This window comes from Podarcis melisellensis (genome assembly GCF_964234715.1).
Source record: "Podarcis melisellensis genome assembly, chromosome: 2".
NCBI classification, from domain to species: Eukaryota; Metazoa; Chordata; class Lepidosauria; order Squamata; family Lacertidae; genus Podarcis; species Podarcis melisellensis.
The window spans coordinates 86,516,040-86,804,397 of record NC_138529.1 but is presented as its reverse complement, the minus strand read 5'-3'; the positions used below and the strand labels follow the sequence as shown (position 1 = coordinate 86,804,397).

Here is a 288,358-nt window from a genome sequence, read left to right as displayed (position 1 = left end):
ATCTGAGCACAGATCTCCACTGTCTCATCTAATTTGGCTACTAAGAGTAAATAGAACAATGGTTTGATTTTGTGTTAAGCAGCTTCATATAATCCTATGGAAGCCTTTCCATGTGTGAAAGTTGCCAGAACCCCTCCTTGTCCATCTTTGCAGATGGGTGAAAACAATATAATAACCAGTCATTTCACCAGCCACTCATCTCTCATTTTATCAATATGTCAGCCAGTTTCCCAAGTTGCTGCTGTCAAATGGATAGGATTGACCATGCCAGTCATTTTTGTCGGAACTTGCGTTTGGCCGAGCTACTCCTCCGGTTGAGCCCTCCAACAGTGAGCCTTTGATGAGGCTCCAGGCACGTTCCCTCATTATGCAGTGTCCAAGCAGCAGAAGAGGACGAGAAATATGAGCTACATTGCTAAGAGTTTTATTTCTAACTACGCAGACAGAAAAGAAACATACATCCTCTTTCTGTGAAAGCAGAGAGGCAACTGGAACAAAGGAACAGGAAACCAGTAATATCAACATCCATCTCCCATGAGACTTCCAACCGTTTGGAATATCTGGAATGTAAACAGAGTCTTGTGACTCCAAGCACTGCACAGTGGCACAAACAGAAACCTAACAATTTTAGCCATCCACTTATTTTCATGCTCTTTCTTCGCCCTTTTTAAAGTGAACAGATATGTTTATTAAAATTAGGTTTAAATGCTGCTTGTCAATTAAACAAAATTGTGAAAACGTTACACAGCGCAGAACAAAACAAAACAAGGCAGCCTCCACTAAAATAGGATTTTTGTATATGGTTTCAATGGCACCTGTTGCATATTCAGGCACTGTGGGGTTTCAGTCATTGAGGGAGACACTGTCCCACTTTTCAAAATGAAGTTAAAGACCAATGAAGAAACGGGGGGGGGTATCAAGCACAGTTAACCCCCCCCCGAAAAGGAAAGGAAAATCTATCCCAAATGGACCTTCAAGGCAAGATTTAGAAACCAGCACGTAATACTGTGGATCTGTAATAACATGAGATGCTAAAGGGCCAAGCAATCCTAAATGGGTAGGAGCAAAGCAGTGGATTCATTGCTCCATCCTCAACTCTGATGGGTGGTGTGCTTGGGTGGTTTTTAAAAAATGTGTTTAAGGCATCATCTCCAGATTGGGATAGCTGAGGGGCCAGAGGAATTGACAAGCACCACTGGATTTACTCCATATTTTCCCGAGGTAGGACAGAGATAAGAATGTGACCTGTGTCAAAGGTTGAAATTGTTATTAAAAGTAGAGTGCATCTGGTTTCTTTTGAAAATGAGAAGTGCTTGTGGTTTTAGTCTTTTAGTTAAATCGAATGAACAGTTTATTAAGGTCACTTTGAAATGAGAGAAGGCCATCAAATTCTTAATAAATGACAAAATGAAACCATGGGTAGCAGGCAGTTGTTATTGTTTTTAAAAAAATGCAGAGTAGACCCATTGAAATTAATGAACATGACTACGTTAGGTCCATTAATTTCAACAAGGTTGCTCTGAGTAAAACCTTGCTGAGACCACTCCATTTCTATCAGGATAAGGGGAGGAAAAGGGGCCCTAGACGACCTATCTGCTATGCTCTGTCTGTTTCTGTCCCTTGTAAATTTTACACAAATTTTACACATAACATAATACTTTCTGTGCAAACATCAATACACAAAAATAACATGAAATAAAAATATGCAAATCATGATGATATACCAAACTCGACTCACAAAGACACTCTTAAAAGCAATTTTCTGCCTTTCTTAAAATTATGTCCATGTGGACTGCACTAACATAGACGATCACATCACTGTTCATTCAAGCCATTTAAACATTGGGCATCTTGCCCAAATGTACCACTGTTATTAGCCAGAACTATGCTAGATTTTACACCTGCAATATTACTTCTTCATTCATTAGTTTACTTCTGAACCATTTGGCTTACCTATTCCTTCACCCCCAGACCCTAATTCTTAGTACAAGGTTTTTAAGACACGGAACTTTTTTTTTTTAAAAAAATAATTTTTATTAACTGGCCAATCACATCAAATTAAATCACATTGCATAAATTCCAAATTACAAAGCCAAATTTTTAAATTTTGTTGGGGGAACCCGTACTTCAAGATCCAAAGGGGGATTCAGATCATCTTCTTATTACTGCGTTAATGTCCAAATCAGTCCCAATCAATCCAAACAAAGTTCATAATTCTATCCAGTCTTATCTCGGTGTTTCCACATCATATCTTGTTCATATAATTTCTCTTTTTCCTTTACGATCTCTTCTGTTAGTCTCCTTAAGCCGATAGCAAGTATAATAATCCTGTGTGGATTTCCCGTTCCTCCACTAAGTCCAGATGGTTTCCATATATCTCCTTCGTAGATAACATCACTCTTTCCATCGTAAATTTTGGCATTTATCGCTCTTAAGTCCCACCGAGGAGTTGATTCACGATATGTAAACAACTCTATTTCTCTCTTTCTCCTCCCAGACCCAAGAGCTCCAACAATGCCTCCCAAAATGGCGATGGCATTTTTACCTGCATCATTCCAAAACTCTTAGCTTTCCAGCTTCATCTTGAAACATTGCTTTGGATCAAAAGTTTATCTCCACACAGCCTTAAATCCACAGCTTAAGTCCTTAATTTCTGACTCATTAGGGGAGGGGATTCTTGTTAAATCACATAGAAAAAAGGGAAGGCAGGTTTTTTCCCCTCCCCCCTCAGTCATTTGTCGTACCGTATCTTGACGTACAGTATCTTCTCATATTGTATTCTTGTCTTGTTATCAGAGATCTCTTCTGTCAGCAGTCTTTATTCCCCTTTTTCCTTGAAGCATGTGCAATTAATCTCATCCAAATTGTTTCTTTTAAAGATTGTTGCAACTAGCGGCGCGAATCAGGGACGGCGTCAAGGAATGCCAGAATCCCACAGGAGGGCTTTGTGCCTAGTGCCCCCACCCCCACAAATTCGGGGGTGGTATAGGGCACAGCAGGCAAGGGCCGTCCCCCCCACAATCCTGGGGGGGGGGGTTAAGGAGGCTAATTACCCCCATCATAGCCTCCAAATTACCTCGTGTGGGTCGGAGAGATGTTATTGTCAGCCATCTTCCGATGCACCACCTAGTGGCCCCGCAAGACACGGAACTTGTGACAAAGCACAGTAGTAACAAACAGCAGTGTCTTTATAAGAAGGGACCACACACTCAGAGACAGAGGAGACCCCAGATTCCATTCGCAGCATCTGCAGGTAGGGTTGGGAATGTCTCCTGCCTGATTTTCTGTAGAGCTGCTGCCAGTCACTATAGACAATACTGAATTAGGTGGACTATACCAGTGGCCATATCAGTGGGGTGTCTACAGCTCAGTGGTAGAGTGCATGCTATGCTTGCAGAAAGTACCAGATTTGATTCTTGGCCTATCCAGTTAAAAGGATCCAATAGCAGACGATATGAAAGATAGCGATGGAACTGGTATAAGACTTCTCCTAGTATTGACCTGAGTGTCTGCAGAATGCCTCCAAGCCTGCTACATATCCACCTGAGGACTTAGGTCCCGCACACATTTCGGACTAGGGCTTCTTGTTTAGAAGAGCTGAAGTTTAATAAATAAATTAGCAAATAAATTGACAGACACAGAAGTGACATGAAATTATTTTAACCTTGCTCCGGGATTGATTTTAACAATTTCAGTTGATTTATTAAGTAGCTATAATAAATCAGACTTTATTTCATACACTGCATCTAAGGAATGTGGCTTATGATCACCTACTGTTCACGGAAATCTATGGAAAAGTACAGTGGTATAAAAGGAAGAGAAGGAGAAAAAGGTTACTAGATACTTTTTGTCTTAACCAAAGGTGGGGTGGGGAGACAAGTTAGGGAGTGGATATGTTTGTTTGTATAGTTTTGGATATATGAAAAGAACAATAATCATAGGGGGTTTTTTGAGGGAGAGTGTAAATAAATGAAATAAATAGATAAATAAATAAGCAATTACACGATGGCCTGTATGGGTTTTCCTAATCCCACTTTGTCCAGCATAAGTGGACCAAACAAAATCACTGTTTCTCCTTAACATTTGAAATAGCTTCGAGCCACTCTAATGCTCTGAAATAAACCAGCAAATAAAGCCTCATTTAACTTTTTCTCCCTGAGTTATCTTGCCCACTTGAGATGTGGTTCGTCAAATCACCTCAGGCCCTTTACTTCTGAAGCACTGGGGGGAAACTGAAACCAAGTGAAATGAAATTAGGGAATTGGCTCTAGTTCCAGGGCATCCATTTGAGGGAGGTGGCAAGACCTTCTTGTACTGGAGGTCAATGACTAATGAGAAGTGATGTTTAAATGTCTAAACCAGACTCCCTTTGCACTTAATGAAACTTAATACGTAAGTGGGCGAGTTTATAAATTTCTTTTCCCCACTGGCTGGTAAAGGGTTTTTTTAACTACAGCTAGAAAATTGGCTGTGATGGTCCCTCAAAGCACTTGCCACATGAACCAGAGATGGTTCGATAATCTATTACTTTCAAACAGTGGTGAACAAAATTCTCCTCCTTTCTGTTTGAGACTCAGTCCGGGATAAATAACACCCGTAATTGACTATATTAGTGAGCTGTGTAAGAGGCTTTACCCTGGAATGATGGTGGCAAGTCAAAATATCTTTAAGACGAGTGAGGAAAGAACTTCTGACGTTTCCTTTGGGCACAATTCACAATCCTCTTGTGCAAGGTTGTGTTACAAATGCCACAAAAGCCCCTCCAGGCCTGGGAACCCCCTATTGTACCTGGAGTCTAGTCACTGCATGGCTAAACAGCATCCTTTCATACCCCTTTGAGAGCCAGTGTGGTGTAGAGGTTAAGAGCGGTAGTCTCGTAATCTGGGGAACCGGGTTCGTGTCTCCGCTCCTCCACATGCAGCTGCTAGGTAACCTTGGGCCAGTCACACTTCTGTGAAGTCTCTCAGCCTCACTCACCTCACAGAGTGTTTGTTGTGGGGGAGGAAGGGAAAGGAGATAGATAGCCACTTTGAGACTCCTGAATTTGTATACTGACAGAATTTGTATACCGCTTAAAGGTGAATTAAACCTTTCAGCAAGCTTCGCATATCTGCCTGGGAATTGCACCTCCTCCCAGCCAGAGAAAGTAAAGTGGTTTTTGCAGAATGACTTTCCCTCTCACTCTGTGGTCTCTGTGCTGTTCTTTCTTTTCTGTTTTGTACATTCAGACTTAAGTTTAAATTGTGCCCATCCTAAGAAACTGCAGTGCCTTCCCTCTTTGCAGCTTTAGTAACAGAACACAGACACACATTGGGCAATGGGAATTATTTGCATGTTGGAGGGGAACAATTTAATTAGCAGTGCTAGAAAGAGAAAGTATTGAAGCAGGTGGAAATCAGGAAGTGGCCATAAAGAACACCTGCTATTGTTCAGTCCCCCTGCCCTGCCTTTTCTTTTTCTTTTAAAGTTGGATATTCTGCAGGGTGGGGGCAAGAAATATAAAACAATGGTGGGAAAACACAGGGTGGTCACATAAGGTTGGTGACATCTGTGGGACTGTTAGGGTGGCAGGAGAGGATATATTGTTTATTAATATCCTTCCTAACTTGTGCTAGCAAGTTCCTTCACTTAGCAGAGTGCATTCCTCTTCTTATGTAGCAGAAAGCCGGTTGCAAACTCATGTGAGTTTCTTAAGACAACAAGCAATTCAATCTGGCTTGTCCAGATTGAGATATGTTCTAATATTCCTGGTAAGACCTCTTTTGAATCCCTTCTAAGAGAATAAAGGCACCACAGTCTTGTTCATAAGTAACAAAAAGTAATTTTACTCATGATCAGGCAGAGCACAGTGTGATCCCTGAAGGCAGGCTTTAGGCTTAAAATTACAAACATGTAGAAGCAGGTTTACCCCATATGGGAGATAACCTGGGGGACTGCTGTGGTAGCCAGAAGTACAGTCCAGGTGATGCAGGAAGCAGACAGGTTGGGGGGGGGGGGGAGGAAGGTAGCAGCGTGACTTGGCCTTTTACCAGGTCTGGGAAGGTCATGCCCAACTACTAGTCACATTCCCTTGCATGTCCACTCTAGCAAAACAAGGAATGTTGTACTTGACTGCTCCCAGTAGATTACATCCCACAACATCTTCTGGACCACCTGCAAAATGGGAGTGAATGAGGTGTGTTCATTCCACATTAGGTACCTAATCTGGAAGAGCCCATAGAGGGTTTTATTTTTTTGGTGCAGGTTACATATGTAAAATAAGGTCAAGCAATCTGATTGCTACAGGATGAGATTAGAAAGAGTGGTTGGGATTGGTTCCACCATCTACTCTCTCTCTCTCTCTCTCCCCCTCTCCTTCTCTCTGCTCAGTTCCCCTTTCCTGTGTCTGGCCATTAGTGAGAGTAAAATGGCTCTATCCTTCCCACCATCCCTTACCTGAAGGAGACTCCACTGGAATTCCTTAAGGTGAGGGGGCAAGGAGGTCACCAGAATATGGGCTATCCATCGCAGGGAGCAATTTAAGGTTGTTCCGACAGCTACTCTTCCTCTTTCTGCCCTGCAGTGAAAAGGGTGAAGGTGGAAGGCTTAGCTGAACCATACTAACAGGCTTTGTTCTCCATGTGGCTTTCTAGTAGCCAGGAAACTTTCTTCCCAGGCTCTTGAGTCTTTTCCAGGTGCATGGGTGAAATATGCATCCCTGAACTCTGTTTGATGTTCAGTTCAGAACTTTTACAGTGTCAGCTCAAGGAGGTCCAGCTGAAATTCATGGGTGGCTGTGAACCACAAGAGATCTCTGAAGCTTCCTGAATGTTTTCAAACTAGTCAATGCAGTTTTCTTGAAAAAAACATGGCTTTTCTCATTCGGGAGAAATGGGCCAGCCTTGTTCTAATTCTCGCTATGATGTTGATGGATTGAAAATGGTCCTGCCAGAAGTGGCAAAGCCACTGGGAGGAATGAAAGGTACATTTTTAATTCCATCTTGTTCAGCTGTGTGCCATTTCGCACCACAGAACACCAGATTTGCAGAGTTAGCAGTGGTTGGGATATTGCAGGAAGGAAGTGGGGGTGGGGAGCGACAACTTAGTGCTGCAAACTGGCAATTAGCCTTAAAACACAGCCGTGTTTCCATTCTTGTGGGGGTGATATCTTCTTCCTTTAATTGTGTCCATAAAAAGAAGTGCATGTAGTGCAAGCATAGTTTTTAATATTTGTACACCTGTGGACATAGGAACTCACTTTATCTGGCGCAGTCAGACACGGAAAAGGTATTTGGTGTAGTTCAGCCCACAGCATGCTCCCTCTCAGCCCCTGCCCTTCATGGGTAATTTGAGCTAGCTGAGTAGGGTCAACTTGGTGGACCCATCAAGTGCTCAATGTGTCTTTCCATACTGGTGCCTGATGTCTTGATGGAGGTGGTTATGTAACCATTCCTAAACAAAACCCATTCTGTGTTAGAACCAGGAACCTTTGGTTCTGTGTGCAGTTGCCCCATATACTGAACAGCCAGAACTGCAGGGTGGAACATCTTCCAGGAAGTGAAATATTTGCAGACTTTGGTTTCTCCTGGGCAGGAAGCTGTAAAGACTTCCTGTTTGGTCTTGGTCCTACCTGAGCAGCAATGTTTTGTAGCCCTGGTGTGCTTAGGTCTGGCTCTCTGGTTCATCTCATGCTGACTCATCTGTGCGCACACAATATTTTATTCAAGAATCCTTGGATAAGTAATTGGTTTTTTTTCCTACGTAGCATGCACACAATCTATTGTATACTTTTGGCGCCCCTGAAAAGCATTTCTCGAGAAACTGGTTTCGTTCTGAAAATAAAAGCTAATTGCAAATTGATTCCGCATTACCCTGCAGTGTGTCCATTTGAAAACAGAAGTAGGCGGTCCTGGCAATGGCTATTGTCTCCACACCTACCTACCTAACGACACGAACTGACACACACCAAGATCGCAATCACCATTTCTTCCTTCATTCACTGGGGCATCTATAGGGGAGGGGGTTGTGGCTAACCTAACCAAAGGGAGGGTTTTAAAATGAGTATTAAGTAACTACATCTTCCCTTGTGGGCAGCAAGATCAAGAATAAATCTAGACTGAAAGCAGCATGTTGACGACAAGCATGAATGATTCTCTCCTGGGAAAAACTATGTGTTCAACAAGTGTGTACACAGCCCATGGCCGTACCTTATCAGACTGTAAAGGTAAAGGGACCCCTGACCATTAGGTCCAGTTGTGACTGACTCTGGGGTTGTGGCGCTCATCTCAGTTTACTGGCCGAGGGAGCCGGCGTACAGCTTCCGGGTCATGTGGCCAGCATGACTAAGTCGTTCTGCCGAACCAGAGCAGTGCACGGAAACGCCGTTTACCTCCCCCCCGGAGTGGTACCTATTGATCTACTTGCACTTTGACTTGCTTTTGAACTGCTAGGTTGGCAGGAGCAGGGACTGAGCTCACCCCGTCGCGGGGATTCGAACCGCCGACCTTCTGATCGGCAAGCCCTAGGCTCTGTGCCACCCACGTCCCACTGTAGTCTTGTTTAATTATTTGAAAGTGTCCTGTGGGGAGAAAGGGCAGCTTCTCATGTGGTAGTAACCTGTGAACTGAACAATTGCAAATGATTCTGTTGCCAGTTTGTTTAAATTGATGATCAATTTCCTTTTGGAAGGGAAAAAATACATAAAGCTACTGTATAAAGTCAGTGGGTGACTAACAACCCCCCCCCCCGCCATACTGTTAGACAAACAAAAGCACATTTTTATAAATCACAGCAAAAATGTCACCTTTGCCATCCATTTTCCTTCAAAGCATCTATATCTCATAATCTCTAAAAGTAAAAAATGGTTTAATGCTCAAAAGTCATCACAGAATAGTAGTCTCAATTGAACCACATTGTCTTTCTGAGTAATTTCTGTGGAAACGTAGGAACTGAATTGCCTGTGCATGTATGCTGTGAGGAGAGCAATAAAAAGCACTCTTGGCAGTAGTCTGGTACAAATAATAGACTGGTGTTGAAAGTCTATTAAGTAAAATGGGAGATAATATAGTCAACAAATGGCACAGTGCTTTGAGGTACACGGCAATTTCAGGTAATAAAATTGTCTCAGCTTGCACATGGGAACTGTTGCAGGGGGTGGATGTATAGATTTCCATTTCTTTAGATGAGAGGCACAGGGACTGATATTTGGTTGGATGGGAACTGTAGTTTAAACCTTGGAGAGCCACAGGTTCCACAGCCCCAACAATGAGGAAGCTAAGGCAGCACAATTGCTCTCTTTCTCTCTCATCCACCCACACACACCGGTCAAACATTTTGGAGAAGCCATTTTTATGCTTATTTTTCTTTTTAAAAATTACCTTTACAAAATCACCTTTTAAAAATTGCCTTTGACTTTACCTTTGAAACCTTCATAGACATGAAGAGTTCTGTCCTCTGCTAGGTTTGGAGAAAGGCTGTCATTTTAACCACCCTTAACTTTTCAAGATATCATGAAAATGGCAACTGCAGAATAAGAAGGCCCATAACATGCAAGGATCTGCTGTGGAATTTAGAAGATGCAACAAGTAAACTGTCCTCATTTGTTTTGTTAGGTAAAGTAAAGGTAAAGGTACCCCTGCCCGTACGGGCCAGTCTTGCCAGACTCTAGGGTTGTGCGCTCATCTCACTCTATAGGCCGGGAGCCAGCGCTGTCCGCAAACACTTCCGGGTCACGTGGCCAATGTGACGAAGCTACTCTGGCGAGCCAGAGCCGCACACGGAACGCCGTTTACCTTCCCGCTAGTAAGCGGTCCCTATTTATCTACTTGCACCCGGGGGTGCTTTCGAACTGCTAGGTTGGCAGGCGCTGGGACCGAGCAACGGGAGCGCACCCCGCCACGGGGATTCGAACCACCGACCATGCGATAGGCAAGTCCTAGGCGCTGAGGTTTAACCCACAGCGCCACCCGCGTCTCTGCTAGTTGTTTTGTTAAGATTTGTCAATGATTGTTGAATTGCATGAGTTGCTTTTTAATTTGTTAAAATTATTCCTGGATTCTTTCCAACATGCTACTGATGCATGATATGGGATGGGGATTCCACCATTTCCTTTATATTTCATTTATTGGTGCATTTAGTCGCTGCCATTAGTTTCGAATCACTGATTTTGGCCAAAGTTAAGAAGTCCCATTGTTGCAGTGGGGCAATGAAATGAAATGGAGGTGTGCTTAACCTTTACAGAATCATGCTTATTTCCCGATTGTTTTCCCTTTCTTTGTTTTAAACTTTAGCTTTTAGTATGTAAGTTACTTAGTTGGTTTATTGCATTTAACAACACACTGTAAGACAACCCTCTTTGATCCCACCAGTGCATTCTGCCCTTCCGTCAAGGAGCTTTGGGTGATGCAAATAGTTCTCTTTTTACTTTTATTCTTGTAACAACTCAGCCAAGCTGAGAAACACCCCCCCCCATGTCTTGCAGGTATAGGGTGGTATATAAATTCTAACAACAACAACAACAACAACAACAACAACAACAACAACAATGCATGTTGAATAGGCCTTTGTGCAGCCACTGCGGGTACAGTGTTCCCTCTGTCACCCAGAAAGTCTTCATGGAGATGTTTCATGTAATGGGGGGGGGGATGGCAGAGAGCGTGTCTGGGGGTCTGGGGAGGGCTGGCAGGGACAGTGGGTACATTTTTGCAAGCGTTGAAGCCAAGTTGTTTCTGGAAATAATTCAACTCATTTCCAAGTCAATCCAAGATGATCCAGGGTGAGGTCACCCACCTCTACCCATAACCTCCAACAGTTTCATCCCCAAAATCAGGACATCAGCAGGGTCATGAACGAGCGCTGGACCAAAAAAGGGGGGCATATTCTCGGATGCAAACAGAAGCTGGAATTGGATTCTGCGATTCAGAGATGTCTCACTTAAAACGGGACAGTTGACTGGTATGCCCTATCTACCTCACTTTGGCACACAGGTCTGCCACTGTTGGGTTTGTAGACTGTGTGGAATAAGGCAGCCTTGAGCTCACTATGTATCATTAAACAAGCCACCATCTCACCTCCAGTTCTGTAATATGAAGGTATATTACAGGGTTGCTGTAATGATATATTTGGTGGCCTGAACACTTTAGGAAAAGTAAGCAATGCTCCGTGCACGAATAAGGCAAGCAAGCATTATCAAAATAAGACAAGCAAGTATTATCAAAATGTTATTTATAGATTTAACTTCTTGTCCGCTATCACTGTAATTTGCTGTATGGATGGTGACAGCGATGTTCTTCTGACTCACTAAATAATTTGCTGTGCTAAATAACGGGACGTTAAATTGTCAGATGTGGGATCTGATGTTGTCAAATGCGATCCTTACCTCTTTTTGTTTTCTGGTGATTCTTCTGACAGTTTTACCGTGGTTGAAATACGAAAGAATCTAAACAATGTGACAAAATTTGAGTAGAAGAAAAATAAAAGCTTAATAGGCTTGTGAGAAGCTGCTTGTGAGACTTAAGAACAGCCAGAGATACATGATGAACACATTTCTTTTTCTTATCTTTCCCCCAAAGAAATAACAGTATGAAATTACCTGCAATTTCTTTTTTTCCCCTTTTTTGACTTTTCAATCTTTATTTCATTTAATTGTTATAACATGTAATATGTACACTAAGGTATACAGAATATGCAGTATAAATTATTACATTGATAAAACCCCCTTTTCCATTCTGTGTCTATCTCATTCTATTTTTGTGACTTCCCTCCACCACAACACTTCCTTTAATATAGGACAACTTATCATTGTGTTATATATATTAGTTACTTTGGCCACCAGAACAATCTTATAATAATTTTTTCCACTCTTTTATGAACTTAGTCCATTCATTTCAATAAATTTGTTTTGGAATGATGTCTTGTCATATATTCTTCTAAGCAGTTCCATTCCTTCTTGAGTTTTTGATTCGACTGAAGTCTAATGGCTGCTGTCATTTTAGCCAACTCTATGAATTCACATAATTTGTTTAACCAATCCTTTATTGAGGGGACGTTGTCCCCTTTCCAATTTTTAGCTATCAACAACCTGGCAGCAGCCGTGGCATATGAAAATATTCTTTTCTTATCATTAGGGATGTCCTTAGTAACAATACCTATTAGGAAGGCTTCTGGCCTTTTCTCAAAAGACCAGTTTTTTTATTATTTTCTTGCATCCCCACCATACATGAAACATCGCTCCTTCTGCTGTGTTATCTGCAGTTTCTTAACACACCATTTGCAAATCTTCAGTCTTCAAGTTTATTCTAGAATATAAAGAATGAATAGCAAGATTTACTGTGCAATCCTATACATGTCTTCTTAGAAGAAACCCCTCATGGTTTAAATGTCCAGCTAAGTGCAGATTGGATTGATATGGCAGGTAAAAAAGAAAAGAAGGGCAAGCACCATGGCTCCCAGGAAAGTGAATGAGCACTCCCATATTATCTGCCTGCCCTGCATGTAGTATGGGAAGTGAAAGCCATCTCAGACACAACAGTATATGCACATTTAATGGGTCAGAAAATGTGCAGGGGACAATGGTGGAATCTAGTAGAGAGCTTGCCCATTTTGCTTTTGAGGTTGAAAACAGACATTTGCAGCAGGGAGTGAATGAAACACATACCCTCCAATATCTCTCCAATGAAAATAGGGATGTCCTATTCAATAATAGTAATAGTGATAATAGTGATAATAATAATAATAATAATAATAATAATAATAATAATAATAATAATAATACCACCGCATCCATCTGACTGGGTTGCCCCACCACTCTGGGTGGCTTCCAACATATATAAAAACACAACAAAACATTAAACATTAATAACTTCCCTATACAGGGCTGCCTTCAGATGTCTCCTAACCTATATTTGCCATATTTGCCATATTTGCCATATTTCAGAAAGTGAAAATCCGGATGCAAAATCTCCTCAAAAATGTTTTAAAACTATTGGGGGGGGGGATTCACAAAAAAGACAACAATTCTGGAGGTATGACAGCCCTGTCTAAACATTGTATAGTTATTTATCTCTTTGGCTCGAGCGTTACATAACTCCATACCCTCCAACATTTTGCCGATAAAAACAGGGCTATCCTAAGGAAAAGAGGGACATTCTGGGATCAATTCAGAAACTGGGACGGCTTCTGTAAGCCTGACACTTGGAGGGTCTGGTACACATCATATGCTTATAGCACATAACTACCTCCTAAAGAATCCTGGGAACTGTAGTTTGTTGAGGGTGCTGGGAATTGCAGCTCTGTGGGGGATAAACTGCAGTTCCCAGGATCCCATGGAAGAAGTCATGTGCTTTGAACAAATGCTGTGTACAGCGTCCCAGTCTCCAGGGCAGAGAACCACATGATAGTTGGGTTCTATTGACCTCCATAACTTCACCAGCAAATTCATATTAGTTGACTGCATGCTTATCCTTCTTTTCCTCCAATAATGGCCTTACCATTAGACAGAATGAAGCAACTGCCTTGGGCAGATGTTGGGGAGGAGTAGTAGCAGCTCCCAGGCTGTTTCTCCTGAGCCCCCACGCCTGGTTATTCAGAGCTGTGTCAGCCACCTGCTGCACCAGGTGCAATGGAGGATTCAGTTGCCAGTTCAGGTGGTTTTTGTATATGGGGAATGGGCAGGCAGACACCATCTTGCCCTTTGCCTCAGACAGCACAATGTCTCAGACTGGTCTTGCCTTCCTCTGAGAAGCTGAGGGTGCCATCCATGGTTTTCCGTTCCCATTTTGTAAAATGAAAATACTTAAGTACGATGGTTGCCTCATGACTTTGCAGAGATGCAGGGAGACAGCAGCGAGGACAGTGTGTGTCTCCTCTTTAACCAGAAAGCCGGCAATCGCCTCACTTGCACGTCAATATATTCTGAAGTTACTCAAGTGACGCTCGCAGACTCCCAAAAGAGTTTCAGAAAATGTTTCTTCATCAGTGCTGAACACGTTTGCTCCCTTTATTTCAGGACCTTAATCAACACCTTAGTTCTATTTACTCTGATTAACACAAAGCATGACTTTCATTACCTAAGAGGGAAAACAAACAAGAAAACAAAAAGTATTTTGTACAGAACTGTTTGTTACTGCATTGCTGTTTTATGTGGGAAGAGACTGGTTGGTCGTAAGGGTGACAGAGGGAGAGTGGACTTCCTTTTAATGGAAAGGATAGAATTTGAGGCCTTGAATTTTGAGCAGTGCCGGTGAAGCCTTAATTACTTGGGATCCATTTGCCCGCTTACCCAGGACGCAGAGGTGACAAAGAAGCACCAGGGATTCAGTTCCTTCGGAGAAAAAGTTTATTGTGATCTGCGCAGAGACCACCAGCGGAATTATTTCCAAAGGCTGGGGGCCCCTAAAACACGTAAGCAAGCAGTTTTTATACCCTAGCAGCACCTCCCAACCACCCCACCACCAGTAACGTATCATATCATATTCCCCCCTTTGCCTTATGGCCTCATTGGGTGTTGCCAGAGCATTTTGGCAGTGCACTCCTTTCGCTTATCAGTCAAACCTGCATATCTTATTTGCTCCAGATGCATTTCTCCTCCTGCTCTCCGGGCGTTGCCTTCCAACTGTCAATGCACCCCCCCTGCCCACTCCCTTCATTTCCCTCCTCTTCTTCTGAACAACCTAACCCATAGGTTCGTTCGCAGGGATAGGCCTATACTCTCGCATGAGGGCAATCACACGGGGTCCCATCATTCGGGACATCATTTTTTTGCATCATCTGTTGCAAAAGCAGGGAATACAGAAGCAGAGCAAAAGCAAAATTAGCAAAGGTCCCATAAGCATAGCAAAGAGCCCCCGGAGCCACCCTGTTGGGAGGAAATTGTCTAGTAGGACATATCCCATCCTTCCTTCCCAAGTTTGTACAGGAACATGGGCTACTTTTTCTGCCAATTGAAGCCACTTGTTATAGAGACTCTGAGCCCCCTGTCTTCTCATTTCATGTGTGGGGAAAATGCTATTACGATTTAAGGCCTGGAAGCATTTGGCCTTGGGAGTGGATTCTCCCACCATAAATAGGAGAAGGATCATCAAGGGGATGGAGGGGGATCGCTTCCTTCCAGAAAACCTATGGCGTTCGTGCCAACAGAAATATAACAGCATCCATATAATCAAGGCAGTACATGTCACCCCTATCCACCATGCCCGATGGTTCCAAGGTTCCTCCCACCATTCCTTAATCATGATAAGGGTCTGGGGAAGGATTTGGCCTGCCTGGGCGTTCAGGGCGATCAGGATAAAAGGGGTCGTGGAAACCTCCAAGGATCAAATCCTATAGTATGCAAATAGAACCCTTCTAGTCCTGCGGGGTGACTATATCCTTGGTGGGTGGAGGGCAAACACAAGCCCCACGGGGAAGGAGCCCAAGGTTGGTAGATTACCACACACCCACAAGAGTAGGTGGCAGCATTGACACGGCCAGCACTTGGTGTCAAAATACCCACGGGCTCTTCCTCACACCAAATAATACACACTAGAGTTCTTTCGGGATTTAAAACATTATCAGGTGGTGTTACTCAAACTGCAGGCACGCTGGGAGCGCTGCCGGCGGGCGCTCCTCCCATCCACTTCTTCAGCCGTGCCTAGAGGTCCGGAGTGATACCAGCAGAGCGGTCGTCCGCTGGGCGCCTGTGTACGTACATACTGCCACAAGCAAATAATGATACAATCCACATCGAGGTAATTCAGTAAAGTCCACAACAAGGTCCTCCATGGGTGCCATCCCACTGTGCTGAACTCCTGGTGGAGCCAAGTGTCCAGTTCTAGGGTTGTTCCTTTGGCACAACATGCATTTCCTGGAAGCTTGGGCAGCCAGTTGGTAAAGGTTGGCCACATAAAAACACTTTTCCAGCTGCTTGGTCGTGGCATCAGGTCCCACATGGGTGGACTCATGGTACCGCTGAATTACTTGCCGGGATAATGATCCTGGGATCCATATCCGGTCATCAGGGGTGAGATACCATCCTTCTTTAGAGAGCCTTAGCTCCTCAGCGTCTGCGGTAGCCACCTCATGGGCAGAGTACCTTGGTTTCAAGGTGCTATCCAGAATTTCTTCTGGTACCAGGGCCCCAATGAAAGGTGTTGGGGATGAACCCCGGGCTGCTTCCTTTGCTACCCGGTCAGCCAGGCGGTTTCCCCTGGCCTCTTCACTAGGTCCAGTTTTGTGTCCATAACAGTGTATCACTGCCACTGCTTCAGGTTCCCAGACAGCGTCCAGAAGGTCTAAGAGCGCCTGAGGGTGCGCCACTTGACCCCCTCTGGAGGTGAGCAGACCTCTTTCCTTCCACAGTGCCCCGTGGGCATGCAGGGTGAGGAAAGCGTACTTTGAGTCAGTATAAATATTGATCTTTTCCCCTTTTGCTAGACACAGGGCCCTGGTAAGTGCCGTTATTTCAGCCAGTTGGGCTGAGGTTCCCAGTGGGAGTGAACTGGCCTCAACCACATTGTTTTCAAGGGCTACTACTGCATATCCTGCCTTTCGCTGTCCAGCCTCAACAAAGCTGCTTCCATCCACAAACCATGAAGGCCAATGTGGGTTTGCCTCATCCTTCAGGTCAGGCCTGCTGGAATACACTTCATCCATGACCTCTACACAATCATGGGTCGGTCCCTCACCTTCTCCTACCGGTAATAAGGTAGCTGGGTTAAGGGCTGTGGTAACCTGAAACTTCAGGCGTGGATGTAATAACAACATCTGGCACTTCCTCATTTTTGCTTGTGATAGGAAATAGGTGCCTTTCATGTCAAGTAAGGCTGGGACTGCGTGTGGAGTCACACAAGTGGTGTCTTGTCCGAACGTGAATTTATCTGCCTTTGTGAGTAGGGTGGCCACTGCCACAACCGCTCTCATACAGGGGGGCAACCCTTGTTCTGTTGAGGTTAGCCTCTCTGACAAGTATGCAACGGGTTGCTGCCAATTGCCCAGTTTCTGGCATAAAACTCCCTTGGCTACCCCCTGGTCTTCATCTATGAACAGGGTAAAAGGCTTCTCGGGGTTTGGGATGCCAAGCGCTGGGGCTTGTTGTAATGCCACTTTGAGATCCCGAAAAGCCTGCTGCTGTTCCCTGCCCCATATAAAAGGATCCTTCTCTGTTCCCCTAGTTGACTCATGCAGGGGCCGAGCAATGCTGCTGTAGTTAGGTATCCATATCCTACAGAACCCTGCGGATCCCAGAAAACCACGGAGCTCCCTGCGGTTTTTTGGCTCTGGTATTTGGATAATAGCCTGTTTTCTTTCCTCCCTTAGAGTTCGCTGTTGGTGAGAGATGTCAAAACCAGGGTATTTTACAGTTGGTTGACATATCTGCGCCTTTTTCTTGGATACCCGGTATCCAGCCTCAGCCAGGTGGTTTAACAAGTCCTTGGTGGCTTTCATGATTCTGAATCACTTCCCTAACTCTCATCACCTACGGTCTGCAAATAATAACATCCTCAAGGTCCCAGGCCTCAGAGAGGTTAGGCTGGCCTCAACTATAGCCAAGGCCTTCTCGGCTGCGGCTCCAATCTGGTGGAACGCTCTGTCACAAGAGACTAGGGCCCTGCGGGACCTGACATCTTTCCGCAGGGCCTGCAAGACAGAGTTGTTCCACCAGGCCTTTGGTCAGGGCACAGCCTGACTCCCTTCTCTGGCAACCTGCACAGAATCTTGCTTAATCAGTTGCCATTAATTTGATTTCAATTGATTTTTATAATGAAATATTTTTAGAATAGTTACAAATAGGTAGCCGTGTTGGTCTGCCATAGTCAAAACAAAAAAAAAAAAAAAGGTGCTACTGGAAGGAATTTTTTATTTATTTATTTTTAGAATGTGCAATTATCTGATTGTTTGATTGTTTTGATTGTTGTTAGCCGCCCTGAGCCCGGCTTCGGCTGGGGAGGGTGGGATACAAATAAAATTTATTATTATTATTATTATCAAATTAGTAGGCTTCCGGGAGGCCCGCCTCATCCCAGTCAATACATGTTGGCGGTACGTATTTAAAGAATTTTGGCCTCCCACTTCTTGGTAATCCCAGTTAGGGGTTTCTCGGGGGGTAGGCGATATTTATGGCCACCTCACCCAGGTTTTGAGCCCGCAAATGCGCTCTTGCCTCAGTGTGGACTCTCCTAGTTTCTTCTGTAGTTAGTAGTGAGTCCAGGAGATATTGTAAATCATAAGTGGGATTATAAGTTTTAAAAATCCCTTCAAACAATTTTATAATTTTCGCTGGGTTCTCCTCAAAAGAGGGGTTCTGATTGCGCCAATTACATACATCTGCACTTGAGAAAGGCACATGTTGGACCGTATATGTTCGTGGCGCTGGCGCCCCGTTCACCCCTGGGGGTCCCGGTGGGTCATAAACCCGGCGCAGGGGGGCTATTTTCTCTGCTCTCTCCTTTTGTTTCTTGGCTGCCTTATGCAGGGCAGCTCTATCCCAAGCCTGTTCCCAATGTCTCTGTTTCTTCTTCCATTGCTCCCTTTTACACTCTGCGGCACTCACTAAGTGCCCACTAACGTCTATTTCTTCCTTAAAGTCATTTACAAAATCTCTAACTCTTTTCCTTTGTTCTTCAGTCCACCTCTTTCCACCCTTTGTCAACTTTCCAATAGTCTGTCTAAACTCCTCATCCTCTCCCTTTTCCTCATCTGATTCATCATCTTTGGCCTCCCCTGGCACTGCCATTGGTGGGGCATATGGGGGAGGAGGTCTCAATACACCTTCTTCTTCCGGGTCCTGTAAGACCTGGGGTTTTGGCTTCGTTCTGACCGCACACAGGCGGGCGCCCTGGTCTATTCTACTGCGGCAGGACTCCAGCCACGAGGGATTTTTTTCCACATTAGTTTTCCAGGTGGAAATATAAGGAATCTGGTCCGGGTGAACATTAACTATATTTTGCCACAGGGGGTCTATTAACTGCAGGTCGAGAGTGCCCTCTGATGGCCAGCCAGTACTTCACATAAAGTTCTAAGTCTCTCTTTCTGCAACTTAAAACCCCAATAGTCATGTTTTGTAGCTGTTCTCCAGTTATCCAGTAAACACTGCAAAGGGGTACATTTACTGCCTCCAGATCCCATGTCTAACAAAATACTCCGCTCCTATACGGGACTTCTCTTCAAACACACCGGTTTTGCTACAGACTGTGGCTTAGACGAGCTCGCGCTGCCAAGAAACTCACAATCCTACACACGCTTGGCCATGGGGACGCTAAGCCCCGGCCTCACATATACATTCATCCTTTCACACCACACACAACACAGGCTCCCCTCTGTCCTCCCCTCCTACCCTCCTGGCGGCACTTTTACTGCCACGACCAGGTGAGGTTGATCAAGCCTCTAGTCCCTTTCCCTTAGGGCTCACCTTTCTCCTGTTGTGGGTCCCTTTCCTCGGCCTTCCTTTTTCTCCCTCGACCCAGTGTCTCCACTTCGGGACGGCATGGCTGGCTCCCCCTACAAACTGGCAGGGTGCGCGCTTGGAGCTGCGAGCGCCAGCCCAAGCTGTTCACCGCGGTCGAGCCTGGCCTCCGGTCCAATGGGTATGGGCAAATCCCGGACGAGCCCCCAAATCTGAAGCCTTAATTACTTGGGATCCATTTGCCCGCTTACCCAGGACGCAGAGGTGACAAAGAAGCACCAGGGATTCAGTTCCTTCGGAGAAAAAGTTTATTGTGATCTGCGCAGAGACCACCAGCGGAATTATTTCCAAAGGCTGGGGGCCCCTAAAACACGTAAGCAAGCAGTTTTTATACCCTAGCAGCACCTCCCAACCACCCCACCACCAGTAACGTATCATATCATATTCCCCCCTTTGCCTTATGGCCTCATTGGGTGTTGCCAGAGCATTTTGGCAGTGCACTCCTTTCGCTTATCAGTCAAACCTGCATATCTTATTTGCTCCAGATGCATTTCTCCTCCTGCTCTCCGGGCGTTGCCTTCCAACTGTCAATGCACCCCCCCTGCCCACTCCCTTCACCGGATTTACGTATAAGCTAAACAAGCTGTAGCTTAGGGCCCCACTGCCTTGGGGGCCCCCAAAAAATTTAAAAGGAAAAAAAGGATAAAAAACAAATAAAATAAAACCTACATACAGCAACAATGGCAAATGGCTTTAGATACTTGTTAGGTCGATAAATTGCCATATAGCATACAGTATATTAAACACAAAAAACTGTGACAATTTGTTGTTGACAAATGACAGCTGGACATGTAAAGGGCCTCATTACCTTCAGTAGTTTAGGGCCTCATGAAACCTAAATCTGGCCCTGATTTTGAGGATCATTCAGTTTATTTCTTGTATGTTTCAAATGCTTACTTTGAGGCTGCTCCAGAGACTCTTTTACTAATGCTCAGTAAACAGACAGCATTATAGAAACACCCTGCAAACAAACCAAGACAAATGCTCAATAAACTGGTAGTGATAAAAAAAGGATATCCCTCTCTGATTCTAGATTTTATTATATTTTGCTAAGTATCATAAGGATTTGACACAGATCTTAAACTGAAAGTTTTCAATCGAAGCAGAACATATCAGAGCAACTTTGATAAATGGCTGCAAGCTGATTATCAGCACTTGGGAAGTACTTTGTTCTGGGCATTCCCAGCAGCAACGACCAGCTGCTTGCCAGTGCTTGGGAGGCACTGCACACACTTTTCTGCCCATGTGTTTTGATTTGAAACCATGTAGGCAAAAATGGGTCACTTGGGGTCATTGTGATGTCAGATGATTGACAGGTGGGTGGCTCCACTCACCTGGCAAGTGTGGCCCATGGGATGTGCAAGGATGAGGATCAGGGCCAGATGCAGTTTTGCACCCCTTAGACAATACTGAGCAAGATAGAATGGTCTGACTCAGAAGAAGGCAGCTCCCTATGTTCCTATGCACGGCTGAACTTGGTTCAAGCCATGTGGGAAGGTGTTCACAATATTTAATTTTCTCGGCAGAACTGAAGTCATACCAACTGTTTATGTGACATATAAATCAGGTCTCAGTGGGAATACAAAAGTGATCAAGCCATATTGGCTGGGGCAACTGAGTCAGATGGGTGGGGTAAAAATAATAAAATAATAAAGATTAATATTATGATATTAAAGGATTTCTTTTTGCCTCCAAATTTTTTATTTATGTCAATAAAAAAAATGCTAGCAAATCCCAAGATTTCAATGCCACCAATTCTTTCTTCTTCTGAGTTATGAGTTTAATGGTGCTAATATAACACCAGGACTAGGTGCAAGTGATTTCAAAACATCATTAATGCTCGTGTAAATGTGATGGGTTTCTGCGTTTTGCAGGTTAATTTTATTTGTGAGTTCAGATTTATCCTACCAGTTTCTTAGATGCACACCACCACTTAAAATTTTATTTAGTATGCTAATGTTTCTTTAAAAGCCAGAAACTAACACCATCAAGGGGGTTTGCCATTATCACCACAAAAAGCACATTTAAAATGTAGAAGGAAGGATTTTAAACAAACCTGAGACTTTTCTCAGAAGAGCTGAAGCGTGGAGCATAGCAAAGGCAGGGGAAGAGTTGCGAGCCAAGGCAGATTAGGTGTTTCATGCACAGGAATCAAAATAAGCAGATGGATTTTCAAAACAACCATTTGGAGAAGCATAGCACAGGGTCAGGAATAATCTGGACTGGGTGTCTGGAAACTTGGTGGGCAGGGGGTGGGATGGGGAATAGTTTTCCTTTCCTGATCCTTATAGTGAGGTTCTTCCCAGGGCAGTGTCTCTAAATCAGGGTTAGCAAAGGGGTTGTTTTTCAGTTCCAGTTTCCTACAACCATAGTCAGCATAGCTAGAGACTGAGGATAATGGGAGTTGCACTCCATAAACATCTTGAAGGCCTAATATTAGCCCCCATCCCCACTGCCATTCTAAATCCACTCATCCTTCTACAATCCCCGTAATGACCTCTGCTTCCTTCTAGGGCACTTGCAAACAACTGATCTTCCACAGATTTCCATCCCCAAGCCAATGCAACCTCTCTCCCTTTATAAGGTTCTTTCTCTGTAAAAAATTTCCATGGAGTTTCTTTGTTTTCAGCAGGTCGCAGTAGTGGAAGCTACGCTATAGTACAGTTGATCTGATAAAGCCAGTGCTTCTTTCGAAAAAAAATGTTTAGAGGTACTCTCATTTTGACTCAAGGAAATCACCATTTTTTAGTTCAAATTGGGAAAAATAAATACAGTAAATGGACAAAAGTACAAAAATTCACAAAATCTTTAGGGGTATGAGTCCCCCCCAGAAAAAAAGCACTGGATGAAGTTGATAGTTTTTACTTAGACTTTGCTATTTTAACTCATTCTATGCACCTATCTTATAGGTTTGTTTCTCATCCTTCAATTTTTGTCTGTTGTTATAATTCTCTCTGTGTTAAATACATTATAAAATGAAATTATAACAATATACATTACATGCACACAGAGAGAAAGAGAGGGAGGGAGAGAGTGAAAGCTATGAAAATGGACTACTTCCTGTCTATAGGCATATTCTACTCGCCAAAAGTCACGTGAAAGGGACAGACCTGTTCAGGGGTCTCTTGAATTTTATTATGTTAATGGTCATTGCTTATTTATTAAAATTATCCTTCATCCCTAGATCTCAGGGCAGTTCTTTTTAATTCATTCATTACTTGAATTTCTCCATTTTCCCCAGCCCTACAGTAAAAAAAAAAGGGGGGGTCAGAGAGGAAGCACTTCATTGCTTCCTTACTATCTTGCAGTTTCTTCCAAAGGCATTCAATACAGTTAGGTGATGTCCTGGCTTTGAAGGACCATTTGTAGGACTCAATAAGCCTTTTCTTCCTCTGAAGAGCTAAATGGATTTAACTTCAGGGATCAATTTGTCTTTTTAATATACAAAGCACAAACAAACAGGGGCATAGGAAGGGGGTGCAGGGGGTACGGTCTGCCCCGGGTGTCATCCCTGAGGGGGTGACAAAATGGCACACTGTGGGGGGGGCACTTCCCACGGGGCCTGGCCTGCAGCGCGCCCAAACCACACATCTCTCCTGGGAGTGATGTGGTGGCTCGGGGCCCCCACACTGCCCAAAATGGCACCGTGGGGCTAGCGTCCGCCAGGCGGACTCCGTGGGCAGCTTGCCGTGGCGCCCCCCCTGAGTGGATTGCCACAGCGCCCCTGTGGGCAGCTCGCCCCGCCCTCGCCACTCCAGGTGCTGGAGCAGCTAGCTATGTCCCTGCAAACAGAGCAAGGGTTTCAACTTTTTATGCATTGCTACCTAGACCATTGTTTCTCTCTCAGAGTTATAAGCCCACCATCTAGTCAAGCAATTTCCCCTCATACAAATTCATGGCTTTATGTTCTGTAATTTGCTATTTTACAATAGATCCATGGAAGAGCTCCGTGTGTAATATCCCAAGGGAGTCTTGTTTTGAACGTTGGGAGCAGAATAATGAATTTTAAAACAAGTCTTTAAATCTGCAGCCATCGTTATTCGCTAGAAAAAGAGAAGGAGATTTATTGAGCCTTGGGCTGTATTTTGTATTAAATCCTATGTTGAATGAGCTGCTGGGTCTGGGCAGACCCCACTTATATGACCAGAGTGAACACTGAGCCTTGGAGTCTTTGCTCTGGTCCATGCCATAAGCCATGCCCCTAGCTTGCCTGCTCTTGGCTAAATTGCAGACAAGCTCTGGCAGCCCATGCAGCCAGCAGAGGGGGGAATGATGGCCTCCCCCAGCCACACAGGAATCAGATGGCCACTTCTGCCCAGCCATGGCCACACCAGGCTGCCGTCACCGCTCCCACCATGGAGACAGTAAGCGGTCCTTTCTTTCATACAGATTCATGGCTTTATGTTCTGTAATTTGCTATTTTACAAAAGATCCATGGAAGAGCTCTGCATATAATATCCCAATGGAGTCCTTTTTTTAACGTTGGGGGCAGAATAATGAATTTTAAACCATGTCTTTAAATCCGCAGCCATCCCTAGGGAAAAAGAAGGAGATTTCTTCTGCCTTGGGCTACAATTTGCATGATCTGGCACTCAGCTTTCCCCTAAGGGATTTGTGTTCTGTGATTTTTAATCATGAGTGCACCTAGTCACAGGTGTGTTTCTTTCCCTGGTGCAAATTGTAGCTTCCGTGTTTTCTTTGTTGCCTCCGTGGGCTGGAGTCTGATGTATCCGGCTAGGTCTGCAAAGTTCCCAGTTCATTCAGCTGAATCTCTGCACTTCACTCCCAAAGGTGCTCTCCTCCATTGTCTCCTGAGACAGACGGGTGCCAACAGTATTCTACTTCAACAACCTAATTGGTGTGTCATTGATTCTCAAGTCCCTATGGGATTTCTGCAGCCTGTCCCACATACCAAGATAGAAACTTTGCTGATTTTGCCATTCTCAGGGGCCCTTTAGATAATCTCTCTTATACTCCTACGTGGCTGGGAGAACATTGAAATGATCTAACCCTGTGGGAAGTAGCTAATTGCACAGCCTTTCCCATGGAATCAACACCCTCTCTCCTGTCACAAGGCTGGCTCAGTGTGAAAGACCAAGCTGACTGCTCCCCACCCACTTGGCTTGGTCATTCAGATGATCTACTTCCTAAAGGCTGCTTCGGATATGAGCTCCCATGCAGCTGGGAAAATATCTGAAGTCCGCTGTGCAACAGAGGGGATTTGCCTCACTGCTACTACATGTTTCTCTCTTACAAATGATACCACTAAACATTATATAAAATGAATGGTGCAAAAACCTTCAACGGCAAGGACATTAGCATGTCTTAACCCATCTGCTCTGCACCTCATCCAGTTGTTTAGAAGGCCACAAGACTGGCAATGCCACTTTCTCAACTAATCATAGTGCCAGCATGAATTTAATGGTATGCATGGGAACGGGCTGTTTGCATGACATAGCAGAAAGAAAAGCACATCAGATTTATTAAGAAAAATACAATGTAGCATTTCTGCAAAATTTCACAGAGCTCACTTTCCACAAAGATTATTCTTATCCCTTTGATGAGGGGAAAACAAGACATATAATTTAGTTTCTACAGAGAGTTTCTTTTTCCAACTACAGTCTTGCTTTTTTATGTTGTGATAAATAATTGCTCCACTTGATCCAAAACCTCAATACCAAAGAGAAATTATTCCAGTAAATAGGGAGTTATTGCTGCCCCCAAAAGCTAACTACACCTAATCTAATATGGACAATTGGATTTCTTCCATCAGTGGACTAAAGATAATTTGTTTCCCCACTGACATAAAGACAGGAGATACATTGAGAAATGTCAATGAACACCAGTGCCATCTGTTTACAAGGTAATCTCCACATTTCCATAATGTCGCCTTGCAATAAAATTTGTCTTCTGCTGGTTGTTACTCAAACAAACCAAGACTCAAAAGCCTAAACTATTGTTGTGAAGAGCTCCCTGATGCTATTTTATAAACAGTCTGTGACAGCCTGCTTCTAATGATGGGATTTTTTTTGAGAAATGTTGTGATACATGTCTTCCCATAAGTAGCTACAGAAATGGCAAGAAGGAAAGATTTAACCCCTGTAAATTTGCTTCTAACACTCCCAGGTCCTTAAATGGTATTGGATTGCATGGTACTGGGAGACAGAGCCAACAAGCCTGAAACATTAGAAGACTTGGAAAGCGAGGCTCCTTGGCCTTCTCCACAAGAAGAAGCGTGTACTAGTTGTCTGAGTGCTGTATGGACCAGCTTTGCTAATATAAAAAGTCACAAGAGAGAAATGAGTTTTATGTGAAAACATACCCCATTTGTATACTTTGTTGTACCTTGCTTACTGAATTCAGACTCAAGTGTTGACGACTTAGTGTGGATTGAGAAGGAGGTCTGTCCATGGAAAGGAGAGTCATTTGCAGAGGAAAGCTCTGCCACTACAGCTGCCCTGTTGGTAGTGTTCCAGGGGTGGTAAGGGTGAAAAGGTCAGGGGTCAAGGGAGGCTTTGGGTCCACCAGATCTAAAAGCTCTTCATTTCCTGGATCCACCACTAAAATGTGTGTGTGAGAGAGAGAGAGAGAGAGAGAGAGAAAAAGAGAGAGAGAGAGAAAGAGAGAGAGAGAGAGAGAGAGAGAATATTTGCCAGCCCTGGAGCTAATGCCATTATTTAAAAAAGAAAAGGAAAACAGCAAGGAAAAGTGAGGAGGTAAAAAGCTTCTGTCCTTGTCAATGTGAACTCAACAGGGCAACTGGAGGAGGAGAGTGAATAAAGAGCTGTGGGTGGAGGGGGACCCTTTCCCCATCCTCTGAGAAACTCAGCAAATTGGGTGTGGAGAGTGCAGCTGAATGGGACACAGCTGTGGGCAGCCTGAGGAAATAACATCAAACATAGAGTGAGGGACCAGGGTGATGTATATTGTTTCCAGGAATTTTTCTCACTCTGAGACATTTGTGGGTGAGATGAGCTAAAGGCTGAGAAGAAAGGTATGTCAGAAGGAAAATGAAAGGAGATATAGATATATAGATATATACAGTATTTTTCTGTGTATAAGATTTTTTTTGCTAAAAAAAATTAGGCGAAAATTGGGTGTCATCTTATACGAATGTAGAGGGAGGACATGTGATTAATGGCAGCAGCAAACAGGAGATTGGCAGCAGCAATTGGGCGAGTGATTGGTGGCTGTGTCGAGGCCTGCTGGCGATTGGCTGTGGCTGCAGCAATTGGGAAGGCGATTGGCAGCTGCGACAGGAAGTGTGGGGGGCTGTTTGTGGTGGCGATAAGGCAGACAATTGGCAGCTGCGGCGAGTTGTTCGATCGGCAGTGGCTGTGGCAAGCGATCAGTAGTAGTGGGCAGGCGGGTGAGCGATTGGCGGAAGTGACCTCCCCTCTCTCAAAAAAGCTAATAACTTACCGTAATTTCTTAATTTTGAGTTTAAAAAAATAGGGGTCGGCTTATACATGGGGGCGTCTTATACACGGAAAAATATGGTAGATATATAGATATAGATATATAGATATACATCTATATCTCCTTTCATTTCCTTATGACAAACCTTCCTTCTCTCTAAAGTAACTTTGTATTAATGCAACATTTTTATATGTAACTGTGTATTCTTTGTATTATTTCATTCAAGCTGTCTGCTGTTGCTTCAGTTTTTTTGCACACCACTTAGAGATACTTTTAATATAGCGGTTTTACAGAAGAGAGAGTGGAGGCTAGGTTGTATGGGGCAGTGCACAGGCAAACTATACCACCTGAAAACAACACCCTGTTCTTCTTTGCTTCTAGTCTGTCTCCATGAGCCGCCTCCTGTTCCATTTAGCATATCAGCACTATAGTTTACTCCCTAAATATATCTGTTGGTTTAATGAAGTCACTAATTGTAAGCAAGGCTTTCCAGTTCTAGCCCTTTGGGGGTGTTTGGGATACTTTAGAAGTGGAATCATTGTAATTACTGCTCATAAAAAAGGCTGCAAGATTAGCTTGACTCCTGGAATGGTTGCATCTTTTACTCCTACTGTGCATAAATGGACAGTTTTGTCCTTTGGGCAAAGTGGAGCATCCTTGCTGATAGGGACAATTAAAGTTAAGCATGCAGTGAGCTGCATAAAGTGTTCCTTGAAACATTTGTCTCTAGTTACTTCCCACGTATATATCTTCTCTGTAAGTCATGCTTACCTGTTTTAATCTGCTGAGATGGGCTCAGATGTTCAAACAAACCAGCCTCTGGCTAAGCAAAGGCAGAGGTGGACGAAGGGGTGTGTGGTAGGTGCGGGCTGCCCTGGGTGTCATCTCTGAGGGGGGTGACAAAATGCTGGGCGGCACTCACCGTAGGGCCTGCAGCACACCCTAGCCATGTGTCTCGGGTGCGCACAGACTTCCCGCTGGCCAAACGGTCTGCCCGCTGCCTCCCCCCCAGCTGTAGAGAGGCTGAGTGGGAGGAGGCAGGCAGACTCCAGAGGCCCCCCAGGTGTTCCCCGCCCCCATGGGCGCTAAACCCCACCCCTGGGTGCGCCACCCCAGGCGCCCAAGCAGCTTCCTCCGCCGCTGAGCAAAGGATTGCTGAAAGTTCTGTGTGAACCAGACCTTGGTTTTTAAAATGTTTGTTCTAGCTCCCATCCTCAGTGTGCTGGTCCCAGGGGGGATGAGGTATTATTACCGTAGGCCAAGATCAACAGGGAGCCGGGCAGGTCAGCAGGAACGGAGGTAGGGCAGAAGCAGGAGTCCAGGTGGGGAAGCAGGAACACTGGTAAGGCAGAAGCAGGAATCCAGGCGGGGAAGCAGGAACACTGGTAAGGCAGAAGCAGGAATCCAGGCGGGGAAGCAGGAACACTGGTAAGGCAGAAGCAGGAATCCAGGCGGGGAATAGGCACACTGGGAGTGCCAAACAAGGACTGGGTAAAGCAGATACTTCACAACGACGTTGCTCCCGCAACCTGAGACCGGGCTGCCTGACCTTTATCTTCTTCTAAGGCCGGGGGCGGTCCCGGCCCCCAGAAGCCCCGCCTCTCTTGGCCTTAAGGCGAGCACTCCTCCTGGGAGACACCAGTTCCCTTCGCCTCTCTGCCCTAAGCCTCTGCAGATCAGGAGAGGCTGAAGGGTTACTGGGTCCTGGAGGAGGCTCACCTGTAGCCACTGAGTCTTCCAGCACCTCTGGGGCCTGAATGATTTCACCTGGTGCCTGCTCTTGAGTTTCCTCAGCAACTAGGCCTTGCCCAGGTTCAGCCGGCCCTGGAGGCGGGGACTCCTGTGCCGGCTGGGGTTCCTCCGGATCGCTCTCAGACTCGGAATCCCAGGCCATCACACCATCCCCCCTCCCAGGCCCCCCCTCACTTGAGGGCCCGGACCCGGCTTGCTGGGGTACGCTGCATGAAACTCCCGGATGCAGGCAGGTGCGTGGACGTTGACCGCTGGTTCCCAGGAGCGGTCCTCTGGCCCATACCCCTTCCAGTCAATGAGATACTGCAGCCTTCCCCTGCGGTATCGGGAGTCCAGAATGCGTTCCACCTCGTACTCTGGCTCTCCCTGCACCAAAACTGGCTGCGGTCGGGGACGGTCTGGGTGGAACTCGTCGGGTGGGGCCACCGGACTCAGAAGGGACCTGTGGAATACCGGGTGAACCTTCAGGGTTGCTGGCAACTGGAGACGGAATGCCACAGGCGAGACCTGGTCCACAATAGGGAACGGGCCGGTGAACCGGGCGTCCAGCTTCCGCGAAGGTCGAGAAGGGTGGAGGTGGCGAGTGGAAAGCCATACCAAGTCACCGACGTGAAGTTCCGGCCCCACCTGGCGGTGGCGGTCGGCCTGGACCTTGTACGCCTCCTTGGCCTGGCGCAGCTGCTCCATCAACAGCTGTTGCTGGGACTGGAGCTCCTGAAGCCACTCTGTCACCGCAGGGACCGCAGATGCCGGCAGCACATCCGGAAACAACCGTGGGTGAAGGCCATAACTGGCTTGGAACGGGGTCTGCTGGGTGGACGCATTCACCGCGTTGTTATAAGCGAACTCCGCCAATGCTAGGTGGTCGACCCAGTCGTCCTGCTGGTAGCTGCAGTAACACCGGAGGTACTGTTCCAGTACCGCGTTCGCCCGTTCTGTCTGGCCATCAGTCTGTGGGTGGTAAGCAGATGAGAGACAGACCTCTGTTCCGAGGGCCTGGTGCAAAGCACGCCAAAACCGGGACGTGAACTGAACGCCGCGGTCGGATACTACACGCTCAGGTAGGCCATGCAGGCGGAAAACATGCTGAAGGTACAGCTGCGCGGTTTCCTTAGCTGAGGGTATGGATGGGCAGGGGGCACAGTGCACCATCTTCGTGAAGTGGTCAGAGAAAACTAGAAGGCAGGTGCAGCCACGAGACGGGGGTAACTCCACTACAAAGTCTAGAGAAACTGTGTGCCAAGGACGTGGTGGAACCGGCAACGGCTGAAGAAGGCCGGGGGGTCGCCCGGTAGGCCCCTTGGCCCGCCTGCAGACGTCACAACCAGCGACGTAGCGAGCCACGTCAGCCTTCAAGCGGGGCCACCAAAACTCACGGCTTACCAGATGGGTGGTCCGATACCGCCCAAAGTGCCCCGCTGCTGGAGCGTCATGGGTCATCCGGAGAACCTCAGCCCGCAGCGGCCCTGGTGGGATGTACAGGCGCCCGTGGTGCAGCAGGAGACCCTGATGCGAAACCAGCCCTGGATACTGAGGGCATGATCCTTCGGCCAGTTCCCGGAGTCGTTCCTGGGCCCAAGCGTCGACCCGTTGCTGCTCCCGCACCCGAGCCTGCAGTGGCTCAACCTCCTGGGTGGCCAGGAATGCAGCTGGTGGTAGGATCGTGGTGGGTGCTGCTTGCTGAACTGTGTCTGCGTTGTCTTCAGGTTTCCGGGACAGGGCATCCGCCTTCTGGTTTTGGGAGCTAGGGATGTAGCGGATCCGGAACTGGAACCGGGAAAAGAACAACGCCCACCGGATCTGCCTTTGGTTCAGCTTGCGGGTGGTCTGGAGGTATTCCAGGTTCCGGTGGTCGGTTCTCACCTCCACCGGGTGTCTTGCTCCTTCAAGATGGTGGCGCCAAACCTCAAAGGCCACCTTGATGGCCAGCAGTTCCCGCTCCCACACGGTATAGTTACGCTCCGCTGGAAGGAGCTGGCGGGAATAGAAGGCGCAGGGTAAGAGTGGCGCTTCCGGTTCGTGCTGCTGAGACAAGACGGCACCGAGAGCCGTACTGGAGGCGTCAGTCTCTACCACAAAGGGTCGAGAAGGATCCGGATGCTGCAAGATTGGCGCTCTCTGGAAACAGGCCTTCAACCCTTGAAATGCCTCCTCCGCCTCCTTGTCCCAGGAAAACGGCGTCTTGGGGCGCAGAAGCCGGGTCAACGGGGTGGTGCGGTGAGCATAATCCGCAATGAAGGTCCGATAATAGTTGGCGAACCCCAGGAAACGCTGTAGGTCCTTGCGGTTCCGAGGTGCCGCCCATTCTCGAACCGCTGCCACCTTCCCAGGATCCATCTGCACCCCACCTGGTGAGAGTCGATGACCCAGGAAGTCCACTGACTGCTGATGGAACTCGCACTTGCTGAGCTTTGCATACAGACGATGCTCGCGCAAGCGCTGCAGCACGGTCCGGACATGGCCCTCGTGGCACGCCGGGTCACGAGAGTAAACCAGAATGTCATCCAAGTACACCACCACGTACTTGTCTAGCAAGTCCTGAAATACGTGGTTGATGTACCGTTGAAACACAGCAGGCGCGTTGCACAAACCAAAGGGCATAACCAGGTATTCAAACTGTCCGTACCGGGTCCCGAATGCTGTCTTCCACTCATCCCCGGCGCGGATCCGAATCAAATTGTAGGCTCCCCGGAGGTCTAGCTTGGTGAACACCTGCGCCCCTTGCACCCGCTCCAGTAACTCCGAAATAAGGGGCAAGGGGTACCGGTCCGGGATGGTAATCTTGTTCAGGGCCCGGTAATCATGGCAAAGGCGGAGCTCCCCACATTTCTTCTTAACAAAGAGCACTGGCGCAGCAGTGGGCGAGGTAGAAGGTCTAATGAACCCTCGCTCCAGGTTCTTGCGCAAGAAGTCCTGCAAAGCCTCGCGCTCTGGCTCTGTTAACGAGTATAAGCGACTCACCGGTAGAGGCGCTCCGGGCTGGAGGTCTATGCCGCAGTCAAAGGACCGATGCGGCGGCAGCTGGTCTGCCCCCCGTTCCTCGAACACGTCGTGATAGTCCCGGTACTCAGCGGGGAGCGTTGCAGCAGCCTCCTCAGTGGGCGCAGCTGCTAGCATCTCAGTCTCAGCAGACGAACTGGGGTCTGGGAAGTGTACAGTCCGTTTGACCCAATCAATCTGCACATTGTGATCCTCTAGCCAGTCCATCCCAAGCACCAGGGGGAACCGGGGCATGGAGGCAATATCCAGAGTTCGCATCTCACGGTGCTGCTGGAGGCACAGGACCAGGGGCTGGGTCTCTCGAGTGACGGCGCCCGAACGCAGTGGCCGTCCGTCGATTGCCTCCACCTGTACCGGTTCTGGCTTGTTCCGAAGTGGCACCCGATGCTGGGCAGCAAAAGCAGCGTCCATATAAGAGCGGGTTGCCCCTGAATCCACCAGGGCATGGGTAAGAATCCATGGCCCTCCTGGAGGGTATAGATGTACTGGAACCATAAGGTGTTGTAATTCGATTGGTGCGGTCCCATTCTGTGCTGTTTGGGACCCCAGGGAGCCAGGGCCATCAGCTACTGGGGTTGGCGGTTTCTCAGGACAGGATCGTGCATAGTGTCCGCTTCCGCCACAATAGAGACATAGATTCCCCTCCCGACGCCGCGACTTCTCTGCGGGGGAGAGGCGTGGCCGCACTGCCCCAAGCTGCATGGGTTCCTCCAATGACTCAGCTGGGCCTGTGGGGCTGCTGGTGGACCCCGGGGCCGATAACTGGAGGTGCCGGCGGCCCCGAGCCTGACGCCGATCCTCTAGCCGATCGTCTATCTGTAGACTCCGCTGAATAAGAGCGTCTAGCGTGGTGGGGCGTTCCATTGTGGCCAGCTGGTCCAGTATCTCATCTGAAAGCCCCTCGAGATACTGGTCCCGAAGAGCAGAGTCGTTCCAGGTCAAGTCCTGTGCCAGCAGCCGGAATTCTGTGGTGTATGCGGCCACCTTGGACTTGCCCTGTCTCAACCGCCGAATCGCCCGGTTGGCTTGACTCCCCTTCAAAGGGTTGCCGAACGCGGCCTCCAACAGATTGCAAAACCCCCCGTAGTCTGCCAACAAGGGGGAGTCTTGCCTGAGCAGCGGCAACGCCCACTTGGCCGCCTGGTCCTTTAACAAACTAATCAAAAAATGCACCTTGGTGCGGTCGTCGGGGAAGTTCCGGGCGCGCCCCTGAATATACAGCTTGGCCTGGGCAAGGAACATGGGAAAGCTGGCCGGAGCCCCATCAAACTTCTCAGGCAAGGCCACTGGGTACTTGCCAGAAGCCGGGGCGTCGGCCCCAGGAGCCGGTAGGGCGTCCAAACGCTGCTGTAGTGCCGCAACCACGTTACTGAGCTGCTGCACGGTGTGCGTCAAGGCCTGGTTCTCCTGGGCTATTGCCAACAATGTAGCCGCTTGGTCAGCCATGGCCTCTGAATCTTCCCGAACGCACCCCAACAAAGAGGGAGTGCGGGTGTGGCGGGAGCAAACTGTGCTGGTCCCAGGGGGGATGAGGTATTATTACCGTAGGCCAAGATCAACAGGGAGCCGGGCAGGTCAGCAGGAACGGAGGTAGGGCAGAAGCAGGAGTCCAGGTGGGGAAGCAGGAACACTGGTAAGGCAGAAGCAGGAATCCAGGCGGGGAAGCAGGAACACTGGTAAGGCAGAAGCAGGAATCCAGGCGGGGAAGCAGGAACACTGGTAAGGCAGAAGCAGGAATCCAGGCGGGGAATAGGCACACTGGGAGTGCCAAACAAGGACTGGGTAAAGCAGATACTTCACAACGACGTTGCTCCCGCAACCTGAGACCGGGCTGCCTGACCTTTATCTTCTTCTAAGGCCGGGGGCGGTCCCGGCCCCCAGAAGCCCCGCCTCTCTTGGCCTTAAGGCGAGCACTCCTCCTGGGAGACACCAGTTCCCTTCGCCTCTCTGCCCTAAGCCTCTGCAGATCAGGAGAGGCCGAAGGGTTACTGGGTCCTGGAGGAGGCTCACCTGTAGCCACTGAGTCTTCCAGCACCTCTGGGGCCTGAATGATTTCACCTGGTGCCTGCTCTTGAGTTTCCTCAGCAACTAGGCCTTGCCCAGGTTCAGCCGGCCCTGGAGGCGGGGACTCCTGTGCCGGCTGGGGTTCCTCCGGATCGCTCTCAGACTCGGAATCCCAGGCCATCACACTCAGACACAGTACTCAGATTCTTGGCTCAAGGGAACCCAGCAGTTTTATTAAAGAAATCAACACATGGTCTCAGCATCAGCTGAAGGTATAAAAGGTAAAGGGACCCCTGACCATTAGGTCCAGTTGCAGATGGGTTGCGGCGCTCATCTCGCTTTACTGGCCGAAGGAGCTGGCGTACAGCTTCCGGGCCATGTGGCCAGCATGACTAAGCCGCTTCTGGCGAACCAGAGCAGTGCATGGAAATGCCGTTTACCTTCCCGCTGAAGTGGTACCTATTTATCTACTTGCACTTTGACGTGCTTTCGAACTGCTAGGTGGGCAGGAGCAGGGACTGAGCAATAAGAGCTCACCCCATCACGGGGATTCGAACCACTGACCTTCTGATTGGCAAGTCCTAGGCTCTGTAGTTTAACCCACAGCGCCACCCATCCAAGCACAGCGCCACCCATCAAGGTATAGGAACACAGAATTCTATGGCCTACAGGCAGATTTCTAAGGTACATGGCTAGACATTAGCAGAGAGGTTGTCCCAACACTTCACATGTTCCTCCTGCTCTGCTTTTAAAGAGTAGGGAAGGACCAGTCATTTGTTCGTGCATGCAGTTCACCTCCCAAGTTAAAGACTACAGGTATGCATGCAAGCATGCGCTCCTGTGGGGAAGGGAGGCAAGCCAGGTATATCTGTGCTGGAGCAGGTGGCAGCACCTCCTTGGTGACCACACCTGAGTCCAACTCTCTGACTCCCTCCGCCTCCAATTTGGCCAGACCTGCTGGTTCGTCATCCATCTCCTCAGCTACCACAGGAACTCCACTCTCAGAGGGTGGAGCTGAAACTGAATCAGGCAGTTCCCCTTCTGCAACATCTGGCAACAATGGGGCAAACCCCTCTTCCAAGTCACTGCCTGAGCTCTCCCCATCCAACTTCAGCTTCTCCGCCAGATCTTGCCAGCCCTGCTCTATCCCAGCCGATGCCGTGGGACTCATGACAATACTGTCCTTCTAACCCTTTTTAAAGCATTAAAAAAATTCAATCAAATAATAATGTACATTTATTTCAATAATGCAGCATACAAACAAAGAAGTGTCCATGCATGTTGTTTCCATATCCCTAAGCAATATAAACAATGCAAAGGTGATACCCTGAACATATCAGATATTATCCCGGAATTTGCTGTATTACAGATTGATGGGATGAGATTCAGGTGACCTTCTATTCTGCAGATCATTGTTCATGAACAATATGATAAACAAGCCTGTAATGTAGTATTGCACCTCTTAACGCTATCAACTATACTATTGCATCATCTTTTCTCTGATCCTAGCAGACTGAATTTACTTTACTGGACACTCTGTCCTCAAAATGCAACTTAATGAAGCCATCCTTCTTTTTCTTAGGGTGCCTCTCTGGCACAACGAGCTTGAAAACCCATGCGAACCACTGTGTATAAATATGGCATGTTTAACAAGGGGATACAGAAACCTTTCAGTGAGCTCTGCCAAGATACTTAATTCTGAAGCAAACGGTGAGTTAGGCTGACTTTTAAGCAAACAATTAAGCATGCCAAGTGCCGACTTTGTAATTTGCCGTTTACCCACGGAGAAGTCTGTCAGGGAAGTGATATGGAGGATTAATGCTGTAGTATCTTGGTTATTCTTCCTCATTAGCTCATGAATCAGTTTAGTTTTCTTAAATGACATGCCAGTGAATAAAGGAAGTTTCACTGACAGATTGTACAGATGTTCACACACACACACACACACACACACACACACACACACACTTGAATATAACAGCCTGGTCTGCACTTTGTATGGATGTAAACAGCTCAGCCGATTTTGTTGTGCTCTGTGAAGAATTTGCTCCTTAATTCTATTAAGAGCTCCCTTGCTCATAAAATTAATGCCCTCATCTCATTCAGTAACAGTCCTCCTATTCATTATCAGAGAAAGGATATCTACTGCCTTTGTAGATTAAGTTTTCTCAGAGGGTTTCCTATTATTTTCAAGAAACTCAAGACATTAAAAGATTTGCACTTCTATGTTTGCAAAGCTACTGAATTGGATTATTTGCCGAACTGTGCTGTTCCTGTGAACTGCAAGGAGAGCAGAGCAGCAACTCGGAATTAGGTGGGTTGAGGGTGTTGGATTTATTTTTGCATACCATGTGATATTCGGAGTGAAATTAAAATTCAGTTCAAAACATCAGAATCAGAAAACAAAATGGAAAGTCCTAGGATTCTGGGGAATACCAAAAGGCGTATCTATGGAATTATTTCATACGACTATGGCCTGGAATATTGCATACGGTATTTGGGTGACTTAAAATGGCTGGTGGGAACTGCAGATGTGACTTGAGCTTGGCTATCATTCAAAGGCAGCATCACCACCCGCTGCGAAAAGGCATCCTGGTGTTCAGCAGGGAGGGTGCCAAATGGAGGCACAGCTGGGTGGGGCCAGTGAGGAGCCCTTCCAAGCCCCTGGGGACTTCAGCCACTGTTCCTGACGAGGGCAACCTCGGGGGGGGGGGCAGGCCTGTCCCCAATAAGTTGCCTCCTGATCCTGAACTATGTCATGTTCCCATCTTTTACAATAACTAAAAAAACAACAACCCAGAATCTGAGCCCAGCTATCTTCTCCAAGGACTTAAAAATGAGGTCATCAAGTACAGGCCATCAAAGGCTCTTGGGTCCTCCCTCTGATTGTTAACATTTGGATCTGAAGAGGGGTTATTGGTTTGTTTTTGTTTTATTATGTATTTTGCGTTCTCATTTTATATTTTTATGTTGTGAACCAACCTGTGATCTTTGGATGAAGGGTGGTATACTAGATGATAGATGATAGATAGATAGATAGATGATAGATAGATGATAGATAGATGATAGATAGATGATAGATATAGATAGATAGATAGATAGATAGATAGATAGATAGATAGATAGATGATAGATAATAGATAGACAGATGATAGATATGTAGATAGCCCAATCTTGAGGGAGATCAATTACCGTATTTTTCGCTCTATAACACACACCCGACCATAATACGCACGTAGTTTTTAGAGGAGGAAAACAAGAAAAAAAATATTCTAAACGAAACAGTGGATGTATGATTTTTGTGGTTTTGTGGTTCATGCTGTGGCCACAGACATGTGATCTGACAGTGAGTTTGGAGTAGCCCAATGCAAAAATCCTGAGGATCCATGTGGATCCATGCTTTGTAACCACGTTTTTGCACCACTGCGGCCCCAGGCAACAGTGGGTGCATGATTTTTTTGGTGCAAGATGTAGCCATGGACATGCTCTGTGATCCGATGGTGAATTTGGGGTGACCCAGTGCAAAAATCCTGAGGATCCATGTGGATCCGTGCTTTGTAACCACGTTTTAAGTGGGGAGGGAAGGAAAAGCACTCAAGGGACAAGGAGCACGCATGGAGTGTGTGGAGAAGGATGCTGCTAATAATGCAGAAAAGGGGTTTAAGGGGAGAAGGCTCCTCTCCTCTCCCACTTTGCTCCTTTAAAGCAAGCAGGCTCTGCTTTTCTCCCTCCTCCCTGCTCATCCCCGGCTTAGCGAGCTGAAAAACTTTGCTGCTATGTAGCGAGCTGAGTGGGGAGGAGAGAGGGACAGAGAGCCTGCTTGCTTTAAAGGAACCAACCGGACAGGAGCCGCTTACACTCGTGTAAGCGGCTCCTCTCCTCTCCCGCTTTGCTCCTTTAAAGAAGCAGGCTCTCTGTCCCTCTCTCCTCCCCACTCAGAGGCTCTTCTCCCGCTTTGCTGTTTCAAAGCGATCTATGGAAGGTGAACCATGGATCCTCTGCTCACGACTGCAGCAGATCCCCCCTGCCACCCGTAGGCATTCCCTCCATAACACGCACAGACATTTCCCCTTACTTTCTAGGAGGAAAAAAGTGAGTGTTATAGTGCAAAAAATACGGTATATCCCCCGACTTATCTTCTGAGGAGATCATTGTTGAGGAAGAAGAGGAAGGAGTAAGGCAGTAGGGTTTCAGTAGGCGCTGAGGACTGAGGCATCAGTCAGTTGAGCAATGTGGTGTTCTAGGGGAAACTGCTTCTACAGGAGACTACTTTACATCTGGTGTTAAGTCTGTTTACCGTGGAGCTATTTTATTTCCATGTGCATGAGAGTGAGAGAGCTGTCCACCCACTATGAATAAATACAGCCTTCCACATTGTCCCCCTGATTAGCCCCATGCAAGGAGAAAATTAGTAGGAAGAATGTAAATACAAACCTTTTCACATCCTCCTGACAGTGTGAAGAATCCTGATGCTTCAAACTTGTAGTAATCCCACGGATTTACATAAAATTTATGTGAAGGAGAGTATCAAACTCATTCCCATGAATTGGTGAAATACCAATAAAGAAATCAAACATGTGAACATTTTAATGTGGGCATACTATTTTTCACTCAGTTTATATCTAGCCCTTTATCCCAAAGTGAGCCGAGGGTGGCGAACACATAATTAAAACAACAAAAATTAAAATGTTATTTAAACAGTTTAAAATGTTTTTAAAACAATCACAGTGTTTTTCAGCCATCAAATGCCTCGTTTCTTCTATGTTTCTTTTATGTTTCTTGTGAAAGTCAAAAACAACGAGGACAGACACAGCTCATCAGGTAGGACGTTCCACAAACAGGGAACCACCACCAAAAAAGCCCTGTCACAGGTCAACATCAACTGGGCAGCAGATACATGAATATGAAGTTGACTTGTAGGGACTAAAACTTTGTTTCTATCTAGCTCAGTGATGGTAGCTTTCCAGAGTCTCAGCCTGGAGACTTTTCCAACCTTCCTCTTTTGAAGTGTCTTATGGGATTGACCAAAAGTTTCCAGTGATTGACCCTAGCATCCTCTGTAGCCAATCCATCAGAGGTCGGCAGCCTAAGGCCCATGGGCTGGAAGTGGCCCACAAGGGTCGCTGGAACTAACTGTTTATATCAGTAAAGGATCTGGCTTTCTCTCTGTAGCATGCTGTGTTTTTCTTCTCCGGAAACCCCTTGTTCTCAGCCAGCATCTGCTTGGGCTGCCAGCTCCTTAACAATTTTTAATGGCATGCACTTCCTAGAACTTTTTGCAGTCAATAGATTGGCTCCCACTGGAAAAAAGCACTAGCTGGAAGTGCTTGGCACTGCTCGGGAATTCAAAGAAACATTAAAAGCATTTTTTAAAAAATGGATAGCATAATAGCTATATTTTTACCTGACACACCAAAGATTGGACAAAGTCGCATTTTGGTCTGCCAGCTTGATTCAAAATGGTGCTCAGCACCCAAACATTTACCAAGATCACTGTTGCCACCTCAGGGTTCCTCATGGAAAGTTTGGTGATGACATCTCAAAAGGTAGCCAAAGCGATGCCAAAAAAATGTGTGCAGTCTTGCGAAAGTGAAGTTTCAGCCTGCCATATTGATTCAAAATGGCACATGGCACCCAAACATCAGTGAATATTCCCACCCCAAACCCAGGAACTCTTGTGCCAAGTTTGGTGATTATATCTCAATAGGGAGCCAAATCTATAGAAAATGGATAAATGGATGGATGGACAAACAAGTTGTTTTCCAAAATATATAGTAGATGGGTTTTCCGCCCCTATATTATCAACCCGTTGCAGTCTGATGAGCAGCTCTCTTGTGTTCTTCCAGGACAATCTTAAAATTACAGCACAGCCCCAGTTCCCAATTCAGAAGATCAGTTGTCACCTGAATTATTCTGTGTCAACCCCTCTTTTGTCTCAGTGGTGTGTGTCTCTTTCTAATTACTGGCCCACTAGAGTAAACTAAGTTGCAGATGCCCAAATCCAATTTTCTAGCAACGTAGACCCTGAGGATCTTGGGCCCTGATGTCTAATGTCGTAAACAATAGTGACAGAGACTTTGATTAAAGTTGACAGGATCCTTATAAAGCCGTGAAGCTGTTGTGCTCCTATTTTCATCACCCTTCAAGTTTTCTTAGTTTAAAAAAGGAAGAGAAGATTTGAATCCCACTCAAAAGACCAAAAACATCTTTTTGTATGACAGCTTTAGAAACAATTTGTCTCTTCAGTGTAAGACTATGTCATGCTTGAAAATACAGCAGTTGCTTTCAGTCACTGGGTATACAATGAAGGCCTTGAAAGTTCACACACGCATGGACATCAATTGATCTCTCCCAGTTCATTTTTTCAATTTTGGGGGCCCAGTTTGCCTACTCATTGATGCCACAATCTAATATGTATAATGGGGCCCTACCAGCACACATACTCCTTCGCCCCAATCTGTATCAATTAGGACTTGCTGATCAGAAGGTCGGTGGTTCGAATCCCTGCAACGGAGTGAGCTCCCGTTACTCTGTCCCAGCTCCTGCCAACCTAGCAGTTTGAAAGCATGTCAAAGTGCAAGTAGATAAATAGGTACCACTCTGGCGGGAAGGTAAATGGTGTTTCCATGCACTGCTCTGGTTTGCCAGAAGCGGTTTAGTCATGCTGGCCACATGACCCGGAAGCTGTACGCTGGCTTCCTCTGCCAATAAAGCAAGATGGCGCCGCAACCCCAGAGTCGGCCACGACTGGACCTAATGGTCAGGGGTCCCTTTACCTTTTACAGGGCATATGGCCAATCTTGAGGGCCCTTTCATCTAAACAAAAAAGTGAAAAGGACCATGGAACTGGACTTTAATACGAACATATGTAACATCCACACTGGACAATATACCATGTCACCGGTGCTCAACCATGCACTGACATGATCACTGAATTTGTGAGCATGTAAACTAGATCTTGAAGACTTGATGGTGAATGTGTGGACTGCTTCTTTTATTATTTTGGAAGGTATTGTTTTTTTAGGCAGTGATGGCACATTCACACATGTAGGTCATCACTTAATATTGCAATTTATAATCAAGTGATATACAAGTATGTATGAAGAGGACTTAACAGGGCACTTCCATTGAATGCATTCCTTGTAGGACTGACAGATGGAAGGAAAGGTAAGGCTGATCACCAACAAAATAAAATCCAAATTCTGCATCAAGGTAGCTCAAATCTCCTCTCAAGATAAATGATTCAGCTAATAATGTGTATGTAATTTTGCATTGTTGAATGATCTGCATCCATAGCATTTGAGTTTGTGTCGCTTCTGGGGCAAGGGGCACAGAGTGGATGATAGATAGCAAAAGGAGATATTATTGCCTCTGGATTTCTACCGTAGTCTGCAGTGAAACAAAAAATGAAATGGATACACTTGACAACCCACTCTCTATGGTCACAGCTATTTCTTTCTCTTCACACAGTGGAACATGAACTGACACTTTTTAATTGTCTCATTGTCAACATATAGTCCAAGAGAATTTAACAAAATGCAGCAAAAGCTTCTAATAAAAGCTTTACTGGAGATGCGTAGGCCAGATGAAGAAACTGCATGGGTTAAAACAACAGCTAGAAAAGCTTTGATTTTATTCAAGATATTCTGTGGTTTGGGGTGAGGGTGGGGCTTGTTAATATAATCACAGTACTTCAATTCAAAACGTATATTGGGTGGCGTTTTCTCAACCCTTGGTACAGAGTGTGCATTGCACATCGATGGACTGCAGGAAATTGCCTCCTTGTGTGTGGGTGATTTCACTTTCCACAGGAAGCAGAACCGAAAATCTGCCCATGAGATGGCCTCACATCAATACATTATAAACCTATAGTTTCTATGCCATTTTTTTTTTTTAGTTTGCTTTTCACTTATTAGAAGAGGCTGCTGGATCAGGCAAGTGGCCCACCCTGCATCCTGTTCTCACAGTGGCTAACCAAATGCCTGTAGGAAGCCCATAAGCAGGTTCTGGGCGCAAGAACACTCTCCCCACCTGTGATTCCCCCAGCAACTGATTTTGGAAACATTACTGCCTCCAGCTGTGGAGGGAGATCATAACAGACATCATTGATAGCCTTATTCTCAATGAATTTGTCCAGTCCACTTGATAGCCTTATTCTCAATGAATTTGTCCAATCCACTTTTAAAGCCATCTAAGTTGGTGGCCAAGGGATGCGGGTGGCACTGTGGGTTAAACCACAGAGCCTAGGACTTGCCGATCAGAAGGTAGGCAGTTCGAATCCCCATGACAGGGTGAGCTCCTGTTGCTCGGTCCCTGCTCCTGCCAACCTAGCAGTTTGAAAGCACGTCAAAGTGCAAGTAGATAAATAGGTACTGCTCTGGCGGGAAGGTAAACGGTGTTTCTGTGCGCTGCTTTGGTTTGCCAGAAGCGGCTTAGTCATGCTGGCTACATGACCTGGAAGCTGTATGCCAGCTCCCTCGGCCAATAAAGCGAGATGAGCGCCGCAGCCCCAGAGTCGGCCACAACTGGACCTAATGGTCAGGGGTCCCTTTACCTTTAAGTTGGTGGCCATCACTGCCTGCTGGCGGCGCAAGTTCCCTAGCTGAACTATGCACTGCATGAAGAAATCCTTTATCAGTCCCGAATCCACAGCAGTGTCCAAAGAAGGGATGACCACTGGGAAGAATGCAGAGGGAGGAACTCTATGGTGCACCTGTAGCAGCAAAACCAGACACCTTCATCTGCCTCAGCTGCAATAAAACATGTCTCTCCTGTATCGGTCTCTACAGCCACAGCAGGCACTGTAAGTCTCCAACCGTTGAACTTCGCTCCGAAGGTGCACTCTTCCATGGTCTCCCAAGACAGATGGATGCCAACAAAGGTCTTTTGCCCTGACACACATCATTTTACACTTGTTTGCATTGCATGTTGAATTGAGCCCTTTAGACGTGACTCATAACCCTTCTCTAACCTGAAGCTCATGAGCCTTTTATATAAGACACAAACTTTCCTCCCCTCATTTAATGCTGTTTTCCAAAACAAAGGAAGAAACAAAAAAAGTAGCATCGTGAGGTCACTTAATAACTGTAGGAATTTTAATGTGCATTCAAATTTCAGATCACTGACATCAATGAAAGGGGAAGGGTGTATGTGGGGGAGACACACAACGCATCACATACGTTAGTTCCCTCACGGCTATTTGCATAATGTGTCTGGAGGCAGCACTGTATAAGAAGGGAAGAGCTAACCCACCAAAGAGAACTCAGGGGCAGTTCTATTGGAGAGCCGATGTGATTCAAAGGAGAAAGGACAGTTTCAAAGCTCAGACGAGTGAATAGCTGCAGAAATACAGTGAGCTCGGAAAAAACTCTTTGGTAACCTCAGCAAAGGAATAAAGCACTGGGGCAGAAGGTAATTTTCATTTAGATTTATTTGCTAGGCTGTCTGGCTAAAGTTCTTCCTTCTGAGGAAGGCTGAAACTAAACAACACCTCACAAGTCTGTACGCTAAGATACAGATTTTCTTCAGTTATGATCTTCATTGTTTTATATAAATATGCTATTTATTTAAGAGAAATGCCTGCTCTGAATTTGAGTTATAGCTTTATAAAACTTTAAAGAAGAATGCATATATTTCATTTACTAGCAAAGCATTCTGTTGTTGTTCTTTAAAGTAACTCTGATTTGATTAAAGTGGGTGCCTTAAAATAATCATTGATAGTTTGCCAGATACCAGATTTAGAAATATAAAACAGTTGGCATTACATTAAAAGCAATCACATTATGTTTTTGTTACATTTTCCAGCATCCTAAAATGCATTTCATTAAGCTATTAGACAAAATATAAAATAACATCAAGGTGTAGTTTTTATTCAAGCTTTTAACGTTGCTTCATTAAAAAATGTTTTAGGGCTATTAGAAAATAAATGGCAAAAAGCCGAAATAAAAATGGATTTTCATTAAAGCTAGAACAATATACTGGTTTAAAACAGTCCTTTAAGAAAGAAATTTTATGCAAGCTATAATAATTATATGCTGATAATTGTGTTTTAAACATTTTTGCATTTTTAAATATATACTACAAAACAAAATCTAAGCCAACGTTTGGAAGCAAAGGTTTTATATATAACTTTGGATAAGTGTAGGCAGTACTTATTTCTGGGGGGACACAGGGGTATGCATACCCCTGAATATTTTGTGAATCTTTTTACTTTTGTCCATTTACTGTGTTTATTTTTCCTGATTTGGAGTATAAAATGGTGATTTTCTTGAGTCAAAATGAAAATATCATTGGGGGGGGGAGCACTGTGTGTAGGTTACATCGAGTTAGCTCTTTGGCCACTTAAAAATCTCATTGCTGGGGGATGAGAGAGAGAGGTGTGTGTGTGTGTGTGTTTTCCATCATTAAATGAATACAGTGGTGCCTTGGGTTACAGACGCTTCAGGTTACAGACACTTCACGTTACAGACTCCGCTAACCCAGAAATAGTGCTTCAGGTTAAGAACTTTGCTTCAGGATGAGAACAGAAATCGTGCTCCGGCAGGCAGCGGGAGGCCCCATTAGCTAAAGTGGTACCTCATGTTAAGAACAGTTTCAGGTTAAGAACGCACCTCCAGAATGAATTAAGTTCTTAACCCGAGGTACCACTGTATGTTAAAATACTGTACCACCAGCATATTGAGTCAGTCCTTGTGTTTGCTCAAAGGCAAACATCCAAATTCATTTGAAGATCTTCGAATAAAGTGAGAGTGCATCTAGAATATTTAAAGGGACAAGCACCCATTTCCATGGGCAACTTCAGGAGACCTGGATGACGGCAGGAAAGCTTACATTTAGCTCCCGGACATTCCATGTTTCTTTGCATTATCAGGAATGCAGCATTTCTTTCCATATTTGCTCCATTCTCTGCCACCCTGTTTTACCTGCAGGAGCTTCAGTCCCACGATGACATCGGCCCAGCGGCTCCTGCTGCTGCTCTCCTTGGCTTTTGCCAGCGTCTGTGTCAACGTGGGGCAGCCGTTTCCAGAGGGGGTGGAGAACGAGGGAAAGAGCAATCTGGATGGCATCCTCCAAAGGGCAGAAAACATCATCTTGAAGTCCATTTTGAAGAAGGTGGACGATGACAAAGAAGATCCCAACAAAGGTAAATGGTGTACCTTTTCAGTAGCTGAAGTTCATGGCTGTATTTGTTTATATGCCACTTCCCTGTCTGTAAAGGGCCTCAAAGGTGTGTGTGTGTTGAAGTTTAGGGAATTTAATGACAGTTGTTAGGAAGAAGAGGCACCCTCCTCAGTTGCTGCATGCTGAGAGCGAGCGATTCATTATTAAATCACATTTTTGCTCCCTTATCCACTCAGTTCCATTTCAGACTGGCCTCTCTAGGGAAGAGGCACGATTCCTTTCAGTATGTGCACGCTGCTCTCTGGTTCAATCTATGGCACATCCAGGTATGGCTGACAAAACCCCGGAGAGCCACTGTCAGTCAGTAGAGACCAGGGGTGTGCAGTTAGTCGGCTGGGATCAACTGCACAGTCAAGAATATATATGGTGACACAGGGAGACCTGCAGAAGATAAGGGCAAACTGATGGTTAAGAGAGGGCTTTTGGATGCTGCAACTGTATTTAGCTTGTTGTGTTAACGTTGTTGCTCACAGTGTCAGGGTAAACCCCTTGTTCTTTTCAAACAGTTGCCTTCCCGTCTTCCTAGGCACTAACTAAATCATATTGCACATTGGATCATCAAGGAGTTCTGACTCCATTTTTTTTTTCAAAATAGCAAGAAGAAAAAGCCTCCCCTTCTAGCTTAGGCTGTGTTCAGGTGAAAGGAGGTGTTGAGAGTGTGTGGCACTAGAGATGGACTTTTGGAATAAGAAGACTGCTATCAGAAGTTTGATACTGTACTGAAAACAGATTCCTGTGCTGAGAGGGATGCTTCTTCTTTCTTCTGTGTTATCACACCCCCACATGACCACTATCACTGTTTTGCACCTGGATCTGCTTGGTTCTAGTAAAAAAACAAAGATCCTGCCCACCTGAAACCTGCCCACCTCTGGTGTAAATACTACTGAGCTAGAGGAACTGATGGTCCGACTCAGTATAAAGCTGCATCCTATATTCCTGGAAGAACATGAGTTAACCTGCCTATGCCTGAGAGACTGGTCTGTTCTGGGGCTGCATCTGACTGCAACTTTCCAAATATGTTCTCTCAACAATGAACATTGGGCAGGCACCCATGCTATACTATTTTAAAAAGCCTTCTAAACACTTTATTATTTCAGCTAGCCTATCCAGACACTAGTATTGTATACTTGCTTTTAGTGTTTGCTGATTGGGGGTGTATATTATTAATAATTGTTCGACGGACACTGCATAGATTTTTTGTTTTTTTGGTCACTTAAGCAAGAACACCAGTTGGATCCAGCTAAGAGAAGGATCTTGACCACGGGGAAAGATGTTACTTCCACTTTAATTCCATTCCCAGATAATTGTGAAAAAGGAATATCTCAGGGAGCTTCCAGATGGGTGATTGTTGTGGAATGAGTGCTCCTTGTGCATGCATGGTTTTTGCAGCATCCGTATAATGTGTCCCCAAGGTGTCATTCACACATACAAGAAGTCACCATGGGTTAGGTCTAAAGAAATGCAGAAGGATTATTCAGACAACACACTGGAACGACAATGGAACGTGTGGGAGCACTGAGAGAGAAAAGGGACAATTCAATTCACATTTACAGGCTAACTTAACATTTGCAGGTTCTGAATACAAGAACTGAAACACAACCATCCTTCAAATTTTCCCATTGTAGAATTTTGCAGTGGAGTTCTTCAGCCAAGTAATGTGTACACAAATGCATATACAAGGGGGTAATGTGTGCATTTAAATGCATACATTAGTGAAAACATCATACAAAATGCATTACATAAGGGAAAATAACTTGGCAAAAGTGTGCATATTGTGGAAAGCTGCATATAAAAATGTGTATAGTAGGAAAAATATAGTAGACACCCCCCGATGCATATAAATTATATTAGATATATATAAATTAGCATATGCACATTGCAGGCAAATTTGCTGAATGTTTCGGGATTGTCTGACCCCCAAAATATCCACTTCACAGCTTTTGGGAAAGATATGTAGAATGCTAACATGCATTTTAATTTTCTAAGCATGCCGTTGGTTTTAATTACCTTTTGAATGTTTTGAATACCTGTTTTTAACTGTATGTTATTGACACAGTTCATTTAATTGGTGTTAAATGAACGGTGTGGGCTTTTTTGAAAACTGTTTAGAGGTTTTTATCACATTCAGGTGGCATCTAATAGGTGTTAAATAAATAAATGCTCCCTTTCAATCAAGAACAAGTTTATTCTCGGAGTGTTTTAATGCTGTTCATTTCCTTGGGCAGAGCTAGGAGCTGTTCAGCCAGACTGGATCTCGAAAAGGCAGCACCCTGGAAAGAGATCTCTCTACGATCTAGAAAAGAAGCAGCATCCCGGGAAAAGGGAAGATGTGGATGAGGAATCTTACGGAGAAACTGTGAAGCGTCAGCACCCTGGGAAAAGAGAGGAAGAAGATGAATTTGATCCCTACTTGGAAGTGCCGAAGAGGCAGCACCCAGGCAGGAGGTACCTGCGAGAACAATACCTTGACCTCCCTAGCAGCAGCCAGCTAGCTTATCTGGATGAATTCTCCAAAAGGCAACACCCAGGCAGGAGGTACCTGACTTACAGCAAACGACAGCACCCGGGCAAGAGGAGCTGGGAGGAGGAGATCGATGAGGGTGAGCAGAACCTGGAGAAACGACAGCATCCGGGCAAGAGGTACCTGGTGGATGCAGAGAACCCAGACTACACTACTGTCCCCTGCGAGCCCCAGGATACCTTTGAATGTAGCAAAGGCAGTTTGCTGCTAGAGTTGCTCGATAATGTAAGCAAGGGCCGCGTCGACGAGAAGCGGCAACATCCCGGAAGAAGGTCTTCATGGGATGGTGCATTGGAGGAAGAGGAATGAGAGGTGGCTGGGGGGGGGGGTGGTGCTTTCTCGTTGTTTTCATTCCTCCGAACGATTTCTCCCAACCATTCAGTGTTCCATCCATAACCCTTTTTTCTTCTTCCTTCCTTTCTGCTTGCTGAACCTACTTTGCAGGTGATTCTTTATAGTGTGCTCCTTCCTGGTGGGCTATGGTCCAGATTTAGCAATGCATGGACATACGGATTTCATTTTAAGCATGGCACTTTGTGCCCCCACCCCTTGAGAAGCACGTGGCCAGGCTCACCCCCACATGCTTAAAATGGAACATGTTAGTAAAGGATGATTCCAATGTTTCATTTCTTGTGTGGGCCATAAGTTAATACGGGACGAAACCCATCCAAATACAAGGGTAGTCAGATATCAGTCTTCTTGATGCTTGCAACTGGCATTCCAGCTCCAAAAGAGTTTGCAAATAGCACGCTTCATACTCATCTCTGAGTATGTTGTTTGCTGTTTTTGTCTAGCATTTCCTTCGATGGGGCTTCAGTCAGAGAAACGCAGTGCCAGAATCAGCTGCAGGTCCCTTTTAATCCTGAAAACTGGGAAGTGCTTCCATCAAACATACGCCAATGGGCGTGCCCATGTGGAAGTTAACGTGAAAGCCTGTGGATAAAGGAGGGAGGGCTTAGGGCAGGACTCAGGCCACATGGACAGCTTAGCTTGTGTGAGCCGGTAGTAGACAGAGTGGTTTGCTTTTTCTTCTAAAAGGAAAACCATTTTATGCACTGACGAGATGACTCGTCATGCAGGCAGCAAGGACCACGACGGTCCAAACACTATTGCAATGAAGAAAAAAAATACACAAGGAGCCTGATCCACAAATATAAGGAACACCAGTGTGTGTGTAGATTTCTAATCGGGGTCAGTATTCCCCAACCTTTATAAGTGAATTCCATCCATATCCACACAGGTTCCACGAAGCTACTTTTCCTGTTCTAGAACTTTTTATGCAGGGCCTCTAGCTATTCTCCATATGGCAATGCTGCTTTCAAGTGGTCTTGATGATAGGGGATTGTGAACAGCCACTGCCTTCTCTATTCTGCCAAAGGTGGATTGGACTGATATCTTGCTAATGAACAGGATTAATGTGCATAGAGAAATGACATGCCTGTTTAGCAAATCTGACATTTGCTATTATCCTTTGCCCTAAAAGTGACTCAGAGTAGTGCACGGTTTTGTTTGGAAAATCCACAGCTGAGAATCCTCACAGGGCCTGGGTTCCAGTATGCTGTCTTTGAATCAATGCCTCACTTTGTTTCCAAATAAGGATTAATTATTACAATAAATATTTTAAATTGCAGCAAGCAGGCGTCTTTGTCTCATTATGTGGATTTTCATTTGTAAAATATGGAAAAGTTTGCCTGTTGTCCCAAAATGGAATGTTTTCAATTTCTGTAGACAAATGGCGTTTATTTACCATATACAAATCAATAAATATCCATCATTAACAGTGCTCTAATGTTCAATTATCCTTTTTGGTCATACGAAAGCAAATAAACAATGTTCCAAATGATCAATGCCCTCCTGAATTTAAAAAAGGAAAAAAAAAATCAACCCAAACTGTGATGGAGGAAAACAGAATTTTTTAAAGTCAAAACTTGTGTATGGTGATGACTACATGTTTGTATAGAGCAGTGGTTTATTATTGGTGTGGAAGGTTGCTTTGTGTAGAAATAGAGTTTTCTGAAACTTTCTGCTTGTGTATGATGAATAAAAAAAAATCAGAATGAACATATGTAAACTAGCTAGCATCCTCCTTAAAAGAAATAATCAACATTGGTTGGGGGGGGGGGTCCAAAGCTTTTGAGAAGAAGGATGTTTTGGGGGTGGGGCCATGTTACTATAGAGATACATAGATGTGTCTTTGTGGAAATCATCCTTTGATTCACACCTGAGCTGCTGAACAAGGCAGAGGCCAAATGTTTTGCTATAAGAAATTAATGGGTTGTATCCAGTGCTGCATGAGTCGACTTCTGCTTGCTTCCCCTTCCTTTCCTCTCCTTGTGAGCCCCCAAATTCTGCTCCAGGATTTTCTGTGTGTGTGGGGGGGGGGGGAGAGAGAGAGAGAGAGGGACTCCCTCAGTGAAAATGGGAAATCACCTCAGACATGACCAAGCCTGAGGTGATTTCCCCTTGATCACTCCTTTCTAAAGCCACTGAGAATTCAGAGATTCTCTATATGTGGTAGCATAGAATGTAAACCTGCAGCAAGGACTTTTCATATTGGAGGTTCCTGTGGCAATTTATTCCCTGAACTAGGTATAAATTAAAGCTGAGGCAAGATGGAAATGAAAACCATTTTTTTTATTAACAAAACCCCAAAGCGGGATGAAGCTTCAGGGCTTCACTATCAAAGGCACAGTACTTTTTGTGTGAGTCAGAGCTGCTGTTTTAGGTTTAAACAAGAACTTCACTAATAATTATCCACAACAAAACGGTCTCTGTTGAAACGATCTTCTCCTAGAATAGCTAACCACTTTTAGCTTTTTTGTTAGAGCACCTCTAGCCCCTTTCTAGGTCCTTTCCCTCCACCTGAGGAAATTAAACAGATTTGTTCTGCCTGACAAACCCTTAAGCACAACTAGCTACTTCTGTAGCCAGCCCTTACCTGCCAGTTAAACTGTCAAAATCTCCATTTACATCCTCAGTCTCTCTTGATTTTCCATTTCTTCTCCCTGCCATGATTGGCTAAGGGTCTCCAGGATGATGACTCAGTGGTCTGTCCATCACAGGGGATGCAGGAGAGAGGAAAGTTCTGTTGTGCAAACGGAGATCTACTGTGTGTGCGGCATGACGTTGCTGAATACAACCCGGCATCTCTGATTTGTCAGTAATTAATCTGTTCCAAGAGGCAGCCTGATCTACGAGTAATGTCAATGCAGATGGGTGGTGGTGGTGACATGACTGGTTTTTATATTCTTCAAACACACACACACATACACACACACACCCACCACTGCTTTTCAGAGCAAAGCCACACACCTTTCCTGGTAACAGACATCCTTTGGAAATAAGAGGCTTGTATGCAGGTATACTCATATTTGCAGCTTAAAACAGAATGGAGTCCGCTCCTCTTCTGCTGCATTTCAAGCCACATTTGCACAGTCTTGTTCATATCAGAGAGGGGGAGAGGTGGGTGGGGGTGTCTTCAGCTGACATGCATGACCTTTTTGGTTTCTTTGACCACACTACTATTCATGAAGTAATCTGCAATGTACACTCATCTGTGCATGTGTGAAGGCTCTCTCAAATGTTGACACCGTTCTGAAACATGCATCAAACGGCAGTATTTGTCGAGAACCTACAGGATCAATATGGATTGTGTATATCGTCCTGCGAATGAGGCTTCAAGAACTAGCACTGGGAATGCACAGGATGCAGTATAGTAGAGGAGAAGGAATTTCAACATGTAGAGCTTTTCACATCCATTAAGCATGATGGAGGCACAAGTTGGAGGCCAGCTTTGATTTTTCTATGTGGGGGGAGGGGGCAGTGGGAGAAGCTGCCACACACACACACACACAAAGGTGGATAGAAGCTTGTAATTGAATAAATCCATGCCTTTTTTATTCGGGCCAAAACCAGGTAAATATGCACAGAACCTTTACGTGCAACAATTATAAACATCTCAGGAAGATAATGAAGTAATGCATAACCAAAACTGGCTTTCAAAAGACTCTTTCATGCAGGGATGGCTTGCTAATTAGAGGGAGATTAAAGACTTTCTTTGGTTTATTTTAGGCATTTAATGTCCCAAGTCACAGAATTCTCCCCAGGCGGCGCAGTGCTTTTTTCTCTGTCCTCCCCGCATTCTTAGAGGTCCATAGAGAGGGAGAGCCACCCACACTGTTCTGATATCTGCCAGTGTGCAAAGGAGCATGGCTGTCTTGCTCTTTGCGCCCGGGAAGACTGCTTCCATGCAGATAAGAACATGACCACCCCACAGATTATGGCACCAGCTTTTTATTCACATGCTAAGGGCAACAGTCCTCCTTACTGAACTGTGGAAAGTTTTAAAAGGAGTTAATGCTGAACTTAGCACATTGAAATTTGCCTATTTCAAGTTCTCTCTGTTTCTCATTTCCCCCCAATCTTAAATTCAGTTGCTCAAATTGGTTTGCAATATATTTATGTATTTAAATCTTCATGAAAATTCATAAGCATTTTAGTGCAATTTTCTCCTAATATACACATTTTTGCAAAGCATTTTCCCCTAATATCGTGCATTTTTGTTTCCTATTTCCACTAATATATGTATTTGTATGCACACTTTACCGTAGTATATGCATTTTTGTGCATATTACTAACCCTAACCCTAAGTGCCATTCTTCAAGGATCACTGTATTTTGGTTTGCGTATTGCTTTGGAAAGACAGAATTAAGTTGATTCACCTTTAAATGCAAACTGAATTGAATTTCTTCCCCACCCCTAGATGAAACTCACCACGCAGGGTTAGGTAGGTAGCTGTGATCTCTAGAATGCTTGCCAGTCTCAGGTGACCTAGATTACTTCCCAAAATAGCCATCTCCCCAGCTTTTCTGCTGTTCTGCTCTGTAGCTTGCTTAGCATTTTGATTGATCCAATAGCACCATACAAGACCACCTGAAGTGGTCCACCTGAAGCATGCCTGAAGTTAGTTAACACTTCTGGACCCAGGCAGATGGGATCTCATCCCCATCACCTCTCCTTCAAAATGGCTGATTCAACTGGTGATTGCCAACAGGACTGTAGCACCCAAATGCCACTGAGAAACACACAGCAGGTATCAACATGCTTGGGAGATTTCAAGGGAACCCTCCTGCAAAAACAGCCCAAGGAGTAGTTCAAGTGTCTACCGTTGAAGGGGTTAAAGCAGAAAACCAGAGGGGAGGAAGAACAGAATGCAGCATTTTGGAAGAAGACCTGGCTGGCTCACTAGAACCCTGAACAGGAACATTCCACGCTGCAACATTTTGTTGCAGGGCCTGCACAAAGAATGAAAATGATTCTGGGTCATAGGAATAATAGCTTCATAGGAAGCTATTCAGTTTTTTGGGAACATAATTTTGTTAATCTAGATTTTCAAGATAGTCTACAAAAGAGAACCGTAAACAAATATAAAACAGATCAAAAACATCAGAAACAAAAGCATTTATCGTAGCAACAGTTAAAAATACAAAAAGCAGTAGGTATAAAATCAGTTTAAATCCTGGGCAATCTTTCCCCCCGAAAACATCTAAAACATGGCTCTCTGGGCAACCTAGTCACATGGTGGCTTATAAATAATAATAATTATTATTAAGAAATGCAGCAGAGTGGCAGGGATATTTAGAAAAGGACCTCTGGTGTCAGACTTAACTAACAGGTAGGTTCCTTTTTTAAAAAAGGAAAGAAAAAAAGCTAACATTTTAATGAATATATCCCCTTTATAGACACCTCTGTGATGATGATGGCATTCAAATATTCTGTTCTTCTTCAATAAAAGAGAAAAAGGGAAACCAAAGGTATTTTGGGGGAAGATGCCCTTGATTAGTCACTGATGTTATGTGAGGCGTTCTGATAGAACAATACTCCAGATACTATTAACCCAAGCCTCTATTGGTATATTAGAGGTTATAGGAAGCAATTCATAAATGAACAACGGAGTGTGTTTCTAAATAAAGAACACAATATTTTGGCCTTCAAACTGTGTAGATATTGAGTGGGGAGGCCCTGAATGTTATAAAACTAAAATATACTAATTTAGTTCTAGTCTCCACTGACCACAAATGCCCTGAGATCAGCCTGGTACAAGAAAGGCACACCGATTGCATGAAAATATTCCATGTGATCTGAAAGAATCAAGTAAGAAACCAAATGACACATTGCAGCCCCATTATAGTCAGGCTGCCACCTAGAAGCTGTTGCCAGCTGGCAACCTAAACCCCCAGAAGATAGAGGTGGGACAGTCTTAATCCATTCCGTTCCAATGCCTAATTAGTGTAATTGCATGATAATGGTTAAACATGTGCTCAGGAGCTGCAGACCTCTGTTTTCCTCTTATTAAATTGCCATCCTTCCACTGTAGGGGAAAGCAATGTCTCAAAGAAAAAAGACACTATGGCAACACCACAGCATAAGTGCATGCTGCTTTATTTATTTGTATTATTAACAGCCTGCAGGGGGCATCTCTCTATATATATATATAGAATAGCTAGGTCTGTCCCATCACCGGTGTTTTGAGCCATCACATTCAGAGAACGTCTAAGAAGCAGGGCATTGAAAATTGGCTTGGGGGAGGCAATGCACCGAAGGCGTGTTGTGTCCTGTCTTGGCTATGATGAGAGTCCAAAGGCACTCAGGGCACCTTGGAAAGGGCTGACCTCTGAAGCAGACTACAGGGAACCGCAGACATGAGGCAGCAGGTTCACCAAGATCTGGGGATGGTCCCAGGGAAGACGTAAGAACCCAAGAAGAATCCTGCTGGACCACACCAGCCCAGCTTTAGCAATCAGATTTCAACTGAGCTCCTAATTTACGAAGCAGGCCTAGAAGCACCAGTCTTGCTCCTCAGCTCAGTGAATTGAAAGGAATGGAACTCTTGCTTGATACTACTGAATGGAAACCAGACATGTCCTCTGCCATAAAAGCCAACTCCTAGGGACTGAGGTCCTTTCAGCCCCCACTATAAAATATTTGAGGGTGCTGTCCTTCCCCAAGTTGATAGGCATTGCCATTCAAAAGGGTGTGTGTGTGCCATGTCTTGTGATCAAATATGCAGGGTGGGGCTTACCTGCCCCCCCAATATTTTATTCAAGTTGGCACCCCAGAGAGCATGGAGGAGTGGACCCAGGTGGTTGATGAGCAGCCAGAGCTGTGGAAGCAGAATCCTCAGCCTCAGAGGGAACAACACAATAATTACCTATGGTAGATAAATGGAAATTCCAAACTTAGAGGCAATGTACTTTGGAATGGCAGATGCTGAGGACGAGCAAAACTGGCTGTCCACTCTTGAAAAGAGAATTGGAGAACCATCCAAGCATTGTTGGACTCCATATCCCATCAACCCCAGCCAGCAACAATGACCAATGGCTGGAAGGGTGATGGGAGCTGTAGTCCAACAGCTTCTGGAGGGCCATAGATTCCTCCCTCCTGTATCCAGTGGGTGTTTGGTGCAACCCAGCAAGGCTCTCTTTATGTAGAGTCAGCTGTCAAGTCTTCTTCAGGCTGGATCATGAGTTGCTTTTTCTCCCAGACTCTTAGCAGTCCTGGGGGAATGTAGGCTGCCTGGGACCAACTGTTGCTTTCTGTCATTCGTAGAGACTGCCACAGCCTCAGCTGCCATTGTCTGAAAACTGGGATGTAACAAACCTGGGACCTAAACAGAGGTGGGTGGTGTCCATTGGGACGCATAGGGCAAAGGGCAGAGAGGCCAAGAGGAGCTAGAACCAGAGCCAATCACAAAGAGAGCCAACTAATTCCCCACCCCTCTTCCTGCAAGGGCAACAATGAGGAGGAGGAAGGCAACAGAGAGGGCTACCCTTGGACTGGGCATTTAGTGGGGGCAGACAGAGGTTTGTGAGGCAGTGCCCTATTTGGGCCAACCCCCACTAGATCTAAAGAAGCTGAAAACTTCATGCTTGTGTCCTGATGTCAGACACAGCAAAAAGTGCCTCTGGGAAGAGGGGGGAAGGCACTGGCTCCCATGTTGGTGTTGCCATGAAGAGAGGCAGCTGGGAAGATAGGAGAGGGACGAAGAACCTTGCCCCAGTCAGCACACTTTTGAGACACATATATTATGGCATTAAAGGCACATGGAGTCCACTCAGCGGTTATGTTCCAACATTAATAAGTCCCAACCATACTCCTTCAATCATGAACTTTGTTTCCAAAGAAGTTTCACTTATAGAAATTCCAGCAAAGGAAGCACTAAATAGTTAGGTTTCTTCACAGTGACCTTTATACATTTCTCCAAGCTCCCTGTTCCCCAGTTTGGTTAAGAAGACAGGGACAAGCTGTATAATTAGCACCTCTTGCAACTCACTTGAAACCAATCTTATCACTGAAATTGTGCCCCCCACACAGGAAGATGCTGCTGGAAGGGCTCGTCCTCCATGTTAAATCATTATAATTAGTATGGGCTGCACCTTCTTTAGGGTTGTGCCGCACTGAGTAACCCTTTATTATTATTATTTTAATGACTCATCATCTGAAGGAGTTTAGCAGAAATAAAACCCTAAAGCCTCCATTTCAGTTTATTATCGCGGAGAGAAATAATTCTCCATGTGTGAACATGTGTAGAATTCCCAGAGTACCTCCAGAAGTCAGTTAAGGGTGAAGATACTATATTATGTGAGTTCTGGCCATGATTGCATTGCATGTTAGCTTCCCAAGAAGAATAAAAAAATAAGACATAGAACTTATAGCAGTGAACTTCAGGGCATTCCCTCCCCAGCTTCTCTTTGTCAGCCAACTGCAAAAATTTAGCCTTGTTTCTCCTTTACAGGCTTTGCTTGGCTGGTACATGACTACTCCAGACTGGATTACTGTGCTGTGCTCTTTGTGGGGCTGACCTTGGAGACAACTTGGAAACTTTTACTGGTCCAAAATGCAGCAGCCAAAATGCTAGCTGGAGTTCCCTTTAGAACTCCTAAAATAGCATTGGTTGCCTGCTTGTTTCTGGTACCAATTCAATATATTTGTGTTTAAAGCCCTGAACGATTTATGCCCAATACCTGAAAGATCCCCTTGTTCCCTGCAGACTCTCTTGGGTGTTAAGATCAGCTCTCCCAGGGCTCTCAGAAGTTTGGGGTGCATGTGCTTAACTCAGAAGAAGGCGTTGACTGTGGCAGCTCCTACATTGTGGAATTTTTTTCCTCCCAGAGGTGTCTGGCAGCTTCATTACACAGTTTTCATCATATCCTGAAGATGCACCTCTTTTGCCAGGTTTTATTAACAACTTGGGGTCAGTCTACCTGTGGGATTGCCTTACCCCAAATATGCCCATTCAGCGGATCTATGGAACTGGCACTGTTACAGGTGCTACATAATCAGCAGTGGAGCAAGCCAATCGGGTGCGTTGGGGAGCACACATGCTCTGTGCCTGGGGGTGGGGCAAGCCACCCATGGAGTGGGGCCAGTTGCCCGTGGGGGCGGGGCCAGCCGGGGCAGGACGTTCCACAGGGCCTCCAAGGAGTCTGCCTGCCTCCTCCCACTCAGCCGCCCTACAGCTGAGGGGGAGGCAGTGGACAGACTGGGGCAGTGCAGAGCCTGCGGGCGCCCAAGCCACCGCATCACTTCCAGGAGAGAGGCGTACCTCAGGCGCACTGCAGGCCCCGCAGTGAGTGCCGCCCGCCATTTTGTTAACCCCCTCAGTGGTGCTTGTTTCAAGATGTTTTTCAACTTACCATTCATTTTAATTATGTTTGAATATTTTAAATAGTTGCTTTTACTGATAATCTCATTGTTTTTATTCATTTTGTACACCACTTTGAGGTTTGGGGTTGGTTGGTGTTTTTTTTACAATCAAGTGGCATATCAATTTTATTAAATGATGTTATTCTTTTTTGAAAAAAACAAAAATGAAACTTGATGGACTTCCCAATGATGGTGTGTGTAAGCTGGCTGCTGATGTAAGGACTAAAAGGATTGCCCTGCCTGTCTCTGGTTCATTAGGGTGACCAGATCAAGAATTGGAAAACATTTGTTGGTTCATGCTCCATCATATACTTATTGCTAGAAAGTGAACTTCTGATGGAGTAAGGACCCATGCATTATTTCCATTTTTTTGTTTAAAAAACCTTGTGCAAAATCCCCAAAATGTTTTTCCAGCTTGGGAAGTTTAAATAGCCATTTATAAGTTTACATGAGTGGCTTTCCAAGACAGAATTCCTCTTATGTTCTCTTCAAATTGGCTGTAGCAATGGCCCTGGGGACAGAGGAAATGGAGGCAGTTTGGACATCTCGCATTCTGTGCTTTCCAAGCTTCAAGGGGCCCAAACACCACAGTCCTCAATCAACTTCTTCAAACCAACGTGGCACTGAAAGCCTGACAAATGCTGCAATAGAAACTTGAAGGCTTTTAAAGTGAACATCCAGAGAAGCTGCAAGAGTCAAAGGCTTTCGTTGTGATCATGAAAAGTAGCAGAGTTGGAATGAGTCACATACACGATCTCTGAAATGCCAAAAATCACTGTTGCAGTTAATAGACAAATAATTTGAAAAGCACTTGACAAGTTCTCATTTGCAGTGCCTATAAATCTCCATATCGTGTCATTTTGACAGATGAGTCTGAAAACAAGACAGCTAAATCAAATGGGAGTTCTCCCCCACCTTCTGAATGTGCAGTTACTTTGCCAAAATATTTAATATCAACAGGTACTTCTGGCACAGGTGGATTTTTATTTATAAGTCACAGGATCACTAGGCAGGTTCTGAGTCTAGAGGCGCAGGTCAATTTCAGATGTAAACACACTGGCCATGCAGCGAGAGTCCTTGTGAATTAGCATTTCATAAGACACCAACAGAAAAGCAGGATGTACAGCTGAGTGCTGGACTAGATGGGAACTTGGCCTGATTCAATAGAACTCTTCTTATGTTCTTATGATGCACTTTGCACAGACACTCAGAGGAGCGGAGGAAGCTGGCTTATATCAAATCAGACCAGTGGTCCATTTTGCTCAGTATTGTATTGGATCAATCAAAATACTCAGTACTGTCTGCACTGTCTGGCAGCAGCTATCCAAGATTTCAGAGCTAGCTGCATATGCTAACATATCACAGCTCCTTTATCAGTTCAGGAATGTTGGATTCCCTAAAACTTTTATCCAGCTCCCTAGATAGCTTTTCAAATTGCTTTTTCCTTCCACCTTGTCCTTAGGTTAGCATGTCACCTCATTGCCTCCACATTCCCATCTCCTTTCACTCCTGATTCATGTTCACATATTTTAGCTGTCAAATCATGTTCATATTATTTATTTGGTTATTCATGTTGACATTTTGCACAAGACTGCTCTTGCACAAAACCTCTGTATTATTATTTTAATTAAAAGCTTGATGTACGTTCTGCAAATGTACCCTCAACATGCAGCAATTAGAAACAGCGACGCTTCTCGGGCTTTTGGCTAAGATCAGGTGTGGTATCTGTTCTTATCAGTTTAATATCTGATACGTCCTCTATTTGAGGACTATATATTTAATGGATTTTTTTGAGCTGGGAGATGGAATAGGGGCTTGCTCCATCCACTCCATGCATCATCCTGGTATTGCAATACCTCTAGGATGGTGCATCCACACACAAAAAGTGCTCGCTTCGATAGCACATATACTAAAATTGGAACGATACAGGGGAATAGCCACACCTGGAAATAAGCATTTATTCATTTTGACCACCAAGAGCTTCCTGAAGGGCCAATTTAATTTTTTATTTTAATACAGCTGTTTTTGCACAAGAGCAGTTTGGCACAAAACAGCTGTTTTTGAAATTGAAAATGCATCTACTGCAAATGTGCATTGAGCAACAACTGGTAAAAATAGGCATGCTGCATCCTTTGCTTTGAGCTGGTGGAAAGAAAATGACTTGCGTTATGGTCAGGTGAACTGAAGTAGGGGACATGGCAGTAGATGGTACACAGAGAAATGTGACCACGTTAAAAAACAACTCTTTCACACAACGCAAATATATTTGACATGCAAATATATATTGGATTGTCTTTCTTTAGCAGATTATCTATGGATTGGGAAAATCTGGATTAATGGGGGTGGGGGAGAGAGAGAGAGAGAGAGAGAGAGAGAGAGAGAGAGAGAGAGAGAGATAGGACACCTTTTCATTTTTTTTCCTGGGAAGGAAAACCTTTTTCTTCTTCTAACTTTCACTAATTAAAAATCCAAACAAAACTTTTTTCCTCTCCAAATTCCTAAGCAACTTGGGTTTTCTTTTGTTTGCCACTGTGAGTTTCTGCAGCACTAGCACTTTCTGACACTGTATTTTAAATAGATTCATTAAAAAAAACCTCTTTGTTGTTAAATGATAATTATAGGAGACAGACAATATTAGAACAGGTGGTTTACTTGTGTGTTCCAGACTGTTACGCAGGCCCCAACTCTGTCCCCTCCCCCCAAAAAGAGCAAGGTAAGTTTTCTCAAGCATCTCATTTCTTCACAATAAGTGCTCCAAGGCCTTTTGTTCATCTCTGGAAGAAAAAGAATTCTTATTTTAGATGAGCAAAATGCACCATCTAGTGGCATTTTCAGATTATATTCCCATGGGTTTCTACTTGTGCAATCACAATGTATTATTAAAGTATTGTTAACTTGTATTCAAGTTAGGTAGCTTTTACTCCGATTGAAAATACCACTGCGGACCTAGGGAAGCCTACAGAATTGTTTGGAATATTATTTCAAAGTGCAATGGTTTGTTGGCTTTGACTTTGTGGACTTTGTTTTGACTTAGTATTTCTGTCTCTTTTGCTCCCTAATTCAGGCATTGCCCATGTATAAATGTCCCTGACATTAACAGCAAAACATGGGTTCTTTTTGCAAAAGGAAGGGTTGACAACCAATTACACTTCACATATCAATTTACATTGCTTAATGGGAGTTGCACAATTTCATGGAAGAATTCTCTCATTAAGGAAAGTGATCTAAAAACCCTTTTCAGTGAGAAAATGAACATTCTGTGTGCTTGACAAAAAAAATCTGACTGAATTTACATAGAACATTACTTTACTTATTCAGTGATTCACACTGTGGATGAACACTTTGTGCTGGCTAGGATACATTTCAATAATAACACTATTCAGTCCCCTTGGGAGAGTGACAGTCAAATATCTACTTCATCAGAATATTTAAACTCTGGTGAATAATGCTTCTCCTCACTTAAGTATTCCTTATGAGTTTACATTCCTACTGGAACAAATAGCTGCCCAGGTTCATTAGTATCTTTCACAGAGAACAATGGACTAGTTCATTGTCTCAGAGGTGCTTCTTTTATCCATCTATTCAACACAATGATTAAGGCTGCTTTTTATGCTTTATTCATCTTGTTTTCTTGCACTAAGTTCCATAGCACACATTTACTCCTAAATGTTAGGTTTGGTTACAAAATGGGATTACAGTCATACCTCAGGTTACAGACGCTTCAGTTTGCGTTTTTTTGGGTTACGGACGCGCCAAAACCCGGAAGTACTGGAACGGGTTACCTCCGGGTTTCGGCGGTCACGCATGCGCAGAAACACTAAATCGCGCTTTGCACACGTGCAGAAGTGCCGAATCGCACCCCACACGTGCGCAGACGCTGCACAGCAGGTTGCGAACACTGCAGGTTGCGAACGTGTCTCCCGCACGGATCATGTTTGCAACCCCAGTGCCCACTGTATTCCTATTGTCAACATGACAGAGTGAGCTCAGGCTTGCCAGAGATGTTAAAAATAATTTTAATTTCTTCGGCTACCTTTGAAGCAAGAGGAGGAACAGGCAAGTAGTAGGGTCCTCTGTATAGAGAAGAGAGAGAAATACTATTGGGTGACAGAGAGAAGGCAGAACTGCTCAAAACTTACTTTGCCTCTGTATTCACCCAAAAGGAAAGCAGCGCCCAACTTAGGGATAACAGAATAAATGATGCAAAGAGGAAGCTGCAGCCCAAGATGAGTTGTGGGGAGACACTGCTGAAAAGGCCAGGTCTCCTGTTGCCAGACTCCAGACCAGGGGTGGTAACTTGAATAAAATATTGGGGAGGGGGGCGGTAAGCCCTGCCTCACGACATTGATCACAAAACATGGTCTCACAGACTATTTGAATGGCAATGCCCATGAAGTCTGGACCTCTTGTGGAGGAGGCACACAAAGGATAACAGAATCTTAGAGTTGGAAGGGACCCAAGGGTCATCTAGTCCAACCCCCTGCAATGCAGGAATCCCAGCTAAAGCATTCCTGACAGATGGCCATCCAACCTCTGCTTAGAAACCTCCATGGAAGGAGAGTCCACTACTTCTTGTGGGAGTCTATTCCACTGCCCAACAGCTCTTACTGTCAGAAAGTTTTTCCTGATGTTTAGTCGGAATCTCCTTTCTTGTAACTTGAAGCCCTTGAGTCCTACCATCCAGAACAGGAGAAAACAGAAGAGCCTCAGATGATCATCGCAGGGTCCAGGTTAGTTCATGTGGAGAGAGGAGGTCCTTGAGGTATTGCGGTCCTGAGCTGTTTAAGGCTTTATAGGTTAAAACCAGCACTTTGAATTGAGCCCAGAAACTAACCAGCAGCCATAGCAATCAGGCCAGGATGGGTGCAAAATGCACTGGCGTAGCCCAGGGGAGCACCTGCCCACCACCCCAATCAAGTAATGATAATCTTCAGTGCCAGATTTATGTATAAGCTAAACAAGCTATAGCTTAGGGCCCCACTATCTTGGGGACCCCCAAAAAATTTAAAGGAAAAAAAACTGGTTGTACATTTACAAAATATAAGATGAAAACAAATAAAATAAAAAACACTACATACAGCCATAGCTGTCAAGTGTCCCTTATTTGGCGGGACAGTCCCTTATCCTAGTGCCATGTCTCGCTGCTGTCCCTTATTGATGAGGCTTTGTTTGGCTGCTGGCTGGGCTTTCTGTCTTTGGCTCGGAAGGGCTCAGAAGTTGAACATACCTGTGCCCGGAAAATCCCTTATTTTGGCTGCTGATCCTTTATTTTCGAGGCTGCTGGTCCCTTATTTTCAAATCTGTAAATTGACAGCAGCATTTTGTGTTGTGTATGCTTCTAGTAATGGGCCCCGCCTGTGAGCTTGCTCCCTAAAATATCACTGGCTTGCTCATTTCTATATATAGGGTGCCTACATTCTGCTATTTATAATGATTAGTAGTTTGCATCATATATTCACACCTGTTATTATTACATGTTATAGCAAGTTTCTAGAAACTAGATTATGAGTCTTCATAAATTGTGTTTCTAACTTTTGTTATTGCCAAATGCCAATGTGTTTGCATTATTTCGTTATGAATAAAAAATCCCTGTAAGTTAGAGCTTAATAATTATTTTACTATTCATATACTTCTTTTTGATTGTATTTCAGTTCAAGAATTACTTTGATAAAATACATATTTTGTTATGTTCAAATGGCTTTAGGTCCATAAATGACCATATAGCATATATTCAACACAAAAAACAGCGATAATTTGTTGTTGACAAAGGACAGGCTGGACATATAAAGGGCCCATTACCTTCAGTAGCTTAGGGCCTCATCAAACCTAAACCCTGCCCTGCCCAGGGGAGTACCTGCCCGCCCACCCCAATCAGCTGCAAACCGGCTGCACCCCGTTTCCTCCTACAGAGCAGCTGTTCCAGCGCCAACAGCTCCTCCCCGCTGCCCTTTCCTAGCTCTACTATTTCTCTATCCTGAAAGCGGGGAGGAGTCTGCAGGTTGCCCGTCATCAGCTCGGAAGGAGATGCCGCAACGGCCTCCTCGCGCCGCGTAGCTCCTCCCTCGCGCCTGCCGCGGAGCGATCCGGAGCCCCTCCCTTTCCCCCTCTCATCCATTGCTCGGCGCTCGGCACCCCCAGCCGCCCGGCCACCGCCTCGGCGGAGAGCCGCCCCTCCCACCCGCGCCATCGGTGCCTCGGCGCTCGCCCAGCTGCCGCCCGCGCGAGGAGGAGGCCCCCCTCTCCCCTCAGGTCAGTCGGGGCGGGATTCGGCCCTTCAGGTGCCGTCACTGAGGCCGCCTCCTCCTCGGGCGGGGAGGGAAACCGCCGCTGCCGCCCCTGCCCCTCGCGCAGGTGTGAGGTGGCCTCCTCCGCCCCACTTGGGGGGATGTCGCGGCGGGTCTCTGCGGTGCCGGGGTGGGTCGGGCGAGGCGGCTCCCGCGGTTGTGTGTGTGTGTAGACGTCGCTTTGGGTCCCCCGCCCTGCCTTCCCATACAGTAGTTCTCGTCCATACTCCTGGGGTTGCCTCTTCATGGGGAGCGGCGGGTGTGTTTGTTTGGGGGGGTGAAGACGCCCCCTCCCCCAGCAAGGCCACGGCAGCAGCTGGAGTTCCTCCTCAGGATAAGGATTTCGGTCGGGCCCCCCCCCCCAAAAGCTCCCCAAAGCAGCGAGCCCCTCTTTCCTGCCCCGCATTGGCTCCTTTCCACTCTTTTTTTTTAACGTCTGGGGTTAGATAAGAGCGGCGCTGGTTGGTCCCAAGGGATGCCGCTCCTTTCCCCGACAGGTTGGCATGTGTGTGTTCGCCTTTCACAGCTGTGTGATGCGAAGAGATTAAGGAGATTAAAAACAAAACCAAACCACCCCAACCTCTTTCTGCAGCACCTGTCAGGCAGCTGTTGTTGCCTGTGCAGGAATCCTGCTTGAACAAAAGGAAACCTCCCCGCCTGCTGTTTCTGAGAGGTGCCTGGGCCAGCTGTGTGGGTGTGCGGCCTGATTCGCATGCCCAAACCAAGAGGGAACAGCATCTCGGGCCTCGCCTACAAGGAGCAGGTTTGAGGTGGTGGCGTGCCAAGGTGGAATGCACCACTTCAGTTGGCGGGTGAAGGATTGGGTTTTTGGATGCTCCCCGTGGGAAAAGGCCCTTCCAAATAGAAGACCAATCTAGCAAGCAAAGGGTTGTCCAAAAACCATTCCCCCTGATGTGATAGGTTTCTGTTTACAGGGAGTCTTTTTAAACTGAGCGTTTACCTGCAGTCCAAATTGGTACATGCTATTATACTGCAGGTGTAGACTCAACCCTTTCTCTTTTGTTCTGACGATTTGTATGGGGGAAGTAATTGGGAGATTCCAACTGGCTTGTAACAAACATGTCACAAGGGGCTGGATTATAACAATGATCTGAAGAAAATGGAGTGTGTGCTGTGATTTGTGTGATAGCCCAATTACACGGAATGCTAAGTTGATGAGGGAGTCGGTGTTTGTGTGTTGAAGTATTAATGGATCTCTCTTAGTTGAACTGTTCTTGTCTTACAGGCTATGATTCCTTTGAAACAATGAATCAGTATCTTACCTTAATATCTAGTTCTGTCAATGTGCATTTTTAATTTTATTTAAATCATTTCTATACTGCTTTATATTTATTTTTGAAACAATCTTAAAGTGGTGTAAAACTTACCTTAAAACATCAAATAGAACATTTCAAATTAAAACATTGCAATTTAAAGTCAAGTGCAGAATACACATTTAAAGCAGCATGATTAACAGGAAAACAAAATATTCCCTTAAATTAAAAAAAAAATACAAATAAAAATGCAATAATACAATAAAACTCCATATATAAAGCATCATTACCAACTAAACAAAATAATTGAAATGACACCTGCACCTATGCTTCCCCTGCCTCAGTAACCACTCACAAATTCATCCATAGCAATTTTCTTTTGCAAGCCTCACTCTGCATTCCTACCAACCATACAGATAGCACAGCTAACCCTTAGCCAACCTTTTCTCACCAAGCAAACACCTTGTAGCAGATTATACCTTTTTACGTTGAGCTAATCAAACCTGGATGTTTCTTATACCACCCTTATATGGTTTTTTCTCCACCATATCCCTTTTCTTGTGTTCAACACATGTAGAGAGAAGCATGATGAAAGAGGATGTGGGGCTGTTTGTTTAGCGTTGTCTCAAAGTCATACTGCTGTTCTGCCCCCACTGCTGCCACATTGAGCATAACCTCTACACCATGGGTGCAATAAGGCTGTCATTCTGTCATTTCTGCTTGCCAGATGGAACAATCTCCTTTCTTTTCCCCTTGCATGCTGTTTTTGGGGTTCTCCCATTCACAGCAGATTTGGTGAGGGACCAGGAAGAGAGAGAGGAAAGTCTCATTGTGCTAGTGGGTGGGTTGCTGGGGTGAAGGATGACTTAAGCACAGCCCAAATTTACAGAGTAGGAATATGTTTATTGATAAAGCAGTCAAATATTGTGCAAATACTTTGCTTTGGAGAACAAGCTATAAGCTTGCACACAGCCCACCCCCTTCTTCCTCTCCTTTGCATTCCTTTCCTTTTGCACTTGCCAATCTTCCCCACCCTAACTGCCTTGTTTGTCTTGTCTAGTTAATGGCCTGGATGGAGCAGTTCAAAAGTGCTGAATGTTTACTAGACAAGACAAAATGTTAACCTCACCCCAAACATGTTTGAGGAGGCTCACTTGGCTTATACACATGGGTATCTTTTAAGTGGCTTCCCCATCCTGCCCCATGCTTCGCATTTTATCTAAGGGAAGCAAAGTTCTGGCAAAAATGTGTGTGTATTGCCTTCTTATTTCAGAGTCATTTAGACTGTGTACACTTGAGAGAAAATTTCATTGAATTCAATGGGACTTTCTTCTCAGTTGAAGCTCCCACATACAACACACACACATAGGATTACACTGTAAAGTTTTAGGAAGGTTTAGGCTGGTCACACAGGATTTTAATGAGCCTCCTAAAAGCCCCCATAAAGGTTGCTGTTGAAAGCTGGTTAATGGATTCAAGGCCACAAACAAACAGAAGGAAGCAATTAAAAAACAAAACAAAAAGGAAAACCAATATCCAGAAGCCAACAGTATCAATGCCCAACACATTGCTGCCCATTTTGCTTTGCAGTGCTTTGTTTTTGAACTCTACCAAGGAAACAGAAAACCTCCCAGGAAAGCCTATTTGGGCTGAAACACATTGGGTGTTAACAAAAAAAGCGCATTACTCTTGAGATAGCTCTTCCTTTTTTGTCTTTAGAGTTGATTCAAAATAATAAAAGGAGACATGAAATAAAATTCCATGGGTCGTATCCAGCAAATAGAATGAGGTACTCCTGTGCAATTTAACTTCCACTTCCTCTTTCCCCCCCAATGTAAGTCCACACACCCAAATCAGCTCAGGGTTTTAGCCCAACTCTCTGGAGCAGATTTGGGCATAGGGGGAGGAGAAAGGAATTATAATTGTGCAAGCAGCAGTTATTCTGCTCATGCAATGACTTAGCTGGATTCAACACCATGGGAGCAGCTTTCTTGGTCTACTAAAGAAAAAATTGTACCATTAAAGGATTACTAAAATATTTGTTTGTTCATATGTATTATAATAGGTTTTATATGAGGATTAGTTTTTTTAAATTGTGGATGTTGATAATTTGAAAGAAACAAGATTTTCATTTTGAATGCAATATACTCTACATTTGGCTTGCTTAATAGACTTAGATGGAATTTTCACTTTCATAAGGTATTTCTAGAGCATCCTAATTACTGCCAGTGTTTATTAATTTTTTAAGCTGACATACTTATCAAATGTACATAACTTATTTATTTATGAAATGGATATGATACATGGTGATTTTTAATTACGTTACCGTTGGGTGTATATGATAAATTTATAAATAAAAGAAGTACATAAGACTTAATAAAAGATTAGAGAAAGTTGCTGAGTTAAACAGGTCATCTTATTTAAAACTGTTCCTGGATCTCTTTCAGGGCAATGTTTTGCACAAGCAACAGGAGCAAAAGCTACTTTCTTGCTATTAGCCTACTTCTCTAGTGATGAATGGCATGCCATTGTTCCACTGCTGCTGAGACCTGGAGTGTGTCAGTATCTTTGGAGTCCTTGGACCACTATGGCAACGAGCTACACACCTCCATTTGATGACCCCGGGGAGGTGAGGGAGGGTTTTCTATGCCCCCTTTGTCTGAAGGATCTGCAATCGTTTTATCAGCTACAGTCTCATTATGAAGAAGAACATTCAAATGAAGACAAAGATGTTAAAGGACAACTTAAAAGTAAGCAAAGCAGTAGCTGCTGACTGTTATGATGTAAAATATAACTATCCACCATATTTATCATTTGACTTGCATAATTAGTAATATATTTTCTCAGAAAATATTATATGTAGAAGTGTATGTGTTTCTGAGTTACACAAAACTTCATTAGGAAGAATAGAAATGCAAATAATGTTCAGTTATACAAAGTAGAAAGTTGGTTACAAATGCAGAATTTTCATTCATTTCTGATAGCACAACTGTCTTTAGGCCATGAAAACCTGATATAGGGTTACAAAATCTTGAAATGTTTTAGCTATTCAAAACTTTGGAGAACTTTTCCTTCATTAAAAGAATTTAATTAGCATTTACTAAGGATTAAATACATCTTGATGTCATAATTTGGATTTGATTTTAGTGTACAATTCCTTATGGAAGGCTTTATAGAACAATGTTATTATGGTCTTGCTGGTGTTAGGAGCTGCTACACTTAATTAGAAAAAAAGCTGTACCTTAAGGGTTTGCACATATTTCTGTCCCCAAGGACATATACACAGCCATATTGCTTCTAGTTCAGGAGTACTCCTGATTGTCATAGTGATTTTGACGTATCCACCTTTGCTCAATGATTCTTTCAAACACTGAGATTGTCTTTTCGGAATGGCATGGGAACTAGAGCTTAGTAATCGTACCATTTCAGCCATTGAATATACAAATTAGTAGCAAGAGCTGAATAATAGCTTAAACTATAAAAATACAAAAGAAATGTAATGTGTTCAATCACTAATTATGGGGTACTTTTTCCTGTTTAAATAGCCAAGAACTCTGTAGTCAGTTCACAGTGAATTGCAAAAGCAAGCAGTTGTGTTGAAGTGCTAATTTTCTTCACTTGTTACAAGTTGTTTCTCAGTTCTTTAAAGGGTTATTAAATGCGTCATTGTTCTACCTTTATAAAGTGCTCTTGTATTTTACTTTGTCCGGTGTTCTCTTTCACAAATTGCTTTCCAAATTAAGGCTGTCTCCGGATACAGAACATTCCTTTGAAGTGCCAATAATTGGACTGACTGATTAACTACCACATTTGTATTCTCGTCAGGTTGAGCCAGGTAGAAGTATTTTATTGGGATTGTATTCTTATGTGAAGCATTTACACAGGTCTTCTCACCTTCAGGACTTCCCCCCATCAAACTTGTAATTGCATTCCTCTGAGAAGGTAAAACATGATTCTGGTGCTCAACAGATGCAGGAGGTGGGAGGCAGAATGGTCAATTATATTGCTCAAAGTCTTAGAGGCAAATACCTCAAGCAAGTTTGGAAGAAGATGGGTAACTCTTACAAGGATGCATAAATAAGTGTGTAATATGTAGCATTTGATCTTCTTTCAGATCTGGTCCAAAAAGCTAAAAAAGCAAAGAATAAATTGTTGAAACGAGAAGATGACCGAACTGATGGAGGGCCTCAGGAACGATATGAATCTTACAGCTATGGTGGAGTGGATCCATATATGTGGGAGCCCCAAGAATTAGGTAAACAGTCAAGAATGATGCAAATAATGCACACCTTTCACTGGGAAGCCCCCTGATCTCCACTGGAATCTATGCATAATGATGCAAAGTTGTCAGGAATTAATAGACCATTTAAATAGAAGATATACGCGAAACACTAGGGCCACAATCCAGTGCAAAACTATACACACACTTACGTTCTATTGCTTAATTGCTTGCTTTGTTCTTAAACATTTTTGCTTAGTTTTGTATTTGATTGAGACCTAGGGTTACATTGCAGTGCAAATAGAAAATATGTAATAGCGTTGTGCCATTGATTGTTTTAATGTAAGAAGCTCCACCATGACCGCAAGAACTTGTGGCATGCTAGTATGTGAAAAAATATATTTTTAGTAAGTTGGGCTTGACCAGTAATTGAGAGATGAAGACTGTAATCCTGTACCCACTTACCTTGGAGTAAGCCTGATTGGACTCAGTAGGACTTGCTTCTAATTAAATATGTATGGGATTGTACTCTACTAGCTTGTAGTAGCCAGGGAATGTTGTTGCTGTTGTCTTCTGAAATCATATAGGCAGAAATAAAGAGCAGTATTTCATCAGTAAAGATCACAACAGAATGTGCACAGAACACTATGATGAAAACATACCATTTCATTTTTTAACATTGAATTTCAGCCTAAGAATGAGAGAGGAACAACAACATGTTAAACTGCCTTTTAACTAAGAATATAGAGTTGAATGACTTTGGCAAGTTTTCTAACAGTGTTTCTTACCAGGTGCTACGAAGAGCCATCTTTCTGATTTTAAGAGACACAGAGCAGCCAGAATTGATCACTATGTTGTGGAAGTCAATAAATTAATAATCAGGTTAGAAAAGGTAAATGGGTTACTCTTGCATTTTTCACATAAATGTGTGGAAGTTCATTTTAAACTACAGTGGTACCTCACAAGACGAATGCCTCGCAAGATGAAAAGCGCGCAAGATGAAAGGGTTTTTCGTTTTTTGAGTTGCTTCGCAAGACGATTTTCCCTATGGGCTTGCTTCGCAAGACGAAAACGTTTTGCGAGTTTGTTTCCTTTTTTCTTAAAACTGCTTGAAGAGGTGCAGTTGCGACTGACCGTGCTTCGCAAGACGAAAAACCGTGCAAGACGAAAAGACTCGCGGAACGAATTAATTTCGTCTTGCAAGGCACCACTGTATATGCTACTACAATATTGCTTCTGATGTGTGGAGAATAGTTTTTCCACATGTATTCAAATATTGCTTGGTTGTAGCCTTGAAACTGCCTTGGTCGCTCTGGTAGAAGACATTTTTGGAAGAGAGATGGCTGGGGAGTGACCCCTGTTTGTTTGCCTTGGTCACTTTGCAACTTTTGATATTGTTGACCACAGTACCCTTTTGAAGTAGTTGTGGGAGGTGGGGCATTAGGGACACTGTATTATAGGCATTCAGCTCTGAATTTTGAGGCTTCTTTTTTATTTTTTCCTTCTCTGTTAGAAGGACAATAACATCTGCCCAATACCAAGATAAGTGACGTAAAGGAATGCTCAGGGAAAGATACTGATTTTAGTGAAATAAACTTAGGAAAACAGACCCTGTAATATTTTTGAGTCCTGTGCTGAACTGTTGTAAAGAGTTCTCTAGTAGAAAACTTGTATTAAGACTTCTGGTTTTAATATTTTTGCAGCTTACATCCTTTGACCGAACCAATACAGATTCTGCAAAGATAAGAGGTAGGTGCAAGCATGTTCGACCTTTGCTAATTTGGATTTCATTAGTGATGTTTGATAGATTTTCTCATTCTATTCCAGCAATAGAGAAGTCTGTTGTGCCTTGGGTTAATGATCAGGATGTGCCATTTTGTCCAGACTGTGGTAACAAGTTCAGCATAAGGAACAGACGTCACCACTGCCGCCTTTGTGGGTCTATCATGTGCAAGAAATGCATGGAACTGGTCAGCCTCCCATTTGCAAGTGAGTACAGTGGTATAGATGTCTTGGACCCATGTCTCTGATGCTGGAATTAACTTTCTCATGTGGGGGGGTGGTGGTCTGTGGAGCTGAGAAGCATGGGGGGGGGGCAAGGCCCAGTCAGCACCAGCTTCAGGCAGGTAGGGATGGTTGTAGGGGGAATTAACTTGGAAATCCTGGATTTATAGTTTTTCTTATAAATGGCTATCTAGGACACAAACCTCACTTAAAGGCTCTAAAGGCTAAAGATGGTGATGTGGGGGTCCTGATTTAGTTCTTTCTAGCAACTGTGCTATAAAATAGGCACTTCCTTTTTATGATGAGTTACTGGAGTTGAGCTGAACTTAATTTTTGAACCCATTTTCAAGACCAGCGTTCTGTTGGTTGGACCGTTGGCTTGTCACCATTATATCTTCTGGATGTATCATTCCAGGCAAACTCACCACTGCTAGCAAGGAAGCCTTGGCCTCTCATACTAGCCCAAACTGCTCACCCAACAGCATTCAGGGCTCTCGCCGTGGCAGCATCAGTAGTGTGAGCAGTGTGAGCTCTGTCTTGGATGAAAAGGATGACGATCGCATCCGCTGTTGTAGACATTGTAAAGACACTCTGCTGAAAAGAGAGCAACAGATTGATGAGAAAGAGTACACACCAGACATCGTGAAACTTTATGAGGTAAAATGACACTAAATAAACAAGAACTGGAAGTGAAGTGGGATTTTCCAGTTATCAATAACAAGCAGTATTATTATTATTATTATTATTATTATTATTATTATTATTCAGTATACTAGGTGCTGTTCAACTTAAAAACAAGATAGGCTTCCAGCTAAATACTTCTAAGGAATAGAAAGGAGGAAGTAAGTTTAACTTTATAGTTTTAAAGAAAGTTTTAACCTGGTATTTTTAAGTGGGTTTCTTTTAAAGTTGGCTTGGCTGAGAAAAGATGTATTAAAAAATTATAACTGAAACTGCTTACTCTGATACAGCCCAGATCCATTTCTGGTCCTGGCTATTAACAATACAACTTACTCATCTAAGCATGCCAATAAATTGATTAAAACATTCCAGTTGCCTTATAGCCTCAGAGTAAACTGGTTTTGTAACTTCTCAGAAGAAGAGACCAGTTATTGACTGTTACCTTAAGAGATGTGCAGTCTGAACCATGTTTACTTGTAAGTAAGTCCTACTGAATTCAGTGGATCTTACTTCCAGGTAAGTGGGCTGAAATTGCAGTCTTAGAGATCTTATTTAGAAATGGTTTCAAAATCTGGAGTTCCACATTTAAAATCTGAGACCTGGTCTCCCGAAAGCATAGATCTTGATTCTCTGGATAGCAACTACTACCGAATATTAAGTTGTTACACACAGAGGACAGGAAAAATTGAAGGCATGTGAAGCAATTGTGTATCTGATTTGTTGCTATAAATAACTTTATTTTAATCTATTAATTTTATTGATTAAAAAAGAAACTCCGACTTTGCATGGAAAAGGTTGACCAGAAAGCCCCAGAATACATAAAGATGGCGGAATCATTAAAGTAAGCCTATTCATTTTTAATAAATATGTCTTTAATATTTAATGTTCAAGAAGAAAGAAGCTTGTGTTGTCTACACACACACTTCATTAAAGCCTGGTTGTAGTTTCATATTAATGGATGGGTATAAAGAAAAAGGAAATTGTGTGGGGTGGGAGGATGCTTGTGGGCATGATGCATAAACTCCAGTCAGCAGATTAGAAAAATCAATATTCTTTTATTCCCCTCCACATTATGCTCAAGATGCATTCTAAAGAATTCAGGTGAACTTGAAAGCTAGCTCGCTACTTCGACATCTCAGTACGTCATCCCCCCCCCCATTGGATCAAATTGGCTACCTAAATTTTTTGTCATATTAACAGTCTATGATCCAACACAGATGTCACTTCCAGATTCTATGAAGTCCTTCTGAGGTTATTTTTAACCTCACCAGCTTTGTGTGATGCATACACAAATGTATTGTCTGAATTTGCCATTATCATGTGCTCCTACTTTTTCTCTGTGCTAAAGTGACTTTTTCGTTTTACAATTTTATATTGGAAACCACCCTGTGATCCTTGGATGAAGGATAGAAATTTAATAAATAAAATAAAATTCAGTGCAAAGTCCAGTGCTTAATAGTTTGATCTGAGATGGGACCAGTAACAGGTCTTTTAACATGAGAACTTGTTCACTTGCAAGTTCTTCATCACACAAAAGTGATACGTAAAATTGTTGTTATGTAAGCAATTTTTACATTATCCAAAAGTATAAATTGTCCTTCAGATAATAAATGTAAAAAAGTATTGTTAGTGCTTACTGTGTTAGCACTGTCAGAGGAATATTTCCACATTTCTGAGTTAGTAAAGATGCTACATAGGGTTTTTCTCTATGTGCTTTAACTTTGTTGTTTTTGTAAAGTGTGTTTGTGTGTGTTGGATGTTGTGAAACTCAATGGTATTGGCAGGCCTGATGAACATGAGGCAATTTTGCTTGCTATCATCTAAGTGTCTGCACATGCAGCATTGCCTTTGTTACCCCCAAAGAAGAGCCTTTGAAATAAATCTGTCCCAAGCTTCTGAGGTTTCATCTTCTTGTCAACTATGAACAACACATTTTCAACTTCTTGTGCTTAAAGTGTCATACCTAGAAAGTGCCACCTTGGCAAGGTTTTAACGTAGGGCCTTGGCTCAGTTTTGATGATGGAACTCTGCCTCGTTTCTAAACACGTTTGCTGAAACTGGTGCACTAGTGTAGGCTTCAACAAAACCACTTGCCAAGGTAATAATTTGGTAACAATGCATGTTTTCTTCCAGTGTTGGGGAGACAACTTACAGTCTGGAACATGCTAACAGTCTTAGGATGGAGGTGCAAAAAATGTATGAGTTAATAGATGCTCTAAGGTAAGTGACGGAACTCAAAAGAGGGGATTTCTGCATTTGTATTTTGATTTTTGTGCTTAATCTTTTTATATTGTTGCAGACTGCCTTGAAATCAATTTTGAAGGTGGTGGTTTATAAGTAAATTAATATGAATTGCCTTAGACCACAATCCAAGCATACTTGAAGACAAAAAAATTCAGTCAATAAATTTTGATTGTAGTTTGTATTGTGATCTTAGGTGGGAAATATATGGCTCAAAGACTTAGTACATTTTAATCAGTCAGTGCCCAAAAGAAGTAAAACTGATTTGATTGGGCTAAAAATGCTTCAGTGTGCATTTTTTTTCTGTGCGCGTGCATGACAATACAGTCCTGTTGTTGGAGAATTCATGAATGTCAGTGACAAAATACCATGATAAAGTGTGTACTGCAAGCAATGCTAATCTATCCGTTTAAATAAAGTTACCAACAATTTACATTATTGTAACTGGGACAACATAACCAGGAAGACTATTTCATATGCTTACATATTGCTCATAGTTGACTGTTAAATTCGTATGCTGATACACTTGTGGTTTTTTGGTTCAGCAAGAAGATTTTGACTCTGGGACTGAATGAAGAACCACAACCTCATCCCCGAACATTGCAGCTTCAGAGAATGATCAGATATTCAGCCACACTTTTTGTTCAGGTAGGTTATCTAGGAAGGAGGAGTAGCTCTTAGGTATACAGGACACAATATGACATACAAATCTTGCACATAAATATTTTTCAGGATGGTCTAAGTTAGGGGTGGGAAACTTAAGGCCTGGAGGCCAAATGCCTCTCTCTGTGGCCTTTAGAGTCTCACCAGGCTGCACTCTTTACCAGCCTTGTTCCACATTCTCAAGTTCTGTTGCTCTACTGGAATGTATTCTTTAACCCTGATAATTCCTTTTGCTTACCAGGATAGAGATAATCTTGCTTGCTTGCCAGGCAGCTAGCTTTACTTTTAGCTAACTAAAAGTATTTGAAAGTTACTTGAGTCACAGTGATTGAAACACTGGTACTTTATGTAATATTGAAGCTGATCTAAACTTCACCCATGTTGCATTTGGGCTTTAGAGAGACACAGACAAACAAACCTGTGACTTAACCCAATGCATAATTAAGGCTGCAATCTTATACACTTGTGCCTGGGAGTAAAGCAGATTTTGCTCTGAGGCTTACTTCTGAGTAGACGTGCATAGGATTGCACTGTAAGCTTCACAGCTCAGTGACCCAGATCAGTGATAGTAGGAACATCAGAGTTGGTGAGAGTCTTTAACATCTTCTTTGACTGCTCCAATTTTTAATAGATGAGCCAGGATCCACATTCCATCTAGCATGTGCAAAGGAGAAGCCACACTCCCTAGTGAAAAGTTGCTTTTGGTGCTGCCTGGGAGCACATATACTGGGAAGGGGCTGCCCCCTACACCCGGGCTCGGTGGTAAGACAGTGATAGCAGGAACCCCATTCTTTTCCTCTTGTCTCTTAGCTATCACACCACTGTGTTAATATTGACTTGTAAGTCACATTAGGGATTTTTTAGGTCGAAAGGTGATTATTTTTTTTTAACAAAAGCAAGCTAAGATAATCAGGAGCTTCACTCCAGGTGCCTCTACCCTAAGAGATTTGGTGGGTGTAAGAGGCAGAGATCCTTTACAATATCCTCCCCAGATACCTTTTTTCTGGCACTTAAGCTTTTGTCTTTTAGGTGTCAGATACTATTATATTTTTAAAAGCTTTTTAAGTGAGTTGATCTATTAATGTTAATGCTTTTGGTCCAGAGATAGATTGAATGAGTGGAAAAGTTGCATGGGAGACAGCCCTGCTAAATTCCTCCAAATTTCACATCATGCTGCAGCCCCCATCCGCACCCCATTCTGTACCATCCCAGAAGCCCCTCAATGTTCAGAAGCAGCCTTTTTTGCATAGGGGGAGCACAGGGAGCTGTAGTGCATAGGGGAGCCAGGTATGCCCTGTTTCCTGAAAAGAATTCCACTTGACTTGTTTTTGATCAAACTTCTTGTATTGTAAGCTGCCTTGACCATATTTGATGGTAAAGGTAAAGGTAAAGGTATCCCTGACCATTAGGTCCAGTCGTGATCGACTCTGGGGTTGCGGCACTCATCTCGCTTTGTTGGCCGAGGGAGCCGGCGTACAGCTTCCGGGTCATGTGGCCAGCATGACTAAGCCACTTCTAGCGAACCAGAGCAGCACACGGGAACGTTTACCTTCCCGCCGGAGCAGTACCTATTTATCTACTTGCACTTTGACGTGCTTTCGAACTGCTAGGTTGGCAGGAGCTGGGACCGAGCAATGGGAGCTCACCCCGTCACGGGGATTCGAACCGCTGATCTTCTGATCGGCAAGTCCTAGGCTCTGTGGTTTAAGCCACAGCGCCACCCGCATCACACTCATATTTGATGGAGAAATATTTAATTTGCCCCCCCAACACAAATGTAAGTATAACTATGATATATTATGTATTTTGTGCAGCTTCCTGTTTCTGAATAAACTTGAGAGCTTGATAGCCCATCCCTTTTTAAAAAACAATATTTTGAAAACATTTCCTCAGGAAAAATTGCTTGGTCTGATGTCGTTACCAACCCAAGAGCAATATGAAGAATTGAAAGAGAAAAGGAAACAAGAACTGGACAGAAAACTTCAGATGGAGAGACAGGTGAATATTTCAGATCTCTTCAGTCAGACACCTTTCTAGGAGTTGTTTTGTATGTCGATTAAAGCTAGTGGCTCTTTAATATCCTGTTGAAAGTCTTGTATGCCATGTTCAATGAAAAAAGTGGGGCATACTTCCATATAATGCAAATAGGAGCAAACGAGTACAACTAATCCTTTGCAACTTTAGATGTTATTTCCACACCTGCTTTACTTATTGGTTTGTTTGTTTACTTGTTATTAGGCAACACTTGAAACGCAGAGACGATTGGAGGAGAAGCACATGGACTATGCTTCCAGATCTTTGGTAGCAACTAACGGTGAGGTGTCTCGGCCAAAACGGGTTGCAGTAAAGAAAGCTGAAGGTTGGCTGCCCACTGCGAACTTATCTCGCCAGCAGGAACTCACAGACCCACTTCTGCAGCAGATTGACAATATAACATCCTTTATTAAACAAGCCAAAGAAGCAAATCGTCTCGATGAGGTCCAGATGTTGCAGGAAAACCTGCGACAACTTCAGGATGAATATGATCAACAGCAAACTGACAGAGCCATTGAGCTTTCTAGAAGGCAAGCCGAGATGGAGGAGATGGAGAGGGAACAATTGCAGATCCTTTGTGAAAAGGAATGGGAAAGGGAACATAAAAAACGAATGTCTCAGCACTCACGGACACGTTCCCTGGATTTCAGAGAAGTGAAGCACAGTAAGTTAGAGATTGGGAAGGAGAGCATAAACCAAATAGCACAGGCTTTGGACCTTGATACTACTCAGAATACAAGTAACCCAGCCTCTAAAGCATCTTCACCATGTGTTGGTGACAAGCTCCAAGTGCAAGAGAGCCCATTCTTTCCCGGGCAGTTTCTAGAGATCCAAGAGCATGACAGCGTAATAGAGCAAAATAAAAATGTTCCCATAAACCCTTTTGAAGATGAGCCAGTAATTAGCACTCTAAAGAGGGAACCTGATAATCCCTTTGCTGAAGATTCCTCCACAGTGGCTCCCTTGCCCACCCAAACCTTGCACAGTGATAAAAAAGAATATAACCCATTTGAAGACGACGAGGATTGTCATCATGCAAATGGAGTAGCTGTCAGTGCTCCGAATCCCTTTAAAGATGCTGTTGGAAATCCATTTCGTGTGCTCACAGTTCGTCAGGAATCTGGAAACCCATTTGAGGAAACGTCTTCCTCCACGAATCCTTTTGAAGAGGATGATGATAATGAAATGTCAAGGGAAGACATCATAGAAGAGGAGCTACTGCTCCAACAGATAGATAATATAAAAGCTTATATTTTTGATGCCAAACATAGCGGGCGGATGGATGAGGTTGAGGTGCTGACTGAGAATTTGAAAGAACTGAAACGCACACTAGCAAAACAGAAGGAGAAATCCAGCTAGTTGCTGTTTCCATGCACATACAACTTTACAGTTCTCTGACTGTCCCAGAAGCAAAGGCGGGCAGGTGGAATTAAAATGCAAGAGGGAATTTTGGGATTGACTCTAATTGTCTGCACTTTGGCGTGGGTATTTCCACTATTATTCAGACTTTGCTAATACTGTCCACACTGTTATGATTTTGTAATAACCTAAAACTGTGTCACAGACCATTTACAAATCTAAAACGTATCACAACCAGTTTTTATCACAACCTAACCTCTTAACATTGTTATGCTTCTTGGCATTCCTTTTATTTCAGATGTAAACTCTGTAGGCTAATACGGAAACGGATGCTTTAAGGTGCAGGAAAATACAATCTTTCCCTCTGTGTTTGGTTGTTGCAGTATTACAGACTGGCCTTCTAAAGCTAGCTTTTCCACTAATAAGGGATCCAGAGTGTCTGGTAAATTCTGTGTCAAGCATGAAATAAGATGGTGCCTTTAGCAAATGTGTGTAACTGCCATATATGCTAAGGGCAAGTGTTAAAAAGCAGGTTGCTGAGATGCAGTGTGACCTGCACAGTACCAAGGCCAATGATCTGACTGTGCAATACAAAAGATAATATAAAGGGATTTTAAAGTAGATTTGGGTAGATGTGATGTTATAGACATAATATCTGTTTTAGAAAATGTAGACCCCAATGATCTTCTGTTCCCTCCATCACCTGTTTTTCAGGACTTTTTTTTATTTTAATAGCTTTCTCTAGCGAACCCTGGGAACAGCACCTTTTGTTGAGGATGCTGATTTTTCTTGTTGCTTTCTCTCAGAAGTTGCAATTCTCAAAATTCCCTGGCTAGCGGAAATGCTATGACTGTTAAAATGATAACTGCAGCATATGCATGCAAAGTGTGTGTGGTGGGGGAAGAAAGCACCAGTTATACTATAAGGGAGGAAATCTGATTTCAATGGAAAAGCAAACTGTTAGCCAACTATGATCTGATCATGTGAAGATGGCCTTCCCTCAGTTTTTAAACAACACCTAGCTACCTCTCTCAAGGTTTGACACCTGTTTTGAATATAAAATATACTGTTCCCTTTATAAATTCAGAATGGGTTCATGGTGTGTGCTTCAGGAGAGCACAAAGCTCAGATATTTGGGAGCTGAATCTACCAGCCATTGTTGCTGTGTAGTTTCTATTACTGCTGTGGAGGGTCTGTGCAAGCCCATACCCTGTCAAACTAGAAGCTGTGAAGCAGCATAGCTTGGGATTGGGTGGTTAATTTTTCCATATAAAAAACTGGTTAATTATGTCCTTTGGATATTTCTTTACTCACTGGATATTTCCAGTTCAAAATATGAACTGGAATTTTTGGGGAAAGTATAAAAATAATTGTATGTAACTGAAGGGCTATCAAACAATTTCTGGTTTCAGTTCTGCTGAATGAACATGATTTGGTCGCATTTGATTATTTTTTTAAGAATGAAGAGCAATTTGAATGTCACACATGGGGGCTGACTCCTGAGGATCATTATGGACTTCTAGAAATCAAATTTTGCTTCATTCATGAGTGGGGGAAAGGCCCAGCAGTTGGGACATGAGTTAGCTTTGCTGTGTAAAAAAAAAAAATGTAAATTTTCACACATTCAAAAGCGTTGGCTTAAATACTACAAACAGAAACAAGGGATTAATCCAGGAGTAGCAAGACACTAATAGCTGGTTCAGGATTTCTAAACCCGAACAGTAATTCAAACTGTTGGGATTCCAGAAAAAATGTTTACAGAGATGTGTTGTTCCTTGGGGGGTGCTTAATATGGTCAAGAGTTAAAGTAGCACTTTACGGAATCAATTCTATATATCTCCTTTATTTGGGGCATGGCTTTAGGCGATTTAGAAAAAAACCCATTCCTTCTAGTTTCCCTTTCATTTGATTTTTCTGTCTGCTGGGAGGAATGTGCTCAGTTACATAACTAATTTAATATACTTAGTATTGACTAAAACTGTTTCAGTGGTAGCTTTGGTGGGGCAGGGTAGGAGGAAAATGATCTCAGCTTCAAAATTAATTTGATTTACAAAGTATTGACTAAAACTATGCCAGCTTGTTTAAAAAGCACTCAGAATTGTGTTGAGCCATCCTGTGGAAACAGACCTGAAGACGGTACTTAGGGCAAGAGTAGTAAGGGCAGATGACCTAAGAATTTAAGGTCATCTTTTTCTTTTTCCTAATTGGAAATAACTGGGATTGGGCTTGCGGAACAGGTGCACCTAACAAATCTAACAGGACAGGCTAATATCGGGTAACCAGACATGTGTAGTAAAATGCAGTGAATAAAGAAATTTATGTATATAGCTAAAGTAAGCAAGCACCACAGCTTTTATGTGACTACCAGCTAAGGAGCAGTGGTTTGTCTAAAACAAAATCATCTATATACTTTATTCTAGGCAGCAAGACACCAGACTTAACTGGAATACTTTGTATATCCCAGCCAAAATGAATGTTTCAGTGGCTTTTTTTTTACATTTAAAATATGTTTCCTTGTTACATCAATTCTGCCTTGTTTTTAGGTACTCTGTAGTCTAATACTCTTTAAAGACATAGTATTGATGTATTTTTACTAGTAACTATGTTGGTTTGTAGCTCCATGACTGCAAGTCAATGTGAAATGTAACTAGCCGCCTTGATAGGATGGTGGTAGACTCACATTTTGACAGCCTTCCATTTGTACTACTGAATTTACACTATGAAACAGAACAAAACCATGCCATTGTGAGAATTAACATTAAAGACATCCGTTTATACACTTGCATGCACTACTCCTAATTTGCAAGCTTTGAAGAAATAAAATAACATATTGGTTTGTATGTGTGATTTATTTCTCGTGTTAAATAAGAGGCCCAAGTCAGTTGCTGCACTCTCAATAGGCCCCTTCCCTTTGAGGTTTCAGCATCTTCTGTGGCCAGTGTGTGTATATGGGCCTCACTGGGCTATGGGAAGTCCTCTCCTCAGGATTTCCCCTGAGAACAAAATTAATACTTTTGTAAACTTACGCATGGTGCCATTTTAGTTACATAGCAACAGCAATTATAACTTGAACATTGCAAATAGACGGAATGGTGTGTAGCATCGCTTGCTCGTAAGTTGGCAACCCACCTCTGAACTGGTTGTCGGCTGAAGATAAAGCTTCTTCGTAATCAACATATTTACATCAGCTTGAAATGATACTTTTTTCTTATACAAACATAAAGTAACAAAATACAGAATGGTTCTTATTTACAAACGGGCCTCTACATAATACAGGCGATACATCTACCTATTGAGATTTAGCAAGGAGCTAAGAACAGCCTTAGCCAAAACTGGGGGGGGGGGGGAATGCAGTAAATTTTAATGCCAAATTTCTCAAGGCCTTATGGTTTTGAATAGAAAAGAATATATTTTGACTAAACTGCCTCCACCCAGTAGCTCTTGCGTTTTTCATATGGGGCAGCTCAATCTATTGCCAGCAAAAGCAGTTTGGGAGCTGGTTCAGTTTTGTTACTTCACTCTAAACTTTAATTTCCACGCCGTGGCAATTTAATTCCTGCCACATGTACATTACACAAACCTGCCTCATTCATGCTAGTTGGATAGACAGGCAAGGAGAATGACCAGCCCTGAAGTCTAGCTAACCACTGGAGATCTTTTTAGCTACCTTTGTTGCCTGGGACTTTAGCAGGCATTATTCACTCTTTAAAGCATGTATTTGCATTTATAAACACTGAAAGCTTGTTTCTTTTTAAAGACATCCTGTTTAACCATAAGCATCTCAAGGAGGTCAAGCTGGCACCCAATATAACCCATACCCTGCCCTCTTCCACTGCTCCTACAGATCTGCAGCATACCCAAAACCTGCGCATAATCCAGAGATTTGTTAAATCCAGAGCCTCCACCACTAAGAGCAGCTATTTGAGTGAAGGGGAGCCTGTCCTCCCAAGACCAGGCACATATCATATAGACAGGATTCTGTATTTGGATGGTTGTAACACAAAAAAGCACACGATTCATTAAACCAGGGTTCGACCAAGATGTGTTCTCCTTTGATTTAAAAACAAATGGCAAACATATATATTCACAATCCAGCCCATCACAAGAACAATTCCAGAATTTATTTAAAAGATTCATCCTTACTTGTTTTAAGTAAGTCCAGATATTTTTCTGTTACTTAAATGGTGGTTTGCAAAAAGACCAATGTGTTGTCATCAGTGTTAAGATGCCCGCTTTCTTGGCATTCTGAATGCTTTACTCCCTGCTGTAGAAAGCTGGCTTAGGAAGCAGCACTCTCTTTCATGGCAGTTCTATATTTCCCAGTCATCTCCTTTGGTAACGGCACTTTACCAGGGCAGGGAATTTGGCCTTCAATTTCACACATGCATTCCCGCAAGTGGTACTTTTTGGGGCCAAACGTTGCGGGATGCCGTAGCTTCATTTTCTCTTGTGCTTCTCCCTGCAGTGTTTCCCTACAAAAAAACAAAGAAAGAAATTTGGTGTAAGGACAAGAAGTGCTAGGCAGTGATCAATGCATTGCAACAATCAAACTACCATATTTTTCGCTCTATAAGGCGCAACCAACCATAAGACGCACCTAATTTTACAGGAGGAGAATAAGAAAAAAAAAAATCTCTCCCTTTCTGCGCAGCACCCCTTCAGCAAAGTGGCAGGAGAAACGGAGCCCCTTCCATTTCTCCTTCCGCTTCACTGAAGGGGCGCTGCGCAGAGGGAAAGCTGAGCAGCGCCTCTCCAGTTGTGAAAGCAACGCGAAGCCTCTGGAGCACATCCTCCAGATGTTGGGAGTGCAACTTTCTTGACCAAACTGGCAATTGCTATTAGAAGTCCCCAAACCTGGAAAGCCACTGGTTCTTCCTCTCCTCTCATGCATTTAATAGCAAATTATAATTTTTAACAATGACTTCCTCTATCACAGATGATTGTTTGGTGTTTGACATGCCGCTTCCCTTCATTTCATGTTTTATGTCAAAACTGCTGGGAACACATAACTGCTGTAATAATAGTTCTGCCCTTGAGTGCTTAGGGCTTCTCTCGGTATCAAAGCTGCTCCAAGTCTGCTGTGCTACTCATCTAGCATCACAGGGCTGTGTAACCCTAGGACTGTCTGAACATTAATCGCTGCTAAGCTTGACTATTCTCTAAGCTCCCCAATATTTGAACATTTTGGGAAGTGCTGCAAAACCTTTATCCACAATAAGCATCTAATGTAAGCTTGTAATTAGCAGACCACCTGGAACAAGTAAGCATTCCCTCCAGGTGACCAGGCTTTTGTAAATTTAAAGAATGAAGGTGTTTTTTTCCAGCCTTCTCGGGCCATCAAGTGGTGCCCATAAATGACATAAAAATGACATTTATGACAACGGATATGTGGGCTACATAGAAAGCTTATTTTAGGGTCCAGAACTCAAGCCTGCAGGAGGATGGAGTTTTAATAACATGTTTGTGTGCATTTAAAACATTGCCCTTATCCCAGTCCAATTGAATGGGGTAGACTCAAAAGTTTGGTTCTACAGCCAAAAACACCCAGAGCCATATAGGTATGTGTGTGTGTTTTACTTACTCGCTTTTACCAAGAACTTTCTTAACATGTTCTGCGATCTCTTTGTTAGTCTTCTCTTCCACATCAACCAGGACTTGCTCTCCAGTATCTGCAGAGGAGAGAGCATGACAGGGTATCTACAGGCAGCTGTCTCAACCAGGATGCTCTGAAGACACCGTCTCCTTTGGAGAGTGGCGCTACCCATTATTTGCCCACCTGTCACCTGTCAGTCTTGGGAAGGTGTTTGCCTAAGCAGAGAGTATTCCAACACACTTCAACAAAAGCTAAACAAAACCATGCATGTTACTTACCTAAATAGAATTTTAAGAATGGTGATGGTGTCATGTTCTTAAACATCACAATCTGAAGCCAAGGGTTTTTGTACTGAATCTGAGGTATGTTGAAGAACACAAATTTTCTGTGGAAAGAGCAGGAGAAAAGTAAGGAAGACAGTGGATGCACTCAGCCTTTTAGAATATGAATTCAGTGAAACTTAAGACTCTTGCCAAAGAAAAGGAGAAAAAGGCAGCTTTGTGTGTGAGAGAGAAAAGGCATCAGATTCAAGAGGCAGAAACCCAAGCTCAGAGGTAGTTTTCCTCACCCTCCAGTATGTCTCATAGCAGACATATCCGCATAAGCAATGCCAAAACAGTGGGCATGTTAATCAGTTGCTGAAAAACCAAAATGTCCATGAACACTGAGGAAGAGTAACAAATTTACTGTGGTGTAAATAAAAGCCACAGGGAGCCAATATGATGCAGTGGTTATATTGAGCTAGGATGACAGCCCTGGTTCAAAGCCATGCTCAACCCTTTGACGCTTTCAAGATGGTAACTGGCTCAAGTTACTTCAAAGGGTTGTTGTGAAGATAAAATGGAAGGGTGAACTGCATGCACCACATTAAGGTCTTGGAAAGAAAGGTGGGCTGGGCATTATTTTATTTATTCATTTCATAAAATGTATACACCACTCAATTGCTAAAAAATAACATCATCAAAGAGGTTCACAAAAAGGAATAACAATAACAACAGCAAGCTGTTACTTCATCTGACTGTATGAGGAAACTGTGCAGTCTCAAAGCAGGCTGAGAAACATTAAAGGAACATTAAAGGTAAAGGACAGGTAAAGGTAAAGGACCCCTGACAGTTGAGTCCAGTCGCGAACAACTCTGGGGTTGCGGTGCTCATCTCACTTTACTGGCCAAGGGAGCCAATGTTTGTCCGCAGACAGTTTTCCTGGGTCATGTGGCCAGCATGACTAAGCCGCTTCTGGCAAAACCAGAGCTGCGCACGGAAACACCGTTTACCTTCCTGCCGGAGCGGTACCTATTTATCTACTTGCACTCTGACATGCTTTTGAAGTGCTAGGTGGGCAGCAGCTGCCCAGAAAGCAGGACTAGATCTAATGAGCTTGAACTACAGGAAGGCAGATTTCAGTTGACCATTGGAAGAAACTTGTTGGGCTAGGCAATGGAGTGGGTGGGTAGACATCTCTGGAGGTCTTCCTGTTCCAGATTTATCCCGCAGCGGAGCAGGCCATGGACGTGGACGGCCTGCTCAGGACCAACTCCAACCCTGTATCTAGCAGGGGGGGGGGGGAGCTCGGCTTGCCTTGGGGCTCCTTCCCTAGTCCCTGCACGAAGCGCACGACGAGCGCTTCGGCAGCGTGGCGAGCGCGGAGAGATGCGCAACAATCCCTGGGACTGGGGGACGGAGGGAGGCTCCTTGCTCGAGGGCTGCCTGCTCACCTGGCTCCTTCGCTGAGAGGCCCCCTCGTGTTGTAGTTCACCGTCATCACCTTCACGGCGTCCTTGAAGATGATGTCGCCCTGGCTCAGGTACTGCAGCGTCCTGCGGATGGGGAAGCGGCCTTTCATCGGCATGGCGGCGGCAGGCGGCAGCCCCGCGCGCACCGCGGAGCCAAAGGCAGCGGCACGAGTCGGCGGCGCAACTTGCTTGCTCCTACCCACCCGGGCGGGAGAGGAAACGGAGAGCCGATCGCAAGGGGATGCGGGAAGTGTAGTTTCCGGGAGAGCGGAGGAGGCGGGACGAATCGGAGGGCATGGGATCGGAAGTGCAAGCACCGGGGGTCTGTTTACACTGCGATCCGAGAGAATAGTGAGAGCGAGATACCTAGAACTGCGCAAACGGAGAGGCATTCAGTAAAATGCACAAACGCGCATTCCAGACGTTCGGCTGGCGGCGCTGATTTGCAACCACCGACATATACTGTTTGAGTGCATGGGAAAGTTACGCAGGCTGTTCTCACAACTTTGCGCTGCGCGAGATCCTGCTCTGCTGCTGCTGCTGCGAGGAAACGCCGCCAGCGGAATGTCGAAATGCTTCGGCTCGTTTGTAAAGTTTGAAGCGGCGGCTTCAGTACAAGGCCGAGTTTTCAGCATTGAAGTAAATGAACTAGGAGGGCAAAGCTTTGATTTCCAAAAAAATCTAGTACTAAATTGAGTATGGCATCTTTTCCCCTATGGAACCACTTTTTTCCTTAAACATACCCTAAATAATATATAGTGACCCTGATCATATGTGGAGTGAAGAAAGCCAGCTTCTGTTAAAATAAAAATCCAAAAAGCAAGGTTCTCAAAATATAGAAAAAAGGAAATGCATCTCACACAGCTCAGCACTCAGAAATGTTCAAATGCTTCCTTCCTGGCCAACAGGAATTGTATTGAACACAGTATTTTCACCATGTGGAGCTTCTTCCATTCTTGTTAAATATGTATCCCGCTGCTCCACCAAATGATAGTCAAAGCAACTAACACCACAAAATATACTTTAAAATAATCAAATATAATCAAATAACAAAACGGAAAAACAGGTGTAAAAAGTCAACATATTTTCAATTCAGCCAATGGACCAAATTCTAAATAAAATTATTTATTTGCTGACTGTAGGTCATCAGAGATGCTCCTTTTGCAAGGAGTTAGAGAGACTGGCGTTGGCAACTAAGGCCCTCTCCCGCATTTCAACTGAATGCCCTTCAGAAGTAGGCAGGAAAGAAAGATCCTATGAGAACCAGCAGAGAGAAAGTGGTTGGTTTTTCAAATAACTCAGAAGTCAAGTGGGGCTTTGTAGGTCGCAACCAGTCAACGAAACGGTTTTTTTCTCCATACAGTTAAAACTGCTCCAGTACTCTGGCCAGTATCCAAAGAGCTATTTCAGGCATGCCCAATGGAGATTTTTGATTCCCTCCACTTTTAGGCAGAAGCCAACCCCAACTACCGCAAACTGCTTTTAAAATCCTCCTTGTCTGAAAAGTCATTTGCCCTATGGCAAGGATGGGAAAACATTCTTATGTTGAAGAAACACTTGGATAAAACCCTATTAGGCAGGCAAAATTACCGGTAGATGAACAATTCTTTGGATCCAAGGCATTCTCAAAGAATATTGTGAACCCATTCAAAAAATTTTGCCATAATTACCTGCTCTGAAAAAAGAACTCAGAGGCCATAAAAGGGTCTTTATTTATTTTAATAGTATAAACCTTCTGTAGGCAGAAATATTAAGCCACAACAATATAATGCCACATTTAGACAGCATTTAATAAAATGCATAAGCATGCACTGCAATACTCTATATACACACACAACAATGCAAATTTCTCTTCATGACTGAAGACATTGATTAGATATAAAAATTCAGATAAAAAAAGAACATGCTATTTTAAATGCTATCACATTTACAAAGCTGATTTCACAAAATAAACTGTGAGGAAGCAACAGCTTTTGTCAGGTTTTAAACCTTGTATTTAAAAAAAGAAGATACAGAGACAATGGACAATGAAAAGCACAGGGTTACAAAAGATACCCCAGGGAATTATCACCTATCTTGTGGCAAATAGGTTAGCTTTAATAAGAGCTTAGCGCTTGAAGGGTTTTCCAAATACATACAACAATTATATAATGGATAAATATGAGCAGTTGTTTTGTTACAAAACTATTGGGAACAATGGTGTTATTTAGAATTAGTGGTTAGTCACAGAAGTCTTTTCGGCATATGAGTTCCATAGATACTGCAAGTAAATATACTGTATTTTGGTCAATAGACTACTCAAAACTCCTCCAGCCTTATGGTAAGATTTCCATTTTTCACACCCCTGCCCCTCCAAATGTGGTACAGAAAGCAAAAGTAGCATACTTGTTTCCAGAAACAGCTTAAATCATCCATTTACCAGAATCAGAAATCGGGTTAGTACCTCTATTACAGGGGATTGTACCTTTTAAGGAACAATTAAAAATGGGGAAATCATTTTATGATGGAAGTCTTCTATTCAAGAAGACTTCACTTTAATTAAAGCAAACAGAGTACCGATTGTCATAACACTAAATCAATGGAGCTTTCTGCCAAAAATGTTTCAAAAACATCCACAGCTGAAATATCTTTTTTTTAAAAACAAACAAACCCCCCCACTATGTACATTTATTAAGCAGCAGGTCAGGAAATGGAAGCTGGGCAGAAATGCTTCTCCAAGGATTGCATGCCCAATATAAAGGAGCATTTATGAACTTTACAGTCAGAACTCAAATCCTGCAAGTACAAGACTAGATGCAGGAGCTAGATTGTATGCAACTACTAGGAGCACTCCTTAGTTCACCAAAACTTTTAAAAGATCAGACCTAGAGCACTGACCAGTAGGAAAATGTGTGGAGATCAGGTCTTAGACTGTATAGGCATCAGGAGGATTGTTAAGGTGGTGAAGAGAACAGAAAGCTTCATTTTCCAAGAATTAACTTTGGGCATAGTTCTTCCTAATGTTAGTACAATACAGTTGTACCTTGGAAGCTGAATGCCTTGGCTCCCGAACAAATTGGCTCCTGAACGATCAAAACCCGGAAGTGAGTGTTCCGGTTTTTGGAAGCTGAATGTCCAGCACGGCTTCCGATTGGCTGCAGGACACTCCTGCAGCCAATTGGAAGCTGCGCTTTGGTTTTCGAATGGTTCTGGGAGTCGAATGAACTCCCAGAATGTATTCTGTTCAAAAACCAAGGTACCTGTATGTGCAGTGATCCTCACAAGAGACCAATTTCTCTTTCCCTCTCTGGATGTGGAATGATGTGGATAGGGTGCCAAGGCATTGTGGAAAAAGCAAAGTGTGTAACACCTCCCAAGTCCTCCATCAATCTCCTGCTGCCCTCCATGCCAAGCATGTTACTTCAATTCCAAAGAAAGCGAAGATTGGATGATGACATGGGAGGCACACACAGACCTGCCATAGCCTATAATATCTTGGCTTCCTGCTTGGGTGTATGGCTCTCATCCACACATGCCAAAAGAGGAAAGGGAGAAATGTCTCTTTCTTGGAATGTCGACGGAGATCTTTCAATGTACCAGGAAGCATCTTGTCCTTTGTTTACTTCACAAATCTACTACTCTTTCATTAAAAGAAAATGTCTCCCTTAAAATATGTTCACAATTATCTCGGACCACACTCTATATGACTCATGCATGCTCAGCTAGCTGTCATTCTTGACCAACTGTTTCTATCTGAAACCAAAGTTTCTTCCATGGGAAAAGGAAAGAATGCCTAAGCAAGCCAGAGTAACTATATAAACAGGTTTTAGGGAAGGTAGGACAGTAAGAAATATTGTCTGTAACACACAAACTATTTTCCTGCACAGGTTATCTGGAAACCTTCCATAGACTTTCACTAGTAGCATAAGACAATTCCTATAAGCTTGTTTGTTTGTTTTTAAATTCCTTTTAGTGGTCTGTCTCTAAAAAGAAATGTATTTATTTGCCAGGAAAGATATGGTGCCATGTATTACGTAGCTAGCAGATAGTGACATTTATGACGCTACTCCTGCAGTTTGCCTTATGCTCAGTTACACTAGATGGTTGTCAATACAAAACTACACACATCTGTTGTGCAGCAACCTTGTTCCTTCTCATTAGCAACTTCACGGGACGTACAGACATTATAAACACAGTGATGAAGCTTTACATGCTTTAGAAAAGAAGACTGTATATATATTTTGAAAAAAGCCAAACCTTTCAGAAGAGTTTTAAAAGCCCCCTTTGCATGTGTCAATAACATAGAAATGTTTATGGTCCACAGATGCAATTCACCAAACACTATCACTGCACAACCTCATTTCATTTCAACAGGGCTTGGGTGTATTTAGAAATAACATGTGGAACTATTAAATAGTTTCAGTATTTAAGAAAAAGTGCAAATACATCCTGGGTTTAGAAACAGGTACCTACTCTACCAAGGAAAGTGAGATGCAAATAATCATACCAGGACTGAGCTTTGAGCAAGAAATAGAATTTAGGAAGCTCAATCTTTGCAATGCATTTATAAATCTTTTTTTTTGTTAACATATAGAAATCTGATATATATGATTACATGACTGTACATAGTTCTATATACATACATACACACTTTATATTACACTGTACATAATATACCAGACTAAGTTAGATACAAGCACATAAAACATCATACACACAAATAAATATGGCCGGGATCCAAAGCACTTCTTTAGGGGAGCTCAAGAGCTTGGGTAGACCTTATTTGACTCCTCCCCCATCAAAGGCATATTCTTCCTCCCTCCAATGTTACGTCACAAGTTGGTTCTGAAGAAATAGGAACACCTACAGAAACATACTTTTTAAATTATGACTCTCCTTTCACAGGAACTATTTGCAGAACTCAGAACCATTGTAACTCATGGCAAGTGAAGCTTTGGGGGAGAACATGATGTTAGTTAGCTTGCCACATAAACTCTCCTATAATCCACTGAGGCTGCAGACTAATAGACATGCATGTCTAAGTCCCTCTGAAATCAATTAAACTCAAGATTGCCATCTTATTTAACAATTGGCAGGGCACACAGTGAATTTGTTTTAAATGCTTATGTTTCCAATCTTGTAGATAGATAAATACATGTATCTTACTGATCTCAAAACGAAGTTGCTTCCAAGGATGCTTACTAAGTAACCCTAGACCAGGGGTCTGCAACCTTTAAGACAAAAAGAGCCACTTGGACCCGTTTCCGAAGAAAAAAAAAACCTGGGAGCCGCAAAACTCGTCATTATAAAAATAACTTTTTTGTCACTTTTTTATTATTTCTTTGTTTGACCCCTCAGAATTACTCCTCCTCATAGAAATAAACGTTAAATTAACAAGTTACCTTTTTGTGTGTGTGTTCTTCACTCCCCTTGAAAACAGTGACCAGCGTATATGCCCCCTTTCAATGCAGTGACCAGCGTACATGGCCCTTACAATGTAGCGGGCGGGTGGGCGGGAAGGTGACGTCGGGACGGTGCGTGACTAACACACATACTGCCCCCATGCGTCGTCACAGCCAGTACAGCGCCCGCCACAGTGGGGAGTGTCGGGGCGCACAATGCGCCTCTTCCCCTCGCTAGTTTCCGCCCCGGAGCCGTGGCAAAGGTGTAAAAGAGCCACATGCGGCTCCGGAGCTGCGAGTTGCAGACCCCTGCCCTAGACAATCTGAACTATAATCAACAATGAGCAATTACATACACTTTTTTTTCCTTAAGAATATGCAAGCTAGGCTAGATGGGAAACAGTGAATGAGAAAACAGGTGCCTTTTAGCAAAAAATTAAATATTGAAATATTTCATAGCAGTCATTAAATGACACTATTTAAAAACAGTACTTCAGCTGGATCCAAAATAAAGCAAAACTAAATTAATTTAAGGTTTGTGGATCAAGCTGTGCAAACCTGCAACACAGAGATTTCAGTGTAGCAGACATCACTTTTAAAAGTATATGCTGCTCTGAGTTTTATAAGAAATCATTTTTGGTCTCAAAATTGTACTAAAATTATTTTTAGGATATTTTATCATGTAAATTACAAATTTCTTCATTAAAAGTGCACACTCAAGTCTTGACACTATACATACTCCAAAATATATGATTATATCTTAATTAGTTTATACCACAATAGTATAGTAGGTTCATCATGCTGTGTCTTTTGTCATTTATATTTAAGACAAGAGTTGATTAATTTTAATTATGATTTTGACATTGTATTTTCTTTACTGAAAGACGTTCGGTGCTCACAGTACTATTGACTGCAAGTGCATAAATTATTTTAGGAATAAAGTCAGAGCTAAACAGTAAGTCAAGGAAACACAACACTGTTTCACTTCCTCTGAAGCAGTTCTTGTGTGAATTAAAGGAAGTGACACCCAATGTTGTCTGTCTGCTTGCACAAGGGTGCTTCTGGATTCTCTTCTCTACCCTCCAGCCCCCTATGCCCCACTAAAAACTGCTCCAGAGGGCCTCCCAATTCTCAAAAACAAGTTTTGGAGGTTTGGAATGGGGGAAAGGAAGAAATAGCCCACTGTGCAGGCCACTTGCATTACATTGTATCTCACCCTGTTTTTTAAACATTTTTAAAAGTAGGAAGTGTAATTGATTTGGATACACCCAGGAGCTTACTAAGCGAATCATCATTTATAGTAGTGTAGTTTAATGATCTCTGGGGCTATGCCAGCTTAAGTAATCACTGAATTCCTTCCTGAAATGTAGGTTATAAATGAAGATTCTTATGAATGGGGATAAATAGGTGACTGAACTGTGCCTGGTCCTGTAAGACATCCCTCCAACATTCCACCAGAGAGCTTAACTAGAAAGACAAAAAACAACCTTGTTGGAATATGATCTCAAATGAAGAGCAATCTGACAAGTTGTTTTCATGTGATTAACAACACATTATCTTAAAAATAAAGCAACACAGATCAAACAGAAAATGGCCAGCCCCTGGAAGCATTTTGACAGGTCACGACACATTTCTTAGTACTCCAAACTTTAAAAAGAATCCACAAAATTATGTTATGGGAGCAGGGAGTCCCTTCATGCATGATACCTTTCCTATATAGAGGTAAGATCTGTATGGAAATATATTTCCATGAGACTTGCAAAGTGGGGAAATCATTGAAATGTCTATTTTGTCAAGAGTTATTTATGTGTGTTTGGATACAGTAGAACAAAGCACACCTTAACAGATGCAAGCATGTGGTAATGGGCAGCTGTATGATACGCATGCAGCTGACTGCACACTTTTTGCTACAGAATTATGCCCAGGTATAGAAAATGCCATGTGCAAAGTGGCTCAGAATATAATATGCTGTATTGCAAGTGGAGGTTGGAAAATGGCAAACAGTGCAATTCAAACCAAAGATTCTCCAGGATGAGAGAGTTGGCTTTCCTAGTTGAGTGGCTAAACCAGCATAAGTCCCCCACTCTGGCTCAGCCAGGGCTCAACTATCATAAGTCCCCCCAAAGGGACATGGCAGAGCAAGGGGAGACCTATTCTAACCCCCTTTCAACTGGGCCATGTGACCTAGCAACCTGGCATAATGTGACAAGTGAAAAAGGTGGCGTCAGTTGAATTCCTCCTGAAAGGAGTTTGGGATGGGGAAACTCAAGCTGTTTTAAGTTACACTGACTTACCATAGCTAGGGATTGCTCAGAGCAGCTATAATCCTGGGAGTAAGTTTCACTGAACCCAGTGGAACTTTCTCCTGAGTAGACACATATAGGATCTGGACCGTAAAGCAGAGTTTCTAAACTTTAAGAAAAAGACTAAGCCTCAAATTCTGAAGTAACCACAGTACTGGACAATGTGATATGCCAAAATAGTATTCTCAAGTGTCAGACAGAATGAATGAGTTTGAAATTATAATGTACTAAAGGACACATTTGCTGCTTTTGAAACTGATAGCATCCTCATCACTTAGCGACTGATGCAGCACAATAAAAAGGCATCTTATGCTACAGCATTTATAAGTAAACAGCACCAGGCTTGAAAATCTCAATGGTTACCCTTTACAAAGCCAAGAAGTTAGAATGCTCTTTTCTAGTGTGAATAACTTCTACTGCATCTTATTCAGCTGACAGCAAAGCCATAAATTTTGTGTCACTTAAGCTGTAAACATTTAGTAAAGTTTAACTTCAAATAGTATAGAAATCTCATGGAAAGGATCACATTATTAATAAACACATACAATTGAAATTTTGTAGCATAAATGATTGTCTCCCACAGCTCTTCCATGTTTTCACAGAAATCACTAGCATATGACTGCATTTAAAACACAATTATTCATTTACCCTGAATGCTATTAATCACTTACCTTGCTCATACAAGCAAGAGGATGACAAAATCATAGCTTTAACAAGAAGTGCTTTGAAAGTGCTGATAATGACTACATCCTGGTAATTTTAAAATATAAATTAAAATATATAAAATATGGGCTTGGATACAAAGAACCCTTAATCAAGTGGAAAGCACTCCTGCTTGCTCAAGGGTGAGTGTGTTGACAATTTTCTCTGCCAGCTGCAACTTTCCATGTGGCACTGCATAACACTCATTTCATGAGCAGAACTCCACCTGCAGTTCTTTGGATCCAAGCCAGCGTTCATAAGTATTCTGATATTATAAAACCTATTTTTGCTCACTGATAATTTCCAAATAAAAATTTTGCTCAGCAATTCCCTGTAACCAACCCTTTCATCAAAAGGCATTAAAGTATTTCTTCTGGCAGAAGTGAATCCTAGAAAAAGCGTTTTTTGCAGGTTTTAAAATCTTGTTTTTCAATGTTGATAGGAATAAGTTGTTCTTTCAATGTGGAAAAGAATAAATTTAACAAGAAAAGGGAACATGATCAAAATATTTATACACAATGCCAAGGTTAATCAGTGACTTATGATTACTTGGTTGATCTGTGAAGACGCACTGATCTCTTCTAGGAAGATGAGCCTGTTATTTGGCCATTATATTCTGCTGTTTCCATTTTCAATATGTAAGGGATGATACTGTCTATTGGAACATTTCCAATTAGCCCAGTAAAAAAGAGTTCTTCAGTAATGCTAGAGCTCATCAGTCTAAGTGCTGGCAGGCGAACTAGAATCCGGGCTAGTCTGAAATAAGAAGACAGTAGTATATGAAAAGGTATACATCAGGTTACCAGTTTGGCACCCACTTATAGCAACTTGATTAGGTGAAAAAAGAACAGAAGAAGAGCTTGCTGAGTCAGGCCAATGGATCATCTAGTCCAGCATCCTAGAACCCTGAGCTTTGTAACAGGGGTTTTTCCCCAGGAGATGGGGGGACGGACACACACACAGGAATATACAGATATATTTATTTACAACCCCCCAAAATAGAATTTATGATACAGGCATAGTGCTGTTTCCCTATCCTATCTTGAGAAGCTGCTTGAAACAGAATTAGCATAGACAGTTAGTAGTTTCACTGTTCCATTCATTTCTGTAGAGATAAATAGGAGCCCTGGTAGCTTAGTAAATTAAATGCAGTTTTAAAAAACACTGAAAAGGGAGATATGCAGATGAAGCACCATGGGGCAACTGATCCCATAACTATCGAAGAGCAGATGGATTATGAAATGATTCAAGTTTGCCAACATGTTTTACAAATATTTTTAAACAGCTCACAGCAACCCCACTGGCTTGGGAGAGTTCAAATAATTTTTAATCCAATTTTGTGTTTTCATACCTATCTGACTGTTTTTTTGTTTCGTTGTTTTTTTTTACAATTAGAGAATAACCTCATAAATGTATGAGGTTCTAAAGGTAACTATTTACAAGAGCTTAAAACCATATTCTGCTTTTATATATGTAGCAATAAGACCATTATTTTTAATCTAAGTTTTCAGAGTTTTAACAGCTTGTATATATTATTATTACTCACAAATCCGAGGCTAACAACACTAAATGTTGTTACACTTTACTTGTGGATTTTATCATCACTGGACACCTAAGCCAATTCAGGTCCCAATGGGTAACAGAGGGGGAAAAGAATACAACTCAGCACACATCAACTTGGAAACAATAGGAATTACCGTATTTTCTGTCCCATAGGATGCACCTAGTTTTTTGCGGGGGAAATAAAGGAAAAAATGTTTTCCTTTATTTCTCCCCCAAAACCAGGTTGTGGGAACAGCGGGATGGCAGCGCTGCGCCTCCCCACTGTCCCCCGAGCTTGTGGGACTGGCCGATGTCTGCCTGGCGCGAAGGGCGCTCTGCTTCAGGGCGCACCGCACGGCAGGCTGCTATCCGCAGCGTGGGGAGCCCTGCGGGACCTCCCAGCGCGAGGGGCGATCTGCTTCAGGGCTGCCTAGGCTGCGGATGTCTTCCTGAAGCCTGGAGAGCGAGAGGGGTCGGTGCGCACCGACCTCTCTTGCTCTCCAAGCTTCAGCGAAAGCCTGCATTCGCCCCATAGGACGCACCCAGATTTCCCCTTCATTTTTGGAGGGGAAAAGGTGCGTGCTATGGGGCGAAAAATATGGTACTTCCAGGTAAGTGCAAGAGAGAGAAAATACCTGTAAGTATCTTCTGGATATGTTTTTTGAACATAGTCTTGTAACTCCATCTGAGCTTTCTCCTGGAATTTTTCTATTTGGCTGGAGCTTGTGAGACCAGGGTGATCTAAAGAAAACACAAACATGTCATTGTGCATTTACTTGTATCAAAAACATGACATTTATTTTTAGAAAGAATCTTCTGTTGAAATACTTCCAGAGGCAATATATGCTATCGCATGACTTTCTGCTTTCCACAGAAAATAAGCAGGTTGGCCTCTACACAAAATAAATAGATACAAATCTGACATTAGAAATAGTAATATTTCAGTCTCTTGGGACACTCAAATGTTTGTGTGCCATTTATACATTCTTTTAAAGTTATTTCAAAATATTTATATACTGGCTGTCATGTAAACATTATCAGGTAATGTACAAAAGTAAAAACAATGAAAATATAAAAAGGTAAAGGGACCCCTGACCATTAGGTCCAGTCGTGACCGACTCTGGGGTTGCGGCGCTTATCTTGCTTTATTGGCCGAGGGAACCGGCGTACAGCCGGTCATGTGGCCAGCATGACTAAGCCGCCTCTGGCGAACCAGATCAGCGCACGGAAACGCCGTTTACCTTCCCGCCGGAGCGGTACCTATTTATCTACTTTGACGTGTTTTCAAACTGCTAGGTTGGCAGGAGCTGGGACCAAGCAACGGGAGCTCACCCCATTGTGGGAATTCGAACCGCCAACCTTCTGATCAGCAAGTCCTAGGCTCTGCGGTTTAACCCACAGCGCCACCCACGTCCCAAATGAAAATATACAGTAGACTAAAAACACAAAAATATTTAATATTCTTCACTCTAAAGTCTATTCATGATAAGAAATGATTACTATACATGAAACTGGGAGACAAATTACAGAGTTAAATATCAGGAGATGACTGCACTGTTAATTTGCTTCTTAAACAGTACAAATTTATTGTAAGTGGGTGTAATAGGTAATAGCATTTTCCTTTATAATTTTTAAAATTAAAAGCTACCAGACATATTTCTGTTAATATTCCACATCCAATACAAAACATTGTCAGCTTTGCAAACAAAGCCTTCTCCCCAACTTTGTATGTCCTGCACAATTCAGCTCTTTACTCAAAATCAACAGCGGAGGGCCAGTTTTGTCATCAAGTATTTCTTCTGGCACAAGGACAGGTAATATCTCTGCAGACTGCATCCCACGCTATTAATGCTTCCTCCTGGAAAGCCTAAGTTAGCACAAGTGGTGTGCAGGCTGTAGAAAAACTGTAGCAGACTTGTTGCAATCCACCAGCCTTACACTGTCTGCTTTAGGGTTATCCTCAAGTGTATTACTGAGTATTTCATAGAATCATAGAGTTGGAAGAGACCACAAGGGCCATCGAGTCCAACCCCCATTTCATGCTGCTGGGATTATTCCAGATGTGGACAGATGAAATAGCAGCAAAAAGGTGGATTGATAATACAGCTTTTAAGAAAGCGTCTGGCTAATACTTTGATATTAAACATAAGTAAATCCCAATAAAACCAAAAGGAAAAATAAACACAAATATGTCAGTTAATTGAACTGTATTATGAAGTACCTTCATTTGTAGCATTTTCTTCAGCATTGGATTTAACTGGTGTCAGAGTATTACCCTCTTGTAAATTGAGCACCAAAACAGAATTTAAGAGAAGGGAATAATTACCAAATGCCTTACCAGGACTAAAGAGGACTATAGCTTTAAGGTAAGCATATTCATATCCATCAATATCAAGCTTAGCCATGCTATTACAGAACTCCTGAAGCTTCCAGATGTGTTCCATCACTTGTTTTATTCGGTCTCCGGAAAGTTTATCTACAAGTAGACATTACACATTCTCTTAACAGCGCAAAACTGTAAGTCAACCAACTATCTAGACTTTTTCAGATAACAACCAGTTTTAAACTGTTCAAACGTATGCAGTCTTTCATGGGAAAATGTATCAAACTGCTAAATTTCATTCTTTTTTCCACATGTCTGGTTACTCAGTGAGTTTTAATTTGTAAACCAGAAACTTCCGTATGTACTGAATTACAGAGGCTTTGGAATATGACCAAATGTTCAATGGAGACCTAAGTGACTGCCAAGTAACCTAAAATGCATTACCCAGACAGGCATGTTATCTAGTTATTTGAAAGACAAAGCTTAATGTAATAATGACTGATAGTTTCCCTCTATAAATGCATATTTAGAAATATATGCTTTATCTAGCAGACTGGAATCAGCAGCTTACCCTCAACTTTTGAATGCTTCATAGATTTAATTGAATGTTTCTATAACTCTCCTCCATATGCCAGAAACTTACCCCTTGCTATTTTGTTAACAGTGTAGACAATCTGAAAATTGATGAAGCAGTGTACGAGGTAAGGAGGTGGTTCTAGTTGGGAAACTATATAATTGGTGCTAGGCTGAAGTGTGTAGGGAAAAGATGGCATGGGTGTGATAACATTTCAAGACTGTCCACTCCTTCATGCTATTTTCAATTCCTTCTTAAAATGGTTGAGGAAAATTCAATCTTTGTTGTAATTTATCAGAATTTAAGAGCACTTGACATTTTTCTTTAGATGATAAGTATAATGTCGTGGAGTTTAAATTGTAAAGGTTTGTGGAATGATTCCTTCTCAGTATGAGGCATTTTTTTGGTCTTTATATTGCAACATTTGCATTTATTCAAGTCAATGAAGAAGAGCGGAGTTGCCATTTGTAGAAAAAGATTCTGAACAGAAAGCTGCCATTCAAAAACTAGTTCCCCATTTTCCTCTGTTAAGAACTGCATGCTGCATGACCTATATATAAAATAAGCAAAGTTCACTATTACCTAAATATTTTCCTTGGCCTGTGTTGGTAATAATTGTAGATATTTATGACTCTTCTGCCACCATATTGAAAACCTTTAATCTACATTTGTTAAACATTGCACAAATAGCAGGCTGCAAGTTGTCCTTTTCTCTTGATCAAAGAATAGCAATGATCTTGTTGTTTAATCTAACCTACACCCCAAACCTTGGGGCAAGAAACATTGCTTTAATTATTCTATCTATCCATGGCCTTCAAAAATTGGTTTAACTCAAAAGGCAGTGCACTACAACCATACAGTTGCAGCAAGCTCTCTTATCTACTGTGATCCTTTGCTTTCCACGAGGCCAGTAATTTCACTGTGCCTGTTCTTTCCACAAATCTGGGATGCTGGAAAATCTTACAGCCCTACACTTAATCAAACGTAGGGCACCTACCTCTCCATGGCCTCTGAATATCCTGCCTCTTTCCTTGCCCAGAGGAACTACATCAGTTCTGTTGTTTTTGAGGGCTTTGCTTGGGGGCGGAACCTGCCTATTATAATTAAGTTTGAAAGGATTTAACAAATTAAATCAGTAAATGTTGGTAACTGCTAACTTTATTTTTCTAGAGCCATAACAAGCACAACAAGACAGCCAAAACCAAACCCATCATACTAAAAAGTTCTCCTGTAGATACATGAGCCTGCAACTTAATAATATAGTATTACTGTTCTAGCAGATGGTTTTTGTACAACAACTGATACTTCTGTTATCTGCTGGAGAAAGACAGCATTCTTGGGACAGACTCTGCTATATCCAGAAATGAAAGTAGGCAAGAACAGAAAGGTATGGAATTCCAGATGTACATTTTGCTCATGTTTATTACCAAACATTGACCTTTTTTTGCAACCATGTAAGGTATTCCACAGTTCAGAATCTCTACATCCAATAGGTACTTTCCAACTGGTACCTTTTCTCTTTGGAAAGAATTAAGCCAAAATTCATGCATGGCACTGTTGTTTCTCCAATAGTTTCTCTAGTGCAGTTAAGTGGTTATTCATTGGCTTTCATACGGTAATTGTTACTGTCAAGTGCCTATTAAATAGTCTACAATCATTGTTCCACATTTAGAGCTCCATTTAAAACTTCTGCCTATAATTTTAAAAATAAACACAAAAAAGCCAAAGGACTCTTGTGTTTTTCTGAAGATCTATTTGGTTTCATAAATCTACTATGAAAATCAGTAAACTCTTCAAGGAAACCTTTATGAAAAAAACAAATATGTGCACAAGAGAATACATATTACAGTGGTTGGTGTATTCCCTTCTACCTTACTGAGTGTGCAAGGTTTCCTCGTCAACCACAATGTAGCAGCTGAATATACAACCCAACATGTGTGCTCCATGCCTTGTTGTTGGTGAAACATTTTTTCTAGAAACAACTTAGTAAAATTTTTATTCCCACCCAACAGATGCTTTTAGCACCTAGATTCTAAACACATATACTTGGAAGGCAAGTCCTAATGACATGGTTACAACTTGTTAACTGTGCTTAGAATCACAGCCTTAAAAAAACAGCCACACATACCTTCCTGTATGCTGTTCTGTAGATGGTTGACAATGGCTGCCAGAATAGTTGACAAGCTCATCACCTGTGCACATTGTGCAAGGCCTAAAGTGAACAGTTCATTCCAGCATGCACGCACAAGGCTTGTATTACAGTCCTGCCTAAAGGTGCAAAAGCAAATAAATATAGTAGATTTATCAGTATTATTTTTTCTGCATAGATTATAATTCTTTTTTGTAACTACTGAACATTAGGGCTCCATTAGGATTTTATTGTAAGTAAGTTTATTTTATGCAATAGTATTACATGCAATGTTTGACTGGCTCGCGTTGCTGTGCTGAAAAGAATGGTGGAATTTGTGTTAGCTTGTAGGAGGGCAAATGTTCCCATTCAAAAAACTGTTACAGCTGGAAGAAAAATTGTCCTGAAAAATGGACAATATGGCAGCTGCTTACAAAGTCCCTTGCTTGCTCCCCTCATTCCAAGTATTTTTTGAGATCCCACCCCCATCTTCGTAGTCTCCATGCTGAACAGCAACACAAAAAATGTAATGTTACATATGAACTTACAGTTAAGAAAGAACCATAGAATCAAGAGAGGGAGAAAAGAAGTCACAGGCAAAATAGCTGACAAACAGAATATCAGCAGTTATGCAATACACTACTTCATAGCCTGTGCCAAAAAGCAATGTTCCCAAGTTCTACAGAAATCTTCAAAACACAATAAAAAGTCAGTAGAATCTTGATTACAGAAAGAAAACTGTAGAACCCTTATTTAAAGATAATGTGCTGGTTACTTTGAACTGCTTAAGCTACCTCCCACAATAGACATAAAATATTCTAGCAAAATACACAATAGGATCTGTGTAAGATTTTCTGATGGTTTAACTGAAATTGATAGCTGCATTAGGATTTCACACTAAACCATGGTTTACACAAGAGGCCGTTAATGTGGTGCCCAGGAGGTCTTCCTTGGTGCCTGAGAAGCTTCTAAGCCCCCACATCCCATTCACTGTCCCCTTGGCCATGAGATGGTGAGGGTTGTTACCTCTTCTTCCTTGAAGAGGGCTGAATGAGGAACTTACATATTTCCATTTCCTCTTTCATCTCTACGAGCTTTGCAAGGTTCAGGTCAATCCTAAAGTGTGCATATAGGTACTTTCTTTCTTGTCTGTGTGTGATTAGGAGGGGTGGCACCCCCAGCACTTGCTCAGAAATCCAAATGTACCCATGGGTATAAAAATATTGGCAACCTTGGATTAGCACAGTGTTCATGAATCTAGCCTCATAAGGATGGCACTTTTTCCTCCTCTCTTTTTTCCAGTGTAGCTGGAAGGAGGACACTGGAAACCTTTATTTAGCTTTTCCTTCAGCTCTGCATATTGTTGTATCTGTATTTGGGGTTGTGGTTTAACAAATAATCAGTTTCAGCTTCATAACCCAGAAGCACACGCACCAATAACAAAATAAGGGTGAAAGGAATATGGGGTGTTGGAAAGGCTTTGGTACGAAGGGGAAACAGAGACTGGGATATATAATGAGATAGAAAAGATTGAGTTATCTGTTGGGGATATAGTGGGAAAATGTGTAGAAGATAATGAGGTGAGTCTAGGGAGAACTAAGTGGGGACATGAAAGAGTCAGGAGTCTGACAGGTGGAAGAGTGAGGTGTCATTTGATGTGTGATAATTTCATTCTTCACAGCTAGTTTAGATTGAGAAGATCCCTCCAATTCCTTATGTAAAAAATTAAAAAGAAATCATCTGCTCACCCTAGTGCTTGAAAAGCAGGAATGGATCTAGCCCAGTGCATGGAAAGAAAAAGTAAGCGGGATGCTGACTCACAAATGTAATGCACATTCAGATACTCTGGCATTGGGCTTGGCATGGTTAACTGTAAGAGAACAGAAATGTACATGTATAAAAGCCCATTTTCATCAATTCTTTTAAAAATCATTAATAGATGCATTTTGGATACAGAACATGTACAGAGCCTTTTGTTATGGAACCATAAATATACCATATGCCTTTATACTTTATAGTGATAATTCTTTAAACATTCAAACTCTGTAACAGTTTAATCCAGCTATCTTAATACAAAGTCTGCCCCATTAAAATGACAGCTCAAATGAAGCCACACTTTGTATTCAGAAAGAATTGGTTTGAATTTAAAATAGGGTCTGCAATACAGTTAGGGATAACACTTCAAGACTGTGAATATAGAGTAACTCAGGTACAATGCATAAAACTATTAGCAATTGGAAAAGTCTGAAATTTACACATATATTGTGAATTCATTTTTGTATTTTACAGATGTATGGCATTTGGTACATAGTCACAAAACTCTTCCATTTTATAGTCAAGTAATGTGTCCTGATCTCAAATTTTATGAAGCTGGAGAACTTTTTCAGTCAAAAGATTTCAGTAGCTGCCAGAAAGAATGTGTGGTCACATGTATTTAATTTACCATTGGGGTTTAAGGGATAACCCATTGCTCCCCCCTTTATAAGTTGTAAAATGGGCATCAGCTGAAGAGATTCCAATGAAATAGTTAACTCTCAAGGAAAACAGACAGCATGGGAAGTGAAGATGATGTTCACTAACTTATTTTTGCTTGTTAAAAGTCATTGTGTTGTTATTTCTAGAGCTTCTTGGCATATTTGCCCAAATAAATTAAGGAAACACACACACCTTAAATGTCACATGAGTGTCTGTAAGGAGGGGTCCTTCAACTTCAATGATTGGCGTAGACTGATCCCTACTGATTACATGAATGTTCCCACCACCTGTGGGATCCATTCCATCTGCCAGATTCTGAGCTGTTGCTCCATCTGTGGTGTTAAGTGCTTTAGCCAAAGTATCAAATGCACTGCAAATAAGAGTAAGTCTATTAAAACATAATGTCACTTATACTTCTGTACACAGATACATATGTATCAATGGTGAATTAATTATCTGCCCTGCTTAACATGTCATGCATGGTGAGCCAAACTACAGTTACCAGGGCTGTGCAAATGTGTGGGTTCCCAAAGAGAAACTTGCATTTGCATTCCTCCATCCTTGCCTTTTTTAAACTCTTTTGCGGTGCTGAGCCGAACCAAAGGTTGACTTAGTGTGTTGTCTAAATGTACGCTCATGGTCAAGCTGTTTCCTCACTACTGAAGAACTATAGTCAAGATTTATTCAGGTAACACAGCAAGCCACAGGTTGGCTTAGCTCAGTGCAGCAATAAAAAAGTCCAGGAAGGAGCAAAGCAGCTGCAAGTTCCTCTTCAGGAGCCCACATAAGAAGAGCCGGCTGGATCAGGCCAATGACCCATCTAGTGGGCAAATGCCTGTGGGAAAGAAGGATTCAAGCACAAGGGAATTATCCCTTCCTGTTGCTTCCAGCAACCTGTTTTCAGAAGCACTACTGCCTCCAATTGTGGAGGCCAAATATAGCCATCACGGATAGCGGCCATTGAAAATCCCTCTCCTCCTCTGTCTAATTTGTTTTTACAGCCACATAGGTTGGTGGTCATCACTGCCTCCTGGGGAGCGAGTTCCAGAGTTGAACTATGTATTGCGTGAAGAAGTACTTCTTTTAACTGTTCTGAATCTTCCAATGTTCAACTTCAGAGCATCCCCACAAGGTTCAAGTGTGCCCTTTTCTGAGCCTTTTCCAATTTCACAGTATTCCAAGTGAGGTCACACCACAGATTTGTATAATGGCATTATGATGTCAGTTTTATTTTTGGTGTGGTCCTGGTAACCCATAGTTCGGCTTACTGTGACATGCGAACCAGGCCACTGAGTACGTAGCCTTTCTTTACCAAAATGGCAAGTTCTTCACACAAAAGGGAGGTGTAAGAACTCCAAGGGCTGAATTCCCCACCCCCACTTTCCAAAGACTGAACGTTGTCAGTGAATGAAATGAAACAAAATGGCTGGAACTCTGAATAGAAGCATTCCACACTAAACGTTTTTGTTCTAGGTCACACTTGTATCCATTACAAACTTAAAGTGAATCTCTGTAGTAGAATCCCATGACTAGAAAACAGCAAATTAGAAATAGTTTAATAGAAAATCCCTTCACTGTCATAGTATTTTCACAGCAGCATTCTGTTATCTTGCTATTTATAACCCATTCCCTGAAATGCTAAACAGAGTAAATAAAGTTATGCAGGTTGATGACAGAATCTAAATATAGAACTTGACATTGATGCTTTAATATAAGGCATTGCCTATTATCCATAGCCTGGCGTGCTGCTGCTCTAGTTTATTCAGTTAACTAACTACATATAATGGACTGGGAGATAAGTAAGTTTTTAATATGAAGTACCTACCGAGTGATCTCACTTGCAGATTGGTCTTCTTGTGGAATTTCAGAAGTGTCTCCATTATTAAGCGACTCGTTGAGACTGGCAAGTGAAGTTACAACATTTGCTAGCGTCCCCAAGGCACCTTGGCTTGTCTCAGCCTACAAAAGAAATTTATATATGTGTGTTAAGTAAACTTAACCATTAAAACCATTATGCCACTTTCCCAACATGGCAATGGAGAGAAAAGCAATTTAAAACTACACTGAAAAAGAAAAAAATAAACAAAATATAAATTGGCTAGTTGATTGAGCCAAGTCTTTTTTTTTCATTGCTGGGATATGCTCTACTCCACACAATCATCCTTCAATAGTTTTACTGAGCTGTGCTCCTTGTGAGGAATGATGTATTCATATATATCTGCACAGAAAGCACCTTATTGAAACAACAAAATATGAACTGTACAGTGAAATCTATGGAAGATACCTTGGAATCTGTAGCCAGGAGAACTGTACCATCTTCTCTTATTAGCGGCTGCTGAATATTCACAAGCATCCCTGAATCAAGAAGGCCAGCTGATCTGTTCAAAAAAGGGGAGCATGAGTAATAATCTATTATTAAAGAACCACACCATTTCCCTTTCAGATAATCAAAAGTAGTGCCATGCCTTTCAGTTTTGATAGATTTCTTTATCAAAGTATCTTCAAGTTTGAAAGCAGGATAGTTAATCCATGGCACTCCAGATATTGTTAGAAGCCAATTCCTGTCAGCCCCAGCCAGGGATGTCTGGAGTTGTCATGCAACAACATCTTGAGGGCCACAGGTTAGTCACCTCTGATTTAAAATGTGAATATTGGCTATTCTCATATAGACAGGTAAACACTTTAGGACTTGGACCCAGATATCCTGTAAGCAGAACTCCACTCATGCAATGGCCACACTGCTGGGAAGGAGTAGAACGATTTTTACCAATTCATCCTCTACCCTGTATGCCACCCCCTCCCCCCAAACGTGGACTAGAAGTTTAGGGGATCTTTCTGGAACAGGATGAGCGCCTACTTGGGAGGGAGACTGCAGAAGGAAGAGGAAATTCAGCAAAAATCACTTCCCCACTTGCTCCAGCAAGAGCCTTTGCTGGATCACAATGCCTTCTGTGAAAGAAAGAGGCCCTTTCATTTTGCATGATACAACAGAGATGAGCACATGACAAGCCTTTGTCTCGGGGAGTTTACAATATCAGAGCCTCATTTCCGCCTGAACAGTACAAATCCTTTGAGGCAAGGTTCTGTCATACATTAAGCTGTACTGTGTCCTTTATAATAAGAATAAGAAGCTATATTTTCTTATTAACATCATGACTTAAGACAGGTAGTATCCATGTAAGTATGGAAAGTTCCATACTGATTCATTATAATAGCATCTGAACTCACAAGAAAGAACCATCTCAAAACTAGGGACTAATTAGAAACCAATTGAGTCACGTTTTAAATGCTATCTTCTATTCTGTGACTTTGAAAAAGCTCAGAATTACATACACCTCAGTAAGATTCATTTGTCACATACCTAGCCCCATCTTTATCTGCTACAAAAGTTGGGGTTGCTATTAGAGGACTTCTCAAGTCCTTTCTGATATAGATTTTTTCTGTTGAAGCAGCACAGTTCGTTGGCTTCTCACGTTGCACATCAAATGGCTTCCTTTCACTCTGTACAGCTAAATCACATAAAGATACAGAGCTTTAAAAATAAATCATTCATTTAAAGACTTGGAAAACATGTACATTCTTAAAGCAGGACTTTAGCTTGCATACAGTCTTAGTTCAATTTGGTTCAGTGAAAGTGAATGCTTTGCACCAGTTCCAGTTCTACCCAATAGTTCAATCTCAGAAATGTGGAGATGGCTGATTACTGGTGGCACTGTGGTCTAAACCACTGTGTCTCTGGTGTTTGCTGATTGGAAGGTTGGTGGTTCGAATCTGTGCAACGGGGTGAAATCCCGTTGCTCTGCCCCAGCTAGCAGTTCTGCCAACCTAGCAGTTCGAAAGCACACCAGTGCAAGCAGATAAATAGGTACCACTGTGGTGGGAAGGTAAACGGCGTTTCCGTGTGCTCTGGCACTATGAATCATACCTAAACCAGGACTGGATACCTGCAGACATGGCAGCATTATTAAGCATAATAGCTACCTACAAAGCAGCTTCTATTCAGTTAAGAATGACCTCATTGCTTCTACCATCATATAACTTTCATGTCCATCCTAGACATTACTCATCACTGTCAAGTCATGCCATCTGACTTAGTAGTGTTCCAATGTTCTGCCTAGTTGTACTGTTAGGCTACTGGATCTCATGCCCTGTGGCTGTTTTCTTATTTCTTATCATGCTGCCATTTTTCAAGGTATCTGATCTTTAGATACACCTTTCACTGTGAATAGCATCTTAGCTATTTTTGTAATGTTGTAAGAAAAAACATTATAAGTCATTTAATGCTTATTTCTAACATTCACAATGCAAATGATCAAAAAAATATGGCTTAGAATATAAAACATGAAATAAATTTTGATTTTGGATAATGAAAAATTATTAAAAAAAACAATAGAAATTGATTTTAACCACAAGCCTCTAAACTATACTTGACAGAACAGGCTGTTTGTCTATGCATATCTATCACTTGATAGACAAAGAACCACTCTGTGTATTTTAGACTCACATTCCATTTTCATTCCCATCTCAAGGCATTTTTTTAGCCGACAAAACTGGCAGCGATTCCGATGGTGCTTATTGATGATACAGTCCTGGTTGCTACGGCAACTATAGGTCAGATTTTTCCTCACACTCCTTTTAAAGAAGCCTTTGCATCCTTCACAACTGATAGCACCATAGTGACGACCTAAAAAAAGCCAGAAATTAAGAATATACAACTAATGTGGCAGGAAGATGGACTTTAGAACTATTTTTATAATATGCAGGGTACTTTGTTCAGATATTGCTGTGGGTTGCTTTTCAGTTTTTTCACATTTTTAATATGCATTGTATTCCAATCAGAAGAAAATCCTCAAGTATTTGCATGCATTTTCAGGTTTCACACATACACAAGTCTCATGCTATTCTGTTAGTTAGACTGGGGTGTATTTTGTGCTTAAACCCATCAGTGATGTACTAGTATGGTTCTAAAATGGTTACTCATAGCATTTCTTTTATTTAGAATATTTCTTATCCAGCTTTTCAGCCTGAAGGCAGACCAACTAACAGCATTTTAAACACCAAAAAACAAGGTTTAAAAGTAGAAAACACAGAACAGTTAAATATATGCCAGTGTAGGGCCAGCTTAACTCATAATCTAAGTCATGGGCAAATGAAACGCATCAGACTCAGTACCAAGTGGATCAGAGCACCACAGCTATAAGCCCAATCTCCTTGCCAGGGTGGAAGACTTGAAAAGGGGCCTCTGAGGACAATTTTAACATTGAGGCAGATTCATGTGGGAGAATAATAACCTTAAAGGTTACATCAATATTTTCAACTGTGACCAGAAACAGATCAGGGCTTTAAGAATGGCATGATGTATGCTGCATTTGTCTGGCTCCTAGTCAGCAATTTAGCCATTGAATTTTGTGCAAGAGTGGCTGACATGGCGGGAGGGGGCCACAGTGCCCCTTGATGGCAGCAACCCTAAAGGGTGGGGCAGAGTGGTGGTCAGGCTGGGGCTGCACAGGTGCACTGATACACCCAAAAAGTCTTAACCTTGCCAATGACCTTTCACCCCTGTCTAGGTAAAGAACAGTAATGCTGCTGCTGGGTGAGTGCCTGCACCATGTTGGCCGCTCGGATTTTGTGTCAGCATTAGGAGTCCTCATGTTGCATGGCACAAATTAACCATTAATAACAGAAAACTTCTCTTAGGGGGATAATGCTGTTTGGCATGAGTTTTTGGCGCTGTTTCTTCAAACAATGTCCCTCCTATGATTGTTAGGCAGCAATGAGTTGACTAAAACAAGGTGGACTGCCGAAGTGGCATTAATGCTGAGATCTGCATTTAAAAAATGGAAACTTAGCCCTATGCCAGATTTTGAATTTACGTATCTACCCGCAGATATTCAGAAAGCAGAAAATGCTAACTATGGTTTCATTCAGCTCAGGAAACAAGAATGGCTTTGTTATTGCGTTTCTGTTGCTAACTGGTGTGATGTACGTAGGAGCGTCAAAATACTGGAATTTGAAGTTAAAGTAGTTGAGCAGACTATATTTGTAATAATCCCCAGGTTTACCCTGATGGTGATAAGTACTTTATTTTCTGAGGGTTGTATATTTGGATTGTAAGCTTGAGTTTTGCTTGCATAAGGATCAAGATGTATAATAGCTCTTAGGGGTTGATTTTAAACTTCCATCTGTTGTGAAGCTGCTATGCCAGGCACATCCAAATGTGGCCAGGCAATTCATGTCATCAATCAGAAGCTTCCTCAACACCACCTATGCCATGTAGCAGCTTATTCTTCTCCAGGCCCTCAGAATATTGCTACTTAGGAGAAAGTGGAATAGAACTACACTCTGCTGGGCAATATCTAGCTTGAGTTGTTTTGCCAGAACAATGTTCTAGAATCAAATTCATCTGTTTAACAATCCACAAGTGCCATTTTTTGACATCAGTGAGCACAGTCAATTTCTTGCACCACATCTAATAATTCTCCTACAGAACATACCTGATGCCTTGTCTCCACAGACAACACAATATTCTACTACTTGGGGTCGCTGGACATCAGTTTTAGCCAACAAACGTTCCACAGAGGCAGAGTCAGTCACAATCTAAAATGAAATATTTAGAAGGCTTACAGTGCCACTCTCCATCTCAAATTAAATAAAAAAGGAGCTGCCTAAATATTTTAAACACAGTTGTATCAGAAGAAGTCCCATTCAAGTTAGCATAGAAGAAAAGTGAAAGTAATGACAGGATTTTAGGTACTTTGCAAGGAAAGAAAGGGGGGAAGTATGGAGACTCTGGAAAGGGAGATGTTCCATGCAGATGTAGCAGCAGTGAGTAAGTAACAAAAATGCAGAGAAGTTGAGATTTAAAAAATAATGAAATGGGCAAATATGAATGCAGTGAGAAAAAGGGGGAAAGGATACAGAGGTGCAGGTGTGGTTTGAAGACAATGTGAAAAACCTTATATTGGATTAGCAACAGGCCAATGGAAAGAGAAAAATGACATTAGTGGCAGCTCCACAACTAAATGTTTTCTGGCTGGCATCATATGGCAGGCTTGCTCCATACATTCCTAATCAAGCCAAATGTCTTGCAGACTAACATGCCCTTGAGGCAATCTTCTGGAGGCAATTTTTATAACTCAGTTCTATATGTTATTGCCATCTCCTTCTGGAAAGCTGATGAATTGGTGTTTGGAGTCAGTGATGGACTGACTAGCCTGAAATTAAATCTGGACAAGGCAGAGATACTATCAATCGGTAGGCCTACTAGAATAGGGATAAAATATCAGTCTATTATGGACAGGATGCACTCCTCTTAAGATCAGGCTTGTGGCCTAGGAGTACTTCTGGATCTGCTCTTGTTACAATAAGTTCAAGTGGCCTGCAGTACTTTTGTGTGCAGCTTCAGCTGGTGTGCCAGCTGTGCCCATTACTGGTGCAGTCAGACCTACCATTGGTCCAACATGCATTAGTCGCATATTGACTGAGCTACCCTTGAAAAATTCAATTCAATTTAATTGGTGCTGAATGCTGCCAATAAAATATTCATGGGGCAAACTGGTGTCTTACTGTATCAATTGCCCCAGCTGCCCCTTCATTTCTGAGTGCAATTCAAGGTGCCAGTTATCCTTAAAGCTCTAAACAGTTTAGAATTAAACTACATGAAACACCCACTCTTCCCATGTGAATTACCCTATCCTTTAAGACCAGCTGTTCTGTGACAAAGTACAAGAGTTTTCTCTGTGGCAGCACCTGGAATTCCCTGCCCCAAAATAACATCCCATTTGCATTCTGCCAGTATTTTGAAGATGTCTGTTCAAAACTTTGACTTGCTTGTTACTTAATTTAATTCATTTATTTATTGTTTTGGCTCTCATTGCCCTTGTTCTCTCAAGCTGCTTTTTGTCTTAGTTTTTTTGGTAACTTATTTTAATTATGGTTTGTTTTATTATTGTGTTTGCTTTTATATTTTGTTAGCCACTTTGAGTGAAGAAGCAGGATGTAAATTATTTTATAATTAAGTAAATAACCCTGCGAGGAGCTGATCAGTAGCGACCTCAACTGTGCAGCACTTATATTTTTTTCAGATAAAACAAGCAATCCTTCAACGGTAAATCATTTTATATAAATCAGATTGTAACAAGACATGTTATAACTGACCATTAAGCATATCCATTGAATCAGTATATATAACAATCCAGGATAAACTATATACCTTCTGCCTCATATAACACATAATTAATTCTCAGAAACAATTATTTTTGTTTAGCATTCATATTTATTTATTGTGGTGAATATGATTACTTTTGTTTCACGTGTACATCTTATACTCGCTGCATAGATCATCCCATGAAACAAACATTTTATTTTTAATAAGCTATGTAACGTTTCCTTTGCTTAATGGCTGACACATATACCCTTATTTAATTGCTGTGTTTACCTGTATTCTGCCTGGCACAATGTTATCTGTGGTGGTAAAGATAAGTTGCTTGGTATTAGAAGCCTCAGGTGCAGCCAATATCACTTTCCCTGTTCCTGTTCCGTCTGGACTAGCCAATATAAACTGCTGCTTTGGGGAGACTGATGAGTCCACTGCTGTTACTATTTGGATTTTCTGCCCTGTTTGCTGATCTGTGACAATCTATAACAAAAATGGAAATATTTTATCATGTGAGATTTAACAATTTAGTAGAATCATATTTTATAACTTCATAAAGTGATGTTTTCCCTCCATTGTTAGGTTATACGTGCAGTTAAGCCACAAAAGGGTATAGAAGAAGTAAAAAACTTTTATGTACATTTTATGTATGTAACAACTCAGAATGCAAATCAGTATGGAATATGAATTGGCTACATCCAACTGGTGCATTTGCACAAGTGCAAAGACTTCTGATCCAGTAAGAAGTGGATCAGTAGAAGAGACTATTTTTGTATGTTTTCTCTCCCCACTACAGCCCACAATTCCCCCTGAAATTTTGTTTTGAATGGTCCCCAAACCCTCCAAAACAGTTTTTTTTAAGGGGGGTGCTGGACTGCAATAGAAAGGAGGAAACTGGCCTCCCCATGTTCATTAGCAGATTATAGAATCATAGAGTTGGAAGAGACCACAAGGGCCATCGAGTCCAACCCCCTGCCAAGCAGGAAACGTGCAGAGCACAATGGATTAGCAGTCCATCGCCTTAACCACTTGGCCACCTCGTCTCTTCCATGCTTAGCAGTCATGGTTTTGTGGCCCTCTGGTAACATACCATTGAAGTCCACAGGTACGTTTTTTGACGGCTGAACTTGAAGCGCATGCCTCCTTTGGAACAACAGTGCTAGAAGGACCAACTGGATTCCACCCAATGCACACAACCATCCACAGTGCACAAATAAGCAAGAATAATTTCTGTGGCAAGATGTAAACATAAAATACAGCTCCAATAGTGAAACAAAATCTGGCAGTTGTTAAGTAATAACTATTAGTAATAATACTGTCTTCTCACTAAGGATGAAACTGAACACATAGAAGAAAGATCTAGGACCAAGAGACATGGATGGCAAGAAAGCTGCTGCCGTGGCCTGCAACATCTGTGCCATGCTTGTCTTCCTGCCTGAGAATGTGCAAAACTACACCTGAACTAAGAAAACTCATACCGGCAGAGATACTGTAACTCACACTTGAGTTATTGGGCAAGATGAGGATTTTCTTGATAGAACAGAGTGGAGTGTCCTGGAACAGTAATGAAGTGAGGGGTGCCCCTAGGAAGCATAAGACGAACCACTGGAGGAATAGGACATACAGAAGCAGGACTATCAGGAGCTATGTTCTGTCACTGGAGCTGCAAAATTGATTACATGCCCCCATCTCGGACACTGATTCTGGACCAGAGGAGCAAGGACAGCAGTCACAGACCTCAGTACTTGAGGTGGCTATGTAAGGTACAATGTACAGAAGAATTCCTGTCACTCCTCAGATGAGGAAGAGAGATGTAATGGTGATTCCCTACTGAAGGGGACTGAGACAGTAGTGTGCGGAGCTAACAGGAGGTGTGCTGTCTTTCAGATGCAAAGATTCACGATGCGACAGAGACGTCTTATAAAGCCTAGTGACCTCAACCCTTTCCTGATGACTCATGTGGGTACAAACAATATTGCTAGTATCAACACACCCTTGATGTATAACAAGGGACTATGAGACTCTGGGTAGAAAGCTGATGGGCCTTGGGGCTCAGGTGTTTTTTTCTGGTTTTCCTTCCTGTTGAAGGTTGTGGCACAGTAAGAAAAAACTGGAAGTAAACCACTGGCTGCACATGTGGTGTCATCAGGAAAGGTTTGAATTCTTGTACCACAGTCTCCACTTTGTTGAAGGAGGACTTCTGGCAAGAGATGGATTGCACCTTATGGTGGTTGGCAAGAATGTGCTTGCTAAGAATCTTGTGAATCTGATCAGGAGAGATTTAAACTAAAACTTGAGGGGGAGGGAGACAATAGTACAGACAACAGGAGAACAGCTGGTATTGGGGATAGCAGCTTCACTGATGCACAGGAAACTGAGGTGGTGCTATAGCAACCTGTCAAAGGGCTGGAAACTATAAGAAGAAAACAGCTGGAGGGAATGACACATGGTTTTACTTGTCTCTAGACTACTGCACAGAGAATGGGAAGCAAAGTGAATTTGAGCTCTTAATACAGAATGGCAAATATGAGCTAATAAACATTAGTGAAACCTAGTGGGATGAGACACTTGGCTGGAATGCAGAAATTGAGGGGTATAAGCTATTCAAAAGGAATAGACCAAATAGGAAGGGATGAAGGGTAGCATTTTGTGTAAAGGATGTGTGCACTTGTGAAGAAATCCATTACTTGGAACATGCAAGGTGGATTGAGAGCATATGGGTAAAAAAATGTAGGGGTGGGGAAACAACAACAGTGACATTACTGTTAAAGACCTCAAAGCTAAACTGAAGACATTTGACAAAGTCCCACATGATATTCTTGTGGAGAAGATGATAAAATGTGGGCTGGACAAGGTTACTGTTAGGTGGATTTGTAGCTGGTTGACTGACCAAACTCAAAGAATGCTCATTGATGGCTTCTCATTATCCTGGAAAAAAGTAACAAGTGGGAGCCACAGGATTCTGTCCTGGGCCCATTGTTGTTTAATGTCTTTATAAATGACTTGGATGAAGGAATTGAGGGGATGTCCATCAAATTTGCAGATGACACCAAACTGGGAGGGGTAGCAAATGCTGCAGAAGACAGAACTGGGATTCAAGATGACCTCAACAGATTGGATAACTGGGCCCAAACTAACAAAATGAATTCCAAAATGGACAAATGTAAGGTTCTGCACTTAGGCAGAACGAACCAGCTGCACAAAAATAGGGGACACCTGGCTTGCCATGTGAAAAGGATCTAGGGGGTCTTAGTAGACCACAAGCCTAACGCAAGTCAACAGTGTGATGCAGCAGCAAAAAGAAAAGAAAAGAAAAGGCTAATGCTATTCTAGGTTGCATCAACAGAAGTCTAGCTCCAGATCAAGGGAAGTCATAGTAACACTCTATACTGCCTTGGTCAGCCCACATCTAGAAAACTTTGTCCAGTTCTGGACACCACAATTTAAGAAGGATATTGACAAGCTTGTAACAAGTGTAGAGGAGGGCAACCAAGATGATCAAAGTCTGGAAACCAAGTATGCTCAGCTGGAATAGGAGGCATCTGACAGGAGACATGATAGCCATCTTCAAATATCTAAAGGGCTGTCACATGGAAGTTGGAGTAAGCTTGTTTTCTCCTGTTCCGGAGACTAGGACCTGAAACAATGGCTTCAAGTTACAAAAAAGGAGATTGTGATTAAATATCAGGAAGAACTTTCTGATGGTGAAAGCTGTTCAACAGTGGAACCGAGTCTTTTGGAAGGTGGTGGACCTTCAGAGGTTGGATGGCTATCTGTCATGGATGCTTCAGCTGAGATTCCTGCATTGCTGGGGGTTGATGACCCTCAAGATCCCTTCCTACTATGATTCTTTTAAAATCAAATTGTTTTATGATGGAAAATACAGTTTTAGCAGCTAGAGAGAAAAGTCAGATGATATAAGCAAATTCACAGGTGGGAAAACTCTTATACCTGGATGCGCTGTGGTGAAGCTACTGAAGAATCTGTGGAGATTATCTGGATGCGTTGGGAAGGGCTGGTCATCACTGGAGATTCAGATAATGTTGTCTGTACGGTTTGCACCTATATTGAATAATTTAAAAACTGATTTAATGCATGGCAAAACACAATTGTGAAAATGGTTAAAACTCAAATACTAAGTACTTCCAGCAGGAAATGTTTATCTGAAACAATTCACTAATACTCCCATACCCAAAGGACTAACACTTCCTCTAACAGGATGATCAGCCATGAAATTTGATGCCCCAGTTTAGGACTATAGATAAGATGCTACTTGTCTAGTGTTAAGGTAGTAAGTGTTGCACTGATCACCAGAAATCATATACAGAATTAAATATGGTGTAGCACTGATTGTTTGGGCATTTAAAAAAAGACATTCACAGACATTTCCATTTTTTAAAGGAAAGTTAGAAGTTTCCTTCTACAACCAACCAAATATTGAGTCATCATGATCACACTCTGTAACAGTGAACTCAGACGCTCGAGTGCCTGAAAATGAAATAGGGTCATTTAAAAATAAAAGAGTGGTTTAAAGATGAGGGCTTCCTGGATATGCAGAAGTTTGTTTGTCTATTTATTTGAAGTAACAAAAATGCCTGCAAGGTTACAAAATGCAAACAACAGTTTGTATCAACAGAAGGGGGAGAAGGGAGGACCAACGGAACCAGACTGAGACTGGAAGCAGTTAAGACACAGAATGTTGGAACATCAGTTGTTTGTGGGAGAAGAGGAAAGAAAATGGAGCTTCAGATTTGGAGCAGGCAGCCCTGTATATGGAGTATTTGGAGAAGGCCTTGAGGAGGCCCTTTCCTACCCCTGAGCCCTTTGCCCAAGAGACCTGAAGAGGACTGCAAGACTCTTATTCCTGGCTGTATATGGAGCCCAGGACAGCAGCACTCCACTTAGGAGGTAAGAATAGATTGCGGCACTGTGTTGCAAATCCACTTGCTTCTTCTAATACTTAACTTGGGTGGTTCAGTGACTGTCCTTTTGGCAATGAATTGGGGCATATAAAAATAACAACAATGGTTCTGCATACTCAGGGGGCTCCTTGAGTATGTAGAATTATATAAAATATTCTGATTCTCCAGATAATACACCAGCAGCCTAAATGGTCTATGTTTACTTCTTTCCAGAACCCTGAGCTCATTTGAATGGCATATGGATGTTGTCAGCTGAGGCGAAAAAAAGAAAAGGAATGGGAGGAGGAATTGGCCAGGTTGAGATGCAAACAGCTTATAGGACTCTGAAGGTGGGGATTAGGTTTTCATGAATGTGTGTTGTGGCATTAAAAGAAATCCCCCTCCCACCACAATATGGTATTAGGAGTGGTGGAAGGAAAATGGCTACCGGTTTCCAGAAGCATCCTGCTCACCTTATATAGCTATAAAATGCTTAGGTTCAGGGCTGGAAGTCAGCCTTAACCCTGTTCCTTTTAACACTATAGAGTCCAGCAGGGAAAGGAACAAGGACTTGAAGCCTCCCTCTCAGAAGATTGACAGGGACAACACTCCTTCCCTCCCCCAGTTATTCTCTCCACCCCACAAGCTAAATATGGTCAAATTCAAAACAAGGCAACTTAGAACTATGCTTCTTCCTGCTTGTGCAAGTTTTGCTAAATCAGTGTGTGACATGCAAACACAGCCACTGCACCTTACAGGTTGGCGTGTTTTTGTCACTGAGATTTACCTCTTTTTTCTTGCAATTACACACCTATGACCTGGGTTATAAATCTGAGTTATCTGCATTTTGATTTGTTTATTTGGTCCTTTGCCTCAGAGGACCTGCTGCCTGGCAACTGCCAGCAAGGGAAGACTGCTTCCATTACAATCCAGTTGCTCAGCTTGCCCGCCTTGCCTCAGAGGATTTCGGTGGGGCTGTTACCATATACAACAAGGAAGAACTAGTTTGATGGCAGGAAATGTTGCCTGAATTAGCCTGGCTCCATTAGGATAATTTTTGTATCCGTACAGTACTAGATTTTTTTGTTTCAGGACTAGATTTTTTTGGTAGCCTCTTCAACAGCCTCTCAGGACTACTAATTGGATGTGGAAAAGAGGGCCCTTGCATAGCTTCAGGAGATGTACCAACTGTGCCCTTTTCTGTAAAAAGCAGATCTAATGTTGGTCACATAAACTCTATAGAAAGTTGCTTCTGAAAACTATTCAGGAACTTCAGCTGATACAAAATTTGGAAGCCAGAGTTTTGTTGCGGGCCCGTTTTTCAGAACAAATACTTTTCATACTGTTCAATCAGCATGGAGTACCAGTTCATTTCTGAGCACAATTCAAAGTGCTGGTTATCACTTGGCTGAGGATGGAGTAGCACAGTGTGGAAAAGGGAGGATTAACCCGTTGCTCCTCAACTGCTACCCACGGTATTCAGGAGTAAATCCCATTGAGTTCAATGAGGTTTATTCCCAAAGAAGTGGGTATAGATAGGACTGCAGCCAAAGTCAGGGATAGCATAAGGAGAAAGGAGCATGCAAGACCATGACTCGTGTATATAATGCCAAACAACAACTTGGTACTGCATCTGAATTGAGCCATTGTGATAGAACAATTTTTTCTATGTAACCATTTTTTCTATTTAGGCCAAAAGAAAGAATGAGAGAGAGACACAGAGAGAGACTCCTCAGAAAGACAAGTCTTACAAATATGACAATATAAAGCATTTTGTAGCTATTATTTTGCAAATTTGGAATATGCATCTAGCAGTCAATCAAACAGAAAGTTCTGGCCACTTGTCATCAAATAAGTGATCTTGCTCAGTGTCCTTTCACACACAAGACAAACAGAAATTCATACGTTCACAATTGTTCCCTTAAGCAAATATAAATTCTACAGAACAAAAAGCATGTAAAGACAAAACAATCCCTATCCAGGCTCAAGGTTCTTGTGTTAATTTACAATGCCCTTAATACCTTGGGTCCAGGATACCTCAAGGACCACCTGATCCATTATTTCTTGAAGACACCACTAAGGTCTTTGGGGGAGTCACTGCCAGTGATCCACCATGGCTTGTATACACAGCTTGTATCTACCAGCAGCCATGCATTCAGAATTGTGGGCCCATTTTATGGAACTCCCTTCCAACTGAGGTAAGACAGGTTCCCTCCCTTCTTAACTTCCGGTGCCTACTGGAGGCTTTTCTTTTTGTACCTGGAAGGTATTCTGAATTAATTTTATTTTTATAGTTTTAACCAATGCTTATTTATATAGTATTGTGTTCCTTTTACACCACATTGAGACTACTGTAATTAAACAGTGCATAAATAAAAATAAATACAAAGGAATGATATTTTAATATGAAACACATGCAACAGCATTATCTGGTTACTAATTATTTTTTACATTAAGAACACAATTAACTAATTATTATTTCCCAAGAAAAATATCCTCAGAATGTCACTTGTAGTCTTACAGCTACAGGGAGTATCATGGGGAAAGCACACAAAGCCACCATATTAAAATTTTATGCAAAATGTGTTAATTAGGTAAACACAAATGAAATATACAAGTGGTTTGCAGCTCCTCAGCTTGGTCCTTGGTGCTGTACTGCCTACAGATCTTAAATGAAACAGACCAGCTATGTAAATAAACAGGTGATATCCAATAATGTCATACTCAGAACAGGCCCCCCAGTAATCAATGTGTATGACTAACATTAGCTATCAGCCACACAATAAAATGGTATAAGACTCGCAGAATGCTATTGTTATCCATAAGGAAAGAACATATGCTGAAAGTTCAAAAGCACAATGCAAGAGATTTCTGTTTAAAAGCTAACTTTGCATTTTTGACACTGACAAAATATAGCAAATGTTGAGAAGATGCTGCATTATGTAAAAAAAAAAAGGACATTTAACTTTAAATATTTAACTCCACTTTTAAAGCTACCCAACATGTTCTAACTAATTTATTTTGAATCCTATATATCTGTAGTTCTACAACTATTACAGTCAGTACCCTTCGGTTTCTCTTTAAATCTCACCTTTATACACAGGTCAGAAAAAGGTTAGTCATCTGCAGCATTTGGCAATTGGTAGGTAAACAGTTTACTTGGTATCAGATTTATTCCTACACTGAAATTTTAACCTGTAATAACCCTTAATTTCTGTTGAGCAAAAGGCAGTATATTCTAGTTTATCAGGAAATACAAACTAAATCTTAATACGCTTGTTGTAGAAACTGCTATAAACTGTGGATTAAAATTCTGTGCTAAAATACTGTACATACTATCTAAAGAGAACAAGTAGTGCTAATTATTTAAACTATTAATTAGAAGTCAGCTTCCAGATAAATGGCCATTACTGTGAAATTAGAATATTCTGAATTTTAAATCAAATTAAACTAGGAACAGTATTAGCAATATACTCTTAGTTAAAATTGCTGTTAAGTTAAAACATTTACAAGGATTAGATAAGCAAAGTGAACGGACTATACATTTAACATAAATGTTTCTTCTTAAAAATAACAACACTCCCATCTTCAATAACCTTTGAATCATTTGCTTCCTGGAGCCTCTCGCCTGATACTGTACAGACTCTAGTACTTACAGTGTCAAATCCTTCTGCAGCTTTATTTACATTTTTCTTCAGCAAAGATCTTTGGCCAAAACAATCGAAGAGAAATGAAGAGATCACTTTTAGTCTGTTCCCAAATGTTTGTATCCGAGCTCCATTTATAAAGATTCCAATCACAAAACCAGACAGAATTGTTTAAAAATGCCCTCTCTATGACCCTGCTCCTCTGAAGGTCAAGTACACTATCACTCCCTGTAACCAAGGAAGCAGAATCGACGTGTTCCTGCTGTTTTGCCAGCTGCTGAAGCAGTTTGTCTAATAATACAATTAATTTCACTGGGGGAGATGTACCCAGGTTACAAAGCTTTTCCTTCTCTTTGTCTCCCCTGTGCCCAACTACTACTGCTCAATAAAAACTACAAAGTAGCAGAATTCAAGAGAAAATAATTTGTCCAGCTCTTGAATAATTTTCAGACCAGTAACATGAAAAAAGGAAACTATTTTGTTCCCTATGGGACATATTTTATCTTTACAGTTCATTAACTTAATATAGCTAAACAAACACCACATTCTTGTGCACCCATCAAATATTTTGCGCTGGAATCAGTTTTACTGCACATAATGATAAATCCATTAATTTCATGGTATGTGTTAGAAGCATTAAAGCCACCATTTTAATTCTCTGGAGGAGCAACAACAGCAACAACAACAAGATAACTATAAGTCTTGTAAATTAACACAACACACTAAAATTTCCGAAAATCACAGAAACTTCTGAAAAGGTGGGCGGGGACCACATTATGTTGATTCAGCTTTTTCAAAGTGTTGAAACCATGACATTACAAAACATTATATGCAATATACTTTCACTGCATAAATTTATGCATTATTGCATAAATTTATGCATTATTGTTCAGCATAAATTTAGGTCATTATTGTTCAGAAAGTGGTTAAATTAAAGATGGCACTCTCAGTGACATGCTTTGTGCTGAACTGCAATGCTTCCCCCCAGAACTGGGTGAATTACTGTATTATTAGACCAACTACGGTACTTCAGCAGCTAACAAGACCATCCTTTCCAAGCAAAACCCCAATCCACGTAACGTTTATGCTCATTTGTGTCTGAGTCTGTCCACCTTCCTATTTTCAAGCACCTTACTGATAGTTGGGAAAGGCATAGTTTGGAAACTGACAGGAAGGGAAAGGTCATATATCACCATTGGTGACAATCCTCCTCCCACATGCTCAATGCAAAACTCCAAGTTCCCTGCACGTTTTCAAGGGGTGTATTTCACTGTTTCAACCGAGAAACCAATCTCTTGCCCCTCTTCTGCACTCTGGATAAAACAGAAGATTCAGGGGAGAGAAGCATTTGGCTTCTGACTCCGTATTTTAACTTGATAACAAAGATTCTCACTGCTCATGCCCCTTCCAAAGACCAAAGCACTGAGAGACAACCACTCCCCTGATTTTTCTATGTGTGCCAGAGGACTCAAGGGAAGAAAGAGGAGTATGGCAACCACAAATAATGGCAGACTATGTGAAGCCAATATATGTTGCCTCTTTAGCCATGGGGTATATAGAGGTTTGAGTACAATATTTCACCTAGGAATAGAGGGTCCTTGTTACATGAGGAGTAAGTAGATAAACCTGTTCTCACCCTAAGGGTTAACATTTTCTTTCTCTTCAAATGAATGGAATACAACAATGTTCACCTGGTGGTGTCCTAGTGCCCACTCAACGTCAGTCTCCTCCAGTAATGCAAATAAGCAAATATAACATACATTCCAATAATTTCATGGGCATTTTGCTAATCAGAAATAATAATGTCTATAGATGTATTTGGTTATTCTGAACTGAAGACTATTTCAGAATTAACTCAGTTAACTGGACAGCTTGGCTAGTGATATTGAAGAGTAAAAACCTAGAAACAAAAAATGCACTACTGTACATGACAATGTTAAACACAAGACAGAAAACCCAAATGTAAAAAGTAGATGTTGCAATGCTACTGACAAAACAAAGGACTACAATAACTATATTGTGCAACAGAGGAAACTAGTTGAACAATGTTACTTCAAGGAACATTTCATTAAATTTTAACAAACCTTAATTTCAAATGCAGATTTAAAAAAACTGGGATATAACCTTTATTAATAAACAGTCTTTTAGCCTTAAGATATGGTCACTGGATTTAAATCTGAGAAAAATGAACACAGTATTTTCTCTAGATGATGATGGTGAGAAGGCTCCTGGCCATTTTAAAAAGATAGAGTAAGCCCACAACCTACACACATTTAACTTGTGTGCATTCACCTTTATGTGCATGGCATGCATAAATAAATAAATAAATAAATAAATAAATAAATAAATAAATGGGGCAGGGTTCCAGGGAAAATGACTTTGGCAATCCTACCCATCATTGAACCTAATGGGTTTTGACTATACACAATGTTGGCTTTAGGCACGATCCCCAGAACATAACCCCCACATAGGCTGAGGGCTTACTGTATGCAAAGGATGCATAAATGAAATAGAACCCTACAATGCAGGTTTAAAACAGATAATGGGCAACTACTTATCAACAGCATAATCGATGACCTCCTTGACAGAAATACACAATCACTTAACACCCATTATGTAAACAGTTCCTGTATGTTATTATAAGTTAGAGGCCTGGTGCGGAAATAAAAAATGCGTTGGCTGGGACGGTACAAGTGGATGATATGAGATTAGACTAATCAGAAAACATAGATTAGTTCACAGCTAACAGCAAGGCGGGAAGGTAAACGGCGTTTCCGTGCGCTGCTCTGGTTCGCCAGAAGTGGCTTAGTCATGCTGGCCACATGACCCGGAAGCTGTACGCTGGCTCCCTTGGCCAAGAAAGCGAGATGAGCGCCGCAACCCCAGAGTCGGTCACAACTGGACCTAATGGTCAGGGGTCCATTACCTTTACCTAACAGCAAATAGATCTGCTTAAAAACATAAGAAATATCTATATGGATGAAGCAGCAGAAGCCACACTGGACATGTTCAAAGACTTCCACATGCCTACAGGTCTCATCTAGGCCCTTCAGCCAGGCTGCTAGGAATATGCAGGATATAGGGGGATGGTTGCAGAATTAAGTGCAGCCCCACATTTTTTTCACCCAGCAGCACTGTATGACAAGCTGTCATTAGAAGGTGGAGAAGGGCATTACCTTCTGCTCTCCTGGTGGACATTTTGTTATATACAAATGAAGTTCAGTACAAAACATGGGGATTGAAAAATATCGCTTTATATTTTCAAGTGGAATAACCAGCATTTTATGAAAAAAATCCACTTTAGATCTGACCATCTGTAAAGAATAGACAATTATATTTTCTTTTTAAAAACCAGTCAAGAGTTACTGTAATATCATCCTTCACTCACCTCAGCCACCTGCTGTGTCTCCACTATCTGCTGAGCCAGCACCTCCATATTGGTTGTCATGGTGAAGGAGGATCATTAGAGAACCTTTTTGGAGAGATGCCAATAACTTCTATCAACAACAGAAAAATTAAAGCTTTTGCCATTTTATTACTAAGAACAATTAAATATAGTACAGTATACACCCCCGTGATAGTACTGAACACAGTTTCAAATGTTTCATTATAAAACAGTGATATTATGTTATTATATTATGCTCTATTCATGAAAAAAGTAAAAATAACATTTTTAAAAATAAAAGAGGTACTGAGCTCCATATATGCCATCACCAGGTTGCCAAAAGGACCAGGAATCTCTTATTAGTAACTGTATTTGTGGATGAGCACAACATGGAGAGGCCCCTCATCTCTTTCAAGTTCTTCATACACTGCAGATATGTCTCTTATGCCAAGCAAGAGACAGACCCCTGACAAATTCACAGCTCATGCAACCATGGGAGACACTCACATCTGTTTAGAAATATTATCTCGTCCATTGAGTATCTCCCAGCTCATTCAGAGCTTTCCTCCCAACCAAAATCTAAGCACCTTTGAATAGGCATTAATATTGTTGGCTATTGTGAAATAACCAAATCCTGTGTTCAGTTTGTGAAATAGGGTTAATTTTATCAGATTAATGAAATAAGAAAACATTTGCCACTTTCATGAAATAACCATCTCCACTTTGTTCAGAAAGAAACAACCAGTAGTAGTCATTATCTGCTTTTGCAAGCCTTCACTAGCTGCTTAGCAGGGCCAAAGAAACTATGCTTCCTAGCTTCCATGCTTACAGCAACAGAGGACTGAACACGTCTTGCTTTCACATAGCTTTGAGGAAATGCAGGTGTATCCAACTGTTTTTGGTGGGATAATGGGAACTATAAAGTGACTAAATATACTGTAGAGCTAAAAGAACAAGCTGATTTCCAGATCTTTTCACACTACTGAAATTGCAAATTATCTTAGGATTTCACTTATTATAAAGCAACTAAGAAAATGCCTATCATTGTACTTTGTAAAGAGGAAAGAAAGCCAGAACACAGGCCTGTATATTACAGGATTCCATGGAGGCAGGCACAACACACTTTCCTGCATCATACACAGTTAAACTTTTTCACATTATTCTGCTTACCATTTCACTTTTTCACATTATTCTGCTTACATCTGTCACTAAACTGTTGCATGTTCCAGGTGATCCTGGAAAGGACTGAAGGATGCAGATTAAGTTCACATAGGTTGGTTATTCTAGACTTCACCACCATGCGTGAACAGACACAAAACATGCTGAAGCTGTGTGCTACAGGGAGAGATAGGAATGAATGGCAGCCACTCATTTAGACAGAAGAGTAAAGAGGTGCACCTGAGTTTGGTCACTCTTAAGTGACAAAGTATTCCAAAAGTAGAATGGGAACTAACATTTATATATGGATACTAGCTAAAGGCCAATCCTCTCCCCAAATCTATTACCTACTGATGCCGAAGCACCAGTGCGGTGACCATTGCTGAATTGTAGCCACCACCACCTCTTTAGGATGTCCTCTTCCATTGTGCTGTTGTTGTTGCCAGGAGTGATGAAAGCAACACAACCACCTCCCACCGAAGAAGAGGTGTAGTGCAAGATGGACAGGTGGCACAGGTCAGCAGCATAATAATGTAAACATCACCACATCTTCTTGTGCACATTCTCTTGGTATAATCCTCCCTGCAGCAGCTATGCAGGCAAGGGGTTGGACCAAATTCTCCCCATCACCCCAGAAAGAAAGGATGCAAACAAAACATAGCAACCATAATCTGAAGAAACAGTCACATTCTTCTCCTCTTGCTATCATTCCATCTAGGCAATGCAACAGGGAGAAATGGGTCCAGCAGGACTAAGAGCAATTTTCCCTTTAAAAAAGCTCATTTATTTTATTTGTTTATTTATTGAATTTATTTATATACCACCCTATACATTTATATGATGCTTTTGAATTATGGTGCTGGAGGAGACTCTTGAGAGTCCCATGGACTGCAAGAACATCAAACCTATCCATTCTGAAGGAAATCAGCCCTGAGTGCTCACTGGAAGGACTGAGGCTCCAGTACTTTGGCCACCTCGTGAGAAGAGAAGACTCCCTGGAAAAGACCCTGATGTTGGGAAAGATGGAGGGCACAAGGAGAAGGGGACGACAGAGGACGAGATGGTTGGACAGTGTTCTCGAAGCTGCAAACATGAGTTTGACCAAACTGCGGGAGGCAGTGGAAGACAGGAGGGCCTGGCGTGCTCTGGTCCATGGGGTCACGAAGAGTCGGACACGACTAAACAACAAACATTTATATACCACCCTACACCCGGAGGTCTCAGGGCAGTTCACATACATTCTGAAATATGGCAACCCTAGTAGTGTCATCACTAATGGAACTGGGAAACAAATTATAGTAATAGTAAAGATCTAAACTTACAAATTACATTTGGTTGAAGTAGGGATAGCCAATGTTGTACCCCCAAATATTGCTGGACTAACACTCCCATACTGGCTGGGGCTGATGGGAGTTATATGAAGGAAACTATGTTGGCTACACGTGGGTTAAAGGTATAAAGCACATTCAGTCTATAGTTGTGGCCCATGAGCTCCTCAAGATGATCTGTTTACTGAGCATTCATCCTCATTTGATTACACAGTTTATTTGTAAGTAAGGTCTATTCATTAAGCAGTTGTTCAGGTTTGTTTGCTGGAAAGTTTTAAGACTACAGTACGAGTCTTCATTCTGATTTGCTTGTGAGGTTACACATTAATAATTTACCCCACACTTCTTAATGCATCTCCATGTCACTTTTCTAACTGCAAAAAAACGAGGGTTTTAAAAGTACATTTGTTGTGTCCGAGAGCTTTAATCCACTTTAATTGTGCAAACCCAAATGTCCGGTGACTGGATCCCTCACGCTAAATATTGACAGCCTGGGTTGACCTGTTTTTAAACTAGTGACACGTTACCTTTTGTGGAAAGTATGCTTTGCATCACTTTTCCTGGTTTTTTCTGTGGTTTTGTGTGACATACTAAAATCATTTTCAAAATATATATTTGAAACATATTTGCAACAAAGTATTCTTTTCAAGTACACATCACAGGCTTCAGGTTGTGACAATTTATACATTCCAGAAACACAGGTGCAAAATTTGGTAAATTTCTGTTAGTGGGGACAGGCTAAGAGCACAATCCTACTCAGAAGCAAGTCCAGCTGAATTCAGTGGCGCTTGTTCGTAGGTAAGCGAGATTACGATTGCAGTTTGAGCTCTGACACGCAATTAAAACGGTGTTCTTGAGTTTGCTAAAGGCAAGAGAAGCATTCCTAAACCTTGCGTTCCCACAGGATACTGTTGTTCAACGTTTTTGTGAAAAACGGGGATTAATTCAGCCAGGAACTACGAGGGCAGGAACGAAAGCTTTGACGAGGGGTATAGCGTCGCCCTCCACAGAACCCCTTTTCGCGCATTCTCCCGGCCCAACCAATCGGCTCTCGTCGCCAGCGGAAAGGAAAGCCCGCCCTCCCACCGCCACAACGGGTATAATTGGCCAATGCGACCGCCCTTCAGGCCACTTCCCCCCTCCGCCCCCCAATTAAAGTTGCGGGGGGGGAGGAGAGATAAGGAGAAAAAGGCACTTGAAGCACAAGATGGCGGAGTTGGCAGGTAGCCAAGTCCAAAAGCTCCGCCATTAGTCTCCCCGCCTTCCCTAACGTTCCTTCGCCCGTAACTGGTCGGGCCCGGTCGCGGGCACCCAGAGCGTGGCGAGCGGCAGCCCAGAGCGGGAGAGAAGCGGGTGGTGGTAGTAGGGTGGGGGGAAGAGTCCGCTTAAGATGGCGACGGGCTGCCCCGTATGCAAAATACCCGCCGCCCCCTCCCCTCCGCCCTCCCGGTGGCAAAGGTAAAAGGGTCGGGTTCAAGCCACTGCCTCCGCCCGCTCAGACTCCATCTTCTTTTCTCCCTCACTCGGAGCCGGTGCAGTTTTCGCGGCATCGCGGCCACGGCAGACCCCGGGAAAGGAAAAGGCGCAGCGCCCGAAGCCCGCCGACCTCCGCCAGCACACACCCCCCCCCGCCCGCCCGCCCGTTTCGGCGCCTCCCTCTCCGCCTCGAGAGAACCGTCGCCCCTCCGAGCCCGAAACGCGCCGCGACCCGCTAGAATAAGGAAGCTCATTTACCTCAGGGTTTGGCGCCAAGCAAGCCCGGCGGTGGCTGCCTCGCAACGGGTCTCTGGCCAGGCCTGTGGTGCCCCCCCACCCTGCGGGCCCCTCGAGTGGGGTGAGGGGGGGAATAAAGGCAGGCGGAGGCAGCGGCACCGGAGGGGTTAACGTCTTGCCCTGCACGGAGCAGAGAAGGGGGGGGGAGGAAAGGAGAGCCGCTCTGTTGTTATTATTATTGTTGTTTTCTGGGCGGGGGGGGGGGTGAACGGGAGTCTTGTGCCGAAAGGTCAGAGTTCGTGACCCCGCCGGGCGCCGCTGCCGCCGCCTCTGCCGCCTGGGAGCGTCCCCTCGTTTCCTCTTCCCAGCATTACGCCGGCCGCGGCCCCCTCCATCTCTTCCCCCCACCGCCACCCCCTCCGCCTAATGAGGCGGGGCCGGAGCTGGGGAAGCGGCAGAGAAGAGGGAGGGGCTACCTGTGGTGGCGGCGGCGGCGGCTTCGAGCGCCCGCGTGCCTCCTGTCCCATCCCACACAGCTTCCTTCTCCCCCCCCCCCCGCCCATTCCAGCTCTGCGATCCTTAAGGCGCAACTGGCGGAGTCCGGGTTCCATGTGCGCGGCCTGCGCTTTGCAAACCGGGGTAACGGACTAAGGGCAGAGCTCGCTCTCGCGCGCGCCTCCTGGAACCCCGACGCCGCAGGCGGAAGAGCCTTAAGCCGCCGGGCGGCGCCCGCGCTATCCTCGGCAACGGTATCTCGCGGCTGCCTCTCAAGGGGCAGAAGTTCCCCTCAGGGGCGTCCTGATCTCAGGCATGCGAGAGGTAATCTCTTCAGTTACAGATAGGTAGCCGTGTTGGTCTGCCATAGTCAAAACAAAACAAAAATCCTTCCAGTAGCACCTTAAAGACCAACTAAGTTAGTTCTTGGTATGAGCTTTCGTGTGCATGCACACTTCTTCAGATACACTGATACTTCTTCAGGTATCTGAAGAAGTGTGCATGCACACGAAAGCTCATACCAAGAACTAACTTAGTTGGTCTTTAAGGTGCTACTGGAAGGATTTTTGTTTTGTAATCTCTTCAGGTATCCTGTCCTCGAGCATTGCTTAGACTAGAGCAGTGGGATTCCCAAGTACGGCAGTCCCCGTGTTTTTCAAAAGCCAAAGCCAGGGACTTTTGAAAAGTTCGATATCTCTGTGGTGCTTTTTCATGTGTGAATGGTGCCACGGACCCCCTGCAGTCCACAGACCACCAGTTGGAAAGTGCTGGCTTAGAGCTTTAAAAGTTAACAGCAGGGCTTTAAATTGGCCCTGGAAACTGGCTGTAAGCCTGTACAGATGGCAAAGTAATAGGTTGATTGTATTGGCCAGGCCAGGTAAACAAGCTTGCCCCATTTTGGATCAGCTGACGTTTTCTTAGATGGGCCCATTAAAAGTATTGCCATGTTTTTTACTGTGTCTGAAACTTTTTAAAGTGCTTTTTTGGCAAAACTAAGGAGAGACCCATTTAGTAAGCTGCTTAATATAGGTTTTAAGAGCACTCAGAGGTGTGGCTACCAGGACATTTAAGAGGGCACCTAAGATTTGTGCTTGGCTATGCTGTCGTCTTTATCTGTCAATCTGTAAAGTAGTTTCCTAAGTAGCATATCTATAGAAATTATCGTTAGCGTCCTGCCTCTTTCCTGTCTATCAGTAGGTGAGAGGCATGCATTGTGATTTCTAATGTAAATTTTGAATAAACAAGTTTTAAGTTTTAAAATCTAATAGTGGATACCACAAAATTCTAACAATGGGGGGAAATGTTTCCCCATATTACCTATTTCTCTCTATTGCTTTCTTTGGAAAGTTTTGTGTACATTATGCCTTTTTTTCCACCTAAAAATTATTTTATGTTGTGGGGTTGTGTTGTACTAACATAACATTTCTGTGAATGATTGATTTTTAAATTATATTTGCTGTAATATAGGCCCTTCAAGATAGATACATGATAAATGGCATGAGGTTATTTTTTTAAAAAAAGCCTTACTTCTCTGATAGCATTCTCAATAGATATGATCTACCCAATGGAGTTGAAAATTGCCAAGCTTTATGCTTTTTCTAGAAAACTAGTATTCTTGGAGTTCAAACAGAGCCTAATCTGAGGGCTGCTTGTGTGTATACACATCCCTCCCTCCACCTAGCTCACAAGGATAATTTTAAGTTTCCATTCTTGTTATTAACTGACATAAGTTTGTTGCTGTTCCTGAACTTGGCAAATGATGGATTGCTATTAAGCCAAGATATCAAACAATTATCCTAGAAACCAAGAACCCACTTTAAGGAGAGTTCTTACAGACAGCACACTATTCTAAAATTGATATTCTTCAGCAAAGATAGGCCACCAAATAGAAACAAATGCCAGCAGTGTTTCCCTCAGATAATATCTGCTGCACTATTAGCTCATTCACCTGCTTATGTCCAAGTTGATATAGGCCATAACCTGCCAACAATGCCTTTCTGCTCCCTACCTATGACAAACAAGTTAGTTTTTGAAAGAAAACATGGGCATACAATTGATATAAAAGATGGCAATATTCAGAAATCGCAACATTTCAGTATCCCAAGACCCTCTGCCACTGATCTCAAGTCACCATTCTCCAACAAAAGAACAACAAAGAGACACTCAGGTGTGAAATTGCTGAACTAGAATTTATCAGTGAGTTTCATTCTACTGGTTTCGGACTCTTCTGAAACCAGTAAGTCCTCTCTTCCAGCAGAATGAAACTTTTTCAAGCCTCATTGTTGTAGGGGAAAGGGAATGGTTAACCCACCCTCCCCAGCTTCATTATCCAGGAAGAGCACCTTCCTGCCAGCAGTTAGGCTGGAAAAAAGGTTAAAATTATGTTTTCAAGCTCCATTGCCTGGAGGGGAGTGTGTGTACATGTGTGTGGTGTGTGCAGACACTTAATATGTGTGTGATTTGTGTGGTGCATGACCAACACTAGATGCAGCCCCCAGAGGGTTGCCAAAGAGGGCTGCTCTAGCTGAAAAAGCTCCCTACCCCATGTCAAGCAACCACAAAGTTGCATTTTTGTCTAAATCTGGGTGTTAGATTGAACTTGTGTCAAGATGATAACTGACTGAAGCAGTTCAAGTTGTTATATTGGATGTAGTAAAAACAGGACAATGTGAAACATATTAAAAATCCAAACAATAGCCTGTTGGGGCTTTGTGTCCAACTGGTTGAGCTGTGCTTTATAAAACTTTCAAAAGATGTTTAACCAACTCTTAATGGTAGAGGTTCCTACAAGTATGAGGGGATAAAAATGCCTCTTGATAACTAATTCTGTCTTATGCATAGAGGATGCATGGCTGAACTTAGATTTAGAGATGAAATATTGATCCTGTTTCCTATAGTAATTTGGAAATATAGTTTGGGGTGGTTGAGAAAACTATAAGAATACACATTAAATGTGTTTTAGCAGGCACCTTCACTGTTCTCTTTTTGGCACCTGCTAAAAACATTCCTGTTTAGAGACCCAGATCTATTTTAGTATTTTAACTTTGTATGTTTTAAAGCAGTGTTTCATTTTTTTCTTGATTCTACTGTTTTATCTTTTGTAAACTACTTTGAGGTTTGTTTTTACAATCAAGTGGCATGTAAATGTTATGAAATAATAAACAATGAATAATGATAATAAATAGCCACAATGCATGGAGAGACATTCAACAGGGTAGGGCTCTTTCATGAGGTGAGTTCTTTGTGTCCATGTCTATATGAATACAGGCATCTCAACTTACCCAGGGGTTATGTTCTGGGGAGAACACATAAAGACAAAATCACATATAGTCAAAAGACATTCAATTGGTTCAGTGGCGGGTGGAATTGCCAAAGGTCCCCCCCCCCGATGCCAGCCACCTTTATGTTCCCCCGCCCTTTATTTCAAATTGCTAAGTGCATAAAGCTGAATGCACACAAGTTAAATGTGCGTAAGTTGCAAATTACCTGTAGTATATAGCAGCCCAAATCATACAAGCTGCTGCTGATAGTAGTCTCATATTAAGGATGTTTTATGCTAAAACCAGCCCTTTGAAATATATACAGAATACACATAGAATCATAGAATTGTATGGTTGAAAGGGATCCCAGGGGTCATCTAGTCCAACCCAGGAATGCAGGAATCTCAACTAAAGCATCCATGACAGATGGCCGTCCAACCTCTGCTTCAAAACATTCAATGAAGGAGAGTCCACCCCCTTCCAAGGGAGTCTGTTCCACTGCCAAACAGCTCTTGCCATCGGAAAGTTCTTCCTGATGTTAGTTGGAATCTCCTTTCTGGTAACTTGAAGCCATTGGTCTGGGGCCTAGTCTCCAGAGCAGGAGAAAACACGCTTGCTCCATCTTCCCATGTGTCAGCCCTTTAGATATTTGAAGATGACATATCTCCTCTTTTCCAGGCACATGTTGGATCCCTGATATTTTAGACTTAAGCTTATACCAATCTGCACACAGCAATTACAGCAATATTGGCAGCAAAGGCATGCATGACCAATCAGTCCAGTGCCCGTTTGCTAGACAGTATTGTGGCTTTCTCATTAGGTAGATGGAGAGTGCCACCACAGCAATCCAACATTTATAATGCAGAAAGAAGTTAAGCTTTTTATTTATATACAGCCTTTTATTTATATACAGCTATAGATTTCTTGTCTAGCTAGGCTGAGTCTCTTGCTCCTGGTAATTCAGGCATAGTGGAGCATGCATACATACATGCATGCATGCTTGCAGGGTGTTGGTTGGCTAAATGCCCCTGCTCCAAAACAAGAGAGAGGGGGTATTTTCCCTGGGAAGTTTAGAATTCATTGCAAAGAGTATCTGCCAATTTTATAGGATCAGGATTAATTTATGTAAATACTGATTTCCAAACCAAGAAGAAATGGCAACAAATTCCTAGGGACCTGGTATTTTCTCATTTTATTTTTCTATGTTTCTTAAAACAAGAACTAAATAATTACTGTATTTTTACAATGAAATTTGAATAGTTATTTGTTCTTTTGCAAACTTCATACAACAGTAGTTAAATGCTAGCACCAAAATATCATAATACTGTTATTCTGTAGTGCATTTAAAAAAACAGAAAACCAAAACAAAAACATTTAGTTACTTACAGTGCAATCCTATATCTGTCTACTCAGAAGTAAGCCCCACTAAGTTCAGAAGGGCTTATTACCAAGTAAGTTGCAGTCTTAACCTGGGAGTCAATCCCGCTGAACTGGCTTAGTTCTGAGCAGACAGGGTTGCACTGTTAGTGTGTTACATTTGGCATTTAACATTCTGTTCCTGTCAGTGCAATTTTCCCCCCTTCTGCACCCCCATTTCATAATAGTATGATTTTAGCAAGGCCAAATTTGCAACTGGAAATGTGAGTGACTGAAAGTTAACTTTTATTTGAAGGTAATGTGAAAGTTGTGTTTTCATACTTAATTTTTACATACTATCTGCTTTATGAAATAGAAAACTTGATAGTGAAGTAACAAATCCATGCTACTGTGTTTATTTCCTCCCCTAAGACTCATAGTTTATTGAAACACAACAAATAATTGTGTGTTTGAATTGGTGTGAACCTTTATACAAATGGGGAAAGATCAAACCCAGTCAAAAGTCTAATTAGGAGTTCAGGTCAGAGAACATAATATAAATACTAAGGTTATTATTATTATTATTTAACAAAAATGTATTTTACTGTACATCTGAAATTTTTGAAGGTAACTTTAAAAATGAATGAAAATCTGCTTTGCTGAAAGATACCACAATATACTGATGCTGTGTGTCACAAAGACTGCCACTAAGGTACCAGTCCTACTCGGATTTGCTTGCCTAGAAGATCTCAAAATAAGTATTTGGGATAAAGGTATGGCAGCAGTGTATTGGTCTATGGTGGAACTGATAGTATTGACATTGCAATATTCACATGGATTATGATATTTGATTAACACAATGCTTAAAATCCCCAGCCTAAACAGTTATTTGGTAATGCAGCATTAGGCTATGTCACTTTAGTGCAATACTATGACTTCCCCTCTTCATTATTTGGGTATAAAACACAGCTTTTCAAGCAAAATAGTGCACAAATCCTTTGGATCAATGGGTACCATACCTAAAACATGGCTTCGCTCTGGTAGTCTCTGTGGCTTAAAAATGAGGACCATCCTCATAAAAACCCTTGAAAGAGCAATCCAGTTTTAGTATGCTCTGTCACTGGAGTTCTAAAATGCTTCTCTAGGCTTTTCTAAAAGCAGTGTGGAGATGTTTATTTGTGTTACTGGCCCCATTACCTGACTTTATGACATCACATCAGCCTCTTCTGTGGGTCCTGCTACCATCACCTACTGATGCACTCTGATTGAAAGAATGAACCAAAGCCCAGATTTGCAAGTGAGCATTGAGGGAGACGTATCTCATCCCGATAACCAGCTGCTACATTGTGTGAAAGCCACTTACATTTTCATTTACTTAATTTCTTGTTATGTTTATACCCCTCACAACAACCCTGTGAGGTAGGTGAAGCTGAGAAAGACGGTGAGCATCATGCCTGAGTGGGATTTTGAATCCTGGTCCTAGTGCAATATGCTAACCGTTATACCACATTGGCTATTTAAATACTTCCCGTCAGAGCCTGATTCAAGGTAGCTTGCAAGCCCATGGAGCAGTATGAGTACGTGCACCCACTGGAGATACACTGTGAGGTGTAATGGCTGCTACATATCGTAATCCTTTGCTAGACAAGGAAGCATTAGTGGCAATGGCCACCATATGCTTACATTTGCTCCGTTGGCAGAACACAGTGGAATACCAGCCACCATTCTTGAAGTGAGTGGCACAATTAAAGAGTGTAGTTGCGTATATTTCCTTGGATGAAGCAATAGCCCCACTAAGGCACTCAGATGCACATGGTTGCCATCATATGTACAGCGGTTGGCCCTGCTCTTGTGCTTGCTGCTTTCCCCCACCCTACACATTACAGGAAAGGTCTTAAGCAGGGAGCCTGCTTTAGGCTTGTAGGTTCCTAGATGTTTTACGTGATCAGGCTTCTAACTTGGCCAAGGAACCTATGCACATACAACAGGTTTGTGCCTTAAGACCTTCATGCATTGAAGATGGGGGTGTAAGAGATTGCCACCCATGTTTAAAATACCCCTGCACCACTGTAATAGTCATGGCTTCCCCCAAAGAAACCCGGCAAAGGGTTGTTACAAAACCCTTCACTAAGCAACAGTTTGCAATGCTCAAACTACACTTCCCAGGATCCTTGGGGGGGAAGCCACAGCCATCAAAGTGGTGCAAGAGTGCTTTCATTGTATGGTGTGGGTACAGCCTGAGTGCCTGAATAGAGCTGGGGTAAACTGAATGGAATATTTCTCCCAGCTTTCCTTATCTTTCCACCAATACAGTTAAATGTTTCTCTGCCTTTGGAGTCAAGTGCTGCTGACATTCGATCTGGATTATGAATCTTATTACTATATTACTACTAAAAATCCAATACCCTCAGCGATTAAAACAGTATAATAGTTCTAGATACAATCAGTTTCAGACAACCTTATGTGAAGGTTTGCAATGAATTAACATCCTCTGGAGTGGAGATGGATGTATTCTTCAGTAGAATTGGGTTGGGCCTTGCAGAGGACTGATGAAACAGGTAAGAAAGAAGACTTACCACCATCTATGTAAATGCCAAGTTGAATTAACCTTTTTGTTCCTTACCATTGAAATGGTTTACCATTGTGTGGTTTACGCACATTTTCTTTGGCAGGAATTCCAATAAGCATGACACAGTTTCACCCAGGCACTGTAAATGGATTAGTGGTATGTCAGTCCAGAATTCTTTAGATAAGAAGCTGTAATCTGAATAAAATTTAGGACACCATACTTCAGCTTCATGGCTGACACAGAAACAAGTTGATGATACTCTCTAAGTAAATAGGACTGAACCAGTGGCTATGAGTGACTAAGCGTATCTTTTTGAAATAATGCATACATTTATTCTAAAACTTGAAAATATGCAACTATTATATGGGAGCAGAGTACAGCGAAGGATGAACTTGAACTTGCAGAGATAGAAAAAAGGACCATAAATATTCCTTGTTTTAAAGGCTTCCACCTGTAAGGGAATAAGCTTGAGGAAGGAACAAAATAGTCTTATACAAGTTCTCTCCTGTGTGTTTAGCCACATGGGGATATATACAGTTTCTTCCAACAGAAGGGTGCTGTTGCAAATATAAATGTGTTCATTCAAAGTCCACTTGGTTGATAACTGCTATAATACAGATGCTTCCTCCATGGCTTCAATCCATCTAAGAAAAAAAAGTAGAATCATAATCATTTTATTGTATGTCTCTGTTTAAAAAGCTCAGGCAAGAATTAACACACATATGCAGAATGATGCATAGCTAGACTTGATTTTGGGGGTTATGGGAACATTGTTCAGTTTGCAACACTGGCTTTTCATCACGTGTACTATAGCTAGGATGCCAGATACCTTCCCCACTTCCTTATTTGCATGGAAGGTGGTTGCTATAATGTATGGACAGCTGTAGATAAAAATAGGTTTCAGATTTGCAATCTTATACACACCCTGAACTCAGTGGTCCTTACTTCCAAGTAGATATCTGTAGGATTGTGCCGTAAACCTCCTGGTTGTATGTTCCATTGCTCCATTATTATTATTATTTTAAAAAAAACATAATATGCCACACAGGTGAAATTTGGAAAATACTAGAATGAGTTGCCTGATGCATTTTCCACCATAGGATCACTTATTCACACTATCCCTAATTTGTATAAACATTCACTTGTGTTTGCATAATTGCATAACTTCCATACCAACCTATGGCTGTCTACAATTACAGGCAAATGTAAGCTGGAGAAAGCACCATTGGACTTGCCTGCTAACAAACATGCATAGGTCTGCACTGTAAATTACAAGCATTCATGGTTTGGTGGGAAACAAACCTACCCTAACAGAATATCATGTATTCCCACGTATGTTCAAGCACAGCAATTACAGGAGCATTCTAAGACCAATACATAACACTCATTGGTCCCAAGTAACATGGTATGCTTAGGCTGAGCAACTCCCAATTACAGTGGTACCTCGGGTTAAGTACTTAATTCGTTCCGGAGGTCCATTCTTAACCTGACACTGTTCTTAACCTGAAGCACCACTTTAGCTAATGGGGCCTTCTGCCGCTGCGCCGCCGGAGCACAATTTCTGTTCTCATCCTGAAGCAAAGTTCTTAACCTGAAGCATTATTTCTGGGTTAGCGGAGTCTGTAACCTGAAATGTATGCAACCTGAGGTACCACTGTATTACACCAGAAATTCATTTGCCTTCACAGAGCTTCCCTATCTGCATCAATCCAAACCATCTCAGACCCTTTGCCATGGCCAAGCCAATTCTGTTGCTGGGTTAATGCTTGCTGGACTGCTTGTGTTAACAGATTGCACTAGGTAAAGCTGAAGCAAAAGCAGTTGTGCGTATTTAGCAGCATTCAAAGAGCTTCAAAAAGGAAGTGAGAGCACATTAGAAGAGCTAGAAGCATTGCAAACAGTGTTTCCCCCCACAGGTTAGTATGTTATCGTGGGCAGATCAAACACTCAGTACCTCTGTGCTGAATTGTTATCCTCTGCTCGGAAGCTATAAAACAGAGTTTGCTTGTGGTAAAGATGGAAAACTGCATTCACATTTCCGCCTTCCTTTTCTGGGGCAATTGTGAAACCCAGCAAAGGCAAACTCTCTGTGGCGACTTTATCCTGAAATCAGTGCAGAAGGGAAGATGGGCTTTAGAGGGAGGGAGCACTACACACAGAGATCTGAGCTCTGAGAAAGAGAGTAGGCCCGTTTCTCATTGTACAAGTGAGTATGCCCTGGGGCCTCAGCAAAATATAAACAAAGCTGGGTTCCAGATAACCATCTTCGGAAATCTCCCACTTGACGATTGTAGCGAAATTCAGTGGCACATTTTAACGATCCTGAAGTGTCCTACAGGTTTAAAATAACCATTTTATGCCGGTGGGGGATAAGAGTTATCAGTGCCAGATACACTTTCCAGTTCTGTGCATGTAATGTGCAGTACATGATAGATAGCCTAAGAATGATCTCAAATGACAGCAGACCTTACCTCACTCGCTGTGTAGGTGTAGAGCACTTTCCCTTTAATGACAAACCACAGCTTTTTCCAGTGCCTTTTCCCCTTCTTACATCTGCTGAGATAGCCACTGATAGAAGAGCCCTCTCCTGAAGCTGCCACCTGTAAATGGGCAAGAACCAAACCATTCATGACAACAAATGCCTTGGAAAGGAACAGATTAATTTGAAGGACCAAGAATGTGCCCCTCCCCTCTGATTTAAATAGCTTTCCATTCAGATATGTACATACCTCTGAAGCAAGCATCCATGTCAGTAGCAAGAATATTAAAAGCATACCGCTTTGCAACCAAATGGACCCTTTGCACAACCTAGGTGTGTGTTCCCAAATCTTTGGCCATGCTGCCCATTTATACTACTAGATTATGTCTACCTGGACAAGGGACAGTAGTTCTGAATAATGATGCACATGATGGGGTTTTGGTGTCCAGAACATTGTAGAAAGCACAAGACCAATATTTACTTGGCAAAACAGCATTTTTCAGTGAGATGGAAAGTAAGGTTGATGCTGCTAGATTAGGACAGTTCTAACTACTAATAATTTGAAACACAAAATGCTGTGGCACTCAGGTAGTTGGAAGATACAAAACTGGAGTACAAGACCATTCTTGTGGATTATCCTAGTGATATTCACAGTGGCATCTCTTGAATCCTAGTGTCTGTTAGTCCCTATTTCTGGCAGGAACTCCCACATTAAGCAAAACAGCATATGACATTTATAATGCTTCACCTTGGATATTTTTCAAAGTGCATAGAGAGGCTGTAGTTCACATGTCTTTTGCCACTGTACTGCAGTCCTTTGTTGAGGGGAGTTTGTTAATTGAAGAGACACAAAGGGGTGCTTTGGTCTTTATTAGCATTGCAGGGATGAGCGTTCACAAGCCTTAACCTAGTGCACTTCCGTCACCCCTCTCTTCTTCTGTTGCAGCCACAATGAGGTCAGAACCACCTGATTCCCATTTTTAAACCACAGCTCACTGTGGTTAGCTTAAACCCTGGTAAGTGAACAAGCAAGGGTGATAAAGCCACAGTTTGAACTAACCACAGTTCCCATGAGTTTGAATATAATGGAGCTGTGGTTAGCTTAAAACTAGAAGCAGATGCCTCTGATCTCACAACTGCACCAGATGAGGAGGTGGGGCAAGCTCATTCACTAACAGTAAACCATAGTTTAATGCTGCATCTGAAAATGGACTACTTACAGTTTATTTTTATTTAATTGATGTTTATGCATTGAAATGTGTTTTCAATTCCTTAAAGCTACACTGCTGTGCTTATTTTATTTTAAAAGGCTTCCAACTGAATTAAAGGTAAATATGTCCATATATCTGAATTTTATTTGCTTTTATTGCAATCGGATAAGTTTAGCAGTGTGAATCTAGAAGTTAGTAAGGCCAACACATATTTATTTGTTACATTTATATCTCCCATTTTGCAAAAATAAGAAATGCCCAAGGCAGCCAATGACACTAAAGTCCACTGCAGAGTCCATATATTCTTTTGACTGTGAGAAACTAACAGTGGGAAACTGTTTCAAGTGAGAAACCCTTGATCTGGGCTAGCTGGTCTTGCTTCTGCTTCACCCTCTGGGATTGTTGGGTGTAACTACTAATAAAATGCAGTATTGTTTTGATACCAGCTTTGGTTTCAAAATGGACAGAGTTTTGTCCCTAGAAGATTGTGGCAAGGTAACTTGGGACAATACTAAGTTGCAACCTGTGACATTTCAATCTGTTCATGCTGCCCTCATTTTTATACATCTCAGTTGTGATCAATTTGACAAGGAAGGGTGTTGACAAGGAAGTGAATAAAATATGGTTCCATATTGGGTGTTTGTGTGTGTGTGTGTGTGTGTGTGTGTGTGTGTGTGTGTGAAGTCTGTTTAAAAATGCTTTTAATTGTTTTTTTTCAGATGGAAACATGAGAATCCCCCCCCCCCCCACATTTTATATGTTTCCATTCTAGAATATCCCTTGGTACAACAGCATATCCCAGTAGAAGCTCACAGTGACACAAGTGATGTGCAGAGCAGGCTAATTCTGCAATGCAGAAAATTACAAATACTGATCATAGAACATGAGCATTCCTGTCTTTTAGTTTCCTTGCCTTTTTGCAGGCATCCTTGATCCTACCTCCAAAAGAGCTGAAGGGATTTTCTTTTGTCTTTTGAAGGATGAGTAGTGGATATTGTGGAAGACAGAAGAGAAGGCACTGCCTGAAAACCTGGATGAACTTGTAGGGAAGCTCACACTTAGTGGCCGCTCTGCAATAGTAGATACAGGAAGAAGGGGAAATAATTATTTGCTGTGCGGGCCGACCCTGTTCTGTATTCAAGTAACAGATCCAGTCTCAAAGCACTTCATTATTATTTCTTCCAACTGTTTCCCACCCTTTCTCCAGAGTGATTAGGACAGCACGCACAGATTTCCTTACTTCATCTTCCCAATGGCCCTGTTAGGTAGGCTAGATTGCAAGACTGAATATAGCTGAGCTTAGGCTTTTCGGTTCAAGTCAAACACTCATCCTACACCACCAAATTGGATCTCTAAACTCTACACACGAAAGCCCATTGGTCTGACTAGGATGTGGCAACAGTGCATAAAAACACCCCTCAGTAATTAAGGGCATTTCACACAAGTCAAAACTTCTAGAATATTCTTCTCTGGGAACAAATGTGATCTTTGTGTACTGACTGACCCTACATCAAGCACAGTATAATGTTTTCCCTCCAGGAGTGGCAGGGTATAGCTAATTGCTCCAAAGAGAACTGGTGCAGTAACCAGCTCATGCCTGCTGCCTGAATCAATCTTGCTGGATGGCTGGTGAACACAAAATTAGTTCTCTGTCATGGGTGTCTCTGTCAAAAAGCGCTGCTCTCCCAGAAGCCTTTTGCTTTTGGTATGTGAGGAGGGACAGAGAGGACTCACCTCTCCTCCTCAGTTCAGTGTAGCAGCCATCACAGACTTTTGCAAGCCGATCTTTGAGGTACTTCAGAGGATACTTGTTTCTTGAGCAATTTCGGCATATAATCTACAAGAACAGAAGATGTGGTATGTATGCATTCTGCAGACCAGTGAGACATGAGTAGAAAACATCCAAAAGAGACTTAAAAGCTAATCCAGTCCAGGACCATCCAGTCTCATCACTGCCACCACTGCATATTCATCCAACACTCAATGCAATTTGCCCTGAAGCAGAAACCAGGTACATTAAGCAGAGGACAGGATAGAGAGCTTGAGATGACTCATGTAATGAAACAAGTCTCTTTAATTCTATTTCCTGGATATAACCACATTGTTTGTCATCTTCCACTTATGTGTGGCCGTCATTCTTTATAGTAAAGCTACATCCTGCCCATCACCTGAAATGAGTAACAACAGCATCAGCACCATGTCAGGGATCAGCCTCCACAGGCCTTCTGGAAGCACTATAAAACTGATCTGTGCTTGACTACAGTCCCAGCTGTGTTCATGAAGCACAGGGCAATGCTGCTATGAAATCCTATGTGTAGAAACGGCATCTCCACTTTTGTCATAAGCTGCCAGAAAGTCCTACTTGGTGCAATGAAGATATTTTGAGCAGAGTGCTCTTAGTTGCCAAGATATGTGAAAACAGCCAGATTTAACACGAATTACCTTCCCACATGCATGGCAATGATGACGTCTCAGCGTGAGCTTGAAGTCACAACCGCAGTTCATGCACATCATTACGTGAGACACGGGTACCAAGGTTGGAGGTCTCTCACCCAAGGACATTCCCAGCCTTTCCCGAAGCTGAAAATATAATGCAAAAATGCACTGGCTTTATTCTTAGCTCTGCCACGTAGTACAGGCTATGCTTCACCTGAACTACTCACTGGCGGGTATGTGCATTGGGATTCAGTGCTAGCCCCAGTCTTTTCACCGTTCAGCATGAAAAGTGCAACCCACAAAAACCTGATCTGGTGGGTCCTGCTTCCTGATCTCTCTTGCAATGGCAGTAGAGGGGGTAGGCAGTGCCTCTAAGGCAGTGCTTTGCATGTGCATTACGTGCAGACTTCTAAAGAGTGGTTGCATTTGGGACAATGCCATCTCAAAGAACGGCAGTAGATGCAGACAGTGATGCAATAGATACAGAGAGTGATGCCTTGGAGACATTCCCCCCTCCCAACATTCTGAGGATCAGTCAAGAGGGTGCCATTCCTCCAGTAAATGGAACATGCATGTGGAACACCATCTTTGAGTCACTTCCCCTTTTCTAGCACCATTGTAACAAGAGACCGAAGTCTGCTACCCTAGCATATTCCCAAAGCTTCCAAATGAAGCATGAAATGGCTGCATGTAGGGAGCTGGCTCTGGATTCACCCTAAAAATCCAGACGGAGTCTAGAACTGCTCACAGCAGGCGACTACCACAGGATTTAATTGAATGGAAAATAATATTTTATTGCTCAATCCCAGACAAGTCTACTTTTTATGATCGCCTAAAAGAAAATAATGCATATATTGTAAAGCTACACTTAGGCCAGATACACACTATTGTTTATCATGAATGAATGCATATCCATTTTGCTATATGTGCAAATAAAGAGGTGAATGCAGTACACAGTTGTGTCTACATGCACAGAACTTACATCTAGGTAGGAAATTGTATGTGAAGCAGGCTTAAACTGTCACTTTACGATGTCTTAGGACATCTAACAAATTGTATATAGATTTAATTTCATTAACAACCCCAAATCTAGTGTTCAGTCTGGATTTTTACTGAATGCATTGGTTCTTATTCCAAATCTTTATCTGTCCTCAAAAAAACGGAAGGGGATTTTTTTTTTTAAAGAAAAAACGTTCCCAAGGTGCTAGTTTGCTTTCAGTTTGTACAATAGTGTGCATACAGGTAGATTCATCTGCAAAGAGGGATACTTGCCGTATGTGGGAAGAAATATAGAATTGCACTGGAATTTTTTTTACCTATGTCCTTGCAAAACATTTTTCAAGCCAACTTTTATTTACAAGTTACAGTACAGAGAATCTTGTATTGTTCTTTTGTTCTCTATTTCTTGTTTTATGTGATTTTTGGTTTAATATTATCGCAGCGTCTGTTACCCTTGCATGTTATAAATATTTAAATTAAAACAAAACACATTTAAGCACAGAGAACCAGGGTTGAAAATAATCAAAAGGCCATCCAGTGCAGCCTCAGCAGGACCACCAACCCACCAATTCAAACATCAGTCTGTGAATCCTGGACTATCACATAATAGTGCTTTGCAAAAATAAAACACCAACTAATGCTAGCCTCATTACAGCAAGATACCTGGAGTCTCCTCTGTATCTCATTGCACAACAATAAAACTGGAAAGAATTTTAAAATTCCAGGAGCAACCGCATGATGGATGAATATTAAACACACATGCTTTGGTGACCTTTGCTGTCTAGCCTTGGCAGGGCAATTTAAATGAAAATAATCCAAATGCCTGGCCATAGGGGACTCTCTTCCTTGTTGTCGTTGGCATCCCTCTGTCTCCATAAATAATGGAGTACACCTGCAGGGGTGAAGTAAAACCGCTGCATTAGCAGCACCAAAGTGACCTCCCTGGGGCAGGAGCCTGGGCAGTGTATATGGAGGTCCTGGGCTGCCCAGACGACAAGACACCCTCCCCTTTTGGCCTCACTGATGCGCTCCAAAGGAAGGCAGAGCAATAAGTTTGACAGCAGCTTGGCTGCAGGAGTTGGCAGAAGGAGGCGTACAAGACACCATCCAGCCATTTTAGGGACTGAACTCCGAATTTGTGTAGGGTTTACACTCCCAAAGATAACCTGCAAGGTTGAGCATCAAAGTTTTCCTTGTCCTAGGTGGGCTACCTTCCCAGGTTGACAAACCCCATCTGCCTCTCACTTCTCTACAGTACATGCAGAAAACGTCTTTCTTGACCATTGGACCCACTATTGGTCTTGTCCACTCAATCTGCTGGAGCCTTTCTTCACATGCAAGGGAAGTCCCTAGCTCACAGAGGGTCTTCTTAAACCTACTCAAATAGGTCAGACAAGCCACTGGAACATGCTCTTACTTCAACACTGTTGTGAAAGGCAGCTGTAGTGTGAACTCTGTAGTCATCCGGGATACATCTACTGATGCAGCTGTACCACTCGTCCCTTTCAGAGCATGAGCTGTGGAGAGAAATGCAAGCAACTTGGTCAGAGTTGGGCATCCTGTTTCTTAACGGCAGGATTTTGTCCTTAAGATTCCTTGCCCCTTGCTCTTCTTTTGGTTGTCCACGGAGTTCATGCAAAGCCCTCCCATTCATGGCAGTCAGTCCATGTGCCCTTCAGCAGAGGAAATCTGCATTGACCTGGAGTGCTTTGAAATGTGTCTTAATTTGCAATGGGTTATGGAGATGTCACAAACGAGTCAATTAAAAAACAACAACAACAAACGAGTTGTAGAAGACACATTTTTGTTTTACAAAAATACTTGCTGGCTTTCCCTTGGGAAAAATACATTTCTGATGCCAACGACATATCAAGGCTGCAAAAAATGACAACCCCAAAACTTGCATGCAAGAGCAGTAAGCCCATACTTCTGCAGGCTGATCATTAGAGGTCGCTGTTGCACTATGAAAAGCTTTCAGAGAGCAATTCTTAGGGAGTTAAAACAATTCCACCTGCTTTGCCAGGACTTCAATAGGAATTGGCCCTCTGCAACTGGCATATGGGTATCTTTATGTTTACCCCCATAGGGCAAATAGCAGCTGTAGGCAGGTAGGGTGTGAAGAAATAGATTTAGAGCACCAAAAATATGTGCAAGTAAGGGCTTGTCCGCGCTTCTGCATGTCTCATGCCTAGAAAGCACAGGTCCGAGCAGTTTTGGACCCAAGTGGCTTTGCCTTTGTCCTGCTGCTTTCCCCCAGAAAACCTGCTCTTTGGTGCTAAATTGGAACAAATGACAAGCTGCGGAAACTTGATTGCTGTTGGTTCCAATTCAGTGCTAAACCGGGGGTTTTCCTGGATAAGCCCTAAGGACCCCTCACCTCCATTGCCGGGGATCAGAGCTGAATCCCCTTCCCAGCAAAACTGCATTTACTTTTCCCCAAAAACATGGGAGATCTAATTACTGTACAAATTTCCTGCCCTCTCATCTAGTTGTGAGAAAATGGCTCAGTGGTCACAAACCCCTGCTCCATTGGAAGTTTTGTCTTGCTGGTGCTCTAAACCTCCCTCTGTCTTGAAGTTGAGAGAGAGCAAGTGCCTGAAGCAGAAATTGCAGCTTGTAGGCTGAGCAGCCTTAAGAAAGTTAAGAGTGGGCGAGGGTTAAAGGAGAGCCAAGATAGCAAGCTGAAGAGCATCTCTAAAGGGTTGATCCCCTGATCCCTCCTGCATTGCATTCCAGCTTCTTTCTAGTCTCATGTGAAATGCCATTTGAAGAGTTCTGCATTTCAGTCGGTTAGAAGTCCTAGATTTTATAAAGTATTGCTGGGTTGCACAATACTAACATTGCGGGTTGGTTGGTGTAACCACTGGCAGGGAATGAGACCAATGGTTATTACAAGAAGCTAAATTAAGTTCCCCTTTGCAAAAAAAACATTTGTTCCAAATTTAGACTGAGGGAATTTTGCATCAAAAGCATGCAGGATGCTGGTGACTTGGCTCCTCCATGAGTGTGCAGTTCTGAGCTCTCTGAACTTTACAAAGTATTGACACTTGAGATATATGTATTTTAGGACCCACCCTGGTCTTGTGACTGTAATCCGTTTTGCACTGGTTTTAATGCTGTGCTTTAAATTGCTGTAACCAAGCCTGCAAATTTGTGGCGGGCATGGACAAAAAATAGAAATTAACAGCAGCAGCAGCAACATCTTAATGTGACCTGCTCTTTAGTTTCTGTATAAAATCACCACTAGCATCAGTGCTGGGCCTGCAGCATTGCCCCTGTTATCTCTCCAGCCTGTGCTCTTGTGTGCGGTATCAGGCAAAGACATCTGAGACTAGTTTATCTTTTGTGAAAGAAAACCAGAAGCTGATCAATGGTGCTTGACTGAGGCTGAATCCCCACACCCCCATGAGCACTTAGCTGTGAAAAACATCAGCTGCTATAAAACTCAATTGCCCTGCTGGTGAGAAGAAGGCCCAGGACAGAGGCATAATGAGATGAGATACCTTGCGTCACCTTGTGTCTGTGCCTCCTAGTTTTATTTACTCTCCACGTGCTTCCCACAGCCAAGTCCTTACTTGCAAGATGGCTTCCATCTATTAAAGACCTCTGACGTTTGCATTGCCAATCTTAGAGTTGGAAGGAGTCCAATGGCCATCTTGTCCAACCCCCCTACAATGCAGGAATCTCAGCTAAAACATCCAAGAGAGATGGCCATCCAGCCTCTGCTTAAAAACCTCCAAGGAAGGAGAGTCCACCACCTCTCGTGGAAGTCTATTCCACTGCCGAACAGCTCTTACTGTCAGAAAGCTTTTTCCGATTGTAACTTATTTCCAGCAGGATTTCTGTGCCTTTATTAACAAACAAAAATTTAATGGGTAGATTTTCCTCTGTGCCAGTACTGCTTCTGAATGCTAGGGAGAGCTTCATGCAGCTGATGAAGGCACAAGACCCCTCCCAACCCACCTGAAATGCTAAATCAAGTCTAGCTGAAATCTCTGGATATATACATGCATTTTGGAAATAATGGGAAGAATTCAATGTAGCACTAAGGAGATTGCTCTGTCAGGCAAGCGTATGCTGTACTGGGGTTTTTCTCAATCTTCTAAACCAATTGGGGGGCACAGGAGATAGATAGGTAGGGACAGGAAAGCCCTGTTGCACTAGCAAAAGCCCTTGCACTAACAGAAGACTGGCCCACAAGCACTGTGTTCATTTACGACAGGGAGTAAATGAAAGTGGATTTGAAAAGAATTGCAGGTGAAAGCAGCAATGTGGATGGCTCTTTAACTATCACTATTGCATATTGTTAGACAGGAGTGTCAATTGGATAAGATGCCTGTGTCTGTCTGTACAAAACATTTACCGGTACTTGTTGCAAGGTGAACGACTTCCAACTACTGTCATACTTCTCACTTTTTATTATTCTTATTATTCTTATTTATTAAATTCATATGGCCCCCTTCACAGGATGGTTTTGATGCATGTGCGCCAGATATGCTCAGTACGAAATATGGGGCATTCCTCAGATATATGCATAGACAAACTGCAGCATAGAATCACCTGCCACGAAGTTCAAAGCATCTTTGAGAAAGAGGGAAGAATGAACCCACAAACCAACAGTGTGCACTACAGCAAAGTTAGCCAGAACATGTGATCAGGGATTATATGCCAACAAAAGCCTGATCTTCCACAGACACTTTCCATCTGCTTTCTGCTCCATTAAACTGCTTCTGGACTGATATATTGCTTAAGTGAGGAGAGAACACTTGGCTGCTGCTTTGTTAATTGGCACTGATCTTTTCTGTGTAAGTAGCTTGCTGGGGATGAAGAAGGGCACACAGCTGTGGATGCACAAGCCAAAACTACCAGAAGTACCACCCAAGGTATCTTGCTTCTGATCTGTAAGCTGTCTTGAGTCCCACCAGGAAAACAGGCAGGGTAAAAATAAATGTATTGTTATCATAATCATCATCATCATCATCTTGTTGTGGCCTCCTGGGCCCTCATTGTGAAAGCTGGTTTGTTTTTAACTGTGCATATCAAGTGATGAGCAAACTGCAATATTTGTTCTTTTAGCAGAACCCCGTTTCACCAAGTGCAAAAGAGATACACTTAGAATTCAGTAATGCTCAGCCCAGGAATTTGTTTTTTGAGGATCAGAACGGAACTAAGCTTACAGTCCTTTCACACACAAAAATCACTCCTGGTTACCTCTTCACCCCTACCCCCAAATTCAACAGTATAATTACAGAGGGGGAGTCATACTGCTGTGGTCTTGTTCAACAGTTTGGGAGCCAGAAATCCTTGCCTATTCGCTTCAAATTACCCAGAGATCCAACAGTTGATCTTGATTTATTTTGCCAATTCCTGGTTTAAGAACAGTGGAAACACGGACCCTGATTGCTACTGCACTGTGGCAGGCAGCAAGGAACATCAGTGGAGCATGGGAACTAGCCACGAGGAAGACCCTACAAATCTCAATGCTAAACAGGGTTTCACAGCAGCCTAAAGATAATTTTGCTGAATAGCCTCCTACAAGACTATCTAAAGTCGCGTTGTTAAGGGGCACTGCCTGGTTGGGCTTGTGTGTCTGACAGACAGATAAAGCACAAAGAATCTCATTTGCAGTCTGCATAAGAGCTAACTCCAGCCAGCTACACAACAAAGATGAGAGAGATCTCAAGGCCAGATATACCACTAGCTCTGCCTACAGATTCCCCCCCCCCCCGTGGTCTTGATCTGTGCCTATGGCAGACTTCAGGGGTCATCTGATTTCTTAAAAGTTGCTTCTAATGGGTCCCTGCGACCCAACACGTTGATACAATTCTAATCTTTTGTCTATTTCCTTCTCACAGCGCTTAATTGCAACTCATGCATCTTATTCATTCCTATTTCATGAGAATGAACTGCTCAAAGGTAGGGGGGGAAATCACTTTGACTAATGTGTGGTTCTAAACATGTCCTCTTCTGATTCCTACCTGAACTGCTGCTCTTTGCCAACTGAGGTAAAGGGAGCTAGTGGACAGGGTATAAAGGCAAAACCCTATGAATGTAGTTTTTTCTAAGACCTAAACTTTTCTTCACTGAGCCCAGATGCAGTAATAGCAGCAAGGTTCCATTTGTGCTGCTGGCAATCCTGTGATCTCAATGCACTTTTTGGTTTTAATAGTTGTTAATTCATTAGGAAGGTTCCTTGTAAACAGAGACCTCCATTACATTGTCAGTTTTTTTCAAAAAAATAATCTTTCCTCTTTCATTTAAGCGCTATAAAATGCCCTAAAACCCACCAGGCAGAATTAGGTAATTATGACTTTTTATTAGCCCACCAGTTACCTCAGGGACATGACAAGTGAAGTTATAAGAAGCGAAAGAGGCAAAGCGTGACAGCAGGGAAGTTACGAAAGATCAAGAGACAGACCACGAGTCTATTAGAAATAGATTTTCTGCTCTCCGCTCTCTGTCTAAGATCTTCTGAAGTGCTGAGCTAAAGCCTTCGGCTCATTATAAGTGCTGAGACAGTTATGTCTTCTGAGCTATACGTTCAAAATGAATGCCTTCTTTATAGTTGAACACTTTCCCATTATCCACTAGGACACCATGGATATGAATGGAGTTTAAATATAGTGAGATGCCAGCTAAGTCTTGGGATGCAGTTGGACTCGAAAAACGAATAGTGCTATGATATTGCCTACCTTGCCGATAGAGTTAAGCAATTTTCAGCGTATTCAATCTTCAAGACATTTTGTGCCTTTTCTGTCACTGGACGGCTAACCTAAAAACAAATGACATTTGTCTGTAGGTAGGAAGGAAATCTGTTAAAAACCATCCATGCCCAGAGCATGCAGACACTTAAATCCCTTTTGTCATAGAGCTGGGGCAACGTGGTGGCCTCTGGTTCCCAAGAAGGTCTCAAAGTGCCCATCAACACAGACAGGCTTTCTTACGTGTTCACATAATATACTGTAAAACTAAGTGATGGGTTTTCCAAGGAGGCATGCCAAGTGAAATATACTCAAGAGAACAGCCATAGGTTTCATGGAGTTTATTTCAGTGTGCTGGTAAAAACAGTCATTGGGTGTGTTGCTTGGCTGGCCCCTCCCAGACCCAGGCTATATATCCTTTATTCACACCCAAGGTCACACCTGATAGGCTACTTCAAACTTCCCTTCTGGAGCCAGATTGGACGGCTCCAACGGCCAATAAGATGCTACATTATAAAACCCTCCCTGCCTATTATTCAAGTACCCCAACTCCAGACATAACACCGAGTAAACACAGAAGGAAGGCCAGCCGAATGAGTGAAAGCCTTTGTACTCTGTTGGGAGCAATGCATCCCCTCAGGCAGCTGCAGGGCCAGATCAAGACATTTTGGCACCTGAGGCAAACCTCAAAATGGCTTTGCGAGTGAAGGTCTACATCAGGAAAAAGGGGGGCGAGAATAAAGATCTACAAGTGTGGGAGGAGACCAGCAGTGCATTCACCAAGAGGCCTCTGTAGAGGCAGAATTGGGGGGGGGCCTACTGGGGAGGCAGCAGATCGAGCCTCCAAAGAGCACACCAGCAGATCTTTATTCCCATGTTATGAATGGGAAACCGAAGCTGAGAAACAAGGGGTTGAACTTTATTTTAGTCACACTCATTGAAATCAGCAGACATTGCTAAGGCGTTTTAATTTAAATAGGTAGAGTAGAATTTAGTTGGCTACAATGCCAGGTCAAGACAACCTGGTCCACTGGATCCCACTCTCTGGAATTGAGATGGTGGAAAAGTGAATGTTCTTAAAGGATGAAAAAGAATAATAGACATCTGAAGGTTTGGATCCATTCAGCACGGCTTCGGACAGCAGCTTTCTAGGCAGTGTGGAGACATTAAGCTAAACCGGTATCGCAGGACTTTCCCTGTTGTTTAAATTTAAAATGTTCTGAATACTTCACAAATCAGGCATATACTCTGTCCTCTCACCAATCTCTTAAAGAAAAAAAATTGGGGAGGCACAGGTGCAATGAATAATTTTCACATTCTTCAGAAACATATTAATTTAAATTGATCCAAAACGTCTAACACTGCCACATCCAACAGCATAGCTTCATTACTTGTTGATGTGGAGAAGGGCTTCTTGTTAGTGCTCCAACATTAACCCCTAGCTAAAGCAACTCTCAGGAGCGGCAAAGAGAACCAAAGGGAATCCTGACTAGATAGTAAATCAATTTTGATTTACATTATTCAGGACCAGCCTCTTTGGAAACTGCCTCATTAGGACTTTATTAACATCCTCGCCCACTGCTGCTGAACTTGTTCTAAATTCCTGCGCTTTAAATACTTTTCTCATTTTAGCTCCTGTAGCAAACAAAGATAACCTGAAGATAAAATATCTCTCCTCCCTTCCAGCCAAAGAGAACTAAAAGGCTTCCAGCTGGATGAAGATGCAGTGCTAAACAAAAGAGAGGGTGTTAACGTTACCCTCATGCCAGACACAGCCAAGGTGTTCTTCAGGCGATACTTGCCATCCTTCTGGGGATATGTATACAGCAGAACATCATTCATCTGTACAAAGAGAAAGACAAAATCAATTACTTGCAACATACCTCACAAGTCTCACTGGCATTCTAGGTCCACTACAAGGAGCAACTTGATGAACTATCTAGGGAACGGTCTGATTGCCAAGTTCCTGAAAGGACCAAGTGTTTCAAATGTGGGTGGGAGGATTTGTCATGTGACAGAGTGGCGGCTTTACCACTCGCCTGCTTTGTAACCCGGCTCACATTAACCAAACACCTGCATAACTTCTATCAGTGGGTCAAATGATATGGGGCATTTTCAGATTATCTGTTTATAATGCAATGAGCAGACAGTTCTTCTGGAAATTTTGTTGTGGGAATAGCCTCACCCAGCAAGAGCACAAACCCTATTAACTCTCAAAAGTTATATAGAAAAGTAGTAAGAAGTAAGAAAAGTAGTAATAGTAAGGAAATGTCTTGTGAATACTGGCTAAAGAACACTAAAAACAAGCCTGCTTAGATAGAATAATTCAGGACACAGTGGTACAGTTGGCTAACTTGTGGCATTCAGCACTTAGAAAGGTGTGTGCTGTTATATAAAATCTACAAATAGTAGTTCAGGAGTTCAGCTGAGTGTCACTGCTTATTGTGATATAGCCATGCTTTACTCACTTTTACAGGGTATCTGTGTAACATCATAATCACAACATACTCCTCTCATGTTTTCCATGTTCAGCTTCCGCTGCCCCTTTTGATTTTAACACACACAAACACAATGGAACAGTGGCACACTTTCCCGTGGTGCAAACATTCAGTAGCTTTCCTGGCTGGTTACAGCCTATTTCTCCCCCATCCCTGTTACAGATTCCCAAAATATTGCATATTTAAATATGCTGAGGAAATGTCTATTGTGTCACACTAGGATTTACCAAGTGTTAAGGGCCAAGCTAGACAAAATGGCGGAAGATTCAGAAGATCTCTCTTTTAAAGTATAATCTGCTACAGTGGGGAGAAGGCAAATCAGGGCCTTCCTCCCCCTGTACGTTTTCTTAGGCTATCATTATTCCCTGAATAGTATCTGTATGATTCCACTCCATGAATCTCCACAAAGTCAAAACTTCTTTAAAAAATAAGCAACAACCCACTACTATGCCACTACTGCCGGATTATTTAATCAGACAGGTAGAACGTCTTAATAAAATATCTGTATAAAAAATGAGCCCCATTATTATATTGGGATAAGCTATGTAAGCAAGAACCCAAAGAGGCACATGGATAGGCAAAGACTGAAGACTGAAAAACACAAGTCACAGAACTGATATTAAAAAGTAAGATTGAATTCATTATGAGGGAAATCAGACGTCGCAATGCATTTAAAGCTAAGAAAATATTTTAAGACTGGGGGAAATGGGTGATTTGTACGGTTGGAGCATAGTGGGGGAACCATTGAGTGCCACCAGCCCTATGGACAATATGAGCGGAAAGAAGCTCTCTTCACAAGGAAATGTAGTGTGTTTATTTGTGTTTCTGTATATTGCACCCACACAAGTGTAAAATCCAGCAGCAAACTCCAGCCACCATGATGGTGACATAGTGTTGACTTACACAGGGTCTTTGTTCTGTCTGAGTACTGTCAACTTTTAACAGCAGTTTGCCTTCTTAACCACAAAACATGCAGTCCTTTAACTGGAGGTATTAGACATGCAACCTGGGACCTTACACCTGGCAAAACATACACCATAGCTCTGAACACTGGAAAATAGAACTGGAATGCTCGAATCCTGATCATTCGTTCCTTCCATGCTATACACTCACCCTGCTTCCTGCGCAATCATTCTTTGTCTATCAGATTTATTATGGCACAAGGAGAAATATATTCTTTTCTTATCCCTTTAAAGAGCCCATGTTTGCTTCTCAAACAGCCTCAACAGCAGACTTTCCATATGACAAGGTGACAAATGGCTTGTCAGGGAAGTTTTTGTATCATTTACTTATTGCTTCATAAATTACCCACCCTGCCAACATTAATCTAATCATCTTGGTGACCCCCACGTTGCTGTGATCTCATTATGTATCCCTGTTTAACAAGGGCTAAACATACCCACAGAGACAAATTCATTACAGCCCCTTGGAAATTGGGGATTGGTGAGGTTAGCAGAGGAAAAGCCTCAGCTATTAAGAAATGGTTCACTGAAATGAATTTGACTGTGGTTATTTATTTATTTCAAAAACAGATTAAATATGGGAACTAATGCCACAGGAAGAGTATCAAGAGAAATTAATTTTGTTACTAAGCCACAATAATGCTCTTGGTTCATGCAGCTAGTAATTCAACCTCCCAAATGAGATGGTGCCGGTGCAAAAAATAAATAAGAGAATTCGGCTGCAGCATCCTTTGCATATTCAAAGTTTGCTTAATTACAGAGAAGGCCATACATACACTTTATTTGGCTGTAATGCAGCCACATTGTTCAGGGTCATTCCAAGTCTCAGAAAAGACAGCTAATGAAGGGCACCCCGCCAACAAAAAAAATGAGTTCATGTGAGGCATTGTCAGGCTTTTCCCAGCATGCACTGCTACACCCCTTGGCTACAAATTCTGCTTATTTTATTTATGAGAAATATTTCCACGAAACCAAAGACACTGTATGGTTGGTGATGATTAAGGAAGCCACCCTAGCGCACTGTTGCTATGGCAGCCATGATTAGTATCCCTCAGTTTTATTAAACATTAATGGTGGTTGTGTTTTGTTAATTGCCCATTAGAGTTATTTCCCATCTGTTTTGTCTTTACATTCAAGGAAATGTTTCTGTAGTCTCTTCTAAGGCCTCACTGGCCATGACTTGCCACTATGAAATTCAAATTAATGCTCCTCAGCTTACCAGGAGGGGGATGGTAATGCTAAATATCCATGCAGGGTCTGAGTATCTGTATAAAAGAGCAGTATGAATGAGATTACGCTGGTGTAAGTACCTAACTGGCACTACGTACCAGCCATTTCCCCCCATTGCTATTTCATTGCTACCATTATAGCAATATTTTAGCCAGTTCTTGACGGACTGAAAATGCTTCTAGGCATCCTTAATCTGCAGAGATACCAAGGCAGCATACAAATATATAGAAGGGGAAACCCAAATAATACCATTAAGGATTAGTGGCAATAGCTAAGTGATGCTCAGACTTAAGTAATTTTGTAAGCGCCTATCAAAATGTTTTCCCTTTTCCCAATGTATAAGACAAAGGAGAGGCGATGTTTTCCTAAATAATGTCTGGCACGATGGCATTGTATCTGAAGTAAATCAGTAAGCATGTACACATGGTAAAGGTTAACTTCAGAATGGGCTGGTTGATAGCATTTCTGAGAAGGACCCTATACCTCATCTATGCTATTATATGTGGATGGGATCAATTAAAAAAGTTATTTCCATGAGATAAAACAAAACAAAACAAATTTACAGTGAGCTTTACTATCTGTCCAGTCAGATCTGCCAGGAAAACCAAGACATGGATTTAGCCTTTTTGTATAGGTGAAAAGATTGGAACCGCTGCAAATACAGAAGATAGTCCGACAGGGAGTATATTGGTGTGTAGGTGTCTGCATGTGTGAAGAAGTGTGCATGCAAATGAAAGCTTATACCCAGAACAAACTTAGTCGGTCTCTAAGGTGCTACTGGACAATTTTTTATTTTTTTAAATTTACTGTGAAAAAGAAGTTATTTAGGATAAAGATGACAACATATCTGTACAGTATCTTTTCATGACTAAATTTAGGTTGGACATCAGACTTCTGGAGCAGTCTTCCTAGAGAAAGTGTGGGAAAGAACCTCAACAATTTTGAGATGTTCAAACGAGCTGCAGAAGAACTGTGGAAGAAGCGTGAATGATAATTTCCACGGTGTAATAAAAGCAGGGACTCATGCATTTCCTCTGATGCAAAGTCCAAAAAGAACAAGGAAACGGGAAATATAAATCACTTGTGCTTCCTCTGTCACTGCTTGCTTCTTTCATCTGTGACCAGTTGTATCTAGTTCTTCAGATGAGGCCCTCTTCAGTTTCATCTGCAAAATGAAGCCTTAAAGGACACTGCCTTCTTGGTGGTGATCTCCCAGCAGTGGAATGCCACCCCCCCATTAGACTGGCACAGACATTGTATTCTTTTTGTTTTTCAGTGCCAGGTTAGGACATTTTTTATGTGCCCAGGATTTTTAATCCTGCCTGCTTGTAGTGCTCTGTGATATGAATTATATGCATGAGCTTAGTTTGTGCCTCTCAACATTTGAAGTTGGGCTCCATTCTAAGGCTATGCTCCGTTTTCAGTGCTGGATTTTGGGGGTGGATGCAAATGTACCTCTTCCTCTAGTGTGCAAGGATCTCTGCATACTCACAAATCAGCATACAACCCACAAGTAGCCACCACACACACACAAACTCATTAAGGGCTCGCTCCCATTCAATCTATCCAGGTACAGGTTTCTGAGAGATCAAGGTGCAGCCTGACTCATAATCTTGCACCCTGGAACTTGTGCCTCCTCCTCCAAATGTTCCAGCACATTCAAATTTGATCCCAACCCCACAACTTGAGAACGACTTTATTAACTGGTAAGGGGAATAATGAATGGGGGAAACCTATGCTACGCTGGGAGCCTGGATGTAGTTTTGCAGCCACAAAGTTGTGCAGTATTGTTGAATTTGGTGCATCCTGGCAGGATGTTTGTTTGCTCTGTTTCACTGGATGCCTGCCTGTTTCCTGAGTCCAATGTCTGTTTACAGAGATGCTGGATCCTCTTTTCAAAGTTTACCAGGGTACGCTGCTGAATTGACACTCTCTACCCCCTCCAAGCTTAAACACCTTTGGAATATTCTGTAAGCACTGAACTGTCAAGCCAATTTACCTGTGGGGCATGGAATGAAACCTGCATATGGATCACCAAATTATTTCAAATATAATAAAAAATTGTCTGTTTGCTGTGCAAAATGTCATTTCTAAAGGACCATCTTTCTGCCACCTGAAGATCCAGAAATGCCTTTTGGTCAGCAGCCCTTTATGTAAGGAAGTAAGTCCCACTGAACTCAATGTTACCTCCTTCCAAGCACACATTTACTCAGACTGTTTCAGTCCCATACTAGAAAATATCACTGGGGAAGTTCTACTCTTATCGTAGCCGCACAATACATGGACGCACAATCTACATATATTGCCTCCGTTTGCACAGCAGGCTTCCACTTGCACAAAGGAACTTCCCTGTCTTCTTCCTTGCTCCTGCATCCCCACACAAAGCCTCAAAATCTGGTAGAAACATCACAATCTGATAGTATCTCCAGTCTTTACTACTCATGCAATGAAGCTTCCCCATCCTCTCCTCTGCAGCTGCCTCCCAACCTCAAACTCCAGATTGTGATATTCCTACCAGAACCACTGATGGCTTTCAGTTCAATCGATAGTGTTGAGAAGTACATCACAGGTTTCTCAGGCTTTTATTTTCCTGGATTGTCCTAGAAATCTTTCCCTTTAAAAAAAAAAATCACAAAAAACTACCAAAAATGGGACTGCATGGCCCAGATGTTACACTTTTTAAAACTGGTTGATCCCTATTCTTCCTTTTCAATCTAAACTCCAGCAGTTTTGTCTTTCGTGATACTACACATGCACGACCATATCATTCATTTCTGGCAGGCAAGCATTAAAAAAAAAAAAGAGTCACTGGTATGTCTGTTAAATCCCACAAGAATGAGCTCATGCAGTATCTCCATATGCCAAGGGATTGTTATTATTCCCCCCCCTGCAGTGAGCAGCCAGTTTTACCCCATTCAACACAACGTTTAACAGAAGCCTAAACTCATGTCTCATGGAGAAATTGCCACCCCATAGCCCTTTAATGGTAAATTTACTCTCATTTCAATGCACACTTTGTTTCAACTATAACATTGCCTCTGTCTCTGCAACTTTTTATGATGAGGACAACTGTGAAAAGCATAATTGAAGCCGAGGCTGTGCTTACATCTCCATACGCCTCTTCAGCATTGCAGCAAGAAGGGCGAAGGAACACTACTGCAAGGAAGTATCCTGGTCCCTGGAAGATCTGCCTGCTAAAACTACAGCAGTGGCTAGCTGAAGCTCCTTAGTAACCAAAGGAAGGCACACTTCTCCCGGTCAGAGGCACCTCAGCCTTGGATATTACTTTGCATGCTCCAGAGCTAAGCACACAGGAAAATAGGTTTTAGTGAAAATAAGGTGTCGGCCTGATCTTATATAGTATTGGAAGCAAGATGGACATGATGTTGAATGTGTGTGATTGCATTTTACCTGTTTAGTTTTGTTTTCCAAATAAGAGCCACAGCAGGACCAGGGACACCAGGGTTAGGACAGTAGCAGAGGTGGTACTGGACCTCTCCCCCAACAGTCCTGACAGAAATCCTCCTGCCCAGCAAATTTCTATTTGCTCCCAACAGAGGCACTTACATCAGCATCAAAGGAAGCTAATATATACTGTACCTAAATACATTGAAATCAATGGGTTGAGGGGGCATACCTAACTAACGCTGCATAGGATATAGCTGTAAAAAATAAATAAATCCTGCTACAAATTAAAATATTGTCATTCCTTGTGCCAAATAAACCCTGAGACCCAAAGGGTGGCTTCTATTGGCCCACTGTTAGGGTATAATGATTATGAGACAATTAATATACAGAGTAATATACTATGCCTGTTTATGCAGAAGTCTGCTAAGCAGGTTGGGAATTACTTCAAAGTGGGTGCATGGAATTGCAGCTTGGCAGTGCCGTCCTAAACATGTTTGCTCAGAAGCAAATCCCACTGCATTCATTGTAGCTGGCCTCCAAGCTGGGATGTTTAGATCACAAGCCTCAGTCACCAAGACCCACTTGTCTGCATGTGTCCGCAGAGTGAAAGAGATTAAAGTATTCTTACCAAGAACAAATGTCGAGGGTGCCTATTTTTTCCACACACTTTCATCAGCGTCCCTTCTTTAAGAAACACCTGAGGAGGAAAACAGAGCCTTCAGTCAGTACCTCCTGCCTTCGAAGATGGGACTGCAGGCGGCAGCTAGCGCTGAATGCGGCAGCTAGGTTGCTTATGGGGGGCAAATCACAACTAGCATATAGCACCTGGTTGCAGGATTTGCACTGCCTGCCAATCTGCTAGGTTCAAGGTTTTGGTGTTGACATGTAAGGCCCTGTACAGCTCAGGACCAGGTTACTTGAGAGACCACTTTATCCCTGATATAGGTCACTGCGTCCTCCTGCAGAGTTTCTTCCTAAGGTCTCCAAACTATCACAACTCAGTTCCACAGTAACTTGGGGTAGGGCTTTCAGTGTCAAAACCCCTGTTCTATGGAGCAGCATTCTTGTTGAGATACAACAGACGTCCACTATCTGTACTTTCCAGAAACAACCGAAGACATTTTTGTTTTGACAAGCTTTTCCAGCTGCATGAAAAGATCTCTGCCTTAGGTGTTTGTCTTGTATTTTCTTTAAACCCATTTTGGGGGTCTAGTGTTTGTTTTTTGGACTGTTTAAAAAAAAAGAATTTTGCCTGTTTTTATGACATGCATATAAATTGCTCTGAGACTTTTATGTAAATGGTGATTCCTAAACAATTTAGTAGGAGTAGGAGTAGTCATTAAGGAGAGGCCTGGGTGAATTCAAAGTGTTTTTTTGCTTTCTGCCTAGAAGTTGAAAATGTTGGGGGCAAGGCAAGCCTCTCCAACTATGGTCCTCCATAACTGAGATGCTATGGCTGAAAGGACCTTCTCCCTCACCACTGAAGGAGGCCTTTGGAGAAGGGCGTCAGCCAAAGAGCTTAAAAGCACCAGCAGCTTTTCTCTTTGGGGTGATAACCTGTTCTATCACAGGAAGCAGTCCTTGAGGTGATGGGGCTGGGGTGCTGCAGGGTGGAGGTGAGGTTGTGCCTGCAAGGATGTGCTGCCAGACCCCCTGCTGGTGCGTCTGTGCGGGTGTGCGGGGGGGGCATCCTTGCAACCACCCTACCCCATCCCAGGCCTGTTCTGCTAAGCTGCAGGGATGTAAGTGTCCAGCGGGCAGTTCAAGACTTACCATATAAGCTACTAATGATAATAGCTACTGGGGCCTTGACAGAAGAAAGGATGGCAACCTTACAGTAAGCAGAACCGAACCCAGGTGGAACTCACCCTTCCTGGTCGAAGGAGGTTGCTCTGCCCCTTGACACTGTGCTCTATATGTACCAGCTTCTGCAAATTTTCCTGTGGCAGAGAAAGGACCAAAAACAAACAAGAAAGGTTTAGCTTTTGATTCTTAGAAGGCGATCAAAACATTCCCTTTTAAGTTCAAAATGCGCCAAGACAGGGCATTTTGCTACCTGAGGCAAAACAGCAAATGGCACCCTCTTCCCTACAAGTCAAGGTAAATAATATCCAAACCTCGCCAAGTTATTTGGGCAGTAGAAGCAGGAAATGCCACAAACATCTCTGTCTAGCAGTTATAAAGAAACAAAGACTTAAGTCACAGTTTGCTGCCCTTTCATGACCCCCCAATCATTTTTTTTCCCCTGAAGCAGCTCTTTTGCTCTGCCTAATAATAGGGCCGGCTCTACACCTCGATTTCACTAACCAGCTGGGCCGAAGGTGGCCTTCCCATTAGAAAGCGTTATTATTGCTGAGGCATTAATCTTCTGAAGTGTGCTAGAAGCAGAATTAACATGGAGGCTCCAGACAAGCACTTCAAAAAAAATTCATTTATTTTCAAATATTTCTACCCTGCTCTCCAACTCCAAAAGAGGTTCCAAAGTGGCCAGCAACTGAGAACCAATAAATTTAAAGCAACTTTACAGAGCATTAACAATAGCAGGGATGTGAAACTTTACAGAGCATTAACAATAGCAGGATTGACAGCTGCACAACTGTTAGTAGTCACACGACAGGTGTGGCACGGGTGGATTTGAGCAGAGAGTCACTAAACCCTGGAACACCTCAGTGTGGTCTTGTGAACCAGCCTTTATTACAAGAAGCACTGTATTGCCCAGAAGTTAATGTGATCTAGATCATCTTATGATGATTAATCAAGAGGAAGCAGCATTCCACAAAGGTTCACTGCAACATGAATTAAAAAGTTTTTTTTTCCCTTTTGGGTGCAGTATGTAGTCTGCAAACTATCCCTTTGAACAGCTTAAGTGCCTCCGTTTCCATTTCCAGGGTCACACCTACACTATACTTTTAAAGCACATGACTTCCCCCAAAGAATTCTGGGTACTATAGCTTACCCCTCTCAGAGCTATAATTTGCAGCAACAAAAATTCTCAGAATTACCTGGGGGAAGCCATGTGCTTTTAATGTATGGTGCAGCTATGAACTATGTGTAGAAAGGAGAAGAGAATTGGTATTTTTTGTTTTTATTCAGAAATTTGTGTATTAAAAAACAAGACAAAAATAATGAAAGGAAACTGCTAATTGTTTCTCCCACTTCAGAAAGAGACATTTCTGCTGTTCAAGGGGAAAGCAATATGTAATTTTGTCACTCAGCTATCCTCACTGGGAAACAGTAAAACCTGCTGAATCTGCAAACAGGAAGTGTTTAATTAAAGACTCAGGAGCCCTTAGAAACCACAACAGAAGTTTGCCTGCCCACAGTAGACAGGATGGAGCGGCATCAGCATTTTATTGGGGGTGGAGATGTACCACAAATCAGGTCTGAAAAAGCAAATGCAAACAATACAGAAAATAATGGAATGCAACATCTGCCTTTTCCATAAAAAGTGAACAGAGAATGGTAATTCCAGAGAAAAGGGTTGTTGTGGAAGTAGCCTAAGGCCCCTTTATAGGAGTGTTGCCATATTTTTATGGAAGAAGAACTCTATCTTAGGAACTGCATCAACAGAAGCTCAACATGTGAAACATTTCCTGGCATTGAGATGCAGAAATGAGAAATCAGCTATTCACTCACTGCCTGCCATCACAAAGACACACAACAACATCAGTATAGTTAACTGTTTTGTCTCTGTGGACAAACCTTTCTTCCCTGGATATTTAGTTCTGTAACAGGGGCAAGGGATCTTTATGAGAGAATTTGCTGTCTACAGCATCACCAGACCACCATCCCAAAGTCTGCTTCGGAGACCAGGAGTATAAAATTACTTATATGCAGTCACAATATTTGCCACGTATCTGAAATGGTGGGAAGTAGTCTAGTCCATTTCAGATCTCCTCTAGGTCATATACGTCACACAATCCATAGTTCATAGACTTTAAGTGCATTACATTTGTTATTAACTGAATTTTAAATAGGATATTTTATACTGGGGTGTTTTATTTTATTGCAACTTTTCCTGAGCTGCTTTGGGCTGGGTTATAAATGCAGTTGCAAAAGAGAGAGACAGTAGATAAAAGGGAGTTTTAAATAAATAAATAAATAAATATTATGCAAATTCTTAAAAAAACAAACACCTCAACAACAACCCACCTTTGAATGTCATAGAATTGTTGACAGGATTATTTGTGATGCTTCACCTTCAGTAGCAATAGATATGTAGCTGTGGTCTTTACAAGCAAGGTTAAGTATTAAGTAAGTAATGAAATCTGGTGTCCTTTGCAGAGATTAGAGAACTCATTAACGGAGTCTGACCCTATTAACTGCCTACCTGCATTGAAGAGCTTGGACACAATCAATGAGTCCTGGCAAGTTGTGTAATCTTCCACAGTATGGTATTTAAAATGAATCTAATGAGACCTTTGTTCCCATTACAGTGACAATGCTGGATGGCACTTCAGTACGAAAGGGATGAGTTTTTAATGAATTGCTCTCATTACATCCGCAGCATTGGTGCGTTTGGTCTCCTAACATCTTGGTCTGCATGTCTCCATTGCAGTAATGTTTTCTTGTTCCCATGAAACATTTTAATTGGGCAGATGGTTTGTTGAGGCTGCAAGCCTATATACGCTTACTCTGGTGTTAACTGCTTTTGAAGACACTGGGTCTTATTTCCAACTTAACACACACAGGATTGAGCTATGAAGGAGACTTGGAAAGGAAAAGAACAGTGCTAGTTAAGTTTTGCCCGGTGCCAATAATTACGGCTGAATTAATTGACTAATTGGTATGATGAATTGATTAATCAAAAATTAAAGGAGTGGACTGAATTTTAATCAAGACCCTGTCTGGGGAAATGGAAGTCCTATTCACAGGTGATGCTATGTCTCATGATACAATCAATGCTTTTAAAAGCATTTTCTTCACAATGCATCTTTTTTGGGGGTGGGTACTTAGCTGAGAAAATTTGCTAGCTTCATTAAACAACAGAAAAATATCAATTGAATTGGGAGTAATTATTATTTTAATAGGTTAATTAAACAGCCAGTTAGTAAAAAGCAAGATATATAATTTATTTTAAAAGCCTTTCATTCAACCAAAAGTAATGTTAGGAAGTGAAGCGTCATTCATTTTTATTGCATTTTTCATTGTTGCTTTGGTATATATTAAATTTTACTTTTGAAAGAGATCCAAACACCTTGATTAGTGACCATAAAGCTTCATAAAGCAGTTTCAGAGTTGGAGGGCAGAAGATAAATAAGTGGGTATGTCTCCACTTCCCCTTTAGGCAGTTTTCATAGAGTTTGATAACAATAATAATCAGTTGGTGGACCGGAGGGTTTCATGGAGGCAACTGATGAAAGGAAAATGGATGGCATAGCCACAGAATTCTAGATCATGAGCCTAGTCTTATTTTGAATGGAATTAGATTTCTTGTCTAACGTTTATTTTCAGGAAATGCTTAATACCGATTCAGCTCCTGTGGGCAAAGTTAAAGCAAAAAAGTGAGACCCTTGGCTTTTCAGGATTTGTATCTTCAGCTCTTTAGAAAGTTGCCAGCTTTTCTGTTGTCCTCCCTCTTGGGCCTTTCACAGCAGTTGGATATGCAAAAATTAAACATTCCCCCCAGTACGTCTATCACTATGCCAGGAGAAATTTCACCTTCAAAATTTATGTGTGCCAACCTTCAGAGAAAGGCACAGGAGCCGAGCCAGAAAGATGGCGGAGGGGAGGAAGAGGTAATCCTGCTTGCAGGTGGTAATGCACCCAGCCCCGCCAAACACATTTTCTTCCTCTTTAATGAAGTGGAAATGGCAGTGTGCAAATGTCTACAGACTTCGCAGTGCAAAGACCCATCTGTTTTTTGTCCACAAGGAAAACTGTTGCTGAAACCTGGACAGTAAAACAGACCATGAAAATGTTGGCCCTGCTCAGTCTTGGCACATGTTTCAGAGACATGGATTTTAAATCCCACAATCGGAGATTCCCAGCTGTGTGGAAATGGGGGGACATTCTTGGCCATATTTTAAGCAGCTGCTTTGACTTTCCGTCTTGACAAAGCACATGGCTTCCTTTTTTAAATATATTTTTTTAAAAAAGTGGAAGCTTAGTTTCCTCTTCACAGGCACACAGCAATCCTAAATTTCTGTAAAGAGAAGGTGGGCTGCATCTGACCAGACGGAAGCTGTCGGGTGGATCTGGCTCACAGACACTTGGCAGGCTACCCTCCCCAGACACTTCCGCCTTTCAAAAGCATAACAAGATTCCTTGCACAATCCCCCAGCAGCATATAAGAGCAGGTGAATTAGTATAGCAGTCCCCACCATGTGGTTCCACGGAAGTGTCGGAAGTCCATGAATTTCCTATCTAAAAGCCATAGTTAAGAAGTGAATTTGTTTCTTTTGTTACAGATACGTAGCCGTGTTGGTCTACCATAGTCAAAACAAAAAAAATTCCTTCCAGTAGCACCTTAAAGACCAACTAAGTTAGTTCTTGGTATGAGCTTTCGTGTGCATGCACACTTCTTCAGATACACTGAAACAGAAGTTACCAGACCCTTCTATATAGTGAGAAGGTGGGGAGGGGTATTACTCAGATAGCTGTGATGAGCCTGTTGACGGCTCTTAACGACTGCAATAGGTAGGTCTTACAGGAAAAAGCAAGGGGTGAGAAGGTGAAAAATGGCTTTGTCATGTATAATGAGATAAGAATCCAATGTCTTTGTTCAGACCAGGTCTCTCCATGGTTTTAAGTTTGGTAATAAGTTGCAATTCAGCAGCTTCTCTTTCCAGTCTATTTCTGAAATTCCTTTGTAGTAAAACAGCTACTTTGAGATCTTGTATAGAATGTCCTGGGAGATTGAAGTGTTCTCCTACTGGTTTCTCTGTTTCTTTGGTGGTCATCTACTGTAGGGTTTAAAAAGCATGCAAGTCTCAAGGCACCTGTCCACAGGCTCTTGTAAGAGTTGCCTCTATATCTTAGGATGCAAGAAATGTCAGTACAGTGGTACCTCTGGTTGTGAACGGGATCCATTCCAGAGAGCTGTTTGCAACCTGAAAAGAGCGCAACCTGAAGCACCATATCTGCGCAGGTGACCGGTGCGATTTGGCACTTGTGCGCATGCACAAAGCGCAATTTAGCGCTTTTGCACATGCGCAAGCGGTGAAACCCAGAAGTAACCCTTTCCGGTACTTCCAAGTCACCACAGGATGCAACCTGAAAAGACGTAACCTGAAGCATCCATAACATGAGGTATGACTGTATTTTCATCCCTCCCATTGCAAGGATCACCTGATCATCTTGTTTTACTTTCATACTGTGAGAAAGGAGGGGGCAGAAGCTACTCTTCAAGACTTCCATCTCTAGTACTCTTGCACTTTTTTTTTCTTTGAACTGTCCTGCGACAGGATGGCTGCATGAGAGCTGCTTCTCTCGTACATGTTTGTTACATTCTTTTATTTCTTTAACTAGTAGAAATAAATTAGGTACGCTGCAAAACCTCCTGCTTCCGGTTACTCTTCATTTGGGTGCTCACAAGAGCAGATGTGAGTCCACAGCACCAGGACCGATTCCTTGGAATACTGCGTTGGTGTTCCTGTGATCGGAAGGTCAGAGAAGCTGCTCCGGTCACCCAGCCCATGCAGGCGCTGAAGACGTGGGCTGAACATGGGTGTACGGAAAAGAAAATGTGTGCTGCCAAGTTGCAACCGTAGATCAGTTTTCTTGAAACAGCAAACTTTAATAGGAACACAGGATGGTGCCTGACACTGAGTGAGACCAATGGTCGATGTAGCTCAGGACAGTCCCACACTGACTTGCAGAGACTTCCTAAGGTTTCAGTTTCCAGCCCAACTGAAGATGCATGGGATTGAACCTGGGACTTTTTGTGTGCAAAACAGATGCTCTACTGCAGGTATTGTTTCTTTTTGGTCCCAACATTGGCTTCCATTTCCTGCCTGCTGAGAAACACCCCTGGAGCTCTGTTTGCTAGAACAGGTGGGGGAAGGAAGTGGCACAAGGGAAAGAAAAACTGCTACATTATGGAATTAAAAATTGTGATGTAGGTTTCCAGGTTGAACTCTATTTGTGTGGGAGCCAAACTAGACCTGACACAGCAGATCAATTGTTAGATCTCTGGAAATGTTTCATAAGCAGCTGCCATGGAGACTTTGATGCCCTGATGTTAGAAGTGTTTAACCCGAATTTGCATAGCTATTTTGTCTATTTATAAGCAATCCCCATACTATGTCAAACCACCTAGCTCAGGCAAAGTCATATTTTGTTTTAACACTGGAATGTTTCATCGTTGCTTTACAGCACAGTGGTACACATGTTTACCCAGAGGTAAGCTTGCAATACTAACCCCGGTTACCAGGGAGTAAACCCCACTGAATTCAATAGGACTTGCTTCTGTGTGGGCATTGGGGAGCTACCCTGTGCGGTAAGTTTTACACTTTAATATTTATTTCTGACAGATAATTAAAAATACATGTTGATTTGAGATATATCTGAACTGGTAGCACTTAGGAGGCATCAGGGCAAGGTGGAACTCACCCCTTGCTGCATGCTGTCATTGGCTCGGTCCGCAACTTCGGAGACGATGAGCAAGGCAGCTGCGGTGGAAGAAAGCAGAACACGTTAACTGAGGTTCAGAAAAGAAAAGATGTGCAGATTTTTAGGAGGAAGAATATATATCCTTCTTAGGTATGGAGTCTCGCTAAGACCAAAATAAGTTGTACTGCCTAGGAATTAATGCTGTTCAAGAAATACATGTTCAAATTCCCATTCAACCATTACTTGGTCTGGGAGCCTTATACAAGTTGCTACAGCTCAGCCTCACTTCTACAAAATGAAAGCAACATTCCTATTGAACAGGGGGCTATTGCACACTTGTCTCAGTTACAGTTATTGCAAATACACATTATATGTAAGGTAAAGGTAAAGGGCCCCTGGATGGTTTAGTCCAGTCAAAGGTGACTATGGGATCTTGCTTTTCAGGCCAAGGGAGCTGGCATTTGTCCACAGACAGCTTTCTGGGTCATGTGGCCAGCATGACTAAACCGCTTTTGGTGCAACAGGACACTGTGACAGAAGCCAGAGCGCACGGAAGCACTGTTTACCTTCCCGCTGCAGCAGTACCTATTTGTCTACTTGCACTGGTGTGCTTTCGAACTGCTAGGTTGGCAGAAACTGGTGTCGATACACTGGATAAAGTTACTTGAATAAATGTGAGTTAGTGAACAAATGCAATGGTAGAGTTCAGACTTTGGTGGGGTTTTTTTAATATATATATATATATATATATATATATATGCTTTCGTAGATTTTCACGGGTACAGGAATGCAGGTTTTGGTGTCCTCGGGTGTCTTCCCGTGTAAGAGTTGGGGTGTCTAGGCGACGTTTCGACGAGGTCTCACTCGTCATCTTCAGTAGGTTCTTGTCAGCTGGAAGGTTTCCTCCCCGTAGAGGTGAGATATTTGCTTTCGTAGATTTTCACGGGTACAGGAATGCAGGTTTTGGTGTCCTCGGGTGTCTTCCCGTGTAAGAGTTGGGGTGTCTAGGCGACGTTTCGACGAGGTCTCACTCCAGCTTCCAGCTGACAAGAACCTACTGAAGATGACGAGTGAGACCTCGTCGAAACGTCGCCTAGACACCCCAACTCTTACACGGGAAGACACCCGAGGACACCAAAACCTGCATTCCTGTACCCGTGAAAATCTACGAAAGCAAATATCTCACCTCTACGGGGAGGAAACCTTCCAGCTGACAAGAACCTACTGAAGATGACGAGTGAGACCTCGTCGAAACGTCGCCTAGACACCCCAACTCTTACACGGGAAGACACCCGAGGACACCAAAACCTGCATATATATATATATATATATATATATATATATATATATATATATATATATATTGCTTTCGTAGATTTTCAGGGGTACAGGAATGCAGGTTTTGGTGTCCTCGGGTGTCTTCCCGTGTAAAAGTTGGGGTGTCTAGGCGACGTTTCGACGAGGTCTCACTCGTCATCTTCAGGCTGGTGCTTTCGGCTTCTTGTTACTGGAACAGAGCAGGATCTCAGTGTTTGAGTTCCTATAAATACTGTTGAGGGGGTGTGGTGTATAGCCTCCAATGTTCTGGGCAGAGAGGAAGTTCCCAGGCTAGTGTCAAGTAATTAAGGAACAAAAGAAGAAAAGGCACACTAGCCTGGGAACTTCCTCTCTGCCCAGAACATTGGAGGCTATACACCACACCCCCTCAACAGTATTTATAGGAACTCAAACACTGAGATCCTGCTCTGTTCCAGTAACAAGAAGCCGAAAGCACCAGCCTGAAGATGACGAGTGAGACCTCGTCGAAACGTTGCCTAGACACCCCAACTTTTACACGGGAAGACACCCGAGGACACCAAAACCTGCATATATATATATATATATATATATATATATATATATATATATATATATATATATATATATATATTAAGCAGAATACTGTGTTTGCCTCTTCTCAAACAACGCATTTTGGAACCCTCTAGGTTTTGGATCTGGCTACAATCTGGCATATGCAACTGGCTATACTTTGCACAAATCCAGAAGACAAAACATATACACTTTGGTTGCAAGGCATTAAGAATGCTTCAAATGAGAACACTGCACAGTAAAACCCCTTTCATGGATTCAGTTTTCCATATAAATCAAGCTGCGTAGTAACAACCAGTTCTTGACCATGAACATAAAACCAACTGCTTTGAAAAGTTGCTTTGAAAAGTCGCATTGAGTTGCCTGCAGCAAGAAAAAATGACTAATAAATTTAACAAATAATAATAAATAATAATAAATTATTACGAGGGCCATTTGCAATGCAAGCCTATACACATATACAGACAAATAAGCCACATTGAGCACATTGGGACTTATTCACACTTAAGTGTATATAGGATGGCAGCCTGACAATTCAAAGTGTCACGATCAAAGTTTCAGATAGTAAAATTGTTTCATGTTAAGTATTTGGTCATCACATACATTGTTCATTATCTAATATGACCCATTTTGAGATCACAAGGAACTTAAAAATCAGAGAACAGTACATGTTTTGATGAGTGAGTGGCCCCAAATGACATGAACAAGAGAAGTAATTTATCTTAAAATCAAGCTGAGATCTGAGTAGAGTGATGTTGTTTGTTCACAGACTTCTTCCTGGACAAGTAGAGACACTAGCTATTTATTAGGCAAAATAAATAGTTATTATTATCATTTTTAAAATTCTGAATTACCTTGTGTTTCTTCATACTCAGCGGAATCAGGACAAAGGTTATTCAAGTAATCTGTGGGGAATCAGATATACAGCAGGTAGTAAGTCTCAAATAAATTCCTTTTGATCCACTCTAAACACTAAACCCTTAATCTAGGTGGGTTTTCAGCCCAGATCTCAGACTGGTGGAACGGATTCTGTCGCTCTGAAGGCAGCCAGCTTCAGGCTGCAATCCATTTGCACATTAACCTGAGACTAAGCCTAAGGAACATAGTAGGATCTACCTCCGAGTTAACATATACAGGATTGTAAACCACACTAAACCTAAGGTTTAAGATCAGGTTTGCAGCTTAGGCGTGTTCTGGGAACATAAGAAGAACCTGTTGGGTCAGGCTAATGCTCCATACAATCCAGCAACCTGTTCTCACAGTAGCAACCAAGATGCCCATGGGAAACCTCAAGCAGGATCCAAGCATATGAGTGATCTCCCCTTCTGTTGTTTCCAGTAACTAGTCTTCAGAAGCTGTAGAAGCACAACATAGCCTTCATAGCTAGTAACCATTGGCAGCCTTCTCCATGCATTCCTCCAATCCTCTCTGAAAGCTGTCCAACTCAGTGACCACTATGGTCTCCTACCCCATATTTCAACCACTTGTAGACCTCAGTTTTCTATTCCCAGGCAAAATGCTCTCAAAGAGGGGGCCTGGCATATTTCCCTAGGCAGAGAAGTTCTGCATCCCATGTCCCATAACAAAGATGGCCCCATTGCACTTCAGAAAGCAGCAGGAAATACGAAAAGGGTTCTTCAGCTGATCTAAGTGGATGGACAGGATCACATGGGATGAGACACTCTTTGAAGTAGTGGAGAAACAGAATGCATGAGGACATGCATCATTTCCCTATACATAAGAAGGTTGGAAGTTTCAGTTCATTCAAGAAGATGCCAGTGCTAGGGTAAGAGTCAAAAGAATGGGATTTTTAATTGCAAAATTCCAAACTGCCTAAGATAATGGAACAATTTCCCCCCGCTGACGCTCCCCCCCGCCCCGATTAATTATATTCTAGTTTAGTTACAGTGGATACCCCTATGAAGGATTAAAAATAGATAAACACAAACTTATTCCAAATTGAGAAAATATGTTTAACTGAGTAAATAATATTTAATTCTTGACTGCATGCGACTTGATACAGATTACAACTGCGCTGAATTAATGAATACGAGTTGCGTTACTGATAGAAGTTTATACAAGAAGATGAGGGATCTGTTATTTCTGGATCTCCCTGGACTAAGGGAAGAGCTGTTGCAATCACCACTTTGCAATATCTGTGTAGGCTATACGCAAAAGCTGTCGCTGGGGACTTGAGGCATTGCTTATCCCTGCCGGATGAATCATTGTGGTCTACAGTAATTTTTCCCAAATGTGTATGGGAAGGCAGAAGCACTGCAGCTGTAGTGCTTTGGCTGGTCCTCCTAAGTGTATCCTGCAATGAATTTTATTACGCTTGTTTGGTAATACGAATGAGAGCAACAAGGCTGGAATGATGGGCCCCTGTCAGGAGGAGATGCAACAGTCCTTTAAGTGGGGGAAAGGGGTCCTCTGAGCCCTTTTCAGCAAACAAACATTCATCTCCCTACTTGGAAAAAGAGAATTAAAGCAAGAGAATGTGGCTGCAAGCCACTAGCCAGTTACACATGCTTAAAGTAAATGGGGCAAAAGGATCAATAGCAGATTGTACAGATGAGGAAGGTGTGGATCCAAACAACTGCAGAGTTCAAGACATTTGCTTGACAGGAGCAAGGGCAGCAGGTTGGATCCAGAGTCACAGAAGGAACTACAATCCAGCTGAGGTTCCCACCGGAAGGAGGAGGGGAGGCAATTTTTGTCTCCCTTTCACTGCAGTCCCCATACCATCTCCTACACTTGAGGATCTCAAAGCACTCTTCAGCAGCTTTTCAGAGAGCGGAGAGAGCTACAGGGGAAAGGAGCAAGCAGCAAATATCAGCCACCTCTCCCTCCAGCAGTACAGTTCCATGAGTGGTTCTAAGTCAATGATTTTTGAGGTCATTTGGGGTCATTGTTATGTTCTCTGGAAAGTTGACTAGGGATCAACCAACTAACAGTCTTCCCACTTGCAGAGCACATGCACTCCAGAGTATCTGCATTTCTTGCTACCTGAAAACCTTTCCCCTCCCTTTTCCTAGCAAATGAAATTGACAGAAAACTTCTCATTGTAGTTGAATTAAAGTTGGACAGGGCAACGTAACATTGAACTAGTCCCCAGAGAATGATCCTTTTTTTTAGATCAGTGCAGACAAAGGAAAACCTTGTTAACACCCAGTGTCAGACCTGTCCATGTAAGCTGTACTGGTGCTCAGATCAGGAAGACATCTTATAGTACCTGGTAGCTAATGGGAGTGTGACATTCACAGGGCTTGTTATTCAGCAGGCAAGAAGAAGAAGAAGAAGAGTTTGGATTTGATATCCCACCTTTCACTCCACTTCAGGAGTCTCAAAGCGGCTAACAATCTCCTTTCCCTTCCTCCCCCACAACAAACACTCTGTGAGGTGAGTGGGGCTGAGAGACTTCAAAGAAGTGTGACTGGCCCAAGGTCACCCAGCAGCTGCATGTGGAGGAGCGGAGATGCGAACCCGGTTCCCCAGATTACGAGACTACCGCTCTTAATCACTACACCACACTGGCTTAATCACTACACCACAGGCAAGCTGTTTACAGGCATGCTGTATGCCAGGGGTGGCTAGCCAGTGGCTCTCATTGGACCCTATTTCTCATCAGCCCTAGCCAGGACAGGCACTGACCAATGATGATGAGAGTTCTGGTCCAGCAACCATTGGAGGGTCACAGTTTAACCACCCCTGCTATATGTGAATACACCAAAGTCATCTCACTACTATTATTACTAACTTTATTATTTATACCCCGCCCATCTGGCTGGGTTTCCCCAGCCACTCAGGCTGGCTTACAACATAATTTTACAGCAAACAAATCTGTTTAATGTACAAAACAGATGCATGGACCTATTAAGGTAGTTGTAGTGAACTAACGCCCCCTTGCTTAGCATCTGTGGAGGAAACCAAATCACCCAGCAAAATCACACATTGGCATCTGGTAGTCACTTGTGCTGCTGTTCTTGCAAAAACAAAAAAACCCCCCACAAAAAACAGGAACCACTGGGAAGACGGCATTTCTTTGGACTTATGATCAATGTTCTTGGACCAAGATGAAAGTACTTCTAATCAGTGCTGTGAAGTTCTCTTCGGGAAGTTCCCTTTGTTCTAGTCCATTGATTTCAGTTCTTTCTAATATGTTCTGAAGCTTTTTTTACCACTTGCTGAATATGGGTGGGACTTCTTCCCATTGCCCGCCCCCTGCAAACTTCATCATATGTCACTCTCCACCAAAAGACATGGGCCACCCCCGCCACCTGCCCATCTTTATGCCTGAAATGCTCCACAGCTGGAATTCCTGTGGACTCATCTAACATGCTTTGCTTTGGGATGTGGTTGCTTTCAACCCAGCCTGCCAGGCTTTTCACTTTTCTATTCTTTTCTGCTCTCCTGCTCTTCCAGGCTTCCAGCAGTGATAATGAAGGTGACATTTGGCAGGCAGAAACATTGGGGTTACAAATACAGCTTGACACAAAACAAGGGATGCTGAACATTCATGGGGAGGAGCGGAAGCATAGAATCAGGCCTTGTTCCTGACATACATGTGTTTAGTAGACTTTGGGAACAGATCCTATGCATAAGCAAGTGGCTTCTGATCTTGTATACAGAGCCTAGCCCATGTGCACAAGGTCTGTTCTCAGAGTCCATTGGGGATGAGATCAGCTACCACACTCTGTTTCCTTCCAATGCATGTTGGCTGCCCCTACATTTGTCTGAGAAGGAAGGGATATAGAGTTTAATACAGTATTTTCTGATTGGCATAAACTCTACAACATCTCAGAAGAAAGACTATCCTCACACTCCTGCAACCCGAGGCCTTTTAAAGTGGAGAAGACAATAATATTACGTGTTGGAAAGTATGTTCTCTGCCACAGAGCTACCGACTCTCCACTCCATTTTTCAGTGGAGTTGCTGTCACTGAGAGAAATCCACGATAACGTTGAAAACAAAAGGTTGAAATGTTTAAGTCAAGTGTGCTACGAGTCACAAGTTACTGGGATTCTCTCAGAGTGTATGGGATTCCTGCTCTAATTCATTCTGCCTCTGCCTCTTCAGATTCATTAGTATTGCTCTGTCAATGTTTTGTGGAAAATCCAAATTGTTATTTGCACCGACTGAGCACTAAAAAGCGGTTTCCCTGGAGGAAGACAGTGGGACAAGAGGATGTGCGGATAAGCTCTAGGTTGACTTTCAAGGGCGATAATGCCTGAGAATGACTATAAGCCAGGAACAAACCAGGCAAAAGGAGGAGCCTCCTATAATGGGAGTGGCATGTTTTATATCTTGCTTACCTGTGAGGAGCACATGGTACTGGAATATGCGCTGCACCACTTTCAAGAGCTGATGTTTCACATTCAAGGGACTCCCACCACGAAACTGCTGTCCTCAAGAGAAGGAAAATAAGAAGGGTGAAGGTCAGAGCTCAGACATCCACAATCAGAAAATAATCAGTCATCCATTCAGGTTCACATGACTGGCAAGAGAGACATTTAAAGCGCTGTCAGAGAGAAGATGTGCCCAGGTAGTCTCCAGGAGCAGACCTTTTGTCCACAATGTTTCAAAATGAAACTAAAACCCAATATTAAATTTTCATGATTATTTATATTTTGGTCGATAGTCAAAATAGACTTCAGAATTCAGACTCCATGTGACTACAGATTTCAAGTGACCCTTGTATATTTTTGAGGCTACAGCTGGTTGACTGGAGCCAGCTGGAGGGTTCCTGCCACAAGCAGCTTGATATTTATAATGCATGAGTATCTCAAGGCTAATATAAAATCCAAGAACTTTCCCAGAAGAAGTTGACATTAGTGCTGTGCGCAATCCACAGGGCAAGTGTCTCTTCACTTGGGCTAAAAGGTCGTGAGTATACAGTGGGGGCCTGACATGAGCTCGGTAGCTAATCATAGGGCTGGCAGAGAAAATAGATGTGCCTTCATGACTATTTGACACATCTGGCGAGGTATGGCCCATTGACCTCAACACTGTTCTTCTCTATTGTGACATGCTCACAAATGGTATTAAAAAGTGAAAGGACCACTTTCCTTTGGAAAAGCATGCAGGGATTACTGAGGTAAACACAGAGCAGAAAGTAGGCTGCTCTTTTCCTTTTAATACAGAATTTCTGGCAGAAGTTTTAAGATGTATTAGCAAATGAAAATTGTTTCATTTCCCCCAAACAGCAGCTCTGAATATAACCAACTGCATGAAAAAGTATACACAGTCTTGGCTGGGGGGGGAAACTAGGCTTGCCATCGCATGGTTCAATTAGTAGAAAGTATTTTGTCACAGAGCTGAGTCAAGGTGAGGGGAGTTGTGTAAGTTATCGCTAGCAGAGACTCAAAACTGATGTCAAGTGCCATATTTGAATTGTCTTATTGTCTCGGGAGGGGGGGCCGCTGTTTCTGCTCCTATTTTTTCTAATGTAATTTATCTTCTTTTTTGAAAACTATTTTGAAAATGTTTTTCGTAGAAAAAGAAACAAATAATACATCGGAAAGCAGCGACATGCTCAAGAGCTCTACATATGGGCAGATTCATATAGGAGGAGATGGTCCCATAAGTGGCTTGGTCCCAAGCAATCCACGGCTATGAAGCTAACAACGAGCAACTTAAATTGCACTTAGAGCTGAAACAACAGTTAGTGCAGCAGGTACAACAATGGGGTCACATGATTCTGCACTGACTGAAGTTTCCAGCAGCCTGTTACAGTTGCCCAATCATTGATGCAACACATGCATCTATCACTCATGGTAATATATGAGAGGGCTTTTTCTGTGAGGACAGCACTCACTGCTCCAAGAGCTTGGATTAGCTCTTTCTCTGTGTACTTAGGTTCCACCAGCAGTTGAATCGTTTTTCAACAAGCCTTTGATCCCTGCCGCTGCTTAAATTATTAGATGTTTGTTCTGGCTCTCTGGATTGTTTTTCTACATTTAATTTTGGTCATGTGTTTATTATCTTAGGGTTGAGTTTGTGTGTTTTTGGATCCTCAGTGTTCTTTAATTGTACTTGTCTCGCTACGTTGTGGGTTGTTTTGTAAAGTCTCATGCCTTGAAAACGGAATGGAAATATCTCGACAGGGAAACAAACAAGTAACGTAGAAATAAGCATCTTGTTACTGCGACTCCTCCTCCTCCTGTTTCCAAGTCTGAGAACAAACTTCAGCCAAAAGTTAACAAGGGTCATCTGGCATGGATGAACTATGAAACAGGTTGCGACAATCCAGGCTGCCTTGGCCGGCCCTGGAGCCATTAAAAATGAATAGCCATGTCTCTGATGGGACGTCGTTGCCACAACTTACTGTCTCATCCATTTGCTACTTTCCACCTAAGTTTCCATAGCAGCTTCAACAAAGAAAACAAAGGACAAACCCAGGGAGTTTGCATTAGGAACCTTCAAAAGCCACCTTATACTGAAATGAGACCATTGATTCATCTGAAGGAGCGTCTGCGCCCCCATCGTTCTGCCCGGACGCTACGTTACAGCGCAGAGGGCCTTCTGGCGGTTCCCTCACTGCAAGAAGCAAAGTTACAAGGAACAAGGCAGAGGGCCTTCTCGGTAGTGGCACCCTCCCTGTGGAACGCCCTCCCATCAGATGCCAAGGAAATAAGCAACTATCTTACTTTTAAAAGACATCTGAAGGCAGCCCTGTTTAGGGATGTTTTTAATGACTGATGTTTTAATGTATTTTTAATCTCCTCTTGGAAGCCGCCCAGAGTGACTGGGGAAACCCAGCCAGATGGGCAGGGTATAAGTAATAAAGTAATAAATTATTATTATTATTATTATTATTATTATTATTATTATTATTATTATTATTAAAGTCAGTATTGTCTACAGTAAATGGCAGTGGCTCACCAGAACTTCAGGCAGGACTTTGTCTTAGTCCTACCTGGAGATGCTGGGGATTGAAGCTGGGACATTCTGCATGCATAGCAGATGCTCCACCACTGAGCTGCAGTCCTTCCCTGAGATTTCCACCTGCTGCTGCTGCTTTTCTTGTCATGGATTTGCGGTGAAAGGGGAAGCGGCGTCTGTTCAGTTTCTGATCCTCACCATCATCATGCAGTGATGGCTGCTTCAACACAGCTGTCTATTGTCCACTCGGTGCTGTTCGTGCATGGAGGATCTTCTCAGCATGCACACAATGCTGTCCTCATCAAAATGTCACTCCATATTTTCCCCCACCTCGTTTCATCCATATTTGCAAGTTTTGCAGATTTCTCCCCCCCCCCCGGTCAAATTTTCAGTGGAAATGGCAAATACGGAGGAAAAGAAGGGGGAAAGGGGGTGTCATTTTGAAGACGGTGTGGATGCTATGCAAAACTTCCATGCGTGAGCAGCAACAAGTCCCCCAAAAACCTGCCATATGGAGGCACCCTAATTACTAAAGATGCTGTAGGCAGCCCTTTTTACTGACCAAGCCTTTGGCACCCCCATATTCAAACATTTCCAACTTTGTACACACACAAATATCCGATCAGGATCAGTTTCAAAAGTGATACAGTGGTACCTCTGGTTACAAACTTAATTTGTTCCGGAGGTCCGTTCTTAACCTGAAACTGTTCTTAACCTAGGTACCACTTTAGCTAATGGGGCCTCCCGCTGCCACCGCGCTGCCATTTCTGTTCTCATCCTGGGCCAAAGTTCTTAACCTGAGGTTAAGCAGAGTCTGTAACCCGAAGTGTTTGTAACCTGAGGTGCTTGTAACCCGAGGTACCACTGTACAGGAGAGATTTGCCTTTCTTCCATCACCATTCCTTTAAACGAAGTTACTGAGTGTTATTCCTATTTGGATAGTGTTGTGAGTGGGGAGAAGATCAAGGATACAAAAACGCGAAGCAAAACCCAAACCCACAGGAAGCTTCTGAGTTCAGATTTACGACTCCAATAAAAATCCCATTAACTCCAATTGTAGCGGAACTGAGGGGCAACACACCAAGCTGAGATAAAAGCATTAACACGGCAACTTTTATCCCTTACTTAATAGTAGGGTCTGTGACGTTCCTGTGAAATACATTCTGACCCTGCTTCCTGGGGCATTGCGAGGGAGATGGGGAAAGGGCAGAGTAAGAACCATTGATCTGAAACACACCAAAGGCATCTTCAGAAGAGCTGTACTGATTTATGTGCCAGACAAGAAGAGCAGGATTAAGGCAAGACTCTGCATTAGTCCTAAGGGAATAGAGCACATTCAACTGCTAAGCATAAACTCAAAGAGAGTCGGGACCTTTCTGGATATAGGGTCAGGCACTAATTTACCTCTGAATTGGTGAACTGGGAGGACAGTTTAGACATACATATAAGAATTAGGGAAGGCAGAATCTGAGAGTGTATTACTGGGGCTAAGATCAAATCTCTCCCCACCCCCAAAAAATGTATGTGGTGAAAATTGGGGGGTTGATCCCAGAAACAGTTAAATCTTCCTTTTTTATTTTTACCTTTCCCCCTATTTTTCCATTGCTGCCTATGGGGACATTAAAAATTGAACTTTTTTAAAAAGAGAGAGAGCCCCCACATTAGTTTTCTGGATCTCAGCATGCCCCAAACACAACATTATACTGGAGCATGGTGGTGGTAGTGAGGAAAATGGCTGCTGCTAAAAAAAAATATGGCTGCTGCTATCTTTTTGTGGTGGCAGCCATTTTCCTCCCACAGTGCCCCAGAATGCTGCTGTATCTAGGGTATTCTGAGGCCAGAAAATGGCAGTGGATTGGTTGCTGAAGGAAATGTGTTACTTTTGGCTGGTGACAAGAAAAGGAAGAACAAAAACAAAGACCCTACTACTAAAGGAGAGCAGCTCCCTGAATTTGACCCCTATTCAGGGTCATAATTTGCACCTGCTACCAGCATTAGGGTTTCCAAAATGATAATTACATCAACCCTGACCTAAGCTCTGGTATCTACAATACAAATTTATATAGGATTTATACCCTTCTAACTGTTATGGTTTCCACCAAAAAATCCTTTGAATTTTAGTTAGTGAAGGGCGGAGACAGAGAGCCATGCACCTGTCAGTCAGCTAATGTCATATGATTTAAATCACAACAGGTGAGTTAAACTTCTGGGAAGAACTCTATACATGCTCTCAATGCATCCTTTGCAAGTCTCCCTCGAATGCAGCCACAGCTGTAAAGGAAGATTGATTCCTCAAATTGAAATTGGCACCATATGACACTAGATGATGGACATGGTGGGCCAAACCATGTTCTAGGCCAAATGGGGAGGCCTGGCAGCCCCAATGAGGCCCATGGGTCAGACATTCCCCACTGCTGGTAAATGGACTGACAATTTTCTGTTACAGTAAAGGCGGACAGACTTAATGGAATAGAAGTGTTTGGAACACATATTCTCTGCCCTGCAAACATTACCTTAGAAAATGTGTTTTCAAGTAAGAATCTATGTCTAGAAGGCTTTCAGATGAACCAACCCCATATGTTGCTGTAAGTGTAGAATCCCATAGTCTTCTCATAGTCAATGAATATGCAGCCCCTGAAGGAGCAGAAGTAAGCCAGGTGCTGTTAGCACATCTAAACCTCCTTCCTGTCTTTATTCTAACAGAGAGTTCTCAGTTTCTTCCACTTTACCCCCTCACAAAATTATAGCTTACAAGGTTCTCTGGGGAAAGAGAGTAAGTATTAAACCAGATAAAGTCTGTGGTATGAATATGCTCTGAATATCAAACACACAGAGATGGGTTTTGTGAATATATCCCTGCTGGTGAGAATACTGTCATTGCCTTTGAGACAAGCAGTTTTTGACTCTAGTACATTGAACACCTGGGCAACTAGGAAGCACAGCCCACAAGATAACCAAGTTTGAGATAAGCCCCAAAAACAATTATTGCAATTAGAAGTCTGCCTTTCCGATCAAAGCCTACGGAGCAGCATTCTTAGACTCCATTTTTATATTTTTGGCCTCAAGGGTTCAGACAGTGAAATATCCACGGGCAAATGTTGACAAACGGTCATTTTAATGAATTATCATTATTAATATTTCAGATGTGCTGCAGAGGGAGACATAATCCATATCTCAAAGGCCTGACAGCCCAAGCCACATTAAAAATACAGCAGCCAATTTATCCTCGTAACCTTTTCTGTCAGATAAGTAAATATTACTACCTCTCCTCCCCTACCCTTTACAAATGGAGAAATGGATATATATTAAGGCTGACATTGTGTGCATCGCCACCAGAAGAAGAAGTGTCACTGTGGCAGGAAGCAGAAGAGAGGGACAAAGTTTGCATTAGTCCCGTTCAGGGATTCTAAATTCCTTCTACACTGAGCATGAGCACACTAGCCCTATGGTTTTCCCTGTGACGGCTGGAAAGATAACCTCTGAGACTGTTGGCAAGCTAGCAAAGGCCAGGTTGCAGTAATGTGCAGGACAGAGGATGAAGGAATTACTTACCGGTAGTTCCCATACATTTGGTGTTAGGTATGGAGCACTCAGTACAAGACAATCCCTGACCTAGAATTCTTGCTGCTTCCATCTCCCATAGCTGCCCACAGTTATGTGAGAATGGATGATCACACATTCATTGTTGTTGTTTTATTATAGCAGCCCTTGCGTTCCATACATAAGGGCACAAGCAACCCCAATTCTTCTCACTTGAAGGTGTGCAAGTGGATCTAATAGGTACTCCTCCAGACTTCACCCTCCTCCAAAGCTATCCCTGAACTGAGTCATCATTAATACCCCCTACATGACCCTTTCTGAGCTCTGAAGGGAGGGCACACAAGGAAGGAAGGAGAGAGTGATAAAGAGAACTACAGGGCAGTCGTAAAGGCCCTTACCTCAAATTCCCGAACGACAGTATCCAGCTGGGAAGTTTTAAGGCGGGCTTCATCCAGCAAAGCCAAATTCCTATCAAACTGCATAATGTAAGCCGTGTGGTGAATGAACCTTGATTCCCTGGAGAGGAAAATGTCAGCCACTTTCTGGTGATCTTCCCTAAAGCCACATCAGGATAAACAAACAAACAAACAAACAAACAAACAAACAAACAAACAAATGAAAAGGTTACGACATTTGGGGCTTTTTCATTTAGGAAACAGGGAAGTAAGAGGGGTCATGATAGAGCAGGCATAGGTAAACTCCGGCCCTCCAGATGTTTGGGACTACAACTCCCATCATCCCTGACCCCTGGTCCTGTTTGCTAGGGATGATGAGAATTGTAGTCCCAAACATCTGGTGGGCCGGAGTTTGCCTATGCCTGTGATACAGGCATATGAAGATTATGCATGGTGCGGAGAGGGTGGACCGGGAGGTGTTTTTCTCCCTCTCTCATCACGCTAGAACCCAGGGTCATCCAGTGATATCGCATGGTGGAAGACTAGTGTGCAGACAAAAGGAACACACACACATGGAATTCACTGCCACAAGACGTGGCTGCCATCTTGAGTGTTGTTGTTGTTGTTTTTTTAAAAGGGATTAGACAAATTCATGGAGGATAAGGCTGTCATTGGCTACTAGTCATGGTGACTGTATACCCTGTCTCCAGAACTGAAAGCAATATGTCTCTAACTGCCAGTTGCTGGGTAACATGAGCAGGAGGGTGCTATTGCCCTCATCTCCTATTCTTTGCTTCCCAAGGAAGCCATATTAGCCACTGTGGGAAACAGCCGAGGGGGTCTTTGGTTTGGATCTTTCCCACCTCTACTGGATGCTGCCCACAGCCATTCCCATTTATCAGCCCTGAGCTGCTTTGTGAAGAACAGGCCTTTTTAATACTCCAGGTCCACACACCTATCTGAAGACAATCCACTGGCCACATCTGGTGGCCCAGCAGAACCTCAACAAACCTCCTGTTCGGGGAGCTGGCCTAGGACTGTGAAAACAAGGATTTCGTCAAACGTCCCACAAGCACAATATATGGTTGATGGGTTATTATTTGTCTTGATGGCAAATAAATAGGTTCTATATATTTAAAATGTTGATATCCCACCCTATCCATTCAGGCTCAGTGTAGCTTTTGCACATCTCTTTTCACTTACACAAATACTGCAGACGGTATCTGTGACTTACTATCTTGTTATCGGGATCCCAACCTTCCAGCAAAATGTACGTTAACAATGGTAGAGGAAACATATCTGGAATCTATTGAAAATGAGGTCATTCAGTAGCCAGATATATAATGTCTGAGTGCATAGCATCTGGAGTTCTTACAGATCATGCTACCATGTTCTTGTAACAGATATAATGTAAAATCTGAGGGTGGAGGATAGCCTCTTAGCATTCAGGGTGAGGCCATCACAGAGGCAAGTTGTCTCACATTCAGTTACTTTTGATTCTCCCTCTATTCAAAAAAAATAGGTGCTTGGTTTTCCTAAAGATTTCAGGATGTCGGGAAATGGATGCCGTCCTGAGATGGTATAAAGGTCTTGCTAAATCACTTACCAATTGAGAACTTTTTCTTCCAGCTCTTCCAGTATTTCTTGGTGTAGTTTGTAGATTTCTGGGATCTCATTCAATCCTTCCTTGAGCTTTGCTTCTTCATGGTCATTGTTATCTTCATCTCCCAGCACTTTTAAGACAGCTTCATAGAAATCCTGTGTACACACAATTCAGAATATCATCTGTAGGCTGTTGCCCAATCCTACTCACATGTTCCTGACTACCATATTCAAAACCTGTCATTCAGTGCCAAATTTCTTGTCTGTGCCTTGGTCATTTCTCTTCCTGACTAGCCATTTGCTTTCCTTACCTCTTGTTGCCTCACTTTTCTTCAACTAAGTTAAGGTTGACCCAAACCATAATTTTCTGATGCCACACAGTCCTCTTGTGGGATTCAAGCGCTCCCTTGTCAAGAGCTTGAAAACCTTTCAGAAAGACTCTTGAAAAAGGCTGTGAATTTGACACAGAGGCACTGTGTGAAATCTGAGATGTCACAAATGAGAGAACTAGACCAGCCGGACAATGATTGTCTCCTTGTTTGTTGCTTTGAACCAATTTTAACAATGCTAAAGAAAATCTTTACCCATGAAAACAACTTGTCTAGTTTTGTATCACCACAATAACATTACCAAAACCTATGTACTAGTTTCCTTAATTTTATGCATCAATAAGACCCCTAGTCTTCATATTGAAAGACTTCCTGCTGTTCTGCTCCAAACTACATTTCAATTCCATCTTTCCCTTAATCCCCTTTGTAAAAAACAAAAAAAATCCCTAATGCATTATGGTCACCCTTTGTTCACCTCACTGACGCACCCTTTTATACTTTCCTCAGTACTGCTTCCTTGCCCTACAACATCTGCCTTCGCTAAATAAACCCTTCCTCAAAACAGACTTCATTATAGTGTTGTTTTTCAAGATAACAAATTCCTTGCACATCCATGTGGAAAACTGGAATTTCAGTTCTGTCTGCCCTTATGCAATAGTCAAGGCACTTCAAAAAAACCACAAAACCCCTCCACTAAAAATTATGATAGTTATGCACTCCCCTTCGCCCCAATCATAGAGACATAGAGGCAGCACTACTGGATTTAAGCTGCAATCATATTCCTGCTTACCTGGAAGTAAGTCCCTTTGGACTAATTGGGGCTTACTTCTGAGTAAACATGTACGGGATTGCACTGTTAAGGTCCCTAGCATGAGATGGAATCTCTTGGAACTGAACAGTGTCACTGTCAACACCACCAGCAAACACATCTGGAAAGGCACAAAGCAGGATGCATGCTATGTGAAAAGAGTGTGAAAGGCATGCAGCAGTTTGCTCCCCAGACTTTCAGAGCCCAGGGATCTGAGTCATCTTTTCACAGATGATTGTGCGGTTTCTGCAGAGACCCGCAGGCTAGTGTCTATGGGAAAATATATAGCTCCAAGGCATTTCAATGGAACCAAATCATAAATCACTGTTCACCTGTCCTTTTTGTAATAAGCATCTTGCCTCACTGCTAGCCCTTGTTAGTAGGGCTTGTGTTGTCACACATCAGCAGCTCCATTTATTCCACAAATGTCAGCAGCAAAAACAAGGCAAATGGGGGGAATGGTGTCCCTCAACAATAACCCATAGCAATGGTTTTCTCATTGTTGATTTTTAAATGTATGTCAGATGGGACCGCGTTCAAGTTGTGCATGTCCTTTCGTTGTGGTAGGTAAAGGTAAAGGGACCCCTGACCATTAGGTCCAGTCGTGACTGACTCTGGGGTTGTGGTGCTCATCTTGCTTTATTGGCTGAGGGAGCCGGCGTACAGCTTCCGGGTCATGTGGCCAGCATGACTAATCCGCTTCTGGTGAACCAGAGCAGTGTATGGAAATGCGGTTACCTTCCCGCCAGAGCGGTACCTATTTATCTACTTACACTGGTGTGCTTTCGAACTGCTAGGTTGGCAGGAGCAGGGACCGAGCAACGGGAGCTCACCCCGGCATGGGGATTCAAACCACCGACCTTCTGATTGGCAAGTCCTAGGCTCTGTGGTTTTATCTACAGCGCCACCCGCATCCCTCTTCGTTGTGGTAGCAATAGGCAAAACTATCCCACTGCCAAGGAAGGCTTCGTTTGAATCAAATTTCAACTCTAGGAACTGTGTTTGGTGAAAAGGTTAAACACTGGAACATATGGTGATAGGATGCATAGCACCTTTCCTTTACCATAGACTGCCCATCACCACTTTTGCCAAAAGCTTTCAGCCTAATGGTATACATTTGTGACTATTTGCACCTCGAAAATGGTTGGTGCTTCTAAATACAAGCTATATTTTTTGAATAGTAAAAAGCAGAGTAGCAAAATCACTTTCCCCCACACCTTTCACTTCTTTTCCCTTTGATTCCCAGATAACACATAAGACATGGCGTGAGTTAAGCATGTTGCTATCAAATTCACGGACATTTATCAGGACCTCACTGGGCTTCCGCGAAGCACTTTTCTGCCACTTTTCTACCAAAACTTCATTCCTTTGGTCTGGTTTAGAACCATTGTTACGCTATCCAAGTTTAGTTGGGAGGCTGGATTTACCATTTCCATGTGTTCTTTTTAATTATGCAATTTTCTGCAGAAATGGCAAATCTGGATTAAATAAGAAAATACTTGATGAGGGCAATGCCATGTGGATGCTGTGCATAAAGGTAAAGGTAAAGGGACCGCTGACCATTAGGTCCAGTCGTGACCGACTCTGGGGTTGCGGCGCTAATCTCGTTTTATTGGCCGAGGGAGCTGGCGTACAGCTTCCGGGTCATGCGGCCAGCATGACTAAGCTGCTTCTGGCGAACCAGAGCAGCACACGGAAACGCTGTTTACCTTCCCACCGGAGCGGTACCTATTTATCTACTTGCACTTTGACGTTCTTTCGTACTGCTAGGTTGGCAGGAGCAGGGACCGAGCAACGGGAGCTCACCCCGTTGTGGGGATTCGAACCACCAACCTTCTGACTGGCAAGTCCTAGGCTCTGTGGTTTAATCCACAGCACCACCCACGTCCCTATGCTGTGCATACATCTATATTAAACTGCTGTGCCTAAGTGCCCATGGACTTGATGTCTAAAACTGATCTCTGCTCCTCCTCTGGTATCCTGCATCATCCCATAAGCCTATGCCCTTCTGACAGTAACAAAACATGGCAGGGTTTGTGCAGAGAAGCTAGCCGAGTATTTCTACTGTGCCTGGCAAGTATCCTGAAGAACTATTCATGGGTATAAATCTTTCTCTTTATTCCCCTGGAGCGGATACACTTAGAGAGGAGTCTGAGCCAGGCAGCTGGGTGTTCCTCGTTCTGGCCTGCGCGAAGGCTCTTGCAGGCAAAATGTCTTCTTTTCTGCCAATCTAATCTTTATGGGAAAAATAACTGGATCTTTCGTTGTCTACAAAAGTAAATGCACACCGGAGGGAACTGGAAGCAAACTGTAAGCTTCTGCTAGCAGTGGAGGACCATATGGAATCACTTAGAAAAACATCCAGCGCTTTCCCAATTCCTCCTCTGCACCCCAATAAACCATGGAAATGCCTGGAGATTTTAATTGCACAAGAAAGAGGAAGAAATGGAGGAAGAAAGAGCAGCCGAGAGAGGAAGAGTGGGACCCATCGACTGGAAAGCCAGCATGAAAGAGATGTCCTCTGAAAACTGCAGAGTTTGAAAGCTCCCTGGGGTTCTTCGTTGATAGCAGCCGCAGCAGATGTGGATGTTACAAAGCTTCTTGGTTTCATTTAAAAAAAGAAGTTTTATCTGTCCTGATCTGACCTTCCTTTGCTGTTTCTACACACCAATAACTCTTGCAACAGACAAAAACTACCTGGAATATCACAATGACACTGTAGCTATTGCTAATACAGTCATATCTCTGCTTACGTATCCCTCTGGATACATAAACTTCGGGTTGCGAACGCAGCCAACCCAGAAGTGTATACTTCTGGGCTTTGCCACACGCGCATGCACAGAAGTGCTCTGCGTGCAGCACGCATGCGCAGAAGTGCTCAATCACGCTGCATGCGTACGCAGAAGGGTGCCTCCAGTTACAGACTTTTCGGGATACGGCCGGGCCTCCAGAACGGATTCCTTCCGTAACCAGAGGTACCACTGTACCAGGAATATGCCTGGTAAGAGACATAGTTGGATTATGGGTGACGGGAATTCCAGCTGATCAAAGGATATCCTGTGACACACATACACACACAAGAACACAATGTTCTTGCGCCTGGAACTTCCTCTCTTTCCCTCAGTGTCACTGTTTTCATGTGTCATAGCATTTTTATCCTGTATGTAGGTCTACACCAGGCATAGGCAAACTCGGCCCTACAGATGTTTTGGGACTACAACTCCCATCATCCCTGACCACTGGTCCTGTTAGCTAGGGATGATGAGAATTGTAGTCCCAAAACATCTGAAAGGCCAAGTTTGCCTATGCCTGGTCTACACAGTTGCTTGTACACTAGCCTTTTTTTCCAGAATTGATGTCCTCCTTTCCCTTACGTATTGGAATCCACACACAGCATCGCTGTCCTCCCATGTTTTGTTTTGTTACAAAATTCAACTGCAGCAAAGCACTTTTAGGGCTTCTGAGGGGAATTGTTCCTTGGAACTAAAAGTTACCTGTTTGCAGGCTCAAATTGTTTTACTGGTAGCCCAGCCAGCATGAATGACTTGCCACACAGTTTAAAATTAAGGCTGTAATCCCAGCCCTGCCTAATCAGAAGTAAATCCTAGAGAATTCAGTTGTTGCTGTTGTGTTCAAATCCTGCTTGCTGGTTTCCCACAGGCATCTTCTCAGCCCCTGTGAGAACAGGATGCCAAACTAGATGGACCATTGACCTGATACAGCAGGTCTCTTCTTATGTCCTTATGTTATGTTCAATGAACAAGGAGTTCCTGTTCACATAAATGCTAACCAGATTATTTATTTTAAATTATCAATTTTTTTTTAAAAAAACCAATTAACACAGCTGAAGCTAACTAAGCAGCAAAACCTAGCCAGAAATTAATCTTAAAACAGCCCACACTTCTGAAATAAAGCCACCTTTGCCTGGCTCCTGAAAGCTGAGAGAGATGAAACACCGCTGTGAGGGCCTGTTCCCAAGGAATTTCCCATTCAGTCTCAGATGGGGAAGGCCACACACAGGCCGGGCCCCTGGAGAAAGATCTGAATATATGAATAAGTTCATATTATAGAAAGTGATCCTTGATGTGTCATGGACTGAGCTGAGTTTAAGCTTCAAATGTCATGCTGAGTGCTTTGAATTAAACTAGGAAGCCATCTGGATCCAGAGAAGATGTTGTCAACACCAACATTATACTGGATGACAAACATGGATGGAAGTTCACTTGGTGCCTTTACCAGCCTGTGTATGATCCTCAACCCAGTGTTTACTCACTGGGCCAAACCCTAGTAAGACCCAAACGGTTTATATTACAATTCTAGCCATGTGTACTAAGAAGTGATTCTTACTGAATTTAGTGGGGTTCTGGTGAAGATGAGGGAGAAAATCAATTCAGTTCCCATTTAAAGACAAATCTATTGAATTCACACTTTGTAAAACAATTATGAGAACCAAAATGTAGCCATCCATTGAAATTCACACTTATCCAAATATTGTGATGCAGGCCTCCAAACAAACAACGTTCACAAAAGTGAATACATGAGGTAAAAGCATGCATTAAAAATGACTATCTTAGTGAAAACAACGTACATTAGGAAAAATTCTTGGGAAAATGTGTCTATGAGTCAAAACTGTAAGCAAAAAAATATGTTTATTAGGAGAAAGTCACGCTAAAATGCTGATGGATTTTCATGAGGATATTTTTAAAGTTGCTGATTGCTGCAGGAATATGGAGAGCTGAATTTAAGATTGGAAAAAGGAGAAACTGAGAGAATCAAAATGGACAGGTCTTTCCATCTCTACTCTCAGCTGAGTGGAGTTAGAACTGCAGCCTTAAACATTGCTTTAATATCATTACACTTTTAAACTTGAGACAGGATATTCCATGTCCAGACACTTTGGATAAATCCTGGTGAGAGTTTGTGTTTTTACAGACTACTGTACACAGAACAAGCAAAAATTTAGAATGTTACCAGCCAGAGGGGAGTACCAGGCAGAGGGGAGTGCAGCTGTTTTAACAATCCACCAAAAGCAAAGATTCAGCAGAGTTAATAGACATAGCAGCCACCATCCTCCCAAAATTGTGAATGACCATTTCTCAGCCACACTGCATGCAGTATGGCAAAACATGCTATGAGAGTGCAAGAGAGGAAACTACCATGGCCATATATCTCATCCAAGGATGCCATTCATACGTCATGCATTTAGGTACCTCTATAGATCGGGTTAGATGGAATGCAAAATCAAACACTCATGGTTTCAGTGAAGAAACTCGAAATTTTATGGCTGCTTTCAAAAACTATGTTGACTTTCCCCAGCAAGCACAAAGTAAAAGTGAAGTTTACACAGCACAGCCATTCTACTGCTACACCTTTACCACTGCTGGTAAATTGCTCCGAAAGCTTGGCACATTATCTCCCTCCATCATTAATACTAGCACTGTATCACTTTGCCACTTTCCATTTCCACTCATGAAGAACTACACAGATACTCAAAAAATGTATAGGCACTTTCGAGCTTTTCCTCTCAAATTAATCTGGAACGTTCAGTATTTTCACCTCAAATTAATCGGGACTGTTACTCAGTCCCATGAAACACACCATACGAATCTAAGAGAACATTGATTATTCATCTTTCAAGCTCTGAACTAAAGGGATTGTATCCAACTAAGATCCACTGAAATGAAAGGACCCAAATTAGTCATGCCCATGAATTTCAAAGGGTATACTCTACTCTGAGTAAAACTAATGTTAGATACAACCCACGGTGTCCTGAAAATCTGCCTCCACTTTTTTTGGGGGGTGGGGATCCATTCTATCCCTGAAAAAGTGGAAGTTTGCGGGGTGGGATTAGGATAAATTCTGAGAAATATTTGAGGGTGGGTGTGTTTGGCTAACCCAAGTTAGACAAGGTGGTTGAGGGCTTTAAAAAAAAAAAATCCCCCCTTAAAGAAAGATTTGGGGGGTGGGGGTGGGTAGAGACCAGTGCAGCTGCTGTGAGCATCCACATAACCAACCAGGGTTTCTATGCTCTGTGCTTCCTGGAGCCTGGGCCAGACTTATCATGGAATTCACTATGTGACATGATGCGATGTAGTTTAACTCCCATTGTAATTCTGTCACAGGCTACAGAACATGCAGTGGGGTGGCTGTGGAGTTGTACAGCAGCTGCAAACAGCTGCTTGGTTGTGTTTTTTAAATTGATAATGATAATCTATAAAAATGAAAACAATTTTGGCCATCTCATCTAACTAAGGAAACATTTTTTAATGCTGTATTGTTTTTAATACTCAATTGGGAGCCGCCCAGTGTGGCTGAGGAAACTCAGCCAGATGGGCGGGGTATAAATAATAAATTATTATTATTATTATATTATTATTATTTCTCAGAATTCCCCCTCCTGTGTTTTTTTTTTGGGGGGGGGGATATTTTTGCCCCACATGAACTGAAAAAAAATGGCCTAGCCCTATCCCAAATGGTCCCAGACATACGGTAATTACTTTAAGGGCTGTCTGCTTCTATATTGACCTGCTTGGGCTTTAATATCTGCTTTGTCCTCCTTGCCATCAACTCGGTGTATTAAAAAAGTGAGCATTTTCAGTGATGGTGTCAAGGCTCTGGAATACTCTCCAAGTGGAGACAAGTCAGCTTCCTCCTTATTGTGTTTTCGAAATAGGCTTTCATGTATGAATCTGCTGCTCTTGATTTTAAAAGTGACTGCTGCTTTTAGATATTTAATATGCATGTTTGTAATTGTATTATTCTCCTTTAATCTGAAATGTATTTTTTCTTTCTTTCTAACACAAACTACTCTACCTGAAAAAGAGCAAGATTTATCTAACAGGAGAATTTTCCAAAACATGTACCACTCTCCATGTGGGCTGGTGTTTGGTGGTTGAGGATTAAGGCTGATGTTCACAAGTCTATGTCAGAGATGCACTAAACATTTTCAAATGTCAGGGTTCACTTTGAAAGCAACGCATTCAGCTGAACAAATCCTAGGTGGGAAAAATGCTCACCAAACATTCTCACTGCTTCAGTGCTATTTGGTGCCCTTTTTTGTCTTTCTGGCTGACACGGGTGCTTCTCAGCTGCATTTTCACTCCTCTCACAGTCCTCATTTGCCCACACTTCTGCCTTACTGACTGTGGTGACCCAGAAACTTTGATAATTTTCATCCATGATACCATCGCATTACACAATGTGTTGTGGTGTCACTGAACAGATCAAGTGGGTTATTAAAGCCACTGGCAACAAATGGCAATGTGGACATGTGGAACCACATTGTGGTGAAGAAGATTTAAGCAAAAGGAAAATGTTGCTGTAAAGAACACCACCGAAACACAGATGTGATCACAGGTGCTGAATATAGCAGGAAATGGAAGGTGATTGTGAACACTCACAAAAATGAGCATGAAATGAGGCAAGTAGTGTTGGCTCATTTATCTTCTCTTCTATTTGTCTTTTTTTAAAAAAGCAGAAGGAACATTTGCACTGTGTGATACATCTGTTGCTGCCCTTTACCATTTCAGTTTAAAGGTTGACAGTATTGAGAAATCCAAGAATTTCTCTAGATTATTTCCCCCTGAGAGTTCACTACACATCATCACACTATAGCAGCCAAAGCTATGCCTCAAATCTGTAAAAAAATAATAATCACTTAACGAAACTAAAGTTTTTCCTTCTCATGGATTTCAAGCAAATGTTACTATATTATTAATTGCCTCAATAGATGTGTGATTATAATTAATTCTCAGACAAATGAATTAATTCCAGCAGCCAGGATGGCTAGCCTCGCAATGATTAATTCTGCAAAACCAAAGCCTAATAGTAATGCTGTAAGCATCCATAAAAAGAAAAAAAAATGCTGTTGCCTGAAGTGCTGAAAGCCTGGGAAACCATTAATCACAGGTAAAGTACTTTTGCAGTCTCAATAACTCTGATCAATCACAGTACCCGAAAGGTCTCCAAATTCATCATCTGAAAAACACAGTCCAAGAAAGAAGAGGGAAAAGGTACCAAATATTTTTTAGTTCATACAATTCCCCGCTAGATTCAGAACTGAGGAAAGAACTAGAGCCATCCAATTACATTCTAAGTGACTTGTGAGGCTCAAACCGGAGTGTATGCTCCTGGCACTATTTCTGCCATTAGAAAAATTGCAACTGTTATTTCACATTCACAGAGCGCCAGCTATTTTCTAGACACTGTGTAGAACATAAATGTGACATGGTCCTGAGACCTAAGCAAGAGAATTTGAATCCCAGCATTTTGTAGCTCTCTCTCATGAATGCTGGAAGTGTCAATTAGTCAATGGCAGCATTCAGATGTAAAAATAAACTCTGGCTTATTACACTAATGAGCTTGGGACTTGTAAGCTCCCTCTTCCTCTTCCCTCCACCTGTGCAGCTGCACAATTGAAAAGTAGTGTAGCATTATGTCTGAACCTTAAATGCTGGTTAATCGCAACCAGGGCCGGCCCAACCTGAGGTGAACCACAAAATGGCACACGTACTCCACCAGGGAAGAAGAGGTAAGTGAAGATCTACACCAGGAACGGGGGAGGGGGGATAAATGGTGGGATGAGATCAACAACACCTATTTGCCAAGAGGCTGCTGTGGAAGTGGCATTGCGGAGGTGGGGGGCTGCCAAGGAGAAAACAGGAGTTATGCTATCATTATGGTCAACTAACCAGAAAGCCTGATGTCTTCCTCATGTCATATGTACTTGGTGCACTGATTCAACAATTTGCGCTGTTCTTAGCAGATTTAAGAGACCATGATAGCACACAGAGTACAAGACAGTCTCTAAGGTGAGCAAGGACCAAGCTACCACAGTCTATGCTTTGAGCTAAGCTGAGGCATCTCTGAGGGTGCAGAATGAGTGGCCTTGCACAGCAGAGAATAGCAATGCTCTGAAATCTTTTCATTGCCCACCCCTGTTTTTCCAGTTGAAGATGAACTGCAGTAAATTCTAACACAGCAGACACAATTTGCCTACTATACTTCAACTGCTGGGTGGAAATTAGGTCATGGATCGTGAACCCAGTACATGCACTCACTCATTCACTCACACACAAACTTGCACACACACCAAAATCAAATGAGGCTAAGCACTGGCAAACTGTACAATGCATGTTTCAAATACTGTACCAGTAGGCTGTTTGCAAAGTACTTGGCCGAAGGCCAAGAAGGGCTGGCACACATTCTCTCTCTCTGTGTGTGTGTGCGTTTAAAGGAGGGACACTAAGTAGTTGAACAGCCATTTTGGCTTCCTGTTCCCTCTGTAAAGACCCATGAAGAGTTATTTTCCCACCTGCTGACTAGGAAAAAATGAAGACACAGAAGAATAAATGAATCAGCCAATTGCAGCTGAAAACAGCCTATTGTTCTCAGACGTTATATCGCTCTAAGCTTTTGTCAAGTGCTTTGGGCACTGTAACATTCAACGTATTTTTTTTTTTCATTTAGACAGACTTCTCCCATTCATTGGGAGATTTCATTAGCAAAACAAGCACTTGATTAGTCCAACAGGACTTTCAATGCTGTCCAAGAAACCCAAGGCAGAAGAAAGTGTGCTTTGGCTCATTGCTCACTACCCCTCCTAATCATTTCCAGTTAATTATTACTGGCTCAAATCTCATGATGTTTGCAACACATGTAGCATTGTATAGCTATATTCAGTTTGGTCTTCATGCTTAGTGTCTAACCTATTTCTGTCTTTCTAGCAAACCACTGATGCAAAAGCAAAATGACAAATGGAAGGACTTATGATGGTACTGAAACAAATGTTCTCTACAACGAACTTTCAGCTCAAATTCTGAGCCACAGTGGGGTTGAGGGGTGCAAGGGGGAATCACCTGGCAAATTTTATGGGTGGGAGGAGAAATCTGTGGGAAGCTGAACCTCCCACCACTTCTTGGGCTTATCTCCCAGCAAAATTTCTTGGGCTTGCCCTGTTTGAAGTGGCGCCTAGTGACAGTGCAAGTTCTCTCTATCGTGTTTGCTTTCTAGTGGCATATATGTGAGTCAGCACTTGATTCTGCAGTCATCATATGATGAACATGGTATGGATAATCTCTCCACTTAGTTTTCCTCTTAATTTTGCCCAATCTCCTTTCCCCACAATTTGTTGAACTTCTTAGTAAAACACTGCAATCAAAGCTGGATGAAGAGCAGCTACACTTCCAGATTAACATCATACACTTTATTTTTGAGCCACACCAGCTAATATAAAGTTTGAGCTCACACAATGTTTCCACTCTTTCGGTTGAATAGCAGAGTGAGTATATGGAAATGTCATCATTTTGGCAATCAATCAAACTATTAAGGTCCCTGCTGAAAGGCCAAACTGATTCAGTTCCGCTGAATGGAGTGGGGATCTGCTCCGATTTGCGGGGAGGGGGAGGTGTCAGGGAAAAGTTGGTGTTCCTGAGGCGGTTCAAATCCCCGTGGTGGGGTGAGCTCCCATTGTTTGGTCCCAGCTCCTGCCAACCTAGCAGTTCAAAAGCATGTCAAAGTGCAAATAGATAAATAGGTACCGCTCCGGCGAGAAGGTAAACAGCGTTTACGTGTGCTGCTTTGGTTCGCCAGAAGCGGCTTAGTCATGCTGGCCACATGACCAGGAAAAACTGTCTGCGGACAAACGCCGGCTCTATAGAGCGAGATGAGAGCACAATTCCAGAGTCATCCACAACTGGACCTAATGTTCAAGGGTACCTTTACCTTTACGTTTTAAGTGTGTTCCTAATAATGACAAAACTACCTATGTTAAAATAGCTGACAAGAAGAAGGAATCCTAGGGGTGCCAATCCCCCCTCTGTTTGTGGCCCTGCTCCTGTGTTCTTAATATGAATAAAATTGGGGTGCATGGGGTGAGGAAAGGGGTAGAACCTCCGGTGGGGGAACATTTCATTTCATGCTCCTTCTGGGATAGTGTGTCAACTTTCGGTTTTCACCCTGCACTCAACTTTTACCTGTGGCTCCTAGAAGCTGTCAGCATGCGACAGCGGCCAAACCCCGGGAAACAGCTTTGACTGGCCAGCTAAAACAGGTGAAGGTAGCCAATGGGTATCAAACCCTCAGTGAGTTAGGGACATCCCCTGCATGCAAAGACAGGCTCCAGCAGATGGAGCAGACAAGACAAATAGTGGGGCCAATGGTCAAAGAAGGCGGTTTCTGCAAATGCTGTGAAGTGAGGAACAGATGGGGCTGATCCACTTGGGAAGGTAGCCCATCTAGCAGAAAGAAAACTCTGATCCTAGACATCTGCTGCCTTGCAGAATATATTCAGAAGTATACACTGCCTACACAAATCCAGAGTGGTGTCCCTAAAACAGTTGGATGGCATCTTGTACGCCTCCTTCCAGCAACTCCTGCAGCCAAACAGGATGTGGTTTCCTTTGGACCACATTAGTGAGGCCGAGAAGGGGGTCTTGTGGTCTGAGCCGCCCAGGACCTCCTTGCACACTGCCCAGACATGCACCCTGAGGAGCTCACTTTGGTGCTGCTAATGCAGCAGTTTGACTTCACCCCTGGATGCACACTCCATTGTCTCTTGAGACAGACCAATGCCAACAATGGAAAAAATAAAAAGCACATGAGGCTTTTTAAAAATCACTTTCCCCTGCATATCAATCACAGGCTCAAGCCCAGGACAAGACTTAACAACAATGTTGATTGGAGAAAAGTATCGTGGAAGAAGTACGTGAAAAGGGAGCTGAAAAATGAAACAGTCAGCTGACATCCCTGGCAGTGGGAAATGAGTAGCATGTTCTTCTAGCCTATATCTCTTCCCCCCCCCTTCCTTGAGCTATGTAACATCTGGTCAACCCCATATTACACAAAGATCTCTGGAAAGTTCGTGAATTAAACAAGTCAGAAGTGAAGGAAGTGAGTGGTGAATATCATCGGCTCAGACTCAGACTTTCCACCAGAAGGACTTACACCACAACAGGTGGGGATTGTTTTGCGCAGAATGGTTGATAAGATAACAGGTTGAGGGAGTCCAGAGCATTACCAGACCACCTAGCCACTAGTTAATAGGTGCTTGTTCCAGACACTGGTACTTTAGGGTGACCTCACAGAGATTCTCACATTATTTCCCAGAATGCCATCTCCAGTGAGAACTCCACGCCATTTTTGTACAGTGCAATTCTAAGCTTGTCTATGCAGAAGGCAGTCCCAATCAACTCAACGGGGCTTATAGCCTAGAAAGTGTGATTAGGACTGCAGCAATGGTCAGTTAATTAACTGACTTATTGGTTAACAACGAGCTATTCGACCTTGTAATTATTAATTTTCCCCACACAAAATGATTCATACAAGAAATTCCCACTAGTGCAAAAATGAGAAAATGCCTTTTAGATTAAGAGATGATTTATGCTTTTGGCTCCACAACAGACCTGTGAACTGAAAAGGTCTGAGATCCAAGTGGGAGCTGACTGTATTTCTCAACCATACAAAATATTTGTTTGCACAGAGATAGGGGAAGAATTCGCTGGAGCCATCCCATGCTGACAAAAGCAGCTCTAAAGAATTATTCCTTCTTCCCATCCCAAGGTTGTGAGGAAATACTCATACAATGCCTCCAAATTTCTTTCTCTTCTGTCCATGAAATGGATTTCAAGAAAAAGTATGTTGTTTTAGACAAATCACCCTATCAAGCTGTTCAGTCAAAGTTCTATTCCAACTGATGAGGAACTCGAGAGTCTACATGTCTGGCACATACAGAGCAGGATAGCTTTTATCACAAGACAGATTCCTTTGCAATGGTCCAATGAGCATTTCTGCAAGACAAGCCACTCCTGACAGAGTTCACCTCAGCCTCTTCAACTGCCTTTTCTGTCTCCTAAATTATACCTAAGTAAGAGAGCAATTAGGTTTTGACAATTAAAATGATTTACTTACCATATGTAACAGCCGGAGCATCTCCACATATCTGTGTAAAGAGACAGTTTTATTAATTGTCAACCAGCTACCGCTGAATAAATCAATGTGCAATGCAAAGCCCAGCTTACTGCAAACCAAATTTTAGCTGGTGGACTTACTCTTTCTCTGAAGACACAAGCTCCTGGGCAATGAGGTGGGCTCTGGATTGTCCCTCTTTCTGTACAAAACAAAATAAACAAAAATTCTCCATAACAGAGAATGTAAAATAACAGAGAATCCTCTCAGTCTGAACACTCTTTGGACCTGGTGGTCTAAGAACATCAAAGCACAGTGGAGGCGAATCTTAAACTTCAATACACACCTGCAAACCAAGACAACATATACACCCCATCTTAGTATCTGTCAGGTAGAGGAATGTGCAAGATCTTTCAACAATTTAATATGAAAAGGTTGGTTAATCTTTTCCATATGGGGCAAGCAGGCACAACTGATAGGCCACATCCTAGCATCTGTCTGCTAAGAGAATGTAAAAGGTATTTCATCCATTTAATGCAAAATGTTGATTAGGTGCTCATCTTTTCCCATATGTGAGACACACATCCAAGGGGATGACATACAGGAGAATGACTGCAGGAAATATAAAGTATGGTGTATAAATTATGCTTTGCGCTTTTGATTTGCTTTTTCAAGGAATGTTAATTTCTAAAGATCACAAGGAGCTGGTTCTCCGTACGATAATTACTGCAAGGGTGACATTTGAGAGCTATTGGGAAACTCAAAATAATCTATTAAAACAGCATGGTTAATTTAGATATAGATTATTACCCTATACGTAAGGAACAAAGAAGGAAGGCAGAAATGGATAATTTCAGAAAGAACAGGAGTCCCTTCTTAGACAAAAATTGTTCCAAGTTCTAGCTATTTCTTAATTTACTATATAACAGCACAGATTAGGTTTATGACATTTATTGTAACATATACAGAGGGTCAGCTCCGGAAAAGATGGGTAAAGTTATTGCCACCACATTCCTTGCGTTTGTGAGACATAGTATGCCCCTAGAATCTCTAGGGTAGGGTTTCCCAAACATGGATCCCCAGCTGTTTTTGGACTACAATTCCCATCATCCCTGACCACTGGTCCTGCTAGCTAGGGATGATGGGATGGTGCCAATGTCACCAAACGTCAAGGAAACACACACTAGAAAGGAAATAAACAGACTCCAGTGACATCGCAAAATGCTACAGTGGCATAAGCTTTCTTGAAAGAGTGATGGACAGGCAGACAGAGAGGGGCACATATGTATATAAATAATGCACACATCCACTTGGGTACAGAGGAAGTTGCTAAACAGCAGCGCCAGAAAGCCCTGAAATGCACCCTGGCCACTCGGCACGCCCTCTACTGATGGGCTTGGCTCCGATATGCCAAGAAGCGGAGCATATTTCACTACTGACCAAGGCCCCCTCTCTCTTCTTGTATACAGTTTGTCACAGTCAGCCATTCTATTAGTGATTGATTTGTCTTGAGCCAAAAGCCAAAACACTGGTACCCCTGGTGTCACATGGCCTGTCTAGGGCGAGTTCTGAGACAGTGTCTCTAGGCGTTGCCCCGTCTTGTGTTGTTTAATTGCTGTTTGTTTAACCAGGAAATGAACTCTGAGATTGACGACAGTGTCCGGAGACAGACTTCTGGGAACAGGGAGATGTAGGGAGCTCAGGTCCTTCAACTATCAGGTTCCTAACACTGAACCCAAGCGGTGGTGAAAATATGAAGATCTGCCGTTTCATTTTAGAGAACTTTGCCAGCTGTTTGCTTTCTAGCCTAGAAGTAAGTGCTTTGAATGTACGCTTCCTTCCCAGACTCGTGTTTCCCAGTAGCTGCAGAGACTCCAGCCCCTGCTGTTAACTTTGGTGAGGGAAGCAATGGATTTGACACAAAGTTCTGGCTTCTTGCCTAGTCAAGCCCTGTTGCTTTTAATAGCCTTATCTTTCTCAAGATCTAAGGGCCTTTCCAGATTCCCCCTCCCTCCAAATATTTTTACCTTTAGCATGATATTTGCAATGGCTGTGCCATTACTCCAATAAGGGATAAGGAGATAAGTCCACAGAGAAGGAAAATAGTACTGGTGGTGGTGATATAATATCAGAGGAGATATGGATTTTAGCATTGGGGAGGTGACATACCCAGATTTCCAGGGGGTGGGAATTGTTTAAAAGGAACAAGCACAAAATGTGGGACATCAGGAGGTGGTGGCATGTGCTATCCATGACAGGTTGTTTTGTTTTGTTTGCAAAAAGTCAAAATCCTGCTGACCCCTCATCAGCAGTTATGATGAAAGAGGAAAGTTGAAGATAGGGGGAGAGCTTCCCCTTCTGGAATTTGCTGCTAAAATGGTTGGTTATTATTGGTTAAAGATTGAGCCAGTTCAGAAGAGGTGGGTAGACTTTGTTATGTTAGCCACCTTCTTTGAAAGGATTTGAGGAGCAAGAGAGTGCTCAGCCTTTCTAAAATAAAATGTTATTTAAAAAGGTTTAAGTTTCAGTAAATGGTGTAGCCATGAATGCACGAGATACCTTTGTGAAGTCAAAACTGCACTGCCGAATGCACTGAACAACCACCAAAACATCAGTTGGTTCATAGAGAAACATAACTTGCAACTAGAAATTTATACTCTCTTAGCCCAAGTCCTATTTACATTTAGTTAGAACCAGAAGCGTTTGAGTAAAGAACAGGCTTAAGTGTGCCTAAATCTCTTCATATATGCTATATGAGAGAAGCATGTGGTGGAAATTACATGCCCGTGTCAGCCAGCACAACGTCCCTCTCAAGGCTGTTTTTCCCTTCCCTTTGTCTTCATCTCTGTATGCTCAGGTGACACCCCAAGCAGATAAGACAGGAAAAGGCACAGACAGCATGGCTAAAACAGAGACTTGGCCCTATATATGAAACGCCTGTGTCTTATTGATATTGTGCCACTGTCTGCCAAAGGGATGAATAACAGGATAAATATCAAGGAAATGCAGGCTAGGGTCTGATGTGAAGCATTAGCAAGAGCAAATGTGTTTCAGGAGGCCATTAACGCTTTGCAAGCAGCTCTTCATTCATTCATGAGGTGCTTACCCTTTCCAGTACAGGCACTTTTATGGATAACATCCGTTCATCATTCTTGGGACAGGAGAGCCTCAGCTCACTAGTGACACAGCTTCCTGTTTTCCTATTCCAGCCTGTTCCAGGTAGCCATGTCTGAGGCAGCTACTATTTTCAGCTGCTTACTGATTTGATAAGAACCTGGAAAGCTACATTAGGTCAGGCCACCTGCTCTGGTGGGCAGCAGTCTTCCAGGGTTTCAGGCAATGCTCTTTCCCACCACCTGCTACCTGGAGGTACCAAAGATCAAAGCTCCAGCATGCAAAGCAAGTGCTCTGCCTCTGAGAGTTACTGTCACTCGCCTAAAGATGATGTGCATGCTAGGGAGGCGGCTTGCAATTCTGAAACAGTGCAATGCCTTAAACTGGCCTGTTCCAGTTGCCTTTCTGGTTTAATAGACCTCATATATGCATGATGAAAAATAAGAAGCTTAAAGGATGGAACATGTCAGCGTTCTTTGGGAATCTAAAAGCCTTACAGAAAGAAGTAATGGAGAAGTAAACTGTTCAGTCAGGGCCGTCTTACCCATAGGCACTAGGGGTGCGGGGCACCCAGACGCAGGGCTCTCAGGGGCACCAGGCTGAGAGTTATAGCAGGATGGGGGAAAGAGAGAGAGAGACTTCCCAAACCTGTAAGTTTGTATTGCGCAGTAGGACAGTTTAGGAAATCCTCCATTTCTAGAGGAGTTAAAGCAAAGACTGAGCAAATTTCTGGAAGAAATACGCTTCAGTGTAGTTTTTCTTGCCACTGAATCCAAAAGAGGTGATGAGAATTCCAGATTTCAAGGCAAAGGTAACCCTACCACTACCATTGGCCTCAATGCCTCTTCTGACCCCGAAAGACTGCAGCACTTTGATTTGGTGGTCACTGGACAAATATAATTATTAGAGGCCTGTATTTTATAAAAAGACATGCAACCAACCTACTCCACATATAGTAAATTTGCTATTCGTGTTGGTTTGGAGTCAAAATTGGCAGGGGACAAATCTCCAGAAGTTTCTTGTTTTATTGTAATGGGCGAGGGCATATAATGCTGGTGAGCCAATACCTGCAGTATTTCCACTGACCTTTGTACCTGCTCTACCACTCTAGATATCACAGTAGTGCTTTGAAGGCAGTGGTAGCATTATTTCTCTGGGTGCCATTACCCCAAGCCTGCTATCCACTGGTGGATTTAGGCTATGAAACAAGTCGTATTCAGAGGGAAGAATTCAACATGGCACTATGGCAATTGTTCCTTCAGTCCAAGCCCTGTTGTGCTGGTGGAAGTCCTTGCATGGGCTTCATCTAGCGAGACTAGTTCGTTCAATCCCACTCGGAGAATTAGTTCACTATGGCAATATAGGATGGGAAATAACATCAGGACAGTAGTGCTGAATCACAGAAGGGTCAGTTGAACCTAAAACCTATGTGCCTCAAAGTTAAAAATTAAAAAATGCAAACTGGAAAATTATGTCTCCTGCTCCCTTTCTTGGAGGGAGGTATATCACACCATCTCCTGGGGAATCTGTTTAATTATACACATCCTCTTTGTGGGGTGGAGTAGGGGGAGAGAAACTTTCTAAATCTGTCTCTTCCTTAAAGGGATGCAAAACAGTCACTCCCCAAATACGTGGCTTATGCTCGAGGTTTTCTTTTTTGGATTTTTTTAAAGTATGTGGGCTTGCTTCATTATACGAAGGTTAAAGGTTTGCAAAACAGAATGATTAATGGAGCCTGGAAACCAATCCCACCCAGTAGAAAGATAAGAAACGGCAAAGACAATTTGACGTGCTGCAACAGTGAGGCTGTTGCCGCTTGGCTCTCTGCAAAATCTCTGTGGCCTAGCCTGCTATTTCCTCTATTTGCAGACAGATCTGTTCTGCATGCTGCAATTGTTCACCATCCTGTCCCTTGCTCTGTGTTGTTGCCATACATTTCTGGCAACTCACTAGGGCCAGTGTGGGGGTGATGGTGTCTCATTCCCACTGATAACCACGCATCAAAGATCTGAAATTCTGAAGACCCCACTATGCCTGTTAAACAGTTGTTGTACCCAGGTATATTAAAGTTTTCTAAAATGTAGAGGTTTTCCTTCCTGGACAGAAGGACCCACCAAGAGGGGACACTAGTCTCAGGTTTTATTTTTAAAATATTTGGCACCAGCTCGTCGCATTGTAAAGACTTTTCCAAATTTGAAGCCAACACAGCAGATAAGATGTTAACTGCCTTTCCCTGTAGAGAGACAGGAGAAGTTGCGAAAGGGAGCCTGTTCTTGCATTTTCAAGACTTTATAAAGAAGCCCTACAGCAGCATTTTCAAAGCTTTCCTTGGGAGGTGGACTAAGAGTGGTTTAAAAGAACGGCAAGAGAATTGCCACTTGGCAAGTTTTAAATTAGCCTCGCTGGGTTTATTTTATTTCTTTTGTCTCTAAACCCATTAAACCGTTTGGCCTCAGCGCTAGGAGGACAGCAATTGCAGATCAACATCCATTTAAATTAATTAGTATAGGTAAATGAGCATACAGATAATAAGGGCCAGTATCTATTCCCCTCCCCCCCCCGCAGGGAGAAGTAGAAATGATATGATTTGAGGTGCACAGGGGTAGCACATGGATTTAAATGTACAGGACATGAGGAGACAGCAGGCTTGCGTCTGCTGGCCCTGGCCCTGCTACTGCCAAGACCTCTACATAACATATTTTCCCGTGTATAAGACTAGTTTTTTCCCCTTAAAAATAATTTCCAAATTTTGGGGGCATCTTATACACGGGGGCCATCTCCCCCATTTTCTTAAATCGGAGTCCCCAAAAATGGGGGTCGTCTTATACATGGGGGCATCTTATAGACAGAAAAATACAGTAATCAGGATTCTCAATAATAGTGGGAACCTACATGCAGACCTTGCCCAGGGAAGGCCCACCCATGAGGTAGCTTCAGGTGGCAGATCTGGCCTCAGAGAGCGCTTTGATCCCTGCTGCAGCTTCCTCTGTTGCCACCTGCTGTGGACTCTCTGGCCTCCTTTTGTCCCCCCCCCCACTGCCTTCAGCAAAGTGCTGTGTGTGTGTGTGTGTGTGTGTGTGTGTGTGGAAGAGGCACTGGGAGCTGTGGTGAGGGATGTGGAGGAAGATGAGGAGAAGGCATGCACTTCCCAAATACTTTGATTACCTGATACATAAAGGTACAGGCAGATTGAATCTTACATTAAGTTCACGTATGCAATCGCAGCTTCATGTGGATCACTGAAAATTTAGAAATAAAACTGAAGCTGAGGCTCCAATACTTTGGCCACCTCATGAGAAGAGAAGACTCCCTGGAAAAGACCCTGATGTTGGGAAAGATTGAGGGCACAAGGAGAAGGGGACGACAGAGGACGAGATGGTTGGACAGTGTTCTCGATGCTACCAGCATGAGTTTGACTGCGGGAGGCAGTGGAAGACAGGAGTGCCTGGAGTGCTCTGGTCCATGGGGTCACGAAGAGTCAGACATGATTAAAAAACAACAAAACAGGGCAGGAGAGCAAGAACCCCCCATCCCAGAAAGGGCCATCTGAGATCTCGGGGGAGCCCTCAAGGAAGCCCACACATAACCTTTCCAAAGCTGGGTCTCTGCCTCGTGGGGCAGGGAAGAGGGCAAGGTGTGCTCAGTGTCAGTTTGGGATAGGTAGAGATGGTTGTGTCGGGCCCTTCCCAGGTTTTACGTGATTTTACTTATACACGTGATAGCCAGGAACATAACCCCCAAATAAGATGAGGTCTACCTATACAGGCAGTGCTGGATTTACGTATAAGCTAAACAAGCTATAGCTTAGGGCCCCACTCTCTTGGGGGCTCCCAAAAAAATTAAAGAAAAAACATCTGGATGCACATTTTCAAAATATAAGATAAAAAACAAATAAACTTTGATAAAATACATATTTTGTTATGTGCAAATGGCTTTAGATACCTATTAGGTCCATAAATGACCATTTGCTGAAGGCCTTGAATTAACAAAGCTCCATGTTTGGGAAGTATGTTTATGGGGTTTGTAGATTATATGAGTATAATTGAAATGGAATGTGCAAGTCAGATGCAACTCTCCAACGCCTAGGGGTCCCTGAGGGTGAGAAATTTCTGGTGCTTGTAGGTGATAGTTACCCCACTGAAACCATTTGTGTGTCTACAGTATACTCAAACGGGTATAGAGAGACACACAGGGAAGGATCTTAACGCTCCCCCCGCCTTTTTTGTTTTTTACTCTTAACATAAATGGGGCTTCCCCTTGGAGAAGAATCAAGCTGAGTAGACATACAAGGGAAAACATGTGCTGCTCCTAGCTCCACATTTCACATTAACTTTTTGCATTGAAACCCCAGGCAGCAGTTAAGTATAATGAATGTGACTTTTTTTATTTCTCCTGCACTGAGAGTAAATGGCAGGCAGGACCATCCTACAGCTGCAAACGACTTTCTATAAATCCAAAATCACGCTTAATTGCCTCTATTATGACCTTTAAACATCTGTATCCTGAGTTTTGTCTTTATAAACATTAGCATTACTGCTGAGATCACATTAATCCGCTTTAATCTTTACCGTGAAATCGTTTTGCTTTCCATATATAATTTTCAGCTGCTCGTACAAATGTATGCATCTATTTTCTCCCAGATACAATGGAGCAGCCATGCCGGTTTACGCCTTCCCTGTTCACTGAGGATAAGAACCTGTCACTTGTTGGACCAAACTAAGCTCAGATGTTTGCTGCTTGGTTGGGGGTGATTTGTGCCATGGACTGCATGCAAGGAGTAGATATAGCTTGCCCCTGGTTACGATTGTCCATGTGCTTGGCACCTGAAATGACGAGGCAGCCCTCCTGCAAAGGGCTCTCCTTATCTCAGGCTGAAATGGTAATTTAATGAGGATTTCAGGGAAAGGAGGTGTTTTTGTGCCCCAATCTGATGCTTGCTTCCAGCAAGCTTTTTTCCTGAACAAGCTGGAAAAAGGCAAGGTCACCTTCACTCAGAGCAATGGAATAAATATATAAAAGAGACACACATGTGAAGAATGGCCTCAATATGCCTCTTAGGTAGTTTTTAGCTGGGTAAAACTCAGCTATAGGGGTCTATGTGAAGGGCACCCCCTTCTCCAAGGAGTAGCACGGCAATTTTAAAAAATGACAGCATCCTGTTGGAAATTTGCTAGTCCAACACCAGCTGCCAGGGATTCCACCCACCCCCGCCAATGGATCCAACCTTGATAAGAAGATCCAGTTTTAAACAAAAAAAAAAAAAAAAAACCTCCCCTAGAATACAATGTGACTCTGGGGGTGGGATGGGGGGGCACACACTGCATATTATACAAGACAAACTACATATATGGGGGAAATCCATGACGTTCTGGATGTCCCAGAATATTCCTTCTCTTTTAAAAACAAAAATGTTCTGCACGAATTTGCCAGGTTGATTGGAGTGATGGGGCTGCAAAATGTGGGGGGGGTAAATCCTTCCCCCAGCACCAGGTTTGGGATCAAAACTGCTCCCTGCAATCTGCTGTTTTATACCACGGAGGAAATATTTCGTTCTTTGCTTGTACAGTGGTACCTCGGGTTAAGTACTTAATTCATTCTAGAGGTCTGTTCTTAACCTGAAACTGTTCTTAACCTGAAGCACCACTTTAGCTAATGGGGCCTCCTGCCGCTGCCCGATTTCTGTTCTCATCCTGAAGCAAAGTTCAAAACCTGAGGTAATATTTCTGGGTTAGCGGAGTCTGTAACCTGAAGCGTCTGTAACCTGAAGCGTATGTAACCCGAGTACCACTGTATGTATGTATGTATGTATGTATGTATGTATGTATGTATTAGCTGCCTTTGAACATAACAATGGTATACTCCATGGTATGGTTGGGTGCACGCTTCATTTCAAAGAGGTTAGCTCAGAAGAGCAGAGAGCCACAAGATGTAAGCCAAATGTACACTCCAGAATCAGCGGCAGAGCAAGCCGATCGGGCACCTGGGGTGGCGCGCGTGCCCTGCGCCTAGGGGCGGGGCCAGCCAGGGCAGGGCACTCGATGGGGCCTCCGAGGAGTCTGCCTGCCTCCTCCCACTCAGCTGCCCTTCAGCTAAGGGGGAGGCAGTGGGCGGACCATTTGGGAAAGTGCAGAGCATGCGGACGCCCAAGCCACCACATCACTCCCAGGAGAGACGCGTGGCTCAGGCGCACTGCAGGCCCTGCTGTGAGTGCCGCCTGGCATTTTGTCACCCCCTCAGTGGTGACACCCGGGGTGGCCCGCCCCCACTGCCCCCCTTCCTACACCCCTGCTAAGAATGTTGGGTGTTTCTTTGTTTTTTAAAGTGTGGTCAAGAGCCAAATTATGTCCCCAAATCTGCAGAGAGGTCATGCCAAGGGTGGCATAGTCAGAAGTGGCTGTTACTTTGGAACAGTGTAGTGATTCTATGAAAACATGAAGGCACTATTCAGCCAAAATTAAGTACGTTTCACCTGATTGTGCCTTTGGCTACTTTTAATATATATGCTTAGTTGTTTTTATTTTTAACTGAGCCCCATTCCAACCAGTATAAAATTACATGCAGAGACATAAGGGAATCTAAGCTCACAAAACTGAAGAGCAAGAATCTCTTGTATAGCAGATCCTTCCCACCTTCAGTAGAAGCACTGTTAATAAAAAAAAAAGTACACTTTCTGAATAAAACCATAGATCTTATCTGCTAGGTGATCTCATGCCTTTATTCAGACTGATTTTCCCCTGGGAGATGGAAACCATAGACTAACAAGCAAAACATTAAAAAAGAAAACCAAAAACTTACTCTTGCTTCCAGACCAGCCCAAATACTGTTTTCACAAGATTAGCTCACTTCCAAATCCTTGGTACTATTTTTGGCATCCAAACCTACTGAAGTCTGCCAATTCTCTCTAAGTGACAGTGCACTGAAATTTGCTCTTGTTTTACAACTACTTCATCTTGCGCTAAGGATTTCCCTACAAGAGAGAGACAGTACTTTTGCTGGGTACTTAGATTATTTACTTGCACTTCATCACTCAGGCATGGCTAATATTGCAATCCTTCTTTACATGTGAATGCAGAAGGAAGTTCCACTTAGGTCAATGGAACCTTTTCTGAGCTAAGTATGTATGGGACGGAAGCCTAAAATTCTCTCAGAGGGCTGAGAGTTTTTTGTGTGAAAGCCTCAGAAAGTCGTAATATATTACCAACTATGACAAGCGCTACGTTATGGTATCAGTGATATGCCATCCTTCTTGTTCAATCCTGTCAGGAGTGTCTCTGACAGCATTCATCTTGGGAATTTAGAGAATGCTAAATTTTATCAGTAATTCTTAAGAACTGAAAGGTCTAGGAGGAAGTGTCAGAAAATTTGTGGTGGTGGTGGTTGTTAAAATTTGTATATCGCCCTTCAGCTACAGATCTCGGGACAGAATTATCACACTGACCAGCATTTCTCCAGTATTTTCCAATCCACGTCCATAACTTAGGGGATGCTGTCTCCAGACAGACACATAAATACTGGACTAGCGAATGACAGTGTCTGGGCAGCTTTCTCCTCCAGCAGTGACTGACACTGCAAGAGTCTTCGGGGTGAAAGCCTAAGGTGATCTCACATTGTGAGCAATTGATAGGGAGCATAGCAAACCATGAGCAATGAAGGGGGTGTTCTTCGGTTGTTGATCAGCAGTTTAATGGAAAAGATGGTTAGGTGCTCCTATTCTCTGCTATCCTTTTTTTAATGACGCCTGACATAAATAGGGAGGCCACTCTGTCGGAAAGCCTGGAATGCCAACTGGACATGCAGCTGAATCTTACTTCTACATCAGCAATGGGGTAGCATCCTCCACCACACTTGTAGGCAGCAGGCTAGCTCAGGGGGTACAGGGCTGGCTCTGTGCCTGACTCACACAGCTCTGTCTTCTAAAACCGAGGAATGCCCAAGCAGGGCTCAGAAGGAATGGCCAGGAGGCTGCTGCCATTGCTCCTCAGTCTAGAATCTGTTGTCTGAAGTGGCTGCCACACTCTTCTAATGCAGGGATAGCCAACCTAATACCTTCTGGGTGTTACTGAACATCCATGGCCATTTGACTTGCTGTATGGGACTGATGGGAGTCTAATAATATCTGAGGGGCACCATGTTGTACCTAATGAAAAGGCTGGCCCTGCCAACTACCTGAAACCTCAGCCTAACAATGAACTAATTTCTGTTTTCCTGGTTCCTTTTCACTGCAGAAAATTGTATTTAGACTCACGTTGAACTGCTGCCTTTGCCTAAAGCAGAACAGTCATATATTTGGCCCAGGCATAAGACTCAAACTTCCAACATCTGCAGCTAATTTTCATTCAGCATCATATGTTTCAGCAATATCTTGCTTTCAACATGATTCCGTAACTGGGCTGAATGCAACAAAGGGAGATCAAAATTAAAATGGCAGGGGCACTTTACAAATGCTTCCCCTTTATTCTCTCTGTATGTCAGCCTTCTGACGGCCTACTCAGTAGTGGCACCCTGGCTGTGAAATGCTCTTCCCAGGAAGGCTCACTTTGCCCCTTCTCAGATTTCATTAAAGTGCCAGGCAGAAGCATTTTTTTCCCCTAGGCTTTTTTTTTTAAAAAAAACATCTTTACATTGTTCTCATTCTACTTTGTTTTATTGCTCCCAATGGCTTTTATACTATGGTGTTTTAAACCATCAGCTTTTACAATATGTTTTATTGCAATCTTAACTTTTTGCAGGCCACATAGTGAAGCAAAGAAATAAAAAGCGGGCATGAGTGGAAGAGCAAGTGGGAAAGAAAGGAGGGGGCAGCTATACCCTCCAACATTTCTCTGAGGAAAATAGGGACGTCCCATTCCAAAATGAAAATTTTACTATTTATACCCCACACTTCTTATTGGGTTGCCCCAGCCACTATGGGCAGCTTCCAACATACATAAAAACATAATAAAACATTAAACTTTTTTTATAAAAAAAAACCCTTCCCTATGCAGGATTGCCTTCAGATGGCTCAGGAGTTGGATAGCTCCATACCCTCCAACATTTCTCCAATGAAAATAGGGACATCCTAAGGAAAAGTGGGACATTCTGGGATAAAATCAGACACTAGGATGGCTTCTCTAAATCAGGGACGTCCCTGGAAAATAGGGACACTTGGAGAGTCTGAGCAGGCAGGACAATCAAGAAGGCTTCTTCCTTATCTTGCCTCCTTCATGTATACATCTGCCTTTCTATCTAAAATACCTGTTTCTGGCAAGTGGATGAATAGAGGCCTTGAGCTGGTACCTGTGGTGTTGTGCAGGCCAGATGGCAGCTCCCAGGAGTCCAGCTTTGCCTCAGGGGCTGTCAGTTGTCAGTTACTTTCACAGTCCTGTTTTGGGCAGAACTGAGAGTACGATAGAGTACGAGACTGCTTATAATGGGAAGGACACTTTCAGGAATAAATATATGTCCAGTGCGTCTTCTGACCACCCATGTAATACTGACACCCCACTTGATCATTGATCCCAGCTTCAAGTTCAGACAAATGTGATGTGGGCACATCATATGTTGTTGGTATCCTGCAGGTAGTAGCTGAATCCACTCAGGGAGCAGGGGCAGGGGTGGAATCTATTGCAGAAATGGCTCAAGACACCTCACAAGATCTATTGGATTTGTTGCAAGACTTGCCTCCAAAATTTTATTTACACACACAGCTTTAAAAATGATGTTTTACCTTATGGAGGAGATTGGACTCTCCCTGGTTCCCATCCTCATCTCCAGAACTTTTCTGTTCCTCATCTGATGTGACGTCTTCAATAGGAATCACAGAGATAGGGCACACCTTGTAAGGTTCTGTGTAGGCACTGTGGACAGAGGAAAGCAAGTTATTCTAAGGACACTCTCAATGGATGATAGCAAGAGAGGCTGCATGCAACAGATTCTAGATTCCGGTCCTCTATCACTATGCTGGCTGGGTCTGAGTGCTAGGAGCTTTGTGCCATATTGTAAATAGCATCATCCTGCTAGATTCTACAACCTACAAATTTATATTCCATGTCAGTCATTTTGGTGTTGTAGAGAAGTTTGATGTCAAGCAGGTCCCTGTGTGTGTGTGTGTGTGTGTGTGTGTGTGTGTATTTTAACAGTGAACGGCAGAAGAAAAGCAGACTATTCCACCTTCTTCATAAAGCAGTGAGGCATTCACAGAACAACCACCTTGAGTCCTACATTGCAGGGGGTTGAGGTCCCTTACAGCTCCTGAGTTTTGACTCTATGAACCACAGAAGTGGGAAAGCATGACTGGCAGGGAAGGAAGGAAGGAAGGAAGGAAGGAAGGAAGGAAGGAAGGAAGGAAGAAAGAAAGAAAGAAAGAAAGAAAGAAAGAAAGAAAGAAAGAAAGAAAGAAAGAAAGAAAGATGTTTTCAGACAAAAACATCTTGGAGGTCCCAGGCCATAGAGAGGTTAGGCTGGCCTCAACCAGAGCCAGGGCTTTTTTGGCTGTGGCTCCAATCTGATGGAACGCTCTGTCACAAGAGACTAGGGCCCTGCGGGACTTGACATCTTTCTGCAGGGCCTGCAAGACAGAGCTGTTCCACCAGGCCTTTGGCCAGGGCACAGCCTGACCCCCTTCTTTGGCAATCCTCACAGAACTCTAGCCCAATGGTTGCCATTAATCTGATTTGAAGTGATTTTAGAATGAACTGATTTTAGAATGTTGTACCATTTTACTGTTGCTAGCTGCTCTGAGCCCAGATTCGGCTGGGGAGGGCGGGATATAAATAACAATTTATTATTATTATTATTATTATTATTATTATTATTATTATTATTATTATTGAAAGCAACTGGTTTATGCACCTCATGAGGAAGGATTCTTTCAAAATGCATCAGATCTTACATCAAATCTTACTTCAAGTAACTGGAATTCATCCCCCCGCCCCTGTAGCCTCCAGATCACTTGATGGGAGGAATTCAAGTGCATCTTGGAAATTGAGATTTTCATAGTTCAAAGAACTCTGTCACCCTAAAATCCCTATCTATCATCTATCTATCTATTTACTTTTTGATGCAACAGTGAAATGCAGTGAAAAATATGGTATGGACAAATGATTAAGAAGAACACATTCAAAAACACTCACTAAGGAAATTGGGTTGAATGCTAGTTGTCGTATAACCTCCCCACAAACAAGTCAGAATAAAGTCTCAATGATCTTACTTCTGGTAAGGTTTTGTGAAAGCAGATCAGGATAAATGTTCAATAAACAGGTCACCTACGGAAGCCCATTATTTTCTGAAGAGGTATTAGAGATATGGTGAGGAGAGAAGTCTTGATCATCAAACTTTACTCTGCATTCAGCTATTGAAGGTACATAACAAATAATGGCTAGCGTCCTGACCTCTCCCTTTCAGATGATATTTTCCCAACTATATAAATGGGTCTTTACCACAAATGTCTACTTTCTATGCTTTTTGTCTTGTTTTAAATGTATTTGTTGTTTTTGTGTTTTTAACTGCTTTTAATTATCTTCAGTATAAAATTGCCTTGAGATGGTTGCTTAGAAGGCAATAAATCAATCAGTGAAGATGAGAATATGTACATAGGGCTGCTGCCTTAAGATGTTTATTTCTGAGAAACAGCTAAATGTTATTGGAATGAGGAAGTTAATCTAATGTAACAGAATCTGGATTTTCTATTATTTATTATTATTATTATTATTATTAGTTCATTACACATCAGCGAAACTTGATTAATTATTGTGAATTATATATGTATCCTAGCCTCCTTCCACATAATTAAGTGTAACAAGCATGGGAGTTATGTCATTTTTCTCATATGAACAACATAATGAACAAAGAAAACTGAGTTAAACCAGTTGGCTGTCTTACCAGTTGACTGTTTAGGGAGGGGTAGTACCTTTGGCAAAAATGTTCCTCTTCAACCAGGCCTTTGGCTGATTAACATCCTATACCCTTTTTAATGTGGAAGAGGAGAGTTATTGTTTTGTTCTTGTTTTTATTATGTAATTTGTGTTTTCATCTTGCAATTTTATGCTGTGAACCACCCTGATATCTACAGGTGAAGGGCAGTGTACAAATTTAGGAAATAATAAAAATTAAAATGAATGCAATATATTTCTCCTACCACTGGGTTATAAGCACTATCCATTCTTCACAACCCTATGAAGTAGGTTAAACTGAGGGACACCCAGTAACTTACATGGCTTAGTGAGAATTAAACCCAGGTATCCCAAATCTGACACTCCACCCCTGGCAAATTGGTAGTAAATATGCTGCATACATATATGAGAAGACAATGTTTTGTGATCCTTGTATCTCTCCTGAATAATAGTTCTACTGACTCCAAGAAGCTAATAGGATTTGGTGCCTAAGCCAAGTGAAATCTGTCTATCCTGATTTTCAACTGTTGGCACCTGCTGTTGGATCCCACATTCTGGTACTGCAGGGGTAACCAACATGGTGCTTCCATTTGCTGTTGGACTCCAGCCAACACGGTCAATGGTCAGGAATGATGGGAAATAGAGTCCAATAGCATCTAGAGGACACCACACTGGATATTCCTGTGGCAGTCTAGCTCAATCCCGTATTCAAAATGATGGTCCAATGATACCTTGCCTGTTCCAATTCTGAGGGAAATCAAGATTACTTTTTTGTTTTACGTTATGACCGTAGCATCAGTTGACCTGTCCTGGATGCTGGGATGGGGCACAGCAACTGTGCCCCATGCCAACGTTTGTCAGTATTACAACTAGGCATGCTTTGGAAAAGTTCTGCAGGAAGACTCAGCCATGATCATTCACAATATTAACATTCAGAAGACTTTTTTTTTTTCTTTTTTGGCCATATGTACTGAGATTGTCCCCAAAATGTATACAGCCTTGTATACATAGAAGCTGGGCTGGAAGAGCATGTGACTGATATTTCTTTTATCTCATTCCAAGCAGGCTCTAGACTAATCATCTAATACCTCCGATAACAGCACATAACAATTGTTAATAATGTCTGGTGTACACGATGAGGCCATAATGGCTTTAAAATGAACAGCAACTGCCTAAGGAAGAAACCTGTGGCACATTTTCACAGGCAGCTATGCAAATGCTAGTCATTATGATTCCCCTAAGCACTGCAGTAGGAAACTCATCACCTTTATGATTCCCCCACTGCCCCCTCCCCGCTATTAGATATTTATAGCCTTTAATTCAGTAAATAGCTCCAGGCTCAAGAACAGCCAAACTTTCCTTCACGTCATTGGGACCTTACGTGCATGGGCTAAGAACCATCGCTCATATACTATCAATTATGTGGTTGCCGTAAGCATTTTTGCATTACTTGGTCCAAGTTTCTCACAGTTGCTTTTGACAAAAGAGACCCCTTTGTTTTCCCAAAGACCCAGAATTTTTCAGTCACTTTTTCTTGGTAACCATTTACCCTAAATGCTGCAGCAACCCAATTACACAAAAACAAAGCCCAGAGCTACACATTTTCATGCTTTTGCGTATTCATAGCCCATTTCTGGGCAATATATTTTTGGTGGTCAACCACACATGTAACCTCATATGGTTCTCTACAGCCTTTCCGCATTCCCTCTAAATCCACTCACCACTGTTCATTTCCCTCCACTGTCTTCACCACTCCCATAATTTTCAAGTCACCATAGTTGGGGGGAGGGGGAAGCGGGATGATGGCAGCAGGTTGCACCTTGACTTATGCACATAAAGGCCTTCACACAAACAACCAAACACACAGTGGGTTCTCTACACCAGACATATTGACACCAAGAGTAATTTGGCAATGGAACCAAGTACTTAGAGGGGTGGTGGGTTCTTCAAGGCTGTGAGTCCTCAAGCAGAGACTGGGCAGCCATTTGTTGGAGGTTCTCTAGATTTCCTGCCAGGGCAGATGGCCTACAAGGCCTTCTCCAACTCTACGATTCTATGACTCTATGATTGACAGACCCCGAAAAGCAACTGGGTATATAGGTGCTCTACAGATGTTGTAATTAATGTGTCAACCTGCAAAAAACAACATAAGAGCCTGTCGGATGGCCAGCCAGTTGCCTATGGGGAGCCCTCAATCCTCCTTCCCACTCCCAGCTTATGTATTGGTAAGGGGGAAATGTGGTCATGTAAGGATGATGCAAGGTGAATACATTTTGGGACTTCATTTTTCTATCACAAAAGAAAGTTCATGGACAACGAAACATGAAGGGAAAGTTAAAAGAAAACCTAAATATAAACATAAAACTAAATATAAAAAAGGGGCACCATTCAAGTTTTGAACACTGTGAATGGTTTTGTGAATGGTTATAAAACACAACAAGCATGAAGTGCAACCTTTTCGTTGCACTATCTCTGTATTATTATTCCTGATGAGATTGAAGCTGTGTGGGCCAGTGGTTTATGCCAGTGGTTCCCAAAATGAGTGATACCAGCAGAGGGGGCAGTGGGATTACTGGGGGGGTGTGTTAAGAGGGTGGCAAGGGGCATTGAAGTTGAACAAAAGAGCAATTAATTGTTACTATTATGAATTTTATTCTTATCTTCATCGTGCAAACCATGATTCTGAACAATGTTTTTTATAGGGTAGGGAGCACTTGGGATGAGTTTATGGAACCAAGAAGACAGTGGCCCAAAAATGTTTGGGAACCACTGATTGACACCACTCAACACATGACAAAAATAAAAATGTGTTAGGAGGATAGTCAGCACGGCAAATTTCAAAAGGGGGAAAAATACAGTTGTTTAAAAAGCAGCATCACACATAATATAAGAGCTAGCCAAGAAAGGTTCCTGAGAAGAAAAGAAACCTAGTATTCTAGCAGTTTCCTAAGGATTATAATGAAAGATGCATAGATCACATTAATTCTGTCAATACATTTTTAAATGCCAGGTGATTTAGTAAGACCATCTCTCTGAATGGTCTTGGAATGAGATATGATATTTCATGGCATAGATATTCGGTGCACACAAAGTATATGATTGCAAATGCATCCCCTTTGCAAGCATTCATCTTCACCCTTGATTATTTATGATGGGCAATCTCTTCTCCACGTTGGAAGGCTATTATTCTTTACAATACAAGAATTTTAAGCAAGACCCCTTTCCAGAAAGGGCAGTAGAACTTGTCAACAGGCTATGGATTCCATTTGGCTGAAGGAGGGAAGGAGTAAAAGCAGCTCTAGGCCACTGGTGCAGTTCAGAGATGCTTGGAGGAACAGAGCAGCCTTCTTTAGCTCTTGCAAAGAAAGTAGGGAGGGATATGCATTCAGGCCCCCCCACCTAATGCCCCTGCCTATGTGAGCTCCTCTCCTGTGCACTGAGCATGAAAGTCTGTTAGAGGATTCTAACTATTGTATGTTCTGTAGAACATGGTTAGAATCCCCCTTGCAATGAGGATCCCTGAGCAATCAGGGTTCCCAATTGAAGAGAGGATTCCAACCACATGCAGCTGGACGTGGTTAATATCTCCCTGCAAGCCTTCATTCCCAATACACAAAGCTTGGTAGAAAAGGGTAGTGTCCCTCAGGTGTTCATTGAAGAGGGATAATATTGATGCTATTGCAGAACCTCAGGATTTGGCAACTGCTTCCAGCTCAACTCTTAAAACAACAGCAGGCCTAATGTATGCTGCAGTCCTGGACTCGGGGGTGTAATAAATTCATTGCAATCTCTGGACCATGTATGGTATGATCTAAGTTTGGGAGATAGGAAGCAGGAAGTATGGTCTGAAAATTCTGTTTCACTCCAGTTACATCAACAGGAATATAACAGGGCTTTCAAAGTGGGAAAAGGTGAGCTTTTAATTATAGATTTGACTTTTGGGGAAACAGTTTGGTTTGCAGAGCCCAAATACCAACTGAAGACCTAGGTGAGCTCACCCATTCCAAGGGTTCAGCACATATGCAATGTATTGTTGCCCAACACAGGAATAGGGTTTCAAAGGACTTGTGAGGAAGTTACACTGGGAAGAAGCTGGTGAGCTGCAGAAGACATTGCCAGCAGTAGTGGACAATAGATCTAGAGCAGAAGCATCCTGACATTGGTCCCACTGCATAATACTTGGATGGGGATGGTATAGGGTAGGGTGATGGCAAGGCCAGGGCTGTGTAGACACTGTGGTGGACCCAGTTTGTCAGCTGCACTGTTTGTTGCATCCATCCAGTCAAATCACTCTAGGAAAGTCAGTTGCATTTAACATACCAGCACTTCAAAGACAGGCGCTTTCTCTTGATACATGGGCTAAGTTCCTACAAGGACCGTGTTTATGTACAGCCTTCAGAAATGCAGCCCTCTATTTACCCAGAAGGACTCTACCACCTGCTTTTCACAAATGTGCATGTCTCCTCTTTATCCTACCCTAAGACAAAATCCCTGAGAAGAAACTATCTGCTTAACGGAGCCCGATTGTTACTTAGGGTTTCCCATGAAACAACACCATCACAAATGCCAAAATAACTTCTTGATGATACATTGCAGTGGGTTTCATGGCAAAAACAGAGCGGAATGACTTTATAGCATTGCCTTAGATTGCTCATAAAGGAACTTAAAAGTACACTCTGTTGTTGCTCTCTCAGTATCTCTGCTGATAACTTAATGAGCTCCAGTGGGACAGGAACTAGCTGTTCCCGCATTTAGAGGTAATGATGATGAATTATCTTTCAGCTTGTGTCTCTGAAAGTGGTACCAGTGTTGGTACAGCGATCTCAAGCAAAGCTCCATTTCGGAGCTCCTTATTCATGCGATCAGCAGTTTTGTGCCATGAAGTCATGACATTTGTCAAACACAGCAAGTATTCTGCATATTTCAAGAGGGGTTTTGGGGGGGGCGCAGGGGTTGTGTGTGTTGCTGCTGATAAACAAAGACAAGAGTGCGAGAGAGGAACTGAGGCCAGAGTGTGCTGCTCTCCAGCTCTGCAGTCCCAGGGCAACACTATTTAAGAACAGTATCGAAAGATCCAAATGATTTCAGTAATTGCACAACTGCAAAAAGACAGCCAGTTCCTTTTTCTATCAACCCACTGAAAAGGAGAGCTGGTGCAGAACCAGGAACATATATGCTCCATCTCCTATCACAATGACACACTCTCCGCAGGGAAAGCGAGGGGAGAGTCAGACAGAATATTATAAGGGCTCCTTTCTAGCTCCATAGCTGGAAGACAGGTCTGTATGCCAAAAAGCTGAATCAGTTTTGCTCCTGTCCTTCAATGGCCACTACTACTCCCACCATATTCTGCTCTTCTCTGGCTGGGAAAAGCATCCTCAGCTTGGCCCCTAAGAAAGGAGGAGGCTGCACCACTCATTCCAGTGAGATGATGGGGCATGAGCAGAGCCGTCTTTCCTATTGGGCATAGTGGTGCATTGCGCCAGGGAGCGCCCCAGTGAATGGGGGAGCTGCGCAGCTTTGCCGGTGGCCTCCCCTTTCCCTGCACGTCCGCCAGCTATGCCCCATCAACCATATGGCTGGCGGGCGTACAGCTTGCCTCCCAAGCCTCCGCGGGAGGAGAGCGATCCCTGCAGAGGCTTGGGGAAAGGTTGGCAACTCTGGGAAAGGGGAGGGGACACCGGAGGGATCTTTGCACCACGGCACCGGATATGCTTAAGACGGCCCTGGGCATGAGAGGCAATTTTAAGAGGCAAGATCTTCCTGTCTTCTCATCTGCCACTTGGCTAAAGGATGCTTCATTGATTGCCCTGCTTGCTGCCATCTTCTCCTCTGGTTGGGGTAGACAAGCAAGTGGTGACAAGGCTAACAAAGCAATACACAGCGCACACCTGCCTTTCCAACTGCAAAGCCCTGAATACACCCCCTGTTCACTTATCCACCTCCCACACAGAGCAGGATAGTGCCTGCTGACTTTGCTCCAAACCTACACAGACACATTCAGTGGAAGGACCACGTAGGCATGTTCACACATAAGGTTTCCCACCTGATCCTGATCACATGTAAGAGATTATTTTTAAAACAAAAATCGAAGCCAGAATGCTCTCAAGAATGCAGCATGGGTTTAATTTAGGGGAATGGTGATTGCTGATTGGTGAATGATGGTTGGATGGTGAATGGTGATTGTTCATAAATCAGAAAATCTGGATATTTTCTGATGCCCTAAGGCAGGTGTCATGTCTACTCCTCTTTTTTTTCCTGTAGGTGTCTGTAAACATTCCCTGTAAGCATGTAAGTTGTATATAAATGAGTTGGCATCCTGGGTGCTACAACCAAGAAGACCCTGTCTCTCACACCCTAGCCAACCATAGTTCCTATGGCAACAGAATGCAGAGCAAGACCTCAGTGACTTTTTCAGTGGGCAGGCAGGCTCCTGTGGAAGAAGATGATCCTTCAGATATCCCAATTCCAAGCTATGTAGGGCAGGGATAGACTCCAACCCCCATGAGCCCCAGGCAGCACAGTCAGGGATGATAGTTGTGCTCCAAAATATCTGGAGGGTCACAAGTTCCCAACCCCTGGTTTAGGACATTATAAGTAAACTGCTTTGAGGTTTTATTACAATCAAGAGGTATTTAAATCTTGTGAAATAACTAATTAAATCAATAAATAATAAATAGGTAATGACATTTTCAGTAAATAGCGCCTCTGGTGTGCGGGTGGGAGAGGAATAAAAGCTTGGTGGGAGTAATTTTTGGTGAAAATGTGCATTGGAGGAACAGGTTAATTCCTTCTTGTGTGCCACAGTTCTGTTCTGGATCAGGACCCTATACAACTGTCTTTATTTTCTGGGGGGGAAATGAATTGGTCCCTGCTGAGCACTCTTCAGTCTATTGATTGGTTGATCAATTTATCTCTATCACTGTGTAGATAGCAAACAACTAAAGCACCCCCCGAAAGAATCCTGGGAACTGTAGTTCACCCACCAAAGAGTTACAATACTCAGCACCCTTAGCAAACTACAGTTCCCTTGATTCTTTGCCGGGGGTGGGGGTTGTTTGAAATGTATAGTGTGTATGCAGAGCCATCTATTAAATGCAATGTGTAGTTTGACCTTAACACTAAATATAAAATGCAGTGTGTAGTTTGACTCTTCCTATAAATGCTCAAGGACCAAGCCCTTCAAGGACCGATAGCACTTCATCCAGAGAGTAACTCTGGAATGGCTGCTTTTATAGCCATTCTGGGATGTGAGCAGTGCTGTGCATTCAGGACTTGCTTCCCTGGTTCCTTGCTCACCTCCCCACTTCACACCTGCATAAATAATGCCAGGCCAATAATGCACAAGCTATATTGCAAGCTGGGGAGAAGGAACGCCTAGAGGGAAGGTTGCTACAGCAGAGAAGTCAGCAGGATTCAGTGGAGGAGAACAGGGAAGAGCCCGGGGGAAAGCAGAGCACTTCCAAAGGATCTGGAGGGCAGGCACAGATAAACGCTTTCCCAGAGAGCAGAAATGCCAGTTTTCTCCTCTGGCCACCTCTGCACTCACAGTTCTAAAACGTATTTTCTTTTCATCTGACGCAACTGCAGAAGACCATAAACAGACCTGCACATCTTAATAATAAATAACTACCATGTGAGAATTAACCGAATTTCGCTCAGTGAATCAATCCTGGCACACAATCAGCCTCAGGACAACTGAAAGTGAAGGGGATGGGGATGTTTGAATTTTGGTTAATTAACACCCATATAACTTCAGTGCAATAAAAATTTCATCATCACTTATTCTATGTTCCATGTTCAAGTCCAGGAAGGCACTAGCGCAGGAAAGGGGAACTAGCCACCCTCCAGCCATTTTTGACAGATGGGCAGGGCCTGGGGCAATAGAGCCTCCTTCCTTGCTCCTGTTGCAGTTCTTGCTCTCTTGGTTGCAATTTAATTGTTCTTAATATTGTATTTTTAAATGCTTGTAACCTACCCTGGAGCCTCACTGTGAAGGGCATGTAAGAAATCTAAAAACCAAGCATTTATAATAATCACTATATCAATAATACAGCTGATACTGTTCTCATGGGATGCATGGCTAGGCATAAACATTACCCATTTGCAAGCCACCATGGAAAATCCAAAGTGTCTAGAGACAAGATTGGTCTTGGCCAATGGGAGTTGTATATATAAAAAAGGCCTCCAGTTGAAAGAGAAAACCATGACGAGAGATGACATCAAAAGATAGAGGGCAGGGATGGGGAAACTGTGGTCCTCCATTTGTTGTTGGACTCCAACTCCCATCAGCCCCAGCCAGCACGACCAATGTCAGGGATGATGGGGGTTGTAGTCCCCCCAACATCTGAAGGGTCACTGCTTTCTCATCCCCAATATAGGAGGAGCAAAAAGTTCTAGTTACTAGATCACAGTCACTGGAAATGGGAGGTATATAAACACCGGGAGGATAGCTGTGTTGCAGAGCCACAACCCAGCTTTCCCCACTCCCTACCTTTCCCCCCTGTGGTGAGATTGAAAAAATGGGCCAAAAATGTTGGCCAAAAATGGGGGGGGGGGGTTGCTCTTCTCTACCAGATATGCCCAGTGAAACACACCCCAATTTTTTAAATAAAAAATGGCTTGGGCCTTCAAGCAGTGAAGATGCATTGTGAGATATTTTTTATGCAGGCACTTTCCTTGAGCTACTAGATGGCGGAGTTGAGGAGGAACAGATTTTGCTAGCTCCCATAGCTTTGCATTCTCCTTATTTCATAGCTGTGCAAGAAATCAATCAATGGCAGAAGAGCGCTGGCTGCATGTGTCCTCCTTCAGCTTTGATTCCCTCTTGTGACAGGTTTGGATTTGTTTTTCTTAGGCTGCAGCATTCTCAGCCTTCCCCCTCCCCCATTGTACTTAATGTACAAAAGCCACACACCCGCCTCCACCAACCTGGTGCCACCAGATGTTTTAGATTACAGCTCCCATCAGCCCTGGAGTTATGGTCCAAAACATCTGGAGGGCACCACGTTGGCAAAGGCTGTCAGTACATTACACATGCAAGCAATTTCGTAGCATATTCCTACTTGGATCAAACAAAAACCGACCATCTGACGCCATTCCGAGAGTGTATGTAATAATGATGACTAATGATCGTAAAATGATGTTCGCCTCCTTCTGTTATCTTTCCCCATTAGAAGCTCATCAAAAGGAGACACGTTCGGAAAGTACCCAAGAGGCTGCAAAGTGGCAGAGCAAAAAATATGAGCCGCTTGCTCAGCACAAGCAAAAGCAGCAGCAGCAGCAAAACAGACCCCAGGAACAGATTGAGAGCCATTGCAACAGCTTTGCTGGTCTCTCCAGGAAAGTGCCTTTTTTTGCCATTTGTAACGGATTGTCCTAGCAGATGCCGAATTAGGTTTCTCTCTTCCGCTCCCAGACAAATGGCTGCATTGCACTTATGTAGAAGCACTTTCTAATCTGGGGAGAATGTCTCAAGTGTATTACGGCACTAATTATTCTGAATGGCGCTATTAATGACTGGTACAGTAGCAACGCTTGCAGAAATGCCTTTCTACGGTGCTGGGTCTCGTTTTTGGGCGCAGCTCCATCGGACAGTGGTGGTTTGTCTTCAAAGGGCTGGCAGTGTCGCTCACAGTATTTCCATGGCTCTCGGTCTACCCTCCAGATGACCTCCTTTCTTTCTAAGCCATTCAAAAAAAGCTTTTCTCTTCCAACAGATTAAGTCAGATCGCTGTCAGAGGGTGGCGACCTTGCGTGCTTCCAAAATGGGAGTTTATCGTGAGATTGGTACTCCCTATTCAAGGAAGTATTTTGTACCAACCCATATTACGTAACGCCCCCCCCCCATTTAATCCAGATGTCTCTGTTCCAAGGAAAATCTGATAAACAAGAAAGCCTGGCCAGCACGCCACATTCCAGGTACAAATGTTTCAGCACTAGCAATGGGACAGCACCCTTCACTGCACCTGAGGGCAGCAGGATAGCTTAGAGGAGCCTTTCTCAACCTTGGATGCCCAGACATTGTTGGACTACAACTACCATCATCCCTACCGATGGTACTGCAAGCTAGGGATGATGGGACTTGTAGTCCAACCACATCTGGGCACCCAAGGTTGAGAAGGCTGGCTTAGAGGGTACAAGGCAGGCTATGTGATGCTCGCAGCTCTTGCCATCTCTCTCTCCATACCTAAGCATCTGCCACTCTGTATGACCACCTCACTCTGTCTCATAGCAGGGTCACAATAACTGCCGTGGGACTTGGGAAAGTTTCTGATGGGCTGACCTTGGACTTGGATGAATTGAGAAAGCATCCTCAGTGGTACTGGAAACTTCCTACTTGTAACCCAATTTGTCAAAGATCAGCTGTGCAAAATCTTGGTTATCAAAAATTTCAGTTTCTTCCCTGTGTCCTGAATAGACACAGTCTTATGAATTCTTTTCCATTTTAAGTCACTTGTTGGTTTGATTTCCAATTTCTCCAATATTCTTCACAGCATCTGCAGCATTAGGCACTTTTTAAAAAAATAACAAAATTTATATACCGCTTGATTGCTGCAAAACCTTTAACTGGTTTATAAGAAATGTTAAAATTATCAATAAAGATAGTTGAAAACAAGTAACTGCAATCATAGAATCATAGAATCAAAGAGTTGGAAGAGACCACAAGGGCCATCGAGTCCAACCCCCTGCCAAGCAGGAAACAATCGTGTGTTGTTGTTTTTTTAAAAAAAAAATAGCAGTAAACTAAAGAGAGATTAAAACGCATCAACTTCTGTGTTTCTGGATAAAAGGTAAAGGTAAAGGCCCCCTGAGAGTTAAGTCCAGTTGCAGATGACTCTGGGGTTGCAGCGCTCATCTCGTTTTACAGGCCAAGAGAGCCAGTGTTTGTCCACAGCCAGCATGACTAAGCTGCTTCTGGAGCAACCAGAGCAGCGCACGGAAATGCCATTTACCTTCCCACCGGAGCAGTACCTATTTATCTACTAGCACTTTTTGGCATGCTTTAGAACTGCTAGGTTGGCAGGAGCTGGGACCAAGCAATGGAAGCTCACCCCGTCATGGGGATTTGAACCACCGACCTTCTGATCAGCAAGCCCAAGAGGCTCAGTGGTTTAGACCACACTGCCACCCGCATCCCTCATGTGTTTCTGGATAGCCTGGACTAAATAAAAATATTTTAAGCAGACACTGAAAAGAATACAGCAACGGCATCTGCCTAATGCCAATAGGCAGGGAGCTCCAAAGTGTGAGAGCTGCTAAAAGAATAATTTCTTACAAGTGTGGAATGAATATTGTGCCAATGCCGGTTCTTTAGATTGAAGCAACCAAGTGGGCAAATATGGGGTAAGATGATCCCACAAGTAAACTGATCCCAAGCTGTTAAGGGCTTTATATGCCACCAGTAACACCTTGAACTTGGCCTGAAGCAGTATTGGGCAGTGCCCTGATATTTGCAGACTGTAATGACACAAAACTATTTGAAAGATAGCATTGTATAAAAGCTCAATTGACATATGGCAAGGAAAAGAAAAATCTGTTGAATGGAGACATTTAAAGGGTCCCTCATGGTATAATATCTTCCTAGCCCAAACACTTTTTCAAAGGTCAGCATCGGTGATGTGAAGCCAGGTTAAAGCTGAGAATTGAAAAGACACCCTTAGGAGTTTAACTCCAGCAACATTTCCAGTGAGACTTCTTGGCAAAGCTTGGCCTTTGCAAAAGGTTCTGCAGCAATTTTCTCAAAAGAGACCTCTGAATTTCAAAATGAAAGCTGTTCAGAAATGATGGTGGTGCCCTGGGAAACTTCCTTCAAATTCTTAGACTAGGACTTGGTGATATGCACGTCAATGGGAATGACACCTCCACTCCCGTCCCAGTCTTTCCAGGGAGCTCATTTTCCTTGTGTGTTATCAAGGCCTTGCTGGGTAGGACTCTCTTATGGTCACAATATCTGTGCAAGGCAGACGAGATAAAGGTATATAATAATAATTTTATTTATTTATTTATTTATTTATTTATTCATTCATTCATTCATTCATTCATTCATTCATTCATTCATACCCCTCCCCGGCCAGGGCTGGGCTCAGGGCAGCTAACACCAAATATAAATTACAATAAAACGTAATAGAAAAAAACAAAGAAAAAAACCAGTTAATTAAAATACGGCTTAAAGCATCCATATAAGCATCCATCTCCCTTTTTCGGGTTTACTGAATTTACAAATCACTCCCCACAATAAAATAAAGTCCCAAAACAACTTACAAGAAGAAGAAAAGTACAGTAATGGACATACAGAAATGTATTAAAAACATAGATTAAAAAAACCCAATCCCTGGGTGGAACAGAATGCAATCATTCCACTCTCTGGGAAAAAAATCAGTATAGGACTAAGCAGCTTCCCACTCATCCCAAGACTGGACAGAAAAGCACTTAAGGGATTCATTAAAAAGAAGCACTTCCCACTACCCACTAGGAAGGGTATTTCTGGGAGCATGACACAGGCAGAATGCTTTAGACGCCTCTGAGAAGTTCTGGCAAACACCGTTAAATAAACAGAGCTCCTGATTATGCACATCCAATGTGCTGTATGAGCACTCCAGTTTCCCAAACCCTTCCAGCAACTTATGCAGCATATTCTTTAAGTGTATATAAAATGTGGCCACTTCAAAGTCATTATCTTAAACTACCGCTGCAACAAGGCTCAGATTTTCTATAAAATTAACCATTATAGGCTCATAAAGCGCTGGAAGCCTATGCAAAAAGGGGAGTTGTGTTTCTTAATTCAGCTAAATGATATTCTTCCTTAGATCGTTAAAATCACTGCTAAGTAAAACTTACTGCAAGCAATAAACTTTAATGCAGCAGCCAAAGAGAGAGAGAGAGAGAATATGCCAGTAAAAGTGTATATGGGAAGGTGGGAAGAGAAAGACGCATAGCTGACAGCATCGCCGTAGACTCTCTAATCCTCAACTAATTTCCCTGCTTGTAGCAATGATATGGCTGAATGAGAGCAGATTGCAGACATTTTATCCTCTGCTCTTCTGATGATTGCTGGCAATCATTCCAAGAGTTAGCCAGCGCACCAGAGGAAGCAATAGGCCTTCTGGGACAAGCTAACCTCAAGCTGACTGAATCAGTACAAGTGGAGGCAGAGCAATGAAAACAATTATTTAGCAGTGCTTCCAGCATAACTAGTTATTTGGCAACATGAGGTAAGAAGAACCTCTACATGTCTGCTAACATCTGCTTATCAGAGAGACATTGCACTGGTTCACCGATAACTACAAACTCTTGTTCCTCTATCCTCAGGCTTGCATGCTCTCTCCTTCCTCTGGTCATTGTGCCCTCCCAATTGATTCTTCTCCTTGTTGAGGTAAGATAAACCATTGTTTCTTGAATTAGAAAACTGTGGCTTGCATTTGCCCTCCAAACCAGAACAGGAAACCACAAGCTGAAGTGGGCTTCCAATTCTGATTTCAAAGGTAAACACAACTGTTCTTGTATAGCAAATAATGGCATGCCCCAAATCAGAGGTGAGAGAGCATGTGAGGGAAGGATGAAATACATGGGTCCAAGGCTCAGACCCAGCAGACAAACCATGGTTGCTAAGGTTACATCCAAACAAGTCCAGGTAAGCAGGTCTCCTCTCTGATGTAAGCAAGGAATATTAACTCAAAGAAAACTGATTTTCAGTGATGCTATGCACCAGCCATATTTACTTGATTACCTTGTGACATCTTATCTTGTCCTTTCATTTTCCACTAACACAAAATGCCTACTTGAATTTGTACATTGCCAAATGGATGATTGCCTACTGATGTCAACCATTCAGGGTGGTAGAAGGTGATTATTACTTTTTGTACCTGTGTAAGAGGTTAGGAGGGACACGGGTGGCGCTGTGGGTTAAACCACAGAACCTAGGGCTTGCTGATCAGAAGGTCGGTGGTTTGAATCCCTATGACGGGGTGAGCTCCCGTTGCTCGGTCCCTGCTCCTGTCAACCTAGCAGTTCGAAAGCACGTCAAAGTGCAAGTAGATAAATAGATACCACTCTGGGGGGAAGGTAAACAGCGTTTCCGTGCGCTGCTCTGGTTCGCCAGAAGCGGCTTAGTCATGCTGGCCACATGACCCGGAAACTGTACACCGGCTCCCTCAGCCAATAAAGTGAGATGAGCGTCGCAACCCCAGAGTCGGCCACGACTGGACCTAATGGTCAGGGGTCCCTTTACCTTTACCTAAGAGGTTAGGGGAAGAAATTGCCAGTTAGTAGCATTCATAAACTTTTTATATCCCTTATTTATTCTGCTGGTTAGTAGATTTTAAAAAATAATTATTAATGGTTAAATGTTTTCACAATCTGCTACACTCTACAGATGGATAAATATGGCTCATCTTATAAATCACTTGCAAAATTCCAGTGCATCAATTGTTTAATAAATGAATATATGATTTAGGTTTATCTTTAATTATTTCAGCCAGCTCTGGATAATAAATGAGAGTAGGGCTTGCATTATCAAAACATTAGCAAGAACCAAATAAACCAGCAAATTAATTATGATGTAGTTTGTAGGAAGTCAGAACTGAGAAAACTAGGAGTTTAATAAAGAATGAGCCAAGTGAAGGCAGGCATTCACAGCTGGAATATTTCCTCTCCCTCCCTCCCTCCCTCCCTCTTTGCAGTCCCAAACATAGCAACCAACTCCTAGGGGTCACAGTCCCATTGGCCTCCCCAATAAAATATTTGATGGGGCCAGGCCCTCACAAAGTTGTTATTCAAATGGTGTGCATGCACCACGTCGAATCTGCAGGGTGGGACTTACTGCCCCATATTTTGTTCAAGTTGGCACCCCTGGCCTGAAGTCTACATTTCAAGAAGTACCCTGATTAGGGTATTATAAAATTAAGGGGATGACTAGAGTGGTAACAGCAATGGTGACTAGAACCAAAAGCTCAGTCTAGCTTAAGCTGGTTATGATTTAGGCTTCAACTGCAAGTTAATTCCCACATAGACTTTCTAGACAAGAAGTCTCATTAAACTGCATGATCTTTTAAGTCAAGGATGGTTAACCTGCAGCGCTCCAGATGTTGTTGGACTCCCAACTCCCATTAGACCCAGCCAATGTGACTGGTGATCAGTTATGATGGGAGATTGGAATCTAAACCTATCTGGAAGACCACAGTTACCCAATCCCTGTTCTAAATGAACATGCTTTGAATGGCACTGCACATCTCACTGAAACCAAGGGAACAGATTATTGACTAACTCAAGTCTCATTGCTTTTAATGACTTAGCCACAGCTATCTAAATTTCTAGACAGACAAGAAAAGCAGCTTAGGTCTCCTACCATCTTTCTAGCTGTGTTATGATACACCCCACACCCCATTAGTGAATGGTTTTCTTGCATTCCTCCATTACATTTCACCAGCTTCTTTAAAAGTAATTGCAAAAGCAAATTCAGTGACGCTAATAATGCTCATGATGTCAGCAACCCTGCAAGATGGGCTATTCTAAATATGCACTGAATGCAGCCAACTCTTGGAATGAAAAACAAAGCCCACAGGCTTTGCCAGAAGTATTAAGAAAAAGGAAAAACCAGGCACAATCTTGACTGGTTTCAGCTGCCCAGGATAATACATGGGACTCGTTGAGCCTTTATAGTTATGGCATATCTTATCAGCTAGCAAAGGACGTTCATCTTGCTTGTTTTCTGCTCTATGACTCCTGCTCCTACCACTCCTAGCCTGATACTTCCATCTGATAATGTCTTTGTAATACACCCTTCATGACCTCAGTTATGTTTTATGATGCATCTGAAGCATATAGCCTCTCCATCAAGAAGAAGAAAAGTCATAGAGAACGGGATGGTAACTGACTGTCAAAATGGAAAAAGCCCATTAGCTCTGTTATCTTAGTGCCAGCTTTTTCAAGGGTGTCCAGCCTGCAAGTGCCAGTATTGCTGCTGCTGCTGTACTTGAAAGCTGTAACACACAGCAATTTGAAATTGAATCAGCCCATGAAGGGGATGTCTGCAATCCATTTGAGCTTTCTGGGCCAAACCCAAGCAAGTGTTAAGGTAGCTATCAGGCGAAGGAATTGTTCAAGCCAGGAGAAAAGGCGGACCTGGCACGACCCATTTGTTAATAGATTTAACAACTGCAAGAATCTGATCAGGCTCCATAATGAAGAGGAGAACCTTTCATTTAGCTCTGCCAACTGGATTGTGGCTTCCTGGTACACATTCTGGCAGGCAGGAGATTCCTTCATCTCTTTCATGGAAAATGGATTATTATAGGAGGGCTGGGGAAGCCTCTGACCACACGGCCAGGGTTCTTGAAAAGTGAGGAACTGAGCCAAGCGTCAACTCTGGACAATTCACAGGGATCCTCTTCCAAATTTCTTCTAAGGCTGCTATGTTTGGGACTTGCACAACCACTGTTCCTTTGGCAGAGAGGCAGGCTGATGAAAATATTAAGAAGAGCAGGAAAGCAAACACCCAAGACTGAGAAAGTTCAGAGTCACTCCAGGAAGCAGTGGGGTTGATGTGGCCCCAAGATACAGAGGAATGCTTTATACACCCTGTCCAAAGTTACAATTAGCAGTTTAGGGGTTACCTGCACATTGCATGCAAACAGATGTAGCAGAGCTCTAAAACAATTTATTGGAGGGATTCTGGAGTGGTGACGTGGCAGAGAAGGTGGGCCTTAACTGTTTTCCACACTCATCACTTCTCTGTTCTAAACCCCATCCACCCCAAATCTACTTTTCTTGCAGTGGCAATCCAAACATGGGGCTGAAATGCATCTCTCTGAAGCTCCAAGCAAGTACTATGATGACTTGCGTTTACAAAATTTTGGGTTTTCAACATGAAAGAAGGGAGGTTTGAAAAAGAAGCATCTCAAAGCATTCTGTACTTGGGACTCCTGGGATCCGCCTCCGTTCAACCAAAAGCTTTTACAAGCTTTTTACATCTCACTTTGCAGTTCTGCTTGCTGTCTTGGCCCCCGTCCTGCATTTCCTGTAAACAGGGAACACTTCCTCCCTGGAGATGACCTGGCAATGAACTAGCAATAGTTGATGTTGGATGCACCACACCCAGAACCTTGCTGTGCTGGAAGGTACAATTGGTGACTGTTAACATATAATAAGTTACTAAAAGCTCACTGAGCCTGTTACAGGATTCTCTGTATCCAACACTGACAATGCTGGAAATGTTCATTCGTGCCATAAATGTGGTTTTATTCTAACAAAACAAAATGGCGGAAACACGATCAACTTAGGCTTTCTAGTTGTTTCAACGCTACCTTTTCACTGTGATGATATCTCCTGAACATATCATTCTGCTTAAGTATCAAGCTTAGACCAATAAATTCATATCCCTTCACAAAGGGAATCTGTGTCCCCCGCCCCTGACGTTGCTTGACTACACCTCCCTTAATCCCTCAGCTCCATGCTAACCGGGACTGATAGGGCTTGGAGGGCCACAAGTTCCCTGTCTCCGATCTATGGGCATGCCTGCACTAGATACTTCAAGTGGTTTAACAGGTCTTCCATTTTCTCGGAAAACAGTGGGAATTGCAGTTCTTGGAGGGAAATTTAGGGATCTCTTTCAGAATTATCAGCACCTCACTAATCTACAAAGAACCAGGATACTTTGGGGGAAGCCATGCTAGTTAAAATGGTATGAAACCAATAGAAGCTTGGAAGGGAGGACAAAACAGAAGTTGGCAGCGTAGTTTGGGGGGCAGTTAGTATAAATTGTAGAATGAATGTTTATGATGCTGCATTGGTAGTAGAGATTGGGAGGGGGGGTTGATTCATTTCACATTTAAAAGTGATCCTACATAATCCATGCATTTCAAAACAATATGATAACCCAAACACATTCCTCCTTTAAAATTTGAACTTCTCCCCTCCCCCCAGTGCTGTTCTCCAGTCAAGTAATGTGTAAAAAAATGTATATTCTATGGTAAAGTATGCATAGGAAAGTATATATTAGTGAGAATAACATGCATTTTACTGGGGGAAATTGCTTTGCAAAAGTGCATTTGATAAAATTGCATTCAAACATATGTATATGAGAAATTCATTCCCGAAGGCTCGTGAATTTTCAAGAGGCTTTTAACAAAATCGCACACTGACGTGGATGTGTGGAGAACTGAACTTATGTTTGTGAAAATTAGAAACCGAGAGAACCAACACTGTTAGATTCACCCATCTCTAATTAGCAGTGAACTAGTAGATAAATCAACACTCCGCCCCCTCCTTGGCTTTTATTATGTATCCTCTTCAGAATCTATTATTCTCTGCTGTTTGTAGTTACGCTATGTCAAATAAAGCAATGCAAACATTTCTAGGGTTATTACTGCACATCTCCTAGCCAACTGGAAAAGTAATTCATACATTTACGTGTTTTATTAGGATCCCACCCTATTTTATGGATGCTTAACCCAGTGCAGGGAGCTGGGCAATTAATAGAAATTTGGTGGTGAAACGTTGCATGGACTGATCTAGAGCAGCAGCAACTTGCTGTAGAGTAATACCAGAACATTTCACCCACCTTCCTCACTAAATAGGCCCATATGGGTTTAAGACTAGAAGTTCTGGGGAAATGGGGTGACAACCCTCATCGCTGTAAGCAGCCCAAGGGCAAAAGCAGTTATCATGAAGCTTAAGCTGAGCACCACATAGGTTCAAGCCATCACTCACCCAAAACACTGGATGTGTAAACATCACCTTTTCTGCCCGTCTGTCAGAGATGCAAGAAAATTGTCTGGATATATTGCAGCAAAATTGGCTAACCTTCTTGAGCCTTTCTCCCACCCTACCCCCTTAGTTTTACAGTTGAGACTCCTTCCAAGCAGGCATTTGTCCTGATGGTTTCTGTACAAATACACACACCAGACAAGGGCAGCAACCTTGGAAGATTTATCTAGTGCTGCTTCCCACAGAATTGCAACTTGGGGGAGGGGGAGGGGAGACGGAGAGAGAGAAAAGTAGAGAGGCATCTCAGTGAATACTAGAAAAGCATAATAATCTTGAGAAAGTGTCACCAGGCCACAAAGCCAGACAGACTGGAGCTGTGTTAATGGCACATACTGGAGATTGTTTTCACTGCTCAGGACTTAGAAGAGAATCCAATCATGAACTGTACTGCACTAAGTTATTCTGCGGGTCTACTATATACAGTACGTGTGAGGTACTTAAGATTTATAAAGTGTCAATGGAGGCTTAAATTTAGGGACTGCTTACGTATACATGCATAACACTCATGTACACACTTGCGTGTCGAGGTCCCCAGGTCCACCCCAATAACTCACACATCACACAGAATTTTTGTTTAAGGTTTTTGGCATAATTTTGGCCACAACTTTATTAAAATACAAATTTGTGAGTGGTTGCTTAGGCATTGGTTGCGACTATCTGCCCCCACCATGGGGGACAGACTGACATTCCGCACGATGCGAAAGTCAGAATGGGGGTTACGCGGAGCAGGGAACCTGCCCTCACCCCAAATGCAACCAGGCATTGGTTGCGACTATCTGCCCCCACCATGGGGGGCAGACTGACATTCCGCACGATGCGAAAGTCAGAATGGGGGAATACACTTGGGGGTTACGCGGAGCAGGGAACCTGCCCTCACCCCAAATGCAACCAGGAGCTCATTGCTATGGCCCGAGCCCCCTTGACAGAGTGGACAAGCAATAGTTAGCCCCCAATTCCTTTAACGGAATCCCTTGCAGCAGCAGCATTAGAGGGGCAGGCACAGCCAATCCATGCCCCTCAGCCAACCAAACCATAAACCAATGCCTAACCGCAACCTTACAAGTTGTGACGATTTGCTACGCAGTAGGCAAAAACCAAATGGCCCCAGCCAATCAGCCAGATGGACAAAATTCCTACCAGGCCCCCGCTCCAAAGCAGACGACCCCATGACAGGCATAGCAAGGTCAAAGCGAACAACCCTATTCTAGGGAGGGAGGCAATCCGCTGCACGGGCGAAAAGAGGAAGCCCTAGCCTCGTGCAAGGAGTTTTAGCATTTCTGGCTGTCAATCAATAAATGGCAACATAAATTTCTTCCCAACAACAAGGGAAGCCCCAATCGCATCAGTGGCCAACGATCAGTTAGCCCGCCCCCAACTTTGGAGTGTCCTGGTGGCCCCCACCGCAACACGTGCTCTCCATGAAGGAGAACACGCTTTACCAAAAAGTGAAAACACTGAGTAGCATTCAGCGGAAGTTCTACTCAAATTAGACCAAATGAAATTAATGAACCTAAGTTAGACCACAGTTACTCCATACATTTAAAGCACACTGATACCACTTTCATGAGTTCCCACAAATTATGAGTTCCCACAAAGAATTCTGGGAACTGTAGTTTCATATCCTGCAACATTTCTCCAATGAAAATAGGGACGTCTCATTTCATAATGATAATTTTACTATTTATACCCCACACATCTTACTAAGTTGCCCCAGCCACTCTGGGCAGCTTCCAACATATATAAAAACATAATAAAACAATGAAAAAAATGTAGGGACACTAGGAGTGTCTGTAGTTTGTTAAGGGTGCTGAGAGTTGTTAGGAGGTCCCAACTCCCCTCAGAGAACTATAATATTCTGAGTGATTTAACAATCAATCCCTCTTCAGAGGGCACTGTGAGAATTGTAGCTATTGGGGGCGAATAAGAGTCTCGCTTACCAGACCCAGACCTGCTTAGTTTCAGCAAGGTGGTAACTTCATGTGATTTCAGACCAGCAAAAGACGGATCCCTGATAGTTTTTAAGGCAGTTCCACATAAAATGGGCCACAGTAGTAAGTTAAGTAAGGCATGAGGCATGAGAAAACATCAGCAGAACTTTTTGACATTTCACGCATTTCATAGGGCAGCAAGTAGGTAAGGCTGATCTGATCACAAAACCGTAGAACAAATGAATATCTTTCACATTATGGCCCCATATACAATAACCAGCAGAATTCCCCCATAACTCATCTCTCTGGAAAAAACAAGATCAAGGACGCCAGCTTAGAAACCAACCAGTTCACACATAAGTCTCAAACAACACCTTTGGATAGTCATTTTTCAGTGACCTCCTTATTAATAGACTTTCCTGCCAACTAATCCCTGAGGCTTCAGGCAATGGCTTCGCTGGCTGAAGATGGAAGAACAATTTTACAGCAAAAGATGGTTTCTTTTATTTTTCTGTAACTGCTGGGAAACTTGCCAGTGAAGAGTTACAAAGGTAATGCTCTGAACACCCTTACAAAATTGCTGCCACTGGTGAATTTCAGCTGTTTTCAAAATCTCTACGCCAAATATGTTTGATGTTATAAGGGTAAATTAAAGGAAATTATTACTCAAAGTAAATAGAACCATGACTCCATTGCATAGGATTTGTTTACTTTCTGAGATCCAAACCCAATCAAGGCTTCAATCAATCATGTTATTTGTATGCTGCCTTTCCAAAGTTAAAACCATGCTCAAAGTGGCTTACAACATGTAAAAAATTACATCACTGCAAACGTAACAAAAGTAGTCAAAAACAATAAGCAAAATATCAAAAGTACACAACCAAATTGAACTACAGTGGACGCTCGGGTTGCGAACATGATCTGTGTGGGATGCAAATTTGCAACCTGCATCTGCGCATGTGCAGGTTGCAATTCAGTGCTTCTGCACATGCGCAAAGTGCAATTTAGTGCTTCTGCGCATGCACGGCCGGTGAAACCCAGAAGTAACCCGTTCCGGTACTTCTGGGTTTTGGTGGTCCGTAACCTGAAAAAACAACCTGAAGTGTCTGAAACCCAAGGTATGACTGTGTTTCCACACAAATCAAAAGATAAAAAAAACCCCAGCAACAACCTCATTGCAACCCTGCCTCTTAAACAACACCCCAGCCCAAGGTTCTGTTCAGCAGCCTCAGCTTTTGTAGCTGGCGTCTGCCCTCCCAGGCCAAGTGAAAAAAGGCTGCAAGGCAGAGAGCAGGTCTTCCACAGCTCACAGCTCAGACGCAGCATGTTCACATGGTGCACTCATAGTCACAGATTCTGTTTGGTGGACTTCTAAAATTACTGATCATCCAGAATGCAGACAGTGTGAAAATTGCAAATCACTCTGTGTGAGGGTGAATCATAATCAAATAACTAATGCAAAGCATTATCGCAAAAAAAAATATTGATTTCATTTCCCCTTCAGCCATGTGTAAAAAGGGACTAAAACAGATAAAAAGCAGGAGAAGAGAAGATATGGAGAAAAGGAATTGGATCTGGATCTCTGAGAGAATGATATAAAGGAAGCAAGAAATCCTTAGTTTGCTCTTTGTTGTTCAGTAAGGGAGATGAAGTGTGTGATAGACACTTCCTTCAAAGCAATAACAATGCCCAGAGCCCATGATTCTCACTTACACAGCACTTTTTAGTATTCAGAGCACTGTACGACTTTTTTCTCTCATCCAGCCTCAAAATGTCCCTATGAGCAAATAGCATTCTTGCAGCTTTGTTGCAGACAACAGACAAAGCCAAAGAGAAAGGGCTGGCCCAGAGGCAGTGTAGTGTAGTGGTTAGAGGACTGAGGAAACCCATGTTTGGATCCACACTCTGGTATGAAGCTCACTGTATACCCACCCATGCATAACTCACATGGAGTTTACTGCAAATAAGTACAGTATGCATATGATGAGTGTTTTTAAAGGTGAAATGAACGCTGTTCAGTGTGCACCTACTGCGATGAAATAGGCTGTGGCTCATCCCAGCCTGCAATTTGGGTCATGTGATGTGAAAGCCACAATCCTCCTAGTCTTGTAAATGTTGGGTGAGTGTCATGGACTGGCTTGGTGCAGAGGAATGGTGGGAAAAACCAGCCAGGGAACCTTCAAGGGAATAAGGCTCAGAGCCCCGAGATTGGTGGTAGGATGGCAAAGAGTGGTTGGAGGGAAAAGAGACAGATGATTGGGAGGAGAACATGTCAGAAACTGAAGAGGTAACGTGGCCCTCTGTGGCGGAGAGAAGTCTAGAAGCAGAAGCAGAAATGGAAGTAGGAGAGTGGAGTGAGGGAAGTCCACAAGCTCCCCTCCCCACTGGTCTCACAGATCCAGAAGAGGTATGAAAAGGGTGGAGGAGAAGTTAGCTTTACGGAAGTGCAGTCTCAGATTGCTTAGGAAAGGCCCTGGGGAGGAGAAGACTTAGGCAGATGTGGAAAGGCCTTCTCCGCAACTGCCTCATAGGGGCAAGACCTACCGAAGAAGAGTTGCTGTGCTCATTAGGCCTGGCACTCATATGCAGATCCTGTTTTTGCTAATGAAGACTTGACTTCATTTATTCCATGTGATTTACTGCTGGCTCTTCTCCTGGCAGTGAGAGAGCTGAAGTACTCCCAGTAAACTCTGCATAGAACCAGAATCTTTCTTATCTGTATTATTTCTACCTGAAGGAGCGTCTCTCCCTATACTTGCCTGCCTGTGTCTTAAGATCTTCTGCTGCAGTCCTACTCCAACTGCCTTCCTTAGTGTTATGGAATCACAAAGAGGAGGGCCTTCTCAGTGGCAGCACCATTCCGGCTTTGAAAGACACTTGCCTAGCTGGCATCTGCTTTTTGCTCTTTTCAGTACTGGGTTAAGATATTTCTATTTACCCAGGCATTGCATAATCCCTCAGTCTGCCCTGTAATTCTGCTGTCTTTTATTATGGTTGTCACTGTTAGTATTTTATTGTACTGTGTTAGGTTTTTGCACTTGGAATCTGCAGTGATGAAGATGGTACAGAAATATTTTAAGCATTTTTTAAAGGTTTTAGATGTGGATCCCCCCCCCCCTAAAAAACCCCACCTGGTTTTACACTGTATTTGCTCGTTTCTGACCCGCTGGATTTATTCTTAAAGTGTAGCTTGCAGCCATTCAGTGACCTCGGCTGTCTTCATAACGGGGAATTCCACACAAAGAATAATACAATTCATATACTGGGTGGAACAAAACATGGAATTTTCCCTGGCAGGGGGCGAACAACTTGTTGATATAAATTTGCAGACCAATTGGATGGAGAGTATAAAAAGGACAATTGTTTTGCTAAGATTATTTCCAGATTTTCCAGGCTGTTATGGGCCAACACAACAATCAAGAGCTGGCTATTCATAATAGGAAAAAAACATAGAATGAAAGAGAGCAATTCACAGATCAGTTACAAAGGCATCAGCCTACTGAAGCCAATAGCATTGCACTGGTGTGACATGGCGTGTGGAGGGTGTGCCTTGTTAATAGGTTTGCTGTTTCCTCTTCAGCAGAATTTCACATACAATGATTTCACATGTTTTGTGATAAATTGATTGACTTTTAAGGTGATTTATAGAACAATGAAATTCTATACTACTCATGTGGTACCATAAGAGGCAGCAAAGAAACAACAAGAAGTAGCAATATTAAGAATGAGAACTGATATTCAATAGATATAATTCTGCCAATGATTTTAACTCTCAAAGACTAAATATAGTCTTTATTTATTTAAAATAGATTGTTCTAGCATTCCATTTTCTGACTATAAGCTTACTTTGAGTTATTGCTGAACTCATAACCCAGGAGTGAACAAAGGAAGACCAAAAACTCTCATATGGACTGGTAACACTGTATGTATTGTAGAACCAGGACTGTAAGCATGGTCCTAATTTGTCTAGATTTTCCTTCTCGGGTTCCCTTTTCTTTAATTTCAAAGCCAAAGTATTACTTTTACTTTATTTGTGTTTGGCAACATGACTTAATCATGAAACTTGAATCAAGGTTCTTTACATTTTATTTTGAATTTCTTGCCAGTTTCCTAGTCCATTGTTTCCATGGAATTCCTCACGACAAGGAACAAATTTCCACAGTGGCCTAAACAAGTACAGGAGAGAACAAGTTGGCTTTTTGATTTGCGGAATTCACGAGAGGACACTACCCAGTGGTACAGCACATGCTTAAAGGCTCAGGTGGAACCGCTGGGATCTCCACTTAAAAGCAGGGGTGGGGAATCTGTGGCCTTCAAAGGTGTTGTTGGACTCCAGCTTCCATGAGCCACAGTCAACATGGCCAACAAATAGTCAGGAATGATAAGAGCTGGAATCCAACATCTGTAAGGCCACAGATTTCCCAGCCATAACTTGAAAACATGAGTACAGAGCTGGGAAAGCCTTCCACTTGAACCACAGCCAATCTTAACAGATAGACAATATTGATCCAGGTGGGCAAACAGTCTCACAGTTTTATATGTTCATAGTTGGAAAATGTTTGTACTTTGGAAATGTGATAACAAGTCAAAGTGTGGTGCATTGCTACCTACAGCACAGATCAAATAACCTACCATGTACTAATGCAAAACGTGCCAAAGAATAGGAAGCTATCTCCCAGTACACATTTTCTGAGCCCATCACTCCATTTATTTGACTCCATGGTGAAGAACCAATATTTTGTACAGTGTATCTGAAAGCGATGTCCAATGGCAGAATAGCCACTGGCAGAGAGGCTGAGGAAATTCACCTGTACTAGCACCAAGTATCATTGCCTCATCCTTTTCATGACACATTGCTTCAAGCTCTTCTCTGCAATGGCCTGTCCAGCACTGGCTTCACTATTTCCTCAAAAGGAAAATAAGGACAAAACTGGAAGAGTGCTTTACCAGGAACAGGCACCACTCCTTGAACAGGGTCTGTCCCTGTTAAAGAGGGAAAATTGGAGCATCTGGAAATGGCATGGCGCAAAGTGAACTGAGCTTCAAGAAAGCTACTGAGGCCTAGTTATGGGAATCTAAGTACTTCCTGCATTGGTAGACGGTCTCCACTAGAGAGAGCAAAGGTCTCCACTAGAGAGAGCAAAGGAAACAAAGATGCAAGAAGGAACTATTCTTGCAATATGCTGTTGCTTTGATTATGTCCTACAGTATGGTGATGCCCCAGTGACAAACCCAGTCCAAGCTGATAGAAGTTCAGCTTGTGGCCTGTAGATCATGGAAAGGTGTTTGGTGGTGATAGGTCTAATTGTGCTTACTTTAGGCCTTTGAAGAGATACCCCCCTAATTAATCCGACCAATTACCCAAGCGAAAGGGTCCTTTTATTGGCTCTTTAAGAGGGGTCCTGGCAAAGCAGACCGTGCCTCTTAAATACATTCTCCCATCCATTAACTCTAATTGGTCCATTAAGATAAAATTAATTGTTGCGTGCCAGTGAAAAGCCAATATTAAGGGGCTTTACATTAAACCCCCATGGGTCCCATCAAAGCACAGTTCTTGCAGGATAATTAAAAGTGGACTGTATGCTATAAATAACTGTGTCGGATTGAACAACAGACCATAAACTATTGAATTAGATTTGTAACAACTGCAACTACAACACCCAAAAGCAATTGCATTTTTAATGCTATGGGATATAGGCACTGTGTATCATTAAGTAGCAAGGAAAAGAAGATTCACGGGCTGCCTCAGAGTGGTAATGCACCATGCCTCATCCAATAAATCTTTGCAATAAGAGTCGGCAAACAGCATATAGAGAAGATAATGCATTCCTATGCAGGATAGAAGAGGAGTTGGTGATTTCTAATGTGAACATACGCTGGCCATATTCTCATTCTTCTTCTCATTACAGGCAATACCGGACTAGTTTTGCAGGCTGATGAACTCCTTTCCTATCTGTAACAATTTTTGCACTCAATATTATAGCCAAGGTAGTATACAGTCAGTGTTACTAATGGCACCAGGAAGGAATAAGCGATAATATGCTCTAGTAGTTACAGTTGCTGTTGTATACGTCAGTGTTTTGCTTGGATACCACTGGTTGTGATAAAGGAACAGCATCACGTACACAACTAATTGTTACTAGCACATCATGCTACCTTAGGTATTACCTGGTAAAGAGGAATCGACACAGACATGTCTCTGATTATTACTGCCAGTATACCAATAATGGTGATGGAGTTACAATTTAGCTGATGTAATCCCGTGAATGCACATACATATAGACATAGTGCTAAACTTTTAAGAAACTACTGCATGAGGGGGTTAAGATTATAGGGTAAGATGTCCAGTCAGGCTTAGCACCTTGGGAGGAAGGATTACCACTTTGTTCTCTCACTTCCACCATGTGAACCCTACCAGCAAGGAAGTCCAAGCAAATTACTTAGAAACTCTTACCGTACTTAACCTGAAACTGTTCTTAACCTGAAGCACCACTTTCGCTAATTGGGCCTCCTGCTACCGCCGTGCCAAAGGAGCCCGATTTTTGTTCTTATCCTGAAGCAAAGTTCTTAACCTGAAGTAGTATTTCTGGGTTAGCGGAGTCTGTAACCTGAATCATATGCAACCTGAAGCGTATGTAACCCAAGGTACCACTGTACTTTGGGTGTGAGAAATTCAAATCTGCTATTATTTTGTGATTGGACAACATTTAGCTTGGTAAATCTATGTTTGATGAAGAAGCACATAAACTGCTTTTGGAAAACCAAGAAAATTTAATTTTACCTTCTGAAAACGTCAGGTGATGCTAAATATTAAGAATAAGAATATATAATATAACTGCATGTACTTGGCAATCATTTTTAATTATTTCTATGCAATTTTACACACATTTTACCTACCAAGTAAGACAAAATTATATTAATTTATTCAAAATATATTTTGTATTCCCAAGTACTGTGGAATGCCCTCCCATCATATGTCAAACAGATAAATAACTATATGGCATAAGGAATACATCTGAAAACAGCCCTGTACGGTTAAGTTTTTAATAGTTGATGTTTTGTTGTGTTTTTAATATTTTGTTTTTGGAGCTGCCCAGAGTGGCTGGGGCAACCCAGTCAGATGGATGGTATATAAAAAATAAAATTATTATTACTGTTATTATAAGTTGTGTTACAACATTTAGCACCCCTCATTTTTGAAACCTGAAAGTTGAAAAATTCAACACACCCTACTGTGTCCTGCCTTTGAAGCATTTGTAAGTAAACCATTTTTAACTTACCAAACATGTGGTCTTTTTCTATGCTAAGGGAAGTGAGGAACTTAGAAGCAACTTAGAAGGAGATTTTTTAAAAGCCTAACAGCCTATATTTCCATGCTTTACTTTGCTGCATGTTTCACGATTTTAAATCTCTGCTGGGATTTTAAATCTCTCACCAATGAGTACTTACTCCAAACCTGGATCCAGGCATTCAGGGAATATTACTTTTCTTCTACCACATCCAGTATCCATTATTCAACCAAACCGAATTAACCAGCACAACATTCAGTGGTATTTTTCTAGAAAAAGAAGTGCTGGGACTCACCATGAACTCCTCCCTTGTTCTCTTATAATGTCAATGGCGCCTACCTGAGATGTGAGGAAACTAAGTTCTGTCAGTTCCAGCTGAAAAAAAGTCCTGACACATCCCTTCCAACTCTATAATTCAACAATGTTGTTCATCTTCCAGTCTTCGGTTTCCTGATTTTATAAGGTAGGCTTCCCTTGCAACGTTCCTTATGATCACAGGATAAACACTGGGCGAGATATTTTGCTCCAAGAATGCTTTCTGCCTAAATTGTACTTACTCCTGGATAAATTGGCTCATGTTTTATGCCCCAGCCTGACGTTTCAAGTGGCAAGCTGACAGCAAATGCCCTCAGCCAGGAAATCAGCTTGAAAGGGAGGAATTCAGCCAACAATTCCCACGCTGGCACTCGGCCTTGCTAGGCAATCCTGGCAGGCTGCCTTCTGGTCTAGTTATAAGAGGAACCCTGTGGATCCAACCTAAGAGGCATCTAGTCCAGCTTTCTGCTTCCACACTGGCTGACCAGAAACATCTGGGAAGTCCACAGTTAAAATATGTAGGCAATAGCAGCACTCTCCCATTCTTGTGTCCCAGCCTTTGATATTTGGATGTAGAATGCATTTGACCCTAAAAATCCATCACAATCTTTTCCTTCATTAATTTGTGCAGCCCCCTTTTAAAGTCTTGTAATTCGCAAGAGCAAATTTGTACAAATTTGTCCTAAATCCCCATCTACTTTAATGGGATGAGTCCAAATTCTAGTATGATGTGCTGGGGGGTGCGGGTGGGACGGCGTCTCTCTGTCTATTTTCTGTACACCATGTATTCTTTTATAACCATCTGCCATGGCACCTACTTACTGTACTTCTATCCCCCCACCACAAGCCAAATGTGTCTCCTTTACAGCCAAAGAGCTGATAAGACACAGCCCTGCTGCAGCACACTCCAAATGATCACTCTTAGTGCAAATCTATATCTTAATATTCAACATGGGGAAGGTGCTGAAAATGGCATATCCGCGTCAAATTGTCTCTCACTCTTCTGTAACATGGAGCACTCCACCCAGAAGCTGACAACCACCACAACCTGTGCATTTCCTGTCCTTATTAGTTGTAGGCAATGGTGTGCAGTGGGGGAGAGGAAAGCACACCAGACCATTATCTCATTATGATACAGGAGGGGGTGAAAGAGGATACCATTCTTGGCAACAGACCCTTGGCCAGTGTCATGCATATTTCTGCCCTTAGGCAGGTTTCTTCCACACTACAGAAGAAGAGAAGAAGAAGAGTTTGGATTTGATATCCCACTTTATCACAACCCGAAGGAGTCTCAAAGCAGCTAACATTCTCCTTTCCCTTCCTCCCCCACAACAAACACTCTGTGAGGTGAGTGAGGCTGAGAGACTTCAGAGAAGTGTGACTGGCCCAAGGTCACCCAGCAGCTGCATGTGGAGGAGCGGGGACACAAACCCGGTTCCCCAGATTATGAATCCACTGTTTTTAACCACTACACCACACTGGCTCTCTACAGACCTTTTGTGGTGCATTATTTTTTCCAAAACCAGCTGGAAGTGGAATTAAACCAGAGGTTCCACACAGCACATAAAAGACCACTATATTATCCGAGAGTGCCCTTTGTCCCACTGCCAAAACCCCTCAGTAATGTCTGCTCAACAGTAAGTTGCAGCCAGCAAAAATTCCCAGCAAATTTTTTTCTTGTAGGTTCAACCTGTTTTATTGCTTTCTGATAAGCTTAGGTAGGGGATTAGCAATGAATGGCCTATTAATTACTTCTTGACTAACCTCTTTAGGACTTCCAGGTGGGAACTTTTCTCTTTTATTTTTATGTCATTTTTTATAGCAAAATAATGCTATTCCTTTATTACAGTGGGGGGGGGACCTAAGTGATGTAAGGAAACTATTAATTAAAGTCACCTCTTTTTCCAGAAACAGTAACAGACAGTGGGGCAATTAACAGAGGCTATACAGAGGTTGAGGGACACAGGTGGCACTGTGGGTTAAAGCCTCAGCGCCTAGGACTTGCTGATCGAAAGGTCGGCGGTTCGAATCCCTGCGGCGGGGTGCGCTCCCGCTGCTCGGTCCCAGCGCCTGCCAACCTAGCAGTTCAAAAGCACCTCCGGGTGCAAGTAGATAAATAGGGACCGCTTACCAGCGGGAAGGTAAACGGCATTTCCGTGTGCAGCTCTGGCTCGCCAGAGCAGCGATGTCACGCTGGCCATGTGACCCGGAAGTGTCTCCGGACAGCGCTGGCCCCTGGCCTCTTAAGTGAGATGGGCGCACAACCCCAGAGTCTGTCAAGACTGGCCCGTACGGGCAGGGGTACCTTTACCTTTACCTTTATACAGAGGTTGAATCTGTAAACAGGGAATGTTTAATCAAACGTGCAGGAGCCCTTAAAAACCTCAGTAGTGTTTTGCTTATCTACACTAGACAGGACGGTGCTGCAATGAAGTATAACTGCCCCTCCTTTTGCCACAATTCAGATATTAAAAACCAAAGGAGGACAGCACAGAAAACCATTTGAATGCAATGGAAGGACGACATCATCAGAATGCTCTGTAAACACTTAATGAATGAAGTTTTTCAAAAAGTGAAGAAACTTAGGAATCCGATTTCAAAGGAAAGGGCTAGTGCGGAAACAACCATAGCATGCAGACCAGGACTTAACAGAGCTGTACAGCCAGGGCAGGCGAGATCCTACAGCAACATGCATCAGATACTGCATTGTCAAGGGGAAATGTAATATATTCATTCTCTGCTTCTATTAACTCAATTTCCATTCCACTACATGGCCCATTTGAGCTCTCAGGGTGGCTAACCATAATAAACAGACAATAAAACAACAATAAAAACCAACAAAATAAAATACCAATTAAAAGAAGTGTTGCCAAGATAATAGTAAGACAGATTTGCAGTCACAAATAGATAGTACTGAGCTATGGAATGTAAAGCTCAGACCTAAGGAAAGGCAAGAGTGACATGCATCAGAAAGCTCTTTCACGAAAGCTTGAAAAGTGCACCTACAATGTGCTCATAGGTGAAACCCCCTTGTGCTGCTAGAAAGAGGGTATCAATCTGGGCCCCATGTTTTTATGCATCATCTGCTCCACACCTCTAGGTAGTTAAGGAGCCTGGTGGGAAAGATAGGGAAATGTATAGTTCTGCTCAAGAGTAGACCCACTGAAATGAATGAATCCCAATGAGATCTGCCCATTAATGTCATTGGGTCAAGTGAGTAGGGCAAACATTTGAATTAGTCCACCATTTGCACCTTTTCGTGTGTTTGTTATACATTATGTGAGTTACGAAGCATTTAATAATAATAATAATAATAATAATAATAATAATAATAATAATAATTTATTAGTTGTACCCCATCCATCTGGCTGGGTCTCCCCAGCCACTCTGGGCGGCTCCCAACAAAGATTAAAAATGCATTAAAATGTCTCACATTAAAAACTTCCCTAAACAGGGCTGCCTTCAGATGTCTTCTAAATGTCAGAAAGTAGTTTATTTCCTTGACATCTGATGGGAGGGCTTTCCACAGGATGGGCGCCACTACCGAGAAGGCCCTCTGCCTGTTTCCCTGTGACCCCACTTTTCGCAGTGAGGGAACTGCCAGAAGGCCCTCGGCGCTGGACCTCAGTGTCCGGGCTGAACGATGGGGGTGGAGACGCTCCTTTGGGTATACTGGGCCAAGGCTGTTAAGGGCTTTAAAGGTCAGCACCAACACTTTGAATTGTGCTTGGAAACGTAGACAGCACATCTGGCACAGTGGTTAGAGCATTGGACTGAGACCTGGGAGACTGAGGCTCTAGCCTTCACTCAGCCATGATGGTCAGGGGCCTGTGGATGTTTCTTAGCCTAAACCTACCTCACAGGGTTGTGAGGTTATAAAGGGGAGTGTAAGACCCATGTCTGAGCTTCTTGAAAAGTGGGATACAGACAACAGCTTTCAGTCAGTTTGTTTAACTTTGATCGCAATGATTGCCATTGCTGCGAATTACTGTAGTCCCTTGCAGAATAATTACAAGTCCTGAATTTCACCTTTTTTTTTACTTTGAAACCAATTAGCTTCTAGTGACAGCTGACAATCATCTCTGATTGTGCTGACAACTGTATAATAGGAGCCATAAACACAATTGGCTATTTGAAAACGTTAAAGCAGTGCAGTTTTCATCTTGTTAAAACTGCCCAGCGCTCTCATCTACCTAATATTTGGAACGGCCTCATCATCCCCAGAATTCTGATCTCTTATTCAATACACTTACACCTTTACCCACAGAAGAACTATCTCACCCCCTGCACCAGACTATTGGGAATTCAGTGCTAACTAGCGTTATAGATCCCACAAAGCGTTGTGTTTTGTTTTGAAACATAGGAGTCACTCCCATAGTTCTAATGTCCAGAGGTCAGAGTTTCTGATGTATCCAAAACAACACCATCCATGGAGAATGAGGAGATATCAGCAGGTGGGGGGGGGGACTCCAAGGTTTACAGAAGTACAAGCAATATTTTCTGGGGGGGAATACGTAGGTGGGAACCCGGCCCCCAAATAGCACCAGGATGCATGCTCAGTAGATGCAGAATGCAGACTGCTGGGGGCAGGGCAGAAAATCCGGAGGGATAAAATAACCTGAACAGGAAAATTCTACATTGCAACATTTTGTTCAGGTTCCACATGCACAGACTATAAGCCATACAAGACTGTGTGACTTTTCAAAGACAATGGACAAAAACCTTCATCCATCACCACCACACCTTGCCACTGGAAAGAGCCAAGAGCTGCCTGTGCAAGGAATAGAAGGAAATGACCTTGTACTAAATCTAACAAATGCTCCATCTAGCTCAGTGTTGTCTGCCCAAACTGGCAGCAGCTGGCCAGGATTTGAGGCAAGCGCTACCTGAAGACCCTCTCTTCTGAAATTCCCGACAGTGAGTCAGGTTACTCACGGGGAGGCCATTACAACAGAGGTATTTGTCTTCCTTTCTGAACACATTGCTTCCCAAAATGTTGGGATTTCCCAAAACATTGGGAAAATATAAAGTCTAGAATGATACTCCAAAAACAAGAGGTGAGAGGCAATATGCTGCTAGGCCACATCACGCAGCAGAAAATTCATCACTGCGGGGCCCATAGGCCTTCTCCACACGACATGACTAACTACTTTTCACGGAAAGAACAACCTTAACGGCATTTCTAATGCTGCATTACCAAATTATATTTTAATTATTAATGCTAGTTGGCTAAATTTTGGGTAACGCTGGTAACTGCCCTTCAGGGGACAATGTTCCAGTTACTAAGCCCCACGTCAGTAATTGAAAGGAAAGATTATCTCTTGCATGCTTTCATTACCGAGTTCTTTCGCTATCAATTTGACGGAATCTAATTAAAAAATATTAGCCAAGATATACCACACCCACCCGCACAAAGGCCTTTATTTCCCCTTTCTTTTCTGAAGAAAAGAAATTAAAAACCAAAGTCTTCTCTCTGGCCAGTTGTAATAAACCCCTGCAAACACTGGGGCTTCCGAGGCATCTAAATGGTGTTGTAATATGATAGTGTTTTTTTGAATTCTATTCATGAAACTCAATACAGTACAGAAAAACCATCATAATGAGGACTAAAGCTGGTGCAGTACAGAGGCAGGTAAGAGACTGAGGTGCCAATCAGGAAGTCCCCAGATCACATTCTGTCTCTAGTATGAACTCGCTGGTTGATCTTAGACAAACCTCTCTCTCTTAGTCTTCATTTCCCAATTATAATACTGACTCACCCTACTGGAGAATTATATTAAAGAAAGTGTGTGTAGAAGTGAAAACAATGTACAAAAGCAGAGTACAAAATTTCTTTCAATAATAGGCATAATTGCATACAAAACTGGATATATCTGGAAGAGTGAAAGAAAATGTGGGAAGATGGGAGTTGTATTCCAGCAACATCTGGAGGGCCACCAGTTCCACACTGCAGCATTACATAATGTTCTACGGTTTGCAACCCGGTAATATAAAGTGCTGTTTTGGGACTACAACTCCCATCATCCCTTGCTAACAGGACCAGTGGTCAGGGATGATGGGAATTGTAGCTCCAAAACAGCTGGAGGGCCAAGTTTGGCCATCACTGGCCTACACTGACTGTCAACCACTCTTAAGGGTTTTGAGCAGGGTTCTATCCCAGCCCTACCTGCAGAAGCTGGGGGCTCAACCTGGGATCTTCTATGTATGAGGCAGATGGCCTACTGCTGAGACATAGCCCTTCCTCATTGATTTCAGTGGGTCTACTCTAAGCATGACTAAGTCTGGACCCAACCCACAATGCTTTAATTGAAGCTGGGTTTTCCAGAACCATAGAGGAAATCATTGTATTCCTATTACAAAATGGGTGGTTTCACCCAGTGCTTTTTTTCTAAAAAAAATAAAAATGTTTAGGGGTACTCTCATTTTCCTACTCATACTGAAATACTGCCCCTCAATGAGGCCAAACTTAGATTCACAAAATGTTTAGGGGTATGCGTACCCCTGCATCCTCCAAGAAAAAAACAGCACTGGTTTCATCTGTTAAGTCTTTTTTATTTAAAAAAAAAATCAAAAGCAGTTGTCATTTTCCCCCAGAATACTGCATACATAGAAGCAGCCTTGAATACTGTGCTGAAACTTCCTGAACCAGTTTTGATTGGCTTCCCCTTAACAGACCCATGCTTCCATGGGAAGTTTATAAATGTGTCACAGCCATTTGCGTTGTTCAATATTTTAAACTTTTATCCGCAAGGAACACTCTGAAATTGTACTTCACTTGACAACAACAACAATAAGAGATATCAGTTTTCTCAGTCCAGATGCAACCACCGAAAGTGCCAGAGATAAACACCTATAAAGCCATGTGTCTGTGATCAGATATGAATGTATTTCTGTGTCAATATACTGCTGCCCAACCAAGGCTACCAGGCTGATAATACAGTAATGAAAAAACAGAATGGCGCATCCATTGACAAGTGAATCTAACTAGTATGATTCTTAAGATTTTTCTTTGGTCATGTCCCCAGAAAAACATGTTAAAATCTATGTAAAAAAATTCAGGATTTGAATTTAGCTCTTGAAGGCAAGACAGTTTTCACCCACATCCAAGGATAAACTACATGTGCATGATGTCTTCTATTAGTACTTATTTATTTATTGAATTTGTATACTGCCCTTCATCTGAAAATCTCAGGGTGGTTCACAGCAAAAAAATACAAGAAAAAAACCACAGGATGCATAATAAAAACAAGGGCAAGAACAAAACAATAACCCCCTTTCCACAAACACGTTTAAAAGGATATAGGATCCTTGATGTTACATGGATGTGGAAACTGGTCCTCCAGATGCTGCTAGACTACAACTCCCACCATCCCTAATTATTTACCATGCTGGCGGGGGTTGATGGGAGTTGGAGTCCAACAACACATCAAGCAGTGGTTTTTCTCAGGGGGCACTCAAGGGCACGCAGTACTGGCACCTCTTTTTGTTACTGTTAAAAAAAGTGGCATTTACTGTAACAACTTCACGGTGAGTAAGGTAAAGGGTAAAGGGGACCCCTCACCATTAGGTCCAGTCGTGACTGACTCTGGGGTTGCGGCGCTCATCTCGCTTTATTGGCCGAGGGAGCCGGCATACAGCTTTCGGGTCACGTGGCCAGCATGACTGGAGCAGTACCTATTTATCTACTTGCACTTTGATGTGCTTTCAAACTGCTAGGTTGGCAGGAGAGGGACCGAACAACGGGAGCTCATCCCGTCACAGGGATTTGAACCGCCAACCTTCTGATCAGCAAGTCCTAGGCTCTGTAGTTTAACCCACAGCACCACCCGCGTCCCTTCACGGTGAGTACCAGCACCTATTTTTCTAGAAAGAAAGCACCGGCCTTAAGGATCACCAGTTCCCCTTTCTAGCTTTATTATGTCAGAGTATTAAAGCGTTCTAGTTTAGCTGTGCATAGTTCAGCTGCTAACTGAAGCTCTGACCCAAGATTATGGGCGATGTACAACAAATGGTAAATAAAGTGAAAATCCCATTCTTTTTTTTTATAGAAATGTGTGTGCATGTGTCACTGGCTGATTGCCTTGACTGCCACCAAATATAATGATGAGTTTGGATAGCCCATAATAGCTAAGGAAATAGATGCTTCTTTCCCACACAGTTGTCCTTTCCTCTTTTTCTGCCTTGACTGGTATGGGGACAGATTTGCTTTCAAGTTGGCTGGTGTTTCCTCTGAGTTATAAACCTGCGAGGGATTGTTAAGATGGAATGTCAAAGCAAAAGAAATCTTTGCTTTGATAAGAGAAAACTAGTGAAATTAAAGGTTAGATCAAGATAGGGGTCCCCCCCTCTCCAAATGATCAGAAAGAAAAAAGCCTCACTGATGTCTCAGATCTCACAGCTTTGGATGTGTTTTTCAATTGATTCGAAAACTCTCACAAACATTGATCATGACAGACTTTGGTAAAAACAGCGAACTTCACGTAGTTTGTAATGGCTGAGTTTGGGGGAAGTCTACAGATTAATCCTTTAACTTTTGAAACTGACCCTTACAGGAGCAGACAAGAATAAGGAGTGACATAAAAGCAGGTAATGTAGAATGCAGTGTGGGAGCTAAGGAGGCAGGTAATGGATGAGCCACAAGCCCCACTGAAATGACAGCATCTAAATCAAACAAGCATGCAGACACATTATCCAGAATAAAAACAAGCAAGATTCAATCTATCTCTGTAGAAGTTAAGAAGTTCCTTAAAGGAAGTGTTATGAGAAAAAAAGTAGATCATCCAGCACAAAGGGGGGGGGAGGTGTACACAGGTTCTGACAATATTTACATCAGTTTGCATGGGCTTGTTATTGTTATGAGGGGGGAAACTGCTCCTTTTCCCTTATGGGGTACCCAAGAGCCCATATAGAGTCCTTTTGTAGGTTCTCTATCGGTAGGAGAAAATAACAGAGACCAACCAGAGAATATTGAGAAGCAAAGGAGCTAGTAAGCCTGATCTTTACTAAAGCTGTTGCAACAGGGTGTCCCCCCCCCCCCCACAGGAGAGGAGGCGGGACCCCAAACCATGTGCACAAACCCTTATATAGATATTTTAAATGACCCACCCAGGAGTCCATGACCACCTCGAGAAACATCATACACACATCACAGAAGGGGTGTAGCCCCAGACCACCCCCTTAATACATCAGAGAAGGGGCGGAAATCTGGGTGTGTTGTTTCTTCCTGTCTGCCAGGTTACCTGATTGGATTACCTGGGCACCCTGGCCACTCTTTTGTTATGATAACTACTCAATTCCTAAATCCAGATCACAGGTCACAGGCTCACACCCTATGCATATCTTAAATGTGCTCTTAAGGCAGGAAAGAGACAGTGGAGAGAAATATTTGAGGTCATTTTGGGAGAGAGAAAATGGTTTCAGGACTTTTTTGTGGGTTTCAGACATGTGCTTTACATATTTGTATGTGTTTGGTTGGTACATTTATGAACAACTATTTTATATATATAAGACCATTATAAAACTCTTATAACACCAAGCTTTGGTTTTCCCAGTGCTTCCATATATGGGGATCTACGAACCAAGCATTTAGATTAGGGGACACTGAAACTTTCTAGTGACTCGCTTTTAAAAATATATACTATGCCTTTTAAAAATACTGTATTCTTCCCACTCTTCTATAGAGAGCATTTCCTGAAAAAGGGAGATAAGCCCAGCAAAGTTGAGAATAAGCCTACAACTCCCAATACACAGGAAGCCTAGCTTCTCCGGTCAAGGCTAGCAGGCCTTACATAAATATGTGTTACAATACCTTTCAGTTTCCTGGCTGGTAGGTTGCTGCTTGTTGTTCTCAAAGGCTGTAAAACTGCTCATATCCACATAGCCGTCATTCTCATTTGCGGCAGATAATGCCCTGCTAGGATCTTCAAAAAATTCAGTAAAGGTCCCAGCCCTGGTTGGCCTTCGTGGGGGTATTTGTATGTTTTCATAATCAGAGTTCATAGCTGGGATGTTCTCATAGTCAGACGTATCAGCATTAGGAAATGAAATAGACCTGGGCTTAGTTAAAGGAAGGGGCATGAAAGGAGGCCTGGAGCGATCCTCAAAGGACTCCACCCGTGACACACTCCTACTAAAGGTTTTGGGCGTCCCTTTTCTTTTGCCGTCCTTGTAGAAGAGAACAGTTGGAGACTCAGATGCCCTCAGCTTGCCGGTCCGTGATATCAGCTGAGGGGAGCTACTCAAACTCCTCCTGTCGAGTTCCATGAGTCTGGAAGGCCCATGATAACTAGACTCTGAGGAGGACCTTGAAGAAGAAACATGAACGTCCACATGGACTTTATTTTCCGTCTTCTTCTTGAACTTTAAGGTGAGGAACTTCTTGAAAGAGGACTTCTTTTTCTTGCAGTACTTATCAGGAGAGTCATTCTCAATTAAAAGTGAAGGCGAACTTTTTGTTATTGGCTTCTTGGTGATACAGGCAAGTTCAAAGGGAGGTGGAATATCCACAACTGAGGACGGGGTGGAGACCCCACTGGATGGAAGGTGATTCCTCTGGGAAAAACTACCCGAGGAACCAATGACGCAAGGCAAAGAGAGGTCTTCTGCTCTGTTTATTCTATTGTAATCCAACATGGAGGTCTCACTTTCTCTATATACAGAGACAGGGATATCTCTGCCTTCTACTGAAAAAGATCGAGGGTATAAAACAAAGCGCCTTGGCTTTGCAGGTAGGGCTCTATTCATATCCATTGTCTTTCCTTCTGACAGAGAGAAGCTATGGCTTACATCTTCAGACATGGTGGAAGCAGTGGCTGAGGACTGCAGTTCAGTGTCTGGGCCTGTTTCTTCTGGAACTGTTTCTGGCACATACCCAGGCACTTTCCCGGAGAGGGACCTTGTTCTAGTAACAATGCTTTTCCGATCAATGGAGAGCAAGTGGTTTTCACTGTCCATTCCCCCTCCCTCTCTGAAATCACTTGAACTATCTTGGACACCAGCCTCCCCCATTTCTTTTCCAGCACAGAGGATTTCATTTGCTGAAGGCAAGCTGTCTCCCAATACGTATGGGTCATCTAGGGAGTCACTGCTGATTTCTCCATCATTATCAGGAACAACCACCACTTCAGGGACTGCTGAAGTTCCATCAATCACATATTCACTGCCTGAGTCTATTTCCGCTTTTCCGGGGTGGCAAATGTCCAATTCTCCTGTGGAGTGCCAGGTACCTTCAGCTGTACCTTCATCAGGTGTACTTGGGGCAGTATCTTCAACACTGCAGTGATCCACCGCAAGCATTTGGTTATCTGATTGTGTACCTTCCAAAGCACACTCACTTATGCTGTGATCTCCAGGTAAAACATCTGACTTGGATCTTTCTGCCAGCTGCGAGTCAGATTCAAGCTCATTAACTTCTTGAAGGCTGAAGAGCTGGTTATCACTGTTCATTTCAGTCCCTTCTAATGGCAAATCTTCTTCAGAAGAGTCAGGAGCATCCTCACTGCACTCTTTTTCAAAGGGAATGATCTGGCAGCTGTCATCCATGGTCTCTGTGTCTACCACTTCATCCTTTTGTTCTTTGGAGTCTTCCCTTGTATCACATGCTGCCTCTGATGTTTCCTCCTCGCTCTTCATCTCAGTGGTTTGGTAGCCATCATCTGTATTTTCTTCCTGTTCTACGTTTGTTTCACATTCATCCGCTGGGTCTAGTTCCTCCTCCTTTTCAGCACCGGCTTCATTTGTGGCCTCCCCCAAAGTCTCTTCAGGATCAGGACCAGCTTCATGTAGTTCTAATCCAGTATCTACTTCTTCAGAATCATTAGCAAGGGGGTCGCTTAGGCTTGCACAAGCATCCTCTGCAAACTCTGTTTCTATATTTGAGGCTGATTCATCCCCATCATTATCCATTGGGCCCATTTCTGCATCAGCATTAGACTGCTCCTCTTCTAAAACCTGAGACAGACCTTCCTCTCCTGGAGCCTCACAAATTGGTGACTGATCCTCTGAAGATGATGTTGGCACCTCTAAATGCTGTAAAATAATATCTTCACATATGGCATCATTCAAAGCCTCATCTCCATTCAAAATCTTATTGTCCACATTATACTCATTATTATCCTTTACCAGATGTGGTTCTTGGAGTGCTTCATTAGACTCATCTGCACAGTTCATCTTCTTCTCGTTGGCATCAGTTTCACAATCCACTTTGTCATATCCACCCTCAGAAGCACCCTCCTTTTCAAGGGCTTCAGCGTTGCCAAGAGCTTGAATTTCAGATGGTTCAGTTTCATTGTTCTCCAATAAATTTATTTCAAGATCACCGATGTCATTGCTGTGGGTACAGCCATCCTCTTCTTCATGTGCTTCCTCAGGAGTGTGCAAGATCTCGTTCTCTGCTGATTCTTGCTCATGTTCAAAGTCATAAACTTTGTCAATCAATTCATCTTCAGAAATCACTATATATTCATCATCAGCTTCTGATCCTAAGAACTCTGTGTTGTTGCACTGATTTCCTTCATAAAGCTCTCCCTCCAGTTTTCCATTGGTAAATTTGTTCAAGGTATTGTTGGCATGAACACTGGATCGCTGTAGAATCGATGGATCGTTGTCAGCAGAGATTTTTGGCTTCGGAGCAATGGGTGGTTTTGGACCTCTAGACATAGAGTTTGAATTGTTAAGTGTGCCAGACCTTGATAGCGACGGAGGAAATTTGGAAGCAGCTATGGAAGCGAGATGACTGAGAATCTTTGGTTTTGGTGCTAATGGTGGCTTTGTAAGATCTGGAGAAGGAAGGAAGAACAGGAAAAGCTATATTAGCAAGCTTCGATATATATTGAGTTGTTAGTGCTACAGTACTTAAAATATGGAGATACAAAGTCGCTGATACATCAGTTTAGATTGGTGGAGAAAAAATTGCCCACATCCCCCAAAAGGCATATGGTTGATCATTGTGGGAAATTGGATACTGGACAATATATCCAACATGGCTCTGCTTACATTCTTAACCTATGACCCATCCAAGCTGTATACAATTGCCCAGCCACATACTTTGCCACATGCTTGGAAACCCCACCTTTGTTTGATAACAAAGCTATGTGATATTCATTTGAATGCATTACAAATTAGATAAGCCTAATAGTTCACATATTTATATTTATAGATAGATAGATAGATAGATAGATAGATAGATAGAGATAGATAGATAGATAGATAGATAGATAGATAGATAGATAGATGATAGATAGATAGATGATAGATAGTGACTGAATGTGGCAATAAAACTATGACAGCCGCATTCCCTGGATAACAATGACCTGTTTTATACACAGCACTAAACTGTGGTTTGTTTGATGATCTGAACCCTATCCAGTCTTAACTATGGCTCACGTACTGCCAACAAACCATGACCTGAAGCCATAGTGGGCTGTTGGGTTACAAATCTTGTTTGTTTTAACTGTGGTTTGTGCAAATTCAGCAACCTTTCATAACCATGACTTGGCCGCTCCCAACCCTCATCCCAGACAATCAGTAAGCTACAGAGGCATGTAGTAAGAGCATCGGGGGATGGACGGGGACCAAGCCTTTACAAAACAAGCCATGGCTTATTTGGCTGTCCATGGGAATTGTGGTTGTTAAACAAACCATGGCTTTGTGTTCCATGAGAACCATGCCTATAAGATTACCCTGTTGGCAAGGTTATTTTTACAGTTATCTTTAAACAATGAACACAAATTATTTTTAATCAACTGCTGAACCTAAACTCTTACTTCCACTGACTACCATAGCAAACAAATCCAAAGATATTCCAGTGGCAAGTCAGTCAATAAAGAATAATTGTCAATAACATGTGGGCATGGTCCAGTCCCGTTTTAAGTTTCGTTAAAGAACTGATGGGACTTAAAAGTGCTCGACTTTGGCTAAATGAAATGCCTCCCAATGGCTATGAAGTGGGCAATATTTGTGATCAAGCCATGAGGCTGGAAATGGTGTCAACACAAGTTCATCTTCCCCAAATAATTCCTTCCGTTGTTTTGCTTCTTCTAAAGAGCAACACAATAAGGGTAAGTCTCCTTGGCAAGCAGCTTTCTTTTGCTTTAAAGTTACTGTTGGTGCTCACAACAGCTTTATGATGGATAGTCTTGGCGGCTATTGACTCTGTTTTAGCTGCAGAAGAGGCGGGAATAGTAGCTTTCTTTGCCACACCCCAGAGCAGGATATCACAACAAGACTTGTTTGCTTTCTGCCAGCTTGAGATATACAAGAGAATTCCTGCTGTTCCTGAACCTTGTTTATTATCCCAAATCACAATTTGGTGTGGGTTTCCCTTGCATTGCCATAATGCCACATAAACAAAAATCCAGTTTATGACGGCTTTTGATTGTTCAAACACACTTGGGGAGTGCATGCCATTAAATCCTCCATCCCATCAACTCAGTTAAATACAACTACACTGGTCGTTATAACAACAGCTTAAGAGATTTATAATGCTTGGGGGGTGAAGAAAGGGTTAAATAAAGGGGAAATAATCCCTCCCAACTTGCCCAACACATTTTGCTTACTTTCTGAGGCTGGTAGTTCTCCATGACTATCCCTTAAAAAAACAAAACCCTTTCTTTAAACAATATAGATTATGGGAAGACTTTTTAGGAAAAGGTTTTCCCCAAACTATCTACAACAAGACAACCATCTCCTTGCTGGATCATGTAGCCAAAGAGATGCCTCTAGGAAGCTCAAAAAACATCCTTCTCTTGCCATTTGTGCCCATTTTTCACATAAAGGCTGTCTCTAAGTTCTATTTTGATATCATAGATCAGGGGTCAGCAACCTTTTTCAGCAGGGGGTTGGTCCACTGTCCCTCAGACCTTGTTGGTGGCCGGAGTATATATTTTTTGGGTGGTGGGGAATGAAAAAGTTCCTATACCCTACAAATAACCCAGAGATGCATTTTAAATAAAAGGACACATTCTACTCATGTAAAAACACACTGATCCTGGACCATCCGTGGGCCGGATTTAGAAGGCGATTGGGCTGGATTCGGCCCCCGGGCCTTAGTTTGCCTACCCATGTCATAGTTGATAACAGCTATGGATTCTCCACAAATTTGTCTAGAACTTTTGTGATCTCAGTAGCTGGAATACAATGCCTTTATCCATTACTGTTTCTCTTTTCAATTTACAAATGTATAGATGAAGTCGCCAATACATAAGTGGGCACTGCTGTCTAGGAAAGAGATCCATGAACTGGAATGCATCCAGAGGGGTGTGCCAAAGATAGTTAGAAACCTAGGGACTAAGTCCTACAAGGAGAGAAGTTGTAAGGAGTTGGAAAGCATGTTGAACCTGGAGAAGAGACAGGGTAGGTGGTAATCCTTCAGGTTTTTTAAGATAGTTGTGTAGAAATTGCTCCATCTACTACAAAACAGCCATGTTTAAATATCCAAAGGACTCTCAGCTGCCTCTTCTCTATCTTCTCCAGATGGAGTGAATTTGTCCTCAACTGATTTGGGTCCTACCTTATGAAGCAACAAGGTTCAAGTGACAAGAAAGGAGATTTTGGCCATATGGTTGACAGTGGCCTTGCCTTCACTAGATGATTTTAGGCATAGGCTGGATGTCCACCAACCAGGGATGATGTAAGAGTAGGTTTCCTGCATCAGGAAGGATGGATTAGATTACCTTTGAGGTCCCTTCCAATTCTACTATTTTAATTACCAAATAGGATTTAAGCTTTTGACTCATCTTTACGAGACGTATGGGAAATGAGCAGCTTGCCACAAGAACTTTATCAAAGGTTTGAACCAGATGGTACGAAAGAGGGAAGCCTTTGGGGAGCCATATGCAGCCAGATTCACACAGTGTCTCACTGGCATTATCCAATATTCCACGTTCTAATATTTCTAAGAGTGCCATCCTCCCACGATTGCAAGATCTTTAATTGTTACGACCTGCTATTGACTAAGCTCATTTTAATCACTTCCCCATTTCTTCTGAGTACCAGTGATCAGGGTGTGCATGTGTAAGGTAAGCAATCAAGTAATAATAATAATAATAATAATAATAAATCTCTCCCAGGACAAAGTATCTCAGTGGCACTTTTGTCAGGGGCAATTTCACCCCCAATACGTTTCTGCCTCCGTTGCAGCTGGCCAGTGCAGAGCTTTTCCACTGTGACTTTGTGAAGGACAAAATATACAGCACCATGAGAAGCATGTAGGCTTTTAAAATGGTAAACATGTCTGTTTGTTTCAGAGATCTGTCACTGGGCTGCTGGGTTGAGAAGGGGGGTGGATCAGATCAGAGAAGAAAAAGACACCCTGTACCTATGGAAAACTGTTTTGGATCAGACAGCTTTTCTTGTGTTTCTCCTCCCCTTATTGTTTGAGGTTTCCTTGTCAGCATCTGTTTCTTCCTCTGCTTGTCCACTTTCCTCTGGGTGAGACTCTGTTCCAGCAGAGCTACATCCCTTTTCGGAAAGTCCATTCAACTGCAATTTCAGAGCCGCAAAGAAATGCTCTAATGAAGAGGCAAGCAATTCCCTGCCTTCCCCGCCTCCCCCCCCCAAAAAAGCTGGAAGTGGTAATGTTAGGCTCTTAATTCTTTATTCTTCCTCATATGGGGCTCATCCAGACTTCCTATTGTGCCAAGTTTCTAGTCTATGCTTTAAAGCACGATGTCCAGACCCTTTAAAAAAAATGGTCCTGGTGCTTTCCCCTTGAAAACTCTCTCTTTTACCGCTTCATTGGTGCAAACAGCAATTCATGGAAAACCTGAATTGCTATTTGTTCTGATTCAGAGTGGGTTTTCATGGGGAAAGCACTGGAGCAAAACAAAAAAATAAATAAAAAGGCACTTGGACCCAGTACTTTAAAGTGTGGGCCTTTGCCTAGGAAGTGTAGGGCAAAAGCTAAGTGTACATAAGCCCATGGTGGTAAAACCTCTGTTGCACAAATTCACATCATTGGATCTGTACAATTATGCAAGGAACAGATCTGCAAAGCAGTGCCCGGACTCTAAAGTAGACATATCTCAGAATGCAAACCCTGTTTGTGTTGTTCTGAATGTGGAAACACAGCAGAGGGAAAGTACACAAGACTTTAGGAGAACAGAGCTGCACAATCATCACAAATGCAATCACTTTCAGGATATCCACAAGTCAATTGCCTTTGCATAGTGCTTGATTCATATTGAAAATGTGCCCTAGGAACCAACCCCAGTATGACGCTTTGTAGGCGAAGTTCCAGTGCCATTGGGCAAGTTGTCTTTCAGGTAACCCTGGAACACAGTTGGAAAACCACCACTCTATAAATCATAAAAAGAGCAACCTCTTACATCTATCTGTCACATGGAAGAGGGAACAAGCTTGTTTTCTCCTGCTCTGGAGCGCAGCACTTGAACCAATGGCTACAAGTTACAAGAATAAACATCAGGAAGAACTTTATGACAGTAAGGATTGTTCAACAGTGGACTCCCTTGGGAGGTTGTGGGCTCTCCTTCCTTGGAGGTTTTTAAGCAGAGGTTGGATGGCTATCTGTCATAGATGCTGTGACGGGCAGCAGAGCCAGACTAGAGTCTGGTGATGCAGTCCCCCTGAAACTCCACCAGAGTGCTGGAGCCTCTCACTGATGGGCTACAAAGTCAGCTAGCCACAGAGTGGGGAGGAACATCACTTTAGGGGGAGCAGAATAAAAGCAGCAGTTTCTGAGGGAGAGAGTTAGATAGGGCTGCATTTAAGATGAGATATAGGGGTGGATTTGAGAAGAGGGATAGGATTTGATATGTTTAGAAAGGTTTCAGGTTGGGAGATAGGGAGTAAAATATGGAGAAATGGTTCTAAGGTATACCATTTGGAACACCTCAGGAGTGGGATTGTGAAGAGAGTATGTAACTGAGTGGGTAACTGTGGAGAAGCGCCCCTCACTCATGAACCAAAGTATTAAGTTGTGAAGGAAACAGTATGGTGCTGAAAGTATTTAACTGTAGTATCTAAGTGACAGAAACTGAATTGAGAATGTTACCATCTATTCCAGAAAACTGAACATCTACCACCTGAAGTGTAACAACTTATTTTCAGCAACTGAAGTTTAGGAAGAGCTGTGCCTATAGTGTTGCATTTAAGCCTGAAACATCTTAGAGTTAATTAAAGTAAACAAGTTAACTTCTACCTGAAGGAACGCATTTCCTGACCCACTTTGTTTCATAAACCTTTTTGTTGTTGTTTAATAAAACTTTTCCTATTTGTTTGATTATTTTCTGCCTAAGACTCTAATCATCAAGTTTTCCCTCACACAAGTCCCCCACTAGACAATCTGTGGTAAATTGTAGAAATTCATGTAATTGGTGTACCTTGAGGTGGGTGCAGTATAATTAATTGGGGGCAGTTAGCAGGAGTAGATCCGCTGCATTATTAATGGGTGGTATTAATTGGGAGGATTCGCTACAGATGCTTTAGCTGAGATTCCTGCATTGTAGGGGAGGTGGGGATTGGACTAGATGACCTAACTGTACAATTCTATGATTCTATGATCCTAAAGACTATAGCTGCAATCAAGTGCATTATTAGGAATACTTGAGTCACATTGACTTAAGTCTGTACCTCTCCTATGATCCCAAACCAAAGGTCCACTCCAAATGGGCTAACATATTCAATTTGTTCCTGAGGGTGGTTTATAGAGACATTAGAACCAAAGAGTCTCTGAATTACTACACATAGGCACAATCCATAAAAATTAAGATGTGACTAAGTCCCAGTGGCTGCCGCTGTGGGTTAAACCACTGTGCCGCTTGGGCTTGCTGATTGAAAGGTCGGTGGTTCGAATCCCCACGGCGGGGTGAGCTCCCGTTGCTTGGTCCCTGCTCCTGCCAACCTGGCAGTTCGAAAGCACATCAAAGTGCAAGTAGATAAATAGGTACCGCTCCGGTGGGAAGGTAAACGGCATTTCCGTGCACTGCTCTGGTTTCGCCAGAAGCAGCTTAGTCATGCTAGCCACATGACCCGGAAAAAAACTGCCTGCGGAAGTGGACAAACGCCGGCTCCCTTGGCCTTTAAAGTGAGATGAGCGCTGCAACCCCAGAGTTGTTCATGATTGGACTTCATTGTCGGATCCCTTTACCTTTAAGTCCCATTAAAAATCATGGGCCTTTAGTAGGGCTGGCACCAGGGGTAGTCACCTGCCAATGCACGAGGAATCTGCGAAACAACTCACACCTACAGGATGACTACTGCTAACCTCTGGCTTTGCTCCTCCTCTCGCCTGCCCTTTCTGAGCATGTAAACAGTGCTCAGAGTGAGGAGACAGAGCAGCATCCTCTGTTTGCTTTCTGCTCTACCTCTGGGTGCTTGTGTAGACTAGGCCTGGAAGCGGAGGGCAAGGAAATGGTCCGGAGGTGACAGTGAGAAGGAGGTAGGCTCTCTCAGACAGAGGAAGCACCCACTGTGAGGACACCTTGCCCAATGCCACACCCAAACCACCAGGAACCAGCAATGGTCTGCAGCAGGAGTTCCCAGACTATGGTCTGTGGACCGCCAGTAGTACGTGAGCTTCATTCAGGTGATCTATGGCATGTCTGTGGACTTATGGTTGAGGACGGGAGATGGCACATCCATTGCATCAAATATTCATATTGATTTTAATTGCATTCTCATTGCTTCTTTTATTTCTTGTATTGTATTTTACTGCATTGCAATCTGAATTCTGCAGAATTCAAATTGTAATACAATAAAATACAATATACAAGAAATAAAAGAAGCAATAAAAATACAATTAAAAAGCATACAGCATCTAGCACAGGGCATTACAACAGGCATAAAAGCCATTACATGGTCCACCAAGACCTTCAGCAATTTCCTAACACTATCAGTAAAGCTAAAACCAAAGGCTTGGCAATCCACTATTACTGACTATAATAATAAAAGATGAATTTTTTTTATCCTCATTTATTTTAGCTCATTTCAGAAGTGCTGCACTGAGATGAAGTCTACAAATGCTAATTTCTGCTCCTCAGGCTATCTTAACCACCCAATAAACCACAGTTTAATAGGGCTGTGTTGATAAGCCATATTATCATTTTTTCCCTCAGAATTTAGATAAATCTGGAGCATATGCTTTGTGACCTGATTCCCATATGTTATAGAGATTGTTAAATTGATGGGTTGGAGTGATTTACAAGGAAATAATTCCAGCAAGAGGAGCTCCGCTGACGTTATAAACCATCTGAGCTGTCATCAATGGTATCGCGGAATGAAACTGTAAATAATTTCAAGACGTCATGGATTTCACACCCCTGGGGTTTTGCTCTTTTTCATGAGTTGTGTCTATATATGAAGGTCCAAACTAGGTATCATAATTATGAGGGATGTGTGTACAACCAAACGTATCCATTCTGAAGGAAATCAGCCCTGAGTGCTCACTGGAAGGACAGCTCCTGAAGTTGAGGCTCCAATACTTTGGCCACCTCATGAGAAGAGAAGACTCCCTGGAAAAGACCCTGATGATGGGAAAGATTGAGGGCACAAGGAGAAGGGGTTAGGGTTAGGCTCAGCATGCTTTCTGAAGAACAGGGGCAGGGCAGACGTTGGTCTTTCAAATTTCAGCAGCACCAAAAATCGGCAGTGAGGCATCCCTCATCTTTTACCTTCCATTCTGCTCAATTCACTACATCATAGTTATGATCACACCGCCCTAAATCCGACTCTGACAAGGGTTGGGGAACCTTTCTCAGCCTGACAGCTGCATTTCCTTCTGGGTAACTTTCTGAGGGCCAGAGGCCAAAGGAGGTGGAGCAATGAATGATAATTCCCCCTTTGTACAGTGGGCTTACTTTTTACACATTTACACATTTACACACCCATCTGTATCCTCCACTCATAGAAGCAAGAGGCATTGTTAGAGTTCAAAAACATATTCTGGACAAAAATACTTGGCGTGTGAAGTAAGGGAGTGGCCTGTGGAGAGGGGGGGTAGCTAGATGGAGAGGCTTGGAGAAGTGGCAAACTTTGGGCTTTCATATTTTGGCAGCGCCCTGTGCAACACTAAAATTTAGCGCCCCCTGCTTCTTGCACTCTGTTCCACAGCACTGTTTGGGTGACCCCTGCAGGGAAGCATCCAGTGTGACCGCACCAGTCATGCCATGCTAAAACCGCCTCTGCTTGGAGGGCTTGAAGTTCCCCACTCCTGCTGCTGAGGGTGGCAAAACTTAGCAGACGTCATCACATTCTGTACTAAACTTCCTTTACTGGGAGGATTCAGGGAGGAGAGGTGTGGCTGCCAGTGGCACCATTAGTGCAGTATTTTGGGGTAGAAGCCCTAGGCCCCAATCAGCGAAATGAGTAGGAAGGCCTGCAAGTACAGCAGGGCTGGCTTTCCATATTCTGAAGAGAAACACTACACATTATCGTCTAAAGGAGCCCACCTTCATCCCATGGCATCTAGAGGAGTTGGTCTTGAAAGGCCATTAAAATCCAAGCAGGCCTGGCCTGGCACACACACACACCTGGGAACCTGTCCTGAACCCCTTAGCTAGCTTGCTGTCCTCAGGTTCAGTGGAAGATCCTGCCCCAATAGCAGCGCTGAAGTAAAATTCAGCTGCAAATCTTATTAGTTTCTGTAAAATGTATGGGAGGGGCAACACGTCCCTTGCTTCAGAGAGGAAATTGACTTAGGCCAAGCCTAGTTGCCTCACTAGAGGCTGCTGTGGTACCCATGGTTCCCTCATAATGTCTAGAAGTAGATATTAGATGGACCTTGAGAGATATCACAGGATTTTTACCTAAAGCAAAACAAAAACAAAGTGAACGTAGAAGTTTTCCCTCAGGTGAAATGAAGAGAGTTTAAATATGACTAATGCAGTTCCTCATGATGACAGTTCTACCAAAACAAAACAAAAAATGCTATTGGATTTTGCCTCAAAACAAATTGTGCATCTAAATAATGTAGAAGGCATCTAAAATGGTGTGAATAACACTAACGGAATTAGTCAGGGGGTAGTCTGGCTTTATAAGCTTCCTAGATGGTAGACCTCCAGAAAAACCTGCTGTAAAGTCCACAAGGGAGGAGCAGTGAAGAAGAATAAATGAATAATACATTTTGATCCCTTAGATCTTCAGTGGAGGCATTTCTTCTGTGCCAGCACGACTCAAGGCTACCTTGGCCACCATAACAGCAAGTCCTTCTTTGTGGTGATGCCATAATTATGAAAAGCTCTTTTTCACTCGATCCACTTAATCCAGTTTAGGGAAACTTTAGGAAAGCTACTGTTAGTGACTGTTTGGCAGGTGCAGTTGTGAAACAAGCACAAAAACTAGGGTAGCACCACTGACCAGCAAAAAATAAAAGGAAAAAGGAATCCCAGCTGTTAGAAATATAGTTTATTCTTGGCCCAACATGAAAACTTAACAGTGTGTTCTATATCTATTTTTTTTTGTATTGGGTTTTATAGACAAGAATAATGTTATACAAATAAGTATACCAAGTTTTCTCATGTCATTTGTATATGACAAAAATAGCATAATAAATGTGGAAAAATATCTGCAACATATGTTTCCTTATTAGTGGTCAATGTATAAGTTCTTGGTTCATGAGCTGGTTTAAACAATTAGGAAGAAGGGAAAAAAGAAAAGGGGGAGAGAGAATGGTGAGTGGGGTGGTGTCGGGTGGTTACGCTTCTATTATTCTACTTGGGGGGGGGGTTGTGTCAGTGCTATTCACTTGTATTTCCTTGGTGGGGAGAGAGGCCGGGGGTGGCTTAGGGTGTGGTTGGTTGGCTGTAGTGAGAATTGTTTTTGTATGTGAGTGGGGTGTGAGTGTGTATTTTTGAATCAGGTTAGCCAGATTACCTGTAATTTGTACGCTGTCGTGTAATTCTTGTTGTCCTGTTGGGCTATATATGTGATAAAGGGGAACCAAATTGGGGTGAAGGCGTCTTCTTCTATTTGTCCCCGTGTCAGTTTCACTTTATTGGTTAGTTTTTCTAATAAGGCTGTTTCCCATACTCTTTGATACCATTGGTCCATGCTTACTCCTAACAGGTCTCTCCAGTGTCTGGCTATGATGTTTCTGGCTGCTAAGGGGAGGTGGGTTCTTAACAGTGTATTCTTAGCAGTGTATTCTAATGACAGTTCTCAAGTCCAAGATAAACTGCAGCAACTCCTGCACAATTGTGAACCCTAGTTTAGCAAATGGATGGTGTTGGGACATAAGAATGGATGGATAGATGGATGGGTGGCTACTAATATGTTTATACCAATTAGTATAAACACTGACAACTGGGAAATACTCCAGTTAAAGAACAGCCTTTACCAAAGGGGTCATGGGCTTTAAAGACACTCAAACTCAGGATGCAAGGGAGAAACGTGCTAAAGAGGAAGGCACACTTGGCAAATCCACACCGTGAACATCTCCCGCCCGGAAACCAATGTCCCCACTGTGGAAGGACGTGTGGATCCAGAATTGGCCTCCACAGTCACTTAAGGACTCATTGTTAAAACCGTGTTTATGGAAGATAATCTTACTTGGCTACAAGTGATTGCCAAAGAAAGAAGACTAATTTGTTCCCCTCTCTCTTTCCTTTCCCCTCCTTTCTTACATGCAATCAATGGTTCTTCTGCCTATTTCATTCTACTCTTTTTAAAAAACAGAAAGTGTGCCGCTCATGTCAAAGATCCTTTGGTCAATCTCGAGTTTAATTTTCTGCTTTGTTCCTAAATACTCATTTGAAAGATTTGCCAAGCATTAAAAAAAGAAGAAGAGAGTAACGGCTTTACTGTAAAATTTTATGGGGAATTTGGACAGGAATGTCAGAGCAGGAAGTCACTCTGCAGAGATAAAATGAACTACAATGTAATAATTCAAATTACTCCCCCTCCACCTCACCAGAGCTACTGGGATGCCCAATCAATAGGTCAGAATTTTTACTGTATAAGTTTTGTTATCACCCATAAATCTAATTCAGTAAAGTAATATCTGGCAGACATTGGCATGACAGAATAGGACCTGGCCCAGTGTGTAGGAAGTGACAGTGGCTGACTCAAATCTGAGCGCCCAAAGTTCAATTACCTCGATCCAGCTAGGTCCATCTATTTAGAAGCCTTCTCTCCCTCTCTCTCCCTCTCCCCCCGCCCCCCACAAACACACAAGCCCATGTGATTCCCTGCTGGCACCCTGCCCAATGCTAGTAAGATGCTCAACAATTACACTGATCAGCTGTTCATGAGATGGACAGATATCTGAGAATACGTGTCTACTATGGGCGTGATCTAACTAAAACACTGTTGTTCTACTAAAAAAAAGAGGAAATCTTGCAAGCCAGAAGTATGTCTGCCCCTGCTGTAAAACTCTATTCTGAAAATCATCAAGCCTTAGAATTCAGCACCTGTCACATATCTGAAGGTTATCTACTCCCGCCTTTGTTTGCATTCAGTCATTCCCCTATGGTTGCCATTCAAAGCATTGCAAAAAGGCAAGGCAAATTTCGATCCATTTCCTTCAGAGCACAATGAAGCATTTAAAAAGAAAAAGGGGGAAAAAAGTGTTGACTATCTGGAGACTGAATCAAAGTCAAGCAAAAGTGGCAGGACAGTTTGGAGAACGGAAGGGAGGGTGCAAGTTGAAAGAGAAAAGTACCTGAGCCCATGACATAAGCTTCAAGGAAAGAGAAGGAACTATGCCCAAAAGCTCTTCCCATCTCAAGCCAATAAAGGACAATGACTTTGCATATAGGAACATAGGAAGCTGCCTTATACTGAGTCAGATGATTGGTCCATCTAGCCCAGTATTTTCCACACTGACTGACAGCAGGCTATCTCCAGGCTATCAGGGCAGGAGCCTCTCCCTGTCTTACCAGGAGATGCTGGGGACTGAGCTTAGGACTTCTGCCGACAAACCTTCTGTCACTGAGCTCCGCCCTTCCCTTTTAAGGTATATTTTGCATAAACCAAAGCAAGCACCCACAAAAGTGTGGCAATTGAGAGCATCTCCCATTCCCCCAATACAAAAGCAGGAACAACTAAAGACAGGGATGAACTCCCATAAGCCCCAGCTAGCAAGGCCAGCAGTCAGAGATGATGGGAGTTGTAGTCTACCAAAGCCCACATGTTTCCCATCCCTGCTTTGAGAGCAGCCAGAAGAGGTTTGTTGTTTTTTTAAAATAGCAATAGCTATCACAAGCAGCAATTGGGTTCTGCTACAGAGAAATTCCATCAGTTACTAAGTTGATCTTAATATTTCAGAGATTACTTTTTTCTCTTTGTCTGTATGCTGCAGTTTCTTTCCTCTGAACATATTCTACAGTCTCCTTTCCTGGATCTCACCTTGGGGAACATACACGCACAAACACCACCAATTATGGCAAAGGTTAAGAGGTTCTTGGAGGACCCTGTCTTCAAGGAAAGCCTCTCTAGCCAATTATTTCTACTCTGGAGGATAAAAGTCTTTTACTCAAAATCCTAGAACTATCATTTTTTGTTCCGCTTTCACACCAATGATTGAAATAGCTGCAATAACTTCATAACTCAGTCTTTATGAGCAGCACTGCTGGGGGAATCCCTGCAGCAGCATGAATCCTATGGAAGCGCTGCCTTTCCCCCCTGCCCCCCCCCACTGGCAGCCCATCCGACATTTCCTCAGGGATGTATTATCATCAATCTATCAGGTGCCACACAGAAAAGCATTTGGAAGTGGAGCAAGGAAGACCTGCAATCATAACTTAAGGAAGGACCTGATGGGGAGTACAGTGGTACCTCGGGTTACATATGCTTCAGGTTACAGACTCCGCTAACCCAGAAATAGTGCTTCAGGTTAAGAACTTTGCTTCAGGATGAGAACAGAAATCGGGCTCTGGCGGCACAGCAGCAGCGGGAGGCCCCATTAGCTAAAGTGGTGCTTCAGGTTAAGAACAGTTTCAGGTTAAGAACAGACTTCCGGAACGAATTAAGTACTTAACCCGAGGTACCACTGTACTATGTTGCTCAAGGGTAGAACATCTGCTTCACACACAGACTCCATGGTTTATGCATTCTCTTTGGTTCGTGAGGGTCTTTCACAGTCCCAGGTTCAATTTGCGGCATCCCCAGGCAGGGCTGGGAAAAGCTCCCTGCCTGCGACCCTGGAGAGTCACTGCCAGTCAGAGTAGGCAATACAGAGCTAGGTCTGACTCCATACAAAGCAGCTTCCTACATATCACAGAAGCAGCAAATGGTGCAGGTATTGCAATAATCATAGTGTTGCCCTCTGCTGGAAAGGGCCCAAGTCAGAATGGGTCAAGTGATGAAAACCAGAGAAATAATAAGAGGCAACTGATCTTTGAATCCTGGCTATTGCAATATGGCACTTTGGCCCTCCAAATGTTGTGGGGAGCAGTGGCGTAGCGTGGGGGGTGCAGGGGGGCCCGGCTGCATCGGGCGCAACATCTGGGGGTTAGGGTTAGGGGGCGCAAATCCACGGGTTAGGGGGTGCAAATTACTTGCCCCAGGTGCTGACAACCCACGCTACGCCACTGGTGGGGAGTCTGGTGCCAAGTCAGCATTGGCAACGAATTCCTTTATTCATAGAATTATAGAGTTGGAAGGGACCACAAGGGTCATCCAGTCCAACTCCCTGCAATGCAGCAAAACGGGACTTGAACCCACAACCCTGAGACTAAGAGTCTCATGCTCTACCAAGGGAGACCATCCACATCTGAAAGGCCACATAAGAAGAGCCCCTGCTGGATCAGGCCAGAGGCCCAGCCAGCCCAACATCCTGTTTCTGGCAGCGGCCAAGCGGTTACCCACGGAAAGCTCGCAAAGAGGACTTGCTTGCTCTCGTTCCCACGCATTGGAAAAACTCGTTCACACGGGCAGTTTTAACCTTTTGCCTGCCTGCCTGCCTTCCTCCCGCGTCGATTAAGCCTCTTTCGCTCTGCGGAGCCCGCCCTCGGCTGCCCAAGGCCGGCGAGTGCAAAGGAAGCGCCACCCCACTCCCCAATTAACCTCCGCCGCGAATGCGCTCCCCGGGCGCGCTGCAACGCGCGCACACACACATACACAAACTGCAGCAAGACAGCCTCAGCATAACAAACAGCGCACTGTGTGTCACCCGGGTCCTCCAAAGCTGCTGGCTCCTCGCCGGACCGGCAGGGCTGTGCCAGCCGCGGAGAGATCCGTTCAACCGGGTTGTGTGGAGAGGAAGAGAAAATGGGGGGGGGGGGGAGTTGGCACAGCCGATCCTTCGGGTCAGAGACGAAGCCCGGGGAGCCCATCATCCCTCTGGCGGGTCAGCTTGGGAAGATGGCCAAGCACACACGCCTGGACACACACACACACACACGAATCCTGGGAACTTTAGTTCCTCCCCTCACAGAGCTATAATTCCCAGCACCTCCAGCAAACTACAGTTCCAAAAAATCTTTGGGTTGGGGAGCTGGACGCGCTCTAGACGCCTGGTGCGTGTCTGTCCAGCCCAGGCTGGGAAGGGGAAAGTCCCCAGAGAACCACAAACTCTCAGCTCCATAAAATTAGCAGGTCGTTAAGAAGAGGACACTTCGGGCGCGGAGGACTCGGGGGACCTGGCGAGGCTCCGCTTCCCGCTCTTGTGTGCGCGCCCGGGGCGCGGGCGGAGAAGGGAAGCGGGTCCTTCCTCGCCAGGGCAAGAGAGTCAGCTCCGCTCTCGCCGACCCTCCCCTCTCTCGATTCTGCGAAAGAAACGACGGACGGACTGGAATCGATTACCAAACCGGGTAGCGGGATCGATCAATCGATCGGATATAACCCTGGCGGGGTGGGTGGGAGAGGAAGAGTAAACGCCTCCCGCAGGAATGAGAAAAAGGCAAACTCTGCTTGAGGAATCCCTGTCCCTCAGCACGTCTGTTTCGGAAGGGAGTCCCCCGATCCCCGCCAGAGTTTCCCCCGGGCTCCTCGACTCGCGCCCGGCCAGGAAGTATTCCTCAGGCGCCGGGGTCGCCCTCGGGAGCCCCTTCTCCTCTCCGGGTGGCGTTCCAGGTCCTTACCTGCGTGGCTCATCTTCCGGAGTCTCCGCCAAAGCGCTCGACAGGCTGCGTCCCTCTTGGCCGCCTCCCCGGCTTCAAATCATGTTCTCCGCCTGGCAGGCGCTCAGGGTTGCTCCCTAAGCCGGAGCCCCCGGGCTGCTAAAGTTCAGGTCGGGGCATGGAGGGACTGGGGAAAGGGGGCGGGGAGGAGATCTCTCCAGCCAAGTTGCAAGCGACGGGAGGGGATGCGAGGAGAGAAAGAGACGCGAGTTGCAACAGCAGAAATCTCTCCCCCTCTGTCTCCAAAAGTGTCCGGACGGAGCCTCTTGGACAGGGATTGGGTGTGGGGGGGATCAGTGCCTCGGGGAGCCGCGGTGGCCCTGCCCCATCGCCGCTCTCAGCTCGCTGCAAGTGGACGGTCCTTGGTCGCTGCGCGCCGTGCGATGCCCAGGGCTGCTGCTGCTGCTGCTCCTCTTGCTGGTCTCCCCCTGCTGCTGCCGTTGCTCCGGCCGGCAGGCATTTCCCTTCCTTCCCTGCAGAGGAAGCCCTTTTGCTCACGCAGAGATTGAAAGGCAGCAAAGAAACAGAGGCGGCGGCGGGCGGGGGGAGAAGAGCGCGGGTGCCAAAACAAGCGGAGATTTAAAGAGACCGCGGAGATTAAAAAAACACACCAAAACCCACGAGGAGAGGGAGAGAATAGGAGGAAACGACAACGCCGCCGCCGTCCCACTGCTAAACAGACGCTGGGCAGGTTCAAAGCAAGCGGAGAGGAATTGTGCGCGTTCCCAGTCCCGGCGAATGTCTCGGGTTGCTCCGCGGAACTCCCCGCGACAGGATTGTCGATTACTATTGCTAAGGAAGCAATATTTGGGAGGGGGGACTAGGGGTGGCTATTGGCTAATGGCAGCAACTCCGTCTTCAGATTAGACAAGACGTTCGTGTTCATCTGACAAAGAACCCTGTGTGTGAATATGTAGGTGCATAGGCACACTAATATATTTTTATCTTATTCTCCGCCACCCCACCAAAAAACCACCTGAGGAGCTATCTGTGATGTCACCCCCTGCGCGCACACACATTTCCACATACACTCGTACTGACCAATTTTAGCACATAGTATACTGGCGGAAGAACATTTTTGCAGGATTTCCAATAATCCCCAAAAGTCGCGGCTGTGAAATCCCTAAGCCCACTCAGGAACGTTGCGGCTCGCCTTTGCGATCCTAGAAGCGCGCTGGGCTGCGATCCTCAAACGTCCACCGTGGCTTGTAGGCTCCTCAACCGCGGTCCCGAAGCCAACTAAGCTGCTCTCACCGGGTCCCTGAGGGACTCCTAGGAGCCGCATTCCATCTAGTTCTTCGATTTCCTCACCCAAAGACGCGCAATCCCGTGTGAACGCGTTTGCTCCTTTTCTTTTTACAGACGCGCTCCTTTAAAACAAGCCGCCTGCATTGATCCCGATCCTGTCCTCGTCAACACCGAAAGTCACCAGGCTCAAGCCTAACACGCCTACTCTGAAGTAAGCCCTACTGATTTCACTTACTCCCGTAAGGACTCCCATAAGGTCAGTTCCTTATTTCAGTGAGATATTGCCTCCTGGGGCAATATGTACAGGATTACAGCCTTAAGCGCCTCTAGGATCGCAGCCTACAACCGAAGTGTAAAAAGCCGAAGGGACGTGACAGTCGTCTGAATTGTCCCCCAACCGCATCCCTTAATAAGCCGGAGGTGCTTTTGCGCTAGTGGAAGTGGGAAGGGCAAGGGCAGCCGCCCTCTACGCCAGAGGAGAGCATCTCCGTTGGGAAAAGGAGGGGAGACCGCGGGATTTACCTGGAAGCCGATCTCTCCTGCCACAGCTCCCGGGGCGGGGTGAGGAGAGGAGAAGGACTGGAAACAAGTGCGCAAAGTGAAGCGTCTCTCTTGGAGAGGAGCTGTTCCTTGCGCCCCATCAGCCCCGGGAAGGGCGAGCGAAGCGTTTTAAAGCGCGCTTTGGGGCCGTCGCCACCCCCACCCGTTTCGCGCACTCCTGTTCTTCCCGAGGATGACATAATTTCCTTCTCCTCCCATCACCATCCAGCCTCATTGACAAATCCCGACTGTCAATCTGGCTCCTGCCCATTTCACAGAAATTTTGGAGAAAATTCGCCAGAGGCTAAGGGCGCTTCCAGACTCGCGGATTATTGACTATAGCTCCATCCTGATTCGTTTCGAAGAAGGCTGTTGGCTTGCTGAGCACCCATAGAATCAGAACTGTCGAGTTGGAAGGGACCCGACGCGTCAACCTCCTACAGTGCAGGAATCACAGCTAAATCACATTCACTCTGATTTGTTTGCGGAGAGGCTAGACGGCTTAACTGTTCGATGAGCATCAGCTGTGATTTCTTTCCCCCATCTCCACTATAAAGTAGTAGCACAGCACAGTCATGACTTCTCCCCAAGAATCCTGGGAACTGTAGTTTGCAAAGGGTGCTGAGAGTTGTTAGGGGACCCCCCCCATTCCCCTCTCTCACAGAAGAGCTACAATTGCCAGAGCTGTTTAAGGATCAATCCCTCTTGCTAGGGAACTTTGGGAACTGTGGTTTTCTGAGAGGAACAGGAACCTGCAACTTCTGAAGTGTGGGGAAGCAGTAATTTAAGAGAGGCAGCAACCACACACAGCACAAATACATCCCATCAAGCATCACCTGCTAGTGTGGACAGGAAATGCCATATAGATTTGAATGGAAAGTGCTCATGTGTGGACAAAGGTGAACATAGAAAAATAACTCAGAAGAAGAAGAAATAATTTATATGCCACCCATCTGGCTGGGTTGTCCCAGCCATCCTGGGCAGTTTCCAACACACAAAACACAAAAAACCTCAAACATTTTAAACCTCCCAGATGTCTTCTAAAGGTTATACGGTTAATCACCTCCATGACATCTGATGGGAGGGTGTTCCACAGGACGGGTGCCACCACCGAGAAGGCTCTCTGCCTGGTTCCCTGTAACTTCACTTCTTGCAGTGAGGGAACCGCCAGAAGGCCTCAGAGTTGGACCTAAGGGTCTGGGCTGAATGCTGGGAATGGAGACGCTCCTTCATGTATTCGTGGCCAAAGTTGTTTAGGGCTTTAAAGGCCAGCTCCATCACTTGATGTGCGAGTGTACTGGGAGCATACACATCCTCTCAGTGAGAGGCCAATAGTGGGCAGGGCACCATTATTGATCAGCTGTTCACTCATGGGGGCAAACCACTAATGTCCAGTCTCAGTTCCCCATCTTAAAATGGGATTAATCATGCCAATAGTGAAGGTAAACAGAACAGGAATCCTAAGGAACCAATGGCAATACACTTTGAGGGAATGACTGCTATTGGGAGTCACCAATTTGATTGTTGTCTTTGTCCATGGAGTTTTCTTGGCAGGGATACTGGAGTGGCTTGCCGGTTCCTGCTCCAGGTGGATCACGTTTGGCCAAAACTCTTCACTATGACCTGTCCATCTTGTGAGCATGGCATAGCTCGCATGAGTTTGACCAAACTGCGGGAGGCAGTGGAGGACAGGAGTGCCTGGCGTGCTCTGGTCCATGGGGTCACAAAGAGTCAGACACGACTAAACAACAAACAACAATTTGATTGTGGGAAACAGCTTAAGACCACTTGCTATGCATTAGATTTCAGAAGTATGGAAGTTTCTTTGAGTGTTTTCTAATTATAATGATTTGGGATTCCCCATTCATTCCCTTCTGTTCTTTCCCTCAATTTGCATGCTTGCTTAACAAAACTTCAAGGGGGGCGGGGGACTTTCATTTGTCTAAGGATTGCTCATGCGAATAAGGACCTTCCTATGCAACTGGTTCTAGCACAATAAGTGCTCATTTCTTGGGTACAGTCTATGTGGTTTCCTAAAGGATATGCTTCTGTTAGCACATCCTTTTTAAAAAAATAAAATGTGATCACTAGATGGAATGTGGTTGTGGGAGGCTAACAGGAACCTACTGAATACCATTTCCAAGGCAATTAGTGATCAAGTACTTCTCCCCCACCCCTGTCCCCGCACCATTGTTGAAATGAAACTCTTTATTAAAAAATATTTTTATATATTCTTTTTTTTTTTTGCAGGCTGTTTTCCATTTTCCTAGCCCCAAGTGACAGATTTCCTGTTTGCCTATTCAGATTTTGGTTAGTGTCATTTGCATTGCTGTTTCTCAGCGGTGCCAGTCGCTTCCTTCAGTTAGACTCTATATAAGCATTTTTCATCCATTTGTATTTTGCTCACAGCAACCCTGCATTATGGTTTCTATAGTCTTAAGGCTGCATAAACAGCTACTTGTTGTGCATGCCCGAGTCATCTGTGAGTACGAAGACATTTTAATACAAAAATATTGAAATGGTATGAAAATGCTGATATAGCGAGAACACACCATGTACGTTCATGTCAGCAGACGCATTAAAAATGGCAGGTGTCAGAAAAACTGCCAGAATGTGTGGCTCAGGATCCTAAAGTGATGAAACTTTGACTTGCATTCCTTTTTTTTCAATGCCAATGTCTATTGGGTTTGTGAATTATATTTGTAGTTTTAAAATTTGCTTTTCACCTTGGGTGCCTTTGGCTCGAGTGGCTTCCCTTTAAAAGGTGTGGGGGTTGGAAAGGACAACTTCCCACACTTGAGTAAGAACAGCAGGAAGTGGAAGAAGGTTGTGCCTGTCAATCTAGAAAGGGAAATTTATTATAAGGACCAATGAGTCATTTGGGAGCATCTGATGCTGAGCAGAAAATCAACTAGGAAACTCCATAAGAGTAGGATACAAGCAGAAAGAGATGCTCACTTTAGACGTAATTCTAACAGAATGGGCATGGCATGGCTGCAACTTCCCAAGGGCTTTGGCTCATACTGTACCTCTCATAGGAAGAACTATGCACATTCAGAAAGCAGAGGTCCTAATACTGATCTTGGGGGGACTCCCAACTTTTAAACCTGCTCATAAATGATCTAGGTGTGGGCACTGAGGTATCCTAGTTTGCAGATGATACCAAATTGTTCAATGTGTTTAATAATAATAAAAATATTCACTCATTCATTCATTCATTCATTCATTCGTACACTGCCCATCTGGCTGGGTTTCCCCAGCCACTCTGGGCAGCTCCCAACAAAATACAAACAAAAATGCAATAATCCTTTAATACAAAGGATTGTGAAGAGTTCCTAAAGGATATCGTCAATTCAGTGTGAGCAAATGTAAAGTGACACATATTGAGGCCCAAGAAAAATCACATACGTGATCATTTTTGTTGGGAAAATGAGTTGAATTTTTGCGAATGTCCAAGTCGAGACTTTTTTTTTGGCAGGCCTTCACCTCAAAGGAAATGATCAAAGTGCCATCATTTTCCCACAGAGATGATTAGACTGGTGATCCCAGGCCCATTCCTAATGACGAAACACACTTTAACAGCATCACTGGAATGCCCACGACCAGTTCCCTCCGCCCCTTCACTAAGGTATGTAAATGGATCCTTGAGAGACGTAAAGGGGGCAGGAAGCAGTGGTTGGCGCTTGCAGATTCAAAGCAAGCCTGCTCTCCTAAGATCTGCTCACAAGCCTTCAAACATGGGTGCTCTTCCTTCTATCTCAACATCCATAAACCTAAATATGTTAACTTAGAACTATGTCCGATTAATGTCAACAAGGCTTACACACCAGTAAAAACCAGTGTGGTGCAGTGACCAGAGTGTTGGACTAGGCCTTGGGAGACACAAGCTCTAAATCTACTCCCAGCCTTGAAGTTCACTCGGGGACGTTGGGCTGGGCACAGTCTCTCAGCCATACCTGCCTTACAGGGTTGTGAGGGAAGATGAGCTGCAACTATAACAAAATAAGTGTGCTTTGGAACTTGGCCTAAATTTCCAGACCAGGCTGGGATGAAACCACTTTGGAAAATGAAATATTATTTTGAAGAATGGAGGATGAAGTTAATGGACTATGCAGAATTGGATAAACTAACAGGAAGGATTTGAAACGGTGGGACCAGAAGTTCACCAAAGACTGGAGTAAATTTACGGATTATTTGAAAAGTATTTGTGAAGACTTGACGACGTTTGTAGGTTTGCAAGAAGTTTTGTGGAAGTATTGCAAAAATGGAGAAGGAGGGATGATATGTTAAGAGAGGTAAAGGCAATATAAAGTTAAGAAATACATAAGAAGTGGTTAAGAGATGGAGGATCATCAGAGATGCTGATGGAAGTCCAATAAGATTGTATAAGTGATAAATTGTGTGGTATGTTTTATAATTTGTATGTTAAAATCAATAAAAAATTATATACCGGTATATATAAAAAAGGGAAATGAAATATTATTTTTTTTCTTACCTAACTTTCAGAAATGGAGCTTTTGATAGCTTGAGAGATGGTGCTATTTCATTTGTTTCATGAAGGCAGAATCAAGTGAGGGCACTCGCATGGTGCTAGATATGTGTTTTCTGTAACACAAATGCTTTAAAGAGCCCATTCTGCTCACAAACAGCCCTACAGCAGGTGGTTTGGCCCAGGAGTTAGTTGGCTCTCCACTTGCTTTATTGAGGTGCTGAATATGCAGGCGGAGGGTTTGCTTTCCTTGATCGCAATTCCACCGACAACAACCGAGTTTACACAGAGCTGTTAGAGGTTCAAAGAAGCCCTGTAAATATTTTATGTGCCTGGAGATTATTTGTGTTTGGCGGATTACGCGCAAGGTGATAAGAATCGCTAATAAGGAGAAAATTCTTCGGCAAGGTGAAAACGTACCGCAGCCCTGCTTCTCTCGGCAATATTTCATGTTTATTTCATTCTAAAATACGGAAAAAGCATGCTTGTCGCCAGCCCATTTACAGCGCAGGGGCAAAAAAAGAAAGACCATATAAAACTATTCATTGTGCTGCTTTCATTATAATCCTGATTAACAGCGTTTTATGGAGAGATGGGAAAACCAGGGAGATGAAGGCAAAAACATAGAGCTGGGACACAGATAATTGAACTCCATATGTTATATTTTTAAAGCTCGCAGGTGGAAACCACCAAAGCCTATTTAACAATGAGGGTTTTTATTCTGTGGGTCTTTGTGGCACCTGACTGCAGGTCTTCCTGTTGCCATTACCTGATAGGATATGGCAAAAGGTTCTCTCTCTCTCTCTCTCTCTCTCTCTCTCTCTCTCTCTCTCTCTCTCTCTCTCTCATTTCTCATACTGATAATCTTAATGCAAAAACCTTCATCAACTGGAATGTGCTTTTGACTGTAGCCCTACTCAAGTTTTCACCTGTACATGAATAGTCTTAAGCCAGAGGTTGGGCATGCATGCAAGTCCTAGCCCCTATGTCTCCAGGCACACAGCTCCTCCGTAGACCTCCACGTGTTTAGTTGAAAGTCTGCATGGGGTATGTTTTGCTGTCGACTCAGCTATACAGCTGCAATTTTAAAAAGATTAAGTGCAATATATAAATGTGACACTAGATGGCGATGGTGAGCTATGGCAAATTCAATATATATTTTTCAAAATGGTTTTTTAAAAAGCATTTTCACAGCGTTTTTATATGTGTATATTTCACCTATGTCTATATATATTGTCATTCTTACATGCATAATTCAAAAAAGGTCTCCTCCTATATAAGCATTGTGAGGATGTTAAGGAAGGTAGGAGAGGATATATTGTTTTGTTATTATCCCTCCTCACTCACGCTAGTGAGTAAACAGCAGAGCACATTTCCTTTGCAACTTATTGGAGGCAAGTTGATGATTTGTTAGATAATCCTTTAATTTAAGGTTACCAGATTTTTTTCAATGAATCCGGGGACACTTCATTTGGAATGATTTGTAAATCTGGGGACTGTCCCCAGGAAATGGGGACGTCTGGTAACCTTACTTTAATTAAGCAATCCCATCCGCTTGTCCATTCTGGATTGTTCCTGGTAAATTCCCCCTTTATTTTCCTCTTAAAGCAAGAATGGATTTTTACTCACATTTAGTTCACAGCAGTAATCTGAAGGCAGGCTTTACCTTGTGGTTACAGTGGAAAGGAGTCTGAGCTACACCTCAGACTTCCTGCTTGAGGGCTCCATCCTATGTGAAGGTTGAGCCATGTGCTGGCTAAGAACCAGGAGAGCCCAAGAGTAAGAGAGTAAGAGAGTAAGAGTCCAAGAGATATATGGTTGCATGGCCAGCCCTTTTATTTGGTCAGCTAGGGTCACGCCTGGTCACACACAGGGGGAGGAAGCTCCAGAGCAGGTATAACAGGAAGTCCTCCCTGTCTGAAGCCACATTCCCCTGTGTATCCATTCTAGGCAACAGGAAAATGTACTTGACTGCTCAAGCAATAATACAGTGGTACCTCAGGTTACATACGCTTCAGGTTACATACGCTTCAGGTTACATACGCTTCAGGTTACATACGCTTCAGGTTACAGACTCCACTAACCCAGAAATAGTGCTTCAGGTTAAGAACTTTGCTTCAGGATGAGAACAGAAATCGTGCTCCAGCAGCACGGTGGCAGCGGGAGGCCCCATTAGCTAGAGTGGTGCTTTTGGTTAAGAACAGTTTCAGGTTTAGAACGGAGCTCCGGAATGAATTAAGTACTTAACCCGAGGTACCACTGTACTCCCACAAGCTATATCATCTATATCTATATCTATCTTCATACTTATTTTTACATCCTTAAAATCTTCCTTGCCACTCCTGCTTCTGCCAGAAGGCTAGTGCTTTGAGCCACTTTTGTGTAAAAACCCTCTCAGGTTAAAAAACATGTGGCATCATGACAAGACTTGTGCTGAGGGGAAGGGAAGCTGTTTGAGGCTGCAATTCAGCACAACACTTCCCTGGGAGTAAATGCCATTGAGCTCAATGGGGCTTGCTTCTGACTGGACATGAATTGGATTGCATGGCATTGTGATGTAAGCCCGGGGCTTTCTGGGTTAATCAAGACAAAACCTTGACTTCCCATGAAACTTGCTTTCAGTTCTTCCTCATATTGACCCTTAAAATCGGCATCAGAAGTGCCAAACTAAATGAAATGTGGGTGACCACATTCTCCACTCCCTTCTTAAAAAGGAGTTGTCAGCAAGTGTGTTTGTTACTTGTTTTAGGATGAAATAAATATGAAATATCTCACCCCCTTGAACCGGTGGATTGGAGGTATGATTCTGGGGAAGGGTCAGTTAACCCCTCCACTGCTTTATTTTAAAAATTGAGTTTAACTTCCAAACACTTCCAAACACTGCAGTTTGCCCAACTGTAAAAATAAATAAATACAGCCGTGCTCATAAGCCAATGCTCATAAGCCAATGAGGCTGTCCAATGAGGCCTTACAAATAGCGGGGGAGAGAAGGCAAGCAAAATGCGAGGGAGATGGTGAAAGATACAGGAAATTGAATGCAGATTTCCAAAGAATAGCAAGGAGAGACAAGAAGACCTTCTTAAACGAGCAGTGCAGAGAAATAGAGGAAAGCAATAGAATGGGAAGAACCAGAGATCTGTTCAAGAAAATTGGAGATATGAAAGGAACATTTCGTACAAAGATTTCCATAATAAAGGACAAAAGTGGAAAGGACTTAACAGAAGCAGAAGACATCAAGAAGAGGTGGCAAGAATACACAGAGGAATTATACCAGAAAGAAATGGATGTCTCGTATACCCCAGGTAGTGTGGTTGCTGACCTTGAGCCAGACATCCTGGAAAGTGAAGTCAAATGGGCCTTAGAAAGCACTGCTAATAACAAGGCCAGTGGAAGTGATGGTATTCCAGCTGAACTATTTAAAATTTTAAAAGATGATGCTGTTAAGGTGCTACACTCAATATGCCAGCAAGTTTGGAAAACTCAGCAGTGGCCAGAAGATTGGAGAAGATCAGTCTACATCCCAATCCCAAAGAAGGGCAGTGCCAAAGAATGCTCCAATTACCGCACAATTGCACTCATTTCACACGCTAGCAAGGTTTTGCTTAAAATTCTACAAGGAAGGCTCAAGCAGTATGTGGACCGAGAACTCCCAGAAGTGCAAGCTGGATTTAGAAGAGGCAGAGGAACCAGAGACCAAATTGCAAACATGCGCTGGATTATGGAGAAAGCTAGAGAGTTCCAGAAAGACATCTACTTCTGCTTCATTGACTATGCAAAAGCCTTTGACTGTGTCGACCACGGCAAACTATGGCAAGTTCTTAAAGAAATGGGAGTGCCCGATCACCTCATCTGTCTCCTGAGAAATCTCTATGTGGGACAAGAAGCTACAGTTAGAACTGGATATGGAACAACTGATTGGTTCAAAATTGGGAAAGGAGTACAACAAGGCTGTATTTTGTCTCCCTGCTTATTTAACTTATATGCAGAATTCATCATGCGAAAGGCTGGGCTGGATGAATCCCTAGCCGGAATTAAGATTGCCGGAAGAAATATCAACAACCTCAGATATGCAGATGACACAACCTTGATGGCAGAAAGTGAGGAGGAATTAAAGAACCTTTTAATGAGGGTGAAAGAGGAGAGCGCAAAATATGGTCTGAAGCTCAACATCAAAAAAACGAAGATCATGGCCACTGGTCCCATCACCTCCTGGCAAATAGAAGGGGAAGAAATGGAGGTAGTGAGAGATTTTACTTTCTTGGGCTCAATGATCACTGCAGATGGTGACAGCAGCCACGAAATTAAAAGACGCCTGCTTCTTGGGAGAAGGGCAATGACAGGCCTAGACAGCATCTTGAGAAGTAGAGACATCACCTTGCCAACAAAGGTTCGTATAGTTAAAGCTATGGTTTTCCCAGTAGTGATGTATGGAAGTGAGAGCTGGACCATAAAGAAGGCTGATCGCCGAAGAATTGATGCTTTTGAATTATGGTGCTGGAGGAGACTCTTGAGAGTCCCATGGACTGCAAGAAGATCAAACCTCTCCATACTGAAGGAAATCAACCCTGAGTGCTCACTGGAAGGACAGATTGTGAAGCTGAGGCTCCAGTACTTTGGCCACCTCATGAGAAGAGAAGACTCCCTGGAGAAGACCCTGATGTTGGGAAAGATGGAGGGCACAAGGAGAAGGGGACGGCAGAGGACGAGATGGCTGGATAGTGTTTTCGAGGTTACCAGCATGAGTTTGACCAAACTGCGGGAGGCAGTGGAGGACAGAGGTGCCTGGCGTTCTCTGGTCCATGGGGTCACGAAGAGTCGGACACAACTAAACAACAACAACATGCTCATAAGGTTTCTCGAGCAGAATTTTGCAAGTAATTACAGCTGACAGATTCTAAATCTTAACACAGAGAAAGAAAAACTGCAGATAGCATAAAAAATCTGAGGCAGCCCACAGACTGTATTTACTGGGTACCCATTCATACATTCTTTAATCCAATGCAACGCTATCTAACTGAGACAGTTTGCTGATGTTCAGGCACTTCATTAGGCTGGTTATGAGATTTCATTTGTCCGTGCTTTTTAATTAATTTAGGAGCCGTATTCTCTTTTATTGTTATTTTCCCCCTCCAAGTATTCATGCAAAGGGAATTTGTTCCTACTCTGAGCAGAGGGGGTTTTATAGGTTGTTACATACTAATGTGGCTCTTCATATCCCCAGGTTTATTCTTTATAGCAGGCGTCCAATAAAGGAAACTTGGCTGCAGCTAGACTGGGGATAAGGGCAGCCCACACAGCAAAGATGATCATAAGCAGAGCTGGCGGTGGCAGAAAAATCATAACAAGTTTCCTGCCCCCCCCCAAAAAAATCCAACAACTGTAATATCCCTTGCATAAAATACTCCTCCAATATAATTTTATTATCTTTGTCCATGGCGCCTAGTACTTTTGTGCTATATTGGTATGTAGCTAATGATTTTCTACATGACAAAGAAAAACAGTTGCGGTTCATAATTTTGTTCAAGGTTTCGTTTTTGTTTTGCTGGTTTTCAGTGTGTGGAATGTATATCATTGCTTTAAATGTCTACCCTCCCCCGTCAATATAAAGCAGTACCTCAGGTTAAGAACTGAATTCGTTCTGGAGGTCTGTTCTTAACCTGAAACCGTTCTTAACCTGAAGCACCACTTTAGCTAATGGGGCCTTCCGCTGCCGCAGCACGATTTCTGTTCTCATCCTGAAGCAAAGTTCTTAGCCCGAGGTACTATTTCTGGGTTAGCGGAGTCTGTAACCTGAAGTGTCTGTAACCCGAGGTACCACTGTATAGAATTTCAGTTTGCAAGGACTGGACAGAGTCTCTTTTCCTAACAACCCTGTTTGGGAAATGGTGGTTGCTCTTTGGCAGCTGGCAGACATTTACCCAAGGCCACCACATACACGTGTGAACCTAGAGAGCTTGCAGCTCTGAATCATGATCTTCACCCAGTGGTCCCTAGTGATCATTTCCATAATGGAATGGGCTGAAAAGGGATAGCTGAAAGGTCTGTTCATACAAGAAGGGGCAGGGGAAATGTGAATGTGCCAGCTAGTGAAAGGTTAAGCTTAGACGAGAATAGTTGCAGTCATGGTCTGCTCAGACCTCAGAGAATAGACCCCAAAGACCCCAGTACTATTGTACTGTGAGCCTTGAGAGAGCAATCCTAACAGGCCCCACAATGCCGACCTGTCAGGCTGAACAGTGAGGCAGGGTCACTGCTGCGTCTGCAGCCCTGCCACTCCTGGTGACCTGGGTGGAAGGTGCAGGGAGCAGGAGCTGGTGTGGTGACTGGGTCCCTGTTGGGCCCAGTGCCACTGGAAGAAGGCCAGCTCAGGAGTCAATGGCTCCTAGGCTGACTCAACCCCTCTTTGCTCTTGGAATGCCCTGGGGCTTTCCACTAGCAGCTGGTGGGGATCCAGCCAATGTCACTTCCACTGGGCAGCCAGAAAGGAAGCACCACAATGGTGGAATAGGGCTGGTGTCACTGCTGGTGAGAGTCTAGTGGCAGCTGGGCAGGGCAGGGGACATTTCACCCCATCCATATGCACATACCCCAGCCTGGCACAAATGACTCTGGATTGCTCTGCCAGTTTGAACCCTGCACACCAACCAGACATGGATATCAGCTTTCTGTCAACATTTCCCCCGAAGTTTTCAAGGGTTTTTATTTTAATTTGAAGCCCCAGAAATGTAAGCCTTAAAAATCACCCAGGCATTTAATGGGTGCTGATGTCTGAGTCGGTACTTGTTACGTTTTAGCTTCCTTTTCGTAATATGAGACAATATAGACATACAGATATAATTTCATATATTTCTATACCACCCTTCACCAAAATGGTCACAGGCAGTTTACATCAGAATAAGGCAATGCAACATGCAATCAACTAAGGCATTAAAACAATTCTCATAAGTATAAAATCAGCAGACCAAAACTCAGAAAGGACTCACTCTGACAAAAAGCCACTACTTATTTAATACATCTATACCACCTTCCAAGAATAAAGTTCTTCCCAAGGCCAGACTTAGATAGGACTGACCTTGTGCAAGAATTATTCATCACAAGGAAGCAGCTAGTGGCCTCTAGGAAGCAACTCAATCACTCAAGATTCCAGACTGCTCATGTGAAATAAACAATGATTACATAGTTTAAACCTGTATCTAAAGTGTCATTCTGGAATGTTCTAGGTTCTAAAAGCACAATCTTAAGCATGTCTACTCACACTCAGAAGAGCAGCCTCTTGAAAATAATGGGGCTTACTCCCAGGTAAATGGGATTAGGGTTATAACTTAAATTCTCACATTGATCAATATTAAAACAATGGGTTCCTTTCTTAAAGTAATAGCTTTATACAGTGGTACCTCGGGTTACATATGCTTCAGGTTACATACGCTTCAGGTTACAGACTCTGCTAACCCAGAAATAGTGCTTCAGGTTAAGAACTTTGCTTCAGGATAAGAACAGAAATTGTGCTCTGGTGGTGCGGCGGCTGCAGGAGGCCCCATTAGCTAAAGTGCTGCTTCAGGTTAAGAACAGTTTCAGGTTAAGAACGGACCTCCGGAACGAATTAAGTACGTAACCAGAGGTACCACTGTACACTTAAAAATACACTTAGAATAACCGGCACCATTCTCTTTTTCAAAGCCACCTACACTGAGATTTGGGTAACATGAAAATGGATGTAAATCCTATTAAACGGTGACAAATTATTTATGTTTAACTTTCTGAGGCCGTTTTTTGGAGTAAACCTCACTGAATGCAATGGGGCTCACTTATGAATAGATATGCATAAGATTGCCCTGCTGGCAGTCCTATTGACATCAGTACGGAAGCCCTGCTGCTGGGCTTTAATTCAACAAATGTTTAGAAGAGTTTTCCTTGGCTCTCTTCCATTTAACAGAACTAGCGCTCACTTTTTAAAACGACTGTCACATCAGCATAACACATTTACCATTTTAATGAACGTCTAAAGCCTTCACCAGTCTTCATCATTAATAGCTTTTCTTTGAAACATGTGCTTACTTTTGCCGATTGAGTAGTTTAAGATGATGTCTGCCTCATTACAAATAGGTCTACAGTTCTTGAACAACACTCCCCCACACTGCTGATTAGACTTTTTGGACGTCTGCATCAAACGCCGCTCAAAGTTAAAACATAAACCAGCCTCTAAAGAAGAACAAAAGGAAGCTATATGGCACCAGAACACAACATCTTGAATGTTTCATTTACTGATTTCCCATTTCTTCCTCGATAAGCTTTTGAGTCCATTACTGCCCCGTCAATCTGAGTTTTGGGCGGCATGAAAAATATGGGAGGCCGCTACGTAAAAAGCACAGGGCTTGAGATCAGCTGCAGCATCCTTGCTAGAAAATTCCTCACATATATTTTTGCTACGCCTATTGCAAATGATGGCTTATGGGCTATATTCCAAGTAGTTTAATCCAAGCTCTCTCTCTCTCTCTCTCTCTATATATATATGCACCCAGACAAGAAATGTCAAATTATGCAGCCTGTACACATCATGTAGTCATTACCAAATTCACATAATTTATTCTTAAATGTCTACTACTTTACATAATTTCTGCAGCCTTTTTTGTCATGGGCAGTGGCAAGGAGTACATGGGGCATGGAAGCCTCATCTTGCCCTCAAATATATATATATATATATATGCTTTCGTAGATTTTCACGGGTACAGGAATGCAGGTTTTGGTGTCCTCGGGTGTCTTCCCGTGTAAAAGTTGGGGTGTCTAGGCGACGTTTCGACGAGGTCTCACTCGTCATCTTCAGGCTGGTGCTTTCGGCTTCTTGTTACTGGAACAGAGCAGGATCTCAGTGTTTGAGTTCCTATAAATACTGTTGAGGGGGTGTGGTGTATAGCCTCCAATGTTCTGGGCAGAGAGGAAGTTCCCAGGCTAGTGTGCCTTTTCTTCTTTTGTTCCTTAATTACTTGAGGGATATCTTGAGTGATTTCTTGAGTGATATCCTGAGTACCACTTAGGTGGGTCATTAGGTGTGGATTAGTTGCTAAAGTCTTTGTGTCTTGACCTCTTGAACTTTGTGAAGAGTTTTTCTGAGAAGATGGCTGTACTGCACTTAGTTGTGCTCTGGCTTGGCTTCGTGTATAGGGGCGAGCTGTGGTTTTGTGGCCTGTGTCAGCCAGATCTGTGTAGGGATTGCAGGGGGGTGCAGCATCCGGAGGTGCCACCATGGTTTGGCTACTGGATGGTGTCTGTAATTTATCTGTGGAGAGGGTCTGGGTTTGGGTCTGGTGTGGTTGATTGGTGATGGCGTTCTGTGTGCCTCTGGATCTGGTGTCAGTTTTTGTGGGGAGGGCTAATTTCCAGATGTCTGGCAAGCGGGATGTGTCGTCACGCTTGTTCATGTTGTGAGGGTGTTTCTCTATCTCGATGGCTTCCATGATTATTCTCTTGTGGTGATGTTCCATGTTAAAGAGCAATTTGGAATCTGCAAAATTAATTTCGTGTCCTGTTTCTTTCATGTGTTGGAAAAGAGAGGAAGTTTTTTCTTCTTTTTTGACGGCATTCTTGTGTTCTGCGATACGTGCATTTATTCGTCTGTTTGTTTGTCCAATGTACGTGGCTGGGCAGACTTTGCAGGGTATTTCATAGACCCCTTGGTTTTCCAACTGGATTTTATCCTTGGGGTTTCTGAGGATATTGGCTATTTTTTGGTTGGTGCAAAAGGCTGTTTTGATATTGTGTTTATGGAGGATTTTGCTAATTTTATCTCCGGATGCTGCACCCCCCTGCAATCCCTACACAGATCTGGCTGACACAGGCCACAAAACCACAGCTCGCCCCTATACACGAAGCCAAGCCAGAGCACAACTAAGTGCAGTACAGCCATCTTCTCAGAAAAACTCTTCACAAAGTTCAAGAGGTCAAGACACAAAGACTTTAGCAACTAATCCACACCTAATGACCCACCTAAGTGGTACTCAGGATATCACTCAAGAAATCACTCAAGATATCCCTCAAGTAATTAAGGAACAAAAGAAGAAAAGGCACACTAGCCTGGGAACTTCCTCTCTGCCCAGAACATTGGAGGCTATACACCACACCCCCTCAACAGTATTTATAGGAACTCAAACACTGAGATCCTGCTCTGTTCCAGTAACAAGAAGCCGAAAGCACCAGCCTGAAGATGACGAGTGAGACCTCGTCGAAACGTCGCCTAGACCAGTAACAAGAAGCCGAAAGCACCAGCCTGAAGATGACGAGTGAGACCTCGTCGAAACGTCGCCTAGACACCCCAACTTTTACACGGGAAGACACCCGAGGACACCAAAACCTGCATATATATATATATATATATATATATTCGTAGATTTTCACGGGTACAGGAATGCAGGTTTTGGTGTCCTCGGGTGTCTTCCCGTGTAAAAGTTGGGGTGTCTAGGCGACGTTTCGACGAGGTCTCACTCGTCATCTTCAGGCTGGTGCTTTCGGCTTCTTGTTACTGGAACAGAGCAGGATCTCAGTGTTTGAGTTCCTATAAATACTGTTGAGGGGGTGTGGTGTATAGCCTCCAATGTTCTGGGCAGAGAGGAAGTTCCCAGGCTAGTGTGCCTTTTCTTCTTTTGTTCCTTAATTACTTGAGGGATATCTTGAGTGACCTTTTGCACCAACCAAACAGCCTTTTGCACCAACCAAAAAATAGCCAATATCCTCAGAAACCCCAAGGATAAAATCCAGTTGGAAAACCAAGGGGTCTATGAAATACCCTGCAAAGTCTGCCCAGCCACGTACATTGGACAAACAAACAGACGAATAAATGCACGTATCGCAGAACACAAGAATGCCGTCAAAAAAGAAGAAAAAACTTCCTCTCTTTTCCAACACATGAAAGAAACAGGACACGAAATTAATTTTGCAGATTCCAAATTGCTCTTTAACATGGAACATCACCACAAGAGAATAATCATGGAAGCCATCGAGATAGAGAAACACCCTCACAACATGAACAAGCGTGACGACACATCCCGCTTGCCAGACATCTGGAAATTAGCCCTCCCCACAAAAACTGACACCAGATCCAGAGGCACACAGAACGCCATCACCAATCAACCACACCAGACCCAAACCCAGACCCTCTCCACAGATAAATTACAGACACCATCCAGTAGCCAAACCATGGTGGCACCTCCGGATGCTGCACCCCCCTGCAATCCCTACACAGATCTGGCTGACACAGGCCACAAAACCACAGCTCGCCCCTATACACGAAGCCAAGCCAGAGCACAACTAAGTGCAGTACAGCCATCTTCTCAGAAAAACTCTTCACAAAGTTCAAGAGGTCAAGACACAAAGACTTTAGCAACTAATCCACACCTAATGACCCACCTAAGTGGTACTCAGGATATCACTCAAGAAATCACTCAAGATATCCCTCAAGTAATTAAGGAACAAAAGAAGAAAAGGCACACTAGCCTGGGAACTTCCTCTCTGCCCAGAACATTGGAGGCTATACACCACACCCCCTCAACAGTATTTATAGGAACTCAAACACTGAGATCCTGCTCTGTTCCAGTAACAAGAAGCCGAAAGCACCAGCCTGAAGATGACGAGTGAGACCTCGTCGAAACGTCGCCTAGACACCCCAACTTTTACACGGGAAGACACCCGAGGACACCAAAACCTGCATTCCTGTACCCGTGAAAATCTACGAAAGCATATATATATATATATATATATATATATATATATATATATATATATATATATAATTACTCAGCCCCTTTGAAGTTTCAGCAGGTACTTCAGAGAGCAAACACAACTGCTGTGTGGTATGTGAAACCTGCCCCATAATCAGTAATGGTGAAGGATGGATCAGAAATCTCTTAAACAAATAATCACATTTTCACAGAATTATAGAACTGTAGAGTTGGAACAGATACCAAGGGTCATCTAGTCCAACCCAAAACCATTTTAGGCTTGCTTTTGCACCAATAATGGCTAGAAACATGAGTGTTGGGTTTTTTTTAATGATTAAACCTGAGATTTTCAAGAAGTACAAAATTCTGTACCCCATACAGTGGTACCTCAGGTTACAGGCGCTTCAGGTTACAGACTACGCTAACCCAGAAATAGTATCTTGGGTTAAGAACTTTGCTTCAGGATGGGAACAGAAATCACACAGCTACAGTAGGAGGCTCCATTAGCTAAAGTGGTGCCTCAGGTTAAGAACGGTTTCAGGTTAAGAACGGACCTCCAGAATGAATTCAGTTCTTAACCCGAGGTACCACTCTACTGCTGTTAAGAGACACTTCAGCAGCCTAAAGGTGACTTAGGAACTACCTATTAGTACAGCAACAAATTGGCAAATACACTTCGTGCATGCTCCATTCACGCCTCTCTGGCTGCTTCCTGAGTCCAAAAAGTAGCACCGGCAGGACCCCATCTCTTGTTTTGTCCAAAGGAAAAACAGGAGTGATTAAGGGGGACAAATGATTTCTTTTTAAACCATGAAACGCTGGTCAAAAAACGGGAGGGAGCAATAGTGAAAAAGGAGCCACAGTGAAAGGAAAATCAGAAGAAATGCACAGGAATGCAGTTCACCACCACAGTGTCATGTTGAGCTGCAGATTTTTGTGTCAGCCTTACTCTGACTTCCCTGGGTGTGATACATTTGTGTGTGAGTTACACCTGTGGAAGATGGAGGGGGTGGGGAATCCCACTTCCACATGGTGTTCAGCTGTGTCTCTGCCTTGTGTTGCTGTTGTTTTGTAGTCACTGTCCTTCCCTTAACAACTGTGTAACCCACATATGCCCCCTGATTTAGGTGTTGCAAATGCTGTGATTATTTATTACAAAAGTTTAAAGATAGAGTGAGCAAAGAAAGAAGAAAGAAACATCACTTAATATGCCCTTGGCAGCTGTGTTCTCCATTTCCAGTTCACAAATCTGCTTTCTGATTGGAGAAAAACAGCCCTTAAGCCTTCTTGAAAACAGGAAACTGCTCCCCCTGCTTCCTGAAGTACAGGAACAGTTTCCTTGGCAACCTCTGGACAAAGAGAGCTCCTGTTAACCACTGGGGTGCCATAACAGATACAATGGGAAGGCGATAAATTACATGGCATTCCTATCTTGAAGGATTGAATAGCTTTTTTTTGTGTACTCGTCAGTTGTTTTAGGTGGTCCTAGTTCACATTTATTTTGCTAGCAGCTATTTAGAAGTCAAAGGTGTTGAAATGTACTTTTGTTCTAGTTTATGAAACCTCCATGTCCTCTCACCCCACAGAAATAAAACATTATCTGTGTGCATGGCACATTGCAGACAGATGCATGTCCCAAGGAGCTTACATTTTTCTCCCATCATGTTTGGTGCTTCCTCTAGATGTTGCTGTTCTGCTGCTATTCCCCCCTCTTATATATCCTACCTTAATTAGTCACAATGCTGATCCCAGTGAAACGGAGATCATATGAGGAACATGATTATTCCAGAATGGGAATGATGCCAGACTCAAATGTGGTGACATGATGGGGAAAATGTGGGGAATTCTTCTGAATGAGGCACATGGATGATCCTAGCCAATTGGGTATCATACAGGGAGCAAAATAGCATATCCATACCACATAGCCAATCTGTTTTGGATACGTGTTAAAAGCACTGAGAGGAAACAAAATTGTGAGGGATGGCAGTGGATAGGTAAGGGCAAATTAATCAACTTAGGTTTCTCTCCGCTTCTTATTTTACTAATCTTAAGTTTAGTTCTTCACATCACCACGTGAGGTGGTGGGTTTTTTTAAAGTCCTCATGAAAATGCATAAGCATTTTAATATGAATTTTCCCTAATATATGCACATTTGTATGCAATTTTGCCTAATGTATACATTTTTTGCAAAGCAGTTTTCACTAATATACAGTACAGTAATGCATTTTGTATGTTATTTTCATCAATATATGCACTTTTATGCACACGTTACCCTAGTATATGCATTTTTGTTCATGATAATAATAATAATAATAATAATAATAATAATAATAATAATAATAATAATTTATATCTTGCCCTCCCCAGCCGAAGCCGGGCTCAGAGCGGCTAACAACAGTAAAACAATAAAACATTCTAAAATCATTTCATTATAAAATTAATTCCAATCGAATTAATGGCAACCATTGGACTAGAAGTCTTGTGAGGATTGCCAAAGGAGGGAGTCAGGCTGTGCCCTGGCCAAAGGCCTGGTGGAACAGCTCTGTCTTGCAGGCCCTGCGGAAAGATGTCAAGTCCCACAGGGCCCTAGTCTCTTGTGACAGAGCGTTCCACCAGATTGGAGCTACAGCCGAAAAAGCCCTGGCTCTGGTTGGAGATATGCATTGCAAAATTCAGAGAAATGCGAATTTTGAAAGATGGTTGTGTTTTAGTTCTCACATTGGTTTGGAAAATCTGAATTGGGTAGTTTTAGCTTTAAATGCAGACTGAGCTGAATTTCTTCCCTATCTGCATCAGAGGTAGAGGACATACAAGACAGGGCATGACTGTGTATTATCAATGAATAGGCAAACATCTTCCAGGCATGTCCAAAATATTGTCAGAAGCATATTTGGACATTGCTGATAATGCACCTGAAAAACAGGTATAATCTGACCAGGATCCAAAACGACAAAGCTTGCCATGCAACAGCAGCCCTCACAGCACTGATATAATCATGAGGGAAGAAATGGGTATGCAGAGCCCTTTTCTCACATCCTGTATATTCTCGGAACTGACAGTGATGAAAATATCTTAGGTTAGGTGCTCCACATCAGCCTGTCAGTGTGTAGCCATATTTATTCTGTAACAAATACCTAGTGTTTCAAAAAAGATATTACATTGCAAGCAAATCTTAAAAAACAAAAAGGAATCAAAATTCAATTAAGATACGCACTAAACTGACAACTTAACTCCCTTAGTTTCCTCTTGGTATAGTTATGTTTTATTTTCACTCTGAAGGGAAACTATTCTCAGAATTTGTTCCTTGTCCTGCCAGTGACCTGTCCAACACTTCACATTAACTTCCCAACAATGATCAATCTGTTGGTACTGATGATGTTGCTGGTACCAGCAGCACCCATCCCTTTCCTTCCTGTGTTCTGACCAGCCAATGGCTTTTCCAGCATCTCACTGTACTTCCAAACCAGTCATGATGATGTCATTTGTTCCAGCACATACCCCTTCCTTTTCTGTGTTCTGGTTAGCCAATGGACACTTCATACTTGTTTGCGGCAACGGATGTTCCATTGGCATTCAGTGATAGCAACACCTATGCATTTCTTTCTGGGAGTCAAGTTCTATCTGTCCATCTCAGCCTGAAATCCCATTAACACTGAGAGCAGGTCCTATTGAACTCACATGGGCTTACTTATAAGTAAACATACCTAGGACTGGACTCTGAGATTTGCTTTGTCAGTGCACCTGTCTGTACGACATAAAACAAGAAGGCTTAAGAAATTAGGGTTAAAATCTATATAACCCGTTGGGAACGACTGTTCAAGCAAATGGGTAGCTATGTGGAGACATTCTCATCCAGGGGTCACCAGTGGCTGTACATAGGGAGCAAGCCTGATATCAACATTCCATTATAACTAATGATAGCAAGGTTCGAGTTGCCTTAATTATTTCAGATGCAGACTGGCTATCAGAGGATGCAATCAGCCACCAAAAAAATGTGCAAGCAAGAATACATGCCACATTTTAATTATTTTAAGGTGAGAGCGGGAGAGAGAAATCCCTGCTCTTCCCCCTTCATAAGGGATTACAGAGGGAAGTGAATCCCTTTTACTTGCCCCACAAAAGGCTCATGGACTTATTTGTCCACAATTTGGTAGGCTTAGCACATTCTGGAGGAGGTCCTGTGCTTGAAAATTTCATCCACTTTGGCTAAAAGGTGAGGAGGAAGGTATAGCCCTTTTTAGATTCCCCATTATGGTGAATGCGGAAAGAGAGCTTTGTTTTATACAAAACAGTTGAAAACCCAAAACACAGACTGAAGTGGAGAGATTTTTAAAAAGCTGAATTTTGGGGCTCCTGCTCACTCATATCATTGACTACCCCACCACTGGGACAGCTTACCTGTGCAGCAGTTTCTCTAGGACCTATTATCCTTTCACCTTGAAACTTACTCACTATGCTTTCTTCCCATCTGTTGCTTTCCCTATACAGTGGCACTCTTCAATACCCACCTAATAACATCTCACAGCAATGTTGGCCAAAACATGTCATGCAAAGAAGCCACATTGTAAAAGAAAACTTTAAACACTCTTTATGGGTCCCTTTGGTCTTAAGGGTTGATTTTGTTTAACTTGGATTTTAAATGTGCAACTTTAAATTCAGTTTTGGACAGTAATGGGTTTCCTGCCACTGCATCCTGCCCTATTTGTTTGTTATCAGCTACACCTTAAAAATCACTGGTTTGTATTGGGTTAATAATGGGTTCAGTCACATCACTGCCCAGTGCATGACTGTTAAGTG

General features: G+C 43.0%; 5 protein-coding genes and 1 long non-coding RNA gene across 21 annotated transcripts; 3 read left to right on the top strand and 3 right to left on the bottom strand.

The window, feature by feature from the left end:
- Nucleotides 1-42,830: 42,830 nt before the first annotated feature.
- TRH (thyrotropin releasing hormone) lies at nucleotides 42,831-48,924 on the top strand. The gene is made up of 3 exons (XM_081900079.1): nucleotides 42,831-43,003; nucleotides 44,521-44,735; nucleotides 46,999-48,924. The coding sequence occupies exons 2-3, from the start codon at nucleotides 44,537-44,539 to the stop codon at nucleotides 47,601-47,603; spliced, it is 804 nt and encodes a 267-aa protein (XP_081756205.1). The 5' UTR covers nucleotides 42,831-43,003; nucleotides 44,521-44,536; the 3' UTR covers nucleotides 47,604-48,924.
- Nucleotides 48,925-63,197: 14,273 nt separating this feature from the next.
- RBSN (rabenosyn, RAB effector) lies at nucleotides 63,198-80,594 on the top strand. Of its 3 annotated transcripts, XM_081901707.1 has the most exons (12): nucleotides 63,200-63,350; nucleotides 67,005-67,307; nucleotides 68,672-68,812; nucleotides 69,568-69,668; nucleotides 70,480-70,525; nucleotides 70,604-70,765; nucleotides 71,196-71,437; nucleotides 72,232-72,302; nucleotides 73,595-73,681; nucleotides 74,248-74,350; nucleotides 76,259-76,363; nucleotides 76,604-80,594. In XM_081901707.1, exons 2-12 carry the CDS (start codon nucleotides 67,145-67,147, stop codon nucleotides 77,756-77,758), a joined length of 2,376 nt encoding a protein of 791 aa, XP_081757833.1. In that variant the 5' UTR covers nucleotides 63,200-63,350; nucleotides 67,005-67,144; the 3' UTR covers nucleotides 77,759-80,594. The 3 variants fall into 3 exon arrangements, with proteins under 3 accessions (XP_081757831.1, XP_081757833.1, XP_081757832.1); XM_081901705.1 differs by having other exon boundaries at nucleotides 63,198-63,350; nucleotides 70,480-70,765; XM_081901706.1 differs by having other exon boundaries at nucleotides 63,239-63,248; nucleotides 70,480-70,765.
- Nucleotides 80,595-81,864: 1,270 nt separating this feature from the next.
- On the bottom strand, nucleotides 81,865-85,301 carry MRPS25 (mitochondrial ribosomal protein S25). Its single transcript, XM_081903268.1, has 4 exons — nucleotides 85,066-85,301; nucleotides 83,630-83,736; nucleotides 83,340-83,427; nucleotides 81,865-82,230 (listed from the first exon to the last, which is right to left on the bottom strand). The coding sequence occupies exons 1-4, from the start codon at nucleotides 85,197-85,199 to the stop codon at nucleotides 82,038-82,040; spliced, it is 522 nt and encodes a 173-aa protein (XP_081759394.1). The 5' UTR covers nucleotides 85,200-85,301; the 3' UTR covers nucleotides 81,865-82,037.
- Nucleotides 85,302-93,964: 8,663 nt separating this feature from the next.
- On the bottom strand, nucleotides 93,965-126,964 carry NR2C2 (nuclear receptor subfamily 2 group C member 2). 7 transcript variants are annotated; one of them, XM_081902239.1, is made up of 15 exons: nucleotides 126,820-126,964; nucleotides 122,603-122,686; nucleotides 114,618-114,728; nucleotides 110,949-111,149; nucleotides 109,006-109,108; nucleotides 107,016-107,195; nucleotides 105,873-106,020; nucleotides 104,796-104,889; nucleotides 104,337-104,470; nucleotides 102,704-102,881; nucleotides 101,785-101,906; nucleotides 100,037-100,176; nucleotides 97,350-97,487; nucleotides 95,647-95,752; nucleotides 93,965-94,225 (listed from the first exon to the last, which is right to left on the bottom strand). In XM_081902239.1, exons 2-15 carry the CDS (start codon nucleotides 122,660-122,662, stop codon nucleotides 94,051-94,053), a joined length of 1,890 nt encoding a protein of 629 aa, XP_081758365.1. In that variant the 5' UTR covers nucleotides 122,663-122,686; nucleotides 126,820-126,964; the 3' UTR covers nucleotides 93,965-94,050. The 7 variants fall into 7 exon arrangements, with proteins under 7 accessions (XP_081758365.1, XP_081758368.1, XP_081758369.1 ...); XM_081902242.1 differs by lacking the exon at nucleotides 97,350-97,487; XM_081902243.1 differs by lacking the exon at nucleotides 110,949-111,149.
- A 4,754-nt stretch (nucleotides 126,965-131,718) lies between these two features.
- FGD5 (FYVE, RhoGEF and PH domain containing 5) lies at nucleotides 131,719-266,132 on the bottom strand. 5 transcript variants are annotated; one of them, XR_014165821.1, is made up of 21 exons: nucleotides 265,538-266,125; nucleotides 247,372-250,339; nucleotides 207,103-207,232; nucleotides 194,426-194,484; nucleotides 194,286-194,316; nucleotides 180,247-180,398; nucleotides 178,644-178,800; nucleotides 172,137-172,224; nucleotides 167,679-167,729; nucleotides 164,956-165,014; nucleotides 158,271-158,342; nucleotides 157,031-157,099; nucleotides 150,063-150,146; nucleotides 148,296-148,375; nucleotides 143,021-143,120; nucleotides 140,611-140,748; nucleotides 139,903-140,005; nucleotides 139,082-139,238; nucleotides 136,950-137,078; nucleotides 136,433-136,581; nucleotides 131,719-135,122 (listed from the first exon to the last, which is right to left on the bottom strand). XR_014165821.1 is itself a non-coding variant. In XM_081901303.1 (21 exons), exons 1-21 carry the CDS (start codon nucleotides 265,548-265,550, stop codon nucleotides 135,086-135,088), a joined length of 4,797 nt encoding a protein of 1,598 aa, XP_081757429.1. In that variant the 5' UTR covers nucleotides 265,551-266,120; the 3' UTR covers nucleotides 131,719-135,085. The 5 variants fall into 5 exon arrangements, 4 of the variants coding, with proteins under 4 accessions (XP_081757429.1, XP_081757428.1, XP_081757430.1 ...); XM_081901303.1 differs by having other exon boundaries at nucleotides 139,108-139,238; nucleotides 172,137-172,221; nucleotides 265,538-266,120; XM_081901302.1 differs by having other exon boundaries at nucleotides 139,108-139,238; nucleotides 265,538-266,119.
- LOC309365334 lies at nucleotides 134,364-150,128 on the top strand. Of its 4 annotated transcripts, none has more exons than XR_014166021.1 (3): nucleotides 134,364-134,467; nucleotides 147,459-147,519; nucleotides 149,991-150,128. It is a non-coding gene; the product is annotated as an uncharacterized lncRNA (long non-coding RNA). The 4 variants fall into 4 exon arrangements; XR_014166022.1 differs by lacking the exon at nucleotides 147,459-147,519 and adding an exon at nucleotides 136,269-136,394 and having other exon boundaries at nucleotides 149,991-150,127; XR_014166023.1 differs by having other exon boundaries at nucleotides 149,937-150,075.
- Nucleotides 266,133-288,358: the final 22,226 nt, after the last annotated feature.

Coding starts and splice junctions, on each gene's coding strand:
- TRH (XM_081900079.1), top strand. CDS start 44,537: ATGACATCGGCCCAGCGGCTCCTGCTGCTGCTCTCCTTGGCTTTTGCC. Junction 44,736..46,998: donor CAAAGAAGATCCCAACAAAG/GTAAATGGTGTA, acceptor TTCCTTGGGCAG/AGCTAGGAGCTGTTCAGCCA.
- RBSN (XM_081901705.1), top strand. CDS start 67,145: ATGGCAACGAGCTACACACCTCCATTTGATGACCCCGGGGAGGTGAGG. Junction 70,766..71,195: donor GGTCAGCCTCCCATTTGCAA/GTGAGTACAGTG, acceptor GTATCATTCCAG/GCAAACTCACCACTGCTAGC. Junction 74,351..76,258: donor CAGCCACACTTTTTGTTCAG/GTAGGTTATCTA, acceptor ACATTTCCTCAG/GAAAAATTGCTTGGTCTGAT.
- MRPS25 (XM_081903268.1), bottom strand. CDS start 85,199: ATGCCGATGAAAGGCCGCTTCCCCATCCGCAGGACGCTGCAGTACCTG. Junction 83,737..85,065: donor CCTCTCAGCGAAGGAGCCAG/GTGAGCAGGCAG, acceptor CTCTTTCCACAG/AAAATTTGTGTTCTTCAACA. Junction 82,231..83,339: donor AAAGTTCTTGGTAAAAGCGA/GTAAGTAAAACA, acceptor GTTTTTTTGTAG/GGAAACACTGCAGGGAGAAG.
- NR2C2 (XM_081902239.1), bottom strand. CDS start 122,662: ATGACAACCAATATGGAGGTGCTGGCTCAGCAGATAGTGGAGACACAG. Junction 106,021..107,015: donor GATGGGAATGAAAATGGAAT/GTGAGTCTAAAA, acceptor TATGTGATTTAG/CTGTACAGAGTGAAAGGAAG. Junction 94,226..95,646: donor TATCCAGAAGATACTTACAG/GTATTTTCTCTC, acceptor TTCTTATTTCAG/ACTAGCCCGGATTCTAGTTC.
- FGD5 (XM_081901302.1), bottom strand. Junction 194,317..194,425: donor CTTGTGTCTTCAGAGAAAGA/GTAAGTCCACCA, acceptor CTCTTTACACAG/ATATGTGGAGATGCTCCGGC. Junction 137,079..139,107: donor TCCCTTCAGCTCTTTTGGAG/GTAGGATCAAGG, acceptor GCCCATTTACAG/GTGGCAGCTTCAGGAGAGGG.